Below are 280278 nucleotides of genomic sequence, written 5' to 3'. Positions count from 1 at the left end.
ATCTGCCTTCAGCTCGGTCATGATCTTGGAGTCCCAGGATCGAGTCTCACCTCGGGCTCCCTGCATGGAGCCTGCTTCTCCCTCTGCCTGTGTCTCTGCCTCTCTCTCTGGGTCTCGTGAATAAATAAATAAAATATTTTAAAAAATGAGTTTTAAGGTGTTTGCCATCAAAACCTCTGTGGTACTCAGAGGGGCTTGTTACGGATCCTGTGACACCTATACCGTGCAGCCCCCGTCGTGTGGCCCCGGGACCCCTGCACCGCAGGTGAGCCATGTGTCAGTGTGTGGTTCCCTGGTTGGATTTTTTTTAGTTCTTTAAACTTCTCTGCCACTGTCCCCGGTTTTATCTCTAACAACTACTATTTAGTGAGCACTTACTATGTGCCAGGCTCCCTGCCAAATGCTCTCTGTGCCTTGTCGTTTAAGCTGTCACAGCCCCCGGAAACTCAGAGAGGCGGAGTGGCTTGCCTCAGGTCACAAGCTCACAGCTGTCAAGAGGCAAAGGGACTGACTATTCCAACAGCAGCTGTTTGACTCCAGGCCGACCCCTGGCTGCCTCTGGGGTCAAGGCTGGCGCCCCTGGCTGAGTAGAAGCCTCCCCGGGAAGGAGATTGTAGTGGTGCACCGAGAGAGAGCATGGGTGTGCTAGGAAGTGTGGGAAAAGCTCGGTTTGGGTCTGGCTGTAGGTTCTCGAGGGAACTCTTTGGCTTCTGGCTTCTCAGCTATAAAAAAGAGTTGAGAAGGTCTGTAAGAGGGACTGGAATGAAGATGAACCTTAGAGCCAGCACCTTAAACCCCTCCCCTGCTCTCCTGCTCACCTGCTGTACCACTTAGGTGGTTCCCTGGACCTCAAAGCCTTTCTTTCCTCCCTTCCATTTTTCTTTTTCTTTCTTTTTTTTTTGGAGGCTCCATGTCTAGCATGGAGCCCAACGTGGGGCTTGAACTCACAACCCTGAGATCAAGGCCTGAGCTGAGGGATCCCTGGGTGGCGCAGCGGTTTGGCGCCTGCCTTTGGCCCAGGGCGCGATCCTGGAGACCCGGGATTGAATCCCGCATCAGGCTTCCGGTGCATGGAGCCTGCTTCTCCCTCTGCCTGTGTCTCTGCCTCTCTCTCTTTCTCTCTCTGTGACTATCATAAATAAATAAATAAAAATTAAAAAAAAACATTGTAAAAAGACCTGAGCTGAGATCAAGAGTTGGATGCTTGATCAACTGAGCCACCCAGGCGCCCCTGTTTCCTCCTTTCTAGAATGTATAAAATCATACTCACCTACAGGGCCACTATGGGGATTAAAGATAACATGTGCAAAGCATCCGGAACAGACTTTGGCAGGTAGCAGTCGCTCAAGAACTGCTTCCCGTCGGTAGCGATCCTTGTAATAGCAGCATCAGCAGTGGTGCCCATGTTCAGAAATCATCATTAGTAAAATGAGGGAAACGTGTGAGAGCAAAACCATGAAGGACGGCCAGAGCTTAAAAAGACGAAACTGGATAAGGGGTTACCTTAATCCGCCCCGAAATAGTTGAGCTGGTTGAAGGCCTGCAGCTCCCTTTCATTGAGAAAACTCCAACAGGAGGCAAAACCAGAGAATGAGCCATAGTTCTTGTTTGTTTGTTTGTTTATGATTTTATTTATTTATGAGACACAGACGGAGAGAGAGGCAGAGACTCAGGCAGAGGGAGAAGCAGGCTCCATGCAGGGAGCCTGATGTGGGTCTCGATCCCCGGACCCCGGGGTCACGTCCTGGGCTAAAGGCAGATGCTCAACCACGGAGCCCCCCAGGTGCCCAAGATCTTATTTTTCACGTTCTTTTTCCTCTTTTCCATGATCCCCAAATGAACATTCCTCCAACGCGTCCCCGCCTGCACTGACGCCCGGCGCCCAGGACACTGCCGCTGTGGGAAGTCCTTCCCGGAGGAGAGACACGGAGCATCTCCTGGAAAGGGAGGGGGCGGGGCAGGCAGGTGGCCTGGGTGGGTGCAGATGGGAGCAGCCAGTTTGGTGGACGGAGCCAGTCCCTGCGCGGAGAGAGACGCTCGTGGTCCCGGCTTGAACGCTGGCTAGGTCCACCTCTGAGAGGGCCGGTGAGCCCAGCTTCCTCCTTTCGGCCAGCGTCCTGCAAGACCCCCCTCCCGCATCTCGCATCTCGGTGAGCTTGTGTGGCCCCGCAGGTGCTTCCCCAGGTCTCAGTGAAAGGGACTTTCTCTGAGGGGCCGCCGGGCCCTGACCAAAGGCCACCCCTCCGTTTCGTTGTTGGGCCCCCGCAGCCCAGCCTGGAGGGAGTTTCCCAGAGCGAGTGGGGCTTCCTGAGTGGCCAAGACGCTGTGGGGGGTGGGATCGGCTGTCTTCCCCTGGGCCGTTTCCCCCTAAGCCGGCGTCCCAGGCACCTCTCCCAGTTTGGAAAGCAGATTATTTATGGTTTATTTTTGACACCAGATCATCGCTGCCCAAGTTTCATCAATTTGTCACTGTTTTTATTGTCAGCAATTGCCCATAACTGGAGCACATTTAAAATGTCATTGATCTTGGTATTACAGTGTCATAATCTGACAGTAATAGGTGTAGCCAGCACAGGAAGCCCAGGCCCTGAGATTGATGGCGTTCAGCACACCAATTATACTCTGTCCATCTAAGTGATAAAAGAGTACGTAGGAGGCATTCAATAGATAAATTAGATATCGCTCCCAATTATGTCCCTTTATTTTATGGAGTCATATGTTCCCCTTAGAACTTTTTTTCTTCATTTGGCTTATAAAGGGAGCATTACTTGGCCCCCAAAGATGAGGGCTGCTCCCCTGCCTGTCCCACCTTAGGCCTCACCCTCATCCCTCTCTACCTTCTAGAAGTCTCTCGCCCAGGCTTTCCCTGAACTCACCTCAGAGGTGCCTGGCATGCAGTGGGTGGGCACAGGATGGGGGTGCAGGTGCCCCAGTGTCCAGGGAGGGGTGGAGCAGGCCTTTGGGAAGGACCTGCCTGGAAGGCCGGATGGTGCTTTACGCTGGTGTGACGCTGGCCAGTAAGTGAGATGGGTCACATCCTCCAGCCCCAGACCAGCAGAGCCTTCTAATGAGGACAACTGGCGAATTGCTGAGGCTGGGGGGAGCATGGCCGGAGAGCTGTCAGCCCTCAGCAAGTGCATCCACCCAGCCCCTGGCCTCCCCTCCGTGGGGCCTGCGTGCAGCCCCTTCAAACCTCTAGCGAGCAGAAGCCCTGGAGCCGCCTGTACCTGCATTCCGTCCAGATGCCTTCCCCGGCTCTTCCCCCAGCACCACCCTGCGGGGAGGATGCCGTGGCTCTCCCTGGGAGGCCGCGGGCTCCCTGCCGGGGGACAAGCCCAGGAGCAGCTCCTTTCCAAGAGGAAGGAAGTGCCTGGCCAGAAACGAGAGACAGGGAGTCGAGGTACCCGGCTCATAAACCCCGTAAACCCCGCCGACAGCCTTGACCCGGTCCAGACCCCCGTCCTCCAAACTCCACGTCCCCCTGCAGCTGAAAGGACCCGCACAAAAGGCTAAGACATCAGGTGGCACACAGCGTTCCAGGCCGTTTATTGAGCTTTGCAAGAGGAGTGTCCACGGGCCGGGCTGCTCCCCACCGCCCGTTGCCATCTCGGCCTTATAAATAATCCTGGCACTAAGTGCCCTGTTACACGGAGGGGAAGTTGTTCTTACAGCGTGAAACCTGAGAATATGGGTCGGGGAGGCGGGGTGGGGGGCAGGGGACAGAGACGGGGAGCATCGCCCGGAGGCTCCTCAAGTACACCCCGAGCTGGTGATAGATGAATTTCTGGGGCAGCGGATGGCATTTCAAGTGAAATGTTTATAGGAAACGAGTGTGATTTAAACATCGTCTTGGCCGATAAAACCAGCCAGGCGGGGGGAGAGGCCAAGGCGAGGGGCGCAGGAATCAAAGGCCCGGAGGCCCCGGTGTTAAGTAGCTGTCTGAAGCTCCGCGCAAACACACGCAGCAGCTTTGGGCTTGACATGTTTGTAAGAGCTGGTTAGGGTTTCCTCGAGGGCGGCTGGGACGAGGCCTGGAGCGGCCCAGCTGAGCGCCCTCAACGACTGACCGTCCGTCACGGCCCTGGGCTCGGGGCCTGGGCCCGGCCTGCCGCCAGCCTGCCCTGCCCTCAGCCTCTGCCCCGGGTGCTGGGCCACGTCCTGCAGCGGGAACAGAGAAAACACAGAACCTAGAAAAAAAGAGAGAAAGTGAAGGGAGCCAAAGGACGGAAGCCGAGGAAGAGAAACCGTCACCGAATCCAGAATCCAAGTCCTTGTCCCCAGGGCCACCGCTGCCACCGGGCCCAGGCCCCTCGCCTCTCACGTGCACCTGCACATAACCCCTCCGCGAGTCTCCCCGCAGTTTCCCTTGCCCCACGCAAATGATTCCCAATACATAAGGCAGAAGGACCATTTAAAACTTAAGTCCCGGCATGTCGTTCCTCCCTGCTTTACTCAGAGTGACAGCATAGACGTCCCTGCACCACGTGGCCCCTGTCATCCTCTCCCACTCTCCTCGCCCATTCCACTCCGGCCACGTTGGCCTCCAGACACCACAAATTTGCTGGGCCCGTGGCTGCCCCAGGACCTTTGCACCACCCGTTCCCTGCACTTGGAAAACTCTTCCCCAAAATATCCACGGGGCTTATTTACCCCTTCACCTCTAAGTCTTTGTTCAGATGCTACATTCTCAGCGAGACCTCGCTGACCACCATACTTAAAGTTGCAGACTTCTCAGGGCACCTGGGTGTCTGTCAGTTAAGTGACAGACAACGTTTGGTTTGGTTTGGTTTCAGCTCAGGTCATGATCTCCAGGTCTGGAGACTGACCCCTGGGTCAGGCTCCGTGCTCAGACAGCAGTCTGCTTTCCCTCTCCCTCTGCCTCCCCCCCAACTTGCACACACACTCTCTCTCTGAAATAAATCAATGAATCTTTATTTTTATTTTTTTTAAAGATTTTTATCTATTTATTTATGAGAGACACAGAGAGAGGCAAAGACATGGGGAGAGGGAGGAGCAGGCTCCATGCAGGGAGCCCGACGCAGGACTCGATCCCAGGACCCCAGGGTCATGCCCTGGGCCCAAGACATCACCCCAAGTGGGGAGATGTAGTTGCCAAAGGGGCTGGCCTGGACTTACCCCGACTCTGGGAGAAGACCCGGCTCTAGGTCGGGATTTCATCATCTCCACGGCCGAAGTACACTTGGGGCCAATAATATGAAGGGGATGTGCCAGGCAAGCGTGAAGCAGTTGGAAATGTGGGCTGGACTGGGAATCCAGAGCCTTCGGGTTGGGGGGGGGGCTGGCGGTGTCTGTAGGGCACGTGAGGGAGCCCAGTCCACCGAGGGCAGAATAACGTCCCGGCTGCACCCGAAGTGGCAGCCAGGCCTCCAGGAAGACTTCCCAAGGGCGCCGCAGGTAGTAGAGGGAAGGGGCGGAGAGCGGGAGCCGGAGCAGGCTGGCAGCCAGGCCACGGCGGAGCGCCCGCGGGGCTGTGGGACCGCGCACGTGGGTAGCACCCAAGACCCGAGCCCCGAGCAGCCTCCAGCCTCCGGCCTGTCCCCGCCCTGTCCCCGCGGGGCTCCTGGGGTGCCGCTGGCCAGCTCCCCGGGGTGGCAGGCCACACTGACGGTACCGTACTCCAGGCCCCACCAGTACCTTCACCACTTCCCCTCAAAATCTCGGCGCACAGCTCAGCTCCGTGGGGACGTCAGGGGACGGCAGGGGGCAAGTCGGGGGAAGCAGAAGTTATCTTTGGAGGCGGATGCACGATAGAGGTTAATGTGGTAACGGAGACAGGACCCAGGTGGCCCGGGAGCCCCGAGGATGGGAGGGAGACTTACTTGTCACTGCACAACTTTTGGTGCATTTTGAGTTTTCAACCATGTTACATGTATTTCCTATTTAAAAAATATAAGATGATTAAAATCAGGCAGAACCAGTAACAATGATAACCTCACAGGATAGATCTAGGGAAAGGGACCCCGATGCCCACCATCGCTGGCCTGAGGACAACGACCTGGCCCTTCTGGCCCATGTGCACCCTCCTCCTCACCTGGTATCTTCATGCCCTAGAGTTCAGAGGGGGCTGTGGCTGGTCTGACGTCACACAGCACTAGGGGCTAGCGGAGGTCTGCGGCCAGTCCAGACTCTCAGGGTCGGCTTTCTGTCCTGGTCCTCTGCGCTCTGTTCGCCCCTTGGTCTGTCTGTGTTACTGGCAGGGCTGTGCACCTGCTACACGTCACCCTTCAAAGAGGCATCTTAAAGGTGCACGGTCGGGCACCTGGGGGGCTCGGTGGTTGAGCACCGCCTTCAGCCCAGGGCGTGACCCCGGGGTCCTGGGATCGAGTCCCGCATCGGGCTCCCCACGTGGAGCCTGCTTCTCCCTCTGCCTGCATCTCTGCCTCTCTCTGTGTCTTATGAAAAAATAAATAAAGCCTTCAAAAAATAAAATAAAAGGTGCGTGGTCTTAAATGCCATCCTTTTCAGGGAGTCTTTACGGAGCTCTCCTCTCCACCCCCCCCCACAGCGCCTGTCTGCCTTCCCTTCCTGCCTCCCTCCTCTCCACCTCCCTCGACCACCAAAGCGGCTCTCCACTGCAATCTGGCCCTGCCTCTGACAAGACAAGTGACCTTGAGCAAGTCATTTAACCTTTCCGTGCCTCTGTTTCTTCATCTATAATCGAGGATCGTGACCTTCCTCCCACGGCTCTTCATTCATCCATTTGTACAGCAAGCATGTGCTCTGCGCCAGGCGCCGCCCCCAGCGCACAGGATCACACGAGACACTGCGTGTGGAATCAGTACAGAGACCCAGGGACTGACTGCCAAGGCCTCCCTCCTCGGATGCTGTGCTGGGCTGGGCGCTCCGTCCCCCCACATGCCCTTGGAAGAATTTCTGGTCTCCTCCCAACCTCTCAGCTTCCAGCACCGCTCCTGATACCCTCCTCTGGATAAAGCGTCAGGAGCTGTGGAAACAGCCAGGCTTTTCCACTTGACTAGATCCTGAGGGCATCACTTTGCTGCTCGCAAGAAGGAATAATGCTGAAATTCGTCTGTGGGCCTTTGATCTGGAACTTGAGGAGCATCTTGCCCTCTGGGGGCCCCCTCCCCAAGAGTCTGCTCCTGTCCTGCCCTATTCAGGTCTCTCCCTTCCCTGAGCCCCACACTACCCTGCAGACCGGTACAGGAGCTGAGGTCCTGGGATTGGAAACTCACATTTTCCTGCCTCTAAATATAACCTGGGCTGGGTATGAAAGCTAGTTCCTTCTTTGTTGCTTTTTTTTTTTTAAGATTTATTTATTTACTAGAGAGAGAGAGAACGAGCAGGAGGGGCGAAGAAGAGGGAGAGAGAATCTCAAGCAGACTCTGTGCCCAAGGTGGGCTCCACCTCATGACCCTGATACCAGGACCTGAGCCAAATCCGAGAGTTGGATGCTTAACCAACTGCCACCCAGGCGCCCCCAGTCCCTTCTTTAAAACAACTACCACAACCTTGAGCATATAGGGGCTTGTTTCAGATAGAGGACAGAGACGTTTCCAGAGCTCCTGGAGGGAGCTCGTCCCCACTCCCTGCCTGGCCATTGAGGACTGGGCGAGTGTGACTGGGAGGGAAAGGTGTTTGTAGAAAAAGATGCATGGCTTTGGCCTTGGTCCTGACAAAATCCCAAGTCAAGTCAAAGTGATGATGATGGATGATGGGGAAGGAGGGACCAAGTTTAGACATAAGGAGGCACTTCCTGTTTGCAGGGAACAGGCTTAAGGGGAGAGGTTGTGGGGGATTAGAGGGAACCACTCAGTTCCCCCAGAGGCAGGAGGAAGGAGATGATCCAGGGCCGCAAAGGTTTTGGGGATTCCAGGATGTTGCAGAGCTGGCAGAACCTGGGGGAAGCCAGGGAGGTGCCAGGCCATCTGTGTCTAGAGCACCCCCTGGACAGGGACCAGGTTCTCCGGAGCTGCTAACATGCCAGCATGAAGCCCCACACAAGGCTCTGGAAAATCTGGGTGAGGAGCACAGGTGCCTCCCTGGAGGATGACGCAGACTCAGAGCACCAGCAGGAGTGGCCCGAAGCACATCCTGCACAGACCTCCACGCTGGCTTGCTCTCACCCCTGTGATGTGTGGGATTAACCCTCCCCCCCCCACCCCAGAAGACTAACTGCAACAGGCTTTCGGTCCAGCTCCTAGGCCACGGGAGGCAAGACAAGGTGGCCAAACCTTTGAGCACCTGTCTCAGCCCCTGGGGAGTCCTGTGGGAAGGAGGGGGCTCTTCTATGGAGCTGCCATGGCCTGGAGGGTCCAAGCAGAAGGGCAGAGGGCAAGGGGAGTGGAGTGCCCAGAAGAAGTGGGGCTCCCCCACCCCCCTGCGCCCAGGAAACACCGCAGCTTCTGGAGGGCAGGCAAGTTGGCATCCTTGAGGCCAGCACAGAGCAGACCCTCGGAGCCCCTACGCTGACTGAGTGAGCCTGGGAGCCACGCTAAGCCACCCCGCAGCTGCAGTGGGGGGCTGAGAAGGCCGTCTCTGCCTGCGCCTCAGTTTCTCCCTCCGTAAAGTGACTAAAGTGATGGTGCAGCGCTAGCTTATCTCCAAGATTCCCTCCAACCCGTTTGGTTGCTTTCCCAAATTCTCTCTTCCTGCATCCTCTTTTCTCCCCCTGGAAACCCTTCTCTCCAAGCACCCCATTCTCTGCACCCCCTGTTCAGCGCCATCCAGCTCACTCCTGCCCCCCCTTTCCACTATTTATCCCTCTGCTGCCCACCGTCCCTCCCTGCATGGCCCCCTCCCGGAGCAGCAGGTGGGGGGCACCGATGCTGGGTTGGGGGAGGGGGGAAGAGGGGAGCAGGGGGGTTTGCAGGGAAGAGAGGAGCAGGAAGCAGGGGGATGGGGGGAGGGATGCAGGGAGGGAGCAGGGGATGGAGGGATGGGGGAGCTGGGTGGGGAGGAGGGGAGGTGGGATGCAGGAAGCGGGGGATGAGGGAGGGGAGAGGGCGGGGCAGGGAGGAGGGGAGGGAGGAGAAGAGGGGAGGGGGGAGGGGAGAAAAAGAGGGGAAGGGAGCAGAGGCAAGGGGTGGGGGGGCAGGGGAGAGGGGATGGGAGGGGCGGGGGAGGGGCGGGGAGGGGAAGGGGAGGGGGCGAGGTGATGGGAGGGGCGGGAGAGGAGATGGGGTGCGGGGGGGGGGGGTGCGGGGGCGAGGGAGGGGCGGGGCGGGGGATGGGGGGGCGAGGCGAGGAGAGGGGAGGGATGGGGCGAGGTGATGGGAGGGGCGGGGGAGGAGAGGAGATGGGGCGCAGGGGTTGCAGGGGCGAGGGGAGGGGAGTGGCGGGGGGAGGGGAGGGGGGTGCAGGGGGGAGGGGAGGAGGGGAGCCGCGGAGGAGCCGCCCCGCCCCCGCTAATGCGATCTGGCGGGGCGGGGCGGGGCGGGGCGGGCGGCGGGCAGTCTGGGCCGGCGGCGCTGATGGATGGTCCCTGACAGTAATCGCCGACTGAGGACGCGCCGCGAGCTCCCGGCCCCCCTGCACCGCGCCGCCCGGCCGGCTGGGCTCCCAGGCGGGGCCTTCCCTGCCCTCTGTCCCTCTGCACCCCGGTTTGTGTTGGGGAATCGTCCTCAGGTCCTGCGCCGCCTCTGATGCCGAGCCAGCTACTGGCGCGGCGCCCGCAGCCTCAGTTTCCCCTTCTGTATCATGGGAAATCAGGCTCTAAGCCCGGATGGAGACGGTTAGCAGCCGAGGCAAAATACTGAGGAAGAATAGGGACGCCTGGGGGCTCAGCGGTTGAGCACCTGCCTTCCTTCGGCCCAGGGCGTGACCCCGGGGTCATGGGATCGAGTCCCGCGTCGGGCTCCCTGCGTGGAGCCTGCTTCTCCCTCTGCCCGGGTCTCTCTCTCTCTCTCTCTCTGTGTGTGTCTCGTGAACAAATAAATAAAACCTTTTAAAAATAACTAACTAAATAAAATCTTTTTAAAAAGTCTTTTTAGTTATAAAAATACTGAGGACAATTACCCCCTCCCTGAAGCCGAAATCGATTCCCAGTTTCAGCTCCCAGGCCCAGGGCTGGCCGGGCCGCTGAGCGACTGGGCGGAAACCCACACCGAGTACATGTTGACGCACCCACGTGTGTCATAATGTTTTGGGGGGCTGACGGGGGGACATGGCAGGCTCAGTGTTGACTCGGGGTCTTAAAGAGAGGTCCCTGCAGCCAGGTATTTCTCCAGGGAGGTGACTGCCCCCAGCCGGACTCCTCCTGGCTCTGGTGAGGCCTGCCCACTGCCGAAACCTCACCCCACCCGGCCTTGGGGTCCCCTCCACCCCTTCCCTCCAGAGTTAGGCTGACTTAGGGCTGCGAGGAGAGGATCCCTCCTGAGGACATGTTCTGGGACAATTGGCCAACCCCTTGGCCCGCTTCCGGGCTACTGGGAGTTCTGAGGCTCCTCCACCCCAAGGGGTCCCCCATGGGTGCTGGCCCCGCAGAGGGGCCGGGGCAAGGATCCGGAGCCGATTACAATTCTGAGAGCACACCCAGACGCCTCCTCACTCCCTTTTAACCTTTCTCTCTCATCAGAAGCCAAATTGAGTTAGTCTTGAGTTTTGATTTAATTCCCGAAATGGAGTCATAATCTGTTTAGTGTCCTTTTTCCCAAGTCCTGGGGACTGAAGTGTGGGGGGGGAGGGGCAGTTAATGAGAGAGTTGCTCTGTGGCCTGCGGAGAACCCTTGCCCGCACTTGGCCTCCAACACCCCCACAGGGCAGGAGCCACCGCGGCCCAGAGCCACCGGTGGCTCCGTGGTGACGGTGATGGTGATGAGGAGGAGGGGGCCGGGGCGCCTGCTGAGGCTTGCTGGGCGCGCACCGTGTGCCAGGCCTGGGCTGGGCCCTACGTGTGCATCCCTCGCAGTGACCTCCTGGCTGGGTACCCTGAAGAGTTCCAATTTACAGCTGGAGAAACTGAGACCGGTCAATGTGGGTAGCTTACGCCGCACCTGCGGCGAGATGGGAAGCAGCGAGCCCAACTGTAACACCACACAGCCTGGGCACCCCCCCCCCACTTCGCTGGAGAACCCCCGAAGCGCTACAGGCCCCAGCCCCCTCGTTTGCATAAACAAACAATAAATAGGGACACTAATACTCTCCCTTCTGGGCTCTTGCAGTGATGAGATATGCACGCATCATATTCCAGGTAGCATTCAGTGGCTTAAGTGTCCTAAACCCTGGGGTGGGGGGAGGGCAGGGGAAGGGCTGCCCTGCAATGGGGTGACTTTATTATAGATGTTCCTACTCATAAGCCCGAGAGCGTGCCCCGGCAAGGACTCCTACAAGGAAAAGACTGCCGTGCCTGTTTCCCGGACGGAGAAACTGAGTTTCAGGTGCGTTAAGTACGCTGCCTAAGCCAACCGGTTAGTAAATGGCAGAGCGGGCCTACGCCAAAGAGCGGGGCCCTTGGACTCCCGAGCCTGCTGCTCCCAGTGGCCGGGGTCACCAGAGACCGCCTCCCCTGGGGAAGGTCGGCCCGAGCCCCAGCCCGCATCCGTCTCTACCACCTGGGACCCAATTTCTGCAGGTGAGCAATGTTTCCTTAAAGGAACAGGAGGCAAGTAAATAGAGGAGCAGCAGAGAAAGGGTCTCCCTCCCCCAAAGCCAAGGTGGGGCCTCCCTCCCCTCCCTCCCCTGGTTCCTGACGCTCAAGTTTGCGGCCATTAAATAGAAGAGGAGAAAGTTTGAACCAGGCATGAAATATTTATCAGTTAATTACAATATGCAGATTCTGTTCCTGGGGGTGATTTATCTTTTTGGAAATATAGGAAAAGATCCTGGAAACTTGTATCCTAATTGCTTGGCCTATTATTGTAGCAACCAGGTAGAAATTCCATTTACTATGTAACTACAAATTTTCCTCCTGGCTGCCTCTGCCGCTGCCACTGGTGGTCCGGGGCCCTCCGCTGTTCTGAGGGGAGAGGGGGCCTCAGAGAGGTCAGTTTGTGCACTCCCCTGTCTCCTCTGGGGGTGGCCCCTCTCAAAATCCTAGCAGTGCTGAGGAATGGAAAGGACGAGTCTCTAAAATTCCGAGGTGTCCAGAGAAGTCAATGGGCCCCCCCACCCCCACCCCCACCCCCGCGGGCCCGAGGCCGAGGAGGGACCCCCACTGCACTGCAAGGCAGCTCTGGGCTGAGCATCCTTCCCTCCCTGCTTTTGCTGGCACACTACGGGAGGGCAGGGTGGCGGTGTCACCTCCTGGGGCCCATACTTCAACCCCAGGCCGCACGTTAGCGTCACCTGAGGAGTCTTTCCAACTCCAGATGCCTGGGCGCTGCTCCAGACCAACCAAATTAGAGCCTCCGGAGCAGGGAGCCAGGCGTCGGTATTTTTTAAAGCTCTCCAGGGGGTTCCCACGTGCAGCCAAAGAGGAGACGGGCCAGGCTGCCTGGTAAAGGGGCCGCTTACCTGCAAGGCTGTGTAAGCTTTGCCCCTCCCTTCCAGGTGGTGGAGGGGCAATCCCTGCGCTTTTATTGGAATCTGAAGAGCATCCTTTATTCCCCTTACAGGAAGCTTCTCGTATTAATAACCACCATTTATCAAGGCCCTGCTGAATGCTCGGATCTATGCAAATAAAATTTAATCCAATCCACACAACAACTCGTAAGGTCAGTGGGTAGGTCCACTCCACGGGTGGCTCGGAGAGGTTAAGCAGTCTGCCCACGGCTGCGCAAACTAGCAAGGGACAGGTCTGGGATCTGAATTCAAAGCCCGTACTTTCCCCACTGGGCTGCACGGCCTCTGCCTCTCCGCTTCCCAAGGCTGGAAGGGAAGAGCTTCAAAGCTAGTGAGGGTAGGGCCTGGGGAACGTCCTTGGGGAGGGCAGGGCAGGGGAACGGAGGGTGTGGGATGGAGCAGGGGGACGGGTGAGGGGGTGAGGGGATGAGGGGATGGGAAGAGGCACCAGGAGGAGGGTGTGGGGAGGGAACCGGGCGGAGGCCGGGCGAAAGCTGGGGGACGGGTTCAGGAGTGGGAGCTGGCATTCAGGACGCAGGGCAAGGTGAGTGGTGCCCACGGAGGGAGGGCTGGGGAGCTGGGGGAGGGCCCGTGTCGGGGGAGGGGTCTTTGTGAGGCCGCAGCCGGGAGGAATGCCCGCCATGAATACTAAGGGCAAGAAGAAGAGAAAGGGCCAGAGGGGGCTGGGTGATGTTTAGCTGCTGGGGTGATTAATGGGGGTGAACGGAGGGTGAAACTCAAACCCTTCGAACGGAGATGGTGGGGAACGGTTGTCCAAGAACAACAGCGCACTGTTTCATGGAGAAAGCCAATGTCCAGAGGAGGGGCGGGTGGGGAGGTCGCCAGGCGCAGTTGCTCCTTCCCTTTTTCCCAAGGTCTCTTTATTTGCCATCAAACAGTAAATTAAAATATGCTTGCCAGCTCTAGGGGGCTCTCTGGAAGGGCTTCCTACCTGCCTTCCGGCCTGGGGGAGAACAGGGGTACTGGAGCCACTGGGGCAGGGGGAGCGAGTGCGGTGGGGATGGCGGTGGAGGTGAGCGCACCGCTCCCGTGCGCGGGCCCTGGCTTCCTCCGGACCAGACAGGCGCGGAGAGAGGCAAGGGGGTGGGTCCCCAAATGTCCTAGGAGAGGTGGCTGGTGTCCTCAGAGCCAAGTTCTGAGAGCAGTCCCAGCCTCCTCCCGGAGGGGGAAGGGCTCTATCTCCAGGAGGCAGAGTTGAGGGAAGGAGGAGGGGGGCCCTGGATTGGGGTGTTGATCTGGCTTTGAGGAACAGACGGAAAACTCTCGGGAAGCAGGGGTTTTGAGGCCCCCCCCCCTCATTTTCTACTTCTGGCTGCCTCTCTAGACACAGCTGTGGGAGCTGCCGCTGCCTCCCTGTCCGGTGGGCATTTTCAGAGGGCAGGGAAGGAGGGAAGAGGGGATGAAGAGTGTCTCAGCGCAGGGGGACGCAGGGGGACGGGAGCTGCAGGCGGGGATTCAGATGGAAATGATCTCACAGGATACAGTTTTCTCCCTCTCTAGGCCCTTACAGATGTGAAAAGACCAGCAGATCCCACGTCCCCACCCCCCAGCATCCCAGAGTATGGCGTGTCTTGAGGCCTTTGCCTCCCCAAGGGAGTGGGGCTTGGGGAGAGAAGGGGTCAGGAAAGGCGCCAGGTATGCACTGGGCGTCTCCAGAGGGCTGAGGGAGACCAGCATCTCCGGATCCCAGATCACTTGGGTTCTTGGGCCTGGGAGTCCTGCCACGAGGCCTGAACTCCTGTCTCCCCCCCCAGGGCTTGGCCAAGCTGCTTCCCTCACGGGAGTCTCACTAGCACTCCTCGCGCCCCCCTTCTAGGGGCCAAGCCTGGGAAGCACTTTGAAACCTGCAGTTGGCAGAAGCTGGTTTATTGAGTGCAAATACCCCGTGGGGACGCACATACCCGACTGGTAGTGAGGCATCCAACCGGTCCACAGAGCACCCAAATTCAAGGGCTGCCTTCCAGGGGACCAGGCCTCAGTTTGCTTATTCTGAGGGCAGGGGCTAACAGAGGCTGCCCTGCGCTTCACAGAGGAGAAGGAAATAAATGAGCCCACTGGAGAGCAATGGTCACAATCAAGTCTTAATTATGAATTAATAATTCATAATTATTCCAGACTTGCAGATAAGCACAAGCCTGCTGAAATTATTTCCCAGGGAGGAATTCAGTTGGAGGGGGTGCGAAGGGGACTTCATTGCAGCCATTACTCCTAGAGGCCCCTTTTAAGTTCATTCTTCTGCTTCCCAACCAGACCGTGGAAGGGGTTCATTAGCTTCGTTGGCTAATTCCTCCTAACAGCCAACCCCAAGCTTCTAAACACAGGGCCACTCTCCTCTGTTCTTCCTGAGGCCAGAGGGCCATCCCTGCCACAGCGGCCCCAGAACCTGGACTCTGGATTTCTGGGGCCTCTCTGTTCCCTGCTGCCTGTTCTGCAGTGCGCCCTGCGTTAGGAGCTGGCACTGGGTGTCCTGGAGAGATGGGTGGCCTGTCTTTCTGGCTCTTCTCCCTCCCACTCCCCCATTGTCTTGGGGATTGCCTAGGAGCCCTCATCTTGTAGTTCCAGGATCTGGATTTGAGGGGCCGACTCTGACCTCCAAAGGAGCAGACCTCCAAATGGCATCAGTCCTGGCAGTGGGACCTAGACAGGCACGCCCAGCACCAGACCCAGCTCTCTGCTGCTCTCCTCCTGAGCACCCATAATCCCAAGTTCCCACTTCGATGCATTTTAAAATATTTTAAAGGAAACTCAAAGAGCCACTCAGACCCTCACAGCTCAGGAGATCTCCTCTCTCTCGGGGCATCTGAAAGGGAAGGGGGATTCTTGTGCTTCCAAATACTCAATGCTGTGGACCACACAGGGGCCTTATCTCCTGGCCACGAGGAGATCCTTGACCACCACCTCTGCTTTCAAAATGCCAGAAGGAAGAAGGAGCAAGTGGCCAGTGGCCAAGGGGATCTGGCTTTAGAAGGAATTTCCAGTCCCAATGCTATGGTTTTCCCATCAGCCTCAGCAGTTGCATCAAATCTGCGTGTCAGGTGACACCTCGGGATGGAGGGAGTGGGAACAACTGGGATCTAAGGCCCTCTCTTCCACACCTGTGAGCACGCGGGTGCACTTGAGAGCCTGCTCCCAGGCTAGGTGGGCGGTCAGTGCAGCACACCTGGTGGGCACCTGGTGCCATGGGGACCCCATATTCGACCTTCGCTCCAGCTCCTTCCTGGGCCCCGCTTCAGTCTCAAGAGGAGGACCACTGAGGTGGGATCCAAATTGTCCAGATAAGTAATTGTGGCAGCAGCACTTGTGTTTTCTAGAATTCCGCCCCTTGGCCTCCGGAGATCACTGAGTCCCTTCCCTAGCTCCTCCTATTCTCCGCGGCCTTCCCAACGTCCTCACCCCAAAAATCCCAACCGTGGGGGGACCAACTTTCCTGACCCACCACTTCCCCCACCTGCAACTCCGTCCCCTCCCCCCAAATGTGCTCTCTTCTGAGTCTCCGCTCTTCGCTTCTTAAAAAAAAAAAAAAAACCCGAAGAAGAAGGAATTTTCAATAGTCCCACTTGTCAAGCGAAGACCATCTTTTAACCTTCAACAGCAGCGAAAGCCGTGTGAACTCTCGGTGAACCAAGATTGAAGCCATAAATCACGCGTACAAAGGCGGCTGCGAGGCTGGCGCGGGCTCTGCACCTTTAACGCTTTCTGGGGCTGACAGGCGGCGGCCCCGCTAAAGTTCACAGCGCGGGGAGGGCCGCCCCCTCCCCTGCCCCCTGCACCCCCAGCCCGCTCGCCCTGTTTAAATAGGCGGCGGCATCCACACGGACACAATAATTTAGCTTGTCTTTGGCATTTGCTCCGGGACCCCAAGAGAGGGACCGTCCACTCCCCCCTTTCCCTCCAGGACTGGCGTCTTTCATCTCTGTCTACACGGCCCGATTACACAGATCTTTGGGGTTCCAAGAGGCGCGGAGTCGCTGGGACCAGGAAGACCTGGCTGAAACGTGCTGTATAATTAGAAAGGATTTTCTTTCTTTCTTCATTTTTTTTGTTACCTTTTATCCTTTTCCTTTTCGCCCCCTTTCTCCTAATAAAATCTTTTGTTTTAAATTCTATGCGTCTGTTTAGCAGAGGGCGGGAGCTAACGTTCGTCCGGGCCGGGGCAGCAGCCGGGTGGGGGACGGCCCAGCTGCCAGCCCTGCAGAAACCTCCGGGCCTCCGGGCCTCCAGCTCCCCGGCTCCGCCGCCGGCTTCCTTTCCTTGGCCTTCGGCCTCCTCCTCCTCCTCCGATCGGTTTTGTTTTCTTTTCCCTCCCCCCACCGCCTCCTCTTCGGTTTAATTAAAGTTTAGCGACTCCACTTGCCTTTTCTCTTCTCTCTTCGAAAGCGGAAACCAGACGGCCCAAGCGGCCCGTGGCCCAAGCGGCCCCAGCACAGTCCTGGCCTGCAGCCCTGCAGCCCTCAGGGCCTCCCCCTGGCCCTGGCCCAGGCCTCCCTCCACCGCCCAAAGCCTCCGGGCGGTCCCCAGCCCCTCCACCGTCCCGCAGGTCCGTGGCCGCGGGCCAGGGGTCCCTGAATGACGGGGGCTGGAATAGGGGTGTCTGTCTTCCCCTAAACCCACCCCCCAGACTCGCTCCAGAAAGTTTGGAGGCTGGGTACACCCCAAATCTAGCAACCTGCTCCCCAAAACTCATGGCTGACTAATATGATATGACAAAAGCCGGTGATGGATTTGGTATATGTTAATTCACAATGCCCTTTCCTCCAGAATTTAACTATAAGTTAATACACACCGGAAACCACGCGCATACACGCTCGTTAATGGGCTTAGGTATTAGCGAGTCCTAACGATGCATACAAATGTGCTCTGCGCTCTGTAGGCCCCTCAAGATTTATGGGCCTTGAGCTCTCTGAAGCTGTAAACAAGGAGAAAAAAAAGAGAAAGAGAGAGAGAGACTGGGGGAAAGAGACAGAGGCCTGACTCACCCCTCCAGGTTGTGGGAGAGAAGGGAGCTTTGCAAGTGGGTTCTTATGTATTTTGCTTTCCTTACAAGCTGGTTGTGCGTGGGTCTGGGCATCGGGCTGGGGCTGGAGCTGGGGCGGTGGTTGCCTGAACGCTGGTGTGCGTGGGCAGCGTGTTGTTTGCCAGCCGGGGTGGAAGGCCGCCTGCATCCTGTGAATGGCTGTGCAGGGCCTGCATCCAGCAGGCATCTGTGGGCATTTACCTGGAGTGTGTGCACTGTGCTAGGGGTGTGTGTGTGTGTGTGTGTGAGAGAGAGAGAGAGAGAGAGAAAGAGAGAGAGAGAGAGACAAGCAGGCCTCCCTCCGGGCCTGGCTGCTGTCCCCTGAACCCGGTGAACAAATCTCTACCAACAATCATAATAACAATAAATAATAAATAACAATAAAACAGTAGTTAACAGTCCCTCCCTAGCAGGATAACAATAAAATGCAAGAGGAGAGATTTTGAGGAGGGGCCAGGGGACCGAGTCACCATCACAGCATCTGAGGGGAAGACAAGGGAGGGAGGAGGCAAGTTAGCTTCTTCCTATATGCCCTGGGGGCGCCGGGTTTGGGAACCCCTGTCCGCCGGGTCCTCCGGCCAGAGGAGGAGAGGGAGAGCCAGGAGGCCGCTCCTCCTGCTGCTTTCTCGCCGGCTTTGGCTTTGTGCGATCAGGGCAGGGCTCCCACATGTGGGGGTGATTAGTGGCTTTGGGGAGTCTCTGGAGCCCCCGTTTTGAAGAGGAGGGCGAGCGAACAGGGTGAGGCGAGGGGGCAGAGGTGGGTGAGGCGGTGGCCGAGCGGGTCGGCCCCTCTGGGGACACAGGTGCCGGGCGGCCGCGCGGGTCGGACGGAAGCAGGAAAGCACGTACGGGCCGCTGGGAGCCGGAGAGCAGGGCCGGGTTTCCGGTAGGCCCGGGCAGGTTCCCTTTCTAGGGGCTTTTCAAACACACAAGCAAAGAAAAACGACAACGACGGCAACAACAACAAGACAACAAAAAAACCCAAAGAGCAAAAAAAGGAGAAGAAGGAAGGAGGGGTTGAGGCGCTGAATTGTCCTTGGTGCGCTTGGAGCCAGTGGATTTCCAGAAAGGAAGAGGAGACCACGATCCCGGATCCCTCCACGTTCGCCTCATTCTCTCCAGGTACAATTTTCTGATAATCCCAGTAACGCACTTCTTGTGGCGGGGGTGGGGCGGGGAGGCAGGTGTGCAGGGAGAGGGCGCTGGCCGCACACTAGCCGCCCGAAGTTTCGGGTCCAACGAAATCCCCCCCCCCTTAAAAACAATTGTATCCGAAAAAAGAAGGAAGGAAAGAAAGAAAAGAAAGAAAGAAAGAAAAAGGAAGGAAGGAAGAGAAAAGAAAAGAAAAAAGAAATCAAAGAGTAAATATAACAACACAAATTAGCCAACTTTTTTAGAAGAGAAAGGAAAGGGGGGGGGACGAAATGACCATAACAAACAGGCGTGAGAACTTTTAAAAGATTTAAGTCACAAACCTTTTCAGAGGTTTTGGTTCTTTTTCAACAGCCGGTGCCCGTCTGGGCTGCAAGGAACGGGGGAGTACACTTCCCCGGGTCACCTCGGAGCCAGAGCCAGGCGCAGATTCAAAGGGGACCCGGCGGCCTTGCCTTGGGGACCCGCGGGCTGGGGCGGGCGGGGGAGCGCGAATAAAGTAAAATTCCTCGGCCGGAGGCGAGCAGAGCGGCGCGAGGGGACAGGCCGCCCCGGGCGCTGGGAGCCCTCGTGGCCGCCTGGGCCTCCCGCCCTGCCGGCCGGCTCCCCGCTGCCGGGCTCCCCGCTGCCGGGCCTGGGACGGGCCGAGGGACTCAAGCCACGCTCCCCCTTTCTGTCCCCCAGGCCCGTGCGCCTGCCCGAGCTCCCAGCCCCCCAAGAGGGCTCCTGGGCCCTCTCCCCGAGCCCGGAGGCCTCCAGCCTCCTTGGGGGGATGTCAGGGCCGGGACACCTCTGCACCCCGGCCTAGGTGAGCCTGCTCACTTCAGGGACATCTAGGAGGAGGAGGAGGAGGAGGAGGAGGAGGAGGAGGAGGAAGGCCGGCTTAGAGCCGAGCTGCTTCCACCTAGTTCTCCTGATGCCTTCACGTCTGGAGACTTTATTTATAACCCCCACTATAACTCTCTGTGTTTGGAGGCACCGGTGGCTCCATTGACAGACCGATGTCTGGGAAATATCGCTCTATCTCTAACCATACCTAAATGTGCTGTGCTTGTATTTACAGATTTATGCTTGAGGAAAATATAATTATTTCCATTGTATTTGTGCATATACAACAGTTACAGAAGCAGATTTATATACGAGAAAATATACGACTCTCTTATAGCCATCCAGTTTTATGGACATTTGATATCCTGACAGATTTATATCTCTGAGCAGCTTATATAGATAAATGTATATCGCTGGAATTATGTATCAGGAGATATATACTTATTGATTGTGATATAGGGTAGTTAGAGCATTCACTCGGAGCCATATATGGCCATGGAGATATTTCTATATTATTATCACTATATATAGGCATATCTATTTATAACTACATAGTTATAAAAATAGACATAAGTAATTATAGGCCTATACGTACACGCTGCTCTCTCTCCGTGGAGTTATGGACACTTGTGAATATAACTCTGTAGAGATATCTGTATGTATATAAGGGTGTAATTACCTCGTGATGTGTGTGTATGGGGGCTTAGGCCAGTCTATCTCCGTGCAGACATATTTATATGTAGGGGCTGAGAGACATTTGTTCACGGAAATGTTTCCAGGGAACCAACTGGAAAGCAGGATCCGGCCATCTAGGAAATCAGCTAGCAGAGATCTCCACTTACGGAGGGAGGGAGTTACCAAAGGGTAAACACAACATAGGAAGCCTCAAGGAGAGGAGACAAATGGAAGGTGCCCGGGGCATAGCTGGGGCACCCACCTGGAGATGGGGTGCGGGTTTGGGGAGGGCAGGGGGCCACCGGCGGGCGAGGGGCTCAAGGAAGGGGAGGCGGTGAACAGTAAGTACCACAACCCGGAGATCCGCTCCAGCTCTCCACGAGGGAGCAGGCCCTCCGCCGGCTTTTAGTCCGCTGGAGGTCAGCCGCCACCTCGGCCCTACCGCGTTCTCGGCACTTCTCTTGAACCCTGGTTTTGGGTAGGTAGGCCTCAGAGGTGAAGGGGCTTAGGGACCCGGCAGGGACAGGGCGCGCTTTCACTGCTGCTGCTCTCTGGTTAGAGGTCCCGGAAAGCCAGGTGCTGTGGCCAAACAAAGCTTGCTTTCACCTGGGCCTCCTGAGCCCCTGGAGCGCTGTGTGGTGGGAGCCTGGTGGATCCAGAGGTGAATTCTCGAGTGTTGGGCTTATTCTGGCGGGAGTTTCCGGAGGCCTTCCTCAGCCCCATTCTCCGAGGCCCTGGGCCTCAGGGACCTATATCTGCACCACTGTGCCACTCCTGCTCTGTGGCTCCCAGCTTGGGGTTCCCTTCCTTCTGGGTACAGAAGGCTCGACCTTCCAGCTCCCTAACAGCACTGCCGTGGGCCTTTATGGAGGACGTGACTTTAGTAAGTGGGGAACATGGATTGGCACCTCTGGATCTCATCCCCCCACCCCTGCCCCGTGCCCCGGTTTACATACATCTACCTGGCTCTCCCACTGGCCTCCTTCCAGGCATCACTGGGCCCAGGATCCACAAGCCTTCCTTGGCCACCAACCATCCCGGAAGAAAAGACATTTTTCTCCTGGCCCCAGTTCATTCATTTTTTTCTTTCCTTCTTTTAAACCAGGGAGTCACAGACCTCTTTGCTCAATGGTTTGTTTGTGGGAGTTTCCCTGCACTCAGTGTCAGTGGCCGGCCGGGCTTCCAAGTTCTCTAGGATGCTGGGACGGGAGTGAAGACCCCTGGGCTGTGGTTAAATGCCAACTGCCACCACCCCCCGCACACCCCTGCACATGGATCGGAGCTTCTCCAGGACAGGGACTCTGCCGCCAGCCACAGAGGGGTGGCCTGATAGGCGTTGAAGTACAGAATGGCAACCAGTGCAACAGCTTTGGACAGAGGCAGTCTCCCCTTATGCGGCCACCCTGCGGGCCAGCAGGCACCTGGGCACCGTGACTGGAGCCGGGCCCAGAGCCCGTGTCTGCTGGAGGCAGTGGGCTCTGGGGGGCCAGTGGTTAGTGCCCAGCGGAGAGCACCCGAGCTGAGACGGGGGAGTGGGGGGTGGCATGAAGCTCCAGAGCCAGGCCCTGCCTCCCCGGAGTACCTCGGCACCCCCTCACCAGCCTCCTGGCTCCCCAGACCCCTGGGTACATGAAAACCAACCCAGAGCGGGACCTGGCGAGGAAGGAGCTGCCTGTCAGCCTGAGGGGCCCAAGAGGAACCACCACTTGGTCCATTAAGAAATACATAAATAAAACAAAAATAAATCAGCCTGAGACAGCCACCCTGGCAGAGGGAAAGGCCTTGTTATGCCTCAGCGGGGCTCCAGGGTTACTACCAAATGCATCAGAATGACTGAATGTTTTTTTAAAAAAATTTTTTTAAACGTTAAAAAGCTCACAAATTTTCTGATTCAGTAATATCTCCTAATCAGGTCGTTTTGCATAGTTCTTTTGTAAACCGTCATCATTCCCTGTGGATTTGGTGCCTGTAGAACGGGTCCCGGAGTTTGGGGACAGGCGGGTCACGGTCAGCGGATGGGCGAAGATAGGCAGTTGCCCTGCGAGGGTCTGGGTTTGCAGGAAGGGTGGGCTGGGAGCAGGGAAGATTCTCCCAGATTTGACTCCCTTTTAACACGAGAGCCTTTAGGGGCGAGAGCCTCGGGGGGCAGTCTGCCGTGCGTCTGGGTGAGGGTCCAAGGTCCAGAGAGGGGCTCAGTTACACCGGGACCCCAGCCCCTTCCTTCCCAGGGTGTCTGATGCCCACAGGGATGGCGGTGCCTTCCCAAAAGGAACACCCAGAGGGAGAACGGGGCCCACATTCACACTTTTGCCTGAGCAGGAGCCCGGGGGCGGGGTCGCCCCAGTACACCCCAGAGCCCGCAGGTCAGCTCCTGGCTGTCCTGGGCCAGAAGCAGGGAAGGAGAGATGCTGGCCGGACTGCCGGTGATCCTGGGGAGTCCTGGGTGCCTTCCTCTGGGGTGTCAGGGCTCCTAGCCGCTTCCAGGCCCACAGCCCCTTTGAGAAGCAGATGGAAGAGGTCCACCCCCTCCCCGGCAGACGTCCGATACCTTGGGGCCCAGTATCCCCGATTTAGGCACCCCCTTCTCCCTGCGCCCCGTCTCCAGCTGCCTCCCCTTCCGCGCCCTCCCTGGGTGCCTTTGCCTGGGAGTCAGGCGGTTCCCCTGCCCTTGTCCTCCTCTGTCCTTCACTACAGTAGGCAGCAGGCAGAGGCCTCGCGTGGGCCGCGGGCCGCGGGCCGTGGGCCGAGCTGACCTGCTCCTTGCAGAGACCAGGACAGTGGCTGCTCCCAAGGCCTGCTCTCCCCGCCTTGCCTCCCACCAGTCTCCGGTGCTGGGGGGAGCCGGGGGGGTGGGTGGCAGCCTGCAGGCCCGGCTGTGGGGGGACCAATTCCCATCTCTGGTGGAAACTCAGACGCAAGGAGCAAGTTGCAATTGCTATAATAATAGTCATAATAATAACAATAATAATTTATTTAGCATATCATTAGATGTGTATTTACTGTCTTCCCTCTGCTTTTTTACAAGTGTCTCCTAAGGAATTCTCACAACACCCGGGGGAAACAATAATCGGCTAATTACCACCCTTCAGCTTCTCCTCCTCCCCCCATCCACCGAGTCCCCCTCTCAGAGAGGAGCATGTGCGCAGCCCCTCCCTGTGCTGACACCTGTTGGGCTCAGCCTCCCTTTTCCCAATTCTCCTCGCCCACTCTCAGCCTTCTCCCGCCCTGTTCAGGAACCTTCCCCATCATCTGGGGGGGAAACGGTTGGGGAGGAGAGTAGCTGAGCCCCAGCAAGTTCTAAGGATTCATACCGTTTCCCTGACATTACAGCGATGTTGAGGGTGGTGTGGACGGAACCCAACCCTTACTTCTCTGATTGCTCCTCCGGGGGCAGAAAACGCCTGCACAGGGTTTAGAGGCACATGGGTCAGGGAGGGGACGGGTATGCCGCGATGCCAGGACATCCGAGGCAAGTGTAGGGGTATGGCCCGTCCTGCAGATGTAACATGCACACCAGGGGCATCCAGGTGGTTCAGGCCAGGCCTTAGAGGCCGTAGCCTCTTTGGGCACTGAAGAAAAGAGAGGGAGGAAGGAAGGAAGGAAGGAAGGAAGGAAGGAAGGAAGGAAGGAAGGAAGGAAGGAAGGAAGACATGTGCACGCGTGTATACATGTCTATAAATGTACACCTGCCTATATATTCACGCATGTATTTTTTCCAGAGAGGATCATCATGACGATGGTTATCCTTCTTAGAACATTCATTTCTTTTCGCTTTTAAAGAAAAATTCATACCTTCTCAGAGATCATGATGAAAACACAAACCAGACACGTGTTTTCGGGTGACAGATTCTGAGTGGTCTCTTGGACCACCCGAGGAGCCCCCTGGAGTCCCAGTTGCTCACCTCCTCAGCCCCAACCCAGGACAGAGAACTAAAGCCGGCATCACGACAGTCCTGACCACAGACTGGGCCACTTGGCCGGTCATGGAGATCCTGGACGTTGCAGCTCAGACTACGCAGACTCCGAGCTCTCCACCTCCCTGTCCAAGCACACACAGTCGCTCCTGGGAAGAAGCCAGTCCAGGCTGGAGAACACAAGAGCCAGGTAGAGTCACATAAAGATGAACTGAATATAAAGAGTCAATATAGGGGGACGCCTGGGGGGCTCAGAGGTTAAGCATCTGCCTCCGGCTCAGGGCGTGATCTTGGGATCCGGGGATCGAGTCCCACATTGGGCTCCCCTCGTGGAGCCTGCTTCTCCCTCTGCCTGTGTCTTTGTGTCTCTCATGAATAAATAAATAAAATCTTTTTTTTAAAAGAGTCAATATAAAGAGTTAGAATTGAACCTGCTTCTTAGCTCTCTAAACCATAGGTGCATAGTCGACATTTTTGGTGGATCCCATAACCCATTTGGTGTCTTTTCCTCTTTCCCTAGTCCTCAAGCTTTTCTGTCGCTGTCTGCCTCTGGCCCTTTCATGTCCCCAGTCCTATCGAAACGTACTTGTCTTGAGCCCCACTCTAATCTGTCTACTGGGTAACAACCAGATTGCCAGATTAGGAAGACACCAATGTGTTGGCGTGTACATTCTCCAGGGACACTGGACTTCTTGGTGTCGGCCTTCAGGAGCCATTGCCCAAATGGAAGGAAATAGCCATAATGATGGAATTTCCGACCCATGGCAGGCGGCATGATATAGATCTGTGTGAGCGAAGTTTATGATTTTTCTTAATCCCTATCACGGAGGCAGCCATCCATCGTGTCTGTGGATAAAGCTATCCGGGCCCCAAACCTAAGGTTTCCAGGCTGCTTAGAGGAATCCAGAACACTTTCTGCACCTTTTATGACCAGATCTTGGGAGATAAAATTAATTTTAGGAAAGAAACTGGATTCATCCGGGTAAAAAGAACATTATGCACAAATTGTCAGGATGTGGGCTTCTGGTTTGTTCTGAACACGGTGGCCGTTCATTCCACGACTTGGTTCCGATTTATGGATAGTGCCTCAAAGCCCCCTCAATACTCATAAATATAATCGCTTCCGTTTATAGACGATGACTATATGCCAGGTGCTTTATACAAAATTTGATGAGGAAATGTAATTTCAGAAAGGTTAAGTCACCTGCCCAAGGTCACAAAGCCAGGTTTGAACCAGGTTTCCCCATCTGCTACGTTCTAACACTTCCAAGTCATGCCTCCTGGGTTAGATAAACAGCAGATAATCATGGAAATGAAACTGACTTTTTTTTTTCTGAAATAGTTTTACATCCTGTGGACATACAGACGGGGGCCTACTTCTTCGGTGGCTTCTACAGTGGCCAATCCAAGGGCACGTACACTTGGCATCTTCATCTCTCTGAATTCAGTTTTCCTGGCAGCCCCTGTGATCTCTCACATAATCACTACCCTCACCACCTGGAGTCCACCCCTTTGCAGAAACTAGAAATATTCCCATAGTTCGGGCCTCGGGGCTCTAGGGGAATCCTTGAGTTCCCACTTCCCCAGGCACAGTCTACCTTTCTCGCAAGGGTCAGCCAACCTGACTCTGAGAAGTATCTAGAGATTAATCTTCAGAACCCCTCACTCCCTGAGCTTCCCCCACCAAGCGCTGCCTTTCTGGTTCTATCCGTGTTTGATGAAGTATCCCAGCGGTGCTTTTGTATTTGAAAGGATGTGATCTGCAGAGGCCTGCACTTAACACCATGTGCTCTAATGGTGGGACTCACGGCATTTCCCTGGCGAGGTAATTGGGGAGGGGGAAACAGAGTCTTCCCAGGGGCTTTAAACTGCATCACTGCATAAGGCTGATCCTGCATCTCATTATCCATTAACTTCAGACGAAAGCTATAAAATGGGATCCCTTTATTCTGATATTTGAAACTAAGCAGATAGGGGGCTAATTTCTCCGCTTTTGCCTGACCGCTGGCATCAGGCAAATACCCTCCCATTGTCTTGCCCCATCTTGTCTCTGCCTGCCTCCTCTCTGGGCCAGGGTCCCTAAGGGAAACAGCTCCCCGTGGTGTGCCGGCAGGGGCTCTGCGGAAAAGGTTGAGTTGTCAAATGAGGAGACACCACAGCTAACACCCCCTCTCCCCCACCCCCCACCAACTCTGGAATGAAGATGGAGAGTTTTCTGTGCCTGGTTTGGTTCACGGAGACACATAGTCCATCATTTGATTTTCTACAAAGAGTATTCCTTCCCTGCCCCCCAGCATCCTCTAGTTTTTGCTCAGAGCTGGAAGGATCTTAGTGATGACCTAATCGAACCACTTCACTGTGTAGGAAGGGAAACTGAGGCTCAGACAGAGACCAGAACCCAGGGATTTTGATCCCTAAGCTGTGCTGCATCTGGCCCTTTGCACTTCAGCTGGATACTTTTTAAATTGCCCCCTCTGGATCCCAGGATCCAAGCTGGCTTTTCACGCAGAGAGCACAGGCAGCAGCGACCACCAGAGTGATGCAGGCCCTCCTGCTTGGTGGCGGCCACTTCTGGGCACAGGCTCCATCGTGTCCACACTATGCTCCATAATCCCACCGGAGCCCACCTGTGCTTTCTGTGAAGTTGGGGGACTCTGTGCTCCCCTTTTCTACACCAGCCCCTAGAGCTGGCCAGGGCCTGGAGAGGGGCTGAAGGTCTCAGGCAGGAAGCAAAGGGGTAAGCACAACTTTGTTGCCTCTGATTTCCCCACCCTCCAGCCTCACATGAGGAAAGAGGCTGTCCCCGAGAGAGAAGTTTCCTTAATATGCTGTAAAGCCTTCTCCAAGCTTCAAAGGAAAAAACAAGAACCCTGTCTTCTTGTCCAATTCTGAGGACTGAAGGTCAGGGATGGGGGGGGGTGAGCTTAATTAGCACAAGGAATGCTGATCATACAGAAGAAGGAACTTGCCAGTACACCACCACCCCCGGCCCTGTCCCCAGTCTTCAGAGAACTGTCAACTCTGAATGCACCACGTGAATTCTCATCCCCTGGTCCAGTCAAGTCAACCTCACAGGTTCCTTCCAGGCTGAAGATTCTGGTTACTTGTCCCAGCATTTGCTGGTCCGTCTAATCCTAGATTCCTCGGACAGTGCTCACTCAGGGCCCCCCCGGGCCTTGGCCTGGAAACATCTTTAAGTCTCACGTTGGCCCTAAACAACGTCCACATCCCTAAGAAACAAAACGAAATTGAACCAGTTCAGGGACAGAACTGAACTGTCCACTGCCGTGGGCGCAACAGCGCCGGACTGGGAGTCCTGGGGTCGGCTACAGGCTGGATCACCCTCCTCCCCAAATTCGTGTGTTGACGGCCTAGTCCCCAGGACCTCGGGCGCGCCGGCAGGAGATGGGCCCTTCGATGAGCAGCGGAGGTAAGGCGCGGTCACACGGCTGGGCCCTAGTCCAGCCGGACGGGTCTGCAGGTAGGAGGAGGACACGAGGACACGGACACCGAGGAGAGGCCACCCGAAGCCAGGACCCCGTGGGCAGACCATCTACGAGCCGAGGACAGAGGGACCCCCAAAGAAACCAACCCTGACCACACCTTGATCTTGGACTCCTAAACCTCCAAAACCGCGAAAAAATAAATTTCTATTGTTTAAGCCGCCTGGTCTGTGGCGCGTGATTACGGCGACCCTAGCGGATCCCATGGTGTCTAAGTGTGCCGCGGCCCTTTTTCCTCTGCGTGATCTTGGGCATTTAAACCTGTCCAAGCCTCGGTTTCCACATGAGCTCGAAGGCCCCTTCGATAGCCCGCAGCCTGTGACTCGGTGCAGAGGGAAACCCCGGTTATACTCCACAGGTTGTACCTCCTCGCCAGTGATGTCGGCTGTAAACGGGCACAGGTCCAGACACACGTCCTCATCCAGCACACACACAGCCCTGCACCATGGCTCTAGCCTTCCGAAAGACGTACAGCCGCTTACCCAGCCCGTGCCCTACCCTAAATGCCAGTGCAGATTCAGCTTTCAGTGCAAGCGTATTTGGGTCCCCCAGGTCCGATGCTGTGGCTGCTGCTGCATCTCACCAAAATTGGTTGAAACGAGGACATTTGAGTCAGTTGACTGGTTTGGGTGAACACAGTGCCAAAGAGCCCCACTGGTTTATCTCTGCTTAATCGATGGATTTTATTTTTAAACTCTCGGATTCTGGCCACCGTTTTTGATTCAGCCACCACCCTGTGGCCACGCAGGGCCTAGCCAAGCACCATCTGATCCACTCAGCGGCATCACCTTATTCTTTGAATGGATTGGGAAGTTCATTAAAAAGAGTCAAACCCATACCCGACAATTGACGCAGCCTCACTCAGGCCCAGAGAAAGCACTCTCGGGCCACGTCCATAAGATGCCAAGACACACACGTGGGTTAACCAATTCGGCGAGAAATCAGCCCACTCATACCTGTAGGACAGTGTCGGCTAAGCAACGTTCTCCTGTCGGTCTCGGCTGACTTACAGTCTGGGCACGGCCAGTGTCCTCCCCCTTCTCACTGAGCAGACTTCTTAGGGCAGAGGAACGTGTGTCCATATGGACCCTCACGTCATACATACGCCACAGTACTCCTAGCCTTGTCTTTTGAGAGAGAACTGGGGGACAGAGAACTTATGCTGTCAGGGGCAGTGGGACGACTTTGGGATGACTTTCTCTGGTGCGTATCTGCAAGAATGTGACACAGATTGTAGCTTTGGCTGATGTTTAACGCATTGGACGGGACGAGAGGGAAGGAGCCAGCTACAATGGACCTTGGCCGTGTTAACTGGTCGTGAGTGAAAGTGGCATAATGTGTGTTTGCACGTGTCCAGGCTTTTGTATTTGGCTCTTTGTGGTTTTGTTCTAGAACTTCGTTTGGATCCCTGCATATCCACATCGGTCTGAGTGTGTTTGGATCTGCGTCTCTGTGTTTTCCCACATGGCTAAGTTTGCTGATATGTACTTGTACGTTTGCATCTGTCTCTGAGGGTTTGCATGTGTTTGTACACGGCCTGAGTATGGGCAGGTGGATTTGCCTGAGCCTCTGCGCGCATCTGCTCTCGGGTTTCTGTAGGAGGATGCTATTACGTGTCTGCAGGCCTTTGGAGACCAGTAACTCTAGTGAGACTTCAGATGCTGTGAAGTCTGTGCCTGGCAATCCAAGGATGAAATCTGATGCTGGAGAATGGTTGGGCAGGCCCTCTGCTCAGCTTCCTTCTGGCTCAACAACTATTTTCTTCCAAAATGAGATCTGCACAGTCTTCCAAGGGCCCCTTCTGACTGCCTCCACCAGCTCTAGACCTCCAGGGTCCCCTGTCAGCCCATTTTTAATGGACCTACTGAGTTGAGGGGAGTGTCTGGAGTTGAACTGGGATTTTAAGATGGAAATAAAAAAGAAAAGTTCATCCTTTCCTCCCCATTCTACTCATTTCCCCTTATTGATATTCATCAACTCAGCATGAGGCACAAGGGAGTCAGCCTCTCTGCATTGGCAAAAACCTTTCTCCACTCTTTAAAATCTAACAAGTTTTACCAAAAAATTTTTAGATGGGTATGATAATAATATTGTGGTTATGTCATAAAAAAGAGTATCTTTTAGAGGTGTTCGTTGAAATGTTCATAGGAGAAATGATAGGACGCCTGAGATTTTGTTTCAAAATATATGAGGTAGTGTTGGGTTCCTTGTAGATCAAATTCTATTGGCCATGGGTAAGATCATTGTTAAAGTGAGGTGACGGATATATGCATGTTTGATTATATTGTTTTCTCTACTATTGTGTTTGGACTTTTCGATAGTGAAAAAAAAAAGAATCATATTCACTCAGGCATGTCCTACTATTTTCCCCACTACGTCCCCAGAGATGAAGCTGAGACTGTTTCCCCCCATTATATGGATGGGGAAGTGGAGGCTCTCACTGGGTAAGGGACTTGCTTACAGCAACTGGGAGCAGAAAGCTCTGAGTGGAATTCAGGCAGCCTGACTTCCGACCGAAGGTTCTTCTCAGTGGATCCTGCATAAACATGAGTCTCACACAGCCATGAAATATAGAATTTGTGAATAAATACCTATCAGATTAATGAAATAACCGAGACTCCAGTTGCTCATACATTTGCATGGGGCTTGCCCAGACGAGTATATGGACACCCAAGAACTCTACATTTGCATCTATGGAGACAGACACACACCTTGGTTCACACAGCTATGCTTTCCTTGGTTGTACACTTGTAGATCACTTATTCTGAAAACGTGTTAGACATGATGCTCGGGTGAAGAAAAGAAGGGGATGTCAGATTGTTACACCTGTTGCGTGTGCGCATGTGAAGATCTGGGCAATATACACACCCTCGGTGAGAAGGTACCAACAGGAGATCTGGAGGGAAGGCTTGTTCCTGACAATGGACAGATCAAGCCCAGGACTACAGACACATGGAGAGCTTGGTGAGGAGGGAAAAACACTGTCAGGCTGGTGCCTTGTGCCTCTTGACAAAACTATAACTTTAGACGCAGGTGCAAGGTAGTTTTCTCCTCCACACATAGTTATGTTCAGATAAATACAACCATCATACATTCTTCCATAAAGAACTTATGCATGGCACACACCCACCTCCCATACGCATGTTATACAGCCATGTCTCTAGAGAGGGATTCTTTTTTTTTTTTTTTAGAGAGGGATTCTGAGTGGGTAAATACAGGTCTAGGAGTCAGAGGACAGGGGTTCTAGTCTACTGTCCACCATTTGCTAAGCATGTCGTCTTCAGCATGTCACATCACCCACTTTGGCTCTGTTTCCCCTCCTGAAAAACAAGACTGATATTAATAGCTAAACTGCCCATCTCAAACAGGGCTAAACTTAGCAAGGTCATTTCATCTATAAATTTGTATTTTATTCTACATTTTCATACTAAAAAATGATGAGTATGTATCTACGACATACATAACATATATGTATGTCTATGTATCTATCTTTCTATCTGTTAATCTATCTATGGAACAGAAAAATTGGATAAATTGCCTAAGATAACACATTCTGGGTACAACACGGAATAGTGAAATGATGGTAGGTTCTGGAGTTAGAGGCACCACCAATGGTCCGATGTATGGAGTGGCTTCTGCTGGTTAGTTTAATTGGTTCTTAAAATATAGTCCAAGGATCCCTGGGGGTTCTTGAAGACCCTTTAAGGGGCTCCACGAGAGGTCCTTCCTCTCCCAACTACTTATCTGCAGGAGGCTATGTACTTCATATAGTTCAACCAAAACAGCGTATTGCCACAAATTGAATGCAGAATCCATTCGTCTTCTATTAAGCTAGACATTAAATGTGAAACAGTGACATTTTTCTCACTAAACTGTTTTGGAAAATAGAGTTATCTTTCCTGAAAAGTTGGTTATGTTAAAATGTAAAGGATTCGTTATTATTGTTTTCAAAGATTTTTTTAGAAGGTTTCAGTTTTAATTTGTAATAAGGTAAATATTGATAGGTGTAACCCATATTTGCAAAGTTCTTTGAGATTTTAATAACTGTTAAGAGTGTAAGGGGACCCTGAGACCAAAAAGTTTGAGAACCACTGGGTCGCAGCCTGCTGAGGAGGACAAGAACCTGCCAAGGCCAAGTGAGGGGCAAAGCCCAGGTTACTGGAGGTCCTGCTTGCGCTCAGGCTGGCACGGCCCCGTGGCCTTGGCGTGCTCCCTGCTAACCTCAGCCCATCCTGATGGCCGGTGCCTCCGTGAGCAAAGAACTATAGGGGTTCAGGGCACCCACTCTGGAGTCAGGCAAGCCTGACTGGAATTCTGGCTCTGCCCAGGGAGGGGGGGCCTTTCACTAGCCTCCTGGGCCTCTCTCAGCTTCCTCTAGTGTAAAATGCGGATACACAACGACGTCCTCACAGTGTTATTGTAAGGCTCCATGAAGTAGCAAATTTAGCACAGTGCCTGGTCTATAGTAAGCGCTTAAGAAAATGCCTGTTATTGTTACTAGAAAGGAGGAGGAGGAGGAGGAGGAGGAGGAGGAGGAGGAGGAGGAGGAGAAAGGAAGAAGAAGAAGGAGAACAACAACAACAGCAACGGCAACAACAGCCTATTGAAAGCCTACTGTATGCCGGGCACTCCTCTAAGTGCTTTTCATACATCAATCCACGTCCTCCTCCACCGCCACGGCCACCACCACCGCCACCGCCACGGCCACGTAAGGCGGCTGCCGGCCCTCGGAGAGTCCTCTGCTATCGCTGCTGCTGGTGTGATGGTGCCGGTGGTTTCCCAGGTCCTGCCTATGGGCAGAGCACTACGGGCTGGAGGATTAGATAAATGTTTGTGGTTTGGGTTTAACTTGGAAAAAGTGAAAGTATTAAATGAAGAATCTAATCTTCCAGAGGCCTCTGGCTCCGCCTCCTTCTGCAGTCACCCCGGGGCCCAAGGGTCCCAAGGAGCCAAGTCGCAGGATGGAGGGTGAGTCCTCAGGCCACAGGGTCTTCAGGAAAGCGGCAAGCCTTGGAGGGCAGCGTGTGGAGAGGGAACAGCGGGAGCCTGTTATCAGGGACATGAGTGATAAGTCGAAGAGCCTATTTCACAGGCGCCCTAGCCGGGACGGTATTTGCTGTCATGCGTTACCTCTACTCACACGCACACGCGTGCACGAGTGCACACACGTGCACACACACGCGCACGCCCTCAGCAAAGTCACCGACCCACGCAGATGTGAACAGAATGCGGAGAGAAAGGGCCGCGTGAAGTCACAGGCCTGAGGGAGGGATTCTCCCCGGCCTGCCCTCTTCCATCCTGACTAATTAGCAAAGATGCCCTAACAAAACACAGACTCCTGTCTCCTGTATCTCTCTTAGGTCAGGTTCCCCCAGAGAACATCCTGGCTGGGATAGGTCTAGCCAGGCAGTGGAAGGGCAGGGACTAGTTGGGCTGCCTCTCATTGCCATGGAAACTGAGTGGCGAGCCACGGGGAGCATGAATCTGGGGCTCTTGGCCAACCACTGGTCTTCAAGGACAGGAGAGGGAGCAGGATGCCAGGCAGGGCTAACTCTCAGGATGGAGCTGGAGGAAAGGGAGGGAGCAGAGGACTTACTCTTCTACCAATTTTCAATGGGGGGGAGGAGGGCACTAACCAGGGCAAGGGCCTTAGGATGTTTCCAGGCTGGTGCTCTGGGATGGAAAGTGGGTTCTTGCTAAAGACAGGCCTACCAGCCAGAGTTCAAGAGTCTTGGCCTGAATTATCTGGACTCAGACCGAACTGGAATAAGCGAGGGAAAGACAGTCTATTGTTTACCCTGACTGGCTTTACCACCCTCTCCTGAAGCTTTGGAGACCACATATTTCTGGATATGTTTCTTCTTTATTTTGGAGAAGAGAGCGAAAGGAGGCCCTCTAATGTGCACAGTGTGGACACTGTCTGGGTCTCCCCTGTTTGGGTGATGGAATTCTCCGAGGGGTCGAGGGGCATTCTAATTGCTCAGAAAATGACTTTGCCATCAAGGGAAGGGGCAGGCTCTCCTGCCAAGGCCATCTCCCCTCTATAGTCAGGATATGAAGATATGTTCAAACTCTGGAGCCCAATAGAGCCCCCAGAGAACTGGGGCAATTACCTAAGTACTTCTGCACCAAACCCTTCGACCTCAGGTTCCTTGCCTTCACCTGAATCTAATGGGTAACTGTCCCAGTGGGAGAAGAGACTGGTCCCTGGGGGCCAAGACTCAAACTCTGCAATTCCGGGGGCCCTCTCCAGCTGGGAGAATGAAATGTAAGTGATGGGGGCGGGGGTGGGGGTTCTCAAGGGTTGGCCTCACAGGTCTCTGGGCCCTGGGGCAGCAGAGCAGGCTAGAAGCCAGAGGCCCTCCATTTGGGGGCTTCTTTGACTCCCAGAAGTGGAGGGAGGAGGCAAAGGAGGAAAGAAGGGTGTGGGGGGAGGGGCGGGCAGGAACAGATGCTTTCAGATCTAAAGAAATAATTTGAGGGGGAAAGGCAGGATCAAACGGAGGAAGAGGAGGGGGAGGTGGGGGGAAAGGAAAGAGAACAAAGGTATAGTGGGGATTGGAGCCTCTTTGGTGGAGGAGATAAAGGGGAATCCGAGTGAGTTGGCTAAGCTGACATCTGCCCGGCTGTAAAACCTTGCTCTATTTGCTGCTGGCTCTGGAGTGGCCTGTCCCATCCTCCTGAGGTGGCCTGGACTGGAGGCTCAGCCAGGAACCTTTGAACCTCAGCTGTGCCGCCCAGATTGCTACCCCCCCATTTTGGCTCCCCTTCTCTGCTTTCTCAGTTGGAGGGGGGTTCTGGAAGGAGCGCTGGGGCTGGGGCTCGTCCCAGAGGATTTCTGTGGGAGGAGAAGGGCAGAGGAGCAAGGGTGTGAGGAAACGGAGCACAGAAAGCAGTAGAAGTGCCAGTCGGAGACCCCAAAACGGCCAAGCCCAAGCCAAGACAGGGCTACAGGCAGTCGCATTGCAAAATGGGTCGAAATCCGAAGAAAGGTTTCCGGGTTGTAGGGGGCGGGGGTCATCCCTCCACCTCACCTTTGCGCTTGGCCAGGCAAGATAGGGCTGAGGTGGGGAGCTGGGGAAAGGCAGGAGCAAACGGACGTGGGGAACACTCCATACCTCCCCCATTTTCTCCTCTTACCAAACTGCCTGCCTTTTTTTTTTTTTTTTAATTGCCTCCAGCTAGAACCAACCGCTCTTCTGCAACCTTATTTTCCAAGGTCTGTTCTGGCGAGTGCAGAGACTCCACGTGTACAAAGTTGCGAACACTGTGCTACTGCCCAAAGGGACAGAGTCACAAATCAGAGCCAGGCGCTCCCTGGGATGGGGAGAGAGCAAGGAGCCCGAACACACTGCTTGGGGGACAACTCCCAGGTTCCGCACCCCCCACTCACGCCGCCACCCCCCCTGGACAGCCCAGTCCCGTCCCTGCCCCGCAGGTTTGAGAGCACGTTCCCCCTTTTACAACAGCCCTGATCCTAATCTGGTGCCCAGAGACAAAGGCCCGGGCAATAGGGAAGCAATTCTTCCTAAGATTTGGGGTGGAGGTGCGGGGAGGACCGTCCTGGCCCGGAATTCTCCTGGTGGAGGAGACCACTTGCTGGTGGGTGGGCGGCCTGGGGTGCTTCTCCTCTCTGCGCCCCACAAAAACCCTGGGAGGGTCCTACTCCGGCTCGGTGACTGGGCAGAGAACGGGGCTTTCATTCCTAAAGAAAATGAGGTCTGATTTGGTGGCGGGAACGGTGGGATGTTGGGGGGCCGAGGAGGAGCTGAGGCTGTGCTCGATTTTCCAGGCAAAAAAAAAAAAAAAAAAAGGTGGACTAGGGCAGAGAAAAGGGAGCCGGGCTCCAAGGGGCGAGGGAGCCGGGGTGGAGCGGAGTTCACCGCTGTGAACCCGCCGGCCGGTCAGCAGCCCGCGCCCCCCAGGGCCCTATTGTCCGCGGGCCGGGCCGGGGTCGTGACCCAGCTACAGGCGATGCGGCGCCCGGTCGGCCCGGCTGGAGCACCCCGGAGCCCCGGAGCCCTGGAGCCCGGGCACCCTTCACCTTTGCCCGGGCTGGGCCCGCCGTCGCCAGCCTCAGGGCCCGATCGCTCCAGAAGGGAGCCGGACGGAGCCGGGACGGAGCTGGGAGGGAGCTGGGAGGGAGCCGGGCCGAGCCGCCGCCCTGTGCCCGTCCCGAAGACCCCGGCACGGCCCCCCGCGCCGCTCCCAGGCTTCTCCCCGAAGTTCACGCAGACGCCCTCTCCCACCTGGGAGGACTGGGTCACAAAGGAGGAGAGAGCCGAGGTGGCACTTCTTTGGGCTGGACCCGTACCCCATCGAGGCTGGAAGAGGAGACCCTAGGGGACCCTACATCTTGGGAAAGCGGAGATGGCTGATGGGGCCTGGACATTCCAAACAGCCCTGTCGGTTTGTTGGCCTCTGTAACCCTATTCGCCCTCAGCCGTGGGAGATCCTCCCTGCCCAGCCTCCTCTTCCCTGCCTCCTAATTTATCAGCCAGCCCATCCGCAGGGCCGGGAAGCAGGGAGATGGGGCGGCCCAGGCCCTTGCCCTGTCTGCACAGATGTGGGCTCTGCTTCCCGATGCACCCTCGGTGTAAAGAAGCTACAGAGCTGACCCCAGAGAGGAGAGAAGACAAATTCCGGGGAGTAGAGGCAGAGCCAGGCCTGAGAAGGGGCTCCTGGGCCTGGGGGGCAGAGGAGCAAACCTTGGTTTCCCTCTGCTACCAAATGCAAAGGGCATCCCAGCTTCTGGAGCTACACAGATTTTAAGGTGGCGGAGGGACCTCCTCAGGCCTCTGGTTCAAACAGTGGACCAGGCCATTTCTGATTCTCAAGAGGCAACGAAAACTCCCATAGCCCAGAATAGCCCCGCGCTGCAGAGAAACACGCAAATGGGGCTGCGCATGTTGTGGGGCACAGGGAAAGCGGGCCCCACAAGTTGGGGGGAGAGGGGTGATCAGTTCTATCGGAAAGACTGGTCACAGGCAGAGACTTTATTCCTACCAAATCCCCCAAATATTTATTTTGGGCTGCTGCCCATCCAGATAAATCAAGCTAACAGATTAGGAAGTTCATAAAATTGTATTCTTAGATAATGATATCCAGAGAGGTAATAAATACTCCCTCTGCTCTGGTGGCCGCTGGACTTGGGGGATCCTCCGTCTCTTTTCCCAAGCCTGGGACGGGCCTCTTAGCATTAGCTCTCCGAAGGTGGAGCACCAGATAACAGCTGTGGAAAACTAGGAGAAGCAGCTTTGTGAGGGCAATCCCATGCTCCCCCAGGACCAGGCAGAAGGCAGAGGTGGGCTGGCCCGCACCCTGCTCCTCCCGGTCACGGCGTCAGTCTGAAGGGCCCCCTCCAGAGTCTGCTCGGACTAACCTTGGACAAGCAAATGGTGCCTAGGAGACGGTACCCTGGTCCCAAGCTCTGAAGAACCCCCTGCTTTATCTTCCACTCCCCCAAACACACACATACACATCCATCTCACAGCAGCAAGGCAGCTTTGAGCTGCAATCCCCTAAGTCCATGCACGAAGACACACACACACACACACACACACACACACACAAAAGCTGATGCACAGATTGCAGAGAAAACTTTGTAGGAAACTTCACACAAGCAGCAGCAAGGCGCCCTCAGAGAACTCGAGTTCCCCAGTCCTTCCCCGCCGAGGCTCACTTTCCCTCCACACCTTCTCCTTCCTGAGCCCAGCGCCTTCACTCCCCAGGTGCAGGACTCCGCACCGAAACTCCATCTTCCCGAGTGGACTTCCCGCCTTCCGTCCCCAAGCCCCGGAGTTCAGCTACACACTGAATGGCAAGCAGAGGCAAGAGTTGAAACTGCTGTGCTCCTCGCCCTGGGCAGATCCAGTGCTAACTACTTACATGGCAGGGGGACTTGAGACCTGTGGGCATCTCCTGGTGCTGGGAGAGAAGGACCCTGGACGGCTGGCGTTGCCGCGTGCACCCCGTCTTCTTTTAACTTAGCCATTGCAGAGAGGTCCAACCGCCAGCAGGCACTCAGCGCCCGGCCTCTCCCATTACTCTGGGCAAGAAATCCCCAGCCCTGCAAAAGCAGTGGCATCCTCTGTGGAGGCCAGGGGCTGAGCAAGGGCTGGCTTGGGAGGGTCGGAGGTGGGGGTGGGGGAGAGGTCAGAGGCGCTGCCGAATATAAAGGCGATGGGAGAGAAAATGCTGTGTCCTCCCCGTGAACCTGGCTGCGTCCTCCCCGCCCCCCCACCAGCCTTTCCCCTCTGCTCAACCCAACTTCCATAAAAGCTCGGCCCTCGGCTTCCCAGGGAGGCTGTGGCAGCATGGCGTGGAGCGGGAGCGGCGGGGACCCAGGCTGCTGGAGCTGGGGTCCCCCACTCACCACCCCGCCCTCTCAGGCACCCTGATCCCATCCTGGGTGGTCAGGCCCAAGGAAAGGAGAGCTCAGGCCAAAGAGAGATTGGAACCCACTGGAGGGAAGGCCAGAGGCCAGAATCTTCAATGTAAGGGGGTTTAGTTTTGTTTCATTTGTCAAGAATTGTGGATTTCTGATGTTTCCCCTTGTCAGACCAGGAGGGACAGAGAGCAACTCTGTGCGTACGCGTGAGAGGAGGAGGGAGAAACTGAAGCCCCGAAGAAGGCAGAGGAAAGAACTGTCCCGGTGATCCTGCTGCTTCCCTGAGCTAGAGCGTCCCTTCGGCAAGTTCAGGGAGAAGCTTAGGAAAGAAAAGAGAATTTTTCTCCTCCTCCTCGCTTGCATCTCTTCCGCCCTTGGGAAGAGATGGAGATAAATTCCTCTGAAACCAAAGGAGCGAAGTTAGAAAAGACTAGGGATCTCAAGTTCCTTTTCTTTCTCTTCCTCTCTTTTCCCATTTAAACTTCCTTACAGGGTTGAAAAGACCCCCAAGTCCACCCCTCAGGCTTCCCTTCCCTTTTCCCAAGCACAATTAGACCCCCTTGTCCTGCCCCAAAGTCAATTGCCTCAAGATGATAGGAGCTACAGTCAGATTTGGCCTCTAATTCACTTGATTACATAAAATAACTCCAGATAATTGTGGATCCCGCTTCCTCACTCTGTAGGCAGCGTGTGTGGCTGTCTCCAGGGCACCATTGAGGGAGGAGAAAGTAGACCTCCAGGGCCAAGTGATTCCCCCCCAAAAAACACACACACACATATGCACACACAAGCGCACCCACACGCACTCCACTCCAAGGACCAGCCAGCAAGTGGTTCGAGAGGAAATAAATCCAAACACACTGAACAACAGATTTTCACGACTGGTCCCATTGTTACCTTCCACCCCAGAATTTGGGGAGAGAGGCGAGGACTATCCCCGGCTCCTCCACAACTCTCACATCTCTTCTCCCTCTCTCTTCTACTTCTGTGGCCCTCAATTCTGCAATTTGAATGAATTGTCCAAGAAGCTCAACCAAGTTCCCACCCTGACCTCCTCCCAACAAACAAGCAAAAATTTGAGCAGGCCTGGCTTAGGGCCTGGTCTTCAGGATCAGGATTATCTGGGAGCCTTTGGCTTAAATTAATGATTCAGGTAATCCAGGCCAGTTGCTGTTGTTTATCTGTTTGTTTGTTTCTCTCCCCTTGTTTTTAATCCCCAAGGAAACAATTGGAAAAAAATTTTTTGGTGTTTTGGGGGGTTTTTGTTGTTTTTTTTTTTTTTTTTTTTTTTTAAACAGCCGGAGAGCCTTGTTCCAGCTTTACCCAAGCCTTGTCAGAACCTGGGAGGTTATAGGAAGAGGGGTGGTCCCTGCCTCTCCCTGTGTCTTTTCTCAACACCTGGCAGGTCCCCGATAAAAGTTAGGGGAAAAAAAAAATCAAAGTTGCTCATTATCTCCAGGCAGCAGGCTTTGAGGCCTACCCATGCAAGGGGGCCTCCCAGGCCTCTGGCCTCCACTTCACCCTTCTTTCCAAGTCTAAACAAACAGAGAAGCCACCCTGACAGGTCACTTTGCTGCTCCAGAATCACCAGCTCAAAATCTTCCTCCTTTTAAGAAGCACATGCATGTCGAAGGGGCATCTTCCTTAATCCCTCCTCCCAAAAGAGTCCTAAAAGGTGAAAACTCCTCTCTCCCACTCCCTAAACTTGCCTTCTTGTCTGCAAATCAGGCAGGCCTACTCAGCTGAGAGAAAAGAGAAGAGGGGAGAGAGAAATCAGCAAAAAGAAGACACTGTGCCTAAGTCCAGAGGAGTGGGACCCTCCCAGCCCCACCGTAAGTCCCCCCACGGGAGTCTGGCCTCTCTGCAGACTCTGGGAAGGGACCCGAGAAACCAGCACTAATCTTCCACAACCCCTCTTTTGAGGATCCCCTGCCCCAACCCCCTTGCTGGTTCGCCTAAGGACACTGGAAAAGGAGCTGAGAGTCAAGATTTGTGTGTTTGCTTAGAGTAAACTTAGGCAACTATGGAGAAGGTGGGATGTTAGCAGGCCAGAAGGAGGAGGGGGATAAAAAGAAACCATCAGACATTGACGTAAAACTAATTCACATCCACTGGTTTATTATTGATCACGGGGCATTTCACATCGACACTAAAATTCTTTATTGCAAGTTTTACAATAATCAAGTAAATTCAGTCCAAAAACACAATAACCACGATGGTGGGGTGGGGGTTCTACCTATAGACCGCCTCTCTGAACTGAAAGTTCATTTTTATTTTCTTTTGGCTCCTTAAACTGAACAGCTCCGAGAGGCTCTTCAGATGCATTTAGCTTTGTCTGCTGTCGTCCCCCCTCTCCTCCCAGCCCCCCCCAACAATAATACAAAAGAACTTCATAGCTTTGTTCTCCTTAAAATGACTTCCCCCTCACTAACCTCCCCTGGTGCATTTTCAATGCAAAAGGCCTAAGGAAAGGGGGGGGGGAGGAGGAGGAGGAGAAGGATGAGAATTGGCTTAAAAATCTCTCTTTCCTTTTTTCTTTTCCTCATTTCCCCTGAAATTCACCCAAACCAGACCATCGCACCTTGCAATATATAATTTTTGCAGCTTTTTCCTTAAAAAATAAATAACCCCCCAAAATGGCCTTAAAAAAAACAAAACAAAACAGAAAAACAGAAAAACCAAACCCCAGCAGGTACCATGCTAAGACAACATCACATGCTTAAAAGGGTCCTTAACAGTGGAAAGGGAGAGAAGGGCAGAGGGCTTGTTTATCTGTTTCGTCAGTTTGGAATCGACAAGGGACGAGGCGGGCGGAAGAGAGGAAAAGAACCAAAAAATATATATATATTAAATTCTATAAATAAGAGTCAATCTGTGTGTGAGGGGAGGACGGGGGCGCGGGGAGGGGGCAGGGTGTGAGTTATGTTTTATAACCTGGTAATGTCCTCTGCCCGCTGCTGCTCCGGCGGCGTGGCGCCCTGGGAGTGGTCTTCAGAAGTGCCCGGGGTGGCTGCCGAGAGGGTGCTGGGCGCAGCGCCGGCCGGGGGCGCTGACCTGACTTTGGTGTTGGGGAGTCGGTGGTCCTTCTTCCATTTCATGCGCCGGTTTTGAAACCAGATTTTGATCTGCCTCTCAGAGAGGCACAGCGAGTGGGCGATCTCGATCCTTCTCCTTCGGGTCAGGTAGCGATTGTAATGAAACTCTTTCTCTAATTCCAGGACTTGCTGCCGGGTGTAGGCTGTCCTCGAGCGCTTGGGTTCCCCTCCGTTATAATTGGGGTTCACTGGGGGGGGGAGGAGGAGGAGGGGGGGGAAAAGCAAATAGTGGGGTTCAGAGGCAGCAGGCTCCCGCCCCCCCACCCTCACCCCATCCTCAGCTCTGTGGAACGGGCGGAGGGGGTGGTGGAAATAAAGTCATCAAGCTAAATGGGTTATAAAGAAGTTGAAGGGAGCTGGAGACTTTGCAGTGTAATAAGAGGGGAATCCTCATTGTAACGACACTGAATTATTTATGCGCCCTTAGAAAGCGAGCATAGTTTTCACACATACATAACAGATCGTAGCACATGGCTCGGACTGCCCAGAGTAGCTAAGCCATAAAATTTATGGGGGATGTAATTACCCATTCTCGCTCGTAAATCCAGTTCAATTGTGCTAACCCAGAGTCGCTCCTGGAGAGAGAGGGGGAAGGAGAGAAAGGAGGACGGGGCCGGAGGGGGCCGGGGAGGGTGGGGAGCGCTGGGGAAGAGGGGAGGGAGGGGGAGAGCAAAAAGCAAAGTTGCCTACCCGTGCTAACGTGGATTTTTTTCATCCATGGGTAGACTATGGGTTGCTTGCTGGCGGCGCTGGAGGGATGGTCAGGGGCTGGCTGGCTGCAGGCTGGCGGGGCTGGGGACGGGGAGGCGGAGGCGCCCGAGAGAGGCGCCGGCTCGCAGAGCGGCTGGGATTTCTCGGGGTGGTGGTGGCCCGCCTGGGCCGGCCCGTGGCCTCGCGAACTGCCCGGCCCCTGGAGACTGGTGCAGCTATACTGGCGCTCGGGGTAGCTAGGGCGCGGAGGCGGTGGTGGGTACAGCTCCTGGTGGTGATGCTGGAATCCCGATTCCCTGGTCCGGCCGTAATATTCCGGACTGTGTTCAGGGATGTAGCTATTTTGCGAATATTCTTCGCATGGAGGAAATTTCGGATCGATGTAGTTAGAGTCCATCAAATACGAGCTCATGATCATTAATTTCTGGAGTGGAAAATAATTTTTCTCGCTTTGTCGTTTTTCTGCTCCATAAAGCCCTCCTACTAGCTAGCGACCCTGTAAAGTTACTTTCACCATGTGACTCCGCCGGCCAATCACACGGAGCAACCCAGTCCCCGGATAAGGAACCGAATCGCTTTATTCAAAATGTATCCAATTTTTTTTGTGTGTGGTGGTGGTGGTGGTGGTGCTGGGGGTGGTGGGGGTGCTGGTGTGGGGTGAGCCGGCGGGGGCGGCGGTGCCCCCAGCGCGCACCCCGCCAACTGACAACCCTCCCCTGCAAAAGGAGATGGGAAGCGCCCGGCGCCCTTGCAAAGCCTGGGCACCGGGAGGCTGTCGGGAGGCTGCGGCTCAGCGCCCTCGCAGGGGCTCCCCGTGGGCCTCCGGCGGGCCCCCTGGGCCTGGCTCCCGAGCTTTTCCAGAGGTCTCCATTCATGGCGATCCCGTCTCAGTCTGTGTAGGTCACCGGGCAGCGCCCCTCTTTTGCAGGAAGAGGAAGTTGAATGAGGAGGACTGGAGTGGAGGTTGGATGGGGAGGGGCCCAGGCCGAGCCCAGAGGCTGGAGAGCCTGGGGTGCCCCCCATCCAAGGATACCAGAGTCCAGCCCCCTTCCCCAAACACACTCACCCAACCCTCTGGCCTGGGGGCCGGCGAGGCAGGGTCCCAGCTGGACCGGGCAGGTAGAGGCAGTGGGATGCAAATGATTCTGACGTCATTTCTGGAGGTCTGGGGCTTGAGCCCCCGCTGAAGAGAGACAGGAAGTGGTTGGCAAGAGCGGAGTTCGGCCGGCCGCGGGCCCTCCTCCCCTGGTACCCGCGGACCCCCCTGCGCCAGCCCCGAGGACGCTCTCCCAGGCTCGCTGCTCGTCCACGGCGGCCCGCCTGGCCTGCTGCCTCCTGACAACCACCTCCGGGCCTGGCTCCCGAGGCCCCGGGGCAAGGCGGCCCGTGCCAGGGGTCGGTGCCCGGTGCTCGGTGACCGTGCCCGGCCAAGGCCCTGGGAGCTCTTCTTTCTTCATCCCCACGGAGGGCCCGACCTACTCGGAGGGAGGCCTGTGTGGGCAGAGCCTGCTTCCGGCCAGGCCGGGGACCGTAGCCATGTAACACATGTGTTTACATGTAAACACACATCCCCGAGGGCCAGCTCCAGGCTGCTTTCCAAAAGCTGAGGGGTGAGCTCACCAAGCTGGGGAGGCTGGGCAGGCCTGGGGGGTCTCCAGGCCATCCCTCCCTCTCCCCTCCCTGGGCCGCCCACCCACACGAATACCCTGATGGTGGGGTGGCGGGGCCAGGGAGGAGGCCAAAAAGGGGCCTGAGCCTTTTTCTGAGCCCCCCCGCCCCGCCCCTCGGCGGCCGGGGGTGGCCACGCCGTGCCACGGATCCCAATTAGCTGATCCCATAACTCAGAGTTGGGGGGCGGCGGAGGGGAGAGCCCAGGGAGGAAGCTGGGTCCCCTTGTTGTACTTGATAACAATTATAGTTTAAAATCATAGCTTGCCGGGGCTTGGCTATATTTTACTTGATAACAATAAAAGTGACACATAAAGTTAACTGTTTATGTTTTATTTATTAGACTAAATCTGCCAGCGGTGGTAGGAGCGCTTGCCTCGTCGCTCCAGCTTTTATAGGGCTGTAAAACGTCATAAATCAGTCTCGCGGAATCGCCCGCACTCTTTGTGTCGCGGCGGCGCAGGGCTGGCGGCCGCTGGCTGCCTGCACCCTCCTTTCCACGAAAAGTCGTAATGTGATTTTTTCCCCTCTGATTTTATTATTATGATCGCCGCCGTGATTAGTCAATCTACCTTTAATTCGCCGCCCTACGCTGCCTCCTCCCAGCCCAGCCTGGTTGACACTTGAATAAGTACCTTTTAAAACGGCATAACAACTATTTGAGGGTTTAATTAGAACATCTGCAATTAAGGGAATGAGGAGGGGAAAGGGAAAAAAATAATAAAGCCCTCATGAGAGGGAGACTGAAGGCGGGAGATTCCCCACCTGTCTTTCACCACCTTAGGGATGCAGGAGAGGGGGTCCCCACGTCCAAATTAGGGCTCACCCCGAGGGCAGGGAGGGGAGCCGCCTGGGCCCGCTGGCCGCTCTCTAGTCTCCAGTGCGGGGCGGGGGGGGGGGGGGGGGTTCTCTCCTCACCCCAGGCTCCCGCTCCCCAGACCCGAGCCCCAGGAGGACGGTGCCCTGCCCCCTACCACCGGGCGGGTGAGGGAACTGGAAGTCCCTGGAGGACCACCATCTCCCAGAGGAGAGCCCCAGCCCATTCCTGCCTGGGACCGCCTGCCTGTGAGCACCGGCCAGTTTGGCTGCAAGAGGACCGTGAAACTGGGAGGGGGAGAAGGCTGCCGCTCCATTGCTAGTGGTTTGGAGCCTGGGAGGGTTTTATCTGCTGTGATTATTGGGGGCAGGGGTGGGTTAATTACAAGTTGCTGGAAGAGGGCAAAGGGAAACCGAAGCTGAAGGCCGCCTACCTAAGGGGCGCAGCCCCAGGCCGTCCCCCAGGGAGAGCCAAGGCTCCAGGGAGCCCAGGTAGGGTGGGGGCAGGGTGGCTGAGGCCGGAGGAGCCTTCCAGCCCCACCCCCAGCCTCCCTTTCAGGCCAACACCTGGATCGGGCTGTCCCACCCATTCCGGGCCCAGAATATTCTCTTCCCCGCCTTGGCAAGGTGAGGTCTTGGCCTGGCTCCTCCGCTCCCAGCCCTCACTCTCACCTTGTACCTGCCCTGCCCCCTGCCACAACCCTCTTTTCTTCCATCTCCTCGCCTTCTTGGGCTTGTCACGGAGTTCTTCCCAAGGTGTCGCCCATCCCACGCCCCTGCTCCCCGGGATTCTGAGCTCCTGCAGGTGGGTCAAGGAGCGGGAGCAGGAAACCCACTTTGGGCCAGTATGTGTAAGTAGCTACAGAGTTCAGCTGCCTCCGGCTGAATGTCAAGGCTGCCTTTGGTTATCACAGCTAAGGAACACGCACGCATGCATGCTACCCATACTTATTAACACATTAAATGCCTCCTTATGAGGCCATCAATAGGTGGGGTTCCCATTCCAGGTTTGCACAGCTCATTCAACGTGCGCCTCCAGAAAGTGAAATCTGGGAGATTCCCCCCATGTACCCACATTCATCTACATCATTTGCAAAAAAAAAGAAAGAAACCACAACAACTCTCTTTGGGTGCCTATACCTTCATAGCAAGGAAGTCGCCTATCACAAGGGGCAAATAGCAAGCCAGCCAGTCTCTACCACACACACACATGCAAACATTTCACCTGGATATTATTACAAGCACAGAGATAAAATCCCTCTGGAGAGCTCCTGCACTTAGCATTGGCTTAATGTTGGGGGGGGGGCACTAAAGCAGCTCTTCCCGTGAGGAGTCCCTGTATCTGGTCCTGTCTCCTTTTGTGCTTTGCCCTCCTGCTCCTGCCTTGCCAGCCCAAGGATCTCCAGCCCCGCTCTGCCCTCCACCTCTCTCTGCCCCAATTTTATTTTTCATTTTTTCTGACCACCCTTTGCCAGCCTCCAAACGCTCTCTGAATGCCACCCTCCCCATCTCCTTTCTAAATCTCGATCTGGTTTCTCTTTCGGAAACATGTTTCAGTACAAAGCGCTTCCCTTCTGACACCGCTGAAGAAAAATATGTGTCCATTGTGTGCGAGGCCTTATTGTGCCCGGATTACCATACTGACCGTTGGATAACCCATATTCCTCCCCTCCCCAGTAACAAGCTGCCGGCTGAGGGACCTCGGCGGCTCCACACATTCTGTGCTGCATTAAAACCTCACCTCTTAGACTCCCTGGATTTTCCTAGGGAGAAAAATAAATGGGAGAACCAACTCAGGATTTGGAGGGCAAAGAGAAGGAAAATGAGGGTCACTCCTTTTTCCCACTCTCAGAAGTGCAGGATTTTGTGTGTGTGTGTGTGTGTCTATGTGGTTTTTGTTATCGTTGTCTTAGAGATTAAAAATCGCAACACATCTCTTTCCTCTTCCTCAAATAAATTGACTTTTAGATGGTATGCCGCCAAGTAATTCATTTCATTTTTATTTTTTTCTCTGAGCAACTTGAAAATCCCAAACTAAAAGCAGGACTCTCATCTCATTTTTTGCCGTGTGTGCATGTATATATGTGTGTTTTTGTCCCTTTCTAACGCCAGCAGGCAGAAGTAATGTATGCAAAAGAATATGCAAATGCTTAATTGATTTTTTCTTAAATCTCTTGTCAGTAAAAGTAATGAATTGGTCTAAAATGATTTTAATAACCCGGACGTGTCACCAGAAAATACTAAACCTTTTTTTTTTCTCCTGGAATCGCTTATAGTCTCAAAAAAAAAAAGCAATCATGGAATGTTAATTTGCCCCCCTTTAAAATATTAAAGATGAATTTCTCTTGTTTGTTCGGAGACCATAGGCAAGGTCCTCTCGTGGATTTCCCCCTCCTTGCCTCGCCTTCCTTGGAATTCAATTTTCCTCAAATCTCGTTTAAAGTGGCTTTTTAAAAAGTGGCCGCATTTTAATATTGGTTAGACAGAGTGACCTGCATTTCACCTCGGGTGTTTGACTTGTTCCAATAGGTCACTGCCATGGGGTTATTGATGGGGAAACTCCATTGAAATTTGTCTCTTCGCAAATGGCCTTTAGATCTTCCAGCGAGTTCAATAACTAGTTATAATGTGGAAGGGGAAAAATGAAGGCCCTGGGCTAACGAATTTGATGTTTCATTTTTATGCTGGAGAAATTGTTAGTTAGAGGTTGGGTTCCCCACCCCCTTCCTGGTTCATCCTGGCCTCACTGACCCCCACTCTCATCCAAGGCTGCTGGATTATGTCCCCTTTAAAACTTGAGCTGGGGTGTCCCTTTCTGCCTTTGATGCAAGCTTTAATTCTTCTGATTATTAATATCGTTGTTGCTGCTGCTGAAAATCCTGACTTGAAGCTGTAGGAAGCTTGCCCTGCTGGAGATTTGTAACCTAAACTTTCCTGTTTGGGGTGGGGGAAGGATTTTCACTTTTTTAAAGGAGGTGAAATGCAGTTTTGAAAGTTCTAGGAATTAGGCTGGCTTTAGGGTAGCTACGGAAGGCTCCCTGGCCTGGTGCTCCCAGGTTTAAGGAAATGATAGGAGGCAGGGAACCCTTTGGGGGCTTGATGAGGGCATCTCAAAATGGTCCAGTCTGTTCTTGGCCTCTGAGCTACCAGAGATCAGTGGGACCAGGCACCCAGGACCAAGGAAAGCAGAGACTGGGAAAGGCTAAGGATGGAGGGATAATTCCACGGAGCAGGCAAGAGAATCCTGGGTGTCTCATCGAGGGTCAGAGACATCATTCCTGGAGCCTTGGATCGGTAGCTGCTTGCTTCCTGAGAAGGGCGCGCCAGGAAAGCCCACCGCCCCCCAAGACGGTGCATTTCAGTGAACTGCAGAGAACAGAGGGAAAAAATGGGGGCGGCGGGGGGTGGGGGGGCAGGTGGTGGAGATTTTATAAGATTCCCTGATTTTCCGGAGCCCTCAAGTAGTAAGAGAGGAGTGGGCAGGAGAAGGGAGGGAAGGTCTTTATTTTATTCTTCCCAACCACGACCAAGTTGGGGCCCCCTTGACTTCTCCAGAAAACCCTCTTGGAGAAAGGACTGCGGAGAGCTCGTCTCCCCGGGCTGACCCAGCTGTAGGACATCATCACCATTTTCAACCTCTGTAACAACCGGGGCATCATCCCCCCCCCCCCCCACGAAAAGGCTCCCAGCGAGCCTCCTTTCCTTCTTCCAGGAACAGTTCCTTCTCCTTCCCCACTTCCCCACCCCAAGGGGCCCGGCTTGCTCAGCCCCAAGTTTCTCCTTTAATAAAACCCACCTGCCTCCTGAGCCCCTTCCCAGCCTTGGCCCGCAGATGGGGGTCATTCTAAAGGCTTGCCTGACTCCCAGGTTGGGGCATTGAGGGGCATCGAGGCCCAGGCCACCAGGTAAGAGCCTGAAACCCGGGGTGCCCCCTCCCTCCATCCCTCTCGCCCAGAGGCAGCCTCTCGGTGCCCCCTGGGCTGTCGCAGAAACTGCCCTGGACGCATCCCTGGCAGCGCGGGGTCAGGGAAGCAGCCGATCAGCGGCTCCCCGACTCGGTGAGGCCGGAGGGCCGCGAGGGGGGCTTGGGGCGACCCCGCCGCGGTCCGCCCTGAGCCTGCCCGCAGCCGCGCGGGGTCTGGCCGCCGCCTGCGCCCCCGGCCCAGCCTCGGGCCTCGCCCTCCCCCGGCTTAGTTACGTGATTGATTTTCGCTTCGGCCGCGTCGGGACGCCTCTGCCTCCGCCTGCTCAACCTTTCGGCTCCGTCGGTGCGTGCGCGCGGGTCCTCCCGGCGGGCGTCCTGCGGGGCGGCCCTGGGCCGGGTCTGCACCCCGGGGCGGTGCTCCCCGCTCGCTCCGCGCTCCTCCGCTGCACGCCCGGCCCGGGAGCTCCCGCCTCCCGCCGCGGGCCTGGGCCTCCTCTGCTCCCGCCCGCCCGGGGCGCGCCCCAGGTCACGCCGGGCACCGGCTGCGGCTGCGGGGCGCTCGGGCCGCGACCCCCGCGGGGCCGGCCGCAGCCTTGGGGGCCCGCCTGCCTCCCCGCCCGGCCCGAGGCCTGCGCGCTGGGCACCTGCGCCCCCGGGATGCGCGGGGCGGCCCCTCGGCCAGGGCCCGGAGGTGAGGCCAGGGACGCGCAGGGGGAAGGGGCTGCGACCTGGGGCCAGGCGTGGGGAGAGCGAGGGGACCGCGCGGCCTAGGACGGGGAGCCCTGCGCCCTGCGCCCTGCGCCCGCTGCCCCGGCTCCCTCCCCCAGGCCGCCGGCCTTCCCGCGGCCTGGCCCGTCGTCGGTGCCCAACTACTAAACACTCCTCTGATTACTCCCCACGCCCTGCTCATCCTCTGCCCCCTTCCAAGGAGGCGAGCAAGGAGTTACTATTAGTATTTTCAGATATTTCTCCCCCCTGGGGAGAGGAGAGACTTGGGACCGGCTTTCTCCCTGGGGAAGAGAAGTTCCCTGAAACTTGAGTTGGTCGCCACCTGTCCCCCCTAGGCCCTCCGACCCCGGCAGCCCCGCCCCCCCCCCCACGCAGCAATGTTGCCGGGTAAATAAGAGCCCGCCCGCCCGGCTATTAGGATTCTGGAGACGTTGGCATCTGTAGCAATCATTAGTCAAAGCCGCGGAAGCCAAAGGAGCCGAGGAGTTGGACAGAAAAAATCTTGGAAATGATATACAGGAGCCGCGGAGGCATCAATCCAGGCCGATAAGAGCGCGGCTGCAGGAGCGCGGCGGCCGCTTAATTGGGCCCCGGCCCCGGGAACAATCGGGGAGGGGGCACGTCGGGTCGGGCAGTGACCCTGGCACCGCCTGGGCACCCTACAAAAATAGCCGGGGACTTCAACACCCTTTCCCCCCAAATCCAAAGGCCCAGTTGGGGTTGGGAAGGACTCCTCATGCCTCTCTCCACCTGAGAGCCAAGAGGAGCCCCACGGAAGGGTTCCTCCCCTTCTTCTCTCCCCTTCCCCTTTGTGGCTGTCTTGAGGGGTGCTGCAGGATGGGGAGCCTGGCTGGGACTTCGGGTCACAGAGACAGCCTGGAGAGAGCTGCTGTGGTCCCTGGATGGGGCAGATGACTCAGTTGGACTAGATTTGGACAGAATCGCTCCCTTCAATAAGCAAAACATCCAAAAGATAGTTGTTCTCCATCCCCACTTGCCTGATGTCTCTATTGATCACAGAGATAGACAGAGATGCATTAAGGTTAAATCCTTCCAGAGGGAGATCTATGCCCCTACACACAGATATGCGTGTTATGGAACCATCTCTAAACATATGCTGAAAAGTTTAAGTTTGCTGCAAAACTGCAAAGACAAAAAAAAAAACTGCAAAGACCATAAAGATCTCCAAATATGTAGCTTCGATATGTAGTTATTTTATGGGTTGAGGTCCTTGCATAAATCTAGATAAAATTTTCAAAATAGAGATTGAGCAGCACACACATAGTTCTTTCCATTCGAGAAAACAACCCCAAATATTCATCTAGGTGTTTAGAGAGAGCTGTACCAATACCTCCCCGCGTATACATCCAACCGCTACAGAACGATAGGTAATGCGCACACAGGAATTCGACAGAGGGCTGGTCTGTTCACTGTGGATCTATAAATCTAAAGATCTATACACCTGCATTTAAATGTGGAGTAGAGAGTGATATAAAACATGCATCCTGTTAGATAGACATAGATGGGTCCATAAATACATTTTCACATGTGTAGCTATTGGGCTGCTCAGCTCTCTATAACGATATGTGTATTTGCATTGAGTCCCAGGAATGAGGGAGATTCTCTAGTGCCGTTTGGGATGTCCCAGCCCAGACTTCTCTGGGAAACAAATGAGGGTAAACTAGAGCCTGCGCAAGTGCTAAGAGGCCCAAGAACTCATGTAATCTATGGCCTCATTTCCAGCATGTGGGGGCATTTCTCCTGCGATGGACACGAGCCCTGATCCCTGGGCCTGAAAGCATCCCTGACGCGAGGTAGAGAGCTCTTTACTTCCTGTTCCCTTCAGCTCCCTGGCCCAAGGCTGGGGGTGGAGGGACCCGTGGGAGGTTGAGGTGTTTTTAGGGGAAGGCTCATTAACATTACAAAATGGAGCCATTCAGGTAAAATGCGATTTTGTTTGGAGACAGCTCAGTTACTGCGTTACTGGGAGCCGGGAGCGTGAGAAGGCTGAGGCTTTCACACACACACACACACACACACACACACACACACACACACACACCTGGAACTTAACTACGTAAAACCCAGTCACAGACTATGGAAAGTTTCTTCCATTCATTCGGTGCTAGATGGGTTCTTCTCTATGCCTCACTCCCAATGCCTCTTCTCAAGAGCTCTCTATACACCTGAAGTCCCATCTTTCCAAGACAGGGTTTGGGGCTCAGGAAAGGGGTCACTGGGGAATAGCAGACCCAGAAGTCATGGTGGGGTCTCCAGGAATCATAGTATTAACCACCAGGCTCAGAAGCTGATTGCCTCTATGTTAGTTCCTTTTTAATTGAGGGGTGGGGGATGGGGTAGGGACCAAGCTCTCTGTAGGCAAAAAGAAAAATGAAAGGTTGCATGTTTTTTAAATCTGGAACTTTGAGAAGGAAAAAAAAAATCACCAATGAGCCTTTTTCTTATTGGAGGCATAGGATTTAGAAAGCCTTGGACTTCCTTTTATATTTCTCCTTTGGTTTACTGGGGAAAGGGAGGTAAGGAGGGCCCCCAGGTGGGCTTGGGGAAGTGCAATCCAATCTAGCTGGCCAGCTTGGGGGAGAGTGATTTACAAAGCAAAACCTCAGATGCTACTTCCTGAGAAGTCACCAGATCAAAACAGCCTCCTCTAGGCTTTTATGACCCTGTCTCTACTCCCAACAGGAAGAGCACCCTCAATAAAACCTCAGCCCACGCCCCTATCCTCCACCCAGAGGAGGGGAGAGACACAATCTAAAATGAGGGACCTGACCCTTACTCACTTCATTCACACCACACACACACACACACACACACACACACACACACACACACTGGATTTTCCAGAAAGTTGACTTTTTAAAAAAGTATTTACTAGATGAAAATTTCCCAGCACTGAGCAAAGAACCAGCCCTGAGTTTGAGTTTGAGCCTAGAATAGCAAGTAAAAAAAAGGATTTGATCAGACAAGGGTCTGGTCTCATGGTCCCACATTGCTTCCCCTCTACACACAACCCAACAGGCCAACAGGACACTAAAGGTCATCAGAGCCCGGCTGCCACCATCTGTGGGGGCTACTCCAGGGTCTAGGTTTTCCAGGGAGGCAGAAGAGGGGAAACTTAACAGTTATCCAGGGCTTCAGGGGGTGGGGTGGGCTGGGGAGGACAAATGGTCTCCAGGCTGAACCATGAGAAGAATGAGGCAGGACAACGAATGGGAAGTTGGTTGAAGTCAGCTGGTTTACTGTACTCTGCCTGGGGTAGAGGCACCCTACTGTACTGGGGCACGTGTACAGTACTTCCCTGCGTTCCAGTGGGGTGCTCAGGGCCAGGGACTGGGAGATGTAAGGATCTTTCAAGGACAGAACCCAGCCTGCCCTACCTCTCTGAGAGCTGGGACACCCGCAGCAAAGAAGGAACACCAGGTAACAGAGCCCACACATTCCACCCAGCCCGTGTGCAGCTGCAGGTCATGGTAGAACTTTCTCTGTATAGGTGCCAAGTGTAGAGAAGAAGCTGCCTTCCTGCATACGTCTTCTATTCAACTTCTCATTGTAGATCTTAAGGCCTGGAGATCATTGTAGATCTTAAGGTCCCCAGGGGCTGAACAAGGTCCTGGATTACCTTGCCCAACTTTCCCAAGTCCCAAACTGCATCCCATCCCACTCCCATATCTCTCTCTCTCACACACACACATACACACACAGAGTGAATCCTCCTAGGTATCTCTATTTTCCTTTTGCCCCTTAGGAATGGCAGAGGAAGAGGAATCCCAGAGTTCTGTAGGGCTCAAGGGCAAAGAGATCTCTATCACCCCAGTTCCTCAGTTCAGACACCTTGAGCTTCTGGGGCCCTATCAAAGCAACTAGGGGATATATACAGATACACTATTCTGGGTTATCAAGGACCCAATAAAAGGGAACGTGATTTTCTTGGCCCTCCAGCAGTCTAGTTCCTTCCTTAAATTGAATCTCTAACCCAGAAAGCCTTAGCTTGGGGGTCTTAAATCCAGATTGTCTCTCTTCTCCACCTCAAAGAGCTCCAGGGTCTCCAGTCCCACCAGCAGGAGGCTCAGAGTAATTCATGCACCCCCAGCCAAAGAAAACAGATTTGAAACCTAGGACAAGGGATCCCTGGGTGGCGCAGCAGTTTAGCGCCTGCCTTTGGCCCAGGGCCCGATCCTGGAGACCCGGGATCGAATCCCACGTCGGGCTCCCGGTGCATGGAGCCTGCTTCTCCCTCTGCCTGTGTCTCTGCGCCTCTCTCTCTCTCATTCTGTGTGACTATTATAAATAAATAAAAAAATTAAAAAAAAAAAAGAAACCTAGGACAAGGACGTTTCAGCTCAAAAACTGAGCCCAAAGCAATTGTGCACAGAAAGGGAGAGTCAAAGAGACAGATAAAGTTCACAGGGGTATTAGGAGGAAGTGAGGCAATACAATCTCTTCCCAGTGCCTGTTTGGATAGAAGCAAGCTCCCATTTTCTTTTTCCACCTTTCATGAGACCTGGAAGCTCCAGTGTGAGAGACCCACACTGGAGGAGAAAGTTGGTCTCAAAGACCGCACACCACCTACCAGGGAAAAATAAGCGTGCGTGCTTTAATTCTAACTCACATAACTAAAAAAAATAATAATAATAATTCTAACTCATGAAAGAGGTCAGTGATGCGGTGTGGTGGAAGTTGACTTGGGAAGTGGGGGGCTCCCTGTCTCTGAGGAGAGCTGCCCTTCCTCTGACTTCTCATCCTCCGTCTTCCCATCTGTTCTATGGCATTGTCCCCAAATCAGGCCCACCCGGAAGACCAACAAGCAGAGGAGTGCTGACAAAGCCCAGCTTCAACTGGGTTATTCCTTCCACCCCTGTAACCTTGATGCCCCCAAAGAGAGTTTGGAGGTCTGGGTGGCACAGGCCATCAGAGCTCCTAACCCTCAAATCAGCTCAAAAAGGGCAGATCAAGAGAAGGGGAGGGAAGGGGAACGTAACCATAAAATTAACCATGGAACAAAGTCCTGGAGACTGGAGGATACCGGAAGGAGAAATGTCTGGGTCTGGACCCACGAGTGGATTGGCTCAGGGACCAGCCCAAGTGTTCAGGAAACACAAACACTCTGTCCTACATGCACAGTTTCTGTGTCATCAGAGGCCCTGGTTCAGAAATAGTTTCTCACGCACTGCTTGTTCTGACTTGACCCACGTAAACACAAACCCAGAAATCCATACCTTTGGTGGCTGTGCCCTTGGATAGCTATTGGCCAGAACACAGGATCATCACGTAGTTGTTTATTATTATTATTATTATTATTATTATTATTAAAAGAATGCAAAGGAAAAGGATTTAAATTCATCAACTGCTTATAACATATCTAGGGAGGATCCTGATTTTCTGTGCTCACTTCTTTTTTTCCAAATCCCTTTTTCAACTGGCTCAAAGTTATTCAACAAACTAAAGGTACCAAACACAACTTTAAAAAAGTCTCCGCTTCTGCTCCCTTTCTCCAACCACATCAGAGGTCCTTTGATAAGTGGCTCCTGGGCACTTCCAGAAAGATAAATCAAAAAAAGGTCTTTTTTAATCGCTCCCAGCTGACCCCCAGGAGGCTCAGAAAAGAATGCAAACTGGTACAAGGTAAGTGTTTAGGCAATAATCACGGTCAGAATTTGAATTCAGGGCTGGAGTTCATATCCACACCTACTGTACACCCTAATCTAGAGTCCACACCTATAAAGCCCGGTGAATTGGGTAGGATCTGACCTGCAAATATGGGAATGATCCAGAGGACACCCCCACAACGTCAAATCCCTGTGCAAATGAGACCGACCTCGAAGCACGTTGTTAGAACTGGTGGATGCAAGCCAAAGACGCCCCAGAAGCAGTTCAGGGACAAAGGGAGGGGCCAGGATATTCTCAGCATCGCTCTTCCCCTAGGTATCTGAGATAGGGCGGACCCAGGAGCTCAAGGCGGTGGTAAGGGAGGGAAGGAGGAAGAGCAGTTGAGGGGAAGGGCGACACAGAGACCCGAGGACTTTTTGGCTGATTGGATGGTGTGGGCCATGTGACCCTGCTTAGAGCATTTCTGATTGGTTATTTGACCTCTTCTAGGGTTAAAGACCTAGGAACAAAATTAAAAGCTTCCCGGGTTGACTGGGGCACCTTGGCACTTGATTGATCGCCCATCTCCCGCTCCAGGAAGACCCCAAAATCGAGTGCAGGGAGTGGGGTGGAGAACCAAGAGTCTCAGACCCAATTTATATTTGTCTCTCTTCCATTTGTAGATTTGTCCTACAAAACGTTAAAAAAAAAAAGGAAGAAGAAGAAAAACTGGTCCACACAAATTATTTGTGAGGAAGGATGATCTATTATCATTGGGGTAGGAAGAAGGGGTGATATTTATTTATTTTTTTTAAGGGGTGATATTTAAAGGGAACTTTTGAGCCTGAGAAATAGAATAGGAGATGAGGAAGTCCTAGAACCCCTAAGAGACACACGCCCGGCTCCCCCAGAGGAAGGGGCTGGGGCTGAGATTTGGCCAAGAGGCCAGGAAGGCCGCCTTTGCCTGGGTGTGGGGCGCCGGCTGGGAAGTCCTTGAAGACCAGTACACTCGCTCCCTGAAGCCCTGGGGAGGCTGGGGGGCGGGGAGGAAAACCCCCTCTAACCCCCCTCCCCAGGCTTGAATGCAAACCCCTCCCGCACAGACGGGTGGGGAGCTCGGAGTGAGGGCGAGAGAGCAGAACCTGCGAGGTCACTTTTTGACTGGGCTACTGGGGAGATCGTCTGGGATCCTCCCGCTTCCCAGGGACATAAAGGTGTGGAGGGGACCCCGGAGGCCCAGAGCGCCGGCCTCGGGAGTCCTCACGCAGGGGTGCAGAGCTGGGGAAGGCCGCCGCTCTGCCAGTCCTGGGTCCCGGCTCCCCTTCCCCTCCCCAGTCAGCCTGGGCTCCCCGCCTCTTCCTCGGTGCCTGGGGGCGCGGCACTGTGTCCTCTCCCTCCCAGTCCAGTCCCCGTCGTCCCCCAGACTCCCTCTGGGAGGTGCAGGCCAGCTCCCAGCCCTGCCCCCGCTGTCCACCCCCTTCCCCGGGCCTGGAGCGGGTCCCCACCGGCATCCCTCCCACGGGGTCCCCCAGGTCCCCCAGGTCAGCCCTTCAGGGAGCCGGGTTTCTACTGTGGCGCTGTCCCAGCGCAGCTCCGGGTGACCGTGGGGAGGGGTAGGCACTGGCAGGCGTGGAGGACACGTGCCTCCGGCTCCCGACGCCTCCACCGCTTCTTCCCAGAAACCTTTAGGGAAGCCCAGCTGGGGCGGCCGCAGAACCCGGCGCCCAGACGGGCCCCACAGGCCCCTCTCTCCCCAGGGCTGGGGGCTAGCCTGGCCTGCCTCCACTCTCCCACCGTTTACACTACTCACCTCGGGGATGGCTAGGCCTCCCGGGCCTACTTTTATCTCAGGCAAGGGCTAGGCAAAGACCCTAGCAAAGACCCAACAACTAGGGGGAGGTGGCTTGAAAGCACACTGGCCCCCGGGCCGACTCTGACCCCAGACTACAGATGCTGGGACAGATGCCCCTCCCCGCCCCCCGCCAGGCCTGCTGGGGAGGAAAGGGGAACCGCTTGGAGACTCTCTGGGCTCCGCCAGCCACCTTTAAGAGGCTTCTGCCGTCGCAGGTCGCAGCCTGTGGGCTCAGAAGTCCCAAAGCCTGCCTTCCTGGCCTCCCTCTCCAGCTGCCTCACCTGCCTGGACGCTGAGCCGCTGGCCCAAGGGCTGACCCGGGCCCTCCAGCCCAGGGAGGGCCCCAGACGCACTTTGCGCGTGCGCCCAGAGTTTACACGCTCCTGCAGACACCAACACCCAGGTGTCTGCCGCAGTCTTTCTTCCCAACTGAGGAGGGAGAGGGGGCCCGGGAGACCTGGCCAAGCTCTAAAGGACCCAGGCCTCTCCCCACCGCAGTTGCCTTGCAGCTGGAGGGAATAAAGGGCAGGGAGGGGAGGGCCGGCCACAGGAGACAGCTCCGGGCCGACCTCCCAGCGGCTCCTACTCCTCTCCCACCCTAGCCTGGGAATGCCGGGGCGGCCTCCTTCCCCTCCCCTTAATGAGTGGGAACTGCCTTCTATCACGGGGAGGGGGGATTAGGTAAACGGGAGAAAGGGTCAGAGAGAGAGAAAATTAACTTACAGCGTTCGCCTGGGATTCATTTGCGAAGATGTAACCTCTCACCATCATCCCCAGCGCCGTAATCCCCTCTAACTGCCGGGCCCTCTGTCCTAGCATTAAACCTCACCAGCAGCTGCGTGGCTGGACAGTTAAGATTATATATGATGTAAATATATTGTGGGTTTGTCAGCTCTCCCTACACCATAAAACTTGGTTTAATGACATCACGTGGTCCCCCAAGAGCCACTCACGGGCTTGCCTTCGGGCCATTCACATAAATAACCTCCAAAAGTTTCAAACTCCTAAATTCACATAGAAGCCCTGCGTGTTTCTCTAATGCTCAGTTACACTAAAAAGCCCTTGTGCTGCTCCTTGCCCCACCCCCAGACCCCCCTTGCAGGGTGGGGAGGGGGGAGAGGGTGGATCCTTATTTATTTATTTACTTACTTATTTCCATAAGGACCTGTCGCCTTCGAGGTCGTGTTGATATTTTTTCCTCCTATTTTTTTCCTCCTCTCTCCTCTAATTGCTCAGAGTGGGTCGTGTCCCCCTCTTCCCACTCCCCCGGGAAGGTAAGTCACGCTTCTTCCCCTTTTTTTTTTCTGGCTGCCAGAGGGGGTGGGCTTCAGGGCAAAGTGGGGAGGCAGGCTCCCTGGTCTCTGCTGGGGACCCAGAAGCCCCTCCACTAACTTTCCCAGAGCAATGCCAAATCCTGGCGCTTGGGGATTGTTCCAGGAGGCTGGCTGGTGGGAGATCCACCCCAGGCTTCGAAGCAGAAGCCTCCGCGCAGGGAGCAAGCCAGGGTCTGGGCCGCACCTAGTCCCCACGTAGGGGAGGGTGTCCGAGGCCTCTGGCTGGGCGGTGGCAGCTGACGCTGCAGCAGAGCCTGGGGCCTGGGGCAGGCCTGCAGGCTGACAGGAGGGGCGGGGGCAGGCTGGCGTGGCGGCGTCCGCCCAAGTCTGGCCAACTTGAGTCAACCGTCCAGCTCCTCAGGGACAGAGGCCTTAGCGCCGCAGGAAGGAGGCCTTCAGTGCGCGGCGGGCCGCTGGGCCCGCGACGGCTCCGGCTCCGGCTCCGAGCAACCTTGCCCGGCCCCGGCAAAGCCCCGTGCGTCCCCTGGGGAGGAAGCTGGGGCCTCGGCAGCCAGGGATGCTGGAGCGGGGATGGCGGGCGCCGCGGCCTCTTTCTTAGTTAACTGTTACCCACTGGAGACGCCAGTGCTTCTCCACGCTTCACCGCTCGCCCAATAGTTTTGCTCAGCATGGAGAAAAAATTAAAATAACTCCCTGAAGAAAATTACACATTTTATTTGCGGGAGAGCGAGAGCGAGGGATTGAGAGGGGAGCCGGGTCGGTGCTAGGCCGGCGGACTGCTGAGTGCCAGTCGGGCACAGACCCCGCAGGCGCCCCAACCTGGCCTGAGTGCCGTGCGGGGGAAGGGTGTCGCGATGGGCACAGATCAATAAACATTTGTTGAGACCTCCTACGTGCGAGGCACGGGGTGAGGAAAGACTCTCGGGTTTTGAAAAAATGACAGATGGATAGCCTAGGCGGTGGGATGCAGAGAAGTCAGTCCTTATAATAAATCCTAGGAGCATCAGCATTAATAATCATAAATATTCCCCTTGCCCCTCCCCAGAGTCTCTCTGCTCCCTCTCCCTCTTGGCTTCAAGAGCAGCCTCCTAGCCCAGCTCCTGAACCGCACCCTCCCCCAGTGTGGGGGGCCTAGGCTTGGCTCCAGGAAATCACCCCGTCGTGGGAGGCGGGAGAGGAAATGCAGTAAAGTTTTATGGACCCTTCCCACATTTGTTTCTCCTATAAAGTACTTCCTCCCCCATCCCATCCCAGGAGCCTGGAGCAGAGCAGAGCGTGGGCCTCAGCCAGCCTCGGCACCACCTGAATTATCTGCCTCCCCCCCCTTCCCTTTAGCCCACCCTCCCCCTCCACACAAAATCCCAGAGAGTGAGACAAATGATGGCAAACAGACAGGACTCAGGCACCAGTCTATGCAGCTCCTTGCCCAGCTAATTGTCCTGCCTAGCCTTAGGCCCTAGAAGTGAGGGGAACAGTCTGAACGTTTCTTGCCAGGCAGGTACACTGTGGGTTGCCCTCCTTCCTCCCATCTCCCCCAGTATCATAAAAGGCAGAGACACACCTTCCCCAGCTCCCCAGACCCCTTCACCAAGCAGCACCAACTCTTTCTGGGACCAAATGGCAGCCCTCCCTCTATGTCCAGCAAGGTCCCTCAAAGACCACCTAGCCCTGGGAGAGATCTTCAGAGGCCCAGAAGGGCCCGAGTCTGAGGACCAAGGAGCCCCCAGTCCCTGCAGATTAGCCCTGGCGTGCAATGGGGCTGGTGCCAGTCTAGAGGCCTCAGATCCACCCAGCCAAGGTGGGAATGGGGCGCAGAGGCCTGAAAGCCCCGGAGAGCCACAGCAGGGAAGAGCCAGTCCACACAAGCTAGATGCCCCCCACACCAGCCCCCCCCCCCCTGCAAAGGCCATTCTGGGAACCAGGGATCTGGAAAGGAGGTCAAATTCACCTCCCTGCCCTCAATCCCTCTAGAAGTTCCTAAAAATTCTTTTTTTTTTTTACAAAGAGGCCGAGAGGCTGTGTCCCATAGCCCATTTAGACGCTTTTACCCAATACATGCCCCCAACAGAGAGGACCGCTGCGTCTTTGGTCCTGTTCTCTCTTTGTCTTTATTTGATATGACAAAATATAGTTTCAGGAAAGACCTGGAGTCAATAAATAGTTGGACGACAGCGATGGGGCAGGAGGGCACAGAGTCGTGGCAGGGACTAGTGGGCAGCCAGGAGCCTCTGGGACTGCTTGCTGGGGTCCAGTGGCAGGGAACCCCCAGAGCTGAGCTAGCTGGTGAGCTGAGGCGGGGGGGCCTGAGAGGGCATGCAGAGGGCGCAGGCTGGAGACGTTACGGGGCTGAGGGGTGGCTGAGAAGGTTTGGAGAGCCTAGGGCAACCGGGGGGCCCTAGGCGGGCCTTCAGTCATCTCCCCCCTTTCATATGCAAATCATTTAAAGACCGAACGTGGAGTTTAGTCGCTACACCGCAGCACCCCGAGTCCGAGTCCGGCGCCGACTCGGCCAAGCACAACCACTCTCGCCGGCCTAAGCCGGGAACAAAGGGCAGGGGAGGCCGAGGGGTCGGGCCACGGGGCCTGGGGCGCCCGGGGCCCCCCTTCACGCGGCCGGGCGGCGCCGGGGGGAAGCCGGAGAGGCCGCCCGGCCCTGGGCCTTCGCGGCAGCCCCGGCACCGCAGGCCTGCGGAGCTCGCCCTGAGCCCGGGCCGGGCCGCCAGGACCCAGGGAGCCCGGGCCGCCCCGCCGGGCCCTGGGCTGGGCGAGGGGCGAGGGTGCGGGAGCCGGGGGAAGCGCTTTTGTCTGCGAGGCCGAGCCGGTGCCCAGCCGCCCGGCCGTGCCCCAGACACAGACAGAGGAAACCCGAGGAGGAAAGGCGCGGGGAGGAAAGCGGGCTCGGGGCGCAGTGTGCGGCCCCCCCGCCTCTAGAGAGCCTCTTTGCTTTTCATTTTGGAATCTTTCTTCCACTTCATCCTGCGGTTCTGGAACCAGATCTTGATCTGTCTCTCGTTGAGACACAAGTTGTTGGCGATCTCGATGCGCCTGCGGCGAGTGAGGTAGCGGTTAAAGTGGAATTCTTTTTCCAGTTCCAGAGTCTGGTAGCGCGTGTAACTGGTTCGGGACCGCTTGCCGTCCGTCTCTGGAATAGAAACCCCCCAAGCCAGGGAGGGGTGAATAGGGAGCAGCCCCCCAGCGGCCCGGCCCGGCCCGGCCCAGGCCCCCACCCCGGCCGCAGGGAGCCCGGAGCCGCCGGCACAGGCCCCGCGGGCCGCAGGCGGGCCCGGCCCGGGGCAGCCGGCGCGGCCGGCCCGGCCCGCCCGGGAGAGGCGCCTCGGGCCCGGCAGGAACTTTGCACCGCAGCCTTCACTCTGCAGCCGTAGGGGCTGAGGGCTGGGGGGAGAGGGAGACCCGGGCTCGGACCGAACAATAAGCACCCTCGAGACCGAGCTCCGGGGACCCCCCTCCCGCCCCTCCCGAGTCGCTGGAAGCCTCCGGAGCGGCCCAGGCCGGGCGCGGCTGCACGGGGGAGGGAGGGAGGGAGCCTCGGGGGGGATCCCCGCTCTGCAGCCCCGCGCTCCTCACCCTTCAGATCCCTCTATTTTTTTAACTCCCTCCCTCTCCCCCAAAAATTGAATATTGCCTTTTATACACGTTTTGTTCCTATGATCCAATTATGTCGTCGTAAATTTGGGCGCACACAGCCTCTAAGCCTTTTAGTGGACAGTTTTACGAGCCATTGATGCCTGGATCGTAAAATTTATGGCCGCGGGTTTTTTTTTCTTTATTTGCCCCGCATGGCCTATAAAACCCAGGCGGACCCGAGCGCGCAAAATGAAGTCCTAAAGTTTACCGTGGCTCATGTGCAGTTTGGTCATCCACGGGTAAATCTGTGGCGGGGCCGGTGGCTGGCTCCGGGCGGCGGGCTGCCCTGTCTGCGCCTGCTCCTCTTTGATCTCCCCAGCGCTCCTAGCTCGCTCCTCCGGCGCTGGGCGAGCCGCCTTCTGACTGTACATCCCGGGGTTCAGAGGAGCCGCTTCGTCTCTGCCCAGAGCGTGTCCCGGAGCGGCCGCGGCGCTGCAGGCGGGGCGGTCGGGGTGAGCCCGGGGGCTGGCTGCCATGTCTACCCCGTGGAGAGAGTTGGAAGGCGCAGGCGGTGGGAAAGTGATGCTTAAGTCCAATCCACCGTAGCAGTACCTGGATGCCTGCACCTCTGCGGCCGATCCATAGTTGCCACAAGTTTGCATGTTATAGGCAGGGATATTGGGGCTCTGCTTATAGAATGAATTGGCTACGTAGGAGCTCATGGCGGGGAGGGCCCAAAAAAAAATTTCTGCACCCTTTTTGATTAAGGGTGATTTGTGACTCTTTGAAGTTGAGGGGTTTTTTGTTCTCCAAAGTGCACAATTTATAGGTGGAGATATCTCTTTCTTTATCCTATGCGCTCTTCCCAAATAAGGGAGCCTTAAATAGAGTCACGTGACTCGAGCGGCCACTCATAAATTTGGCTTGATGACCTCCGGGAGGTTAGTGATGGAAGCCGGCGAAACGCATCTTGATATGTTGGCAAAGCCCAACCAAGGGGGGAGAGGGAGTGAGAGAGAAAGAGAGAGAGGGAGAGAGAGGGAGAGAAGGGGGAGGGAAAAAAATGGTTCTTGGAATTGGGGGGTAGCCGGGACAACGAGCCCACAGCGACACCCGGTGCCGACTTGGGAGGATTGCAGCCTGGCTTGTGTGCCCGCCTCCAGACCGAGGGATTTTCTACCCTGCAGAGAAGGCTGGTTGCTGCTGCTGCTGCTGCTGCTGCTGCAACAAACCCTTGAAATGGCCTTTTAAATCGTCCTTGATTTTAAGGAAAGATGAGGTCTTGCTTAGGGTGCAAGCACTAGCGGATAGCCCTGTCCTCCCCACACCCAGAGTCTTTCGATCTTCAAGGATGGCTGAGGAAAAGGAGATTTTAGGGGTGTGTGTGTGTGTGTGTGTCTGTTGGGGGGGAGCGTGCCCAGGTTGGAGATCCCACGGGATTTATCCCAGGTTCTCCCAACCAAGGGTGGAGGTCCCCTCTCCTTGGAGGCCCCAAGGCCCTGCTACTGCTGAGGAGGTGACTGTCAGCGTGGGGAAGGGAACCCAGTCCCTGGGGAGGTGGACAAGATGACAAGATGCCTGCCAGGGGAGGGGGGTCCTGAGTGAGCAGAACTGGATAGGGGGGGAGGGTCAGGAAGCTGAGAGTGCTGGGAAGTCTGGGATGAGCCTGGAGGTGAGGATGTGTAGGGGGAGCTGAGTAGACCTCAGCATCCTGGGACCCCAGAGTGGCACCTAGTGAGAGAGAAAGAGTGTGTGTGTGTGTGTGTGTGTGTGTGTGTGTGTGTGTAGCATCAGACACAATGGGCTTGGAGGACTGCTCTGCATCCCTGTGTGTGACCCTCATGTGGTACCTATGCCACATATTTGGGATAGAAAATAGATGTTCGTTGAGGGCATGCAGAAGCAAGCCCGAAGCCTCCACGGATATCATATGAGCAGGGCAGAGGCAGAGGCCTGTTTTGTGCCCTTTTTGGAAAAGGCCTCTGGAACAGGTTTTCAGGGACCCAGATACAGAAGGTCCACAGGAGAGCAATTTCCGAGCTATCTGAAGGCGTGGGAAGGACCTGGCTGGGGCGGGGGTGGGGGGGGGGTGCAGGAGGTGGGCAGGGCCGCCGCCTGGGCCACCTTGGCAGCCCGAGGCCAGGGGCTCCGCAGCAGCCTCCCGCCCCCGTCCCGACCCCCTCCCCTAGCCCCACGTCTCAGTCCTTCCCGCCTGCCTCGCCCCAGGAAGTCCCCGCCCCTGCCCGGAGAAGCCCCCTCCTGCCCCCCCCCGCCGGCGGAGGCGCTGGAGGGGGCGCTGGCGGGGATCTGGAAGGTCTGGAAAACTCTGGCGGATTGTTTCCCTGCGGGAGAGCCCGTCCCAGCTCCCCCAGGCCCACTCGGGTTGCTCCGGCTGGGCCGAAGGAGACCAGGCCCGAGCTGGGCGAGGGTCGGGGTCCGGCTGCGCCCCCGCCGCGGGGCCGGGGAGGCTGGGGAGGCGGAGGAGCGAGGGGCCCGACCCGGGCCGGGCCCTGGGAAGGACGGATTTTGTCCCAGGCCTGCCAGGCGCCCCAGCGCAGGCTCAGTTTCCAGGCTTTCTCTCCCGAGATGTCCCCGCGTCGCTCGGGCTGCGCCGGAGGGCTCGGAGCCGCGCTCCTCCCGGGCCTCGGCTCCCGCCGCCTCCGCCACGGCTCGCAACAGTCGGCCTGGCGCGGGCCGGGGGCTGCTCGCCAAGGGGCGCGGCCCGAGCGGGCTTCCCTCCTGGCCCTGGGGGCGCGGGGCTCACCCGCCCAGGACCCCAGGCCACCCCGGGCAGGAAGGAAGGCCTGTGCCGGGCTGCAGACCCAGGCGAGCAGCCCAGGCCTCCCCCACCCCCAGCGAGATCCTTTGCGGCCTTTTTTGCGGGGTGAGTGCGCTGCTCCGCCGGGAAGCCCCCCAGCGCGTCCCCGAGCCCGGGGAGGCCCGGCCTGCGCCCCTGCGCCCCTGCGCCCCTGCGCCCTGCAGGCCTGCGCCCCCGCCGCCTCCCGGGAGAGGCGAGCGCAGGGGGCCGGGGGCTTGCAGGCGGCGGCGGACACGGAGCCTGCTCCAACTTTCGCCCCGGGCCGGCGCACGAGCGAATTAACAGAAATCCCCGATATCCACTTTTAAAAATAATATCAGTTTTATTAAATATTCGAGAACGGATCCAGAGGTCGGATTTATACAGGAGGGTAACACGAGGGGATTTTTTTTTTTGAATTTATTTCTTTTTTCTCCTACCGGCTAAACAAACGTCATTCACTTTTTTTTCCCTCCCTTTTTGTGATTTTTCCCTCTTTTTTTTTGTTTTGTTTTTTGTTTTGTTTTGTTTTGTTTTCCCCCCTTTAGGATGGGCTTGGAACACGGAACGGTGCTAAACATAAATATAAATACAGAGACCACAAATACAGCTAAAAATATTCACACAGAAACGGTCACAGTTTGTAATATGCCATAATGACCCCCCCAGGATTCTTTAAATACAATTTGCCTGGGCCGGGCACTTGCTGGGGCAGAGGGGCCGGGCAGGGGCTGCGGGGAGGCCCTGGGGGTTGCTGCGGGGCCACGACGCGCCCTCCTTGGGCCTCCCGGCCTCGCGGCTGCCAGGCCAGGCCCTGAGGCCCGGGAGCGGAGGCCTTGGCCGGGGAGCTGCTCTCCGCGCAGGGGCGGGGGTGGGGGCGCCGAGGGGGTGGGGGGCCGAGTCCTCGTTTGGAGGGCCATCTGTGGAGCGTGAAGCGAGGTTCAGGGACGAGCCCCCAAGGCCTGGGCGGGGGGGAAGGGGCCTGCAGACGAGCCGAGAACGAGCTAGCGAGGGAGCGAGGAGGAGGAGGAGGAGGAGGAGGAGGAGGAGGAGGCGCGTGGTCAAAGAGTTTGTGCGGTGAGGGAGGGGGTCCAGAGTTGACTTTCAGGTCCATATCTGGGTCCCTAATTTTGTGTTAGGGACCCCAAACACATCAGTTGTGCCAGTGATAAATACAGAGTGTGTGATTAGCAGGGAATTGGAGGGGGGGTTGCAGGGGAGCAGGAGGGAGAGGGGGGCGGCGGGGACAGTCCTGGTCACTCCTTCTGCTTCTCCTCTTCTGTCTCTTCCCGCTTTTCCTCTTTTCCGCCCAGGCTGTCGGCCGCGGCCCCTCCGCCGCCCCCCGAGAGCGTGGACGTGAGGTTGGACTCCTTTTTCCACTTCATCCGCCGGTTCTGGAACCAGATTTTGATCTGGCGCTCGGTGAGGCAGAGCGCGTTGGCGATCTCGATGCGCCGGCGCCGCGTTAGGTAGCGGTTGAAGTGGAACTCCTTCTCCAGCTCCAGGGTCTGGTACCGCGAGTAGATCTGGCGGCCGCGCCTCCGGTCCGCTCCGTAGCCGACCCCTAGAGATCCGGGCACAGAACACACTGAGAACCGTCAGCAAGGCGTCCTCCGTGGGCGGCCGAGCCTGGCAAGGTCCTGACCCGCCCGGCGTGGCCAGCGGCTCCCGGGCCCCGGGCTCCAGCCTTCTCCCTCTTGCCCTGCCCCACCCCCACCGGGGGCACAGCCGGGGTCCCAACTCCATCCAGTCCCCCCTACGCTGGTGGGTGAGTGTCCCAAAGAAAGGGGAGGCGGGGAGGGGGGAGGGGGGGCAAGAGCCAGGCAGAAAGCTGGAAGTCTGAAAACTGGGTTTGGAAAAACCCCCAACAGTGGGGAATGAGGGCCCCATTGCTCAACAACTGGGCGCCCCCACCTCCCCCAGCGCCCCAGCTCCCTGCAAACTTCTCCCCACTTGTCTGCGCCTCAGCCTGACTTGGGGGGGCTCCCCCACCCCGCCCCCGCCCCTGGCCCCCTGCCCCGTCCCTGCCCCCTCGGCCTGCCTGGGAGCCCTCCAATCCGCCAGGGCCCGAGGGGGCCAGGCCCCTGCGAGCGAGCGAGAGAGCGAGCGAGCAGCGAGCCAGCGAGCGGGAGGCGAGCAGAGGGGCAGAAGAGGGGGCCCTGTCTCGGCGTCGGCGAGGAGACGAGCGTGATTGTTTTTATGGGGCCATAAAAAACTCTCTCCGCCCGTTCTTCTAGGGAAGCCGGTCATAAAGCCAGTTCAGTTTATTTAATTTATATCTCGGAGCTGTAAAACTCACCACTGTGCGAATTCATTCGCTGCATCCAGGGGTAAATCTGGATACTGGCTTTCTGGTCCTGGGGCGCAGTCCTGCCCTGCTCAGAACTAAAATCCTGAGCCATTGAGGTCTGTGTGTTATGTCCTAAGGTGTTTTGTCTGCAGTTTGAGAGCATGTCTTTCTCCTGGTAAAAGGAATTAGATCCATAGTCATACGGCCCCCGGCTGGAACTGAACACGACATTCTCCTGTGGCGAATAAAAGGGAGTCGAGTAGATCCGGTTCTGGGCAACGGCTGCTCCATAGGTCGAGAAATGCCTCACTGGATCATAGGCGGTGGAATTGAGGGCGACGTTGGGGAGGACGTCCTGGCCCCCGGCGAGGTGGCAGGATAAGGAAGGGTTAGTGAAGTAGGAATTCATCCCTTTGCCTTTACCTGGTCGGGCTATGATTTCTTTAATATTTATTTCTGTCTCCAGTTTGTACTCGGAACTAGATGGTTATAGGGACGGCTCCAATCCAGGACAGACAAAATGACAAAGTCAGCTGACCCCCTTCCAGCCAATCGCAAGCCAGATGTCAAGAAGGGGGAAAAAAATCGCTTCTGCTTCTGTTGATTCCCTAGTTGAGACTAAGTGTGTGCTTTGAAAGTAAGACTTGGATTTCTTTTTAAAAAACATATATGTGAGGGAACTGATCTGGAGGTGAAGGACGGTACGCAGGCATCAGCAGGGCCTTGGGGCCCGAGGAAGAAGAGCTGCACTGCTGGGAAATCTCTCAGTCCCAGCTAACTTTGCTGTGCTGTGGCCAGAGCCAGGTCTGGAGAAATCCCTCTATTTCCAATCTGACTTCATCTTTTCTATCTCCCCCACCCCTTCTAAAATCATGTCCTGATTTCTCCATGGGAAGAGCCCCTTCCCAGCTCAGGGGAAATCCCCAGAAATCCTACAGGAAATCCTAGCTTGACCCTCCATGGAGTGAGTTCTCATCACTAGACCAGTATTCCCCCCCCCCAATAATTTTTTAAAAAATCAAAAGTACACAGAAACTGCACAAAACGTGGTGCTCAGAGGAAGGAGAGCGTGGCTGACAGTCTGAGGTGTCAGGGGGGATGTGGGGAGCAAGCAGGTCTGAGGGGGAAGGATGAGACCTCAGGGTACAGTGGCAGAGCTGAAGGGGGCAGAGGGGCCATGTATTTGCTCCCTCTTCCTCTTAGCCCCCTTCTGCCCCTCAGAACACCCTTTTTGGGGGAAACCCTTGCAGCATTTCTGCCAAAAAGGGAACATGTATAAAAATACAATAGGAAAGGGAGAGAAAGAAGTAAAAGGTGGGAGAGAGAGAGAGAGAGAGAGAGAGAGAGAGAGAAAGGAAGAAAGGAAGGAAGAAGAAAGAACTCTGAGAGTCTTTCTAGACACATCAACTCCTGTTTATGTTGGTGAGAATTTATGATTTGGAGCCAGCGAGGGCTGGTGGGGTGATTCACATAGGATCCAGGCAGACAGGGAAGGCTGGTGGGGCTCTGAAGGGCAGTTAGCGTCCTGCAGGCTCAAGCCCCTGCACAAGGCAGGAGCCCCCAGCCAAGGGAGGCACCCCTGGACCTGAGCCCTGGGGCTGGGGAGAGTCCAGCAAGGGGCTCCTGGGGAGCTCTCGTTCCAGGGCCAGCCTCACCTGGTGCAGCCGGGCCTCCCAGCAGCCCCTACCCCCCATTTTCTCTCCACCTTGGGGCTGAGAAAAAGGAAGAGAAGGGTAGGAAAAGGCAGCTGAGTTCGAGGCTCTGAGGGAGCCGCAGTGGGCGGACTGAAGCAGCGGAAGGTGTGCAGATGGGGTTTTTCTCCTGATTAACCCAAACTTAATTTGATATCGTGACATAGGCTGAGAATGCTCTGAGTTGACAAAGAGGGGGCGGTGGGGCTAGCGACGGGAGCAGGGCAAGCTCATATTTTCTCTTCACCATTTTGGGGGGGGGGGCTGGCTATAACAAGAACCCGGATGTCGCCGGATTTTATGATCTTTTCCTTCTGTGTAACAAAGCGGAGTAATCAATGGGTAGCAATAAAGCCATAAACGGGACTACGCTGGGAAAAAACTCGTTTATTCATCTTCTGTAACGTTAAGGTTTCCCTGGAGTGTCGCTAGGGGGGAAAAATAAAGTTTCGAACCCAAAAGCAGACAGTGTGTAGGAGCTGGTGGAGACAACATGTTAGCTAACACATGAGCCTCGTTAGGGGACTGAAGAGTCTTCCTGCCGGACAATTTGTGTTGGCTTTTAAAAGTGCAGCCCCAATCCTTCAGAAAGGAGGGGAAATTGTTGGTATTTAAGAGGGTGGGGGAAAGACCCTTGTAATTATCAAGGTTCCCCCTCTTTGGACCATACTTTCTTCTGCTCAAGGAGATAAAAGTGAAAGGGTAGAGGAGGGCTCCAAGTTAAGAAAGAAATTTTGAGATGAGTTGTCTCGTTTGGGGGTGACATGGCAGGTACATAAACACAGACACCAGCGTGACTTGCTTTTTGCTCTAGAATCCAGCTGTCTTCGAATTCATGGCATGCCTGGACAGAGGCTTTCAACAGCTGGCTGGGGCTCCAGGCCCCCTGGAGGGCAAGAGGTAGAGCGAGAGAGAACTAGGGGGGAGGGGGGGCGAGACCCAGGGGGCTGAGCTAAGAAACAGGTCGGCGCACCCCTGGACCCTGGACACAAGTAGCCGCTCTGAGTCCCCAGCCTCTTCTCTGCCCCAAGGGTAGCGGAGTAACACGTAGAGCAGGCCGGAAGAGAGAGTAAATTCCCTCCATCCCCCCCCCATTTCAGAGAGATTGCTAGAGGGATAAATCATGTCAGTGATATTTCCTTCAAGATATTAAATTGTTGCAATGTACAACAAATTGAATGATGGAAGATAGGATGTCTTAATGAGGTTTCACTTTCAGTGAGTGTTGATTTTCTATGTATTTTTAAAATCTCTTTCGTGGGGGGTGAGGGAAGGAAGGACCCTGGGAGAAAGAAGGGGCTTCTGGGGAAGCATGTGCTGCAGCTCCCCAGCAAGGATGCCTGGGTTTCCTTGAGCCCCTCCTAAACAGAGTCTGGAGGGGCAAGGGGCCCCCAAAGTTGGGGATAGTCTCCTTTGGGGCCTAAAAGTAGTGGGCGCGGGGGTGGGCGACCTGAGGAGCAGAATGTAAGTCTCAGCCCCGGAAAGTTAAGTGTTTTATTACGTCCCTAAACAGAGGGCAGAGACTGAAAGGTCTCGCCGATTTATAATGAACAGAAACCAGCTGCTGGGGGAAAGAGGCAGAAATGCTGGAAGGGGGAGAGAAGAGGAAGCAGAAATACAAATAAATTCCCCCACTGCTTAAAGATTTTCGGCAAAATTAATTCCCAACGTACTCTTCCCCCATCACCTTCCATCCTGAGAAAAGGAGCCTCCTTCTTTCAGTCTGGTCTTTAATTATGCAGCTGAAATTTGCTGGAAGGATTCGCTCCAAGGGGGGAGAGCAGGTCAGATGAACCCGATCTTCCCTCCATTGGATTATATTTTCCTTTTCTCATTTTATGTTAATTTTATCTTTTTGGCGAAAGAACGGCTGTCTATGGGGGGATAGCTGGGACTTGGGTTTTTCTAAATATATTTATATTTCCCTGTTAAATTTGTCTGAAAACAATTATGGAAACTCATCAGCAGAAGCAAGAACAGATGTTTTATTAAAACTGCAGTTGAGCTCTGTAAATATGCACAAGTTCTGGGAAGGGGGGGACTTGTTCTTTGTTTCTATAAAACAAGCCTAGAGCAATCAGAGAACACCCCCATCAGGCCCGCAGGTCTCCGAGTTGCTCTGCCCCTTGGGCCTCCGGAATCAGGCATTCCGAGAGGGTTTGGCGGCAGAGCAGATTTTCGCTTTCGGAGCTGTAATTAGTGGATTCGAAAACAGAATTCAAAAAACACAGAAGAGGAATAAAGGGGGAAAGTTGCCGCTCGCTGCTCCAGTCCCCCCATCTCCTCAGCCCCAAACACATGCTTCTCATGAGCCCTAATTACAGGAGTGGAACTTGCTGCAGGCGCCACGGGCCTGCTTGGGGGGCAGTCACTGGCCTGGAGTCCCCAAGGCTAAGGGGTGCTTTGGAGGCTGCGCACTCGAAGGTCTCGCAGAATGAGTCAAGCGCTCCTACCCCAGCCTTAACCTGCTCCAGGGCAGGGGCTGGGGGCCTGTGTAGCTCTGAACGGGGGAGCGGGTGGGTGTGCCTGGACTCTGGCTGGGAAGGGGTTCCTGGGCAGGCCTCACCTTGCCTGCCTTTCCTCTCCACCCTGCCCTGGGAAACATAGTACTTTCTTGAGGAAGGGGATCTGCAGCCAGGAGGAGCAGATCTGGAATTTTTGCTGGGGGACAGTCTTTTCCAGAGGTCCTGGCTAGTGGGTGTTTTGCTAGTCTTCTCTCTTTCCCTAGATCCCCCAACTCTGCGCAGATGTCTGTGACTCACCCAGCCTTGCACACAGATACACACACTCCACTCCTGCCTGCCGGCGCCACCAACCACAGCTCGGCGCCTCCGGAGGCTGCTCAAGGACCTGGACACCGGAGCCGCAGGACTCGGCGCTCTCGGCCTGGGCGCTTGGCTGCCTGGAAGCCACGGCAGCCGCCTGACTCACCCCTGCCAATTCTTGATTTTGAGAGCAGGGGAAGGGCGGTTGCCCGACCAGCACCCTTTGCGCCACTGGGCAGGGGCTGAAATCCCTCTTGCAGAGAAAGCCCAGTTTCAATAATTGTTCAGCTCACCTTACAGTCGCACTGTTTGGTTAAGGGTTTGCTGTTCTAGAGCTATTGCTCGGGTGGCCCGACTGGCTTATGAGTAGACACCTTTTTAACTTAAAAAATTAAAAAAATAAATCCTACTCCAAATGCCCAGTGATTTGTGTAGGAGTTCCTTTGATCTCCATAGAATCCGGAGTTAAAGGAGTGCAAGGAGAGTCTCCAAGTCCGCCAGAGAACCTGAATTCGGGGGAACTGGGTCTGCTTGGGGACACCAAAGCATAGCTCACCTCCAGCTTCTCACGGGAAGGGTGGGGGACGCCTCCCCACACACACACTGCATTCCAAAACAGACTGTTTCTCCTGGTCTCAAAGTTCAGGCTTGGAGGCGCTTGCAGAAAGGTGAAATCTGACACATCCAACCCGGAAATGCATCCCATTTGGGGGTGCTGATATTCCGGGGACAAGGCCCAGGCTGGCCAGCTGAATGGAGTTGGGGGTCAGCAGGGAGGGGCGAAGGGGGATGAGGCCAGATGGGGCACATCAGGCGCCTGAGAACTAACTGCCCCAAACACCTCTGAGGCCTGGGCTGGCAAATTCTCTTTTGAGCTAAGAGGCTGCGAGGCTGCCCAAGCTGCTTCTGCTTTATGTGCAATTAAACAGAGAAGGAAGGTACCTGGAGAGGCTCTGCTAACTCACGTCATATTTTCTCTCCTCCTTCTCTCTTTCCAGACTTCCGCCTGACCTTTCTTTACCACCACTCCACTTGGGGCTGCTACCCTCAGCAGACACAGACTCCCACCATGGCAGTTGTTTAGCTTCTCAATTCACTTCACTAACCGGAGCTTGAAAAGTAAAGCAGACCCCAAGCATCTCTGTACCATCCCACTCAGCCCTGAGCGCCTCTGGGCTCCCTTTGGAAGAAGTCTTTTCTGGCTTTGGGGGGCCTGGCCCCCACGCACCCCATCTCTGTCCCAAGGAAGAGAGGGCATGCCAGAGAGCCTTCGGAGGACACGCGGTACCTCATCCCCACTGGGAATGGGGAGGGAACGCAGATGCTGAGTGACATTTCAGGGAGGAGAAGCAAGTGGCCCTGGTTGGCCGAGGAGGAAAAATGAAGAACGAGAATAATATTAAGAATATTTCTGGCCCCCAGAATGGGGCCAAAGGACCCCCAACTTTCTGGCTTTTCTTGAGGCCCTCCGCATAAGCACTGCTTGGACCCACTTTGGAGGTTTATGAGAATTGTAAAATTCAGGAGCACAGCATTTATGACGTCACAGTGAGTTGTCATGAGGAAATTGTAAATGTCATAGAAGTTATATACAGGAGGAGTTCTGGGGTGGGTGCCCTGCAACTCCGCACTTCTTTTCCTTTCCCCCATTATCCCCCGCCCCCTGGCCTAAGTTCTCCCACTTGCAAATAAAATGTTATTATGCTCTGGAACAATAAGCCAACAGTGAAACATCGTCCTCATTTCCCTATAAATAATTTTATCCTTTATTGTTTGGGGATCTGAGAGAACCATTTAATCTGCGCTGGCGAAAAGAGAGAGAGAGAGATGGGGAGGGGGGAATTAATTTCAGAAACGAGAATATTACTTACTTCGATGATACTCTTTTAGATTTGATAGCCGGGAGCAAAATTAGAGGCGAACAGCGGCCTCTCCGACTCTACACCTGGCGGGCCTGGAGATTTATAGGATCTTTAGCGAAGGGGCAATTTAATTTTGTAGGATTTGCTTAAATTCACTGCTATTTTGGGGGGCCGAGGAGAAGGGAGGGTGCGGGGGGGGGGAGGAACGACATGCTTTATCTAGTTTTATGAATCTGCCACCATTACCCTGATTTAAAACCCAACAACCTGTGTCTCAGAGAAAACTCCTGCAGAAAGGCTGGAGGAGTTGGGGCGAGGGGGCCTCGGCTTCGACTGTGGCCCCCTCGGCCAGGCAGTTGCCAGGGGGAAGGAAGAAAAGCCCGGGGCGAGGGGAAGGCGGCTCAGAGTCTCTCCAGCACCAGGACACCCGGAGGTTTATGGTGTCCCCATAATTCCCCACCCCTATAAACAGCTGCCCTGTTTCAGGACGCTGGCGCTTCCTCCCCCGGGGAAGGGAGAGCGAGGGCGGAGGCGGCGGAGCAGGGTGCCGGGAAGGGGAGGGAGCTCGGGCAGCGCCGCACTTTGTTCTCCTGGGTGAGTTTGCTGGTTTGGCGGGTTTCCGACGCAGGGTGGCAGCAGACAAAACAAGTAAACAACCCACAGACACAATAAACAGGGGGCGGCCGCCACCGAGCCGGAGGCCGCGGGCCGCCGAGGGGCACCGCCCGGGGCGAGCTCACCCCAGCACCCCGCCAGGCCGCCCCCAGGCCCGGCGGGCCGAGGTGGAAGGGGCCTGGAGCGACCTGGCGGCCCAGGCAGTGCTGCAGCCGCACCGGCCGGCCCGGCCCGCGTCCCCTCACCGCTCTGCTCCGACGGTACCGGGCCCTGCGCCCCACCGGCGGCGGGAGAGGCCCCGGGGGAGGCTGGAGCCCGGCCGCCCCGCCAACCACCCGGCCGCAGCCTCCTCCCCAGCCGCTTGCGACATGGGACAACTGAAACAGGCGCCACCAGTCCCCAGATCCCGGGGCTCTGGGGGCGCCTAGAGGGCCCCTCAGCGGCCCCCACAGCCACACAGGCGAACCTGGGGTGCGGAGCGGGAGCCAGACCTTCTCCGCACCCCTGCCCCTTCTGTCTGGCCTTCTGCACCAGCCTCTCCAAGCGGCTGCCTCGGCCTCGGCGCAGAGGCCACCTTCCTGACCACTCAGATCCCCTTCACTGTCCCAGCCACGTTCGAGCGCCAGGGCCTAGCCAGCCGCGCAGAACGGCGCAGAGACCCACCTCACCCACAGAGTTCCCCACAAAACTCACTGGCAACACCACAGGGCTCCCCTGGTAAACAGCCTCTGAGCTGGGGAAGTTTGGGATTTGGGTTGGGGGGTGGGTGGAGAGAAAGCAGAAGGGATTCACTATTGCCCCAGCCCAGATGCTTGGACAGTGAAGGCAAGAATGTCCGAGAAAGCCTTCGTGGCATCCGTTGGTGCCTGCAACCCGCATACTCCGATTCCGGCACACATGCGCGCGCGCGCGCACACACACACACACAGGTTTCCAGGAGAGCGTGCCCAGAGAGGGTCTGCTGGGTGCACCCAGTGCCTCCCTGAGCCCAATCCCAACTAACAAAATTTTGCATGCACATAAAACGGTGTTTGAGCGAGGACAAGCATGGTGCTGTACAATTAACCACCGAGGAAATATGAGTCTGTATATATTCACGCATAAGTCGGAGTCTGTACATTTGAGCCCGGACATAATAAGTGTATAAAGCTACGAAGCCTGGTTTTGGAACACAACAGCCAACCCAACCAGGCCGCCTTCTCCAAACAAGGGTGCATTCTTTGTAGGGATCACAACTGTCAGACCAGGGAGAGAAAGGGTCTGCTCTGCCCGTTTTCCCTTCGCTTAGGAACTGGCGCGTGGACTGCAGCCCGTGGCAGGGCTGACAAAGCCTTCAAGGGGCAGGCCTGAGGTGCCCAAAGGGTGGACTCCGAGGGGGAACGCCGGGGGCCCTGGGCTCCAGGGAGCGTCGCCAGAACGTGACCCACAGATTCAGTGCTTCTGGCCAGCTTTAGTCCTGGGCGTGCAGAGTCCTCCGGCCAGATTCTATTCTCAGCGGCCCTGGCTATTATTAGATACTCAGACCAGGGCTTTCCTGCACTAAGGACCACGTTTACAGGGAATCTGGCCTACGAGGAGGCTGGCCGGTGCCACTGGTGGCCTCTCTTGTGCTCCCGTGTGAGCACCAGAGTGGGGGAGAAGGAAGGAAAAGAAAATCGAAAGTAAGGAGGGAAGGAAGGGGGTGGCGTTCGGGGCTGGATTTATCCCCTGGCCGGACTAGAAAACTGCTGCCAGGCTTTCTCCGCGTCCCTCTGCCTCGCGAGGAGGATCTCGGGGGGGTGAAGGACATGGGGGACCGCAGGACCCTAGCCAGGAAGGGACAGAAAATCAATTGAGAAAAATATTATGCAAGGACACCTCAGGATGATGCCGTTAACCCGTCACCCATGAACCCTAGCACCCTGAAATCTGGCCGGCAGCGCTCACTTTAGCTGCCTGTGGGCCCAGATCAATACCCCAGCCTTAGCCAGGCCCACCCCTCCAAAGGGAGGGGGCCCCTCTCCTATCCCAGGTGAAATCCAACTGTCCTGAGTGGCCTTCCGAACTGTTTTCCCGAGAGAGGGGGGGTGTGAACAAAAGGAGGCTCGTGGCCCCCCCACCCAGTCGGGCAGGCCATCTGCAGGGGTGGGGGGCGGGGGGCAGACAAAATACAGGCGAAAGAGAGAAATAGAGGCCTCACCGGTCGGCGGTTCCCACACTACGCCAGGAGAGAGGCTCCCACGTCCAGGCCTCCGCGTGGGGTGGGGGCCTCCTCGGGCCCCCGCCCGCCCCCTGCCCTGCGCGGGGCCCCGGGGCCGCGTGGCTGCCGGCCTGGGCGCGGAGCGGCGGAGCGCGCGGCAGCCGAGCAGGCGGCTGGGCCCATTTGGGGAAAGCCAAGCGCTTTTCTCGATCGTAAACAAGGAACGAAATTAGCCCCTCGGCAGACGCCTCTGCCGACACACAAGTCCTCGTGGGGGGGGAGTGGAAGGGGGAGAGAAAATGCCATTTCTTCCCCCGAGAGAATACCTCGGAGGCCTTTATGTCGGATGCGAGAGACGGGACTTTTGGGGGGGCAGGGGAGGAGGGAAGGGGCTGCGGGGGGAGGGGAGGGGAGAGTCCCCGTCCCCTCGGACCCCGAGGGCTTTGATTTGAGTGCAGTCGGATCGTGTTTTTAAGAATTTGATAAAAACAGGTTCCCTCTCCCAGCGCCGACCCCCGGGGCGACGGGTCAGGGTTGAGACAGGAAATCGAGGAGCGCTCCCCTCCCCCACGCGGCTCGGCGGAGGAGCGCGGCCGCCCCGGGAGGACCGCGGCGGGGGCAGCGCCCGGCCCGCGACCCTGGGCGCCCGGGGCACGCGCGCCCCCCCGCCCCCGGCTCGGGGCGTGTCCGCCCGGGCGTGGAGGCGGTTGCGCGTGCGGCGCCCTTTGCGAACGGAAGCTCACCCGCACGGGGGGCGGCCTCGGACCCAGGCCAGGGAGCAGGGCGGGGTCATCTGTCACGCGGCTACACATTCAGGGCCACGTACATTTGGAAGAAATTAAGCCACTGTGTTATGAAACCATATGTGTCGGGTTAAGACCATACAACACGCCATTAGCACCAATTATCAGGAAGATCCCGAGCGCCGGGACCCTCCGGGCCGCCCCGTTCTGACGTCCCCGCCCCGCGGGCCAGGCGCGCCTGGGGTGCTCCCTGCTCGGCTCACCAGCGAGGCCCGGGCCTGCCCGCAGCCAGCGGGGCCTGCCCAGGCCATCCCCGTCCCCGTGTCCGTCCCCGTCCCGTCCCCGCCCGGTGCCCCGGCGGGCACCGCGGGCCGGGCGGCGGCGGCTGGGGTGGGGGGCGCTGCGCCGGGCGGACGAGGCGCGCCGGCCCCGCTCTCGCAGCACAAGATGGCTTTGGAGCCCCGCGGCCCCCGCCCCGCCGCAGTGCAGGCCACCTCCCAGCTTTCCGCCCGCTCGGGGGGGGGGGGGGGGGCGGGGGGCGGGAGCCGGGGGCGGGCAGGCGCACCCTCCTCCGCTGACGCGCACCAGCCAACGGCCTCCCCCCTAATTGCCAATTAACAGGCCCCGCCGCCCGCCGAGCTGCGCGCTCTTCCTGCTCCGCCGCCCGCTCCGGGCCCGCACTGCGCATGTGTGAGCTCGGCCGCCGCGCTCTCCGGGAGGGAGGGGGCCGCGGGCCCGGCGGGGGCCGTGCGAAGTTAGTTTGGGGCTGGGGGGGGCCGGCTTTGCTCGGGGGGCCATGGTTACGGCCTACAGTGCTCGCTCCGGCCCTGCAGCCTGAGCTTCCGGGCCCCCTCCGTCCCGGTCCCATTAGCTCCCATTAGCCGGGAGGCCGCGGGTCCCTCCTAGGTAAGGACGGGGTGGGCACCACGCAGCGGGTCGGCGCCCTAGACCCCGGCCTTGAGCCCCCCGACCCCAGCTAGGGCGCACGGTGACATCAGGACACCGGCTGGCAGCCCGGCCCCCCACCCCCACCCCACCCCACCCCCACTTTTCCTCCCCTTGCTGGCCCGCACGCCCCCCTCTCGCCAGCCCCCCTCTCCTCTCTAACCGAGACGAGCCGCTGCTGTCCTTATCTTGAAACCGCCACCCAGCTACGGACCATTAGTTACATATTTGAACCAATAAGGAAACACTTACCGGGCGCTGCTGTCACTCTCCCTCTCCCTCTCTCTCTGCCTCTCTCTCTCTCCCACTCTCTCTGTCTCGTCTTCCCTCATTCTGTGCCGCTGCCGAGCCTGTCTCAGCTCCACACATTCATAGGCACTTTATATAAATTTAAAAATTAAAAAAAAAAAGAGAGAGAATAGTCCCAATGATCGAAAAGCCAAATAAAATTAAGGGGAGTTGCAAGAAGGGGGCAGGAGGGAGAGGCTGGGAGAGGGGAGGGGCGGAGGCTCTGCAGCTCGCGGCTCCACTCCTGCTCCCGCAGCCTCCTGCCCCTTGGGGGGCCGGGGCATCGGGAGGGAGACGGGCGCCCCCAACTCCTGCCCCTTCCCCCATCCCCCTCCCCAGGTGCCCCCAGCTTCCGGCAACTCCACCTGGGAGGGGAAAAAAATTGAATGCGGGGAGAAAATAATTATTAATCAGATTAATAAAAAATAAAATAATAGTGGCAACGGAGGGAGCGGCCGCGCAGGTTTCCCTGGCAGTGGGGAGGCTCTTACGGGAGGACTGTTCTGCGGAGCGCTCCGAACGGACAAACCACAATAAAAAGTTCACGTTCATGGATGGAATCCACATGACTTCTTGTGGCCAATCCAACTTGTGAGTCGATCGTAAACTTTTATTACTCAGCTGTAAATTTTCTGCAAACAACCGGGAATGCGATGCATTTGTGTAGCGTGTGCAAATGGGCGCCGCGGTCGCCATGTTTACCCAATTCTCCGGGAGAGGGAGCCCCCCGCGCCCCCCGCGCCCCCCGCGCGCCCCGCGCGCCCCGCGCCCACTGCCACGGCCCGGCCGCCGGCTCGCGCGGGAAGGGCGCGGGGGCGCCGGGGGCGCGGGCCGGCTCTGGCTCTCCCGCGCGGGCCGCCCGCCTCCCTCCGCCGCGCCGAATCCTAAATATTTCCCCTAATGAGTGGGGTATCGGGGTGGGATGCGGGGGAACCCGAGCTCTGCACCGGGCGCAGGGGCGCAGGAGGGGTGCGCTCCCTCCTCCCGCCTTTTTCCTTGCAGGGGAGCTACGCCCGTCCCCGCGGGGAGCCCCGGCGGCCCCCCACTCTGCCCCCCACTCTGCCCCGCGGGAACCGGAGGGCCGCGCCGCTGGAGGCCCCGTAGCCCGGCCGCGGGCCGAGGTCTGCAGCCGCGGGGCTGGGACGCGCCCTAGGCAGCTGCGCAGGCCGGCAGGGGTGAGGGCTGCGGGCAGCCTCCACCCCCCAAAGTGCCCATCACCCCCACGCTCCCTCCTCCGAGAAAAGGACCATTGCCCCCTCTCCAGGACCATCCCCAGCCTCAGGGCTCCTCGGCTCCTAGGTTCAGATGGCAGTTACTCCCAATCTGTCTAGAATTACAAATAAAACCAAGGCCCAGGATCCTGGTTCCTACTTGTTTCCCCCTTTCGGGTGCAAGGTGGTTTGAAGCCTTTTCTGTCTTGGCAGGTGACCCACACCCGCCTGCCGTTTTCAGAAAAATTCTGCTGCCTGGCTAACCGGGACGCACCTTGGAGAGCCCCCCCCCACACACAAAGAAACTTATCCTTCCCCTAATTCCGCCTTCTGTGCTAAATTCCCAGCACCAGAGATATCCCCCACCTTTCTCCAGACCCCTGATTTTGGCGAGGAGTTCAGTGTGGGGAAACCCAGAATAAATCCCCCCCCCCCATAGAGACTATTTGCCAACAACGAGTCGCAGCCCAGCCGAGTCGCAGCCCAACACTCCCCACCAGCCCGAGATCTGAAGGCCCAAAGCTCTCCCCTGAATCCCGCACGGAGCTGGCAAGGGGACTTCCACGGCTGGGTGCCCCACCCCAACCAATAGGGGGTCCCTCATCCCCTCCCCAAACTTCCTCCCTCAGTAAGGGAAGCAGTTCCCTCAGCCGGATGCAGAGACCCAGTTTCTTTTACAAACCCACCCATAAATTTTATAACAGGTAGTTAAAAATTACGACAAGGGAGCTCTGGCCCAGCTTTTCACAATGGGCCGCTGGGAGAATGGGACAGCGCTGCGGGCTGCTCACCGGAAATTTTACTGATCGTCTGTGGCACAACCTGTCCCGAGTTCGGTCTAATTGGGGCGAGGTAACTTTCTGCGGCCGGCAGGCAGCCTGTGGGGCATCCCGTCTGAGGAAGATGAGGCTGGGGGAGGCCAGCCCGCTCTCCCATCCTAGGGTCCCCCACAAAGCCCTTCAGAGCACTCACTACCTCCCCCATTCCCAGGTCCCCTGCAGGCCCGCACCTCCCTTGGCCTCTGCAATGAAGTGGGGAGGGAGATAAAATGCCGAGAATTAGAAAAAAAAATCCAGAGAAACGAATTTGCCCCCCAACTTAATAGCTGCATTATCCCGTCTCTACGGTTGAGATTAGAATAATAAATTCAAGGCGAAATGAGCGAGATGCTTCAACTCAGCATTTTGAAAGATACTATTTTTCACAAATCACAAATAGCTTTCGGAAGCCACTTTGATTGGCTAATAAAAAAGTAAAGAATGGGAGAAAGTCCTATCTGCTGCAGCCGAATGGTCCCCATTCCGGTAATGGGACGGCGGCGGGAGCATTTGGGAGGACGCGTTTCTAAAGAGAGCGCATCCCGCTCGCAATTAAGTTCCCCCATAAAACGGGTTTTACCTCCTTTTCTCTCCAAACGAGAAAAAAGAGGCGGTGGGCAGAAGGGGTGGGGGAGCGGGTGCTGCTGGAAGGGGCGGCGGGAGCTCTCTTGGTCTGGCCCACCCGAGGCTTCGCATCTCTAGCGATGCCGGGCGCCAGACGCACCCCGCCCTCCGACGCCGGGCTCGGGGCCACGGGCATTGCTGAGCAGGGCCAGGGATGAATGGGGCGCTGGGTGTGGGGGAAATTCGGCGAGATCCTTGGGAGCCACTTAGCATAGGGTTCAAGCAACTTGGCTACGGCGGGGCCAGCGATGTTTATTAATAACAGTCATAATTCCACAATAAAAAAATGAAACGGCCCCGCGGCCGACCCTCGGAGTCTGGCAGGGATGCCCGTGGGAAGGCCTGAGGTCGGAGCCAAATGCTCTCTTCGGGCCTCCCCGGCGGGTAGCCCGTGCCTCCTGCAGCAAACGGGGTTACCTGGCTGGCGCAGAGGCTCGCAGCAGGGACCCCAGGTTTCCAAAGATTCCCCCACCCCACCCCCAGAGCTGTTCAAAGCTGTTCCCGGCTGCCTGCAGCCTAAGCTCGGAAATCGGCAGCCTCTCTCGGGCCGCAGGAGTCCCCCAGCAAGGATGCCTGACCCAATCCTGTATTCATGACTTTTTGAGGGAGCCAGGGACCCAGATGCAGGTGAAATTACACAAAATAAGAGTCAGCCTGGGTCTAAGTCTGGGAAAATCACTGATCAGAGGGAGAGGGAGAGATAGAGAGAAAAAGAGATCTGGCCTCAAAAATATTTCAGTCTTTGGGGAATCTGGTTTTGTGGACCAGGAGATCCCATCTCCTTCCCTTTCCCCCTCCTCCTGACTGAGTCAGATGACTTGTATCTCTGGAATTTGGGATTATTTGACCAGAATCTCACTGGCATAAACAGATTTCTCTGGCTAGGACCCTCCAGGGAGGAGTGAGAGACCCCTTTGCCCCCTGAGTCCCTGAGGCTTCAACCCCTTATTTGAGGAGTCCAATGAAGACTCTCTTCACCCTGCTGTGGCTGGGATGGAGGGCCCGCCACCGAGCAGGCCCATCCTCCTCGCCCCCAGGCCAATGGCCCACACTACCAGGGCAGGGCAGACTGCCCAATTGCCAAGGTGAAGCCGGGAGCCGGCTTGAAACAGTCAGAACAGAGGCTGGAGTAGATGCTGGCGGCCTGGGTGACAGTGATGGCTCTGTGCTGACGGAATCTGAATTTCAGAACATGGACCCAGGCTGCTTGGTGTACCAACTCACTCACCTTCCCCTTCCTTTCCTTTCCCCCAGGCTCAAGCTCCCTCGCCCCCCACCCTTGGCCGTCTTCCCCAGCCAAGTCCTCCAGGCTGCCTTGAGCCTCACCTTCCTCCCACCCTGGTCACTGTTCTAGTGCTGGGTGCTGCGTGCTGGGTGCTGGGTGCCCAGGGTTGACCTGAGGGACTGTGGAGCTCAGAAAGAACCCCACTGCCTTATCCTCAGCCCCTGGAAGAGGCCTGACTGTGGGAGGGACGTGGGGGCAGATTCTTTGTCTGGGCCCAGCCCAAGGCCAAGGAAGAGGAAGGTGAGCAAGTGGGGAGATGCTTTCTTCCCACTGGGATCCTGGCATCTAGACACTCCTTTGGACCATTTTGTTTGGAGCCAAGGTTCTCCCAAGAGCACACGGGAGCCTGCTGCCCTCCCCCCTCCCCCTCTGCACCTCCCCCACCTTTCACCTGCCCTCCCTCCCTCCCTCCCTCCCTCCCTCCCTCCCCAGGCCTGCCCTCTCAACTCCTAGGCGCCTCTCCACGTGAGTTCCCCACCTCAAAGTCAGATCAGTGGTGGAGCCCTTCTCCACAGTGCTGGGGAAAGGGGATAAGGAGAGAAGGAGGAGTAGAGGCTTGGGGGTGGGAGGGGGGCTTTGGAGAAAAAGCAAGTCATTCCAGCCTCAAATATTTTTTCTCCTTTTTTTTTTTATTATGACTCACGTATACAATACAAAGTACTTGGACCAGGAACAGGGCTGCCGGGACACAAAATCTACATTCATAGCTGGACATAAAGACGAATGACCAAAAATTATTATTATAGATATATTTTAACGTTTTTTTTTCTTTCGAGCACATTGCATAAACAGAGAATTCAAGACAGAGTTAACTATACATTCAGTGCAATTTAGTTCTACTCTACTGGGGTTAGAAGCACAATAAAAGCGCACAGGACCGGCGGGCTAGGCAGTCTCAGTTGTTGGGTTTTTCTTAGTGAAATAAGCAGCAACAAACAACAACAAAACCGCATTACGAATACTCTCAAAGCAGGATTTCTTTCTATAGGTAGTGATAAAATACGTTGGAGGTTTCTCTCTTTTTTTTTGAATTTTAATTTTTTCTCTTTTTTTTTCTTGCATATTAGGATTTTTTAAAATTTCTTTTTTATTTTCTTCAAGATTATTGCAGGTTCCCTTTAGGTAGTATGTTAAAGATTCATTATCAGTATTATTATTATTATTATTATCATTCGTATTCATGATTATGGTGATTTCTGAGCGCTAATACTAGTACAGCTCAGAGGAAGCTGGGCCCAACAACAGAAATCAGACAGCGAAAGGGAGGAAGGCATGGGCCCGAGTGACCATGGGATGGCTAGGTAGGATTTTAGCGGGGACTGCAGGCTCCTATCTACCCTGTGGGGAGAGGGGGAGGGGAGAGACCTGCATCTCCTTCAGGTTTCCATCAGGTTTCTAGAGAAAGTCAAGGGGGGGGGGGAGTCTTTCTAAGTGGGGGAGCCCCAGAGAGGGAGAAGGGATATTCCTTGCTACCATTTTGAAAAAATTTCTTTATACATCTCCCTTTCCTTGCCTGCCTTCCCTCACTTTTCTTTCTTTTGCAAAGAAGGAAATCTAATACACTAATCCTAGCATAAAAACAAAGCCACAAGTCTTCTTCCTCCGCATTTTGAGAGGGCTCCCCTCTAAAATAAATACCAGAGAAGCAGGGAGGTGGGAGTGTGGCAAGAAAGGGGTGAGAGAGGGGCGAAGAGGCCAGGTCTCAGACCTTAAAATCCAGGAAGGACTCCGAAGGGTGGGGGTAGGGACAAGTGTGTGTGCTGGGGCAAGGACTGAGACGGAGTCCGAACTTTTCGCTGTGTCTCGGTCTCCCCCCCCTCCAGCCCCCAAACAAATAAAGATCGAGGGAAGTCCAAAGGTAATAAAACCAGAGCTGCAAGTATCTGACAGGTAGTTAGAGTTGTGAGTGTCATTCTATTCTCTATAAAAGCAAATGACAGTCGTAAACTTCTCAATTTATCCGCTACCATAAAACGAAACTTCAAGGGAGTTGCTAAGGGAGGGGGGGGGGATCTCTCTTTTTTTTGCTTAGTCCTTGTTTTCTTCCTTTTCCTCCTCTTCTTTCTCCTCTTCCTCGTTTCCTTCTTCCTCCACCTTCTCTTCATCTCGGGCTCCGGGCAGTTTATCCTTGTTGTTCTCCTTTTTCCACTTCATCCTTCGGTTCTGGAACCAGATCTTCACTTGTCTCTCAGTCAGTCCCAGGGCATGAGAGACTTCAATCCGGCGCTTTCGTGTCAAATAAGGATTAAAGAGAAACTCCTTTTCTAGTTCCAAGGTCTGATACCGGCTGTAAGTTTGCCTTCCGCTGCGCCGCCCCGGAGCTGGACAGAATAGAACCCCAATCTGGTTATGTCTGGGAGGGGGCTTGGCTTTCCCCTGACACTCTTTCTCCCCTAAAGTTTCCCCCCCTCCATGGTCTCCCCAGTTCCCCTCCCTCCCTCCTGAAGACAAGGCAGGAGCAGGGAAGCAGGCAAGGGCAGGAAAGTTTGGGGGCTTGTTTTGGTTTAGCTTCACCTTGGGAGGTGGGGTGGGGGTGGGGGCAGGGACTGGGGACTATCTGGAACCCGGGGGATGGCAGGAGCCCGGGGGAGCACTGCAGAGTCCCCCACCCACCCCAGGCCTGCAGTCTCAGGAAACTGGCCCTTGCAGCTTTGTTTACAAGTGCAGAGTGGCATTTGGTGAGCAGGGCTGGGGACAGAGTCTGTTTCCAAAAGAAAGGAAAGAGGTCTGGGGGTGAAGAAGAGGGGCTCTGCTCACTGCCCCCTCCTCGGATCTGCCTGCCTAGTGCCTTGCCAGGAAGAAAAATAATTGATCTCCTGGAATGTATCACTGCTTGGCCTGATTGCTAACTGGAGACCAGCAAATAAATCACGGGCCATCCCCGCTGGAACTTGTCGCTTTCCCGCTTCCCCTTTTACTTCGAAATTGGGCCAGGAGGGGCCACCCCTGGAGGGGCTCATGGCCTGAGCCACTCTGAAGGTGTCAGGCAAAGCCCACAAACCTTTGACTGGGGACAGCTCGGCTTGGGTCCTCTGGACCCCTGAGCCCTCTAATCTGCATGGCCCCTCTCCTCCCCTGCCCTCTCTTCTCTCCAACTGCGGGAAGTAAAGCAAAGTTGGGGGGGTGGCCTTGAGGCTAGTTGTCTGCGAGGGGGAGGTGGGTACCCCCAGAGAGCCGGGGCACCTGTCCTTGGGGGTCCTGTCACCCTGTGGTCCAGGTAGGGGAGGGAAACAGAGGTCCCCCTTGTCCCCAAGACAGCCTGGCCACTGTTGTGGGGACTGAGGCTTTCTGCCTTGTGTAGAGGCTGCTTTGCTCCAGAGGCTGATAACCTCAGGGTGCTCGGGGCCCCTGGCCAGCCGCCTCCCCAACTCCGACCTCAGAGGTGGCCAGAGGCGGGACGGAGAGGGAGACAGGCAGACAGACAGACAGCCGGCCCGGGAGGTGGGAGGTGGGAGGTAGGAGGTGGGAGGTGGGAGGTGGGAGGTGGAGGGCAGGATCGGAAAGCCTTTGCACCCGGCCACCACCTTCACCCCCTTCACCCCCGGCGCCCCGCGGACCCCAGGCGAGCCCCGAGCCCCACCCCCAGCTGACCCTCCCCACCTCCAGAAACCCACTCGGGCCGGGGGTGGGGCCGGAGAGACCCCAAAGCCAGGAGGGGAGAGGACGAGGGCAGACAAGAAAGGAGGCGAGGGAGGGGGGGAAGACCCCGGAGCGCGGGCGACCGAGGGGGAAAGAGAAAAGGCTTCTCACCGTGGGGTCTCATCCATGGAAACATGAGGCTGGGAGACGAGTTTTGATTTAAGTGGCCTTGTCCTTCGCTACTGTTAGTGTTGGCGGAGGATTTACAGTCGGGATATTGCACCACGCTCGCCTCTTGCTGGGCCCCATAAAGGGACTGTCTGGGGAGCGCCTCGTAGCCATAGAATTTGGAGGCGTCTCCGTGGCAGCTCAGCGAGCACGGGTTCTGCTGGTAGCCCGGGCTGGAGATGCCCGAGGCGCCGTGGTGGAAGAAGTCCTGGACGTGGTGCGAGGCGTGCTGGAAGCCGGGCGCCGAGCCGCCGGGCCCGTACACGAGCGCGGGGCTGCGGCCCACGCCCTGCGGGAAGCGGCAGTCGTAGTAGGCCGGCTCCAGGGACTCGCCGCCTTTGTACTTGGAGAACAGGGGGTTGACGAAGTAGGAGCTCATGCTGGGCACATGAACCCGCCGCCCCTCCCCGGCGGCCCGCGCCCCCGCGCCCCCGCGCCCCCGCGCCCCCGCGCCCCCCGCGCCCCCCGCGCCCTCCGCGCCCCGCACCGGGCTGGGCTCCGCGGGCCGCGCTGCGCTCCCGGGCTCGGGCTCGGCGTGCAGCTCGCGCTCCCGCACTTGGCGCCTCGCTCTAACAGCCCCGGCGAATTCCTCCGGCTCCGGCGGCGGCGGCGCTTACACGCGATTCGCGTTCATCAATCCACGACATGAAGACAGGCGAGAGGGAGAGAGAGGGAGAGGGAGAGGGAGAGGGAGAGGGAGAGGGAGAGGGAGAGGGAGAGGGAGAGCGAGAGCGAGAGCGAGAGCGAGAGGGAGAGGGAGAGGCAGCGCCGGCGGGGCTTGAGGGGTTCAGGGCTGGGGGACCGCGAGGAAGGGGAGGGGAGGGCGGGAGGGCGGGGAGGTGGTGTGGGGGGAGCCAGCCCCGGCTCGGGCGGGGGCGGCCTCTCCAAGGTGCGCGCTCACAGCCCAAGGTGCCTCTCCCCAGCCCCCTCCCGCCTCTCCTCCCCTCGGACCCAGACACCTGAGCCCGCGGGTCAACTCAGGTTACCTCAACAGGTACGAGACCCTCCCCCGCCGCCCGCCGGGTGTGCCAGAGCAGGGCCCCGAACCCCAGAGGCGGGCTCCCCAGGGGGTCCTCAAGTCTGGGACTCCCAAGGGGCGAGCGCAGCAGCACAGCATAGCCCCCCTCCCCGCAGCCCTCCGGGTCTCCTGCCCCTCCTGCCCCCACCCCTAAGACTCGGGGCCTGCCTGCTGTGGGCAGAGGAGGCGGGCGGAGGTGGGGGCGCTCACGCGCCCCTTCACACACCGGCTCCTGCCTCCAAGCTTGGCCAGGGGTGCTGACAGCAAAGCAGTTGATGGGGACAGAGGACAGGGCAGCTGGCGGGTCCCCGGCCCTTGGCTGGGCTGATCCGGGCTGCTCCCTCTCGGGAGACTACTCCTATCTGCAGCAGGCCTCTTACTCGTCCCGCGTACTCTAACCCCATAGGAAATGCCAGCTGGGCCTGGAGGGGCCCCTGGGCTCCGCCGCACCCCCTGCTTCCCCAGGCAGGCTGCCCAGGCCGGGATGTGGATGGGAACTGTCAACAGACACTCTTTAGATATTTACCCACAGTTTCTCTAGGGGGTTCCTCGCCCATCCCCGAGAGACTAGGTGAATTCAAGGTAATGCAAACGGATAAAAGAGCCTCAGTCCATCAACACCCTTCTCTGGCCATAAGTGTGCACGGTTATGTGGGGCTTAACACAGACAGAGGGAAAAAGGAGAAAGTGAGAGAGCTGTGAATACTACGTGTGCTGTGCGCATACGAATGAGAAAGAGGAATTAGAGAATGATTTTTTCCGGTCCTCCCCTTCCACGGTGGCTGAGGCCCTTACACACAGGGCAGTAGTGGGGGCACATTCAGGATACACACATTCAGTCCTGGGTGGGCTACCTTCCACCCTGAGACGGCGTCGCATGCAGGCTCCCCCAACTGTCATGCATGCCTGGAAGCACCCCTCTCCCCTCACGGGCACCGTGCACCCAGGCACGCAGGGAAATAATACCTGACGGACACGCCTGCGTCTTTAGCTTTTTGCATCACGAAAAATTTTGCTGCCTATTTTCTTTCCACATCCTGGGCTTTCAGGGTTGGATGAGGAAGGAGGCTGTTAGAAAACCAGATCTTTCCTTCCCCATCCGGAGCCCAGCTCTGGGGATGGATGAAGGAATGGCAGGGCAGGAAAGCATGGTGTAGAACAACACCACCCCCCTGCCCTCGCCCATGCCCAGTCCCTATGTCATCTAAATAATCTCTGGGAAAATGGCCCCTGTCAGTCAAATTCACAAAGGAGATTCAAGGGTGCCTCAGCAAAAGACACTTCCAGGATCCCTTGAATTTGGAGGAACCCACCTCCACCTGACTTAGGGACTGCCCAAACTCTGCAACGTCCAGGACTCTGGCCCTGGAGCAGCAGGAGGGGAGGGCCAGAGGAGGGCTGCGCCAGGGCTGCAGGCCTCCCTGGGGTCCAGGACAGCTGGGGGGGGGGACATGTGGGGGGGGAGGGGGGCCTCCTCCACCAGCACAGCAGGCTCCAGCCTTGCTTCCAGTCCTGCCTTCTCTGATCCTCCTCTGCTCAGAGTACCAAGCTGAACCCTATAGGCTCTGGGCTCCCAGCATCTGGGTCACTGGGGACTGTCATAAATATTTTCCCTTCCCTGCCTGGAAAGAGGAGGCTCGGCAGGCCAGACCCGCTGTGGGGCCTGCGCCTTATCTTTTAGAGGGTGTGTGGGGGGGATATCTCGACATTTTATGGTCCAGCGAAAACCCTGCCACAGAGCTATTCTTACAGGCCTTTGTGTCTTGGAATGCGACTGTCCCGAGTGTGCCGCCACCACCGTCTGCTCTGAGAGCCCACCAGTCCTGAATCCCCCCGCTGGACTCGATTTCCCACCCTCCTTTTTTTTTTTTTTTTTTGTTTTGGGAGGGGTGTCCCTTGCCTTTTCTTGTTTTTTTTTTTTTCATTTGATTCTCCTTTTCACGATTATGATTATCTTTTTTTCTTTTCCACGTGTCTGGTTGATGAGGCTCCAGGAGCTTGGAGATGGAGGAACCCAAGCAGCCACCCTCGCAGGGGCGTCCCCGGCCTCCCCGGGCCTGCTCCGCCCTCCTAGGTACCACGGATTTCGGTTCGTCTGTCCGGGTCATCCTGCCTTTTTGTGTCAATCACGCGGGGCCTGCTCGGCGCTTATCGCCTTCCTTATCGCCTTCGCCAGCGGCGGGTTTCGACGCCCGCCCCCCGAGCCCCTCGAGCCTGCGGCCCGAGCCGGGCCCCGTGTCCCAACGCCACGCGCGACTTGTTTGCACCTCGCAGGTGAGAGGATGGATTTGCTCGGAGCGGCGGGCCGGGCCGGGCCGGGCTGGGCCGGGCCGGGCGCGGGGCCTTCTCGGCGGCTCGCGGGCGCCGGCCTCCGATGTCAGCGCGGCCGGGCCGCCCGGGCCCCGCCGCCGCCGCCGCCGCCTCTAACATTGAGCAACAGCGCCACCTCGCGTCCGCTCGCCCCCACGCAGCGCGGCCCCGCGAGGGCCCGCGGCCGGGGCGAGCAGGTCCCAGCCTTGGCCCCCAAGGTGGGAGGTCAGAGGCAGGAGTCTTCAAGCGGGCGCGCCACGGGGGGGGGGGGTCCCCAGAAGGGAGCTCCCCCGGGGACCGCCGTCCTTTTAGCTCCCCAAGGTCTCCAGATAAGCCTTGTCTAAGGTTTCACGCTCTTTTCTCTTTTTGTCACCCTCCCTTCCCGCATGGAGAGACGCTGTGCCAAGGAGCTGCCGCGATCTGCCCCCTACTCAGGCGCATTTCTGGGCTCGGACCACCTCCGCTCAAGCAGATGCACGCCCCGAGGCTCCCGAGGCGCGCACCCTAAACTCCTCGCTCCTCTTACCCTGCCGCTGGCTCCGCACCGCCTATTCCGCCGCCGTCTGCAGGACTTTGGGGTGGGACTCTGACTTCTCCCGACTGTTGGCCCCCTGGTTTGTAGCCCATCCCTCTCTCTCTCCCTCTCTCTCTCGCTCACGCTCTCTCTCTCTCTCTCTCTCTCTCTCTCCACCTCTCTCTCCCAGCCAGTGAGGTCCTGTTCTCCGTGGGCCATAGACAAAACATTCCTATAATCCGATTTCAAAGGAAAGAGTGTCCACCTTATTTAAACCATAAAACAATTAAGCCCAGACGTCTAGCCAGCTCCGCGCTGCTGTTTTGTTCAGCCCCATTCAGAATCCAGCGTAGGGAGACAAACAGCGCCATAAAAGTGGCATTTCGGGGCTGCGGAAATGTACCTATCCGCTGCCTTCCCAAGTGGAACAACCTTTAGGGTTTTGTGATTCTGACAAAGGAGCAGAGGAGAGGTGGGAGGGAAGATTAGGGCAGGAGGGCGTTTGCTGGCCCCTCTCCCCACCCCACCCCACCCCAGCTTTCGTTTCTTTTCTCTGGATGTGTGCTGTGTTGTGGTTTTAGTTCACAAATTGTAATAAATAAAAAATGGGATCCAATCCTGACCTGCAGGCTGGAGGCTGAGCTGGAACCGAACAGTGGGCTGGGGCCGGGTGGGCCTGTTCTGGATCCCACGCTCTCGCCAGGGCCCTTGGAGCCCTGAGCCCTGCGGCCCTCCTTCCTGCCCCAAGCAGGGCCGGCTCCGGCAGGCGGCGGGCGGGCGGCTGCAGGAAGCAGGCCGCGCTGATGGACAAGGGGAGGCGACAGGGCCTTGGAGCAGGGGCGGGGTGGAAGCCCGGAAACGCCGCCTCGGAGCCTGGGCTGGGAGAAAAGCCTGAGTCCCCACAGTCAGGAGGCAGTCAGCCCCCCGGGGGGGGGGGGGGACGGGTCCTGGAGCGGAACTGAGGCCAGGGTCCCAGGAGAGCAAAGTGGCCAAGGGGGTGGGGTGTGTGAGGACCGAGAAAAGAGAATAAACTATTGGCAAAGCACCTTGCGAAAGGGCCAAGAAAACAATTGCTTCTGGAATCAGGGAGGAGGTCTCTGCAGTGGGCAAGAGGAGAGGGTGCTTCAGCCACTGGGAAAACCAGTGTTTGCGACTTTTGACCATCCCCCTCAAAGATCATCCCAGCAAAACGTTCCTGCCTTCCAGCCTTCCTCTAGCCCCCGAAATTGGCCTGCTGAATGGAAGGAGGGGGTAGGAGATTCAAATGATGGGGAAGGGGCTGGTCCCTCCAAGTGCCTCACCAATCCTGGAAGGCCATGCCGTGGAGGAAGCTCCAGAAGGACTGGGATCCCCAGTTATTTTCTTTTACGGTGGTATTCCCCAAGTACTCAGAACAACACCCTGCACCCCTCGCCAGAATGGGCAGCCTGAGATATTAAAGCGCTATATTTCAAGCCGTCTGAGTTTAATAGTTTCCAGATTGGGGGATTTCCGAGAAAGGGGGCGCCGGGCCGAGGCATACCCAGCAGCTTGTGTCTGCTTCTGATTAGCGGGTGAAAACTGCCGGGGCTGGGGCAGGCGCTCGGGGGGTGCAGTGCAACTGACCAACGGGCTGTGGCACACACCAGGCCCCTACCCTTGCGCCTGGGGTCCCACCACCGCCAGGGAACACCCCACTCTGGGCTAATCCCTGACCAGCTGCCTTAGGCCTTGGCCATGTCATCCCCCAGAAAGGCTGCAGCCACTCAGCAAGCATCACCCTGTTACCCCCAAACCAACATGCAAACTAAACACCAGACAGGGAGAGAGACAGAGACAGAGAGAGAGAGAGAGAGAGAGAGAGAGAGAGAGAGGCGGAGGAGAAAAGAGAACTAGGAGGAGAGCGAAGAGAAAAGCTGAGAATGCACAGAGAAGTTGAAACTAAACCGAATTAGGATTGTACTGGTTTTGCCATCATTCTCCTTCCTCCCTCTCTCCCTTCCTTCCTTCTTCTTCCTCCTCTCCCTGCTTCCTTCTCCCCTTCCCTCTACCTTCCTCTCTGTCCCTCTCCCCCTTCCTTTACTCGGAATGCAGTCCCCAGAGACTCTTCTGCTCCCTGAGGCCTGCTCAGCCTTCCTCCTCACCGCTCACCGCACTCCCTCCCTCCCTCCCAGCCATCCCTCGAAGCACCAATGCAGGCAGGCAAGAATCCAGCCCGGGCCCTCACCCAGCACCCAACTTTCATCTTCACCTATCTCTTCCCTCCGATCTCGTGTACTCATAAATTATTACAATTAATTACAGCCAGGGAAAACCATCCATGCCATGCCCCCACCCCCCTGGACTCCAACGAGCTACCAGGAAGCTCTCAGGCAGCCGCCCCGGCAGACACAGGCTGCGCCGGGCCTCAGCAGCCTCCACCCCACCCCTGGAGCCCTCACGCCCACCCCACGCTGCCCGGAGAGCGGCGGCAGGCACTTGCCCTTCCGAGGAGGCCGAGGACGCCGAGGAAGCCCCTTCCCTGGCTCCGGCTTTCCCCAAAGGATCTGAGCACTTGCCTCCTCCACGACAGCAGCCTGGGAGCCACAGGGAGGAGAAATAACGAGAACTGGATGCGGTTGGGTTTCTGGTTTTTTAAGTGACTTCGATATATTAACACAGAGCTGCTCTACCATAACAAACAGAAGCACGTTACAGGACGGCGGCTGGGGATGAGGAGAGACACTGCTATGTACAACGCCCGCCCGAGGCGCCGGCCTGCGCCGACCCGGCCTCTAACCCGGCCTCGGCACCGTCCGGGCCCTCGGCCCTCAGCTCCTGGGCTGGCAATTGCTATTGTGTATGTGTGGGTGTCTTTGCTTTTTTGTGTGTGTGTACAAAATCTGCACGCGGAGCACCCCAGGCCTGGGGAGGGACGGCCCGGATCAAATACGATACAGAAAAAAAAAAATAGAAATATAGCGATTCAAGTACTGGCTTCTCTGAAGAAAGGAGGGGGAAAAATCACATTTGTGTGTGTTATTTATTTCAGTCGCGCTGGGAGAAGAGAACGAGGTTTCTCTCCCCTCCTCCTCCTCCTCCTCCTCCTCTTCCTCCTCCTCCTCCTCCTTGCTGGGTAGAACTAACTCTAAAACACCAATTTCTCAACACTGAACCCTCCCCAATTGCAAGAGTTTTCCTTTTCCCCTTCCTTTTTTTTTTTTTTCTTTTTAAGCTGATTGGCTTTTCTCTCTCTTGCTCTTTTCCTTTCCTTTTCGTGCTCTCTCCCGCCTGGGTTGGGGTATTTTTGTGGGGTTTTTTGTTTCTCCCTTGGCTGTGCCGAGGCAGCAGGCTGGGGCAGGGTTTAGGATTGCTCCTTGTCGGTCTTCTCTTTATTCATCTTTTTCATCTTCATCCTCCGGTTCTGAAACCAGATTTTGACCTGCCGCTCGGTGAGGTTGAGAACCCGGGCCACCTCGTACCGACGGTCCCTGGTTAAATACATATTGAAGAGAAACTCCTTCTCCAGTTCCAGCGTCTGGTACTTGGTGTAAGGGCAGCGCTTCTTCCTCGTGGATCGGGCGTGGATCCAGTTGGCCACGGGGTTGCCTGGAGGGCCAAACACAGGCAGGGGTCAGTGGAGCCCCCTTTCCAGCCCAGGACCCCCCCCCCCCGCCACCCCTACCCCCAGGCTGAGCCAGGCGCCCCAGATGCAATGAGTGAACCTGAATTTGGACACGTTTTGCTTTTGCAATTTTCTCCCTGACTCCTCTTGCCTGCTGCCCCCTCCCCATCTTCCCCCTCTTCCATTCCTAGCACCTCAAACTCTAGGAAATCAAAGCTATCAAAGCCCCTACAGTCTGGTCGTCAGCTTCAAGAGTAGTAATTCGAGAATATGCTCATAAAAAGTCCAAATTCCCAACCGTTTCATAGGCCCATAAACGCTTCTCTCTCTTGTTTTTTATTTTTATAGCGAGGTCTCTCTCCTCCCCACTTCCCTCCTCCTCTGCCCCCTCCCATCCTCCCTGCCCACGACCAAGTCCTGAAATTTCAGCAGATCTGTTTCCTGACCCTGAGAGTCCCTGAGCCCCTCACTACCCTCTGCAGCGCCCGTCTCCGCTCCCTCTCGGAGTTCAACCCTGCTGAGGCGAATTCTCAGAGTGATGCTAGGATGGGGAAAGCCTTTCTCCTCTCCCTAGAGAGCTGCTGGCCTTGGGACAGGCTCCCCCATATCTGAGCCTCCCTGTTTGGCTCCCAGTGCCCCCCTCCTGCCAGCCCCAGGACAGGCTTTGCAGGAGCCAAGCCTCCAATTTCAGGTTTATGGGAGTAGCTGAGGGCAAGGAGGGAAGCCTTCAGAGGGGTATAATTAGGCCCTGGCCCCTTATGGGGCTGCAGGAAAGGATTTCCTGCAGCCCCCTCCTGGGACTCCCCCAGACACTTCCTCACACTCAGGGGCTGCACCCCCTCCCCTGCTGGTTCCCCTTCTTTCCCCTTTCTCTGGCCCAGCAGCTCCCACCTGCCCCCCCCCCAACCTACCCCTGCCCTTCTTTGCAATACTCAGAAGGCTCCAGTCTCCTTGATGGGAGTGTGTGTGTGTGTATACATACATATATATATATATATATATATATATATATATATATATAATTCCCTAATCTGAGGATATGACTCCCCCCTTCCAGTCCTCGTCCCTGAGCCCGGTTCTCAACCCTCTTTCCTGCAGACCCTCAGTCAGAAGAGGGCTCTCAAGTTTAAGGAGACTGGGACCCCACTTCTCTTCCCCAACTCTGCAAGTCCTGATCTCTCCCAAGTTCCCAGGCTGTGAAATCCCTGCAGACCCCCTCACCTAGTGCTCCTGAGGGATGGGGAGGAGAAGAAGTCCAGGCAAGGCACCTTCTGTGTAATGGATCCCTAGTGGGGCCAGAACCACCGCCCCCCCCCACGCTGGCAGGCGGGGAGGCAGGGGTGATCTGTCTCCCTGGGGTATTTCCTCTGTGTCCCCAGTGTCCTCCTGGTTTCTCCCCTAATCCCATCTCAAAGCCTGAAATGACCCTCACCCCTGCCCCTGCCCCTGCCCCATCTCCATGCCATCTCCATCTCCATCCCCATCCTCTCCATCCCCTTCCCCATCTCCTTGTGTGCATTTCTAGGAAAGTAGGGACTGAGCCAAAATAAATAAATAAATAAATAAATAATAAATAATAATAATAATAATAATAAAGAAAAAAAAAACCAAGAAAAAAAAGAAAAAGAAAAAGAGGCAGCCTGGGCTGGGGGTGGAGTGTGCGCGCGCGGGGGGGGGGGGCCCTCATCAGAGCAGCTCCGGGGACGGGGGCCCCCTCGGCCCTCTCCCAGCCTGGCTCCCCGGGCTCCCCGCGCGGACCTTCCCGCCCCCAAAGCTCCCCCGAGGTAATTCGCTTTTATGGAGCGCTCGCCCCCGCTCGCCCGCGCTCGCCCGCGCTCGCCCGCGCTCGCCCCCGCGCCCCGCGCGCCCCGCGCCGCCGCGAGGGGCTGTAACCCCGCCGCCCCCCGCCCCCGGCCCGGCCCGGCCCGGCCGGTCGTAAAGCCAGATCGCTCCCGACTTACTGGGGTCCAGGTCGGCCTTCTCCTCTTTGTGCTTGCTGCCGGCGAGCGCGTCCGCCTCGGGCGAGGGCAGCGCCTGCGGGGCGCGGTCGCGCAGCTCCCCGGGCGAGCCGTACATGTAGTCCGGGTAGCTGCGGCCGTCGCCCGGGCCGCAGTCGGCGCGGCGCCCGGGGTAGGCGTCCGGCTTGAGCGCGTAGGGGCGGCCGCCGGCCGGGAAGCTGGGGAAGGAGACGGCGCCCGACAGCGGCTCGAGCCAAGTCCGCATGTAGCGCGCGTCGGCGCCGAGGTGGGGCTGGGGGCCGTACGGGTGGTACACCACGGACGACTGCGAGGGCACGGGCGCCCACGACGTGCTGAACACCGCGGGCTTGGGCGCGAAGCTACAGGACGGGAAGTCGCTACAGTCGGGCACCAAGCCGCTGGGTCTGGCGGCGGCGGGGTGAGCCCCGGTGGCCGGGAACCTGGACGCTAGCAGCTCCTCATTGTCGTGGGAGATGAGCGAGTCCACGTAATAGTTACTGATGGGCCCCGTCGCCGACATCGTAACGGGGTTTTACATACATGAGATTATTGCATGAACTGTATATGTACTTTTTATCTGCTCTCAGAACAATCAAGGCAGGTAATTATTTTTCCAGCCTTTTCCCCGCAGCTCATTGGCTCCCCGGCCCCCACGTGATCGTATTTACCCAAAAATACGGCGCGGATCAATGCGCAGGGGCTTTTTTTTTTTTTTTTTCTTGCCTTTTTTCCCCCCCCCTCTTCCCTTCTCCTCCCTTCTCCCACCCCCTTCTCTCTGCTGATCCCCGCGACCCCTGCGTTTTCCGCGGGGTCCGGAGCCGCGGACCCAGCGCGCCGGGCACCCCCCCCCCCCCCCCCCGCTCAGGACAGCGCGCCCCTCCCCGCCCGCACCCCTGCCCCTGTCCGCCCGCCCACACGCGCTGGGCCTCCCGCGCCCCCTGCGCCCCGCGCCCCCGGGCGCTCGCCCGCGGGGCGGGGCGGCGCTGCCGGCCCCCGAGGCCAGGGCGCCCGGACCCCCGGGCCGAGCCGAGCCGCGCGCGCCGCAGCCCGCAGGGGCGCAGAGGCCGAGGTAGGTGGAGGAACTATTTCTTGACGTAATCCGTCTCTGTCGGCCCGACGCGCCCGCAGTCTCCGCGCGAGCCGAGACCAGCGATTGTCAGTTCGGAACGTGGCTCTTAGAAATGCGTTTTTAAATACCGCGTATGTATGTATCTCCTCCAGGGGCAGCGGCAGCAGCGAGGGAGGGAGGGTGGGAGGGGACTGGGGAAGCTGGGGTGGAGGGAGGGAAGGAGGGACAGGGGAGCGTCCACTCCTGCCACTGGCCAACTCGGCCCCCCGAATCCGAATCCGGGGCAGGGCAGCCCGGCGAAGGGGGTCTGCGCGCGGGAGGGGTGGGACCTCGGGACCTCGGGACCTCACACACCTTCATCGCCACAAGCCCTCTCTTTGCTTTGGCACAGATATGCGAGCTCCTTTATGTTAAATTTATTGTCTGTATCTATTTATCTTTCTTTGCCAGCTTGGAGCAGTGGAGGGGAGACCGGCACAAGTTCCCTGGGGCGTCCCCATCCCGTCTTCCTGCTCGCCCTCCTTCGCCCCCCCCAACTCCATCTCTGCGACACCCCGCGCGCCCCCCCCCCCCAAAAAAAGAAGTCACTCCAGGGCTCTGTCTGCAGAGAGCCAGGGTGAGCGCGGGCAAGGCGAGAGAGAGAGAGCGACCTCGGTCGTGGGCAAGTAGCTTGTTTTTACGTCCTTCAATAAAATTTTTATGAGGATCATTTGATTGTTCATAAATGTGTCTTTCATTAAATAAAATTGTAGGCTGTTTTTGGAACGGGAAAAGAGCAACGGAGGGATGGGAGAAAGCCATTTCTTTGGGGTCGGACGCAGGAATTCCGGAGGGGGCAGTGTGATTGTAGGGAAGATCAGACAACTTGGAATCCTCCTCCCCCCCCCCACAATAAGTTGGCTGCTACCCTCCTCCTTGAATTTGGGGGTCTGTCGCCCAGCCCCCTGCTTCCCGTCAGACTGCCCCATGGAGGGTTAGCAAAGGTGGGCTTTGGGCAGGCAGGAAAGTGTCAGTGTGGGTGCAGGAGAGGGGGCAGGGAGGATGGCTGGGGGGTAGAGAGAAGGGCAGGTGGTGTCCCCCAGAGACACGATGCACCCCAGGCACGGCAGAGTGAGTCTGAAGCAGGGGATGCAATTTCAGGGTCAGGACAGAAGAGTCCCAGCTTGTGCTCTGGGAAATAGGCTGGAGCTGAGGCTGAGACACAGGTTCTGAGGCAGCAGGGAAGGACGAGGGTTCCCAGACAGGAGCCGCCTGCCCTGCTTTCCCACTCCTGTCCCCAGGAGGGGACCAAACGCTGGGGGTGGGGGTGGAGGATGGTGCTCCCCCGCACCTCTGTCGACCTGTCTCCTCCGGGGTGTGCAGAAGGGCTAGAGAGAGGTGTCCCAGAGAGTGCATCATGTGTGTTGTGGTGCAGGGGGGGGGAGGAAAGTTGGCAGGGAGGGGGGAGGGTAGATCTGCAGTCCGCAGCACTGGCCCCAGCTTTCCAGGTCTCCTCCCCAGTCCCTGCTCCTCCCCCTCTCCGGTTCTTTCCCTTTCGGTCTAGCGGGGCTGGGATTTCGACGCGCACGGGGGTGTGTGAGAAGTGCCCGGTTGGGGAGAGACGACCCCGGGGCCTCAGCCTCCTCGCCCTCAGCTCTGATTGCCTTCCCCTCCCCCGGACAGGACTGGTGTGGAAAATCCAAATTACAGCAAGAAACAGAATATCTCTTTGGCCTTGATGGAGTCGGGTTAGCTGTCAATCAAATATTCGCCCTCACTAGTTCAAGGAAAAGGCAGGAGCTTCCCTCCCGTCCCCCTGCCAAGGCTTTCTCCAGCCCCCCCAGCACCACCAGCACCTCCCCCAGCCCCGGCGGCTGGGGGACCCCGCCTGGCTCCTGGGCGGCTGCTGGCAGCAGTGAGCAGAGACGTGCAGCCTTCAGCGGGCCCGGGGCCAGACAGAGACCTAGAGGACACCAGGGGACAGAGCCTGAGAGAGACTGAGCCTGAGACACAACAACTGAGACACGGCGCCAGGCCCATGGAGAGGAAGGAAGGAGGGAAAGAGAGAAGAAAACGGAGGATCGAGATAAAAAGAAAAGGAGAGGGGAGAATTAAAGGAAAGAGGGGGCAAGAGGAAAAGAGATGGGCCAGCAGCGAGAGGAAGGCGTGCGGGGAGGAGAGGGAGGAAGGGCGGCGACAGGCCACAGGCCGACAGGCCGGGGACGCGGACGGGGCAGGGGCGCGCCGGGAGCAGCCGTGGCATTGTGCAGCCCGCTGGCTGCCGGCCTTTGCCGCGGGACCGGCTCGGGCGCGGCGGCCACTTCTGTCCGGACACAAAGGAGGAAGAGGCCTCCTCTCCGGCCCCTCCCGGGCGACCCGCCGGGGTGGGCACACTGGGCCTCTGGAGGATGCAGAGCCCCGACTCGGCCCAGGCAGCCACCCCGGCAGCGTCCGGGGGCCGAGCCACGCTCTAGTCAGGGAGCAAGGGAGACCCGAGGAGGAAGCAGGAGGTCTCACGCCCGCTCCTCCTCTGGCGTCTTCGCCAGTGCACAGGGCCCATCTGCCCCGACCTCAGTTTTCCTAGAAGAAAGGCGCCCCTGAGGACCCTTCCCCGGGGGCCTCTGCATTCCGGGAGAGCCCCTCTGACACCGGGCCGCAAGCAGAAGCCCCGTCCTCTCCTGGCCCGGTGGCCACTTCCTCCTCTGGGACTCCCGAGCTGCCTGCCCACCCTCCCTGCCCACGCAGCACAGGCGGCGGCAGCGGGCGGCCGATCCCGGGCCCGGCTCCCTGCTGCCGTCAAAGTCCCCGTGAAACTGAGGGGAGATTGTCGCCTTGGTTCCAGAGCGCGAACTCAGACCCTCCCCACTCAGGCACAGACACAGCTGTGGATCAGGAAGCAGGCCTCGCCCACAGCCCCCTCCCCACCAGGGCCCGGGTTTGCCTAGGCCCTGCACAGAGCAGCAGCCGCGAGGAGGGGGGCTGGAAGAGGCTGGGAGTCCCTGAGTTCACCAGGCCCGGTCCCGGGGGGCCTCACAGCTGCATGTGGGCTGTACCCCTAGGCTCTGCATGTGGGGGAGGAGGGGGGTGGCAGGTCAGGGCTCTGAAGCTGAACTTCAGGCTCCCCCCCCCCCCCAAATGCAGGCCTCCAGACCTAGGGGCATAAAGGATGCAGGGGCTGGTCTTTCCAGGTTCACCCACTCCTGCTGAACCTCCTGCCCGATTCCCAGACTCCCTCCCCGCCCCCCCCCTGCACTCCCTTCCATCTTCCTCGGCACCGGTGGGGCCAACCCCAGGCCCTGGAGGACACTGGGAGTCCCTGTTGGCGAGGGGGGGAAACCCCAGCTTCAGCCAGCAGCCCTGCCTTCGCTCCGGCTCTCAGAGCCTGCCTCCGACCCCCCAAAAGAATTCACTGGGCCCAGGAGAGCCCCCCACGGGGGAGGGGCACCCTCACTGCAGCACCTCAGACCCGCCCAGCTACCACCACAACCCAGCTAGCAGCACCCGGGGAAGGACAGACAGACAGACAGACAGACAGGTTAGAGGCGTCCCCTCCCCTCGCCCTGCGGCCTCCCTCTCAGTGATTTAAATTCCCTCCGGTTCAATCCACACCGTCAAGTTCGGATTAAATTTAAAACAGGCTTCCCCGGCGCCCCGGCGGCGGCGCAGGCGGGAGGGGAGCCCGCCCCGGCTCGGCTGCACCAGCACCGCCCGCGCCGGGCCGAGCAGGCCGCGCTCCGTTTGCTTTCATTTTCCTTCTCGCCCTGCAACGGGCTCGCTTCACCCCTCCGCTGCCCTCTCCCCCTCCCCGGCCCCTCCCCGGGTCCCGCTACTTTCCCCCCTTCTCGCTCCCGAGGCCTCTTTGTTGGGGAAACGCACCCACCCGCGACTCGTCCCGGCCAGGGCCTGCGCTGCGCCAGAGGCTGCGCCGCCCGGGCCGCCGCGAGGGGACCGCGGACGCCCCCCAGGTGGGTACCGGGCGCCGGGCGGCGGCGGGCCCCGCGGCCAGTGAACGTGGCCCTCCCAACGCCACGGCCTGCTCGCCCGCCGCCAGCGGGGCTACTTCCGGCGCCCCGGCCCGCCCCGCTGGCCCAGCCCGGGGAGTGGCCGGGAGGCGGCGGCCCCGCGCGGGGTGCTCGCGGGCCCCGGGCCGCCCCGCGCCGCGCGCCCGGCCACCTGGCCTTTGTGTGCCGTGCGCGTCGCCGGGGAGCCTGCGGTGACTTTGGCGGCCGGGCCGACGGAGCCGAGGTGGCGAACCGGGACACAATGCGCGCCCGAAGTGCAGCCCCGGGGCGCGGGCGGCGGGCCGCCCCCCGCCCTCCCCGCCCTCCCCGCCCTCCCCGCCGGCGCGGGGGCTGTCTGGTCTGGCCGCGGCCCGGGGCGCCCCGGGACCCCGCGCGGGCGGAGGCGAGCGGGGCGCCGGCCTCCAGCGGCCCGGGGAGCGCCCTGGGGGCGCGCGGCCGGGACCCCGCGGCCCGGAGCGCACAGGCCGCCGAGAGCCCCGAGCGCCCGGCCCCCGCCCAGAGCCAAGGGTGTGGGGCGGCGCAGCCCGGACGCAGACAGGCCGGCAGCGCGAGTGCGAGCCGAAAATCAAATACAGGTTCAACACCCCGGGCCTCGCGCCCGCGGCCGGCGCCGGCCTCCCTACCTTCGCGCCCCCGGGGCTGGGCGCAGCGCGGCAGCCTCGGTGCCTCCGGCGCGGTCCAGTCCCGCCTCGGAAGCGCCGCCGTTACCTGCTCCTCGGCTCCCCACGGCCACAGCTGCAGGGCGGCCGCCTCCCGCCCGCCCGCCGGGGGAGGGAAGCCGCGGCCACCGCAGCCGCCGCTGCCCGCCCTCCTTCCTTCCCTCCCTCCCTCCCTCCCTCCCTCCTTCTCGCCCTCCCTCCCTCTCTCCCTCCCTCGCGCTGCCGCTCGCGGGGCCCTCCCGCGGGCAACCTGTTCTGGACCAAATCCAGGTATCTCCGAAAGAGAGAGACACACAGAGACGAGGAGCTCCGGGGCGGAAAAGCAAGGAAGGAAGACCCCCACCCGCGCCCACTCTGCGGGCTCCGACCGCGGGCCGGGCTCCGCGCGGACGCCGCAGGGGCGAGGGGTGCGGGGCCTGCTGCCTCCCCGCGCCCCGCGCGCTCCACGCTGGGGCCGCCGCGCCCAGCCGCGCACACGCCAAGCGGACCCGAGGCCCTTGCTCCGGCTGCACAGCCGGTTGCCCGCCTCGCCGCCCGCCTCGCCCCGGAGCGCGCCCTGCTCCGCCGCGGCCCAAGTGCACACGCGATCCCCCCCGTCCGCGCTCCCGCCGGCCGACACCCCCGCGCGCCCCGCGCGCCCCTGCCCGGGCCCCGCACACACAAAGCCGGCCCCCCCCCCGCAGCCCCCAGGCCCCAGCCGCCGCTGCCCTTCACCTGTTCCCGGGAAAGGCTGCGTCTCCGAGCCGAGGCAAGGCCGTGGGCCGGGCAGGAGGGAGCCGGGGTCCCGCCGGGGAGGCCGCGGAGGCTCGCCGGTGCCGGCCGGAGCCCCCGCCGCCCGCGAGCCGTCTCGGAGCCCGAGGCTCTCCTTGGCGAGCTCTCGCCTCGTCCTCCGGCTCCCGCAAGTCTTAAACACTCACACGCCGGGAGTTCAGCTCTATAAATCCTGCTCCTCTTTCCCATATCATAATTAAAAAAAACCAGTAGGGGAGGTTTTAACTTTTATTGCGATTTCTGGAGTTGGGCTGCGGAGCATATATTAAGTTTACGCTTATGCGCTCTCGGCGGGGAGGGTCCTTTAAGAAATAAAAATCCATCTTAATATCCGCAGACGAGAGAGATAATTTTTTCCCTCCTCTTCACGCTGCTTCTTCTGAAGACTCCCTTCCAGCGAAGCGAATAAATAATCACCGTCGCCTTAGCCATCATCTACGGTCCCAGGGCCCCAGGGTGGACTCTGGCCACCAGAATGGCCCTCACCTTGGCCCGATGAGAACTCACCCCATTCCCCGGGATCTGGGGAGGGGGACACCCCAGACTCGTGGCTCTGTGGCCACCCTCCCCTAAGCCCACCGACTTTAAAACGGAAATGGGGGCAGAGAGAGACCCAGAGCGCAAAAGTCGTTCATTGGTGAATTTCGGCCCATCAGGGACAACTCTCTCCAGCCAGGCACTCCTGAGCACCCCGCCCCTGCCTGGGACTCCCTTCACTTCCACTGGCCCTGTGCTTCTGACAGCTTGAGAACTCAGAGACGGCGGCGAGGGGCTCCCAAACCAGGAGAGCCCCTGCCTGCTTCGCACCAGCTGGCCTCCCTCTCTGAAAACCTCCCTATTTCCCCGGGAGCCATGGAGAGGTTGGAGCACTTCCCTTCAAGGGAAGGGATTATTTTCCCCCACGAAAGGCTGGGGAGGGGGCGGTTAGACAGATAGACAGACTAACAAATTCAGCTAGGGAGAACAAAGTCTCTATTCCCATTTTCTCTGCTAGCCTCCTTGGGGTCAAAGGAAATCTCTTTGTACGAGAGAGAGAAAAATACACGAAGAACGCACGTAAGAATATACTGGGGATTTGAGAGAGTCTGGAGGAGACAGAGATATAGAAACAGAGACCCCCACTCGTCTCCAAGGTTAGCTATACCCCCCCCCAGCCATAGAACTCCGTGTATCTATTTTGGTACAGGGACGTAATTTTGTTCCCATCTCAAAGTTTATAACGCTTTCATATTCATAATAATTCCAAAGTAAGAGAACCATGAGCCAGTCCTTCTCCTTTTGGCTTTCTCTTTCCCAGTCTCCCCGCGAACAGGGGTGTATCTCCCCATTCTCCCCGGCCCCCCTCCCATTTTTCTCCGCAGGGAGAGAAGCCTCTTTTGAGAGCCTTCTCTCGAGCAACCAGGGCCAGAACTGAGGAACCAGGTGGGGAAAGGAGGCGAAGACGCTTTGCAAAGTTTCACATCGCTCAGATCCTCCTTTGCTCCATTACGCTCCCCTCCTCCCCCTGGCACAGCCACCAGCCTTCCCAACAATATGGTAATGGTGGGCGCTGGCAGCCTCCGTTCACCCAGACACTTCCACACAGCGCGAGCACCAGCAGCTGCCTGACAGCCACAGACACCACAGACCCAGGCCTACGGGCCACAGACAGCTAGACAGAGGCTGGAGCCAGGTTCCTGCCCTGACGCTTCCCAGTAGGGTGTGTGGGGGGGTCTACTTGGACTTGATGGCTCTCCTCTAACCTACTAACACCCTAAATCTGCCCTTCTCGCGGGGATGGAGCTGTAGAAAGGGAAGGGGAGGTGGCTGAGCTGGCACTCAGAGTTCCCTGACTCTCGGGAGCCCCCCAGGCACCCCACTTTTCTAAGGGACCGCTCCAGCCCCAGCCGACTGGGGGCAGATTTTTGTCTTTGGAGGTGGCAGGTGAGAAAAGCTGGCCCCTTCAGAGACTCGCTTCTCTCCCCGAGCTCTTCTCTCTCTTACTGATCCTGCCCCACCCTGCTGCCCAACTGAGCGGGCCCACCAGGCCACCTCTTACTCCAATTCCTCAATTTCCTTGGAATTGGCTAGACTTTCTTTGTCTGTCTCCATCAGCTGGGTCCAGGAAACAATAGCTGCGGGAACAACTCCTCTCCCTCAGTCACGGGGACTGGGACAGGCTGAGGAGTGGACAATATAAAGCGGGGCTCCCCAGACTTGTCCTGCGGCCCCACGCACAGCTTGCCCTCCTCAGTCTGTACCCATTTTGCCCTATCTGGGAGGAGGCCGGCCAAGGGGCAGTGCCCCTGGGGAGGGAGGGAGCGGGGTAGGTGGGTTGGGGCCCTCGACGAAAACCGACTGATGTAACTCAGGCAGTTTCTTGTTGCCGAGTTCAAAACTCAATCCCAACAACATGAAACTACCTAAGCCACAGATCAGCTGAGCGAGCAGGGCGGGAGATTCGGCTTTGCATCTATCGGGAGGAGAAGGGAAGGGGGTTGGGGAAGGAAGAAATTCAGCCCCGTCCCCCTTTCCGCCCCCACAACCTCCCTGAGGACCAGAGTAGACTTTGGGTGGCTGGGTGGGTAGGGGGCTCTGACTGCCTCCTCAGCCTCTGGTCTGAGCACATTGCTCAGGGAAACTCTGCTGAAATGGGACCTCCAGCCGCCAAACCCCCGCCCCGCCCCCCAGCCCCGCAGCGGAGCTATTCCCCTGCCTCCGGCCCTGGCCCTGGGGGAAGCCGGAGCGCCCTTCCACTCTTGAGCTGGGTCCCCCGGCTCGCCCAGCCGGCTCTCCCGTGCCCTCCTCCTGGGTCCCCTCTGAGCCTCTCCCTCTCGCAGCTCTGCTCGGCTTCCCTGCCTCTATGGGTGGCCGACCCACGGCGCCCGAGCTCCAGAGCCTCTTCCAATCAGGCCACTTGCCTGGCAAAGCCCCACGGCCAGGGAGCGTGGGGACCGAGAGCCTGAACAAGGCTCGCATCCAAACCAGCACAGAGCAGGAAACCTAAGCCCCCAGCTCCAGCCCTCCCCGAGCCTACCCTCCCTCTGCTTCCCCCAGCAGACGACCAGACTGAGCCACATCTACATCCATGTGTCGACCTCGAGGCGACCCTAAGTGCCCGCGGAGAGAAAGAAGCCAAAAACCACCAATTTACCCCTTTAACCGCCGAAGCCCACGGCCGCGGGTCGGGGAGGGGAGGAGCGGGAGCTCCCGGCCACTGCCCTCCGCTTCGAGCGGCCACGAGGCAAGCCTGGGCTCTCGGCAAGCCCGGATGCCCGCAACACCTTCGTCCCCGTCGTGCCCGCTGCACGCCGGGCACCTGGGGACGCCGCCAGTCCCCACTCCAGCGCCAAGAGAAGAACAAGAAACCGCTTCTCTTACCTTGTCGTCGCCTCCTCCTCCTGCCTCTGCCCGTGCTTCTGCTGCTGCTGTCGAGGGGGGGGGGTGGCTGGGCTCCTCGTCCCCCTCCGGCGGTTAAGTTTATTCCTCTCTTTGGATAGGTGGGGGGCTCTTGGGGTTCCCCCGGCAGCGGTGGGGTGCGCCTGGCCCAGCACCCCAGGCAATCAGATCCGTCTGCTCCTCAAGATTGCAGTTTGCTCTCTGCCTCTTCCCTCCTCCAGTCACCTTTAAATGCATCTTTTACTGCAGCACCACATTATATTTGCAGATCATAAAATCCACCTCTCGCGCGCACCAAGACCGTCCTGACATTACTGTTTTATGACCTTGACTTATTGTGGTCACCTGGATAATATTTAAATCAACGTTATGGTCTCTCACTTACATTAAACCCGCCAAGAGACATTCTAGAAAGGCTCTAGGAGATGAGTCAAACACAAAACACACACATCCACACACTCAGCCTCTTTTGGGGTGGGGGGTGTTGCTAAAAAACACTTGAAAACAAAAAACCACCCATTTGAGGATTACGATTCTGGAAATTTATTAGGATTTTCTTCTCCATTAAGGAAGCTACATGCAAAAGATACAACATACAGAATATCTTTAAATAACACAACTCCCAGACAGGGACAGGGTGATATTTGGCGGGGGGGGGGGCAGTCTGTCTTTGCTTCACTATGTTCTAGCTTTAATTTAAAAAATTTTTTTTTGTATTCCTCTGGATGGAATTTCTGAGGTGTCAGTGGCGGGGGGGATGTGGGGGGTGCTGGGAGGATGGGAGAAAAGCAGAAAGCAGTACAAATACGAGACTTCAAGCAGATTCTCAGAGCGACTGGGAGGTAAAGACACGGAGAGGGTTTGGTGGAGGCGCTGGGCGCTACGACAAACACATAAACACTAGCCGAACTTTCCAAAACGTCTATTATGCTAAGGAGGAAATGCAGCAAGGAAGGAGCGATCCTGACTGTGCTCTGCGAGATTACAGACCTTCTCTGGTTGATTTCTTTTTTTTTTTTTTCCCTCTTTTTCCCCCTTGACCGGGTGGATTCGACCTTAACTTTGCATGGAGGACAGGATGGTGTGCGTGAGTGCGTGGGTGAGTGAGGGGTTGACACACACACCAGCCACACTCCCACCCTCATCTATGCGGGCACACCACACCCCACGCCCCGGCACCCCATTTCTCATGCTTTAGGTGGATGCATCTTCGCGGCACGAACCATAGGTCCCTTGGAAGGAGAGTCTGAGGTCTTTGCCTTTTTTTGCAGGCGCGTTGCATTTATACTCGGGGAGGAAAAAAAAAATATACCACCAGGCACAAAGGGAGGAGGGGCGGGGAAAGGAAGGAGCGGGGGCGGGGGCGGGGGAGGGGAGGCCGCGCGCTCAGGTGAAATTAAAATTGGAGGTCAGTTCCCGGATCCGATTCTCTCGGTTCATTTTCTTGAGTTTCATTCTGCGATTTTGAAACCAGATTTTGACTTGTCTGTCTGTAAGGTTAATGGTCTTGCTAATCTCCAGGCGGCGCTCTCGCGTCAAATACATATTGAACAGAAATTCTTTCTCCAATTCCAGCGTCTGGTGTTTAGTATAGGGGCACCTCTTCTTCCTTCCGCTCTTTGCTGTCAGCCAATTTCCTGTGGTGTTTTCTGCCTTTATCTCCTCTGTTAAAAATAACATTATTTACATAAGTATCCCTGGAAGAGGCAAAGCCTCGAAGCCCGCTGCAGCCTCTGGCAGCCTGCTGGGGGTGCGGCTGGGGGAGCACGGGGAGCTGCTCTCGCCCCACAGGCCTGGCTGCTGGGTCCTCGGGGGCTCAGGGCTCTTAGGATTTCTTTGGGTGGCCTAGGCTTCCACGGGGGAAGACAGAAAGTTCCTGCCTCCGAAGCATTTATGAATTAAATGACCCAAATCCACCTTGACCTAGCAGATTCTGAGTACTCCCGCTCTCCCTCAGCTTACTGACCCTGGCGGGCGCTCTCCACCTCACCAGGCCCTCCCTCCTCTCTGTTCCAATCCAGTTCTGGAAAAATCCAACTAGAAGGAAGAGCACTTCCCAGGCCCCAGACGGGGGTTGCGGAGTCCACCCCGCTGCCTAGAGCAATTCCCAGAGAGCTTTGACCCCTCTCAACTCAGCAGCGGAGGGACGGAGGGACTTCGCCTTAGTCCCCATGGCCAGAGGCCATTGCAGCTGTCCCTGTTCCAGACCCCCAGCCCTTGTTCCCACCTGAAGTGCCACAGAGCAACTCTGCCCCTTTCAATCTCCCGTTGCCAGCTCTTCCTCTCCTGGCCATTTCCCCCAGGTGTGAGTAGCTGAAGCAGGGTTGCTTGTGCAGGCAGCAGAGGTCAGGGGCAACAGCTCTGGGGCATGCTGAAGGGTCCTCAGACAACTGCCCTAGCCATAGGACCTAAGGTCAAGGGAGAGAGATACCCTGAGGAAATGCAGCCTCCTGGAAATCTCCATCTAGCCTAGATAGCTATGTATGCCTGTATGTACACGTACATTCCTGTAGAGGTACGCACTCCTACACAAATGTACACACACACACACACACAGATGTGCACATGTGTCTATTCATACAAGGAGATGCCACAGATATAGTGTGTATCCCCCATTATCTTAGTGACAGCTTCTCTCCCTGGTGCACAGTCTTGGTGCAATGGACCAGCTTTGCTCCTCAAGCAGCAGAAGAGACCTTGGCCATCTTTTCTAGCAAAAAAAAAAAAAAAAAACAAAAAACAAAAAAACCCAGAGTCCAGAGACCCAAGAAGGGCACCCAGCTAAGGGGGCTGCTGATAGCTCTGTGCTCTATCTTCCCCCCTTTGCCAAATGGAACTGCCCAATTCCTGGATCTTATCTTGATGGGGAATGAGGTAGGGGCCCTTGGGGAACCGAGAGGCACCAGAAAAAAAAAATGCAAACTTGGGGCTGTAGTTCAAGAGATCTGAAGGTTCTTACTTCTGCTCCTGCCTCTGCACCTGCAGCCTCTTGCCAGATTGTTTCAGGGCTCTCCACATCTAACCCTGTCTTATTTATTTTCTTATTGGGATTATTGGGTTTCGGGGGAAGGAAGAAATTACAAATGGGGAAGTCTGGCCAAAAGCCCTCTTGCCTCTGGCCCGGTTGAGACACCGAATGGGGGGGGGCAGAAAGGGGGGATGTGGAGGCTTGAAGGGCACAGGCCGACTGAGAGGGATTAGTTGGGGTGGAAGGGCTTAGATGGTAGTGGGGAGGGAGGGGAGAAAGGGGAGCCTACAGGAACGGGGGCAGTTGGAGCTAGGAGGTGGGCTTGTTAACCTTGACTTTGCTTTTGGTGGGGCCGGGATCCAGCTTTTCCTACCCTAAGATTGTATCCCAACAAAGCTCAGGGTCTGGGGAGAGGGCACAAAATTAAGCCCTCCTGCCTGCCGCACATGTGCCAGAGGGAAGCCTTGGTGGGTGTGAGTACCTCACTCTCTCCTGGAGCCTCATGAACACACCCCCGGGCTCCTCTGGCTGGGGTCTCTGTGGGCTGGTTTGCCAAGGCCACCTTTGCAGAGGAGACCCAAGAGGGCAAGGCGCTGTCCTTGCCCGCCAAAACAGTGCGCGCGCGTGTGTGTGAGCGGGCATGCGTGAGTGTGCGCGAAGCATGCGAGAGGCGTGTGTGTGTGAGTGTGACACAGGTCGCCGCCAGGCATGCGTGTGCGCCGCATCCATATACAAAGCTCCACAAGACTCTGAGGATCCAGGCCGCCCCCAGTCTGCTCAGCTCTCAGGATCTCATCTGCCTCTACAACCAGTGAGCCCCACATCTACGCAGCCTCCCGCAGCCAGTGCCACGGGGGGGGGGGCAGGGGGACACACACGTTTACTCCTCTCCTCCCAGCCGGGCCTTTTGCTGGTGCTTTCCGCTCCAACTTTTCGGGGGGGAAAGCCGGTCCCCTCAGGCCCCTTCCACTGCTCCCGCGTCCGCCACATTCTTTCTCCAGGTGTCAGAGACCCGTCCTGGAGGCCCCCAGTTCCTGCAGCAGAGATGCATCTCGAACCCTGAGCTTGAACTCTTGGCTAGGCTTTCCCCCTCCAACCCAAACCACCGTGAAATAAATCCGACTAGCGCCAACGCTCCCTTTCGCGAGAAAACCGCTTGCCACGCACACAGAAATCGCCCAACCACTCGTCTGTGGGCTGCCTTCGGAGAGACAATGGGGGGAAAACACATTTTTTTGATTTAACTAGAAACAGAAAAGGAAAAAGGAGGAAGGAAAAAAGACAACCTTTAGCAGGGGGACACCAGAAACTTGCACCACGCCAGACGCCCGGGGCCAGCGGCATCCCCAAGCCGCGCCTGGGGCGGGAGGGCCGGGCCGCAGCCCTCCACCTCCTCCACCTCCACCTCCACCTCCTCCACCTCCACCTCCACCTCCACCTCCACCTCCACCTCCACCTCCACCTCCACCTCCACCTCCACCTCCTTCCGGCCCTGCCCCGGCCGAGCCCGCAGCGCGGGGGCCAAGCCCGCGCACGCACCGGAGCCCCAGGCGGGCAGCGAGCCGCGCTGCGAGGGAAGCCACGTCCACCTGGGAGCGCGCGGCCGGGCGGCATCCTCGCTCCGCTCCGCCCCGCCGCGCCCCGTCCCTGGCCCGGCATCGCCATTTTAAGCTTTTTGCAGAAGCCTCCGACCCGCCCGGGGCTCGGCAGCCCCCGCGGCCCCGCGCCCAGCGAGCGCAGCCCAGGCGGCCGCAGCGGGCGCAGCGTCCCGGGCTCGGCGCCCCCCGCACCCCGGGCCGCATCCACCCCGGGCCCGTCCGGCCTCCGCGCGCCCCGCCCCGCCCCGCCCCGCCCCCGCCCGGGCCTGGGGGACCCGGCCGGGGCCTCGGCCCGCGCAGCCTTACCTCTCGCTTCGTTGTCCGAGGTGTCCGGGCTGGAGTCCGCCGCCCGCGCGCGCGCGCGCTCCTTGTCGCCCTCCAGGGGGCTGCCCCTGGGGCCCGCCAGGCTCTGCTCCGTCTTGATCTCACCGGGGCTCGGGGTCTGGCTGTCGGACTTGGGGGTCTCGGGGAGGCTCACTTTGCCCCCGAGCTGGGGCGACTCCAGGTGCTCGGCGCGCGGGTGCAGGCTGGCCCGCGGCTCGAAGGGGGCCTCGAAGTCGTCGGCCGCGGCGCAGGGGGGCGGCTTGTCCAGCGCGGAGTAGCTGGGGCTGGCGCGGTAGTAGCTGGGCACGGGCACCTCGTGCTCCCCGAGGCAGGACTCCTGCAGGGGGTGGGAGTAGAGGGCTGCCTCGGGGCCACTCTTCGCCCGCTTCTCTGCGCCGTACATGCAGCAGACATTCTCCTCCTTGACACTAGGTGGGTAGGAGCAGGAGGACAGCGGCCTGCCAACAGGTTGCTCCAGGCGGTAGGCGGCTTTGGGGTCGCCCCAGGCGTCCAGCTGCGAGAGGTAGGACGGGTAGGTGTTGAGGGCGAGGCTGGGGCTGCCGCCCTCGTCCCTCTTGGAGAGCGAGGGCGCGAGCCCGCAGCCCCGCATCACCCCGCAGTTGAAGTCACTCCCGGGCTGCATATACATGCCTGCGCCCCGGCCGCAGCGCTCTGCTCCCGGCGCGGCCGCGGGCTCCGCGAACGAGTTGGGAGTCACATTGCGCGGGCATGTCATTTTCGGAGAGACGGGTTTTTAAGGGGCGATACTACAGCGGAGGAGCTGACATCTTTTTTTTTTTTTTTTTTTTTCTTCCCCCATCCGGGGAGGGGGGGCGGCTGGAGGGCGGCCGGAGGGGCGGGAGGGGAGCGGGGGGAGGGGGGTGGAAACCTCAGCCCCATAATTATCCGCGCATTCGGGCCTCGCCACGTGACGGCTAGACCAATGGGATTTGAAAATGGCCTTGATGATTCAGACGGCCGTGACGTCAGCGGGGTCAAGTTGTCGGCGGGCGGAGCGCGCAGCGTGGAGCAACAGCGCCACCTAGCAGCGGCCGCGGGGTAGGGGCGCCCGAGCCCTTCCCGCGAACAAAGGAAGCGCCCCCGGGGCGGCGGGGGCGGCGGGGGCGGCGGGGGCGGCGGGGCGGCGGGCGGGGCGGGGGTGCTGGGGAGAGCCGGGTTTGTTTACCCGGGAACCAGCCTGCAAGGCCTGGGGACGGTGGGGCGGGCGGACAGGGGGGAAAGGCAGGACAGAGGGAGCGGGCAAGGCCAGTCGGTGCTCAAAACAGTCAAATTCAAATTAAAAGGTCAAGACACGACTCAGGTACTTCTTCCCTTCTCCCTGCCTCCTCTTTCCCTCTCCTCGGCCAAGGCCTCCCCGCTCCTTCCCTGGGGACGGGCGTGCGGCGAGGCCTGGGGTGCGGCGGGGAGGGCTCCAGTGGGCAGAGGAAGGCAGGAAAAGTTCAGGAATTCCCCAGCAGAACTAAACTTTCTGCTCTGGCGCGCCCCGGTTCGCCGGGCTGGGCCTGGGAGCTCAGTTTGGGGGAACCTCCCTTCGTGGGAGCTGCCCGAGCTGCAGGCTGCATCTCCAGGGCCTGGGGTGGGCCTGGGGTGGGCCTGGGAGGGGGTCACCATCGCTTCAAGGCTGCTGGAGGAGGGTAAAGGGGGTTCCCGGGGGCATCTAGGGGTCCGCAGCGTGGAGGGAGCCACGGGCTGCAGGACCCGCCGCCGGGCTGGGCGGCTCCTGGGTCACCGCCTCTGGGGCTGCAGAGCCTTTGGCCTTGGAGTCGGTTCGGGCCGGGCTGTTTCGCTCCAGGCCTTGGCGGCTCCCGCTTTCCAGTTGACCTTGCCCCCACTAACACAGGGAATATTCCCAGAGAGGAAGAGGGAACCTGCAGGCCCTGCGCTGGTTTTGTGGGAGTCACGTAGCACACGGGGAAACCAGGACCGCACACGCGACAACATCCGACCCAGAGAAGTGTCCCTTCCAGGGCGAATGAGCTGCGGCTGCTGCTGGTAGCGTTTGCATTTTTGAGCGGAGAAGAGGAACCAGCCCGTTTTTGTGGGTTTCATTTCTTCTTCTTCTTCTTCTTTTTTTTTTTTTTAATAAAGGAAAACGAGAAATAAGGGGGCAGGTATGTTTTAGACAGTTCTCTCCGCTCCTCCATCGCCTTTCTCCCAAAGCGAACTAAAGCTCTCCACCCCTTCCTCAGGAAACGGAATCTTGAAAATAACTTGCCTTTCCGGTCGCCCCGCATTTTCCCCGGGACGAAGCCTGGGGTTTCCATTTTCCAAAGGGCCGGAGCCTGGCGGGGAGAGGCCCTGGGCTCAGGGCGCCCTGGCGCGGGTGGAGGAGTGCGGAGGCCCGATCGCTCCTAGAGGAGGCCCAAGCCCGCGGCGGCTAGAAAAGGACCTCGGCAGGAAACCCGCCGGCCTCGCTCATCCCGGGGGGCAGGAGAGGAGGCACCGGGGTCCCCGGACCCGGGAATCCTGCAAGAAAACGTGTACCGTGGGACTCGCTTGCAGGGCCGGCCAGGGGGGCTCAGAAATGGTTTTGTGTTTTCATTTGCAGGGGTCGCCGCGGGCTCGGCACAGGGGTGGGCCGGGGCAAGGTTAGGCTGTTTAGGCCCCAGACAGAGCCCTGGGACAGCCCGGGCGGCAGTCAATCCAGGGAGCCATTTGTCCCACCCCGCGGGAAACGGCGGAGACTTTATGGCCACTCTGTTTGTATTATCTGCATAAGTCTTTCCCCACCAGTTTGATCGAAACTGTTCGCTTTTACGAGGACCCAACGAAAATTCCCCGTCATATTTATCAGCCGGGGATAAAAATTTAGTATGGGAACTGATATTTCCTCATTTATGGGGCGATGAAATTAAAGACCAAAGCAATTGAGAATTATATGGCTTTGGGGGGTTCCCTCCCCCCCCTTCACATCTCCTTTATTTTGCCGCCTGGCGTGCCTGTCCGTGGAGTTTGGCGTCGCAGTCCCCTGCCCTTCTTGCCCCCTGTTTGGGGGTCTGCTGGGCCCTCTCCTCCACACCCAGGTACCGCTTGGCCAACCCTAGCTTCTCCTGGCTTTTCTCTCCGTGTCAGGAGCTGGGGGCTGGGACAGAGCTCCGGGAGCCCCTGCCGGGCCAGGCTGGGGTCTGGTTGGGGTGGTGGAAGGCTGCCAGGAGCCTCGCAGGGGAAGGATCCGAGCCCAGCCCGGGAGGGGGCGAGGGAGGTGGCGGAGGGCGAAGAAGACAAACTCCAGATTACCTCTCAAAACCAGCAAGCCCCAAGACCGGACCTGGGGAGCCAACTGGAGAGGAGCAGAGTCGCTCGCCTCGGGACCTGCCTCTCCCTACCAGCCCGACCCCCATCCCAAACTCACCCCTCGCCTCAGCCCTGGGGGGGGTTGGGGCCGCTTCAGAATTCCTGCCGTTCTCCGTGGGAATCATCCCCCCCCCCCCCCGGGGAGAAGGAGCCTCCCGCCTCGGCTCTCACCTCCTCACAAGAACGAATAGTGTTTAAAGTTGAAATAATTAGAAGTATGATAAACACGGCCCATTAATGAAAAAAGGAATCAAATTCATCAGCCTAAGTGGGACCCCCGGTGGGACAAATGTTTGCCTCTAATTACGCAGGATAAACGCAACCCCCGAGCTGTTAAACGAGACCCCGAGCGAGCGAGCGGGGCGGGCCGACGCAGACTTGCCTCACTTGTTGGGGTTTTGCAGACTTTGGGATTCTGGGCCAGAGAGGGGGAGGAAAAGGAAGAGGAGAGGATGAGGACGGGGCGAGGGAAGCGTTTGAGCGGGTCCAGGAAGGTACAGTCGGAAGTGGGTCCCAGCCCTGCCCCCCTGGGCTCGGTCTTTCCCGAGGCCACGAGCAAAGGCCGCTTCCGTCCTATTGTCCGGGCCTGGCGTTCAAAGGCACTCGGGCTGCCACGGCCAGGCACCCACCGGTCCTGCCCCACAGAGCCCAGACCCTCAGGCCTGTCCCCTGGGGGCGCTGGATGGGGTCAAGAGAGGTCTGTGTGGCTCGGCTCACCCAGCTAACCCGTTTCCCCAACTTTCTTGGAGCGCCGAGAGACCTGCGCCCATGCCTGACCCCGGGGCTCCCCCTTCTTGCCTCAACTTGGGGCTGTGAGAATCCAGGGGCGGCAGACCAGAGCGGCGGAGCTCAGGCTGTGCCTACACCTCGACCAATCGCACCCACCCACCCGAGAGCCCTGGCACTCTGTGCACTTTTTCTCAGCATCCAGAACCTGGAAGGGCAGCAGGGACCGGGCCTGGGCCTCCTGCTGCCTGTGGCTCCGTGAGCCAGGGAGCGGAGGAGGATGCTCCTCGCTGGCTCCTTGCATGTTCCAGGAAGATCCGTGGTTCCAGAGGGCAGGCCGAGGGCTGGGGCACTAGGGGTCCCCATGTGAAAACAGAAGAAGAAAACATGTAGTGCTCATCGCACAGAAAGGAACCGCCGCCTGTCTTCCTGGCTCTGGCCCTCAAAGTGCCTGCGGAAACACCCCGATTTTTCCAAGGAAAATTAGGAGCGTTTCCCCCAAAAGGTGAAGGACATCATCCGGGACCTTCTAAGGGTGAAGTGAGCAAAGGAAGAACGTCTCTCCCCTTGGGGTAAAACAATAAAATAAAATAATAATCAAGTTGGTGTACTCAAATCTCTTCAAGTGAAATGGAAACCAAAATCACACCAGTGGGGAAAATTGCAGGTGTTTTCCCTCTTGTTTTGGGGGCCCAGGGAAATCATTCTCATCCCAAAACTTGGGGGAGAAATTCGCTTTTCTCCTTTGCTAACAGCGGGCTCCGCCAGGGCTGAGTTGGGAGCAGGGCAGCACCAGGCAAACTGCTAATGCCCAGAAGCCCCAGAGAGAGATTTTCAAACAGGTACCAGGGAGACCTGGGAGACCCAGGACGCTGGGAGGGCCCTCTGGTCTACTCCGGGTCGCGCAGCCACCCTGGCAGCCGGGCCGTCAGAGTCCCTCTCGCATCTGGACGCTGCACACTTTTGCACACGGATGCTGTGGAATTTACCGTTTATGTACACTTGTCTAACTTGTGCTTAATTGTGTGCATCCCGCCGCCGCAAATATTCACCTTTACCTAACAAAAAAGAGCCCCCCCCCCCCCCCCGCAATCCCCGCATCCTGAAGCCTGAGAACCTGAGCCAGCACAACTGCATTCTTGCCCTGCCGGCCGGAGACCGGCCAGTTATTTAACTTTGCGTCCTGAATCGAAACCAGACAGCAGCAAACACTTCTTCGGAAAGAAGCTTTGAGACAAGGAGACAGATGGGAAGATGTCTTGGGGGGGGTAGCCTTGCCCCTCACTTTAGGGATTTGCTCCCAAGTGGCCCCAGTGGATTGGGTTTCCAGTGGGGAGTCAGGGCTGTGGCTGGGCCGGCTTGCTCCGAGAAACCCGCTCCTCCCTTACCGGCTAAATTCCTTCTCGAAGGTCCGTTTTGCATCTTTTCCCCCTTTTTTCTCTCCTTTTTCTCTCCTTTTTCTTTCTCTTTTCTCTCTCTCTCTCCCTTCCTTCCTTTCTTTTTCTTCATCCTTCTTTCTCTTTGTTTCTTTCTCTTTCTCTTTTTTTCTTCTCTTTTCTCCTGCAATTCATTTTTTCCTTCATTTTCTACCCCTTGATCTTTCCTCTTTCTTCATTCATTGGTTTCCTTCGTTTCCTTCTTCTCTTTTTCCTTATTACACAATTTATTCTTTGCTCTTTTCTCTCCTCCTCAAAGCTTTCCTTCCGCCTTGACTTTCAGTCTCCCCCCAGCCCCAGGCTTTCTTGTTCCTCCCTGTCTTGCAGGGCTCGGGGAGGGGAAAGCACCAGGCTGGGGGGCATCTCTCCCCAGCCTCACTGCTCGGGCTTGGAGTTGACCTTCCCCTGCCTTCAGCCTTAACAACTCGGCTCCCCACAAGGCGAAGTGTAGGGCCGCAGGGTGCGGCGGCCAGGCCTCAGCAGTCGCCATTAGAGGGAAGGAGGAGCGGGCCGGGACCTTCCCGCTCCTTCTGATGGCTCCCTGGAGCGCCGGCCCCAGGGCTCAGGTACCTTCTGTTCCATTGCCTCCAAGGAGCCTCGTCCACCAGGCCTGGCTTTGGAGAAGTGCTTTACGGTTGTCCTGACCTCCAGAGCTGCACGTTGAAATGGCCTCAGTCTGAGCCCAGCTGGCATCCCCAAGGCTGGAGTCAAGCGAGATGAAGGAGCGGGCTGTCAGGCCCAGGTGGGCGTCGGGATCCGAGGGGTCACCCGTGGACTAAGCAACCCAAAGCCACGGCCCCACACGGGCACCTTTGTTCTCTGAGCTCCCGGACTGCAGCCCGCCGGCGCTCCTCCTTCGGTCTTGCAACCTCTGGAACCTCTGGGCAGGAATTTCTTGGCATTTTGAATTGTCTTTCTTCGACTCCATTGTGGACTTGGCCAGGAATAGGGACGCAAGGCTGTGTGTGTGGACTCTCCCAAACTGGCGGTCTGAGTCAAGGGTATGGGTCTCTACTTTGTGTAGTGGGTTAAGGGAGTGTTTGGGGCCATGTGTGGAGAGAGAGAGAGAGAGAGAGAGAGAGAGAGAGAGAGCGATGCCTGCAGGAGAACAAGAGGGAGTGATGGGGAAGGTCTGGTCCTGCTGACATTGCCCAACTTTGGGGGGTCTGTAAGGGTGTGCCTCAAGAGCAGAGAAGTCGGGACTGTCTGGCAGGCCTGTAGCCCCCCTGAGCTGGTAACCCCCCAAAGCTCGGTCCAAGGTGGGCCTCAGGGAAAGACTGACTCCAGCCTCCAGCCTGGTATCGCCTTGGGCGGAGACAGGCAGCTTCACACACCTCCTCCTCCCCCCACTGGGGCCCCAGAACCTCTCTCCCCGCAACCTCCTAAAGATCCCGAGACTTCATTCCACGGCAAGACCAAAACTTGAGGTTTTTTGAAAAGGGAGGAGGAATCTTGTAAAACTTTTATGCCAAACAAAGTTATAAAAACTTCCCGGGCGTTGCCTTTTCCAAAGGTTTATATGAATAATAAAGAGTGTAGTCGCGTGCACGGGGCTCTGGCGGGCTCTGAGCAGGGAGGGTTCAGCAAACAGTGTCATCCAGCCCCGGGGCACCAGGAAACCCCAGGGACTGCCCCCTTGAGGGAATCGTGGCCCAGAAACGAATGGCCCAACAGATTCCCGAGAGGGGCGGGGAGAGGGAAGGGGTGGCGCCCTTGACTTCCTTGAAGTTCAAAGTTCTTCTTGGCTCTGGTGAGAAAATGCCCCTCTGCCTTCAGCCCACTCGAGAAATCGGCCCCGGAGCCCTTCTCCCTCCGACTGACCGGGCTCTAGGCTTCCCCAGGTCTGCTCCCCGGTCAGACACCTGGTCTGTAACTTTGCAGCTCGCCCGCCGCTCAGCGCCGTCCTCCCTCTGGGACCGCGGGCCCGGGCCTGCTCTCGGCGCCGGCCTAGCCGGCTTCCGAGGGGCCCCTGCAGCCCCATTCCTCGGCGGCCGGGGTCGGAGGGACAAAGAAACCCCAGACACAAGGCTGGCCCCAACCCATTTCTCCTTTCAAGTCCCCAAGGTTCTCCCTGTACCCCTAAAGCCCATGGTGAGAGGGGGAGGGCCCGGGCCCGGAGTGCTCTCTCTCAGCCCACACCACTTAATACCCTTGTAAACTCCCACGTGCGCTATAAACTTGGATTTTTACAACCAACATTCCTCCTTAGCTCCGAGAAACTTTGAACTCGGCCTCGGGTTTATTTACTGGGGGGGTGGAGGGGGCTGGGGAGCAGGGAGCTGAGAAAAGCTGGAAGAGAAGAGGGGAAAATGCGGGGCAAGAGGGTAATGGCGTGGGGGTCTGGGTGTGCTGGGGGAGCCAAGACCATCCACGGTGGGTTTGTTTACTATTTAGAGCGGAAGCATTTTCTAACACAGGCCAGACTGGGTCGTTAAGGGCGAAATGAAACTGGGTTTAGAGGCGCGGGGGGTGCTTTATGGCGGCGTCTAGACGGAGATCTTTTGTTCCCGGGCAGCGCCTCGGCTGGAGGGGATTACCCGGGAGGCTGAGCCCGAGAGCCCCGAGCCCGAGGGGGGCTGGACATCCCAGGGGCCAGAAGACGGGTTTGTTTGGGGGACAGAGACCCCTTTTTCTCTTTTTAGAGGGTCGCCAAGGACTGGCAGGTTCCGGGCCGGGTCACAGGAGCCTTTGTTGTTCTCTCCCTACGCCCCGGGCCTCCCGAAATTCCTTCTGGTCCCCGGATCTTTTCTGAGCCCCCTATCACAGGGCGAGTGGTAGCTGTAGGTTTTAAATATTTTTCTCCTAAATCAGAATCCATTTGGACATTAATATTTTGCTCTATAGACAGGTTTGCTCTATAGAGTTATCTCCGTCTTCTAGGAAACACGGCCAGCGTGCCAACATTCCCTGCTAGGACTCGGGGATAAATAGCCTCGGACTGGGACAGGTCTTGCGCGTGCACAGGCACACGCACACGCACACGCACACGCAGAGCACCCTCAGCCTCATCATTGCTGACACTCAGCAACACTGCCAGTGGCTACACACCACAGAGGACGTGAGCCCTCAATGTGCATGTGGTCAGGTTTGCTCTACGGAGAGCGTGCATGGAAGATCCACCTCCCGGGCACTAGGTACAGCAGCCTCCATACCTGTGGGGGGCCCCTCAGGGAGCCGTGGGGCTGCATATACACCCTAGCTTTCAGATATTGCCTCAAGACTCCCACCTACAAATAAATTACAGCTCCAGATGCCTAAGCTGCCCGGATCCCTGTCATCAAAAACAACGACGGAGCCCGGATGCGATTGTCCATGATGGGGTGTTTGTCCATCCGTCCCCAGAACCATATTGACAAAAACATTTTCTTTGAATTGCATAAGAACAGTTCCAAAGAGAGGGAAAGCATGAGAGAATTGGTTCCAAATCTTTGCCCCTAAATAACGAATGAATTTGGAACAGAGACTGCCAGAGTGCCCTCGCTGAAATCGCTTGAAAGGACTATGGTTATCTTTATACAGAAAAAAAAAAAAAAGCTAAAAGCACCATGCCGCAAATATAGGTAGGTACGGTGAATGTCCCCATGGGTCACCCCCTTATCCAGTGCCCCACCTCATGCCAACCCCTTGCAAAACAAATCTCTGGGGGGTTCTACTCTGGGAGACCCAGCGTATAAACATCAGGGTGGCCCCAATCTAGCATCTTGTTGTGTCTGGAGGAGCCTGGCCATTTGTGCTTGAGGGGAAGGGGCCCAGCCCCACCTTCCCACCCTCAGGGGCCAGCCTTGGTGAGGAAAGGCAAGGGGCTGGTCTCCTCTCCTCTCCCCTCCCTCCTTCAAAAGTGTATATAAAAATTCCAATACAGTCTTCTCATAGAGAAAAAAAACCCGAAAGCCCTACCCTCAACCCTGCACATTTACTGCAACAGACGGAGACATCTGGCGAGAGGGCGGTGGAGCCAAGAAACTTCCTATAAATTTAAATTCGATGATGGTTACAATTAACTCCACAACAAACGTGTACTTAAACGGAAAGCGTTGCTGGGCGTTTGGACGCTGCACAAGCTGCACGTGAGAAAGGGGAGCTTTAAGAGTAGCCCTGGAATGTCCTGGGCCGGAGAGCAGCAGGAAGCTACGGCTCCTGCCCCTGCCAGCAGAGAGGGTACAGGCCCACCAGCTTGGGCCTACCTCACCTTCACAGCCTGCCCTCACCAGCTGGGCCCTACCCACCATCCTCCTCCTCCGCCTTGGGAGCACTGAGGATTTTAAGAGGAGAAGGGCTAATAAAAGGGTCAAATAAAATCATAATATTGAACAGAATGAAATATCTTTATTTGCCACCAAAAAAAAAAAATTCACAGCAATCCCTCTGGGACAGGAGCAAGGTGGGGATTGCACACGTACACGCGCACTCACGCTCATGGAGAGAGATGGGTGATTTGACTCTCATTCCAGGCGAGTCTCCCCCCCCCAACCCCCAACCCATCCCCTCTGGGTAGAAAGAAACGCTTGTGAAATTTATTTACAAAAATTCAGGCCCCAGCATGGGGGAGGCGTCCAATCCCACCTCCCTCCTGCCTCCTCCACCCTAATCGTTTTTTTTTTCCTTAAAAAAAAAAAAAAAAAGAAGGGAGGTAACAACTGCATAGACTATAGCTATAAATCCATGGAGTGGGGCACGGCTTGGAAATAGGTTAGGAAACCTCAATGCACCAGTTAAGAAATTTCAAAGGAGGGCTCTACACGTTCACAAGGAGAACAACTAGGCTCAGGCGGGGCCTGGGCGCAGACGGAGGTAGGACACGGACTTTGCACACCTAACACCAGGTCGAAGGTACAGAAATTTCACAGCAAGGCAGGATCACATTTAGCTGCCCCCCAGCAGCGGGGGGGTAGGTGGGGCAGGGGTGGGGAGCCCAGGAAGTCCCCCCTGGCAGACACGGTGTCTTAGCAGAGATCTTCTCACTGGGCAAGGGAAGGCTTTCGGTCCCAGGATTGCTCGCTCAGGCGCCCACTACCCTCGCCCCCGCCCAACCCGAGCAGCAAGACATTGTCGCGAGGTGTGTTTTCTTTTTAAATAAAGAGTCTTGGCCTCGGCGCCGACCACGTCCACTCGCCGTGGGTTAGACACTTCCCTTCACCCTCTTTCCAGGCCCGGTCCCTGTCCCACAGTGAGTCGGATGGAAGGTGAAGGAGGTTCCAGAGAGAAGAAGCGCGGGCGCCGGCAGTGGGGGCCAGCCCTGGCCACAGTCCAGTTTTCCACCCGCGGAAAGAAGGCGAGTTAGAAAACAAAAAATAAAAATAAAATAAAATAATTTCTCCCCTTTCTTCCCCCCCACCCCACCCGGCCCCCGCCCCCAGAAGGGCCCGGTCTGCGGTTACAGCAGAGGATTTCCCGAGAAATACTGCAGCCGGTCTCTGCTCAGTTTTTTTTCTTTCATCCTTCTGTTCTGAAACCAAATTTTCACTTGTCGGTCCGTCAGGTTCAGCATCCGGGACAGCTGCAGCCGCTTCTCTTTGTTGATATACACGTTGAAGAAAAACTCTCGCTCCAGTTCCCGGATCTGGAATTTCGAATAGGGGCAGCGCTTCTTGCGGGTGCGGGGGGCGTCTGGAGGGGAGGGGAGGGAGGGGGCGATGCGAGGAGAGGGGAGAGAGACACGTGAGACCCGGGCCGCCCCGCTCCCAGCCCCGCCGCGGCCGCCCTCCCGCCGGGCCTGCCTGCAGAAGGCGCCGGGCCCGGGGCTGGCGCAGGCCCCGGACCCCCCGCCGGCCGGGCCCGCGGGGTCGCCGCCCTCCCCGGGCCCCGGGGCGCGGGGGGGGGGGGCGCCGGCCAGGTGCGCCTTGGGGCTCGGCCCGGCGCTGCGCGGCCTCCCGGGGGCGCTGGGAGCCCCCGCCCCGGCTTTGCGGGGCGCCGTGGAGAGGGGCGCGCGGGCCGAGCGCGCAGGCACCGAGGCCTCCCGAGAGCGCACGCGGGGCCCCGGAGCCCGGCGGGCCGCGCCTTCCACGCTCCCGGGCTGGGCCGGCGCCGCGAGGCCGCGGGGCGCGGGGAGGCTGAGCCCCGGGGCCGCAGCCGCCTCTCCCCAGCGCCCCCCTCCCCGCCGCCCCGGGGGGCTCCGCGCGGGCCCCGGAACGCACCCTCGGCCCGGGCCCGTTGCAAAAAAAGCAGCTTTTCAGAGCAGCCCAGCCGCCCGGGTCTCAGGTTCTGCTCCGTTGCTTCTCCCCCCACCTCCACTCCCCCTCTCCGAGTTTCTCCCTGTCTCTCCCTCGCCCTCCCCTTCCTCCCCCTCCACCCCTCCCCTCCGTCCCACCCCACCCCCGGCAGGCAGCCCGGCTCCCCATCCTTCCTTCAACGCTCCTCTAAGTTCACGATCAAAGTTAATATCGCTCGCGATGGTGGCGCTTTTAAAAAATTTCACAGACCGAGGGAGAGATAGCGGGGAAGCGGGGGGGGGGGGGGCTCATTCACCCGGCTTTTCCAAAGCGCCCTTTTCCCTCCCTCCCCACCCCTTCTCCATCGTAAAAAGTCGAGTCGTTGGGAGAGAGGGCTTTGTAGGTTATAATAAAATCCTTCGAATGCTTATAAAACTCCACATAAAACCGGACTGACCCAAAACACGAGGCCGCCCCGCGCGCCCGCTCCCCGCGCCTCCCCCCTCCCCGCGCCCTCCCGGCCGCCGCTACCTACTGGGGGCGGCTCCCTTGGCCGGCTCCTTGGCCGCCGCCGAGTGGGCTGAGCCGGACGAGCTGGGGTTCGTGTTCTCCTCCTCGGCCTCGGCCTCGGCCCCCGCGTCCGCCCGGGGCGCCAGTCCCGCGGCCGGGGTCGCCTCGGGCTCCCCCTTGGCCTCGCCCTTGCCGGGGCAGGGGGGCTCGGCGGGCGCGTCGCCGCCGCAGTAGGCGTTGTCGAAGAAGCGGTCGAAGGCTTGGGGCAGGACGCTGTTCTTGCTGACCGAGGAGTAGAAGCCGGCGGGGGCCGCGTGCGGGGCGCCGGGGTGGTGGTGGCCGCCGTAGGAGCCTTCGTTTTTCATGAGGATCTCGGTGACCGTGGAAGGAGGCAGGCACTCGCGGTGCATGAGCTCGTCGGCCGCCGCATAGCAGGAGGAGTAGCTGTTCCGGGGGTGCCACTTGCCGGAGGGCTCCAGGCCGTAGGAGACCTCGCGGACCGGGGGCACCTGGGCGGAGTAGGGGTAGGAGATCTGGCGAGAGGGGGCCTGGGGCAGGAAGGAGGAGACCGTGGAGAACTCGGGCACGTAGTAAGTGCAACTGGGCAGATAGAGGTTGGAGGCGCAGCTCCCTCGCTCGCCGAAATCAGCGCCCCTCTCCTTGCGCGACGGCGAGCAGAAGTTGCCCAGGTTGACCGAGTTAAACATCGTTCTCCTCTCCTGCCGGCTCCAGATGGAGGTTTTGGACCCGATCTGGCGAGGGGGGGAAAAATTTGGGAAGGCGAGATGACGCGTTATCCGTCTTAGTCTCTCTCCCCGAGCACGTGATCCAAAGTAGATATTGTCATATATCAGTTCGGAGCACTTCGCAGACGTAGGAGGGGTTCTCTCTTAGGTAAGATGGGGACGTTCAGGCGATTGGTTTGCAAACACCGCAGAAACATTATGAAAATCAATTGCAGATTTGTATTCGTTTTTCTCTCGTCACTCCCCTCCTCTCCATTCCACAGGGCGAGCAACGGAGGAGAGAGAGAGAGAGGGTTGGGGTGGGGTGGGCGGTGGGATGGGCGGGGGCGGTGGCTGAGAGGGGGTGATTGTATTTTTTTTCCCTAGCTGCTGCTCTTCCTCTTCTTCCCCCCCCCCCTCACCCCAGGATTAGGAGTAGGAGGTGGGTCTTGCCCACGTCTGGGGGTGGGGGGGTCTTGCCTCCTCCCGGAGATGAACCCAACACCGAGGTAGGGATGAAGTCCTCCTTCCCCACCGCCTGGTTCCGCGGGAGATGTGAATCCTGCCCCCCCCCCCCAACTCTCAGGGACTCTTACCCCGCCAACCCGCAGAGGGCCAGTGCCTGTTTACAAGAGTTTGAAGAAGTCCATCCTTTTCTTGGCCAGGGCTGTATGTCAAGACTCCTTTTTCCCTTTTGGAGAGACTCCTCAGAAGAGTATGTGAAGTTTTCCAAAGGTGAGGCAGCCCAGCAGCAAGCCAAGTGTCCCAACTTTGTCTGGCTTGCTGTGCTGCCTGCGGCTAGGGACTCAGATTAGTCATAAACGAGTGGTAAGCAGTGCGCCAGCCGCCCAGCCGGTGCCTGGCGAAGTCTGGGAAAAACCTTCTCTAATGTTGTGTTAAATATTTAGTATGAGAGAGTGGCCCTGGGTGAATATTTCATGCCTGCCTTTATTGTCAATCAATGTGCAGAAAGCTACATCCACTGTGGATTTTTAAATCTCAGACCCCGCAGATGAAGATCAGAATGAGAGCCATGTATTCTCTCTGTCCAGGGGGTCCTTTGGGTTGGGGGCTCAAGCCTCAGCTTGGGGGCTGAAAAGATGCCCAGAGTCAGGGTTCAGGAAGTATATGAAGGGAGGAGGTAGGTGGGTGGGTGCTGGGTTTGGGGCTCTTATCCCTGAATGATTTGGGGGCTGGGAGGTGGGCAGTGGGGCCAGGTGTGGGTCTGCTGGACAGACTAGCAGGGCAGGGGAAGGGAGCTGAGGAACCTGGGTGGGCTGGGCAGGGCAGGGCCAGGGACCACTCCCTCATGGAGGCCCTCAGCCCTGTTCCCAGGTGGCTGGAGGCAAGGCCTTGGTGCCTCTTTCCCGTGTTTCTTAGCCCTGCCCTGCCCTCCTCCCAGTCCACCAGCCTCCTAGATAGCTGTGGCCCAAGAGGTGGACTCAGAGGCGCTGCCCTCCTTCGCCTCCCATCCCTCTGGGCACTGTGGGACACATCTAGGCAGCTGAGAATCACTTTATTGAAAGGTTCTGGACTGGATCCAAGGGGCCAAAGCACTCCCCACAAGCAGAAAGCAACCTTGGATCCAAGGAGGAGCTGCCAGGGCGTGATTTGTTCAGGTAGGAGGGGAGGACTGAAACCCACAAGGACTCAGGGAAAGCCAGAAATGGCCCAGACCCTCTTTGACCCCCTAACTCTTGGTTAAAATTGATTTCTACTTTAAAAATATTATTTGGATTTGATTTTCCTTGCCGAGCTTGCCGAGATACAGAGGCCCCCAAACCAGATGGAGAAGACACAAAAAATCAGATCATGTCCCCAAATAAGACTCCCCAAATCCATTCCTTCTCAACCCTCCTGCCTCCCCAAATGTGCGCAGCCTTTAGAGCATCGCCTGGAGTGGAGTCACGCTTGTCATGGGTCCCCTTCTTGGGGTAGCTCTGAAATACCCAGGGATAGGCCTCCAGCATCCTCATCCCCATCAGCTTCCTGAGCCCTTTAGTCCCAGCCTGATCTTAAATGGGGGCAAAGAAGAACTAGATTGGGACTTTGCTCAAGTGTGGGGCTTCTCCGTCAGTGAGAAGCTGCAGGAAGAAAAATCTGTTGCTTTTCCTCCTTCCTCTACCTCCTTTTATAGGGTGACCTGGGGCTAGCGTTTTTAATTATAATGATGGGGAACTATGGACTATGGCTTTTATAGGGTTCGTCCTGACCTCATTAAACGCAAGTTTATTGGAGGCAGAATGTTCCCCAAACAGTGATAGGAACCAGCAAGAGGGAAGTGAGAAGTACCCCTATCCCTTGCAGAGGTGGGGATGAGGGCACAGAGTCTGGGGCTTCAGCTTTCCCCAGTTTCCCCCAGGACCCTGCTTCTTTCTCCATCCTGGCCTCCAGGGCGTTGTGGGGCCTAAGCCCCCAGGCAAATTCTCTGCTGCCCGGGCCGACAGTGGGGAGGGGGTACGCTTCCTGTGAGGAGCCAGCTGTGGGCCTGAGCACTTGAATTTGACCACCAAAGTTTATTCCAGGGCCACCATAAAAGTGAGCCAGTCGGCTGCAAGGAGCCACTGGCGGCTTTATTTCCTTGAAACAAAAAAGAAGGCAAGAAAGAATGTCAGAGAAGTTGATGTCCAGGAGACTCTAGGGTCTCTCAACAGAGGCTTCTGAGAATTAATATTCTTCCCCCAAAAAACAAGGCATGAAGTTCAGGGTTTGTTTGTTGTTGTTGTTGTTGTTTTTTTCTAGTTTTGGTCTGACTTTTAATTTTTCAACAACTTTTTAAAAATCCCAGCACCTGGAGATTGCTGCTGGGGTCAAGGAAAGAAGGCTCTGGCCACTGAGGTCAGCAAGGCAGTGATGGGCGGAAATGCCCACGCTGCGGGCTGGCCACTTCCCCGCGCAGCCCTAGGTCCGGGACCACTCCAGAGCATAGGCTGAGTGGCTAGTCCCAGGCCGCACCCCAGGGCATCAGTGCATCCCACCCACAACTGAGGCTCAACTATGGTCCCAAGTCGACTCCCAAGAGCCCTGACAAGTCCTTGTCCCTGGCGGGAGGTGGCTTCCCCTCCCCCATCTCTCGGGTGCCTGTGGCCCTTCCACAATCCTGGCGCCCCGATTTTCACCTGAAATCCTCCAGGGCAGGGCCGGCCTGTCCTTCCCAGCTCTTGGTGGCTCGGTCAGCACCTCCAGCCCGCCCGCCCGGCCGCCAGCAGCTGCTGTGCCACTCTGGCCAGGACCTCTACAGACTCGGGGGCTCCCCTCCACACGCCCACACCAGAGGCGGCTTCAGAAGGGGGCAGTATCTCCTGAGTGCTGAATCCCCACACGGGAGACCCCACACGCTGCACTGACTGGCCCTGCAGCTTGTCCACCCCGATCTAGAGAGCAGATTGGGGCGTGGGGCACGGGGCCCACCCCAGAGACCATCACCAGGAGGGGAAGCGAGGGAGGAGAGAGAGGGCCCTTGAGAGCTCCGATGGGCTCGGACTCTAAGTTCAGGCCGCTGTGGGGTCAGTGCAAGGTAAGCAGCCGGCGCTGGAGCCTTGGCCGCCAGACGAGCACTCCAGAAATCGGCTCGCACCTCCTCGCGCCGGTCTCTCCCCCAGAGCAACACCCCGGCTTTACCAACCTCTCTGGCGCTCGGGGATTTTCAGGCCAGCAGCTCCCGCGCACCCGGGACGCATCCCACCCCTAGCCGAAGAGCTGGGGGATTGCACTGCCCGGGCTCGGCCCCCACCTCTCCTCGCCGGCCGCCGTCACCCCAAGCCCAAGGGCCCAAGTGAGGTCACCCGAGCCCCCGGAGCTGAAAGGGGAGGGAGAAGGGCAGCTTCTCCCCCCCCAGCCCCACCCACCTTCCTCCCCCGAGGGATTGTCCCAGGAGGCTAGCAACGCGACCCCAGTTTCTCCCCATAAAAGTCCCATTTTACGAGCCAGTTTCCCTGGGCCCCTCACCAAATGCTCTAAAACGAAGGAAATGTCTTAAAAGCAGTCTGAATTGGAGCCGCTCCCATTGGACCTTGGTGCCCAAACCCAGTTGCGGCGGCGCGGAGCTGCCTCTCTGGGCGGGATTGCCCGGGGCCACCCGAGCCGGCGTCCCCGCCGCCCCGGCCCAGGCCGCCTGCCCGAGCCGCCATTCCCTGGCTTTAGCGCCTGCTCAGGCTCGGACCCAGTCCGCGCAGATCAAAGTGAGCTCGCGGCATTTTTATGAGATGAACTTCAGTGGCTCTTTACTTGTAATCAGACGCCTGGGTCGAAAATGCAAAAGGGAACAGCCCATCAATCCAAAAAGGAAAAGGAGGGGGAGAGAGAGGAGAGACACACACACACACACACACACACACACACACACACACACACAGAGCACTAGGGAGAAGAGGGGGACTGGGGTGAACAAATTCAGGTGACACATAGCAGGAAGATTCTGGTCACCACCACCAAAAAAGAGACCCTGTGCCTGCAGCAAGAGCGGTCTGTGGGTCTGTCCAGTCTCCAGGCCCCGCCATCTGCCTGTACACTTCGCCCCGGTTTCCGGGGGGCCGGGAAACCTGACTCGCCTGCGTGCTGAAGCCCGATCCGAAAGCTTCCACAGTTTGGACGCGCCATGTAGGGCGAGTGTGGCCGCCTCCACTCTCTTGCCCCAGCGGGGAAGTCGCCTTCTGCTCATGATTTAAAAGAGCATTTTGCTGCTTTTCTCTCTGCGGTCTCCGCGGCTCTCTCGTCACTACAGCCAGAAGTTGAGTTACAGGAAGATTCGCCAGAGATTTATCGCCTGGCTCCAAACTTGGAGAGCCCCGTTGTCATAAACAGCCGTCTATTGTCTAGACTTTTATCTCCGGGTATGGATCGTGCATTATGGAGGCTCAGGGGACCCGGGTCTGGCTCTGTGGGGTGTTCGTGCAGCCCAGTGTTTGCCCCTTGCCCCCCAGGGTTGCTGCGGGTAGGTTTGGGGAAGTGCACAAGTGTGTGTGTGCTCCTGGAGCTGGGCAGGTACACCTGAGTGTCCAAGTGGGGAGGCCCCGGGTGGGGAGGCTCTCTGCGTGCCTGGGAACCTTCTGCTGCATGTACTTGTGTGTTGGGTGAGAATTTGTCACGGTGTGCTTTGTTTCTGGGGCATTTTAAGTGTTCCTGTCTGGGATTTTGCAGGTTTTATGAACCTGCATCCGCTTGGCCTGTTTATGTCCCTTCCAAGCAGATCATCTGGTGTTTTTCAATATTGGAGCCCATTGTGTGTGTGTGTGTGTGTGTGTGTGTGTGTGTGTGTGTGTGGCTTCTCTAAGGAACTGGATTTGGGTGATACCTTCTAGTCTTGCTCCCCAGATTCCTCCACTTACCCTACCTCACACCTCAGCCTCTGCCTTCCCCAGAGTGTCTGACCCTGCTCTACTCCCTGAAAGTCCAGAAATCTCCCAAGCAGCTACCAATTCTCTGTCACAGGCATAGAACACATTTTTGCAGGATGAGGTCTGGGTATCTCTGTCTTTCCCACAGTAGGGGGAAATGCCCCAGCTCAGAACCTCCTTCCTTTCCTGGGCTCCCCTTCCCAGAGCTGAGGGGGACATCAGAAAGCGCCTCCCCAGTTCATTCCGACCTTTTAAAATATTCTCCACACAACTCTAGATAATACCAAAGCGGGCCTCCCGCTCCCTCCCTGGGGCTTTCTGGCAGCAAATGTCCTCACCCTGGCCACCCCCTTAAGGCCCCTTGAGCTCAGGCAGTAGGACATCTGCACAGATTAAATGTCTGTGGGGGAGACACCCATCACCTTAGAACTCAGGGTCAGATGCTGTTTTTCTAAGCCTGGGTCCTTTAATGCCATCAGAAATAATCAAGTCCTCCCCCTTTGTTTTTCATTATCAGAATGCAGGGCGGGAGGCTCTGGGCACCGAGGTCTGGGAGCTGCACTGACAGCCCCAGGGCTCCTCGCTGCTCCTACCTGGGTGTCAGGTCCTACTGCAGGTCCCTATAGCCCTTAGGCACCTTAGCCAGGTAGGTAAAGTGGGAGAGGACCTCGAGGCCGGTTTCCACTTGACAAGGGAGGAGGTGACAAAATTTGGGTTTTGCGGAGTTTCAGATTGAACCAGAAGTCCCCAGAATGGCTTTCTGAGCATCCCACCCTGACCCTGCCATTAGAGTTCCCACTTAAAAAACCACAATTAGGCCTAAGAAGGGCTCCGTGGGCACAGAGCAGGAGAAAACAAGCTGTCAGGTCCAGGAAAAAGAGGTGAGTCCGTCACAGACCCCCTTGGCTGGATTGTCTCCCTCCGTCCCCCGCTGTCCCCCTTGCCCCCAGTGCCACCCTGCAGGGAGAGGATCCAGGATGGCGCTCCGGGATCCTTCCTCTGGCTCCCGCCCCGCCGCCCCCGGGTCGCCGCTGTCCCGGGGTCGCCGCTGCCCTGCGGGTCCGGAACTCCCTCTCCCCGCGGCTGGCCGGCTGCTGGCCGGCTGCGGCACTGCCGTCCTCGGGGCCTCCCTGCCTCCTGCGGTCCTCTCCTCTCCCCCCACTTCCCAGGCCCACGGATTTGAGATTCGCTTGTGTCTGGGCACCCCAGGCCCGGGCTCCAGGTCGCGGCCGCCGCCCGTCCTTGGGCCTCCCTTCTCCCGCACCGCCCGCGCCGCCTCCTTTGCTGGCTGCCGGCTTCCAGCGCTTCTCTCTCACTTGCCTGCTTCTCCCCCTTCTCTCCGCCTCTGGACCTGAGAAATAAAGAAATCCAAGGCTCCCACCTCGCCAGCCCTCCCCACTGGCGCTGCCTCACTTCTCCTCCTTACCGAGTTTACCGCCTGGTTTTCAGAAGGAAATCTTAATAGACATTTAGGCTGTAAATGAACTTTTCTTTGAGATGGCTAATTTTCTTTCCAATTCTTACGTTCCTGCTCCTTTCGTGGTGGAATGGAACAAATTTAGAAGTCAGCAGTAGGGGAGGGGGGTGTGGAGAGACAGATCCCAGAGTTACAGACGGTGGCGAGAGACAGGGAAGACCGGGAAGGAGATACGGAGAGCAGAAGAGGTGTCGGGTTGGGAGAGGAGGAAGAGAGGGAGGGAGGGAGAGAGGGAGGGAGGGAGGGAGGGAGCCCCAGCTGGCGGGAGCGGAGCCAGAGAGAGAGAGAGAAAAGGAGAGAAAAGTTTCCCGGAGTCTTCATTAGTTGACTTCTCTGTCCGCTGCTTCCCCCAGCCGGCCGAGCGCACCTCCAATAAAGGAAGAGGGTCTTTATTTTTTCTAAAAGGCCCCAAAGAGTCCAGTGTTTACGAGACTAGAAATGCTACGGCCACGTCCTGGCAGAAAGAAAGGCTGAAATGGAGGACCGACGCCTTCCTTATAAGGTACGATGCTAACTTGACCTTCACTTTGTCGTGGCGCCCCCCGCCCACCCAGACTGCTGCAGGCGGCCTGGCCGAGCGAGCCGCGGACCCCGGCCTCGGTCTCCCTCCTTCCTCTCCTGCTCTTTGTAACATCCTTTTAAAATGACCCCCCTTTTTTCTTCTGTCTTTTTATTCCCTCTTCTTCCTTTTCTACCTTTTCCATTATATTTCCTTCCTGTATTCCCTGTGGGTTCTCCTCCTGCCCCTTTTCTTTCACTCATTCCTTTTATTCTTGCCTTCCTGCTTCATGGTTTCCCCTGACCCTCTCTTGCCTGGCTCTCTATCACAATCTCTCTCTCTCTCTCTCTCTCTCTCTCTCTCCCTCCCTTCCTCCCTTCCTCCCTTCCCCCACCCCCTAGGCTTCAGGCTTCTGGTCTTCTGAATCCCAGAAACAAGGAAGCATATTTTCAGGGTTTTTCCCCCCCCCATCCCCATCCCAACCAGCCTCCACAAGTCCTAGCCTGGCTTCTGCCCCCATCCAGGTGTCCCTGGGGGAGAGGTCCAGGAAAGAAGACTGGATTGGGATCAAAGGGGGTTTCACTCTGGACCCAATGCCCACTTGGGGATGACAATGAACTTGGTTTTGGTAAGACCCTGTCTTCCTCTCACCGGCCTAAACTGCCGAGTCTCTGTGACCCTGGCAGTCTTGAACTGAGGGTGAAGCCCTTCATCATGGGGGAGCGGAGACTACTGCCCCTGAGACTGTGAGGGAGGTTTAAGTACCAAATTGCTGTTTGCCCTTCTCCGAGCTGCCAACCCCTGAAAATGTAGAGCTTTCCCTTAAGATATCTGGAGAGAGAATTTAGACAATTGGGGATTTCTGGAGCTTCATAACCATAGGAAAGGAAAGACTACCAGGCCTCTCTACTTTGCCTCTCGCTGCCTTCCAGGCTCCAACAGAGCCTCCGACATTGACTCTAATCATATCTTGTGTGACTATAAAATAAATGATATTATCGACACCCCTATAATTATCTATTATTCACTTACTTGTGATAATTACAATACTAGATTAGGCAGGTCTATACAAAGTAAAATCAAACAAATATTTTGAAAAATGAAACTGGATCCCTGAGGCCTTATTAATCTCTAAGCACCTATAAGCTCCTGCCTAAGACCCTCTTGGCTCAGGAGTAGCCATCTTGTAAGTCATAGGGTGACCCTGGGAGACCCTCCTTTTCCTCCATATCCCATGTAGCCCCCTCCTCCTCCTCTGCACAGCGGAGAGGATGAGACAATAAAAGGGAAATGCTTTCTCTCTTTTCCCCACAATTATCCGGATAATTGCACGAATTCTTCCTTGAATACTGCTGTGTGGTCAGGATTGGGATTTCAGCAGGAAGTGCAGGGGACAGAATTCCAAATGGGGGAAGCTGAGAGGGTCCAGCGTTGCTACATTCCCAGACTTTATAGTTCTGTCTAGTGTTACATTGTTTCTTCAGGCAAAGATCTTTGTTCGCCTTCAGTCATATTTCTCCCTTCCCCCTCCCTTTCTTTCTCGCTCCCTACCCCCCTTTTTTGGTCCCTTTAAAGGAGACCCAGATCATCTTGTGCTCTTAATAGATGACTATAAAAGTAAAATTAATTCCCCCCTGCCCTTTAATACCAATATCTCTTCGTTAAGTATGCACATTGGTGAGAATAAACAGAATTAAGTGTTGCAACCCAAACCAGCAATTATATCCAGGGTTGGCTTTTTTTTTTCATGGGGTCTGGCTTAACTGGGGGTGTTAACTCTGCCACAAGATAACCAGGGGTTATTTGTATTATTATTTTTTTTTACAAGCTCATTGGGGCCTGAGCCAGCACCAACCTGGTAGAAAAAGCAACGACGAAGCCAGAGAGGGAAGAGAGCGCCAGACATGAAAAGGAACCAGGAGCAGTAATGCAAGGAAAGGAGGCGGCAGCAGGTCCCGGAACAGCCAGACAGGCACTCACAGACAGAGGTGGACATATTTTTATTTAAAAAAATCTCTTTTAAAATTGGGGGCTCCACGAGGAAGAGGGAAAATTCTGAGGAATGGAGCGGAGAGGGAATGAGCCGGGTGCCAGCACCAAGGCGCCAGAGGGGAGAAGACTGGGTGAAGGCGAGCAAGGGGGAGCAAGGGGAGCGGGGACTCCGCTGCCCCCCGCGGCGGGCGCCCCAAGGCCTGACCGGCGCCCCGCCGCCTTATCAGCTGCATCTTTATGAGGACGCTTGTTAACAAGGCCAGGCCGGCCGCACTCATCTATCTCAGCCTCGCGCTCAGCCAAGCAGCGGCCGGCGCGGGCACTGGCCAGGCTCTAATTAATTGATTCCTTTGGACAGTAAAATATGGCAGTGTCTACACGGAACCCATAAACAATATCTCGGCAGGGTGTGAGTGCATTGTCTTTCAAAGAATTTTTCCATAGGCGTGTGTCAGGTACTCTCGGAGTTTTAGCTCCTAAGGAAAGACCCAAGTGGGACTAATTTCCCCGGGCGGAAACAGAATTAGCTCAGTGTCAGAAAATGTTTTAAGCTATTATTGCCTCTCCGAAAGTGCTAGGAGTGGATCTTGTTGAGAAGAACTTGGGTTATGGGCCAACCCGCCCCTGCTGCCTGTGTAGACCTGGCCAACATTAAGGATGCTAAGGGGGGGCTGAGGAGCTGGGTGGGCCAGAATCCTCTCCCTGGTTGGCCCAAGGGAGTGAGGCTGCTCTGGGGTTTGAGAGGGTCCTAGAAGGCGAGGTCCAGCCTTTACTTCATGCTGTCTTTCTCCACTGGAGATTTTTTAAAGAATCAATTTTTTAAAAATTCACTTGATCTTAGCCAAAAGGCCGAGAGGTGATCAATTTTTAAAAATTTAAACAAACTTCAGCTTTCAGGAACCCAGAGTGCCCAGCATACACCTGGAGTTTGCCTTTACCCCAGCCTGCCTGTTACACAACTTCCCAGGCCGGCACTTCCCTCTTCCCTCTCCCTCTTTCTTAACTGGCAGCCTAGAGTGACTCTCTAATATATTTACCTTAGGTCTAGAAGAACAAGTCCTGAGACACAGGGGTAACCTAATTATATAATGCTCGTTCCATACAGGCTGTGATTATCCTGCTGCAAACAGGACTTGGGATTCTAAATATAGACCCTGACTTCAACAAGAGATGTGTCAGAGATCTGGAGATGGGAGACCACTTATATAAATAATCAGTGTGGACGGAGAAGGGGTTTTTTAAAGACGGAAATAATAGAAAAACAGAAAGAAAAGAGGCTCAGCCGATGGAGATTGTCGTAGCCAATGCCTGAACTTCCTCCTGCTACTGTTTGTAAGATAGCCAAATAAATTGTGTATTATAAATACAAAAACATGTGAGCTCAAAGAATGTATTCAATGTATTTGGTACACGCACGTAACAAACTAACTTACACAACATTTTTTCATACACTGGGTAGATATTCACTTTGTGCATCTATGTAATAATATGATATTTACTCACTTTGTGCATCATATGTAATAAGATGATGTATTTTCCTTGTTCGGTGGACACGATTTGGATGCATTTTCCATGCACGATTTCGTACGCCCTATGGAGCGCATACGTCCATGCAGCTAAATAGATGCAGGACTGTAGAGTCGCCGCGCAGCACATATACATGCAAGTGTGCTGTTCATGCAAATGAACCTTTACATGTGGTGTTTATCCAAGCGGTGTGTAACCTTTTCCCAGAAGGTTGCTTTCCCTTCCCGTACAAATAAAAGTGCTTCTGTATGTATGTTTTGTAGAGAAAGAGATGTTCGGTGCCCGTATGGACATGTGCTATAGAGATCTGTGTGCACCTCAGACTGCTAGAAGAGGCTGGTTGTGCCGGCAGTACCAAGTGTGCATTTCCCGAAGCATCTTCCCGGTGCCCCGCACACGGACAACGCATCTTTCATCGTTCGCAGGGAGCTTTCCTCCCGGACGTGGTCCACTCCGGGCGGTGGAAGCTGCCCAAGCCAGGGCTCGGCTCCGCGGCCCCGGGGAGTGGCTCGGGCTCAGAGGCGCAGAGGCCCGGGGCGTCTGGCCTCGTCCAAGCGCAGCTGCTCGGCGGCGGTGCCGGGCTCCGCGCGCGGCACAGGCCCCGAGGCTCCGCGCGCGCCCAGCGGAGGGCCCCCCCCCCCGCGCGGTCCTCCCAGGCCTCCCGCACCCTCGCGGGGCGCCCGGGGCCGGGCCGGGCCGGCCGGGCTGGGCTCGGCGGCCTCCGCGGCTGTGGCCAGCAGGGGTCATCCCGTCCCCGGCGGGGCCCGCGGCCCTGGGCTGGGCCGGAGCTGCCGGCGGCAGGGGCAGGGGCTGCGAGGCGCGCGGGGTCTCCCCTCCGCGGGGCCCCGCGGCGCACGGGAGCCGGAGCCGGGGCGGGGGCCGGGCCGGGGCGGCCGAGGTGGGCCGACCTCGCGGCGCCCTGTGCGCGGGGCCAGGCCGCGGAGCTGCTCCGGGCGCCGCCTCCGCCAGCGGCCGCCGCGCCTTTGTCTGGGGCCTCCCGGAGCGGCGGGCGCGGCGCGGGCTGGGGCTGCGGCTGCGGCTGCGGGTGCGGGGCTGGGGCGACGCTTCCCCGCGGGCAGCCCGGTCTGGACCGAGGCCGGCGTGGGAGGGCGGCTGCGCGGCTGCGGGACCCGGCGCCTGCGGCCCTCCGCGCGCTCAGCCAGCCGGAGCCTGCGGCGCCTCCATGCGCCCGCCGCGCGGACGGGCTCGGGGGCTGGGGGCTGGGGGCTGGGGGCTCGGGATGCGCTTCCCGAGCCGGCCCCGGGCCGGAAAGCCGCTGCTGCCTTCCTGGTAATGGCCGGGAGGATGGGCAGGGGCTCCGGCCTGTCGGGAACCAGGATCCCGGGGGGTTGCTTTGTTCGGAGACGGGGCCGCGGTCCCTGCTCCGCCCCGGGTCTGAGCCATCGATCGCGCGCCGGGCTTCCGGCTGCATTAGCATCCCCGGGACCCAGCGGCCGGCACCGCTCCCCGCCGCCCGCCCGCTCCACGGCGGCTCTAATACCCTGGTGTGTCTGTGCTGTGCGGCCCGGAGTGGAGTGGCACTGGGTGGAGAACGGGGCCGGATACGCAGCTCATCTGGGGGGTATAAACTGGCAGATACGAGACAGCGGAATCCTTGTCTGCCCGGATTATCCAGATAATCCTCTCCATCCCTTGCTCCTCTAGACTCCATTAGAGACACGGGATTCTTTGTTTTAAAGTCCGTGGAGTAAATTGCAGTTTGAGGGCTTGAACCAAATAGTTGCAAAATAGATGCAATGCCTGCCCAGATGCAGAGTTCAGCCTTGCCCTGAGTACTTGAGTTGAGGCTCCAATCACGACAGTCTCTTTGGCCCAGAGACCCAAAGATATGTTTTCAACCATTAGCAGGAGGTTATAGTGTCTTTCCTTCTCTGACAGTCTGCCCAGGTATTGAGTTTTGGGACCTATGTGGACACCACCCAACAAGGTACTGCCTCTCTCTCAGATTCTGCAGTGTCTCTGGGAATAAATCAAGGGAATAAACTAAAGACCAGTTACTCCTGACCTCCTTAAATTTCCTCCTTTTTTTTTTTTTTTTTAAAGCCAGAAACGCCTTCACTGTTAATTCTTCCTGTAGGGATCTGTCTTATGAAGAGGGTAGTCTCTGGCCTGGATTCACTGGGATTCAACTCCTCCCCCCCCCCCACACACACATCTTAATTCAGACCTGGGCATGGCCACCCAGTCCTCCTGACTGCCAGAAGCTATCCTGTCCCCAGCTTTGCCTGTTTTCTGAGGGGGGGGTTTGTATGAGTGACCCTCAGAGCTTGGGATCTCTGTCCTGCCCAAACCCCTCAGCTACACAAGACAAGCTGTGTGTTAGAAGCAAATGGAGAACGGGATTCAATCTAAATTTGTTAGTTTTTCTACTTGCAGGAGTAAGGAAAGGAAGGGAGAGGGAGAAGGATTTCAAGGCAGGAGGTGTGGCTTGGACTGGGCTCAGTGGGGGCCCCTGCTATTCCTAAGCAGGCCCAGGAGGGTGGAGGAGGAATCTGGAGGAGACTCCCTGATTGGAGCCAGGCTGTGAGAAAGGAAAACTCAGGGACCAGAGACACAAGGGTGGAGGCAGAGGGAGGATGTCCCATCCAGAAGGAAGGGGTGAAGGGAAGGTGCAGAGGTCTCATAGGCTCTGCTGGAACCCAGACTCTGGCTTCCACCCAGGCCTCTCTCTGGCAAGGCCCAAAGGGAGCTGCTGGCTGAGAGGTGAAGCCCATTTCACCAGCTCCAAGGGGTCTTCAGTCCCCTTCCTAGTTATTTTGCATGCACAAAATGTGCTCTCAGAGTGAAGCCATGGGGTTAGACCATGGCGCTGAAGTGTGCTTCCACGAGCCCCTGCCCCATGTCCCAGGGCACTCTTGCCATTGCTGCTCCAACCTGCTGCAGCCTCTACCCTGGTTTCACTTCTCAGAGATCCTGCAGCTCAGGCTTCCTCTTTCTGGCCCTGAAGGTAGACACCCTCTGGGCTGTCTACAGTATTTTTATGGCCCCATGACTCCTCAGCAATCCCTCTCCTCCCCCCCAATCTACTATCCCCCAATTTTCTCTCTGCTAGTAATTGCTTGGGACTAGAGATGGCAGCTCATCAACAGATCTTGGTTGCTCGTATATTTTTGTTGCCCCTGCACCGTTCTTCCTTTATCATTATACATTTATTATTTTTATTATTCACCTGAGCTGGAGACAGTAAAGTGGGGGAACAGATAGGAATGGGGATCCCATTCTTTCTGAGGAGAGGAGACCACGTGTGGGGACCCAGTTTAAAATTCTTTTTCAAAAAAAATCACATCGTCATCCAGTCATGTTTTAATTATTATTATTAATATTAATATGATGAAGCAACTCTGTACAAGGACTATATAAAGGGAAAACGTGCTAAAGACAGACATTTGAATAGGAGGGCACACTACAGAGAGCTGGGAAGGGCATCTACCCACAGAGACTACACTAGGTACGAGCAACAGACACAGAGAACTGGACACGGATTGACAGAGAAGCTCACGGAAGTCAGTTTAAAGCGACAGGAAGAAGAATATTGCATATCTTTGTACCCCCACCCCTTTTATAGTGTTCTGGTCTCTTTTCCTCCACTAAGCTGTGGGAGCCAGGCTGGAGTGGTGAAGCTCGAATCCAGCACCCCAGAGCCCACAAGGTCACAGGAGGGGCTGCATAAAGGGGTACATGGGCGACCAGGCAAAGGGGAGATGCCTCATACCCAGGGCCAGCCCACAGGGGATTGTGCAGACAGCTGGAATGGTGCTGATGTCTGAGAACTTGTACACAGGTGAAACATTTATGTCAGTGGGGAAGGTGTCAGGTGCCCAGTGGGGGCTGAGGGCAAGTGATTGTACGGCCATTCTGCAGGGCTGTATTTGGGGCTGTACAAGAGGGTGCCTGCTTCCAAGTACAGTCAGGGGAGTGGCATAGGCCCCGGGGGAGTGGAGCTGGGCTCAGCTGTGCTGTGTTTGTCCATGCCTCTGCACAACCCTGTACAGGGACCTGAAGCTGCGTGCTGGTGGGAGGGTGGGAGGCTCTGGGGGCTGCCATTCCAGGGTGTGTTAGGGGGACTCTTCCCGGCAGGAAGAACTCCAAGCTAGCAGGCCAGTTCACACTGTCCATGCTGGGTTTAGCTCGCATCAGTCCCCTGGTCCTCACCTTCTTCCTCCTGGCAAGGGTGGGTCAGCAGATGGGAGGTAGAGGGACTCTCACCCAGAGGGATAAACAGGGGGTGCAGGAGGGCGCCGCACGTCTTCACTGCCCTCTCTCCTAAGCCAGCCTAGATCTACTGGGCTGGGGCTGGGGCTGGGGTCTGAAGGGCGCTATGGGTAAAGGCCCTGGGCTGAAGAAGCCACTCTGGCTTCCAGCTGGTTCTGGGGATGTGCCCCTCCTTTGGCTCTGGTCCTGGTACTCTGCGGCTCGCTGGCCTGGAGGCAGTGGATCCTGAGATCCTGAGACAAAGGGCGACGTTGGGGGGCGGGTGGAGTGGGGGGGTGAAAGAGAGAAAGGAGTTGGGCGGGGGGGGGCAGCAGCGCCCCCCTCCTTCATTGTCACCAGCCTGGGAAAGCCGGGCTGAGCAGGGGCCTCCGTGGCCGGTAGCCCCTTTAGGGGCAGATTCTCCTCCTGCCTCGTAAATTATGCCGGGCCAGCCTCCGGCCGTGACCGTGAACGCCAGCGGGAAGGGGGGATCGGCGGCGGAGCCGCGCGGCTGCCAGAAACTCTCCCGGCCAATCAACGGTGCGCCTCACAGCCCCTTTCCCGGCCTCCCGGGCCTCCTGGAGGGCCGGGTGGGGGTCCCTGGGGGGCCGCTACACCGGACACCGGAGGCGGCATCGGCCCAGCTCCCAGTGTCACGCTCCCGGCTTCGGCCCGCAGCAGCCTGGGCGGCAGGAAGAGCGGAGGGAGGCACACCTGTGAGCGCGGCGCAGGGCCGTGGGGAGAGGGGCCCAGACTCTTCCTGCAGCCTGCCCCAGAGGGGCCGGGAGGCTGACGCCCGCCCCGTCCGCAGCCAGGTCACCAGCCGCCTGTCTGCGCCTGTGGGGTGTCCAGGCCTAGGGGACCAGACCCCTGTGGACTGGAGCATCGCCTGTTCTCCCGAACCGGACTTCCTCTAGGTTCCTGCACTTCCTCCTGCCCTCTCGGAGCTGCCCTAACCCCTTCCGGTCTCCGCACCGATCCTCCACTCTCGCTCCCTCCTCTCCTAACCCCAACTGTTGGGAGTTTGGGGAGCCTTGGTTCCACTGTCCCCACCTCTGCCCACTGCTGGCTGACTCAAGACCCTGGAAGGAGAATTGTGGGAGGGAGGAGGGCGCGTGGATTGCCTTTCCTCCAGGTCCTCAGCCAGAGGCCCAATGCCCCAGTCCCACTGTAGAGCAGCCTCTCCCCAGCACCTCAGCCTTCCCTGACCCTATCCCCTGTCTGCAGCTGTGGGCTTCCTCTTTCCCTGGCTGGGCTGGGACCTGGCAGGGCCTGCTGGGGGGTGTGTGGGAGGGAACCACAAACAAAACAGACAAGAGGATGTCCAGGGAGCGCCTGCCAGAGATGCCTGGCGTTCTAAGCGGGGACTGTGTCCCAGGCAGCGCCCCCCTTGCTCTCTGCCAGAGACAGGCTCAGTCCGGGGCGGGTGCCCGTGTCTTGCCCTCTAAAAGAAGGAGAGAGCTTGCTCCCTCAACAGAAGTCTTTTCTTTTTCATTCTCCGGTTCTGAAACCAGATCTTGACCTGCTGGTCACTAAGATTCAAGCGGTCTGAGAGTTCCCTCCGGCGCTGCCGTGTGATGAACTCGTTCACCAGAAACTCCCCCTCCAGCTCCGCCAGCTGCAACTTCGAATAGGGCTTGCGCTTCTTCCGGGAGCGGCTGTGGATCGGGTACCAGGGCGCGCCTGGGTGGAGACGAACCGGCAGGGTTGGCCAGAGGACCAAAGAGGTGACAAGCCCAGTGCCCTCGGTCCTTCCCCGGCCCTTCTCTTGGCCTACAGCCCAATCCCAGGCCGTCGCTCTCCTAGCTCATCCTCCTCCTCCTAACACAGACCCTCATCCCCGTCCACTCCTGCCCCCCTTCATCACTCCATTCCTCCCCTTTCACCCCTCCTTGCCTCCTCAACCCTGTATTCCTGAGCCTTCGGAGTCCCGATCCCCTCCCTTCTCCCCAAACCTCTCCTCCCGGATATCCTGGCCCCTTCCTTTCACATCCTCCGGGATAGGCTCCCTGATGAGCTGGGACAGACAGGAGGGAGGCGGGCAGAGTAAACCCGCCTTGCTGGCGTTTCTTAAAAGCAAAAAAAAAAAAAAAAAAAAAAAGTAGGTAACGGAGCCTGTGCAAAGGCCGGAGAGAGCAGGGTCCTCCCCAGGCCTGGAGAAGCCTGGGTCGGAATCCCCTTCTCCGGAGCTCCCTGCCCCCTGCAGCCTGCAGCAGCTCGTGGGTGGGGGGGTGGGGGGGATAGGGAGCTCTCCGCAGCTCTTTTATGGGGGCATTTACATGTTTACAGGCGCCCCCCACCCCCTGCGCGTTCCTAAAGGACGCGCCCCTCGCCGCGCTGTCACCCAGCTCGGCCCTGCACTGCGCCCCCGCGAGCCGTCGGGTCCGCGGCGCCTGGAGAGGGGCCCGGGTCCTTACCGCTGGCCGAGAGCCCGCCGCCGGGGTGTAAGGGCGACGCCAAGCCGCCCGGGTCGCCCGCGCCGGCGCCCTTGTGGCCCTCGTTGAGCAGGGACGAGCTGGAGTCGGATTCCAGGGACTGGCACGAGGGCGGGTCGTGCGCGGCTCCCGGGTCGCCGCCGCCCGCCGCGTAGTCGTACTTGAACCCGAGCGCCGGCGGCCCCGACGGCTCCAGCGGCAGCAGCGCGGCCCCGGGGCCCGGCTCGCGGCCGCGCTCCTCGCGCTTCAGGCCCCCGCCGCCCTCGGCGCACGGCTCGCGGTAGTAGCCCTTGCTGTCCTCCGCTCGCGCCAGCTCGCACGTGCGGCCGAAGGGCGGGTTGAGCGGCACGGGGCTGCCGAGGTAGGGCTGCGCGTAGCCATTGCAGGGCTCCGCCGACGGCCAGGGCAGCGAGCACACGTTGTCGCGGCGCGGGTAGGACAGCGACGGCAGCCCCGGCAGCTGCGCCCCGGACGCGCGGAAGTTGGGGAAGTAGAACGTGTCCCCCGTGTGGATGTTCACCAGCGGCCCCACAAACCCGGGATTCAGGAGATTATGCTCGCCCATTTCCGCGGGGCCCGACCGGCAGCTTCTACTTTATTGCTATCTGACATTAAACATAGTTAAACCTGCACCGGCCACCCATTGGCCATCCAGCTCACGTGGGCGCCGCCGCCGGGGGGATGGGTGGGGACAGCGAGGCCCCCCCCCACCCCGCACCGGCTCCGGCTCCCCCCTTCCCCACTCGGGGTGGGGCTGGGGGGACCAAACACGGGGGCAGATTTACTCCCTGGATTCTGTTTCTTTCTTTCTTTTCTTTTTTTTAAAATATCATATAAAACCCAATGCAGAGTGCAGAGACTAAGCCAACCACCCCACGCCCGACCCGACCCGACGCCCGACACGGGCAAGAGGGAGAAAAGCCACACCAAAAGCACCCGCACATAGGCACTCCTGCACCATGCGCACCCCCCTCCCCAGATGTATTATCTTCTCGCCAACAGCTGGCCAAGCACAGCCTGTCCCTCTTTAATTAGCTCCTTTATTAACTAAAACCGTTGGAATTTACAATATCTCCCCAATAAATTACTATTAGATATTGTGTCATATAAAGTTTACTGGCTGTTTAAGGAGACGGATGAGCCCTTTGGCTCAGGGTTTATTTACAGTAGAGGCGAAGTAGGGGTAAGGACAGGTTTCCCTGACACTGTCTTTCCCAGCCCTGCCCGCTGCTGTGCTCCTCTTCCTCAGCTCTTCCTCCTCAGGAATTTTGGTAGACACTTTGGGGGTCCTTCCTGGAGGAGAGGAGCACGGGAGAATTGCTAATGCTGGCTATCCCCCCCCCCTCCGGATCTGGGAGCCATCCCAGCCTCACGCTTCCACTCACGGTTAGAGGAGGGATGCAGAAAGGAGGCAGAAGAAGCCTAGAGAAGGAGGCACCCGGCTCTATGTGGACCTGACTACCTGCTCTTGAAAATCTGAGGGCCTGAGCTACTCCTCCCTGTGACTTTCGTGGGTCGGATGGTCGGGAGCCTTCCAGAGTCTTTGCAGCAAGAGGCTCTGGGACCCCAGCAGAGCTTGGCTGGCCCGAGCGACTCCTGACTCCCACTGCAAAAGAGACCCCCCCATGCCCCAGAACCAGCCCAGACTGCCACTGGGACCACCAGAGAGCCGTGCCAATGCTGCAGGTGTGCTGGGAATGAGGGGGACGACTCCGGAGAATTATCTTGTTGGGGTTTAAAATTATATTTATGGTGCTAACCTCAGCAACTCCTCCCAGAGAAGGCTGAGAACCCAGCGCTGGCCATTGATGAGATTACTGGACATCTGAAGACCACAATCCGATCTCAACCAAGTCCACAGAACACAGATAATCGGATTAAAGTGAAAACCACAACAACACCTTCAAAAGTGTGTGTATTCTAATGATGTCTGGTAGACAAAGTACTCGGATTTCTATTTGATTGTTTCCGGCTCCTATACAATTCACGGCTTTGAGTAACACAAGGTAAAGTAGACAGTTAGCAACAGCTAAGACATTTAGCAAACAGCTAAATGCAGGGAAACACTGGAAGATCTAGAGAAATTTGGAGAAACCGAGAGCCTCCGCGAGAATATGGCAGAAAGAAACCCTTGTAGGTGAAAGTTAAAGTATCTGAGAATGAGCCGAAGCTACAAAAGCAGACCGAAGCCGGAGATTCTCATCTCCCTTTCTCTCTCTCTCCTCTGCAGGACTCGGCAGAGAGAACCGCAGATTCTTCGAATTCCACAGCTCGCCAGGCGATTTCACATCCCACCCAGAACCGCTCCCTCGGACGGAGAGGAGTCCCCGCCAGCGAGCGTCGCCCTGCCCGCGGAGCCCCAGGCTCGCAGCGCGGCGCCCGGCCCTGCCCGCGTCCCCTTCCCCACGCGGCTGCCCTGCTCGGGCTGCCTGGCCAGGCCCTCCCGCCCCCGGAGCCCTCCCCGCCCGCCCGGCCCACTTGCCGAACCGAGGCTGAGCGGTGAGATGCCAGCACCGCTCAGTCACCTGCAGTCAGAACGGCGCGAGCCCCGGGCGGGAGACCGCCTGGATTATCCTTTTTTGTGCCTAATTGATGATGGGGCTCCGCGGGTGCAGAAGGGAGCGTCCCTGAGCTGCAAATTCCACGTCACAGCATCTCCAACATCCTATTTATGCCCCCTTTTCGAGATGCATTAATGAGCACCACTAAAAATTTAATTTTAAAAAAATTTATTTGGGGGTTATTTGGGTCATAAAGATAAACAGGGTGTGACTTGAATATTGTTGTTTTCAAACAGAACGCTGCGCCGGCAGCCAGGTCTCCAGGCCTCCAGGCCTCGGAGCTCGGCCGCTATTGTTGGTGTGAGGGATGCCGAGCTGAGCTGTGCAGTCACCACCAGTCCTTGCGGGGTAGAGGCTTCTTCCCATCCTCTTCGCCCTCCCAGATGACTCCAGGCTCCCAGAAAGGGGACCCCGGGAGGAAGGTCCCAGCCTCTCCCCTTCTCCCTTTGGCTAGAAGACCTCAGGCCCCATCGTCCGTCGCACACTGCCCTCCGGCCAGGCCGCCGAGCACACGGAGCGGCAGCCACCAGCAGCAGATGCGGCGCTGGGGACAGAAACGCAGGGAGGGCTTCCTTCGTCCAGGCACGCAGTTTCTCCCCATCCCACCTGGCCCGCCTTGAAGGCCATTTCCCCTGGTTTCCGCTCTGCGGGCAAGGGCACACGCACCAACCCCTCTGCGCTGCGCAGCTGACCCTGACTCCCCTTGGGAGAGCTGCCAAGAACCAGCAGCAACCAGCAGCATCCCGTTGTCCGGCTCCTCCAAGCCCATTGTGAGCCTCGCGGTTTTCAGGATCCCGGTGAGGAACCCAGGCAATCAGAGTGCACCACCGCGGATCTGTCCCCCTCTAGGGCACCCCGCTTTCCTTAACCCGGGCTCCCACAAACCGGCCCCAGAGCGCTGCGCCCGGCCTGGGTCCCCGGGGCCGGCGGGAGGCTCGGGTGCGAAGCTTCCAATTTACCCCCAGCCACGGGGGAAGCTGCGTGCCCCGAACCAACAGGGCTGGGGCTCCGAGAGGGGACCGCGGGGGACCTGCCACCCAGAGCTCTGGGCAGCCGCGCCTGGCCGACTTTTATCTGCCGCTCTTCACAGCCCGCGCGCACCGGGTGCTTGGCCAGGCCCAGGCTCCGGACCCACCGGACCCACCGAGCGCTGCGGGCGGCCCCTCTCCCGCATATTCATCAGGCCCCAGGGTTAGAAGAGGCGGCCTGCCTCCTGGCCCCGCCGGCTGCAGCTGGCCTGGCCCACCGAGCCCTGCTCATTAACTCAGGGGTTAATTAAAACCGAAGGGATGCGGCCGAGGCTTCCCTTGAGCACCCCAGGCAGCCCTGGTGCTCCTGTGCACCCACCGGCCAGCTCGCCCGCGCCTCCATCCGTGCCTCCATCCCCGCCGCAGCCTCTGCGGGGGGCCTCGAGTCCACGCCACGCCGCGCCGGGCCGCAGGAGTTAACTAAAACCCCGTGCCCGCCTGGGTGGCCGGGGCCAGGCGGCTGTGGGAAGCTCAGGCCTCGGCTGCGAGCTGCCTGGAGCTGCGCCCCTGCCGCCCCAGGTCAGGACCCGCGCGGTGCCGCTTTCTCCACGCTCCTGGCGAGAGGCTTCGGGGCCCGGTTCAAGGTCACTGCCTAGTTTGCAGAAAGCGGTTCTGCCGCGTATGCAAATGTGACAGGGCCCGGTCCCCGGTGGGCCGGTAGTAGGGACCGAGGGGCGCGCGGGGAGGGTGGGCAACCGTGGCGGCCGGTGAGGAAGGTCTGGCCCCCTCCCGACCCTCCTGAACTCTCTATTCCCTTCTTGGGAGGGAGCTCAGACTTGGTACAGCATCTTTGGTGGGTTCAGACAAGTCTGAGGGGTGGAGGTAGGGGCGCCGCGTCTCCTTTTTCTTCCCTTCACTATCTCCTCCAGGGGTTGGAGCCCACCTGGCTCCCAGCCACCTCTCCGGAGGAGCAGGACTTAGGGAGGAAGATTGGGAGACCCCTTCTCCAGGTGCTGCTTTTCAGGCATCTGCAGACTGGGGCGGGGGGCGTTAGAGGCTCCCGGGGGGGAGAGGGGTCCAGTCAGGCTCTCAGGCTCACCCCAGTGGCCTGGGGTCAGCAGCGGCCTTACCTCCTCCAACCCCTCTGCAGCATCTCGGGGCCCCTCCCTCCAAAGACCCCAGCCTGATCGCCACTTGGGGAATGGGAAGGGGTGTGGGGGGGGTGAGGGAGACCCCGGCAGGCACGTCTGGGAGACCATCTCTCCACCTCTCACCTGAGCATGCCTTAATGTCCCTTAATGGGCCCCCTTCCCCCGTTTTCCCTGTCCTTTCGGCGCACTAATAGTTAAATAGTTTCGCGGCCCTGACATTTCCCCCCCTCCGCCAGCAGAGGATCTCCTCGGCCTAGTGAATTACTGAGTGTCAGGAAAGGTGTGGGGACCCAGTTAAAAAAAAAAAAAAAGCCAGCAACCACTCTCATCAGACGCCACACCCACAGCCGCCTGCACCGTATCCGGGAGCCCGCGGCCTGGTCTCGGTGACCTCGAAGCGGGATGGGGTGAGGACTACCCCTGTGCCCTCTGCCCCACAGCCGGGGCTCGCCGTGACCACGGCCTCCGGCCAGGCCTGGCACTGGGAGAGGCTGAGATCTATTTGGGGTCTGCTCTGCCCAGCCATCCAGCGCTTCCCGAATCCAAGGCCCCAGTCCCGGGGCGGGGGACACGGGTGCCTGGGGGGGCGCGTGGGGATGGGAGGATGCGCTGCTAACCTGGAGGCCGCGCTGGGCTGGGAGAGCGGGGCTCCACTTACCTTTGGAGGCAGAAGAGGTTCCGAAGGGTGCGGGGCGGGGTTTCTCAGCTCTGGAAACCTTCGGGGTGCCCCCTCCCCAGGGCCGCCCGAGGCCGGCGGCAGGCTCCGAGGAGGGCGGGGCGGAGGAGGCGGAGGCCGCGGCCCGCGGTAGGCGCGCGGGAGCCGAGATGCCGAACGTCTCTGGAGAGGCCGCCTTTTATGGGCGTTATTAGCGCCCCTGTCTAGACTGGAGCCGACACCTCCTCCGTGTGTAAACAGAGGCGGCGGGCCCTGGCGGGAAGGGGGCCGGCGCGGCAAGGGGCGAGCGGCCCTCCCCTTCTCTGGCCACCGGAAGATCAAGGGCTTTTCCACCGGCCCCCCTTCCCTGTGCTCCCTGTGATGTCAAGGTCAGAAAGACCTAGTCACGGTCAAGGCTAAAAGAGGAAGAGCCTGGTTGGTTGCGAGAAGGCTCTGGCCCCCTCCTCCTCCCAGAAGCCCCTGGCTCCCCAGGGCCCCTCAATCCTCCACCAGCGCAGGTCCGCATACACATCTGCCTGAACCAGCCCTTGCAGTTTTTTGAGGGGTGGGCTCCCGACACCGTCCAGGTCGGGCACAGGTGGATCCCAGGGTGGGGAGCTCGCTTTCGAATGGGGTGGGGGGACCTGCCGCAGGGTCCCAGCTCCAATCCTGGGAGAGATGGAGAATGTCCCAGGGACTGCCCCTGCCTCCCACCCACTCCGGCCTGCTGCCCCAGCCGCCTGTGGATCAGCCTCAGGAGCAGATGGTCTGGAGACAGTCGTGGAGGGATCTCCCCGAGAACTGCGGGCCTTGCTCCCTCAGGTGGGTTCTCGGCTGTGGGACTACAGGCTGAAAGGCCCACGGTGCTGGCCCCAGGTCTGGGAACTAATATGTGCGTGGGGAGGGGTTTCTCCCCAAGCCCAGGAAAACTGAGCCTTCCCTGGCAGCTTGGTAGAGTGACCTCCAGGTGGAGAGTCCTGTGAGGCTCCAGCCAGCCAGGCCCCTCAGTCCTGGCCTGCGGAGTGGTGGGGGGAGGCAGAGGGAGTCGGGGAGTGACACTGGATTATGAGAAAGATCACAGGAGCCCTGGGCCGGGAGGAGGGAGGCTGTTTCCAGGGGAAGCCTCTGTGCCCTCAACCCTCCGCACCTCTTGTATATCCTCGCACCCTCACCTACAGTGGAGCCTCACTCTCACACCAACGCTAGACTGGCTTGGAAGGAAAGGCTTCTTACAGATTGGGATGAAGAAAAGAAAACATAGTCTACACCCCGAGATGACAATATTGCTGCCTGCTTGCGCGCACACACACACACACACACACACACACACACACACAGGAAAGGCTGAGGAAATTCTCCACTGCACACATGCACGCAAAAACACACAAACACGCGCGCAGGCATTCGATTGTGCACATGCCCACGTACACCTCCACAGGAATGTCTTCAGAGTCCCCCAAAGAGAACACGGGATCCTGAAGGAAGGAAAGGTCAACACACGGGGGAAGAGTCCTACATTTCCCCATCTTTGCCTCCGCGGAATACACGCTCGCACAATACCTGCTCACACAGGAGTTTTCCTTCTCACGCTTGCTTACTCTTATGGGAGAGGCAGCTCCAAAATTGATCCAGACACGATAATCCTCCAAACCCATCCAGGCATATTTAATCCAGCGTGAGAGACGGTCCTAAACACCTCTGGCACACTCACTGGCGCTCCCAGGCGCGCTCGAGGGATTGCCGTCTTTGCTTGGGTTTTCAGCGTCCCAATGCAACCCCAATGAGCCTGCTTGAGCTTTCTCCTTTTTTCCATCGCCCCCTTCTGGGGCCTTAGGGAGGGTCTCTCTGTGTGGGGAGGCTCACTCAGTAGAGCCTGGTGAGTTTGTGTGCAGAGGTGGAGAGATCCCTGGGAGAGCTCTAGACTCTCTTTCCCTACGGCCTCCAACTTCCACTGTATCGACCGACAGCTGTCATGGGACTAAGCCAGGGCACCCTCAAGTCAACAGGGATGGGGGCCCATATCCAGGGAGCCCCAGGCTTCTTGTCTGCTCAATTCCTCTGTCTGACACACGCATGTAATTTTCAATTCTTTCCATCTCAGGAGAGACTCAGGGTTTTGGTTTTGGGAAGAGGTTAAGGTGGCAGGTGGTGAGAGAAGAGAAGATGGAATTAAGAATGAACCTTATTCTTGGGAGGCTCACCTACATCCCCCCCAAACCCCCACTTCCCAGCATGTGATTCTTTGAGAGTTAACCCAGAGTTGAAATGGAGTAGAACAGGACTGGCAGCCACATCAGTAGCAGAGCCTCTACAGAGGGTGAATTCTTCAGGCTCTTTGTCTCTTCAGACAACATGGTGTGTGTGTGTGTGTGTGTGTGTGTGTGTGTGTGTGTGTGTTTCACCCCCAGAAATGTTTATTTAAGTAAAATTGTAAGAACCTTAGCCATCGGGCAAAGGGAGGTCGGAGAGCTCTGATTTCCAACCCAATGCCTCCAGTCTTTCTGTGTCTCAGGAGAGGAAAAATATTATATATAAATAAAAATTGCTGCAGTAAAGATTTAATCTGAGATAACATTGTTTTAGGCTATATTGCTTTTTAAAAGTCTCTTAACCTGACAACTTAACAATCTCATTAACTCCGCCAGATAGGGAGATAGGCACGGATGGACGCGACAGGGAAAACAAATTAATGGCAGAGTCTACATGGCTCCTGACGGCCTAGAAGACTGTGGTCCCCAGGAATGCTGGAAAATAAAGGTGGGATTGGCTTATGAACTGGGGGGCCAAGGGGTCCTAGCGGCCTGACATCTCTGCATAAATTGGTGAGAAAGAAAAGAGAGCAGCCTAGGAGTGCTGAGCTTGCAGCCCCCCCCTCCGCCCCAGGACAGGCTGTGCGGACCCTTGCCTAGCTCCAGGCCTGCACTGGCTGGAGAGACTATGGACCCTCTGGGGGCAGCAGGGCCCCAGAAGCCTAAGATTAGCTCCGTGGCGCTGCCGCTGGCGCTGCAACCACCATAGCCTCCAGCTCTAGCTGGTGCTGCCTTCTCAGCTCCTAAATCCAGATCTGAGCCCCAACTGTTAAGTGAAGTCAACAGGCAGTGTACTGTTCTCACTCACCTGCTTCCAGGCCTTCCCAGTCGCTGATTGCATCCTTCTATCCCCAACACACACTCGTCTATTTCGAGGGAGTTTTCTCCTTTCGAGATCACATCTACAACCCAAATAACTCACTTTGAAAACTTGAGTGGAACGAAATATGAGTTTGGAATTTACCCAGCTGGAGGTGATGTCTACACGCTTCCCCTTGCCCATTCTGGCTGAGTTGGGGCATCAAAGGTGGCCCCGATGAGCCAGTGGACAGAAGGGTCTGCAGAGGGAGTCTGAGTCATAAAATCAAGGCAAAAAAAATTTATTTTAAAAACAGGTCTGTGGGGTTGTTTTTTTCTTTTTGCATTCAGTACATTGTCATTCAGACATCACAATACTATATACAGATACACAACATTTTAAAAAAGCCTATTTCTGATGAACATTTCAAAAGAACACTGTTTTGTAATGCACCAGTGGGAAGGGAGAAGGGAGAGGGACCTCCCCCCTCGGCAGCAAGTTGGCCTTCGAGAAGGGAAATGTTAGGCAGCGTCTACATTAGCTGGTTAATTGGGGGCTGGTTATTTTGGCCTCCTGGAAGAAAACTGCTTTCCTCTGGACAATCGGTAGAAGTGAAAGTGTGAGGCTCTCTCAGCGATTGCCTCCGCGGAGGAGCAACTGGGGTGGGGCTCTGCATGGGGACCCACTCTCCATCCCCTTGGAAGAGAAGTTCGTCCTTTCCTTAGAAAAACGTTCTGCTTCTGTGCCTGGCCTGATCCCCGGGAGGGAGAGGGATGGAGGGAAGGAAGGAGAACGGGGGGGGGGGGGGGGGGGGGGGGAGATATTTAGCAGCGTGGTTGCAGTTTCCATCCTCCTTGGATTTCTGCACGGGACTGAGAGAGCAGAGCCGAGGAGGAGACCGTGGGGCAGAGTCAGCTCCTCTGGAGAAATTCAGTTTCCTGATTGAGGTGGGGATAGCAGCTCCTCCACCAATTCCAGCTTTTGTTGAAACAGGAAAGAAAGAAAACCTATGCGCTGTGTGTACTCCAGTCACAATGCCGGGTCCCTAACAATTATCATTAATATTAACGTGACTTTTAAAATATGCACAGAGAATCTTAACCGGGAAATCTTGCCTAACTAAGGAGTGGGGGCGGGACAGGGAGCCGGACGAGGAAGGGGAAGGATAGTATGAGCTTGGCCAGGTCTGCGCTGGGCCCCACCCTCAGGAGGGTCACCAGCTGCCTGGGCAAAGGATGAGGCAAGAATGGGGTCATTCGGGGTTCCCCAGCCCTGCTTTGGTTGGAATGATCGGGCGCTTCGCTCCCTGCCTCTCAGCTTTCTGGCGAGGCGAGGGATGAGGGCAAAGGGGAGTGGAGGCTCCCAGCCTTCCACCCACAGCCCACCCAGCCCCACCGCCCAAGCTCTCTAGAAGCTCTCTAGGCCTCGTAGGTCCCATCTGCATGGCGGTGGGGGGCTGAGGATGGGGTGGGGAGTGGGGGGCTGCAGAGCTCGCCCTCTGAGCCTCTCTGCCTCCCATGGCGCAGTTACTCTTTCTTGTTAACATTAAATATTCGTCTGCACCTGCGAAGTGTCCTTCCTTGGGTTCGGTTATGGTACAAAGCGGCGACATAAATAGACGGGGCAGGTGGCCAGCCGGCTGGTCAGGTGGAGTGGAGATGAGGCGCTTTCGATTTGCTGACCACCTTCTTCTCTTTGACCCGTCGGTTCTGGAACCAGATGGTGACCTGGCGCTCGGAGAGGTTCGTGGTGGCAGAGATGCGCCGGCGCTTCTCTTTGGTGATGAACTTGCTGGCAGCGTACTCCTTTTCTAGCTCCTTCAGCTGCACCTTGGTGTAGGGCACGCGTTTCTTGCGTCCGCGCCGGTAGCTGCTCACCTCCGGCTGTAGGGGAACCACATCTAGGGGGAGAAAGGAGGTGGGTGGCAGGAAGTGAGTCCCGTGCCTGGACCCTAGACGGCCGGGCTGTGTGCCCCAGGCTGCACCATTGTGTAGGGTCAAAGTTCTGGTACGGACTTTGCACATCTCTTATTAGCAAGGCCACACTAGAGTGTTGCCTCTTGTGCCAACTTTATTTTATTTTATTTTTTTATTGTGCAAACTTTAAAAGACGGGGGCACCAAGAATTTGGGAATCCAGATAAGTGATATTTTAATGCAATGTTAAAGAAATCTAAATGAATGCAAAAAAAATCCATGATAAACAAAATAACACATTTTAAAATTCCGTAGTACTGATTTGTCCTTTTGCCTCAGGCTCCAAGATAGTTCTGCACAGCATTTGTTATTAGAATCCTGGAGCCTTAAAAGGGTCCCTACAAACTTCATCCTGGTCTAAGGGCCTAGAGGATTGCAAGTATTCAGGAAAATTCCTCCTTCCTGCAGTTAGATCCCTTGGGCATTTATTAGTTTAAACTGTGCCCCATTATCAGGAAAAGGTGTCCTGTCCTCATGTTTAAGGGAGGGCATGGCAAGAAGGGAGAGAGCTCCAGGGGGTGCACACCACTGAGTGAGGCCTGATGCCTTTGGTCACTGCCTCTGCCCTAGGAAGCTGAGACCTGTACCAACAGCCAGAGAAGAGAAGTGTCCAGGTGAAGCCAGCCTGCTTGGGAGCTGAGCAGTCTACGCATGCAACGTGAGCCACTTAACAGCATCCAAGTTGGGAAGTCCTGGATGCAAGATGTAGAGATTCAGGTCCCTGGAAGTCGAGTCCGTGCCTGGGGTCTGCCTACCAAAGGAGGTACTAGGAGAGCTCTTCTTGGGTTAAATCCGGCTATTTACATAAGTCTTCTACAAAAATATAAAGTGCCTCTCCTTGCCCCCACAAGTGTCCACTCACCAAAACAGAGCAAATTCTGCTCCAACCCCCTCTCCTCTCCATTCCTCCAAAGCTGCGAGAAACTTTCTCCATGGCGTACAGGAACCCTAGCCACCCTAAACACCTTGCCATCCCAACCGCTACTCGGTCAATCTCTTCATACTCTGTGAATTTCACAGGAACCAAGAACCAATATATGTCCCTTATATCCCCCTTCCGTTCCACCCTCACCTCTGTTAATAAAGAGGTCATAGCAACACTCCCAAAGGGAAGCGGGGAATTAGGGAGATTATCTGAATAATTCACCCCTCAATTTTTAAAAATGTGATTGTTAGACTTTTTCTGGCAGAAGCTAATGCTGAGGACCAGATATCTGGGGTCCCCCTTCATTCTTACTGCCCTTTGGAAGTACAGAGGCAGTCCGGAATGCAGACACAAAGCTCTTCCTGAAATGCTTGTTCTCACCCCACCCTCATAAAACACCTTCCCTACACCCATTCCCATTGGATCTGCTCTCACCCAGGAATACTTGTCTATACAGGCTGGAAAGAGAAGAGGTCACAATCAAATGCAGTAGGAAATAAAGTGCTCGGGAAGATTATGTGGAAGAGAGGGGGTTCCAATGGCCTGGTCTGGCTGTCTTCATGATGACAGTTTCTCAGGAAAATTGTTGGACTTGTCACTTTTCTCTGCCTGTGTAGGAATAGGCCAAGGTTTTTTTTGTTTGTTTGTTTGTTTTTAATCTGAAAAACAAGACAGCTTTACTTTTAAAGTACTTTTAACAGAGAAGATCCTTTACATTAAAAAGAATTTTTCTGTATAAGATATTTTTTTAATGACTCTCAGTTCTCAAATTTGTTTTACTTTTACAGATGTAGCTATGATTCAGGAGATTGGTGACTCTGGGACAAGAGTAAAACAAAGAGGGTTAGTAGTGATACCATGAGGTACTTGGGTGTTTATTATTATTATTATTATTATTATTATTATTATTATTATTTAAATCCTCAGAACATTTTTTCAGGCTTATTTTATTAAACCCAATTTACGAGATGAGGAATCTGAAGCTCAAAGTGGGTAAAATTACTTGAGTGACAGGGCTAGATTTTAAACCAAGATTTTCTGACTCAATGTAATGACACAGTAAGTTCTAAAATGGAAATAGGCTATCTGGTACAATCCAGCTCTGAAATACCTCTTTTTCCCTGGAGAGCGAAATGAGTTAAAGTGGGTTTTGGTTCCTGGATTAACCAACTAATTGTCCCTGACTTTCTATCTCACTTTCTGAAAATGCTCACAGTTTCCTACCCAATTTTGGATCCTCTAAACTCCAACTCCAAATTTCCAATGAGATTTAATCAACATAATCCTTAAAATTGTGCTTTAAAAAGCAGTTACTTGGTCTAAACTAGTTATTTTTCTCTATAGGATGCCAAGGATTGACTTGCCCAAGTTTTTAATGGATCTGACCAAAACGCTGGTTGTTTTGGCCTCCTGGGAAACCACCTTTAGTCTTGCCTTCTCAAAGAAGCCCCCTTTCATTGTCTGCTGTCTTGTCTGGAAAGGAATTGGGATCTACAGATGTAGAAACATCTGGAAGCTCAGACCTCGAGCTGTGTCTCTACTGCCTAAAGTAAATAGGGTATTTGGTTATTAATTTTACAATCAAGCCTTCCCTAATGTCCCTCCAGAGCACATACACAAACCACTTCATAGCTGGGGATCTAATAGACATCTTTGAGAGTTGAATAAAAATCAGATCAGTGCTCAGCTGTAGCCTTCTCTTGGGGTCCTGGGTACAAGTTCCCACAGCCCACTTGCTCTTGACCACTCACTCCTACAACAGGGCTCTGCGTGCTGAAGAAGACTTGGTCTAGCTAGAAATCCTAGCTGCTCTTCTCAACCAAAATCCAAAGGCTAGTCAGTAGGGATTCCAACATGGCCCAAAGAACCCACTATTTCATTCTATTGCTCTCCCTGTGCCCCCCACCCCCACCCCATGCTCTGATTCTCTCTCGGAATTTCTGCTGATTCTCTCTTGGAATTTTTGTCTCTCTCTGTGGAAAAAAAAAAGTGCCTACACTCACCATAGAAAGAAAAAAAAAAAGAGCAATGAAACAAGGGTCTGTATAATTGGGGGAAAGAAGAAGCCACAACACATCTCGGCCCTAATTATCTGGATCTTTCTGAACAATTGCCTCCATATCCCACACCAGCCCAGACTGCCATAGTGAGGTTTCTCAGAGCCAGAGGCGCTAAAGAGAGACAGTAGTGTTTATGCCCAGATGCTGCCGAACAAACCACAATTGCATAGACAGAGTTATCTGGAAATCTCACTACTTCTAAAAGATCTCTGTGTGGGTAGAAAGATGTAGGGTGTCTGAAGATAATTTCTTTTTCATCTGCTTTTTGCCTGGACATCTGTACTCACGGAGATATACCAGCCTGATTCGGTTTCCACACAGGGAGCGTGTGAGCATATAGCTGCTGAAACATAGTGGGTTTTAGATATCCACTTCCATGCCGTAATTTGCAAGTGTATTAAATCTCAATTGGGCTATATTTTTTTATTTCAAAGTTACTTTTCTCTAGGAGGTTATGATCAAAAAGTGTTTATTTTTAGCAGGCTTCTCTCCCCCTCCGCCGTATCTCTAAGATGTTCATTTTGCTCAAAGATATTTCTGAGCTGCTTTCCAATCTTTCACCCCCCACCTCGCTCCACATACATACACAGAGATGCCAGGGCAGCTCCTTCTCTTTATCTCTCCACACTAAACCCATTGCCCATTGCTCTAGTCCGTCCTGTGCCTCTGCCCACAGTGGGCCCGGTGGGCATCTGCTCCCCTGCCCTTCAGCCCCTTAGCATTGCCTACCAGCTAGCTCTCCCTCCTCCAGGAGTTCCTGCTGGACCTGTGTCTTCTAAGGAGTTTTCGGTCTGGGTGAGATGGAGAATGAAAGGGCCATCTGTCTCTAATACATTGCTGTATACTTCCATGTGAATTGTCTGTCTTCTAGAAATGTAATATCATGTGTTTCCTATTAGGTAGTTAATTAACAGGAATTATATAAAAATATTATTGTCAATTCAGAGCAAGCAATACCAGATATCTTATACTAAAATGGTATCATCCTGGAATCCTCTGGTGGCCAGAAATGGGGTGCCTAGTGTGGGTCCCACCCTGATATTCGGTTGTGTCATACTAAGTAATCTCATATTTGCAAGAATGCTATTTTCTACACTTTCTAACATCATTCAGGGTTTTTTCACCATCTGCCCTTGCCCCAATCCCGGATGCAGAGGAATTTCAGGCCCACCCTTAGGTCTTCAGACCTCTAATCCCCAGTGAAAATGTCCCTGGGCTCCCACTTAGAACTGGGGGGCCCTGTGGACGGTCTGAGGAGACATCTGTGGCTTCCATGCCCCCCACCAGGACGCCTGTAGGCATTAGGATGGAGCTAGTCAGCCCTCTCCCACCGAGCTCTGCTTAAAGCCAGAGCAGACGGAGGCTCTAGCTTTGTAACCGCTCAGCACTGTGCTGTATCCAAAGCTCCTGATGTGATTTTGACAAACCTGAGACTGATCTTTCTCCCCTGGGGAGCGGTGAGGATTGCAGGATCCCCTCTGGTTTAGAATCAGCCTCATTTGGAAAAGGAACAGGACACGGGTGAATTCCCACCCCCTATTCCACAGGCAAAGACTTCGGCGTCCCTAGCCTGGGCCTGGATCCCGGCTGTATCCAGAACAGGTCTTCGGTCCCCCACTTCTCACCCTCATTCCCCCTTTTCTGTGGTTGAGGCATAGAAAACTCTCTCCCCCCCCCCAACATCTGGGGGTGGGGGTGGAGGAGCTGGCAGTGGGAACACCCACAGGATTTGAGCTCAGGATACCAGCGAAGCAAAGAAAATTTTGTACGGCAGGAGAGGGATGCAAACTCCCTTCTCTCCACGTCCTCTCCGGAGATTTTAGTTCTGCTCCTTTAAGGATCAGGAAACTCAGGGGGGCCAAATCCTTAAAAATAAACCAAGAACAGAAAAACAGTCTACGTGTCTTTAGAGCCCCCCCCCATTCAAATCACAAAAACAAGCCAAAAAAAAAAAAAAAAAAACCCTGTCTGGTGCATGCACGATCTTGAAAATTCGGGCAGGAGCGTTCTTATCCCCCCCCCCCAATCTTCGGTGGGTTGAGGGTTTTGTCCCGGCGGCCAGAAAGGGGATGCCAGGGCGGCTCCCTGTCTTGATCTCCGCAGGCCACACCGTGTCTCCGCTGCCCACGGCTCTAGAGCTGCGCGTCCGCCCGCGGTGGGCCCGGCGGCGCCTGCTCCCGGCCCTCCAGCCCGCCCCATCCCCCGTCCTGGCTGCAGGCGGGCGCGGGGCGCCGAGGGCCGCGCGGGAGGCGGAGGCGGAGGCGGGCGCGCGGGCGAGCGGGCGCCTGTGATTGCTTCACCCTCGGCCGGCAGCTCCGGGGAACGTGTCGGAGCAGATTTCTTCCCCGCGCATTCCTCGGCGCAGCTCGCCCGGCCGGCTCCCTCGGCCGCCCAGCCGAGCCCCAGACGGCGGGGGTGGCTGCGGCGCGGAGCCCCGGGGCAGGCGGGGCGGGGAGGCGCGGCGCGGCGCGGCGGCGCCCGGGCCCCCTGCTTACCTGGGAAGGGGGACTTCCAGAGGTGCGCGGACTGCGACTGCTCCTTGGAGCAGTACACCTGACTGTCCCAGCCGTTGGAGAGCGCCCAGTGCTGGTAGCCTTCGACGGGGATGAGCGCGTCGTGGCGCGGCTCCGGGTGCCCGCTGATGCCGGGCACCACCGACACGTCCAGGTAGCCGGGCATCGCCTGGTAGGAGCTGGCGAAGCTGGGGTAGAAGGCGAACTCCTTGGCCCTGGAGGACAGGTCGTCCCCGGGCAGGGCGCCCGACGGCTCCGCGTACTTATCGCCCGGGTGGTAGGCGCAGGGCTTTTGCTGCAGGTTCACGTTGTGCGACAGGCGGCAGCCGTAGTAGCTGCCCCCGAACGGGTAGCCGTAGCCCAGGGTGGCGCTGGACGAGGTGGGGGGCGCCGGCGGCGGGGCGCACTGGCGCGCCGCCTCCGGGGCCGGGATGTCCGTGTAGACGGCGCCCTGCGGAGCGCCCAGGGGGGCGGGCGGGCGGCCCAGCACGGGGTGCGGGAGCAGGTCGCGGCAGTGGCTGGCCGGGCAGCCGCTGCCCAGCCCGTCCATGCCGGGGGCCTTGCCGGGGCTCGCTCCGCTGCAGCCGCCCCCCGCGCCGCCCGCGCCGCCGCCGCCGCCGCCGCCGCCGCCGCCGCCGCCGCCGCCGCCGCCCTCCGCCGCGCTGTCCTCATAGACGTACATAAGGCTCTCGGGCCAGCGCGGATGCAGGAGCAGCGAAGTCGTCATGACATGATCTGCGCGAGCTTTTTAAAAACTCCACTTGCCAGAGGCAGCGAGCTAGGGAGACACCTCGCTCCCTCTCCCCTCCCTCCCCCTCCCCCTCCTCCTCCGCCCCGAGCTTGCACCTCCCTCCCGCCGCTCCGGGACGCATGCGGACACTCCTCATTAAGAAATCCGCCGCCTCCCGCGCGTCCCCCCCGCCCCGCCCCTCCCGCGCCCACGTGACGCGGCCCCGCACGTGACTCCGGGGCCGGGCCTCCCGGGGTTCCCACCCCTCGCGGCGGGGCGGGGCCGGAGGGATCAGGCCTCTGCTGATTGGCTCTCAGGAGGGGCAAAGAGGAGGGAGCTGGGAGATTTAAAGGGACAGGGCGCCGCCCCCCTGGCAGGCCCCGGGGAGGGGGAGGGGGAGGGGGGAGGGGGGGGGAGGCTGAATTTGGCCGACGCAAAGGGGTCTGGAGCGACTAGCACTGTTCCTGGGCGCCTCCCTCTAGGTTTAGAGAGACTGATCTGTCCCCCCACCCAAAAAAAAAAAAAAAAAAAGATCTCGCTGTGGCTGGATTGGGGTTGGGGCTAAGGGTAGCGGGGAGACTGGATTTTTTTTTTCCCCTCTTAATAAATAAAGCAGGCGGAAGCGCGCGGTCAAGGCGCGGGGGTTCTCGCCCTGGAGCTCACGGAGGGAAGGAACCCGCCGCGCAGCGAGAGACCTGGATGCCCAGGATTGCATCTGCATTTCCGACTTTTTAGCCACTTTCCCCAAAGCCTTCCGGCTGGCTCCTGCACCTCCACCGCAGGGCAGACAGGGCTAAGAGGATGTGATAGCCCCAAATCACGCACACACACCACTACACGGAGAGGGTAGAGGGATGCTCTTCAGTGAAAAGTGGAGAAAGAATAAAAGGAGGAAAAAGAGGGCAAAAGGAATAGGCTGATGCTTCAATATGCAACAGAAATCAACCGCCTCGGAGTGAGATTTTCAAAGGAAAGGGCGGGAGATGCGGGGGGGGGGGGATTCGGTCTAGGCAAGCTCACAAGCCCTTGATGGGAGCAGGAGCAAGCGCGTACAAAAGGAAACGTGGAACGAGAGAGTCGGCGGAGCTGCCCCTTTGGAGGGACCTTTCCAGGCGCAACTCTGTAAGACCCCAGAAGGACCGACCTAGCCTCCCCGCCTCCGCCCTCCGCAGCCCGGAGAGCCGGCCTGAGAGGGCCCCGGGGCAGAGCCAGGATCAACACAGTTCTCTAACTTTAGCTCCCACAGCTTTCTTGGGGTCACTCCCTTTTACTGTGGAGTGTCTCCATGCTTTAAAATTGCCCCATATTTCAAGGAAAAAAAATTAACACCAACTTACTGATTTTTGAAAAAGCCCCCCCCCCTCCTTACCAATCTCCAGACTTGGGTTTCCTATGTCCAGTTTAGCTCATTAATAGAGTCACCCCTTTCCAGAGCACATCTCCATGGAATTGAGCCAAATTCCCTTTCAGCACAGGGCCTCCCTGAGGAGAAGAGGTAATAAAGAGAGAGAGAGAGAGAGGAAAAAAAGAGGGGAGAGGGGCTGCTGCGTCTCCCTCTGTCCTGCCACCGCCACAGATTTTAAATGCTGGGTGCTCCTGTCCAGACAACGCGCAGGCTAGTCCGGACCCACTGGATCCCTCAACCCTGGGAGCAAATGCCGGGTCTGTACGGAGACGTGACCCACTGGCCGCCTCCCTTCTCCCTGTATGGGGAAGGTGGTATTTGACGATGGAGAGCGCCCGGCGTCGGTGAGTTAGGATAAGAAAAGAGTAATCTTTATCAGTGCGATGTTCATCTGGAAGGATGGACCTCACCGCAGAGTCTGAAAAGCAGGCAGGCTTTGGGCTGGGTGGAAAGTGGGAGGAAAATACAACAGGAAGGTTTGAAACATAAAGCCCTCTTAGCTTGGAAGTGTGTTGGGGGCGATGATGGTGGAGGGAGAAGAGATGAACCAGGGGAAGGTGGGGTCTTGCTGGGAGACGGCTTTTGGCTTGGAAACTGGCTACCCTGCCTCAGAGTCCAAGGTCAAGGTAAGACAAGGAGGGCAAACACGGGCTGGCCAGTCCAGGCTGGGTCCTGTGACCTTGGCCTGGCTGGTGGGAGTGGGTGGCACGGAGGTCTGAGGTTTTCCAGCCGCAGGTGTAGAGGTGGTGCAGAGGCCCTGGCTTCTCCTACCGCGAAGTCCTGGGTCTGCGTGGGGAGATACGTGGACCGGGCTCTGTGGGGCCACCGGGAGAAACAAAGGGCTTGAACCGCCCACCCCATTCCTGGGGCTCCCTCCCCAGCCCAGGAATGCTCTTGCCTGACGCCTGACATGTCTTCCGTGGGCCCGGACCCAGCCTTTGGGAGTAGGGGGTCAGAACGGTGGGAAGGATCTGGGTGCAGGGCAGCCCAGCAATAAATAAAATTAATAGTATGTTCTTTTCCAGGTTTATGTAAGGACATTAACTATTCCTATTGCAATGAGATATAGATTTAATTAACCCGCCAATTTTACAATTCCATTTATCAGGGGCACGATGCGGCCAAAATTTAGCTACAAGAGGAGAGGGAACCAAAGCCTCCTTCATCAAGAAGACCAGCCAGCAAAGATGTAGCCCCCTACCCCCCACCCACCCATCAAGAGACTTGGGGGTGTGGGAAGCCTGGAGGAGGGGAAGGTTCAGGGCCAAGGGCATTAAAAGCGTCTGGAGACGTGTCTGCATACTCTGAACGATTCCCGGCTCTTCTCTGGGCTCCCCAGGACATTCCGAGCCTGAAACTGGCTCCTGGACGGGGGCGCGGCGGTGCGGGCAGCAAAGCCTGGGTGGTTAATTAACTTTAAGCCTGGGGTCACTTCTCTCTCCCCCCTCCCCCCAAAAAATATGGATCTCGCTGAGACACAAATAAAACCAAATTAAACACTCCAGGAGAATATGCACCGCTGCAAACGTAGTAATTACATCTCCGATGCGCTCCCGCCCGGAAAGCCGGGCGCTGAGACCCCGGCCGGCGCTCACCCCCTGCGCCCCGCCACTCCAAGCCCCAAGCCCGCCGGGCTGCGGTGCGGCCGCTGGAGCTCGACCGCTGAGCAAGTTCAGAGGAGAGCAGGGCAATGAAGAGGAGGGTGCTCCTCGGAGCTGCTGGTGTGGGAGGAAAGACGCAGCATTTCATTATATCAAAGGAAAATGGAAAATCGCTCCTGGGCCCCGTCGGGAAAACCGGGCTCAGCTCCTGGCTCCCTGCTCAAAAGGGACATGGGCAGGGCTGCCGGCAGGGCCACTCTGTCCTTGGCTTTGCTCGGGACCCAGTTGCAGGCTAAGTTCAGCTCCGAAATACTTCTTTTCTGTGTCCAACCTATAAAGGGGATGTTCAGCGTGCTTTTGCACAGAAAGTGTATGCACACACTTTGCGTGTGTGTGTTCGCTCCTGGCCTGTGGATCTGGGACCCTGTGCGGGCCGCAGCACTGTTCGGGCACATGCCCTTGTGAACACAACCCAGTGCGTTCTTGAAGATACGCAGCCCCGTGCCGAAATCCTCTATATGCAAATAAAGATCTCTGCTGGTCTGTTTATCCCTCTGTACACACACTTAATTTGCACGCTCATCTTATCTACCTACACATCCCCCAGGAAAGTCCTAGGGAAATGAAGAGGCGGGTGTCTGCCTTGCGGAGGGTGAGGGGTGGAACTCCGGGCCCGCTGTGTTAAAGACAAAATCAGAGGTACAGGTTAGCAGCGTCTGCCGCAGAGGGGTGCAAGCCTGATGAACGCGTTTGAGGGCTGGGTGTGCCTTAAACCCAAGGCTAGGGAGAAGGATGAGAGGAATGAAGTTGGTGTGTTCGCCACTCCCAGGTTCTTCTCTCTGGAAATTAAGCATCAATTCCTCTGTTTTCCCTACAATTTCCTCTGTTTCCTTCAGATTCTCCAGGATTTGGGGAGGGGGGAAGAGCTCGAAGCCCTTAAGCTCCTGCCCCCCTTTTTTTATGGGAGAAATTCCAGTTTAAAAAAAGGGAGGGGGTGGGTTGAGGCGGCCGGAGAACAAAGAGCCTCACCACCATGGGGTCTGGATTCTGGCCCAGACTTGGGGCCTTGGTGGGCGGGCATAGTTTGGGGGGCCCTTTCCTGTCCAGGGCACGGGCTGCAGAATGGAAAAGGAGATTTGTGGATGACAGAGGACATAGGGCTTGAGCTATCCAGGAAAGAAAGGGATGTTTGGGTTGGAGAGGCCACATACAGGAAAGGTTTGGGGGTTCAGGGAAGGCCTAGGAGAGGACAGCCCTGAGAGTGTGTCTGAGTGAAAGAGCCTCCCACACACTCAGTGCAAATTCTTGGTAGGTTGTGAAAGTGATATAGGTGAAAAGGAAAGAAAAGTGGCTGATCCTGGGGCTCCCTGGCCTAGCCCAGTCTCCTCCTCTCCTCCACCCCCCACCCAGCTCTGGAAGGTTGGGGATGACCCAAGGAGTGTGGAGACTCAGATGCCACCTCCCAGCCACCTGGATCTTTCGGGAACCAGCTCTACTTTATTTTGGCCTCCCCCACTGCCTGGCCTCAGAAAAGGGCCACCCAGACGTCTCCTCCCAGCCTGGGAACTCACCTCCTGGACAGTGGCTGCCATCCCGGCGTCTTCCACCTTTATTGTTCTCCCTCCCTGGGGCCCCAGCTTGAGGGAAGATGGGACCAGGATGGCTGAGGCATCACTTTGCTCCTAGTGTCAGAGTTTTCACTCTCAAACCCAAACTTGCCTTCCTCCAGACCCCATTCACTTCCCTCTTTTAGACATCAGAGAAATCCACTCCCTTCTGCTGTCACTTAGGACTTGCGGTGCAGGCTGAGGGTCTGGGGAGCTACATCACACTTTCCTCTCTGGTTCTGCAGGGATCCACACAGGGGTTCGGGTTCCGGCTGTCATCACCAATCTTTTCCTGGGTATTCTCCTCCCCTGCCTGGTGGTGCACTGCGTTGGGCGGCGGGGAGATCAGCCCCTGCCATAGAGAACTCTCAGGAAGCCTCCTCCAGTGGCTTCCAGGGTCCCTACCCCAGCCCTCTTTCTTCTACTGCTTCCCCGCCTCGCCCTCCCAGCCTGGCCAAGCTCCTAACCGAGGCCCCTTCCCAGCCTCCTCATCTTCTCCTTCCCCCACAGCGACATCCCTTTCTAATCTCATCCCTCCTGCCCCCTTGTCTCTCTTGGCAACATCTCAGCCTGTCGCTTGCCCTCTCCTCACCCTCCACTGACAAAAGAAATTCAGAGAATTAACATGGAGCTCAGAAATTACCAAGTACCTTCTGCCCCTTTTTGCCTCCCGGAGCCCCTACCCCTACCCTCTCTTCTGCTGTGGGTGAGAGCCCTCTGTTCCCCTCCCCTCCCCTCCCCTCAAAACACCTCCCCCTTTTAGGAAGCCCTTCAAAAACGGACAAATAAAATCTCTCCTGGGTTTAGGGCCTGTCTGAGAGGGAAGTCCAAGTTCATTTTCAAGTTAGACAAGGCAGTGAGGGGGGTGGGGAAGAGGTGGAGGAGTGTTTGCTGGGAGCTGGGTTTGGCTTTCTTGTAGCAGAGATCTAACAAAGGCCCCTTTTGGTCAGAAAGCCAACAAACTGAATGCTTGGAAAAGGCATTTATCACTTTCGATCATTTCCTCCATCTTTTAAAGTTTAGATTTGGGGCTCCTAGAAAGGAGGCTGATCTTTCTCTCCCTCCCTTTCAGATTTCCAGTTAGTTACTTTAAAGGAAGATACGGAAAATAACGTTCTCAGGACCCCAAGCCATCACTCTTCTGTATCAAAGAGGACTGTTTAACCTGTCCCAAAGAATGACTAAATGTCAAAGAGCTGAAGTGCTAGACATTTCACTTCTAACTAGATGAGAGACACCCCCCCCCCCTTAGTGCCACCATGATGCTGGGAACTGGAATTTGGTGGAGCCCTAAGGGGCAGATGGTGAAGGATATATGTACGTTTCATCATGAAGAAGGAGGGAAATCACACAGCCTAGTTCTCCACATGACCAGACACCCTCAGAAGTCACAGAAGAAGACACAATCTAATCATTCTAATTTGAGAATAATCAGGCACAAGCAACTAAGGGATCTTCAGAGGATGCTTTATCGAAAGCAAGAAAATTTAGTTTCCCCATCTCAAAAAAAAAAAAAAAAAGAGGAGGGAAGTGAAGACCCAAGATTCAACTAAAGTTGGAGGGGGGAATAAACCTCTCTTTGTTAAAATAGTCAACCTGGCTTGGGAGCTGTGGGGCAGAAAGGCAGGAGGGGGTTTGTTTTGTCTCGATACTTGGAACAAGATTCCAACTGGTGGTAATTAATTCAATATTCCTTAAAAGGTACGATTTGGTGCAGTTTTAGTGACTGGTGGGAAACTATCCCCCTGATATCCTTGGGGAGGGACTTTCCCTCCCTCCCTGCCTCTTCCCTCTCACCCAAATTTCCCTTCCCTAGGGAGTACTTAGGAGCACTATTTTCCCTCAGCTGTGGTGTTGCCTTGTGCATGCAGCAAAGTGGATGAAAGATGAAGAACCAGAAAGGAGGAGGGGGGACATCTATTTTTTCTCTTCCTAAAGATTACCACACTCACTTGCATAGTCAGAAAAAAAATTTAACTTAAATAAGAAGAAATATCTTTTGAGGCACAAAGACTACCGCAGGCTCCTCACACTTGATGGGCTTCCGCAATTCTAGGGAGCACGATTGTTGAGTCCCAGCTTTCGGACACCACTGGAGTCAGTGCCCATGCTGAGGAACATGTGTTGCGAGGGGTGTGTATTGTGCTTGTCTAGCCTGGAGACATTTCCGGGTTGGTCATGACAGGGGTGCTGGTTGGAGCAGACTGATAGAGTGGGTAGGGGTGAAAGGAAAGGAAATACTTTTAGGATCTGAGCTTAGGGAGACTCTGTGAACCCACCAACTCCAGCTGTCTCCAGAGGTGCCTTCTCTCCTTCCACTAAGCCACTATAAGCCAATGGATGTGAGAGACCATCCTCAAGTTTTGCAGAAGTTCTACTCCTAAGGCATGGGGAGGGGGGAACTTATGCAATTCCTTGCCTACTCCTACTCCGAAGCCTCTGGAAACTCCTATTCTGCTAGGATCCGCGTTGTGATTTAAAATACTGGTAACTCTCTTTTCAGTGCTTGGCTTATTCAAGGATTTCCCTCCAAAGAAGTAATATAGATTTATTTCTCTCTCATCTATTATAGACCTATCATCTCTAGACAAATAAGTATATAATCTATGCTTTGCTGGTTGTTAAGGGAACTTTAGATAAACATTTACACAAGATATGTGCCCTCAGATACCCATATCCAGATAATTAAGTAATCTTTGCAAACATTTAAAAAATATTTCCCTTGAATACGAAACACTGTCATGTTTCACTTTTACATTGCCAAGCCTTGCATCGTCTTTACGCCCATGCCCATAGGCGTGTGTGGGGATGGGTGCACCTACGGTGGGGATGGGTGCACCTACAGTTCTGGGGACGAAGATACACATTAGCACAGACGTGTTTATTCATTCACCTCCACCGGTGGTTTTCTCGGATGCAGTTAGCTATTGAGTAGAAATGGTGTTCAGGCATACGTAAGGCAGAGATGCTTGTTACAAGTTTATTTTTTCGAGAGAATAAAGACACCAGGTCTGAGGATATCCAGGAGCGTCTCCGATCCATCCCCCACCCACCCCCCGCGGTCGCTTAGCGGAATTAGGCGCCTGCGGGGAAACCAGGTTGTCCTCTCGCCAAGCTCGGGGGCATCTCGGCTTTGACGCCGGTTCTTCAGCGCAGTTTTGTTTCCCTGCACGGAATTTTAGGAGCTTCGGGTCGCTCCCGGGGCCTGAGTGGCGAGTCCCCGCAGCCTGGGCAGCCCCCGCCGGCCCGGGCCGGGAGCCGGGCGCCAGCTTCTGCCCGCTCCGTGCTCTCGGGGAGGCTCCCAGCCCTGGGACGGAGCCTCGGTGTCCACCCGCAGGCTCCGGGGGATGCTGCGCTGCTACGTGCAGCGGCGATGGCGCATCCGGCCTCCCTAGCTCCGACCCCGCCGCAGCTGGGCGAAGGCCGCCTGCACACGGGACAGCGACGGGCCGACAGGGGAGGACCGCGGGACGAGCCGCACCCGCACCCGCACCCGCTCCACGCCCCGCGGCACCGCCGGGTCCCGCAGCCCCGCGGAGGCGCGCGTGCGCTCGGGGCCCCGAGGCTGGGCGCACAGGTGGGCACACTCACGTGTGGGGGAGAGCAGACTGGAGGGCCCAGGGCTCTGGGCGCGGGGGAGGCGCGGTCCCCGACTAGGCTGTGCCCCAGGGCGCCCCGTAGGGGGGTCTGGGAACCAGGTCCCCGTGCTTGGGGGGGGGGCGCCGGTGCATCTCTGCAGGGTCACCTCCGGATCGCAGATTTCCGCTGACAACCACCCCTGCCGAGACCGCAGGTCAGCCCCTTTCCCTCCCTTCTCACTGCCCGTCCCTTCTTCCTGTAGAAAAGGGCACCTCCCAAATGGGAAAGGGGAAAAAAATTTATTTTCTGTTCCCTCTCTCCAGTCTTGGGATAGGGAGGTGGTTTTAAAAAATTCATGCACCCACTAAGAAAATGTGTGAGAGAATTCTTGGCTCAAAATTTTAAAAATGGGGGGAAGTAAGTAGGAAGGGCCGAAGGACAGAGGCAGCGAAGCCTATGGGAAAAGACTTCTGCAAAGCTGGGTAGATCCTCACTGGCGTAAAGATAAAGGAGAAAAAGCAAATTATTCACGATAGAAATCTCAGCATGAGTTTCGTTGTGGCTACGTATCTGTTGTCATTTGCTGCATGTGGCATGGTCATGTTTTGTGTAGAAACTCAGGATGACAACCCAGTTGGGCATATTTCAAATGTACTTCTAAATCTGGTGCACGGTGAGTCTACAAATTTCCTATATTAAATCTTTTTGTTTAGAATACTTGGTGCTTTATTATTTATTTATTTATTTATTTATTTATTTATTTATTTATTTTTTACTTGGTGCTTTAAGAGTAGGCACAGGATCATGCACAGCGGCGAATTTCTCTCTTCGAACATTGCCAGTAAGAAAGTGGCATCAACACTTAGCATCACCCTTGAAAAAAAGTTTATCAAATGTAGTTTATCCAGGGAGGAAGAAAGCCCAGTCCCACCTCCGCCCCTGCCTCCAAAGTAACTGCTCCCTTGGTCTCAAGGTACCGGCTCTCTGGGTGCAGCCACTGGAGCCCAGTTCCTGACTAGGTCCAGAGACACCCCCTTGGTCTCGGTGCTAGCGGGTCAGCGCTCACCCCTCAGGCTCCTACTCAGCAGGGGTTCCTCAGATGCTCTCCCCAGCCTGGAAGATGACTCTGAATTTGCCCGTTCGAGTAATGCCCCTGATTCGCTCTGCAAGTGCATATTCACCTAAGGATTAGGTGGAGGGGGCTGGTCCTGCCAGCTTCAATCACCCAGGAAAAAAGCTAGAGCCCAAGTATTATTCCCACATAAAGAAATATGTTTTCCATCCATATAAGTAGAAACCCCTTGTCCTCCAACACACACACACAGACACACACACATATTTTGGTAACCATCTAGCACTGTGTTTTACCAACATCCTTCCAGGAACCAATGCCCCAGAAAGGCAGACTCTGTCCTTTTACACCAGAAAAAAAAAAAAAAGTGCACAGAGGACCTATTTCACCATCTCGCTCACAGCTCACACTCCACCGTTGTTCTATTAGGTTTTCCCTCCCCCCCCCTTTTTTTCCTCTCCAGCAAGAATGAGTCTCCAGAAGCAACCAAAATTCTCCTTTTCCTGAATTACTCAACTAATCAAAAGGTAGGGGAGAGGAAGAGGTGCCTGCGTTCTCCCAGGGTTTGGCCGCGATGGTGTTTTGGAGTGCTGGGATACCGGCCGCCCACTTCCACGGAGAACCTTGCGGCCCGCCCCGCACCGTGGCCCTCCAGAAGGAGATCCGCGCTGTAGGAACAAGGAACGTATTTGTCAGAAGTTCAAAATCTGCTTTGTTACAAACCCCTAGTTCGGAGAAGCAGCCCCCTCACCTCCTCCCTGGTCCCCAACCAGGATTCAGCAGCTTCAGTTTTAAGCATCAAAGCTGGGGGAGGGGAGGAGAGTCCCCCTTCTCAAGGCCAGAAGGGCTTCTTTGGGGGCTCTCGGGGACGGAGCCAGCTCGGAGGTGCATGATGTGTGCATGGGGTGGGGTGGAGTGGGGTGAGTTGGGGGAGGGGGGCTCAGCGAAACCGCCAGTGGGATCATAATCTGGCTCCACGTCTGTAGTTGGGGTGTCAGTTGCTGATTTCCTTTCCTTCCTCCCAGGGCCGCTCGGGGAGCTCGGAGCGTTGCCTTCCCGTCGAGCTCCCCGGCAGCCGACGGCCTCCTCCGGCGGGGAGCAGGCGCGGGGAGCTCAGGGCGAGCGGGGCGCCGCGGGGTCTGGGGGCGCGCGCGGCTCTGGGCACCGGGCGAGGCCGCGGGCGCGTGCAGGGCTCGCAGAGCAGCGCGGGGCTCCCAGCTGGGGCGCGGCCACCGAGTTTGCTCAACCTGCGCCAAACGAAATCTGCCCCAGGCAGAGCCCCAGCGCCCAGACCGTCCACGTCTTGGGGGCTTGGGAGGGGATGGACTTAAGGGGGGGGGCGCATCCCGGAGTGGGGAGAAACTGGATTTCTCGAACATCCCCAGCGGAACTTGGTTGGTGCTGGCGCCGCACTGGGGCCGCCTCCCCGCACCGCCTCCCGCCCTTCCCCGGAGCTGGGCCCGCGGCCACGTCTCCGCGTGGGCGGGGGGAGACCCCACATCGCTCCCCGAAGCCGCTTTTGGGGAGGGGCGGCCCGGTCTGCAGGCGGAGTCGGAGCCGGGCCGCGGGGGCCCCGGGGCGCGGAGGGTGGCGGCGAAGTGAGCGACCGCTGACGCCCGGGACCCCCGAAGGCCGCCGCGCACCCCGGAGCCGCTCCCGCCGAGGGCACGGAGGGCTGGCGGGAGGGGAGCCGTGCCGCCCCGCGGCGCCCGCGCGGACGCAGCGAGCCCTCCCCAAGGCCCGCTCCTTCGCCTGGGAGGCCTTGAGCGCCCGGGCCCTGGGGTGAGCCGGGCCCCTCCCCTCCCCGTGGAGGTTTTCCAGCGTGGGGCCCAGATCCTCTCCCAACCCGGCGGGGAGGGGCGCAGGGTCAAAGTCCCGGGAGACCCGACACGTACCCGAGAAGGTGCACCCGCCGCAGAGCCAGGCGCCCGCGCTGGAACAGCGAGCTGCAGGCCCGGGGCAGAGGTGCCCGAGCACACTGAGCTGGGGGGACCTGGCCTTCAGTGATGGGGCCTGCAAGCTACTTGCTCCCACCTCGACTGAGACTCCGAAGGAGGAGGTTGTGGTTTTATTTTATTTTATTTATTTTTTTTAATTTTTTATTGCAAATCTTCAAGCTCCTCTTGCGATGACCTCATCCCTGCCAGATGTGTCTTCTGACCCTACCAAAATGAGGCACTTAGAAAAATTGAATTCAGTTTTGTAATTAACGTAAAATATGATTTTGTTTAGAGCGGAAGGGCCAGGCGATTCCTCTGCGTTCGCTGGATTTTACTGGCTTCTGTGTCCAGTGGCGATTTTTACTGGAGATTCTTTTCGGTAGCGAAAAGGGTGGTATTGTTTTGTTTTGTTTTGTTTTTCTTTTAAAAAGACTATTTCCAGGCTCCTCCAGATCTAGGGGTTTCAGGGGCATTTTTTCATTACTCAAGAGGCGGGAACTTCCACGAGTGGGCGGGGGAAGGAACTAGTCTGTTGCAAGTGGAAAGTCTCAGGAGGCAAGGTACACCAGCCTCGTCCATCTTCATGACCCTGCTTGTGGTTACTTCTGTTCTTTCAAGAGAGTCCTCTCAATTTCCCCCCCATTCCTTCTTTACTCTCCCCCATTCATCAACACACACTAAGTAAAGCCTCTTTGGGGAGTGATGATCTTCCTTTTTTTTTTATGATTTTCCTTTTGAAAAAAAAAAGTATTCTCACAGTTGCAGTTGAACCATTGGTTCTCCATGAGGATTTTCTAAGTGGGTCTCTAGCAACTGCTCCAAATCTTGAGAGTTCTTCGCCTAGGTTCACCGCTGGACTACATTCCCCAGCTTTCTTTGCAGTTTGATGTGGTCATGTGACTGAGTTCTAGTCAATGGAATGTATATGCCATTTCCTGGCCAAAGCTTTTAACAAGTGGATGTGTCCCCATCCCCCTCTCCCAGCTCTCTGTCTCCTTCTTTAGTTTGAATGCCAGCCTCTAGGCTCTAGGGAATAGCGGACACTCACACAGGAAGAGCCTGGACCCCTGAATCAGATGTAGAGAAGAGCTTTCCACTGACAAGAAGCATTTGCCTAGGACTGATACCTAAGGGATCAATAACCTTCTATTGTGTCTGAGCCACTGTGCATTTTGGCGTGTATTATTGCCACTCAGCCCATTCTTAAATAACAGACCCTTTAACAGACAAAATGCAACTTGATTTTTATCTTCCATCACCCTTTATATATGTCAGTGGATGCTAGGTAATCTTTTTGACCCTTGGATTAAAACCCTAGGCGGCCACAAGACTTTTCTGCTCGCTCTTAGGTAACAGATAGTCCTATAACCACTTCAAGTCACATACACAATTTTAAATCCGTAGTTAGAATGTCCAGTCCAATGTGTCTTCAAGATTCTGAGTTTGATTTAATGTGAAATCTTCTCCCCTCCCTAACTCCAGTTTGCTTCAGCCCAGATGTCTGTAGAGTGGGGGGAAGGGGTGATTTGGGCTCCTCTGTTTCTCTTTTCTTTTTCCAAAAATTTTTATTTTTAAATAATCTCTACACCTAGCTCAGGGCTCAAACTCATAGCCCAGAGGCCAAGAGTCACATGGTGTACCGACTGAGCCAACCAGGTGCCTCTTGCTTTCCTATTTCTTTCATTTAAAAAAAGTATTATTTACTGAGCATGGAGCCCAGATGGATCTGGATTCCAGGACCCGAGATCGAGGGCTGTACTGAAGTTACACTCTCAACTAACTGAGCCACCCAGGCACCCCAACCTTCTCTATTTCTTTTTTTTTTTTAAGATTTTATTTATTCACGACAGACACAGAGAGAGACAGACAGAGACAGAGAGACAGAGAGGCAGAGAGAGAAGCAGGCTCCATGCAGGGAGGCCGACATGGGACTCGATCCTGGGTCTCCAGGATCACGCCCCGGGCTGAAGGCGGTACTAAACCACTGGACCACCGGGGCTGCCCAACCTTCTCTATTTCTTAACCTGTTTCTCTTCCTCTATCCTCAGCTGCTGTTTCAGACCTACTAGCAGTTGGAGAGATGGAGGGAGTAGGGGATGGGCTCAAGCAATGTTTTTGTGAGTTGGAATTGTGGAGATAAACCAATTATAACAGGGCAACTGTAGTGGAAACTATATCACCAAATGAAGCAGAACTTCAACAAATTACTTAATCTGACATATAAACAAAAGAGTGTAGATCTAGATGATCTAGGATTTTAAGTGGATTTTATGAATTATTTGGTTTCATACATTTCTATATCTAAATACAGAATCACTGTTTGCTTCACTAGACTGTAGAAATGGCTCCATTTGGTCCCTTGCAAAGGTATGAAGCATTTTCTCCAAAGGTAATGAAGATATATCGCTTTGAATTGGCTCACCCAAATCTCCCTCCCCCCAGCTCCCATCATCTTCCCATGATACATGTAACTAGACTCACCCTCAAGAAATATATTTGCATTTTTTGGCCCCTTTCAACATTAGGAACTGGGCCATCTCCTTCCTGCAGTTCTGTTTTGCCTTCTGCTTCTTCTTTTATGGAAAGGACAGCAGCTGTCTGATACTAGGATGCCTGCCAGACTCTTTGGCACTTTTGAGATACTGGCATCTCTCTTTATTACCACTGCCAAGCCACTCAGGCCAGCTTTGGGGTCACCAGGTGAGGAGAAAACCCATCCAGCCACAGCATGCCAAATGGAGAAAAGAAGTATTAATGATGCAACTAACTTTGTCCATGGACACTGCTTGACTACAAAATTTTAGGGCTATCTACCAGCTGATAGATAACCTCAAGGGGTTATTCCTTCATTTGGTCAGTTCCAAACATCTAGATATATGGAGGCAAGTGGTTGGATTAACTGGATGACAATTTCCTCCTGCTTACAACCAGTCACCTGGCATTACATAGGCCTGTGGTAAGTGTGTGTGCTATTGGCTGGCACCAGCACTATGTAAGCCTGAGTTGGGAGAAGGGCTGTAGATTGGGATGTGGGTAGACAAAAAGCATTGAAGTCTGTGGGTGAGACTAATCTAAACTTGGAAATCTGCTTACCATTGTGATCTAGGAAGGGTTGGGGATGTCTACAATTAGTTAACAGCTAAGTCAGTCTGAAAATTACTCTGGTCTTTGCAAATAACATAGATTGTGTTAAATATTGAATTATTCATCATGAGTGATTGCTTGGCCCACTTTCTCTGGATTATGTCCCATTTTCTAACTCAGTTTTTCAAGTGTACAGCAGGTTATGCTCACCATCATCCACTTTCTAGGAGCAGTTGAAGTAGGAAAGGTCTGACATTGGAAAGGAGAGCTTGTGGTTCCATATAATGAAGGTGACAGTGAGGCCTGTTATATAATGGAATGAGAATTGAAGGGTCTGACATCTATTTCCCTCTGAATACCAGATCTGAGCAAAAATGTATGGAGCTAGGACAGAGAGAGGGGCATGTCCAAGATGACCTCTCAAAGCTACCTTTCTCTCTTTTTTTCTTTTTTCTTTTCTTTTTCTGTTTCTTTCTTTCTTTCTTTCTTTCTTTTTTTGCCTTTGGCTTCTATAATTTTCTGACAACAGCTGTACCTGTAAAATGTGTCAAATTCAGTAGCAGGGTCAGGGACTGCTGTCATTTGGAAGACTTCAACAACATGACCCTGGCAAAGACTTTGGAATAAAAACATCAGGAAAATAAACACTCAATGCTCCATAGCCAGAGGACCGGCTGGGAGCTGTCAGGTTGAAATACTAGTCTATTTGGGAAGGGAAAGAACAGGAGCAAGGCCTCCGACACTCCTCTGCCTTCTAGAAAATACCCCTCTAGCAGCAGAGCTGATGCCAAACACATCAAATTAATTAAGAAAAGAGATAGGAGCAGATCAAGGCTGAGCTTTTACTCCAGCCCGTCTGTCAATAAACACCTTCTCAGGAAGAAGGTACTGCCTGCAGGGGGGAGGGGGCCACCACAGAACAAGACATCAGGCTAATCCCTGCCCGTGGGGAGCCTGCCCCATCTGTGGAGGGAGATGGGACAGAGACTCCAGACCCAGAAATAAAGGTGAGAAGACTGAGAGACAAGAGAGGAGAGGGACATCCCTTCAGGGGAGGAGGAGCAGAGGCTGCTGGGGGGCGGGGTGCAGGAGGAATCAGAAAAGAGAGTGATCCCCAAGGAGAGGAGATGGCTCAGAGTTGGGAAGGAGACTGAAATGCAGTTGAGGGCAGAAGTGGGAAGAAACTTATGTCCCATGTTGAGCAATGGCTTGTGCAGTTTAGAGCCTGGAGAAGATAAGGCATGTGTTGGTGGAGAAATTGTGCATCAGGGAGTCATGGGAGAAAAGGCTGGGAAGCAGATGAATTACAAAGCTAGCAGGAGAAGATGAAGCAAACATGAATTTCTGGGGAAAGGTGTCTGTGACAAAATTCCTGACAAGGGAGGATGCTTTTTCTCTACCTATCTTTTAGAAAAGAGGCAAAATCTAAGCAAATGAGGGTGATGCAGTCATCTCTGGCCAGTTATATGATGCAAACACAGAAAAAGCAGGTTGCCTCATTGGTACCAGTCTGAAGTGGCAATAATATCTGCCAGCTATCACAAGAGAATCCAGGAAAGAGCCAGGGATTGTGTTGTGGCCCGTGCCTCTCCATGTGTCCGTGGTGTGTGCTTATGTGTGTGTGTTTAAGGCTGCGTGGACATGTCTTTATATGTTCTGATTGTGTTTCTTCTTGAAGTGTTTATTTTTAAAAAGATTTTATTTATTTATTCTTGAGAGAAACACACACATAGAGAGAGAGAGGCAGAGACACAGGCAGAGGGAGAAGCAGGCTCCATGCAGGGAGCCCGACGTGGGACTCGGTCCCGGGACTCCAGGATCACGCCCTGGGCTGAAGGCAGATGCTCAACCGCTGAGCCCCCCCGGGATCCCACTGAACACTTTAGAATAGTATGCAGGACAGCCACCAACAATAGACATTAGACATCAGATTAGTAGGTGGACTGATAGATAAGCTCTGAGCAGCACACATCCCATGGAGGAAAGTGTAGCACTAGCCCCTTTGCCCCATACACATGTACACATACACACAGAGAAATGTTGAATGACATCGATTTACATATTAGAAATGCACATTTACAAAAAGATATGCCGTTTCAGATATGGATAAAGACACAAGTGCTGTTGAGTGACCGCTATTCATGTCGCAGGCATACTATAAAAAAGACTAAGAGAACAGTAGACCTAAGATAGTGTTTAAATCATCCTATTTTTGGGATCCCTGCATGGCGCAGCGGTTTGGTGCCTGCCTTTGGCCCAGGGCGCCATCCTGGAGATCTGGGATCGAATCCCACGTCGGGCTCCCGGTGCATGGAGCCTGCTTCTCCCTCTGCCTCTGTCTCTGCGCCTCTCTCTCTCTCTGTGACTATCATAAATAAATAAATTTAAAAAAAATTAAATCATCCTATTTTTGTCTATAAGAAACAGGAGCAGCTAACCAATGACTTCAAGCCACGTAATACCCTTTTTCTAAAAGAATTACAGGAAATTAGTCCAATATCTACCCCCCCACTAGCATGGTACTGGAGAGACAACTGCACTAAATCCTGCAGGAGTCAAAGGATGTGACTATTAGTCCACATCTGTCTCTTAATAGCAGAATAACCTTTGGTAAGTCATTTTCTGACTCTGTTTTTTTCACCTATTAAATGTGAAAAAAAATGTTTATAAAATCTAAGATTCCGGGCAGCCCAGGTGGCCTAGTGGTTTAGCACCGCCTTCAGCCCAGGGCCTGATCCTGGAGTCTCGGAATCGAGTCCCACGTCGGGCTCCCTGCATGGAGCCTGCTTCTCCCTCTGCCTGTGTCTCTGCCTCTCTCTCTCTTTCTCTCTGTGTGTCTTGAATGAATGAATAAATAAAATCTTAAAAAAATCTAAGATTCCTTCTACTGTAGTCTTAGAATATTACATATTATATTCACACACACACACACACACACACACACAGACACAATCTTTTTTAAGTGCCTAGAATGTTGGGTGGAGAATAAATTAGAAGATAACCACAGTTGACTACAAAATGCCCAAACAACTTTTCAGTTCTGTTCTCTAATGACATAATTCCAAATATATCTTCTTTTTTCTGACATTATAAAGACTGAAATTGACTTTGACTTAAATTTTCAACTTTCCAAAGCTGGTTGGTGTCATACAGACAATAAACCTGAGCATGAATAGGTCTATAGTCACTTGTTCTACACAAATGTTGGAAATGGGTTCTTTGATTTGATTACAGAGTTACACAATGTCAAAAAAATGAGATGATTTAGCCAAGCCAATGAAAAAAAAAATCAGTCACACTGGTCATTTGGCATTGGGTAGTCAAAATAATTCTTTTTAACATTTTAAGCAGATCCAGGCTTTGTGTTATGGATGAGTGCCCATCTCCACTATAATCCTTCTTCTCTCCTATCTCTCTCTGCCTTCACCCTCAATACCCAGCATATAGGATTTGCTCCCATGTCCTGGAGCAGCCATGTTCTGAAAGTCTATTAGTATACCAGTACACCTTAATGTGCCACGTATGTGTACATGTTGAAGAACAGACAGACAGGCAAATAATAGCAGGCTCTGTTTTGAAGGCTCCTAGTAGAGCACCAGTACTTACAAAACTGTTTCATTGGGGGAAAAAAAATCTACAGCTGGTAAACTTCATTCTGAATGTCAACAGGGAGCTGATCCCATAACACAACAGCCTGAGATAACCTGTATCACAAAGCCAAGCCTGGCTGTGATTACTTAGCATTTATATAGCACTTTATCTGGACCCTGTATGTCAGCATCATTAAGGGTAGATAACTCACCAGGAGTTACAGCCAAGAAAAAAAAAATTCATGACCAAAAAGGAAGAAAGAAGGGAAAGCTTAAAGTATCAGTGGTTCCAGAGGGGCTTGTGATTACTCAGAAGTGGGGAGGGGCAATGATGCTATTTATAGAGGACAAGGAAAGCTCTTTAGTTTCTCCCTAGTGAACAGGAATGACGAAGATACAGGAGAGAAGACTTAAGGAAGACTTAAGGAAGAAAAACCCTGCCAGGAGACTCGCTAAGCCCGAGTTTGACTAAAAGAATTTATAGTTTGTCTTCTATAGCACCTTGAATCCCGGGAAATTATCATCGAGCAAATATTGTGAGTAATGGTTGGAGGGTAGTTCTGTCTGGAAGCAAAGGATGGACAAGACGCCCCTTTTAAGTATATTCCAAGCCCAGAAGTCTATTTTCTTAAAAAAATAGAATATTCAGGGATGCCTGGGTGGCTCAGCGGTGTAGCGCCTGCCTTTGGCCCAGGGCGTGATCCTGGAGTCCCAGGATCGAGTCCCACCTCGGGCTCCCTGCATGGAGCCTGCTTCTCCCTCTGCCTGTGTCTCTGCCTCTCTCTCTGTGTCTCTCATGAGTAAATAAATAAAATCTTTTTTAAAAAAATAGAATATCCAGAAATTTGTCAAAGATTCATTGTGGCATTTTTATAAAGTACAAATAACTCAAATCTTTGGCTATAATAGATAAGAACGTAACGATTCAGATAGCTGTAAATGTGAGAATGTCACTGTAGTATCAGGAGATTGAAAACAAGGCTGCCTAACTGTGGTTCAGTGGGAACGGCATGGGTTTGGAGACAAAAAAACTTGACTGAAATTTGGTTCTACCACTTGTTATCTCTGTGAACTTAGGAAAATGATTAACCTCTTTGAGCTTTAATTTTCTCACTTGTTAAATGGAAATTTTGTAGTACATATTGATGAGATGGACTTATGATTTTAGCATTAAGAATGATTTATTATAAAGCACCTAGAGGAGCACCTGGGTAGCTCAGTTTGTGTCTAACTTCTACTCGGGTCATGATCTCAGGGCCCTGGGATAGAGCCTGGTGTGAGCCCCACGTGGAGCCCCAGGTCAGCTCTGCATTTAGCAGGGAGTCTGCATCTCCCTTTCCCTCTACACCACACCCCTGCCCCGCTCATGTGCGCTCTTTCTTTTAACTAAATAAATAAAATATTTTTTTAGAAAAAAAGAGGAATGATTTTTTCAAACCCACCTAAAAATATTGGATAAAATATAAAATATTCTTTTATTTATTTATTTTTAAGATTTTTATTTTTTTTAATTTTTATTTATTTATGATAGTTACACACACACACAGAGAGAGAGAGAGAGAGAGAGAGAGAGAGAGAGAGAGAAAGAGAGAGAGAGAGGCAGAGACACAGGCAGAGGGAGAAGCAGCCTCCATGCACCGGGAGCCCGATGTGGGATTCGATCCTGGGTCTCCAGGATCGCGCCCTGGGCCAAAGGCAGGCGCCAAACCGCCGCGCCACCCAGGGATCCCAAGATTTTTATTTTTAAGTAATCTCCATATCCTACATGGGGCCCAGACTCTCTCCCAACATGGGGGAGATCAAGAGTCCCATGCTCTATAGACAGAGCCAGTCAGTCACCCCTAAAATATTCTTTTCTTTTCTTCTTTTCTTTTCTTTTCTTTCTTTCTTTCTTTCTTTCTTTCTTTCTTTCTTTCTTTCTTCTTTCTTCTTTCTTTCTTTTAAAGATTTTATTTGTTTATTCATGAGAGACACACAGAGAGAGACAGAGACACAGGCAGAGGGAGAAGCAGGCCCTCTCTGGAGAGCCCCATGCAGAACTCTATCCCAGGATCCTGGGATCATGACCTGATCCAAAGGCAGACGCTCAAACGCTGAGCCACTCAGGTGCCCCTAAAATATTCTTTTACATATATAACTAAGTTTGATAGAAAGAGAACAATCTCTTAAGGGGACAAAAATAAGAGCTGAAAAACCGGAATAGTAAATGTGAGAGCTGATCCTGGATATGCCTTACAGTGTTTTTGAGAGTGGTTATTGATTTTGTTAACCAAAGGTTTTGTTGTGTTTTGTTTGAAGGCTCAACATTAATCAGAATCATTATTTTTATTTTTATTTATTTATTTTATATATATATATATTTAAAGATCTTATTTATTTATTCATGATAGTCACACACACACACAGAGAGAGAGAGAGAGAGAGAGAGGCAGAGACACAGGCAGAGGGAGAAGCAGGCTCCATGCAGCGGGAGCCCGACGTGGGATTCGATCCCGGGTCTCCAGAATCCCGCCCTGGGCCAAAGGCAGGCGCCAAACCACTGCGCCACCCAGGGATCCCAGAATTATTATTTTTAAATGTTATAACTACATGAATACAATTTTTATTTTATTTTTTTCAAGATTTTATTTTTAAATAACCACTACACCCCATGTGGGGCTCTAACCCACAACCTCAAGAACAAAAGCCGCATGCTCCATGGACTGAGGCAGCCAGGCACCCCATGAATACAAACTTTATTTTATTTTTTAATATTTATTTATTTGACAGAGAGAGAGAGAGAGAGAGAGAGAGAGCGCACAAGCAGGGGGAGTGGCAGACAGAGGGAGAAGCAAGCTCCCCACCAAGCAGGGGCTGGATCCCAGGACCCTCGGATCATGACCCGAGTGGAAGGCAGTTGCTTAAAGGACTGAGCCACCCAGGCACCCCCTCCTTATTTTATTTTTTAAAAGATTTTATTCATTTATTTGACAGAGAGAGAGAGAGACAGAGAGCGAGCACACAAGTATGGGGGGAATGGACAGGTAGAAGCAGAAGGAGAAGTAGGTTTCCTGACATGGGGCTTGATTCTAGGACCCTGAGATCATGATCCGAGCCACCCAGGCATCCCATGATTACAAATTTTAGATTGGTTTATTTATTCCTTCCAATGTGATATTTTTAACTGGAGTAGGCAATTTGTATTCCATTCTGTTTCTCCAGTCAATACATCTCCTCACTTAAAAAAAAATTTATTCATTCATGAGAGACACAGATTGAGGCAGAGACACAGGCAGAGGGAGAAGCAGGTTCCTCACAGGGAGCCTGATGTGGGACTCGATCCCAGGACTCTGGGATCTCCGAAGGTAGATGTTCAACTGCTGAGGCACCCAGGTGTCCCAAAGGGTTGGGTTTTAATGGTCATATAGAAATAGGAATCAAAATTTGGCCCAAATAAAAAGGAATAATAGGGGAAAAAATCTGTCCATTGGTAAAGGGAGAGGACAAAGAAGTCTGTCTTGGTCAGGGTTCTGGAAAATAATTCAAACATATCAAAACACATTCTCCTATAAGATTTTTTTGCCTCCCTTTATGCCAGTTTGGGGTTCAAATTTATATGATATGCATAGTGTAGGGATTCTTTAGCTGAGAAATTAATATTAAAATGATGCCAGAGTTTATTGCCTGGCAGAAGCAAACATATAAAACCTCTCTGAAAGGAAACAACCTCAACTAGGCAACACAGAATTCCCACAGATAATGTCTTGCTCAAGATAAGCTCATAAATCAAAATTACAGAGGTGTAAAGAAACTATCCAAGAGAACAAATGTCAGCAGACACACCAAATAGTAGAATTGGACTACTCAGAACTTAAGATAATATGTGATCAGATCCAGATAATAAAGTACACTTATGTGATCAAAGATACAAAGGAAGATTTTTTTCTAAATAAGGGAAAAAATACTAGTTTAAAAAAGAACAAACAAATTTGAAAAAGAGCATAGGAGAATTTTTAGATATGAAAAACACACCACATTTCATCAATTCTAAGACGTACTTTGTTCACATTTTAGCATCTCTGAAATCAGGATATTCCCTGCAATAACTGCTGGGTAGGCAACCTTCTTGATGTAGTTGTCATTGCCTGTTTGTATGCATCAAAATTTGCAGAATGGATGACAGTGACTTTGAACAAATCCTGGAGACAATAGGGAGCACTGTTGTTGTGAAATGCTACATTACTAATGCTCTTGGTGTCATAGAAGATGCCATTGTGTGGAAAAGCAGGGAATTTAAAAGAGATGGATTCTGAAGTGCAGAAGTATTAGAAGTAACCTAACTCATTTATTTCCCTTATGGTTTTTTTTTCTTATAAATTTCTTTAAATGGGTAGGGAAAATTGCTAGGTGTCAGGAAAGCATTTGTCTTAGTTTAATTGCAGCAGTGGCTTTCTTAGTGTCAATAAAATAATGGTGTTTCTTACCTGTGATATCATCTTAGATTACATGATGTGCATTAGTCATTGTATTGGTCAGTGTTCAGGATTGAAAAGATATCTCTCTAGGGATTTTAAACAAGAAGGAATCAGGGAAATAGAAAGTAGGAAGACAGATACATGGAAGAAATATAAGTACAAAATAAGATAGTACATAATAAAGAAAAATTATCAGCAAACTGAGTAATTGTAAAATTGTAAAATTCTAAAAATTCTAAAGTCACCAGTTACAAGGCTGTATTGTCAGACTGGATTTAAAAATTTAGGGACGCCTGGGTGGCTCAGCAGTTGAGTGCCTGCCTTTGGCCCAGGGTGAGATCCTGGGGTCTTGGGATCGAGTCCCACATCGGGCTTCCTGCATGGATCCTTTCTCTCTCTCTCTCTCTCTCTCTCTCTCTGTCTCATGAACACAGTAAATAAAAAAATCTTTAAAAAATTAAAAAATAAAAATTTAGTTATGTGCTATTATATGTCCTAATGACATAGAAGGCTTGAAAGTAAAAGAATAGAAAAAGATACCAAATAAGCTGGCATTGCTCTGTTACTACGAGACTAAACAGACTTTAAGGTACATAGGGGTGCCTGATTGCCTGGGTCAGGTAAGCACTTGATCCTTGATATCAGGGTAGTGAGTTCAAGCCCTGCATTGGGCTCCATACTGGGTGTGGAGCCTATGTACATACATACAGAATAGTGGTTACCGTGGGTTGGCGAGAGAGGATAATGGGGTTATTGGTTAATGGGTACGGTTTTAATTGGGGTGATCGAAAGTTTTGGAGATGGATAGAGGTAATGATTGCACAACTGTGTGAACATGCTTAATGACACTGAATTGTTATGGTAAATTTTATGTTTATATATATTGTACCACAATAAAAAATAAACTTTAGGGCACCTGGGTGGCTCAGTGGTTGAGCATCTGCCCTCGGCTCAGGTTGTGACCCTGGGGTCCCGAGATCGAGTCCCACATCGGGCTCCCTGCGTGGAGCCTGCTTCTCCCTCTGCCTGTGTCTCTGCCTCTCCCTCTATGTCTCTCATGAATAAATAAATAAAATCTTAAAAAAAAGTTCATTTATTTTTTAAAAATAAACTTTAGATAAAAAAGTAGTCACTACATAATCATAAAAGTAAGAGTTCACCAGGAAGATGCAGCAACTCCTTATTTTTATGTAATCACTTCACATACATAACACAAAGCTATAAAAAGAAATTATGAATTATTATAAGTTGGAGATTAAAAAGTCATAACCCTCAAATAAGTGATAAGTTGGCAAACAAAAATTAGTAAAGACAGGAGATTTTAATAGCACAATTAACAGGCATGAGCTAATGGATATATATATGCAGCAATTAGGGAATACTCATTTGTCTTAAGAAGGCACAAAATATTTTGGGCACTTGGGTAGCTCAGTCAGTTAAGCGTCTGACTCTTGATTTTGGGTCAGGTCATGATCTCAGGGTTGTGAGACTGAGCCTCGTGTTAGGCTCCACACTGGGCTTACAGCCTACTTAGTATCCTGTCTCCCCGCCCCCCACTTCCCTCTCTTAAAAAAAAAGTGTACAGAACATTTCAAATTTGATCATACACTGGGCCACAAAACAAATCTCAACAAATAAACAGACCAACATTTCTCTAAACATAAGCAATTAAATTAGCAATAACTAGAAGATAAAGTCCCACATAGTAGTAATCTAAGAACAAGTTTCAAAGCATAATTAATAATGGAAATTAGATAATATTTAGACTGAACAATAAAGAAAATACACAAAATATGTGGGATATAGCTAAAACAGCATCAGAGAGGGACTTATCGCCTTAATACATTATAAAAGATAAAAGAAAAACAAAGAGCTGAGTTACGAAAAGAATATCACAGCCAACTACCCCCACCAAAGAAGATGGAAAGAAATAATAATTGTAAAACTAAAAATTAGAAAACGAAGATAGAATAGGGATTATCAACAAAAGTACAAGCTGGTAAATGCTCACTCACCAAAGGGCACTGACAGGGCTCAATAACCAGGTGGACAAGATGACCCGGTAAATGTCAGTCAGCTTCTTTATCACGCCACCCAGGGCTTGCTAAAAGGGCTCATTAATACTGAGAACAAGGTTGGATATTACTCAACAAAACAGACTTTTCCCTCGCCAAGGCAGATCTGCCTACCATACACCTAAAGATACCTGCCAACAGCCCAGACGATAGCGAGCCCTATGGGGCTGCACCGAGGGAGCCAGAGAAGGCACAGTGGTAAGAGTGGATCTGTCCCATCGTGGTGTTTTGTCCTCACTGGGATCGATACCTTTTCCGGATATAGGTCTGCCCTCTCTGCCCACAATGCTTCTGTCAGCACCATTATCCACGAACTCACCCAACGCCTTATTCACTAGGATGCTGGCCCACATTATATTTTTCCCATCCGAAGTTCGCAGCTGAAGAAGTGAGGCAGTGGGTTTATGCTCAGGGGAGTCAGTAGTCTTCCCGGGTGCTCCATCATCTAGGGGCGGTTGACTTTAGGGACTCATAGGATGGCCTGATGAAGACTCGATTGCAGAGCCACTGGGAGACAATACTTTCCGGGGTTAGAGTGCTACCTTACCAGACCGATTGGGTGAGCCATATGTGGAGATATTTTCCCCGTAGCCAAAATATATGGATCTGGGCACCAAGGAGTGTATACGACGCTGACTCCTCTGTTAAGACATGATGACCTCCTTGAGCATTTTTCTTACCCCCCATTCCTTTAACTTTGGGTTCTGCTGGTTTAGAGGTATAAATACATTCCCACGAGAGGTTCACAGCTTCCAGACCATTTTGTATTCTTCATGCCACCGAACTGAAGCAAAGGTGTTTCCTGTACCAGCTGGGGTGAAAGAGAGTTGTGGCCTTACAAGAAGAGCAAGGAGGAGTGTGCTCAAAACCCAGGAGAGTCTCTGGGGTGCCTCACACCTCCAGGACTGAGGTGAGGCTAATGGAAGATTAGAGCACCTCAAGGCAGGCAGGGCCATTACAGGTTAGCTCCTTCAGGAATAAAGATGGGGTCTCTCCACCAGGAACCAGAACCAGCCAGATGCTGACTGAGGACAAAACAAATTAGAGAAATGGATAGTTGACTAAAGAAGTTATAAACAGCAACTACAGCCTTTCCACAGAAGCTCTGGGGCATACAGAAGCCGTGTTGGCAGCTCCGAGGTGGGGGCACCGCTTCCCGGCCTGTTGATCGACCGCAGCGGTATGTTCTCCCACTAATGAGTTTAGTGGCACCTTCTGACTTCTTTCAACCCTTCCAACAATTTTGTAAGCATCAAATTCCTTTAATTTGATGTAGTAAATTCCTTTCTGCTTGGAATATCTAGAGTTGTTTCTGTTCTTGCACTAAGCCCTGACTAAATCACATGGTGATTAAGACGGCGTGGTGTTTGCATAGGGAGAGTCAAAATAAACTTTACTTAAAAGATTTAAAAGAATAGAAAATCCAGAAACAGACCCGTGCTATTTAAATTTGGTATCTGACATTTCAGATCGGTGGGAAAAAAGGCAGAACTGTCTACTAAATGCTGCTGGGGAAAATGGACCACCCTCAGGAGGGGAAATGAAATCCTTTTCTTTTTTCACTATACAAAAAAAAAAATTAATTCCAGCAGGATTGAAGGTCTAAACGTAGAATGCAAAAGTGCAACACCTTTCGAGGAAAACACAGGAGATTTCAAGGCAAGAAACATTATTATGCTAATGACTTTTAAATTAACATATTTAGTTTATCCTTACCCCCTTAACACACTCCTATACCCAAATTCCAATTCAAAGTTTCCACTTGGAGATCTAATAGGGATCTCAGGGAGGCCTGGGTGGCTCAGCAGTTGAGGTTGAGCATCTGCCTTTGGCTCAGGTCATGACCCAGGGAGCCAGGGATTGAGTCCCGCATAGGTCTCCCCACGGGGAGCCTGCTTCTCCCTCTGCCTGTGTCTCTGCCTCTCTGTGTGTCTCTCATGAATAAATAAATAAAATCCTTTTAAAAAATAATAGGCGTCTCAAAATTAACATGTTCAAAATAAAGGACAGTATTTGTTTTTCCCCCAAATCTCTTTCTCTTGAGAAGTTCCCCATTTAAGAAAATAGCATCATCATTCATCCATTTTCTCAGGCAAAAAAAATTGAGAGTTAACCTTGATTTCTCTTTTATGTAATCTTTACCAAATCCATTGGAAAGTCTTAGTAGGTCTAACTTCTAAATATATGCTGAATCTGTTCACTTCCAGGATTTCCTCTGCTACTACCCTGTTCTCAGTCACCATCACCTCTAGTTTATTTTTTATTTTTTTAAATTTATTTATTTATTTATTTATTTATTTATTTATTTATTTATTTATGATAGAGAGAGAGAGAGAGAGAGAGGCAGAGACACAGGCAGAGGGAGAAGCAGACTCCATGCACCGGGAGCCCGACGTGGGATTCAGTCCCGGATCTCCAGGATCGCGCCCTGGGCCAAAGGCAGGCGCTAAACCGCTGCGCCACCCAGGGATCCCTTACCTCTAGTTTAAACTATAGGAATAAACTCCCAGCCAGTCCTCCTGCTATCCATTTTTACTTCCTGGATATTATGGTAGTAGCCATAATAATCTATTACAAAATAAATCACTGCCCTGCTCAACACCCTCCAGTGGCTTCCCATCACTGAAGAAAATCCTTAGCTACTTATCTGAAGTAACTGCGTATCACTCTTCCCCTCGATCATGCCATGTAGACACATTTGCCACTTCCTCCAGGAAATGGCAGCCGATATAAAGTAGCTGACAAAATTAAATAATGAGTTTGTAATAGCAGAGGTTTGGAAGAAATTTCAATGTTACCTCAAAGGAGAATGGCTTAAAAAAACTGTGCCGCCTTCTTTTCATTAGAATACTTTACAGTAGTTAAAATGAATAAATTAGAGCTTCATGAATCCACATAGATAAATATCAAAAATATAATACTGAACAACAAATGCAAGTTGAAGGATAAGTATGGCATGACAGACACCACTTATAAAAATTAAGACACATGTAAAACGGCACTGTATATAGCTTATGTTATATACATATACAGTAAAACTATAAAAACTTTGATGGTAATGATAAGCACCAGATTCAAGACAGAAGTTACATCAGAGAACAAAGGGACGGTAATGTGATAGGGGAAGGGATTCTATGGGGTTTCCATTATAACAGTGATGCTTTAGGTGGGCAGATAAATGGTAATTTACCTATTATCTATACCTATTTGTGTGCCTGAAATACTTAATAAAATTAAACGAGATAACAGTGACTAACTTGTAATAATAGTCAATATTTATATAGAACTTGCTTCAGGTTGGGCACTATTCTAAGTGCTTTATATATGACAGCTCATTTAAATTCTCACAATGAGCCTAGGAGGTAAGCAGTATAAGAATGAGGGAAGGAAGACACAGAAAAGTTACATAAGACTAGATGGTGAAGCTCATCTGGGGGGGAGAAAAAAAGGCAGCTTGGCTCTGGTTTTTAACTAGTCTATCATGTTGCCCTCTACTCTTATTAAACATACAGTGGGTTTTTAATATTTGGGTGAAGTTTACAAGGTTTTATTTTTTATTTTTGCAGGTCAAAATGCTCAAATATGCCATCAGTCACATATGGTTCAACTTAATAAATGGCAAATAAAAACGCATACAGATGAAATTACAATATCACAAGGCTCTATGATGGTTCTGCAATTGCTTTTAAACATAGTAAAGTCTTAGGTATGCATGTCCTAGATGTTGTTACCACGGAAGCATGAGGGAGTAAAGTTAAATAGCCAAAGTCATTCCCAACCATTAACACTGAATCAAGGGAAGAAAGGAAGAGTGGTCACCATCAGTGTAGGGTGTGTAAGAGCCACCATGGGTGGGAGGAAAGCTGAGCTGCCCTCTCAACAGCCTCCCCTCCCTCCCCTCCCTTTGTTTTTTTTTTAATTATTTATTTATGATAGTCATACAGAGAGAGAGAGAGAGAGAGAGAGAGAGAGAGAGAGAGAGAGAGTGAGAGACAGGAAGAGGGAGAAGCAGGCTCCATGCACCGGGAGCCCAACGTGGGATTCGATCCCGGGTCTCCAGGATCACGCCCTGGGCCAAAGGCAGGCGTCAAACCGCTGCGCCACCCAGGGATCCCCCTCCCCTCCCTTTGGCTCTGCATCCAAGAGGCTGCTTCACACCAGCTAGGCCTTTGTCATGGATTTGGCTCAGAAGTCCTTGTCTTCTAGCCTCTGAGTGAACTCCTGAGATATCCAGACAGGGCTGTAGGCTTCCTCATTGGAGCACCCAAGGGCCTGAGAGCAAAGATCCCTCTCCTCCAGCTGCTGGCTGTACCAACTCCCAGGAAAGTGGAAATAGAAAGAAGAAGACAGGAGACAGATACATGTTACCCTGGGATCAATATGTCTGGCCCTGGCAGTTACAGTCTTGTTTTTATCCGACATTTCCAGAAGTTGCTTTCTGTACCTGTTCAATGGCATAGTCTCCTTCTCAGTCTTCCTGTCTATAGTGGTGAAAACTTAACTCCCTCTTATGTATAGTTAACAGAATAACTTGCATGAAACACTGCTTTCCTCGTGTCCTTCCTCAAAAAAAAAATCATTCCCTATACTGAATTGAATATCTTTAATGCAACTTCTGCAACTCCTCATCTCTTTTATAGGTGCCCCTTTCATACCTTGTCAACCTGAACAAAACTCACACCAGTGGTTGGATCTACCCTGAAGCCTGGTGGAAACAGAAGAATGGACAGAGTTGCCTCTGAAGTGTAGTGAAAATACGTTGCACACTATTGCATACAGGCTGTTTCTGTGGGGGCGAATGTATGTGTATGCGCACGGGGAGGGGCGCATGCATGAATGCACAGATGTAGTTGATAAGTGTGCCTGAAGGTGGTGTGAGCATTTTCTAGAACCTTATGCTTGAAGTTTTCACTCCATAAATCTCTTTTACTGGCGGTACTCTGAAAGCCAAGGGCTGTGTAATAATTTACACTGCATTGTCCTTCCTCTCTTGCTCCCCTTCACTAGCTTAGGATGAAAAACTAAAGATTGATGGTGATGTCCCTTTGGAGGAGCCAGGAGTGTCATTCATCCCCACTCTGTCAGTCTATTCCTCTAGAGCTTTTCTTCTCACTCCACTCCTTCTGCTTTCCTATAGGGGCCAGGCTTTTTGTCTCCTTGTCGTTCCCAAACCTTCTCTACTGGCTCCTTCTGAAACATCCTTGTTGGGGTGCCCGACCTGGGTTAAGTAGAACAAGAAGGACTTTTCAGATGACCCAATCATGAGACTGAAAAAACCCTCTGCAGAGATCCAAACGGCTCCAGAGGTCTCCTCCCTCCACTCAAAGCCACTTCCGTCTGACTTTCAAAGGCTCCAGAGAAGGTCCACACTTCCGTTGGTCCTAGAAATAGTGTATTTCTAACTCAGTGCTGTACTTTTTAATCTTTTCCACTGTGGCTTTGGCCATATTCTCTTGAGATTGTTTTTTTTTTCTGCTACATAGAAAGTTCTAAGTGAAATATAAGGAAGAAGTATGGAAGCAGAGATAGAGCTGTACACACTTACATTTAGTTTGTGCCTTGCAGCCTGTTAGTGACATATTTAGGTTCAGAGACAACTGATAATCATTTTATCTGTCCCTTGCTTCTTCACCTCTTCCCTTCCAGTTGAATTATAATCTCTCTAGTGTTCAAGCAACCATCTCCTACTATCAAACAAAATGTAAAAGACTCCATTGCTTCAATAAGACAATTTTGCAAACTTTGCAAACCCTCATCGACAGGAAACCCTTCTTGAGGTTAGACCAACTCTCTCTGCAGCCACTTTGGCTCTAACTCCACGTAGACAGACAACATTGGGCATCCGCCTCCTATGAAAGAAGGAAAGTCTCTCTTGATTTACCATTCCATGTTCTCACACCTCTTCAAAATTCAATTGCACAACTTTAATTTTTTAGGAGAAAACATAGAATATCTTTCTGACATCAGGGTAAAAAAAATTCTTAAACCAAGATATAAATAGAGTAAATCACAATGGAAGAGATGGATAAATTTGACTACACAAAAAGATTATTTTCTTTAAAGGTCTTCGTTTAAAAAGTGACAAGACAAGCCACACACTGGGGGATATTTGCTATTTGATTGACTTATAAAAGATTTGCACATGGAATATATAAAGAATTGATAAAAATCAATTGAAAAGACAAACAGAATAATAGAAAAATGAGCAAAAGACATATATAGGTCATTCACTTAAGTGGAAATCCAAATAAGCAATAAACATCTGAAAAGATGCCCAAAGTCTCCAGCAATCAATAAAATGCGAATTAAAACAATCCATCAGAGGTGAAATTTTAAAAGCATGACAATACCAAATGCTGGTGAGGATGTGGAGCAAAATTCTTATACGCTGCTAGTGATAGTGTAAATGGCACAACCAATTTGAAAACAATTTAATTTTATATTCTAAAGTTGAAGATACACATACTCTATTACCCAGCAATTCTGTTTATTCTTTGTGTGGGGGGGAGGGGTTTTAAAAATATAACATAGGCACACCTGGGTGGCTCAGCAGTTGAGTGTCTGCCTTCGGCCCAGGGTGTGGCCCCAGGGTCCCGGGATCGAGTCCCGCATCCGGCTCCTTGCATGGAGCCTGCTTCTTCCTCTGCCTGTGTCTCTGCCTCTCTCTCCGTGTCTCTCTTGAATAAATAAATAAATAAAATCTTTAAAAAAATAAAATAAAATAATAAAAATATAACAAAATTTATCACTTTAACCTTAAGTGTACAGTAGAGCAGTGTTAACTGTACGTGCAATACAGTTGCAAAACTCTGTTGTGCAATAGATGTCTAGAACTTTCTCATCTTGCAAAACTGAAAACTCTATACCTATTGAATAACTCTCCCTCTTCCCCTTCTCCAAGCCCGTGGCAACCATCATTCTATTTTCTGTTTGTAAGAGTTTGACTATTTTAGACATCTCCTGGAAGTGAAACCAAGCAGCATTTATCTTTTTGTGACTGACTTATTTCATTTAATGTGATGTCTTCCAAGATTTACCCATGTTATAGCATATGACAAGATTTGCAATATTATTCCATTGTATGTATATTGTGTGTACATTTTCTTTATCCATTCATTTGTTGATGGATAGATTGCTTCCAATTCTTGGTAATTATGAATAATGCTGCAGTGAACATGGGTGTCTTTTGGGGTCTTTTGAGATTGCATAAATACCTTTCTGAGATCTTTTTTTCAATTCTTTGGGATAAATCTCCAGAATGAGATTGCTTATTCATATGGTAGTTCTATTTTTCACTTTTTTGAGGAACCTCAGTACTGTTTTCCATAGTGGCTGTCCCATTTTACATTCCTCCAGTAAGTACCACAAAGATGCCAACTTATTTATATCTTCACCAACATTTGTCATTTTCTTTTCTTTTTTTTGTAATTTTCTTTCTATCTTTCTCTTTCTTTTTTTAAGCATCTGTTATTTTCTGTTTTTTTTTTTAATTGGCCATCCTAACAGATGTAAGGTGACAGCTTATTGTGGTTTTGAATCACATTTTCCTAATGATTATAATATTTAGCATCTTTCCATATGCTTGTTGGCCATATGTATATCTTCTTTGAGTAAATGTCTATTAAAATCTTTTGCCCATTTTCTAATTGAATCTCTTTATTTATTAAGAGGGAGAGGAGGGGCAGAGAGAGAGAGAGAGAGAGAGAGAGAGAGAGAGAATCTAAGTAGGTTCCGCACCCAGCGCAGAGCCTGACTTGGGGCTCCATCTCACAACCCTGGGATCATGACCTGAACAGAAATCCAGAGTCAGACGCCTTTTTTTTTTCAAAGATTTTATTTATTTATTTGAGAGAGAGGGAAAGCACACACATAAGCATGAGCAGGGTGAGCAGCAGAGAGAGACAGAAAGGGAGAAACAGACTCTGCTGAGCAGGGAGCCCAATGTGGGGCTCAATCCCAGTCCCGTGGGATCATGACCTGAGCCAAAGGCAGATGCTCAATCTACTGAGCCACCCATGTGCCCCCAGAGGCAGGCGCTTAACTGACTGAGCCACCCAGGTGCCCCTCTAATTGGATTTTTTTAATGTAGTTGCAATTTCTTTGTATATTCTAGATACTAACCCTTGGGACACCTGGGTGGCTCAGTGGTTAAACCTCTGCCTTTGGCTCAGGGCGAGATACTGGAGTCCCGGGATCAAGTCCCGCGTTGGGCTCCCTGTATGGAGCCTGCTTCTCCCTCTGCCTATGTGTCTGCCTCTTCCTCTCTCTCTCTCTGTATCTCTCATAAATAAATAAATAAATAAATAAATAAATAAATAAATAAATAAATAAATAAATCAAGCTTTAAAAAAAAAGAAGAAAAAGCAAGTCACCAAAGAATTCACGTATCATGACAAAATTTTTACAAAAGTTTAAGCACAGGGATCCCTGGGTGGCGCAGCGGTTTGGCGCCTGCCTTTGGCCCAGGGCGCGATCTTGGAGACCCGGGATCGAGTCCCACGTCGGGCTCCCGGTGCATGGAGCCTGCTTCTCCCTCTGCCTGTGTCTCTGCCTCTCTCTCTGTCTCTCTCTCTCTCTCTCTCTGACTATCATAAATTTAAAAAAAGTAAAAAAGTTTAAGCACATTAAAATTTAAATAATTTGTTGTCAAATGATCTATATGTAGTGAAACGTAATGGAATTCAAGGAATGATAAACACAAAATTTGGAATAGAGGTTTTTTTTTCCTGAAGGAGAGAAAAGGGATACAATCAGACAGATACACAAAAGAGGCTTCACTAATATTAATAATGGTTTATTTCTTAGCTAGATGGGAGGCATATAGTTCTCTGTTTTACTTATTTCATATTTATATTTGTCATATATAGTCTTTTATATATGAAATCTATTCACATATTAAACTATATGAAATATCTGAGAATAATAAAAATGTATTCACTCATTCAGAACATATTTATCAAATACCTATTATGTGCCATCACTGTTCCAAGTGTTTGAGATACAAGAGTAAACAAAACAGAAAGAAAAAGATTTTGGAGTTAGAGGGTGAAAACAGCACACATTTAAAATAAATGTCTCAGCCAGGAAAAACTTTAGTTAAATCCATAGCAAAATCAGTTAAGTATGACTGACAATAGGCCAGGAGAGAGCACAAATCTGCTATCCCAGAATGAGGCAGTATTTATAACTAACTTCTAACTATTTATCTCGCACAAGAAGTAGAATTGTGTGGATAAGCTAAGAGAAGGATTTATATACTCAACTAGATCAATATTACAAAAAGGAGGTGGAGGCAGAGTTCATCCAAAACAGTAGTTAATCTAAAACATCAGTAAATCCAAATAACAGGAAAAGAGCAAATGTCATTTGTATTTGTGTTTGGGGTATATTGCCCTGCAACTGTCACCTATTCTCTTAATGAATTTTCTCTTGCACATTGGAAAAAATAGTGCTGTTAACTTCACATTGACTGCCTGGAACTGCCCAGTAGAAAACTGCTACTGTCACTCAACAAAATGCACATTGGTCTCTGGTAATATGTCAATTATTGCTCTGGGCAGATACAAAGACGAAGAAAATTTGAGTCTTGTCCTAAATGAGCTTAGTTCATAGAGGGTTAGTAGAGAAAGAGAGATTTTTCAAAAACTTTAAAACAACACAATAAATGTCAAATGGAAATATAAACAGATTGCTATGGGTACACAGGGTAGAGACATCTAACTCTTTGGAGGGGAATGTTCTTGGAAGTGGTGCTAGTTAGGCAGTATTGAAAGACAGGTAAGAATTTTCCATATGAAATAAGCATGTGGCCTCACAGAGTCTGAAACCCTAAGCGTAATGTGGCAGTGGCCTCAGGCAAGCCCTTAGGGAGCTGGATTGATAGGCTCTTAGAGCCACATCTGAGTGCTTACCTCCATAACACAGAGATACAGAGCCCAAGTTTGAGCAGAGGAGTGACCCAATCAGATTCATATTCTAGGAAGACAATTCTGGTGGTGGTAGTGGTATGGAAGTTGGGCTGATAGAAGACACCTGGTAGAAAGAAGTGAATGGTGGCTATTGCAATAGTTCAGAATATTGGTAATTAGAGTTTGCACCAAAACAGGGCAGAGAGGAGAAATGTCTTCAAGAGATGGTTCTGAGGGGCACCTGGGTGGCTCAGTCAGTTGGGTGTCTGCTGTCAGCTTGGGTCATGATCTCGGGGTCCTGACTGAGCAAGAAGCCTCCTTCTCTCTCTCCCTCTGCCCCATCCCCGGCTACCCTCCACTCATGTTCTCTCTCTCTCTCAAATAAATACATAATTTTTTTTTAAGAGAGAGATGGTTCTGTAATGCAGTTCAGTTGGTCACAAGTCTGGATGATTAACTTGACATAAATGAGGATGACTGCAAAGGTTTTAGCTTGAGAGACTGGATGGTGACTCCATAAACCAAGATGGGGAATGCCGACGGAGGCTTTGGAAAGATGATGGAGTGAAAGGTGAGAGGGAACGGAAAAAGTTTCAGGAGAAAGAGATTCAAAGAAAGTTTATTTTGAGTGAGAAAAATGAGAACATGGGTCAAGAATGGGTAAGAAGGAAGAAGATGGAGTGGAAACAGAAGTGGAGAGGTTGTTCTAAAAGTAGAAAGGCCAAGTACTCCTCTAATTGATATGAGACTTGGAGGCAAGGCAGTGTAGTTATAATAAAGTCTAGAGGTCAAGGGGAGGGAAGTTGTAGGAGTTAGCATTAGATGGCTTTAATGATAGAAGGGGAGGAAGATGGGAGCTCAAGTGTTGAGAGGGCATAGGAGGTCCGGGGTGTGAGAAAACACTATCATATGTCCTTCCCCGTCTATATATATTAATGAGATTGTGATTGGAAGCCTGCCCCTACAACCTGCAGCCTAAATACCTACTGTTCTCTAAGATGTTCTGCTTATCAGTCCTCAGTTCTCTTAGAACCTCATTCTTCAAAGTAGATACAGATAATAATAAAGTTGGTTGACACAACTTCAGTGTGTTAGCAGTTAGTAGATCAGTGTCATTTCTTCCCAGGGTTTATTGTTAAGTGCAAAATTGGAACCAACAAGAACTGAGACATTTGCAAAAGCATCTTGACGTGGCTCTTTCAATTCAGGCTATCAGATGAGTATTTAGCAAGCTGCTTAAACATTTGAATTCTATGGAATTAGTGGTAATTTCAAAGAAACACCTACTCCCATTCACCATTTGTTGAGAAGGTCTATCCCAGGCACTGCATTAGACACTAGAGACTAAGGACTGGTATGGTGCAGCCTTTGCCCTTGGGCAGTTCAAAGCCTTGTGGCCGTGATGCTGATTTTGCAAATGTATACTTATGCCAAAATTTATAAATTTTTAAAAAGCTTATATTAATAATCTACACATAGAAATAATACTGCATTAAAAGTAAAAACGATATAAATTTCACTAGATCTTATTGTACATAAAGACATCCTGGTTTCTTTTTTGTAAGGTTTATTTACTTATTTGAGAGAGAGAGCATGAGCAGGAGGGGCGGGGGGAGGGAGAGAATCTCAAGCAGTCTCTGCAGTGAGCACAGAGCCCAACGAGGGGCTGGATCTCACATTGACCTGAAACCAAAACATATCCATCACCCCCAGAAGTTTCTTCTTCTTGCCCTTTGGCCATCTTCCCTTCTAGCCCTCAGCCCTGTCCAGGCAACCAACCACTGATTTGATTTCTGTCACTATGGAGTAGTTTTCATGTCCTAGAATTTTATATGAATGGAATCATATAGTATGTTCTCTTTGTTTTTGGCAACAGCTTTAACAAACTGTACTAATGGAAGGAAATGTGGATAATTTCTCAAAGTAGCTATGCATCGTTTTAAATCATAAGGAAAAAATTTTTTATAAGGAAAAATATTTTAAAAATAAATTAATATGACCACGTGAACTGATAAATTAAGTTCTGGAATTTGTGTGGGAAATTTAAATGCACATAGATTAACCATTGATAAAAGTGGAATATTTGGAGTATGTATATTGTGTAGATTTTGTTGGATTGAGTATGAGTAGAAAATGAGGAGGTTTGGGAGGCAGAACTACATTCACATTTAGGTTCCCTCCTCTCTACAAGAGTGACTTTGAATGAATTATTTAACCGCTCTGAGTTTCAGTTGTTTAATCCATAAAACAGGAATAATAATGACCTCTCTATTGGGTGACTGGGCGTATTCAGTTTAGACATGGAGAGAGAACGTGTCTCGCATTCAAATACTCTTTCCTTAACTGTGATTCTTGTTTCTATGAGAATATTACTTCAGAATTGTAAAGAAAGTCACCTGAAAATTACCCAACATAAAAATAGCCACTTAACAGCCTTTATGAGAACATATCGAGGGTGCAAAGCTGTATTAATCTACATAATATTTTTTTACAGTGGCAGGTTGACCTTCCTAATTCTGCTCTGTCCTAACAACATGAAAAAGAATTTGGTATTAGTGTTGCCTGACTTCTCACTGATTAAGGGTGGGAGAAGATGGCCAAGAGACCAGGGAGAAGATTGGGACTTGACCAAAGAAATGAGCATGGCTACAATCCAAAGTGGATAATCCACACAGAAAAGAGTGAGGTGATGGTGGAGCTAAAATGAGTCAAGTGTGTGGTACATGCCAGCTCTGTGTTGAGGCTGCACCTGAACTGCAGCATTTAACCCTCACAACAAACCTTTAATTACTATTACTGGGCCCATCTTATGGATGAGGAAATCAAGGTTTAAAGAAGTAACTTACTCAGGTTCAAATAGATGGAAGTGACAAAGAAGGATTCAAACCTAGGTCTCTGACTTCAGAGCTCAAACACTTAATGACTTCTAGAGAAAGACAGAGCAATCCCAGGCTCAAACTTTGTCCATAATTTGCAAAACACTCAGTTCTCTTGTGACAGTCTCAGAGAGGTTGTCTCCTTTTAGAAAGGGAGGAAAGGAAACCACTACCAAAACTGTCCTGGATTTTAGGAAAGCAACCATCCATAATGGCTTTAGTGGAATCCAGTTGCTTCTTGATGATCTTTTCCAGACTATCTGACCATGTGTCACCCATTCTAGGCCTTCCCCACCTGCACCCATCACCCTCAACATATGCCCTGATTTTGCTCACTCTTGGAAAATTCCTCCTGTTGCTGAATCTCAGTCCACCCCATTGAAGTGGAGGCCCTCCAGTTCTGGCTAACACCCACTTCCCTCCAGGGCTATTTGTCAAGGAGGGGGTGAGTAGGGACTTAATGACATGCTTTCCTTAACAATCTTCCAAACCTATCATCTAGGATAGATTCATCAACAACACCCTAACAAAGTAGGTTAGTAGGATGAACCCACTACCTGTTTAGGAATCTGGAAGGCTAAGGAATATTTCCCGGGACTCAGGACCCAAGGGTTTTAGCCCCAGCTTCTCCTGTACCACGTGGCCTTCAGTAATTGCCTGGGTGCTCTGCTTGTCCCTCTTCTCCTTACTTTCCTCCACCCCCACCGCCATCACCTCTGTGGGTAGAATGAAGGTTGAGTTTTGCCTTACTTCCCACGGAACTAATTAAGGTCTACAAAGTACTTTGAGAACATTCAGTGTGGGTTTTTTGCCAAGACAGAATTACAGGTGGGAATGGCAAGGAATGGGAACAGAATAAAACTAGGGTAGTTGACTTGCTCTGCAGAAGGCTCCAATAAGCCTCTCTCCACTAAATCTTAAAGCTCTTTCTCTCCAGCTTGTCAGCCATCTCAAAGAAGAGTTCACTTCCTTTCCCCCTTCACGAAACAAGGCAAAGCAGGGTACCTGAGTTCTGTAATTCCATCTATCCTTTCACCAAAAAAATCACACACAGACCCCTTCAGTCAACACTTGTCTTATGAAAGGGAAATGGTTGGATTATGTCTTAGTCTGGAGCAAAGTCCTCAGATGCAGGATGTTGATTGTTTTATTTTCTGGGCTTTCAACTATGGTTGATTAATCACTGCTCTTGAGCTTCTGCTCTAGCATGGCCTTGACATGGGCACCTCTGGGGGGAGATTAAAAAATTCCTCTGAAGAGTCAGGTCCTGCCCAGGAATTTACCTGGGAAGGCAAAATATGCACAATAAAAGCAACCTAAAAACAATAACAAAGCAACACATTACTATAGGTGAATGAAAAAGTACCGAGATTAAGGTTCGACTTCAGAAGAATTTACTAGCATAGCAGGTGTCATGGATTCTTTGGTAGGTTTAGGAAAAACCCTTATTTGAAAGCAGGAGCCTTTTGGCTTTTTTTTTTTTAACTTAAATCTTATTTTAATACCAGTATAGATAATATATGGGGTTGTATTGTTTTCAAGGATACAATATAGTGATTCAACAATTCTATATATTACTCAGAGCTCATCAAGATAAGTGTACTCTTAATCTCCACTACCTATTTCACCCATCTCCCCACTCATCTCCCCTCTGGTGACCATCTGTTTGTTCCCTATAGTTAAGAGTCTGTTTCTTGGTTAGTCGCTTTTTTCCCCCTTTGTTCATTTGTTTTGTTTCTTAAATTCCACATATGAGTGAAATCACATGGTATTTGCCTTCCTGTAACTCACTTATTTCACTTAGCATCATACTTTCTAGTTCCATCCGTGTGATTGCACATGGCAAGATTTCATTATTTTTCATGGCTGAATAATACTCCACTGAAAATATACGACACCTTCTTTATCCATTCATCTATTGATGAACATTTGGGCTGCTTCCAAAATTTGGCTATCGTAAATAATGCTGCAATAAACACAGGAGTGTATACATCTTTTTGAATTAGTGTTTTTGTATTCTTTGGGTAAATAGTAGTGTGAAAACTGGATCATAGAATAGTTCTATTTTTAACTTTTTGAGGAACCTCCATACTTTTTTCAGTAATGGCTGCACCAGTTGGCATTCCCACCAAAAGTGCATGAAAGTTCCTTTTTCTCCACAACCTTGCCAACACTTGTTGTTTTTTGAGTATTTTTATTTTAACCATTCTGACAGGTGTGAGGCAATAGCTCATTGTAGTTTTGATTTCCATTTCCCTGATGATGAGCGATGTTGAGCATCTTTTCATATATATGTTGGCCATCATTATGTCTTCTTTGGAGAAACGTCTATTTATGTCTTCTGCCCATTTTTTTAATTGGATTATTTGTGTTTTTTGTTGTTATGTGAGTTCTTTATATATCTTGGATACTAACCCTTTATTGGATATATCATTTGCAAATATCTTTTCCCATTCAGTAGGTTGTCTTTTAGTTTTGTTGATTGTTTCCTTTGCTGTGCAGAGGCTTTTTATCTTGATGTAGTCCCAATAGTTTATCTTTAAAAATTTTTTTATTTTTAGGTAATGCCCAATGTGGGGCTCAAACTCACAACCCTGAGATAAGGAGATGCATGTTTTACCAACTGAACCAGCCAGGTGCCCCCCAATAGTTTATTTTTGCTTTTGTTTCCCTTGCCTTAGGAGACACATCTAGAAAAATGTTGTTATGGCCAGGAGACTTGGGTGTTTCTGCCATTTCTTCTCACTGTCCTATGAAATATTTTCTGGCTCCCATTTCCATATCTCAAATAGCAAAGGCCTTCTACTGTCCAAGTCAACCTACCCCTTGTAGGACATGTCATGGGATCAGTCAGTATGCTGCCAGATGACAGTAAGTAGTGTCACTAAAAATTCTTCATTACATGTCTCAAATGTACAAATGCTGACATCATGGGGTAGGGAGGATGAAGGCTGGCAAAGGTGTCTATATCTCCTGAATTCTCAGGGATTAAGTTCCATATCCTTTAAGCCAAAGGCCTCCAAGGCCTTTCACTGTTTTAGTAAGGGCTCTCTATTGTCTCAATTGTCCACACTTCCAGTAGCAAGTTATGACACTGATAGCCAAGACAGGAGATTTCCAATGTGGTGCAGGAAGGGGTCTGATCTAGCAAGAAGGGTTTCTGTAGGAGGAATAGATATCTGGAGGTGTTTGTTTCATTTTAGCCGCACAATATCATAGAGTAAGGAGATAGCTAAGCTCCATGATGCAGGGTAACAGGAACAAGCTGGACCAAGACAAAACATTTGCTGCAAAATCATTCCAAAAATGGAGAGCATATACAGATATGGCAAAAATGAACAGACAAGGAGAAGAAAGAACTCATCAGGAAAAGAAACAAGGTAAAATGGAAGTCTAGTTTGGGGAAGGGAAGGGGATTACAGAGATGACCTCCAGCACCAGGATTACCCTGCAACTGTGGTTTCAGGCCAGGAGTTCATGCTTCCAGACAAGCAAAGCCCATGACTACAGCCCTGTAAGACAAGGTTCTATTCAGTATGTGGGCTCAGCTAAGTCTAAGAGGCCCAAATTTCTCATCCACCCTATTTACTGCACAGGCTTTCTTCTCTTCCCTACCACCTGCAGTGTACATCTATGTTCCTTTCTTCTGTTTTCTTCAAATCACTTAAGGAAAGTGGAAGAACTATATCTTAATACAGAGCAAGCCCCTCTGTATTAAATCAAATAATCAAATTATTATTTTTTTTAAAGATTTTATTTATTCATTCATGAGAGACACAGAGAGAGAAGCAGAGACACAGGCAGAGAAGAAAGCAGGCCCTTGGGAGCCTGATGTGGGTGGGACTTGATCCCGGGACTCCAGGATCACACCCTGGGCCAAAGGCAGGAGCCCAACTGCTGAGCCACCCAAGTGCCCCAAATAGTCAAATTAAATCAAATAATAGATTTCATGAACTTAAATCAGCAGGTGGGCCAACAATAATTATTTGGTACCTGGGCAGAGGCCCTGCCCAAAAATCTTCTGTGGAATTCAATAATATCAAAGAGTAATATCAAAGCATACCAGCTCCCAGAGGAGCTTATAATCTAAGTGGGGAAACAAAACACAAAGACACGTGAGAACAATCACAAAGTTTGTATAAATCTAGGCAAAATTACACAGCACATAGTAGAAAAGTAGAGACTGAAGTGAGTTTAGTGCTTTTGTTCCTAAGTACCATTTTTTGAGTATTCAGCATGAGCCAGGCATAGTGCTAGGAAGCACTTTACGTTCTCTTTTCTTTTTTAAAGATTTTATTTATTCATTCATGAGAGACACACAGAGACAGGCAGAGACACAGGCAGAGGGAGAAGCGGGCTCTACACAAGGAGCCTGATCACGCCCTGAGCTGAGACAGACGCTCAACCGCTGAGCCACCCAGGCATCCCTACATCTTCTTTTCTACTGAACACTTACAAACGTTTGTGGCAGATATTCTTACCATCATTTCAGAGGTAAGACTTGCCCTAGTACACAGGAGAATGGGTTGGAACTCTGCTAAATCGAAATCCAGACCTATCTGACTTGAAAGTTGTGCCCTTACCCACCACACCACATTTCTTCATTCTTCAGAAGAGCTTTCTACCTTAAAAGAAATTATAAATTTCTTCTTTGCTTGAGATCAGGTTGTACAACTTAGAGGCAGTATTGTAAAAGTAGAGAAATTACTTGCATGAACTTCTATCTTCTAGTTGCCTGTTTGGCCCATCTAGCGCTAGTCCCCGGGCTTAGGGGAAAACAAAAACAAACGCAAAAAAACTGCAAGCTCAAGAGATTCTAAGGTTGCATGAGCTTTCAGGAGCATTGGGCTGAAAGGCACTTGAGAAGTTCTTCTCCTGCTCTCACAAAGAAGCCTCTTTAGACTCCACGGTATTCACTTTAGGAAAGGGGAATGAACAACATCTTAATACAAAGCAAGGTCCCTTGACAGAGAAGATCACATAAAGCAGTTCATGAACTTCTAGAGTGATTATTCTTCAATGTAGCTTTCATTGTTCCACCAGACTCAGGAAAATTAAAAGAAAGGGATATTCTGGGGATCTGTCCATTGACTTTCTGGCACGGCAGTTTTTTCTTAGAGTCTAGCCCCAATCCTTGCTGCTGCAAGATAAGCATGAGAGCTTTACTGGGGCTAGGAAGCACTCAATATACGCTCTATGGAATATAAAACTCTGTAAAATAGCCACTGTCCTCTAAGAACATATGCTCTCACATACAGGTAATTGCAATAAAGGCAGGATTCAATATACGAAGAGTATGAAAAGAGCTTATGATTTTTTGGTACCAAGAATTCCTTCAGTCAATGATATTTACCCAGATGCTAACGGAGCCACAAACTATTTGAGAAAGTTTGAGCAAGATGGCAGGACACATGGGTCCTGTGCTTTTAGCCCACCTTCTCCCAGCATTCATGGTACATTTATTAGGCACTTATGATGTGCAAGCATGGGGAATACAGATATGACTGTGCTGTAGCCCTACCCGCAAGACACTCCCATACATAGTGGGGAGCTGTGTCCCATCCAACACCTCCACCTTCAGCAAGGAAGGTAATTTGAGAGTGTAGGGGGAACACAGACATTAATGCTAAGAGTGCTGAGTCAACAGTTTCTCCACCCCCACTTCCTCAGAAAGTGGAGGAGTTAGAGGAAACCACATGAGTTTCACTAATCCCCCATCAATAGTACCCACTGCATTACTGGCCTCATTATTTCTTAATGGGACTTCGTTGATTACAGACTGCTTAATTACAGTGACAGCCTCCTTCATGGTTGGAGGGGGCTGGGGCAAGACAATAGGGCTGAGAAGGTATGGGGGGAGGGGACTATGAGACAGGCATGCCCCCCTACCCCATTATCCAGCTAAAGTGAGGAAGAAGTCTTTGACCAGAGATATTGGCCCCTTCACCACCACCTTCCCCCAAATAGTAATATCTCCAGGGATAAGAAAAATAAATCAACTTCTTTCCTGATATAGCTTTCTTTATCAGGCTTTTTAAATATCTGGTAATTAGGAGAAACAGCAATATTGTGTCACCATTAAACCACAAGTACAGTATAATTCTTGATACATAGTAAGCACCTAATAGATATTTGTTGAATAAATGAAAGATTACAGAGAGACAAAATAATAGGGGCAAAGGCATACAGAGAGCAAATTGATGGTAGATCTATGTTGGGCTGCTTGAACCAAGTGGCCCCCTTAAGGAAAGCACTTGCCCTCCGCCCCTGCCCGCTAAAATCATCAGTTGCATGACAGAGTGGACAGCAGAAGGCACTTTTAACATCATAAATACGTGTCTAGTGACCAAAAGAGAGGAACAAAGAATGGAGTTTTTCTGTGTGAGTATGTATGTGTGGTAGTTCCAGAAAAGCAGAGGTGAGAAAAGCAGAGACTAGGCAAGGCAAGGTAAAAAAGACTGAACTAGCTACATGTCAGGGAAATAGGTGTGGGACAGAACGGGCACTTGAGGCAGTAGACAGAGAAGGTGTGGGGCTGGTCCATAGAGCTACATCTACTTCAAGTGATAGATGTTAGTTCTCTTATGGCCTTGAACTGACCTTACCTGCTACTCCTGCCATGCTTATCCCAGGCACTCAATAAATAGTCTTGGTTTAATCTCAGGCAACTAGTGATCAACTGTGCTAATAAAATGAAGTGCACAATGAAATATTAGAAATTATCAGACTAATTTTTAAATTTGGCTTTGCCAAGGAGTTTACCTGGGCAATTGTGATTTATATAAGCATCATTGGAAGGAGTTTGCAATGCCAATTTGGGAATGACTGGGGTAGGGTGGCCAAGATGCATGCTGACAGGCAGGGAACAGTCAGGTTAGAATTTTAAATTTTCTGAAGATAATTTACATGCCAATATTTATGAGTTAACTATTTGTACCCACATTCTGAACTATATAATTTATGGAAATTTTTCTAATGTCCCCAACTTTCATTTGTCATATTCATCATCAGATGCAGATATATCTCAGTGTTCTTTCTCTCTTCTTTTATATAAACTGGCTTATTCCTTATGCCAGTAGTGTATTAAACTGTCTATAAAACTCCCTAAATTAATCACCCAATAGTTTAAACATAATAAACATGGGAACTGCCTCAGTTAATTGGCCCAAGAAATTGTGTTCATCCCTAGAATCATATTTTTTTTCTTCTCTCACACTTCCTCATCAACCTGAGCTAATGTCATAAGCAAAAAAAAAATTGTTCTTGAGAAATGCTGGATTTATATACAAAATTAGAGCAAGAACTCAAATAGGAATTTAAGAAATAATTTGCTGACTTGGAGAATCATCAGATGATGTGTAAGCTAGTCACTTCCGAGATGACCATCTTGTGTTCAGGAAGTAGAGAGAAATCCAGCAGCAGAAGATATAGTCCTTTCCCACAGGTAGAGTCCAGTCCCATAGTGGAGATGAGATGACATGCAAGACACAGGGATCACAATAAAGGGAGACAGGGCCAGATCAGGAGGCATTTTACACAGCTCCAGAAGTAAGTGGTGGAAAGCTATGGAGAAACTAAATTGAGAGAAGCCAAGTCAGGGAGTGAAGGATTAAAATGAAGGGTTATCCACAAGATCCCATGTGGTGTCTCTATGTGTGTTTTACAAGGAGTCAAAGGAAAAGGCAATGAAACAGGAGTGAATGTACATCTGTGGATAGAGGCAAGGAAAGGGTCATAAGTCCAAGGAAGCAGGCTAGGAGGTGAGAGACAGGAGGACAAGTTATAAAGGATGGGGAAAACCAGGCCACAGCCTTTTGTCCTCCCTGTCTATTCAAGTCCACACTCACCACTGGCGGGCAGGCCAGGAGCTTTTTGCAAGCTCAATATGTCTTCTGGATTCAGAGAATGAGAAAGAGTGGACTCACATTATGGCTCTTAGCCTCTACTGGGTAACGCTTGGAGGGAAGTCCACTCTAATGTGCAATGATGGGGACTGGGAGACGACTGTCTTCAATAGCATGATGGGCTTCAGAGCTCCGAAGAATTATTACTCAAAGACCACCGGCAGCTATTCTTCATTCTTTATGAGGAAATAAAAACCATAAGGAAATAGAACAAAGCTGCAGAAGCGGGGATTGAGTTAGAGAAAACATTCCCTGAGTGAAACAATCGCCTCTTTGGTAGCCTATAGGGCTGTAGTAAAGACTACACCCACCCCTCACGATGACTTGGAGGTCAATTAGCTGAGCTCGTTAGAAAATAGTGCTCAGTCCAATATTTCATCATATGATTCAAATATTTCCTTATCTGTAAAATGGGTAAAATACTAACATTTCACAGAGATGATGTGTGAGAAAAAGCATGATTAGCCCCATGAGAGGCCCCAGTAGGGAGTGTGTGTGTGTGTGTGTGTGTGTGACAGAGAAATAATTTCCTCAGTTAATACTGATCCTTTTTTTGATTCCCCCTCAATTTTCTTAAATATGAAATAAGTATGGACTGCATCCTTCAGAGGGCTATGTGAAGATCAAAGAGGCTCTATGGATGGGAAACATTTAGAAATTGTAAAACACCACACACAAAGGCACATGCTGTGTGATCTCTGCGAAAGTGTTTTATCAACTGCCAATATCCACAGGACCTTTTGGTTACAGGTCAGAGTCTTTGTTTCATGAATGTGGGCTACATCCTTAGCTCTTGCCACTGGCTGAGAACAATACCCCTGCACTGCTGAAGAAACCCAAAACCCAAAACTCAGACTTCCCTGCATGTGGTTCAGTCCTAGCATGTGAAAAGAAAGATCATAAGCTAGAAATCAGTCAGGTCTGAGTTCAAGTCCCAACACCACTATTATTTAATATTTTTGAATTTTAGTTTCTGCATTTACAAAATGGAGATACGTACTATCTGCCATGTGTATAGTTTTAAAGTCTCAATAAAATAAAATATATAAAAGGCCCGGCCTATTGAAGATGGTCTTTAAGTATTTGTTCCCTTCTCCTTCCCCTTGGCCAGCTCGTTTTGAAAGTTGTTCCGATGTGCATACATGATTGTGCCCCTGACAAGACGGAGCATGTCTGCACATCCCATTCGTTGCCAGAAAAAGGAGGAAGGTGAAATGGAGGGAAAGCCAATGTCTGCAGGTGTGTCCTAGGAGTACCCACATCCATGCACATTAGAAAATGCATCTGATAGGATGTGTAGTAGCAAAGGGGAAGGTTGTGTCATTTGTATCTCATATCATGTAAGCTGTATCTTGGGGGGTTTGATATTTGGGTGAATGGATGATTAGTGAGTGTACACATTGGATAACTATTGAAGTACAGCATATGTGTATAGATGCCAGTGTCCCTCTAGCATGGTATGGGCATATGTGTTGGTGTTTGTTACTAGAAAATATGATGACAGAAAGCTCCATGCAGGGGCCCCTGGGTGGCTCAGTGATTGAGCGTCTGCCTTTGGCTCAGGTCATGATCTCAGGATCCTGGGATCGAGTCCCGCATCAGGCTCTGGGCAGGGAGCCTGCTTCTCCCTCTGCCTTTCTCAGCCTCTCTCTCTGTGTATCTCTCATGGATAAATAAAATCTTTTTAAAAAAGAAAGTGACATGCAGATAGAACTCAGTTACCAAATTAAAGTGGGAAAACAAAAAAATATATATACATAGGGAGGTGAGGATGAGAATAAGGAAGAGAGATCGATTGATCTGGAATTAAATTTCTCAGACAACAGTCAAAAAGTTCAGTTTTCCATTCTCAATCTGTCTCTCAGTCTAACTTTCAGGCTAAATCACTAAAATAAAAGCATCATGAAGGCAGGGATTTTGATGGTCTCGTTAATTGATGTATCCTTAGCACGTAGAGGATAGCCATACCCGACACATAATACATATGAGACAAATATTAGGATAACTATTTTATAAATGAACACATTGTTTACTTAAACCACTCCTAGGCCCATTCTGACTCTGCCAAGTAACGGGCAGTTGAGATGATGGCAAAGGGCAGACTAGGATCAGATGAACACTGATCCTTGAAGAAGAGGAAGTGTATGAAGAATGAAGCTAGAAAAATTTATCCAGTCGGGCACCTGGGAGGGAAGAACAGAGAACTGTCAACATTCTATGCAAGAAGTTATCCACTGAGTGTTTCTCCTCTAACATTTATGAGTATCTGCTGTGTGAAGGACTCATTTGGGGTGTGGTTAGGAAGGTGAACAGGCTGTGGTCTTGAGGTATGCATTTTGGTAAAGACCAGTGCAAAAATAGACAAGCACTATAAAATAGACATGGACCTTAGTAGAGCTTTGCAAAAAGCGTCATGGGAGCAGATGTGATGGGACAGGAGACAGGCTCTAAAGTATTTGAGCTTAGGTTTTGAAGCATGAGTTCTTCCTTACTTGCCAAGCACAGAAGGGGAAAGGATTTTCCAAGCAGAGAAAGGCAAAGCTCATATGTTTTGTGGGTACGGGAAGCGGCTCAGCCTATCGTGTTGGTGGCAATGACACAGGAGATGCACAAGGAACCAGGTTTTTAGATGCGAAGATTTCCTAGAGATGCTGTCTTAAAGCAGATAATCTATAAAGTGAAAACCTAATAGCACATGTTCCCTATCCTATCTGTGCGTAACATTGCTTCCATACTTGGAGTCAACAGCAGAAAGAAGCAATGTGTGGAGAAAGGTTTTAAGAAGTTACATGGTGGTTTTTATGAGACAATATTAAGTGAACAGAGTTATAAAATGCAAATGAAAGGAAAACGGGAAATGGCTACTGTAGAGACTATCTGAAAGAACATAAATCCACTTAAGGGCACATGGCACACATAGAAAAATGGCTTAAAAATACTTACAAAGCAACATATAAATAAGTGTAAATAAATCTAGTACAATCTCAGTCCCCTGGTGAACTTGGAAGAAACAAGAAGCCAAAATTGGGAGAGGAGAATTAGGGGCTGCTTCCTGGAGGATGGAAATTTAACTATTGGAAATGCTGGGGTAAATGTGCCCCCCATGGAGGTACCAGGATCAATAACACAGTGAGAAAATTGTCAGAGACCAGCTAGAATTGGCCCCCGACTCACTCCCAACCTGGGTTGAGCTTTTGCCTACCACCACGAACATGTTACTCTTTGCCACTTTGAACAGTCTGCCTTCATTTCCTATGCTGCAGACACCTCCTCAGACGCCCCATTCAGTTTCTCACAGACAATTATGACTCTCAGATTTCCTGTGGCTCCAGTAGTTCTAGGGCTCAGGTTGCCATAGACCACAACGAGGCAATTATCCAGGTAATTTAGGTGTCAAACTACTTTATTTGAATAATCAAGCTCATCCACCCAATTTTCTGCTTCCCAGAGCCCTGGCAGCTAACTACCCTGAGACCAGCACACAAAGCACCAACTCCTGGAGGATCTAACAACGTGCAATAAAACATGGCTGTGTAGACATCAGGGATGGTCTCTTGGGTCCCTCAACCACCTTTTTTCTCTGCCATTTAGTTTGACATGCATAGCAACCTTCAAGGGCCTATGTCAACTTCCTGTAGATGGAAGGGTGCAGACAAACTCCCAATTTTAATTTGCTAGGTTTGAAAATCAGTGTATGTTACTCACCCAGAAGAAGAACGTGAGTCCTCGCCATGGGGATCTCTAAACTGGAGCTAATTTTTACATTTCCCTTACTATTTGCCAAATATAGTCAAGCCATTACCATATCCTTCTTGATCCTCCATCAATTGGACTTCTCCTGTTCTTTCTTCTGATTTCTTGGCTCTAGAAACCAGAGTCTGGGGCACGTGGGTGTCTCAGTTAGTTAAGCATCTGACTTCAGCTCAAGTCATGATCCCAGGGTCCTGGGATCGAGTCCCACATCGGGCTCCTAGCTCAGCTGGGAGTCTGCTTCTCCCTCTTCCTCAGCCGCTCCCTTGCTTGTGCACATGCCCTCTCTCTCTCTCCCTATCTCAAATAAATAAATAAAATCTATAAAAAAAAAGAGGGTGACTGGGTGACGGACACTAAGGAGGGCACTTGATGGGATGAGCGCTGGTTGTTATACTATATGTTGGCAAATTGAATTTAAATTTAAAAATTTGTTAAAAAAGAAACCAGAGCCAGAGGTAGAAGTGTATGTGATAATACTTTACTGGGAAGCTCAATCCCAGGGAAGCAAGAATGTAAGATAAGGAGAACAATGCAGGAAAAAAGAAAGAGCAAATCAAAAGGAACGTGTTACATAGCCGGCCAGAGCTTCTGGAAAAGCTGGTTGCTTCTCGTGGAAAGATGTCCTCTTACAGACCCCATGAAGCAACTGCATCCCCAAACAGTCTATTTAGGGAAAGGTAGGAGAAAAATTGAACTTCTAGCTCCTATTATTCAATTTTTGTTCCTTGAGGTGTTAATTACCCTGCACTTCTGTGTACACACATATATATTGTGTACAAGTTTCTTTTTTTCAGATTTCATTTATTTTACAGAGAGCGCAAGCGAGCACATGAGCAAGTAGGGGGAGGGGCAGAGAGAGTGTCAAGCAGACTCCTCACTGAGCACAGAGCCCCATGTGTGACTCAGTCTCACAACCCTGAGATCGTGATCTAGGTTGAAGCCAGGAGTCGGCCATCCAAGCTAAGAGTGGACATTCGGGTCACCCAAGTGCCCCTATAGTGTGCACAAAGCTCGAAAGCGTCCGTGGCAGCAGGAAGCCCCAGGGTGAGGGACAAAAGATGCCCAGCATAGGCGTGAAGTGAGGCCAGTCTGTGCACGCCCACAAACTACATGAGGGACGTTGTGCGGCTGTCACTGAGCTCCCTGACCCTCCGGCAACAACGGACACCCCAGCCAGAAGGCAAAGCAAGACACGGATCTGGCCTAGCCTGGCCCATCAGATCAGTCTGGCATACCTTCTTTACCAATTGCATGGTCCTAGACCTGGTCCTGAACCAAATTGTCCAGATTATCACAACGGACTCCTAACCATCTTTCATGCATCCAGTCTTTCTCTCTTCTTTAAACTAGCATCACTGGTAAGAAATCAACAATCCATAAAAGCCATTTTAATGGGGTCCCCCGTTATGCTATAGCATAATGTTCATCATATCAAATCAAAACTCCTCAGTGTGGCCCTAACTCACCTCTTGTGATGCTTCCCCCCTCCACCCCATGCCCACCCCTCCCTCTAGCAGCTTTCTAAATGGAATCTCTTCCTTGGTTCAAGTTCCCCGCTTCTTCTCTTCCACGTATGACATACGCGTGAAAACCATCAGGCCTTCATATCAAAAATGCTCTCCTCTTTCCAGTAACTCGAATTTCTCTCCTTATAATCATAATACTAGCTCAGGTTTCTTGAATATTTATTATGTGCCAGGCATCATGCTAAGGGTTTTGCACACATCATCTCAGTTAATACTTCAAAAATCTTTAAGGCAATACTAATATTATCTACATTTCACAGAAAAGTTAACCGGTATTTGGAAAGATTAGGCATTTCCCCAAGATCACTTAGCTAATAAATTGAACAGTAATGACTTAAACTTTGGTTTGTCTACACTCCACATGAAACTGCCCATTCACAGACAGCCCAGTAGTAACAACTCCGTTGCTGCTCCGTGACCACTCAGCAGCTACGAATATGGTGTCGCCGTACTGTCTGCCACTTCTGAAACATTACTTTGTCCCGTGCTCTTAAGTCTTTTGTTGTTGCTTGCAGGGGTCGGGGGCTTTCTCAAACTAGACCCTAGACTGGGAGATCCCAAAAGGCAGGTATTAGCTTTTCTTTCTCTTCTGTCATTAGAGGGCAGAGCTCTGCTCTTTGGCACTGGGAACAGAATACTAGAATGTTTACAGAGCACTGCTCTGATGTGGTTTTGTACAAAGCAGTGGTGTGGCTACACACAGGGCAAGGACTCGCTCCTGGGTTCTTCTCTCTAAGACATAATAAAGTCAGGGATGGCCCAGGGAAGAGATGAGGGGCTTACTTACGACCATAGCAATCTTTATGTACAAAGATAAAATCTGGAGGGTAGGAGATGATGAAAACTTTCCAGTGAAAAAGTATATGATTGTGGGTGAATGTAATATTACCAAATCCTGAAATAATGGGTCAAGGGAGGCGCATTTTGAAACATAAAAGAATAAGCACCTGGGAAGTCTTGAGATCAAGCCCTTGTCTTGTTAAAAGTGTGGATCCTCATCCCGGGATCTGGGGCAGGGCTGATGTTTTGTGCTCCCCGTAATGCCAGTACTGCTGGCCGTGAGCCTCACTCTAAGTAGCAAATATCTGGCTTGGGCGGGAGAGTCTTGTGACTAAGTAAGGAAAAGATAGCAACTCTAACCCAATACCATGTAAGGAACGTGAAGAAACGAAAGTATGAATATATGCTCCCCAAGAATTCTGAAGTTGCATGTATCACTAGTTGGTTCCTTTTTCTTGCTGAGGAGTATCCCGGGTGTGTACTGTGAAGATTAACATAAAAGAAGCCTCACTAGAATGGAGTTGGAGTGTTCCGCAGAGAAAGCTGTCACGTGCCACCACTCCTTGTCAGCTGCAGACCCTCTTCCGAGAGGACCTTGGATCTTGCTCTCAGATACTCTTTACTACCCCTGCAAGGAGGGGGAAGGTGTGACTCCTTTCCCTGGCAACAGCCCAGCCAATGAGAGATTGTCACAACTCGGCAAGTGAAAAGCCACTATAGCCACTCCAGCTCCCAGTTTACTCCAGTGGACTCATGGTTTATAACAGCTTTCCCAAGGGGCCCCTGGTGGCTCAGTCTAATAAAAATTCGAATCTTGATTTCTGCTGAAGTCATGATGTTGGGGTCTTGAGATCAAGCCCCACCCCCAGGTCAAGCTCCTCAATTAGCAGGGAGTCTGCTTGAGATTCTCTCCCTCTGCCCTTCCCTCAACTCATTCTCTCTCTCCTCTCTCTCTCTCTCTAAAATAAATAAAAATTTAAAATAACAGCTTTCCCAACTTCCCGCCTTTCTCCGTAAAAAGGCGTTCCTCTCTTTTGTTTGGCAGACTTGCCTATGGTTTTGTCTTAGCTTTCTTGTCCCAGATTGCAATTCTTTGCTATTTCTGAATAAACTCATCTTTTGCTGGTAAAATATCTGGCAGTTATATTTTTTAAGGTTAATAGTACATTCCATAGCTTGTGTATCTACTCACCAGCTGATAGACATTTTGGTTGTTTCAAGTTTTTAGCTATTATGAATAAAGCTGCTATGAACATCTGTGTACAAATTCTTGTGAGAACACACATATTCCTTTATCTTGGGTGAATACCTAGGAATGTAATTTCTAGATTCTATGTTTAGCTTAATAAGAAACTACTAAACTGTCTTCCAAAGTAGTTGGACCATTTTCCATTTCCACCAGCAGCGTAGTAGAGTTCCAGTTGCTCCACATCTTCACCAACATGTGGTACTGTGTCAGTCTTTCCATTTTGAACCATTGTACTGGGTGTGTAGTAGTGTCTTACTGTGGTTCTAATTTACATTTCCATGGTGACTAAAGAGGTAGAGCAACTTTCCATGTGCATGTTGGCCATTTGTATATCTTTCTTTATGAAGTGTCTGTTCAAATCTTTTGTCCATTTTTAAAAATATTTTATTTATTTATTCATGAGAGACACACAGAGAGAAGCAGAGACATGAACAGAGGAAGAAGCAGGTTCCTCACAGGGAGCCCGATGTGGGACTCGATCCCAGGACCCCAGGACCATGATCTGAGCCGAAGGCAGATGCTCAACCTCTGAGCTACTCAGGCACCCTCTGATTTTTTTATTCTATATTGGCCCTATAACCTGCAAAATATCTACAATCATTTATTTGTTTTAATAGTTTCCCCCTAAAAAAATAGTTTCCCCCCTAGATTCCTTAAAAGTTGTCTATATACACAATCTAATCATGTTGTCTGCAAAGACAGTTTTTTTTTTCTATCCATTGTGCATCCTTTTTATTTCTTTTTCTTGCCACATTGCACAGGTTACTCTCTGCAATATAATGCTGAATAGAACTGGTAAAAGCAGACATACGTACTTTGTTCCTGATCTTGGAGGGTGTTTCCATTAAATATGGTGTTAGCTGTAGGTTTTCCATTCATGCTCTTTATCAGATTGAGAAATTTCTCTTCTATTTCTAGTTTTTGAGAATTATTAATGTTTAGTTTTGTCAAGTGCTTATTCTGAATCTGCTGAGATGATCAAATAGCTTTTCTATTTTTTTCATTGTTTCTATGATGAAATATATTGATTGGTTTTCAAATGTTAAGCCAAACTTGCTGGATTCAATTTGTTAATATTTTAAGAATTTTTATATTTATGTTTTGAGGTATATTTTTCTGTAGGTTTCTTTTCTTATAATGTCTTTTTTTTTCTTATAATGTCTTTGTATGACTTTGATAGCTGGGTAATCCTGGCCCCATAAAATGAGTTTACAAGTGTGTCTTTCTCTATTTTCTGAAATTTTAAGGATCGATATAACTTCTTGATTCAGTGTTTGATAGAATTCATCAACGAAGCCATCCGAGCTTGGTGTTTTCTGCCGGGGAAGGTTTTTAATTATAAATTCTATTTCTTTAATAGATCTAGGGTTATTCACATTTTGTGTTCATGGGTCAGTTTAGATAACTTGTCTTTTGGGAATTTGTCCATTTAATCTGTTTTCAAATTTATTAATATAAAAGCTATATATAGTTTTCCTTAGTAACCTTCTAAAGTCTCTTGAATCTGTACTTTTGTCTCTTGTTCTATTCCTGATATTTATAATGTGTCTTCCCTCTGATTTTCTTTTCTTTTTTTTTTTTTAAGTAATCTCTACACCTAACATGGGACTTGAACTCATGACCCTGACATCAAGGATCGCATGTTCTACCAACTGATCCAGCCCAGTGTTCTTCCTCTGTTTTTCTTTCTTAATCAATCTGCTAGAGGTTTATCAATTTTATTTTATTGATTTTCCCTATTGTTTATTTTCTATTTCATTGATTTCTACTCTATTATTTAATCCTTCTACTTTAGGTTTATTTTGCTCTTATTTTATAATTCCTTAAAATGGAATCTTAGAACATTGAGTTGAGATCTTTCTTCTTTTCTAATATAAACACTTAGTTATACATTTCCCTTTAGGTACTGCTTTAGCTAGATCTCACAAATTTTATTTTATTTGTTATTTTTATAAATTAATTTTTATTGGTGTTCAATTTACCAACATACAGAATAACACCCAGTGCTCATCCCGTCAAGTGTCCCCCTCCGTGCCCGTCACCCATTCACCCCCACCCCCCGCCCTCCTCCCCTTCCACCACCCCTAGTTCATTTCCCAGAGTTAGAAGTCTTTATGTTCTGTGTCCCTTTCTGATGTCTCCCACACATTTCTTCTCCCTTCCCTTATATTCCCCTTCACTATTATTCATATTCCCCAAATGAATGAGAACATACACTGTTTGTCCTTCTCCGATTGACTTACTTCACTCAGCATAATACCCTCCAGTTCCATCCACGTTGAAGCAAATGGTGGGTATTTGTCGTTTCTAATGGCTGAGGAATATTCCATTGTATACATAAACCACATCTTCTTTGTCCACAAATTTTAATATATTGTGCTTTCCTTTTCTTACAAAGAATTTTGTTTTACCTTGTGATATTTCTTTGTCTCACAGACTATTTAGAAATATTGCATTTAATTTTCTAAAATATGAGGATTTTCCAGATGTGCTTTTTGTTGGATTTTTAATCTAATTTTGTTGTAGTCAGAGTGTATACTCAGTGTGATTTCAACCCTTTTAAATTTAGTAAGACTTGTTTTATGGTCCAGAAAATGGTCTATCTTAGTGAATGTTCTATGAGTACTTGGAAATAATATATATTTTTGAGATTTACATTGGGAGTAGAGATTACTTAAGAATAAATACATTAAAAAATATTTTAAAAAAGTCTATATTTGATTATTATACCATGTTGCGTGTAATGTAAGAACTTGATAACAGTTTATTTCCATTTCCTTTGTGTTATTCTCATATGTTTTACTTCTCTGTACGGTATAAGCCCCATAATATATGATTATTTTTGCTTTAAACAGCCAGTTATCTTTTAAAGAAATTTTTTTGACAAGAAAACATCTTTGAATATTAACCCACATATTTACCATTTCTAGAACTCTTGTAGGTTCCAGTTTCCATCCAGTATAATTTTTCTTCAGTCTAAAGAAGTTCCTTTAACCCTCAGAATTCATTCAGCTTCTGTTTTTCTGGAAAAAGAAAAGTATTGTGTCTTCATTTTGAGAACATTTTCACTAGATATAGAAGTCTATGTTGACCATACTTTCAACATTTTCAAAATGCTCTTCCAATGTTCCTGACTTACATTGCTTCTGGGAAAACCTCTCTAATAATTCTTTCTCTCTCTCTTTTTAGAAAGAACGTGCACATGAATGAAGAGGGGAGGGTTAAAGGGAGAAGGAGAGAGAGAGAGAGAATCGTAAGCATGCCCAGCACAGAGCCCCACAGGGCACTTGGTCTCACGACCCTGAGATCATGACCTGAGCTGAAATCAAGAGTTGGATGTTTAACCAACTGAGCCACCATGGTGTGCCGCTAATAATTCTTATCTCCGTTCCCTTATATTTAATATGTCTTTTTTTCTCTATCTACTTTTAAATTTCAAACAATTTGATTATGATGTGCCTTGTGCTGTAGTTGTCTTTATGTTTAGCCAGCTTCAAATTTACTGAGCTGCTTGAATTTGTAGGTTTACAGTTTTTATCAAATTGGGGGAAATTGGCCATTATACCTTCAAAACATTTTTTCTGTCCTATTACATGGATGTTAAACTATTTTTTTATGTTAAACTATTTGATATTGCCTTATGGATCATTGAGGCTCTTTTGTCCCCCCACATTTTTTGTCTATATTTTGGTTTGTATGGTTTCCGTGTTTTTAATTTACTGATCTTATCTGCTGCTATGTCTAAACTGCCCATCAAGTAAGTTTTCCATTTCAGATATTATATTTTCAGTTACAGAAATTCTATTTTTAAAAATATCTCTTTTTTAAAGATTTTATTTATTTGAAGGTAGAGAGAGTACAAGCAGGGGAGTGGCGGACAGAGAGAGGGAGAAGCAGGCTCCCCACCAAGCAGGGAGCCCACCACAGGGCTCCATCCCAGGATCCTGGGATCATGACCTGAGCTGAAGGCAGGTGCCTAACCGACTGAGCCATCCAGGTACCCCTAAAAATATCTTGTGCATATTTATAATCACTGTTTTTATGTCATTGTCTATTAATTCCATCTTCTTTATTATTTTTAGGTCTGTTTGTGTTGACTGATTTTCCATCTGTTTGTGGAGCAAAATTTGCTGCTTTTTGTATGTGCCTAGTAATGTGTATTGAATATTGACACGGCAAGTGTTACATTGCTGAATATTTGGATTTTGCTTCTTCCTTTAAAAAATGTTGAAGTTTGTTTTGACGAACATTAAATTACTTACAAACAAGCTTTACATTTTTGAAGATTGTTTTTAAGCTTTGTTAGGGATGAGTCTGGGCTAGCTTAGCCTTAATACTAAGCATCACCTTTCTGGAGCCTCTACTGATTACTCCAGATGTTTAATGATGTCTCTACTCTGACCGGTTGGAATTGGAATGTTTCCCAGCCCTGCATAAATTCTAGGAATTGTTCAACTTACCCTTACCTGTTGTTCCTTGCTCAGCATCAAGGAGTTTCACTCTACCCATGCACAGATTAGTATTCAGCCAAAGACTCTAGGAGACTATATTCAGACTTTTTTTTTTTTAGATTTTTATTTATTTGAGAGAGAGTGAGAGAACACAAGCAGGGGGAGCAGGAAAGGGAGAAGCAGTTTTCCATTGAGCAGAGAGCCTGTTGTGGGGCTTGATCCCAGGACTCTGGGATCGTGACCTGAGCTGAAGGCAGATATTTAACTGACTGAGCCACCCAGGTGCCCCTGGATTCAGACTTCTGAAGCTATTTCTCTGCAGAGCTGGCTCCTCTCAAGTATTGTGACCCATCAGTTCTAGCTTCCTTTGCTTCCCTGAACTCTAATTTCTATCTTCTCAACTTAAAATGACTATTCTACTCTGCTTGCCCCCTCTCTCTGCTACTGCTGTTTCAAAATTGCCTCCAGGTTAGAATCCAGGGTAATTATAATTCCCCTTGTTTGTCTCCCCTCTCTCAAGGATCACAATCTTGCATTGCTTCTTATCCCAATGTCTAAAAACAACTTTTTGTATATATTTTTTTGTTGTTTGTAGCAGAAGGACAAGTTCTATATCACTTACCTCTTGTGGCCAGAAACAGAAGGCTCTTACATGACACTTTCCATCCCTTTGTCCCTCTCAGTTGTCACGTTCTGCAGTTTCATACATTAGGTGTGGATTTCTTTTTATTTATCTTAAGATTCATTAGGCTTCCTAGTGACTTCAATTAGTTTTAGAAAATTCTCTCATTATCTCCTCAATATTGCCTCTGTTCTATTCTTTCTCTCCCTTTGTTTTAGAACTTTAATTAATGTATGGTAGATCTTTTCACTCTGTCCTCCATATCTTATAACCCTGTTCCATATTTTCATATTTTTGTCTCTCTGTGCTGCATTCTGGATTTCTTCTCACTTATCTTCTAGTTTACTAATTCTCTTTCCAACTGAATCCAGTAGACTCATTCTACTTGGTTCTGTTTCAATTATTTATTTATTTATTTATTTATTTATTTATTTATTTATTTATGATAGTCAGAGAGAGAGAGAGAGAGAGAGAGAGAGGCAGAGACAGGCAGAGGGAGAAGCAGGCTCCACGCACCGGGAGCCCGACGTGGGATTTGATCCCGGGTCTCCAGGATCGCGCCCTGGGCCAAAGGCAGGCGCCAAACCGCTGCGCCACCCAGGGATCCCGGTTCTGTTTCAAATCCACTAGGCCACTTTTCATATTTTGAAGTTCATTTTATACTACATGCCTAACAATTTTGATGTCCAAAGTCTTTGTGAACCTGTTTCTGCTGTCTGTTGTTTTTGCTGATTTTCATTCATTTACCTTTTCTTTCTCCCTGTGTGCTTGCTTATTCATTGGCTTTGAAGATTACTTGTGGGGATTTGAAGCTTAGGATGAAGGTGCCTCACCTCCCTTCAGAGGGAGGATTCTCATATGCCTTTGCCAGGTGCCTAGGGGAAATACTTGTCTGGAATCATTTTAAACTAAATTCAAGAACTGAGGTTTTCCCCAATTACTTAGATAATGTACATTTGGGCTGCAAGTTACATTGGCTTAGAAAATTTCTCCCTGTTCTGCTCAGCACCAAGGAAACTTTCTTGTAGTCCTTAGGGAGGTAGTAGAAGGTTAGGTTTACTTCTGCTTCACCCTTACCCTAAGGGTGCTACCCTTTGATTCTTTAGTTTAATGTGGGAAAGGTCTTCTATTAGACTCTCCAGTCTGAACCCACACTGAGTTTTAACTTCTGAGACCATCCATCAAAACTAGAGTTCAAGTTTGTCTTAATCAGCTAATATTTTCTGGTCAAAAGTGGCCTATTTTTTCCACCTACCACTTTGAGTTTTCAATTTGCATTAAATCTGTCCTGGTATTTCCTTAGTATCTTATCAGCTCTTAGATGCTTTTTAAATGTTTCAAGTTTTATTTTAGATATTTTAAATATTTTATCCAGCACTTTTAGTTGTTTTCAGCAGGAATGTTGATTTAAATAACCTAGCTTGTCATGTTCCCAGAAACTTAAGTGATTTAAGGTTTTTTTTTTTTTAAAAAACAGATGTCATCAAATTGCCTCTGTAAGCAATCAAACCAGCATTGATTTGATCTGTTTTTTTTTTGTTTGTTTGTTTTGGAGGGTTTGTTGTTGTTTATTTGTTTATTGTTTTTGCCAGCTAATGTGTCTTCCCCAAAAGGACTGTAATTTTTTGAAATCAAGCAATTGAGAACATATTTTATAATATGAGACTTTGTAAGAATCCAAATACAAAGCAACTTCCTTTTTTGAAGGAATTATTTGGAGAAGATAAAACTTCACCTTATATTTTTTCAGCAAATATGGTATATAAAGAGTCTTTCACAATATGTAGCATAGGGCAGGTATTTAATAAATATGGGTCTTTCCCACCTATCTCTTCTTCAGCTCTTCAGAAGTGCCCATTTTTAAAAAATCTAAGTGGTCTGGTTGTTTAAAATAATGTGAAGCTGTCCATACTTTGGGTAAGTGGCATGGTCAGTATGACATTTCTCTAAGTCTCTATCAGCCCACAGTGGTAATCACATGAATTGTTCACATACACACACACACATACATAATGGCCACATAACCTTATAAATTACTGGGTTTTATGGCCTTTTATTTTACAGGGATTGTTAGGAAGCATAACAACCAATATAGCATAGAAGAAACTTGAATTTCATTTAGAAAATGAAATTTTTAGTTTAAATAGAAATAGTCCTTTTTTTTTCTCACATAGGACTTGGTAATTTTAAAGAAAGAAATGAACAAGAACTTAATGTAGTGTCTTTCTTTAGTGATTTTCATGAGGGTGGGCCAGACTTTCCACAGTACAATAAGGATATGTCTAGGATACCAGGCCACTGTGCAGAGGATCCAAGGCTTAGGCCATAGCCACTTCGCTATTATCTAAAAGACATCACAGCCATTTTTATAAGATTGGAAGAGAATAAGGTGGCATAGGAGCCCTCCCCCATCCTCACTAAAAACTCATAATTGTTACCACCAGCACAACCTACACATTAAAATGGCTCAGTCAGTTGGGCATCTGGGTGGCTCAGTCAGTCAAGTGTCTGCCTTCGGCTCAGGTCTTGATCCAGGGGTCCTGGGATCAAGCTCCACATCACTGCTTCTCCCTCTCTCTCTGCTGCTTCTCCTGCTTGTGCTCACTCACTCCCTCTCTCTCTAATAAATAAATAACATCTTTTTAAAAATAAAATAAAACGGCTCAGTTGGTTGAACATCTGACCCAGTTTCAGCTCAGGCCATGATCTCAGGGTCCTGGGATGGAGCCCTGCATCAGGCTCAGTGAGGAATCTGCTTGTCCCTCTCCCTCTGCTCTTCCCCTGCTCACTTGCTTGCTCTCCCTCTCTCTCTCTCTGGAATAAATAAAATCTTTATTTTTTTCAGAATAAATAAAATCTTTAATAATAATAATTTAAATTTTTTTCCTATCAATTATGTCTTCTTATTTTTTATTTTTGGCTTTAGCAAAAGTGTATTTTTCACAGTTCCGGAGGCTAGCAGTGCACAATGAAGGTATTGGCAAGTTTAGTTTCTTCAGGGGCCTCCCTCCTTGGCTTGTAGATGGCTGTCTTCTCCCTGTGTCTTCACATGGTCCTTCCTCTGTAAGTTCTAATGATGTATATTCTTCTCTTATTCTGTGATTTCCCTGCTTGAAGTGTTCTGTCCATGATATAGGAGGAGACCAAGAAATAGAGGAAACCACAAATTCATAACATATTTCAAGTTTGAAGAAGTCTTAGAGATGGCTTATTTAAATAATTCCTTGTCTAAGTAATTAAACTGAAAGGTCAGAGAGGTTATGAATTTTCCAAGGTTACAGATCCACACTAGACTCCAGGGGTTCTTGACTTCCATGCTGTTTATGACACATCCTTCTACACTATGCTGTCAGTTCCTCTTATGTACCTCAGGGTTTTTCTCATCTGGACTTCATATTTGGAAACAGTGAGATGAGGGCAGATCTTTTTTTTTTTTTAAAGATTCTATTTATTTATTCATGAGAGACACAGAGAGACACAGGCAGAGGGAGAAGCAGGCTCCATGCAGGGAGCCCGACGTGGGACTCGATCCCAGGACTCCAGGATCACGCCCTGGGCTGAAGGCAGATGCTTAACCAGGAGTCCCTTGAGGCCAACTAAATGAAGTTCTTTACATTGCTGCTATGAGAATCAGAAGTATTGGGAATATAGAGGGAATGGAGTTAAAAAATGCAGTCTAGAGAGAGAGAATCAAGCAAGGTTAGGAAGCAGTGGAAGGTCAGGACTGATAGAGAGGGAAAGGCATCCCAGGTGAAGAAAACTGATAATTTGAAGTCTCGGTCCAAAGCAAAGTGAGATATTTTGGGAGTGGGGTGTCACAATAATAATAGTGACAAAAATATGGAATTCTATTTTAGGTCAACAGTGCTCAGATAATTAGGCAAATTTCAAATAATAATTTCTTCTTCTGGCATTAGGAAGATAATTTTCAAGAAGCATGATGAAAGCACTGAGACACTTTCAGCTGGAAAGATAGAAGAGGGACATGGATGTTCCTTTCCACAAAGGGAAGTAATGGGCTAGAAATGGCCATTGGAAAGTAACAGGACAACAGGGCAAACAGCTGTGCACATTTAACTGAAAGAGACTGAAGATTCAGAAAATCTTGAAACAAGGTCTAGAGGAGACATCCTTCAGTGTTAAGATGGGTTAAGTTGACTCCTGCCTGGAGGCAGAGGGAGGGATGAAATGTCCTGTCACAGAGTCTAGAAGTCTGGATCAGGGCCGATTCATGGAAACAAAGCATCTCATTATGGAGAGAGGCGGAGAACAGCAGAAAAAAATCCCCAACCTGCTTGCCTGGGGCTTCAAAGCAGTGCAGAAGCTCTCTGACTTGATCAATTTTAGGCTCTAATTCTCACAAAAAAAGATTTGAGCTAAGCCAAAATGAAAGAACTCCTGTGGTACTGCCATGGGACTTAGATGGTGCTTATTAGGGAGTTTAGCAATTGGGAATAACTTGCAAGAAGAGTTTAGGCACAACTGGAGTGGAAACAGAGAGAGGGATAAAATTATCCCTTGGTTTGGTAATTTTAGGATTCAGCTCTGAGCCTTGGTGCTTGTCAGAGAGGGTTGGTTAAGTGAGGGTCCTCCCAGCCTAGTGGCTATGCAAGAACCCGCTTCTGGGAACCCACAGGGAAGGCTGGGTGTGTCAGAGCGTGTGCTGAATTCCTGGCTTCAATTACAGACTACTAGGCGGCTGAAGAGTCTGTCATTGCCGATGTCATCACATTTACAAGATTCATAGGTCCCCTTTCCAGTAAGACCCAAGAATGAGGGCCTCTTTGCACCTGCTGACAGGTCCCACCACTGTGTGCTTTATGAAAAAGCAGAGAATTGAGGGAGGTAGAGATGAGGGTCTCTGCTGTGTCCACTCATTCCCACCGAGGGAATGAGGAAATGGGATCTCGGAGAATTTATGCTGAACTTCCAGTGCCCTGGCATGGCCTCCATGTTATAGGCCAGAAAATCTTTAAGGGGAGAGATTTTTGTTTATCTGGAATGAAGGCAGAAGCCCAAATAAGATTATCTCTTAAACTTCATTTTTTTTAAGATTTTATTTATTTATTCATGAGAGACAGAGACACAGGCAGAGGGAGAAGCAGGCTCCATGCAGGAAGCCTGATGTGGGACTCAATCCCGGGACTCCAGGATCACGCCCCGGGCCAAAGGCAGGCACCAAACCTCTGAGCCATCCAGGGATCCCTCAAATTTCATTTCAATTGAAACACTCTGTGATACTTTGCTGGTCTATGAATTGTCCTTTGCCCACTAAAATCCATTTAAATTCTTCTGCTGCTAACATCCTGGGGGAGTCAAAAGTATGTGGGTGCTCAGTCTGTCTTCTTCAACTAATTGTTTCTGGGCTCTGCCCCTGGAGATCCCATTAGCAAACTGGCAGGCATAGGGAACCAGCTTCTCCTCACAAAGTGAAACTCCCAAACAACCAGCCCCACATTCCTCTCTGACTCACGCCACCAACCCCCCACTGTGCCCTGCAGGTCAGTGGGCTGGGAACCCTGACACGGAACAACAGCAGCTGGGAGAAGATGTCTATTCTGATAGCCAGGACGTACCTCCTCTTATCCCCTGTGCCCCCGGTATTATGATTAGACGCAGCCAGAGATGGGCAGAGGATAGTCAACAAGAGATCTATCTACCCTAGGGCTGCTGGCCTCATCTGCAGAGATCTGATCAGTCTCTGTGGTTCACCTCTCATTCCTCCACTTGCCATAGTATAGAATCCTCCCAGCCCCTGAGAAGTAGGCACTTATCATTATCCAAGGCAGTGGATGAGAGCAGAGGTACCCATAATTTATGCACTTGTTGATTGTCTACCATGTGCCAAGTCCTATGCTAAATGGTGAGTATACACCGATGCACAAAATAGTTGTAAGTCTTGTGTGTAGCTTACTGTCTAGTGGTAGAAGCCACAATTAAACAGATTAATCAGTAAATACATAAGCTCAAAGTGTAATTAGTGCTTAAAAATGTGAAATGAATTCATAGTATGTTACCTACCTAAAATCACTTATACACACACGGATACAAACCTGCCGTGTGTGTCCATCCCTGGTTCTCTTTCTCACACAGTATTTCTGCTAAACCCAAGGCAGTGGAAGTATGGAGCCTCTTCAGGAATGAAGAGTTGATCCAATGTTAGTATGAAAACTCATCCTGGCTATTCATCTACATATGAAAATCATATCAGAAGTGGTCACAAAATCCCATTTGCGTATCTAGGTTGAACAGACTTCATCCTCAATTCCTCAGTCTTCCATCTCTGAAGTAGAAGGGCAAAAAAAGTTTTTTGAGGAGCCAGAGGGACATGCAGTTATAGGAAAGAGAGATCTAGAAAGATTGGTGCAAATCACTCCAGCTTCCTCTCCAGCTCATATTCAGAAATCACTGAGGCTTAGGCCTGAAGACAGAACTTTGGAGATCTTTTCACCTGTTCCATTGGCTCCAAAATCATTCAGACAATTGGTATTTGACCCAATTCTTCTAGCTTCTCGGTAAAGAAACTATTCGATTTTCTTCAGTCATATCAATAACCCACTCTCTTGGGAAGTTCTTTCTTTGGTATCTCTATTCTTTCCTTATAAAATTTAATTCCTCTCTTGGCATTTTATCTTTTAAAAATAAAATTTTTTAAGACTTATGTATTTATTTTGAGAGAGAACGAGAGAATCCCCAGCTGGACATGGAGCTTGAACTCACAATCCTGAGATCATGCCCTGAGCTGAAACCAAGGCTCAGACACTTAACTGACTGCACCACTCAGGCACCCCTAAACCAAAATTTTAAACCTAAATTTATGTATTTCCCCCCTCATTTATAGGTAAGCACCATGTGCAAAGTGGTCGCCCCTTTCTTCTGTGTCAGAGGAGATCCCAGCAGACGTCCAAGGTAGAAATATTTTAAGTCTGGGAAATCAGAGCCAGGGCACTGATTTCCGTGTGGCTAGTTAGTATAACCCAGATTAGGAAGACCTTCGTCTAACAGGCTGGGAAGATCCAGAGGCAGTTTCTCAGTGTGTATCTCCTCCTTTCAAGCATGATCAGTCCAGAAAGGTAAAGATCAATGGACAGAGACCAGGTGTGAAGGTTCTTTGCTTTACCACTAAATCTTGTTTTACAGGAAATATGGGTAGATTAGAAAATGTAAGAAGCAATGTCACTGGGAAAATTAACTTCTGCAGGGTCATTCTAGGATTCCAAAATAGAACGAAGCAAAATAAAATGCAGAGTCCATTTGGATAAATAACTACAAGTGATATTTAAGCAATATTTTGAAAGCAAACAAACAGGGATCCCTGGGTGGCACAGCGGTTTGGCGCCTGCCTTTGGCCCAGGGCGCGATCCTGGAGACCCGGGATCGAATCCCACGTCGGGCTCCGGTGCATGGAGCCTGCTTCTCCCTCTGCCTGTGTCTCTGCCTCTCTCTCTCTCTCTCTCTGTGACTATCATAAATAAAAATAAAAATAAAAAAAAGAAAGCAAACAAACAATCAAAAAACCCTAGAACTGGGATCCCTGGGTGGCGCAGCGGTTTGGCGCCTGCCTTTGGCCCAGGGCGCGATCCTGGAGACCCGGGATCGGATCCCACGTCGGGCTCCCGGTGCGTGGAGCCTGCTTCTCCCTCTGCCTGTGTCTCTGCCTCTCTCTCTCACTGTGTGCCTATCGTAAATAAATAAAAATTCAAAAAAAAAAAAAAAACCCTAGAACTTAGGCTTATTTTTGTAACTGGTCTTTATTCTTTACCACATGTTAGCAGAACACCTTAGTCAGATTATAATCACAGTCCCCCAAAATCTCAATTCCTTTTTCTCAAAAACTAGAGGAAGAATAAAAATTTTAGTGTTCTTAAAGTTATTTTATTTATTCCCCTGCTTCTAGCTGTGTTGGTCAGCTAGGTCATTCACCAGTTCTACCCTAATCTCTCACCAGACCCATGTCTTTTGACTTTTTCTACTTAGACTTGTGCTTCAGCCAAGATAGCCCATTCACCAAGCTCCACACCCCAACTCATTCCCACATCCAAGCCTGTGACAGAACATTGTCTCCTATCTCCAAGAATGTAGTCTTCATGGCCTCCACTTCTCAGTCTCCCATCAAAACCCAGCTCAAAATTCTTTCCTCCAAAGAGTCTTCTTTATTAACTGTATTAACTAATTGAAATGACTTCTTTGCCCCAGTTTCACCACACTATTTAGTTCCAACAATATTTAATTGCATAAACCAGCACATGTGTGCGTTTTTATAGGACAGAAGAAATGATGTTTTCTGTTTTGTTTGTTATGCTAGAAGTTCCTTGAGGATGAGGGCCATGGCTCCTTTTCCTTTCTCTTTTCTTCTTTTTTCTTTTCTTTTCTTTTCTTTCTTTTCTTTCTCTTCTCTTCTCTTCTCTTCTCTTCTCTTCTCTTCTTCTTCTCCTCCTCCTCTTCCTCCTGAATATCTAGTATCCCTACTCTAATCCTTAGAGTTCCTCAATAAATGTTAAACTTATGATTGGAACAAACTAACTGCTCACCACAGAATGAGACACAAAACAACTTTTCTATATCAGGTTCTGAGAGATGGACCAATAATGAAAGCAATATCAAGAATGGAGAGAATAGCTAATGAAGAAGAGAAATCCTAATTCTGTACTCCATCAGAGACTTCCAATTTTTCAATACTGTTTGGGAACATTTGATTACATAATTTCCCAAATTGGGCCAATTTCCAAACTCCCACTCAGAAAAGTATGAACTATAAGCTCTATACAGCAGAGAAGCATGGAAATGTGAGCAGTGCCTAGTACATTAATAGATGCTCAGCCAGTATTTGTGGAAGAAAGGGATTGAGAAAGTCAGCAGGTTCTAAATCTCTCTTTATTGTCACCTGTTAAGGTTGGTTGACTTTCCAAGGAGGAGAAGACCAGTCAATGACTTCTCTAACTGGAGAAACTGGAGGCCATGGGGTGGGTACAGAGTTAAAAAGAAAAGTATTATCAGTGTGGGGAAGTTCCCTATGTGACAGGAAACAAGATACAGACAAACAGAGAATAAATAGGAACATCAGTAAAAGATCTGGGCTGGTGTCCTGTCATCTATGCTGCGGAGGATGAGGAAAGGTTAAGGGCATTCCAGGAAGTCAGAGAATACTTTCTGGAGGAGGAAGAGGAGATAATAAGCCAGAGTTCAGTAAGAAGGAAGCTACAGAATTAAGAACAGAGGAGTGAGTCTGAAGAAGTGACCCCCATGGGCATTGCCAATGAGAAAGGGTAAAAGCCTATCTTAGAACAGAAAGGCCTTGTTGGAAGTCAGGGGAACTGATGGGTGGGGGAGCGAGTAGTTGATGGGGGAAACTGGTAAGAGGCCTGGGAGGTTTAGTTTTGTCTTCTCTTAAGTATATGGAATACAAACAGCCAAAAAGTAGCCCATGCTTCACCTTCTACCAGCAAGCAAACAGGAGCAGAGCTGTCAGCCCTTCCTCAGGCACTTGACAGGAAAAGTGCTGCCAGAGACATTACCATAGCATAAAGAAACGTGCTGGGTGCCAAGAGCGAAATGAACACCTCTAAGCAAAGACACAGCCCTTTTTGCTGACATACAAAATCCTGAAGCTGATCTGGTTCCAAGAAATCAGTTTCTTGCAATATTTAGCTGCCTTTCCCTTGATCCTGGTTTTTCCCTCAGTGGTTCTGCACAGACATCCCTTCAAAGGCCTTTGCCAAGCGGGAAAGCTAACCTCAAATCAGTCCAGAAACCTTCCAAGGATGAATCTGTTTTTAGGGCTCTCTCAAACCTGTCCGTTCTTCCTGCAGTCTAACATACTGTTTTGGATGCTCTGCTCTGACCATAGACAGAGGCCGGGAGCGCCTGAAGACTAATTTGGACGGTGCAAGATGGCGACATGGTTAGGGAAAAACTGTAAGAGCAAAACAAATGTAACGACACAGCCTTTTCATTCAATGAATTGATATTTCTTGAGCACCTACTGTGCAAAGCATCATGCTAAGCACAGAAAGGGCTATAAATCTCCACCTTTCAAAAGTGTACAATCCAGTAAGAGACAAATACATATATAAATCACTCCAGCACAAAACAGTGCTACCATAGAGGCTCAAACAATGTGACACCATAGTTGGGGGAAGGACAAAAATAATTGTCACTAGAGAGACGTAGTAAGTATTGTTGGAAAATAAGATTTTAAGCTGGGCTTTAAATGAAGGATAGGACCTTGATAGGTTGATAAGGAAATGAATGGCATTCTGAAGATTTTATTTATGTATTCATGAGAGACAGAGAGAGGCAGAGGGAGAAGTAGGCTCCCCACAAGGAGCCTGGTGCAGAACTTGATCCCAGATCCCAGGATCACGCCCTGAACCGAAGGCAGACGCCCAACCGTAGAGCCACCCAGGCATCCCACAAATGGCATTCTAGATAGAAAGAACAGCAAGTGCAAAGTTTTGAGGGAAGGAGAGCATAGAACAAGCTCAAAGACCTCAAATAAACCCATGAAGTGTAGTCCAGGTTATATGAAGGGGTGTAGATAGATGTAAATATAGATAGTGACACTGTAGAGGGCTCCGAAGACCAGACAAGTGTGGATTTTATTTAGCATATAATAGAGAATCCCGGAATTATCATGGCCCATATTTCTTTGAAATTTCCAGATAACTGACTCAGTTTCTTTTTTTTTAAGATTTATTTATTTGTTTGTTTGTTTGTTTATTTATGATAGACATAGAGAGAGAGAGGCAGAGACACAGGAGGAAGGAGAAGCAGGCTCCATGCAGGGAGCCCAGCGCAGGACTCCATCCCGGGACTCCAGGACGACGCCCTGGGCCAAAGGCAGGCGCCAAACCACTGAGCTACCCAGGGAATCCCCCTGAGTTTCTGAAGTTTGAGAACAAATAATCTTCGGTTATCCTACAGAAAATAACATTTCATACGGACTCCACCGTGGAAGCTAATATGTTTACTAGATTCATCTGCATCTATGCAATTCCACTGGACATAAAAATGAAAGGTCAAGGAAGACTGTAAAGTCTCCCACCTTCCCACAGAAAGGCCTTTAATAGAAGAGAGACTTGTATCCACCTAAGAAGGTGATGGTGATAGTTTTCGTTTTGGTCAGGAGATTCATTCAGATGGCCACAAAAGTCCCTTCATGGACATAGGCAGACAACAGGACAGAAACTAACTACAAATAATATAATGTTGAGAAACTATAGAATTGTGGAGTCCTAGGAGCCCCCTAAAGTCAATAAGGCAGCTCTCTGGTGGAAGAGACTTTAGGACCAGTTATACAAAGAGGAAAAGGACAGGGTTGAACAGAGAGGACAGAGAAACAGTACCTAAGGTGGGGGGAGGAGGGAAGTGGCCTGTATAAATGTCTGGAGACAAGTCCCAGCAGGCACATGAGTTGAGTGTCATGTGTGGGAGACACGGAACAAATGAACTCAGCTGAATGGACAGTCTGTAGAAGAGCTAACAAGGACTCAGTCTATAGGTCGACCAGTTTCCGGCACAACAGCACGGGTCAACACTGAGGGCTACTCCTGGCCTCTCCAGAAAGAGAGGTAGGAACTTTAGTCTCCATTTTCCCCTTACACTTCCATGAGATGCGCGTTACATTCCTGGTTGTTCTGGACATTGACTCATCCTCCTGCAATGAATCTGAGCGAGCTGGGGTATGATGGTGCTCGCTATTGTACTGAGGGACAACGCGAGGCCGGGGAAAAGAAGACTATTGGACCCAAATTAAAATTATACTTAAGAGCTAAATTCTGCTTGGGCTAAACTTACATTCTTAGGGCTTCACTCTTCGTCCTCCTCTTCCTCTGTTCCCCCTAAACATCCTTTAAGGAGATGCTGAATTTTACCTAATCCAGGTGAGGGAGTGGTTAGAGGTGGAAGTAGAGGTGATTCCAAAGTGACTTCAGGAGGACTGCTGTGCTTTGGGTTAGCTGCCTGCCGCAGCCCAGACTCTCTAGATGAAGGCACGACATTCTCATTTCTAATCTCATCTGGATTCACGGATGCCAGTGGCCACAACAGAAATTTCCTAAGAAGTCTAACTGCTGGAGTAGAAACTGCTCATTGACCGTTCTGACCAATCAGCGAAGCCATTTTGACTCTAAACCATGAAGGAAAAACCGAGTTCAGTTTTGCTGAGTAGAGCAAAACTTTCATACAGCCCAACTGCAATTAGAAGCTGGGGACTAAGGCGTCCCTGAAACCCAGCTGGGGAATCTCTCCCTCACGTTCTCTCTGAGCTCCACATTCTACCACAGAAGACAGTAAAAGGGAGATTGCCCCACACCCTTCTGTAGAAAAAAAGGTACATTTTGAGATGTTTTGGAGGCATCAAAATGGTAAGCAATTTTAGGGTACAATTAAGACCTGGCTGCTCAACCCTACAATAAATTACCATCAAAGGCACTCACACGTCAATAGGGGAAAAAAAAAAACACATGTGCTTGCAAGACGATGTGTGTTTGATGCTCATAAAAAAGATAAAAATATAGGTCATCATCATGTAACGAGCTTGTAGGTGTCAGAACGTGTGCTGTTGGGGGAGGTAGGGGAGGGGAAACGGAGAGGGATCAGCAAACCGAAAAGGAGCCGGAAATCAGACTCCTATCCCCAAGTTCTTCCCTTTGGCTGAAGTCAGCAGATGGGCCATGGGGACACAAACAGACCCCTCCCCCATCGTTTGTTTCTGGGGACAACCACTTCCCTGCACCCCCCTGCTGGATTTCCAACATATTAATCACCTCTCCCATTTTGAAATCAGCCGGTCAGACTATTATTCAAGCATGGTTAATGACACCATCGGCCAAGGTATCAATTAGGCAAGTTGGGATAAGAAAAGCAGAGAATAGGGCTGGCCAGAGAGCAGAACACAAGTCTGTTTCGGTGCAGGTAACCTGCATGTCCACGAGGGCTCCTAGCTCTTTACTCCCTTAAAGGAGTAAAGCAAATGCACTGGATACTCCCAGTCAAGCCCTAAAGCAAAACTCTCCTTCATAAGACGCCTGCTCCGTCATCCCTTAGCTGGACTCCAGCGGCTCACGTCAAATTGCTCAGGATATGCAGGCCAAGGGCCTTCTGGTCAACCAGCTCTGGGCAGGGCTGTTCTTGTGGTTAGGACCTGACATCAAGAGAGGGAATGTTCCTCAATCCACATTCTGAACTTCCTTTAAAATCTAGCTCAACATTTTCTCATCTAGGAAGATTTTTTTTTTTTCAAATAAGGAAAGTCTTCTTATTGGTTGATTCTTTGTGATTATTTCTTAAACCCAAGAGCCCGGTATTATTTTCATTAGACGGAGTTTCCTGAAGACCAGAGCTTTTTTTCTTTTCTTTTTTTCCTTCCTGTTAGATCTCTTTACCTCCAACACCAACCCATACTGCTCTCTGTCAGGACAGGCTCTGTTCACAGAGGCTGTTCGAAACAAATGGGTGTGGCAGCAACTCTGGTCACTGAAATTTGGGTTCTGGAGAAAGGGAGGAAACAAAGACTAGAATCAAAACTACAGCACACTGGGAGTCAATTCAGTCATCAAGATGTCCAACTTCCTTCCATTATATACGTAGGGAGGTTTTGGAGTGTTTTGTTCCAGACTTCAACCTTCTTGAGTCATTCACCAGCTGCTTCTCACCTTTCCACTCTCCCGATGGATACGAGTCCTCCATGGCTTTCTTTCTACACCCACCAATTATCCAGATCTTCAGACAGATGTGGAAGACTAGAGAAGGACAGGAGGTCAATGTATCATATTTTCAGTGGCTTTCGTCCCAAAGAATGCGACTGGGCCAAACACCACAACCAAAACTAGAAATCTCAATAAAAAAAATACTCATGTTTGGAGTCTGTAAGACGCTGTTCTTAACTTAAATAGATTGACTAGGAGAGTGAACAGGCTCCCCAGGCCTTTTTCCAAAAGGCTTAGCTCCCTGAGTCTCTTTCTGCCCTTGTTCTCTGACCTTTTTTTCGCCTCTAATATCTTCTGCAACTTTGCCCTAAACTCCAAAGTACTAAGTTACAGTTGCCCATAGAAAATAAATACATAAACTTTCAAGATGGAGAATCAAAAAATTTTTTTGCAATTAGCTTGTAGTTTCCCTAAGGGCAGGTACTATATTATAAATTTCTTTTTTAAAATAAAAGCTTTATTGAGATATAATTCACCTACTACATGATTCACGGATTTAAAGTGTACAATTCAGTGATTTGTAACATAGTCACAGTGTTGTACAACCCTGTCACAATCAATTGTGGAATATTTTCATCACCCTAAAGAGGGAGCCTATATTAACTCCCCATTCCCATTTCCCCCCACAGCCCCCAAAACTCCTATATCTTGGAAACCACTAATCTACTGTCTCACTTTATTGATTTGCCTACTTTGAATACTTTGTATAAATGGAACTATGTGATATGTGGTCTTTTGTGACTGTCTTCTTTCTGTTAGTACCATGTTTTTGAGACCCATCCATGTTGTAGCATGTGTCAGTATTTCAATCCTTTTTTATTGTCAAATAATATTCCTTTATATGAATATTCCACTTTTCACATCTCTATTTGATGGACATTTGGGTTGTTTCCACTTTTCAGCTACTATGAATAACACTCCTATTAACATTCATATACAAGTTTTTACATGAACATATGTTTCCATATCTCTTGGGTATATACGTAGGAGTGAAGGTGCTGAGGTCTCATGATAACTCTAGGTTTCACATTTGGAGAAACTGTCAGACCGTTTTTCAAAACTGATGTATTATTTTATTTTATTTTTTTTAGATGTATTATTTTATAATCCCACCAGCAATGCATGAGGGTTACAATTTGTCCAATCCTTACCAACAGTTATTATCTTTTTATTGTTATTATAGCCATCCTAGTGGTTTTGATTTACCTTTCCTTGAAAGCTAATGATGTTGAGAATATTTTTATGTGTTTATTGGCATTTGGAGAAATGCTTATTCATATGCTTTGCTCATTTTTAATTGGGCCATTTGTCTTTTTATTATTGAGTTATAAGAATTCTTGATATATTCTACTTATAAGTCTCTTATCAGATATATGACTTGCAGATATTTTCTCCCACTTGTTTTTTCACTTGACAGTGTCCTTTGAAGACAAACAGTTTTAAACTTTGATGAAGTCCAATATACCACCTATTTTTCTTTTCTTATTGTGTCTTTGTCTGAGAAATCATTACCTAACCCAAGGTCATGAAAGTTTACAGTAATGATTTCTTCTAAAGGTTTTATAGTTTTAGCTCTTATATTTAGGTCCTGGATCCAATTTTGAGTTAATTTTTGTATATAGTGTGAGGTAGGAGTCCAAACTTTTTTTTCCCATGTGATTGTCTAGTTGTCACAGCACCACTTACAAAGATTATTCTTCTTCCATTGAGTTGTCTTGGCATTCATGTAAAAAATCAATTGGCTGTAAATGTAAGGATTTATTCTTGGACTCTCATTCTAGTCCATTGGTCTGTAGGCCTATCTTTATGCCAGCACCATACTCTCTTGATTACTGGAGCACTGTAGTGAGTTTTAAAAGCAGGAAATGTGAATCCTCCAAGCTTGTTCTTTTTCAAGATTGTTTTAGCTCTTTTGATCCCTTGAATCTCTATATGAATTCTAGAATGTTTGTAAATTTTTGCAAAGAAATCAGATGGGATTCTGACAGTTACTGTGTTGAATCTGTGGCTTGATTTGGGGAGTACTGCCATGAACATGGGATGGTTTTACATTCATTTGGATTTTCTTTAATTTGTTCCAATGGTATTTTGTAGTTTTCAGAGTATAATTTTTGTACTTCTTTTGTTACACTTATTTCTAAGTATTCTATTATATCTGATGCTATTATAAATGAACTATTTGTCATAAACTCACTTTCAGATGGTTTATTGCAAGTATTGTAATTTTCTTTTAAATAATACAGTGACAAGCATAATTCCTTACAGAGCATCTACTGTGTGAAAAGTGTTCTGCTAGGTTGAGTGGGAAGTAAAAAGTAATAAGACTTACTTCTTAAACTCAAAGGGCATACAATCTAGTTAACTAGAAATGATGCTTTACACAGGTTTCACCTGTACAATTTTTTGAAAGCTTTTCAAATACTTCGTCTTATTCGATCCCCAAAATACCATTCATTCACTTATTCAAAAGTATTTACTGAATGACTAATATATGGAAGTACTGTACTAGACGCTGGAGATTAAATGTAAAGGAAAAAACCATAGAGGCCTTGTCTTTGTGGCTATCAGTCAGATTGGAAAGACAGATATTAATCAAATATAAATTACAAATTGTGATAAGTACCATAAAAGAAAAAAGTACATTGAATAGTAAGTAAGGCAGGAATTACTATGCCTATTTTGCAGAAGAGAAAAGTGAGGTAAATGAGGGTCTAAGTATTCTAGGGGAAAAGATAAGGATTCTATGAGAAGGATTAGGCCCTTCAGCTTTAACATTCAGCTGTTTGATTAGACCTAGAACATTGAGTTTCTATCTCCTCCCTTTGGCCTAGGATAAGGGAAAGGAAGAGGCAACGTGATCAGGAGGGATGTGAGTCTTCCTGACCAACCAGGTCAGGACACTTGGGCCACCGGTCTCCTTCTGCCGTTGACTCCAGCAGAGAAACAAACGGTGTTCTATGAAGAAGGACACAATGTGGTCTCCGGACACTGCTTGCTACTCTGCTCTAAGCACAGGGTGGTTATAAGCTGCTTTTCAGTACTGGTCAGGCAAAGTCATGTGGGTTCTATAATATTTCACTTTTTCCAGGTTCTAGCCTCCTCAGTACTAGTCTACCTGCCTTAACTTTTGGGGAAAAAAAACAGTCTGGAGTTATTAATCCTCTTCCAAATTATTTTAAAATATCTTTAAAAATAGTCACAGGGCAGCAGTGACACAAACCAGTGGCACAGCGGTTTGGCGCTGCCTTCAGCCCGGGGTGTGATCCTGGAGACCCGGGATCGAGTCCCACATCGGGCTCCCTGCATGGAGCCTGCTTCTCCCTCTGCCTGTGTATCTGCCTCTCTCTCTCTCTCTCTCTGTGTCTGTCATGAATAAATAAATAAATAATCTTAAAAAAATAGTCACAGAAAATTGGGAAAGGATAGAGGTTATAGGGAGCTAACAACTATTTCATGAATGGATCATAGAATGAAAATCTTGGTTTTATTTCTTATGTATTATACATACACTGGAAGGAGGGACAGGATATTTTATTCAACCAGGGAAGTGGAGGTCTGGAATTCATCCAGGATCTTCCCCTAATTTCTTCTTGACAGGCAGTGACAGGGCCAAGTCACAAACTGCAATTGCAGAGTCTGGCCCAGAACCTAGACCTACTGACTCCTATTATAGTGCTTTTGTCACTGCAGAAAGAGACTTAATCAATCCTTGATAAATTCCTTCAACAAGTATTGCATCATAGTAAGGACTAGGAGATATAAAGATGAATAAAGCTCTGGCTGCCATCATGCCACCCTTCCTTGAGGGTCCACCCTTATCTCACCCCCATCCCGAAGAGTAGGTTTCTGCCTTCACAATCCCTCATGCATCGTTTTTTTTTCACTATGCGTTATGCATTGTATTACACCTCTTTGTCAACATGCCCATTTCTTCCACTAACACCGTAAGTACCTCGTAGACGGGATCTTGTTCTCTGGAACCTCAGAACTGCACACAGTGCCCAACACACAACAGGAGCTCAATACATCTTTGCTAAATGAGTAAACAAGTAGCTAGCCGGTGCAGGACTCCTTGGCTTACTTCATTCTGCTGGCACAAACTTATGTGGTATGTGACCACATATATCTCAGGTGAAAACTGGAAAGCTGATATGTCCACATTATGATGAATGGCATCCATGAAACTAACAGAACAATCCTACTCCCTCTTCCTACATACCCAGGCCGAAGTGGAGATTTGAATTCAAATAAAACAACAAAAATCCGTTGCATGTTAGATGTATTTAGTAAAGTGGGATGTCGGAGACCAAACAATTTAGAAAACTCTCTTTTATTTTTCCTTATCCATGAGTAGTCAATCTTGAGTTTAAACAGGGTTGTCTTTTTTCAGGGCTAAGTTGTTTTCTTCTCCTTATATGCTTCATTTTGGTTTTGCTGATAAGTTAAAAGAAGCAGTTAGGGGAATGAGATGCATATTTAAAGCTAAGTTGTTGCTGAGCCAACCCAGAGAAAGAGAGAGGAATCTTATTAAAACTCATCTATATTCTTTTTCATAAAAAATCATCATAAATGGACCTGTAAAGCAGAGTCTTGGGAGACTCTGTTGTTGGCTCAGCCCATTCTACCCGCAGGAGACAGGAGGATGATAGTGGATGGCCCCCCTCCCACTCTCCACTGTGAGACTGAGCCCCAGCTCTTGGAGGCGGTTTGGAGAGACACGGTTCTAGTATCTTTTCCAGCTTGAGTGACAGAATCAAACTGGGAGATAAGCAGAAATGTCATAGAAATCAGATAAGGATTTTGCAGTTGTTTGTCAACAATTTCTTAGGCAAACCCCTTTGGAACAAAAGCACATCTCTACATATGTTAGCATGTATCTACTCTGTGGATAATGTATGCTAGTCTATTCTTGTCTCTGGAAACTGCTTAGGTTTGCTTCCTCCCCTCTGGGAGCCACTGGGCGACTGTGAATCCAGCCCAGAAAGAAATTAGGGTCAGTCTGACAAGAGTGAGCACACATATATGCATCTGTGCATGCACCTGTGAGTGTGGTGTGCATGTGGGCCTACATGTGAGAGAGGAGGATAAAGAATGAGAGATTAGGGGGTGTCTGGATGTCTCAGTGGGTTATACATCGGACTCTTGATTTCAGTCTAGGTCATGATCTCAGGGTCATAGGATCAAGTCTGGAGTTAGGCTCTACGCTGGGCATGGAGCCTGCTTAGGATTCTCTCTCTCCCTCTTCCTCGGTCCCCTCCCCCACTCTCTCTCTCTTAAAAGAAAAAAAGAAAGAATGAGAGATTAGTTTCTAACTTCATCACAAAGTGAAACTGCCAATTCTTTCCTTTAGCTATTTCTTGTATAGTTGTCTACTGTTCCTCCCTTCAAGAGTGCAGATAATTGAAAGTGGACCCTATAGGTCCTACTAGCTATTCACCACACACTTGCATCCCCAAGGGCAAAATGAAGTGCATTCAATTGGTTTAAATTTTTAAGGGCCACCTCTATGGCCCTTAAAATAAGTAAAAAATAAGTAAAAAAATTTAGAATTGGATTCACATTACTCAGCCATTAGAAACGACAAATACCCACCATTTGCTTCGACGTGGATGGAACTGGAGGGTATGATGCTGAGTGAAATAAGTCAATGGGAGAAGGACAGAGATTATATGGTCTCATTCATTTGGGGAATATAAAAATTAGTGAAAGGGAATAAAGAGAAAGGAGAGAAAATGAGTGAAAATATCAGTGCGGGTGACAGCACATGAGAGCCACCTAACTCTGGGAAACGAACAAGGGGTAGTGGAAAGGGAGGTGGGCAGGGGGTGGGGGTGATGGGCACTGAGGGGGGCACTTGGCGGGATGAGCACTGGGTGTTATGCTAAATGTTGGCAAATTGAACTCAAATAATAAAAAAATTAAAAAGAAAAAAAAAGAATTGGATTCACATAATTTGTAAGCACAAATTAGCTAAGCCCCAAAGTAGATTATTTGAGTCTGAATTGCTCACTCGGGCTATCTACACAGACTTAGCACCCTCTCTCTGAAAAAAGCTAACATAGACAACAAACATCTATATACAAAACAGAAAATATATGCATAATTTATACATTAAATACTTGGGAGCATCAGGATTTTTTAGTCAAAATATGAAAATAGCTCCAATTTCTCCAAACGATATCTCACAAAAGAAATCCGCATAATTACCTCCATGTCCCACAAAGCTAGTGTGGTTATATAAATATATTTATATACCGCTCTATTTAAATCTACACACATGCACATAAACATTAGGTAAGCCACTAATATATATAACCTGTATATGTTTATATGCTGAGATATATGGGCATTCATAGGTACATTTATGTTATTTATTTTATTAATTCATTTATTGGATTTCTATTAGACACGTCTATTTTGGTTTATTATCCAGTGTGAATCCGGCCTCACATAGTCCTGCCCTCCCTCTTCTCATATTACTGCTGCCAGGAGGGCTTGTGCCCTGAAGCCTGAGGTTCTTAGCTACTTTCTTTAAACTGGGGGAAAGGTCAATCGTGTGGCCTAAATGAATCCATAAATACTGCCCCATCTCCTGGGATGCTCATGCAGGGTCTGCCATCTATACACTATCCTCCCTAAGTAATCTTTTTTTCTTTTAAAGATTCTATTTATTTATTCATGAGACAGAGAGAGAGAGAGAGAGAGAGAGAGAGGCAGAGACACAGGCAGAGGGAGAAGTAGGTTCCATGCAGGGAGCCCGATGCAGGACTCGATCCCAGGACCCAGGTATCCCAACCTGAGCCCAAGGCGGATGCTCATCCACTGAGCCACCCAGGTGTTCCTACACTTACACCATTTGAAATAACTATACATTGAGCAGAGAAGTGCAGGCAGTCAAATTTGGGCGTCATGATCCTGTTGGGGTGTCTTTACCAATGATCAAAGCCCCACACCACCTATGCCACTCGGACATGGCTGCCACCACACCAGTGGGTCCTCACCCCTGGTTGTATATTAGCACCCAATGAGTTTTTAAAAATACCAATGCCTAGGCCTCACTCCACAGCAGCTGAGCCTACACATCCAGAAGTAGGCATCTTCACTGCTTAAACGTCCCCCCAGGTGATTCTGACCCACAGTGAGGGTGGAGACCCGCTCGTATACACTGACCTAATTCAGTATAAGCCAGAGAAGTACCCTAGGAATTGGAGCCTGGTAGACAATCAGGGCAATTCTAGCCAAAGACAAACCAACAGAAAACAAAGTTAGGTTTCTTTCACAGAAGCATTTTTCGTCATGTTAATATCTGCTCACACAGACATGACTAAAGAAAGTGGGGGGATGCTTGGCCTTTAGGAGCCTCACATCTGAGAACCCAGAGCAGTTACAAGGAAAACTGGGGCGGGCGTGCACACACGAACACACGCATGCACACATACATACCATGTGACTGCAAGCAACTTAAAACAAAAAAATTTTAATTGAATTTCGGGGCCTGGGGAAGATCTGAACCTATAATTATTTCTTAGCAAACTTGCTGAACACAGGGTTTCCCTCCTCTGGGACGAGATGAGACGGGTAGCATAATGAACCCTCTTTAATTAAAAAATAAATGTTTTAGGATAATCATATTCTTCCAAGTTACATTGTTTTTTAAAAGGAAAAGAAGGATGGTGAGAAAATGTCAATTTTCAAATGCCTGGTGTTAGGCTACCTCAAATGGCCTTATTTCTCATTCAACCCTCTAGATTCAAAATTAGATCCTTAAGGGAGAGCTAGAGTCCTTGTATTATTCCCAGTGGGAAGCTAACTCTTCTTCACCCCAGCTCTATGCCATCTCCCCTTAAAAGCAACAGGCAGATTCAATGTTGGTTGATGCCAGCCAAGCAAAACTGCAAGGAAGGAGCGGAAGTTGGGACACCAAAACAAGGCCCTGAGCCCAACAGCCCTCTGACCTACTTTTATGAGATTTTCTAGAAAGGAAGTGTACTGTTTGCGTTTCCCATTGTAGAGTTCTTCCCTGGCCCCTGAGAAGGTATCTGGGATGTGGCTATACAGAGAGAAGGGGATCCTAGGACCATGGAGGAGGCAGGGAGCGGGGCAGAGGGAGGCACATGCTCTGGTGAACTGGAGGTGTCTCTCTTCAGACAAAGGAACAAAGCAAAGATGCCCATGGAATTGGGATGGGAGGGATTTCATCCTGAGTTCTACCTCTCAATGGGGTCCACACACATTAGCAGCCTTGGGGGACAGTCAGTGATCATCCACTGGGGTAAATAGGAGACATCAATTCAAGAAGTTTCTTTTTGTTATTTTCATTTTCTTTGAATCCTATTTCCTCTTCTACTGCTACCCCTAACGCAAAAATTTCTGCATCAAATAAAGATATCTCTATTTAAGAGAATAAGTAATATATTGGAAAATCTAAGTGGAAATCCTGTTTTTCCCAAGCTTTTCCTGGCCCATATCCCTGAAAAGAAAAAGTAAAGCTAGAAAGCAGCTAAACCTATTACTGTCACTATTTTCACACCAAAAATGACATTAATCCCAAGTGTAGGCATGGTGGCTATTGTAGGCACTTAAAATACATTACAGCTCTTTCCTTAGGCAGTGTAAATCTATGCTCTCACAGCTAAATGGGAAGCATCTACACTCCAAGCTACATTTAGACAGGCACATGCATGCACACACAACATGCACACACACGCATGCGTGCATGCACGTGCTTCCTCCCTATATCCCTGACACCCGAGATACCTTCACTGATCTCAGCTGCATTTACATCAGCTACCCTGGCTGGGATCCATTTATGATTTTAGAAAGCAAAAGGAAAGTAGATGAAAATGTTCCTCCTCCAAAGAAGTGCAGAAGCGGGTAAGTAAAGGTAGTAGGAGTGGGAAAACCAGTTTCTGAGACTTTATAAGGCAAAGTAAGGCAAGCGTGTGCGCACACACACACACACACACATGCACACACACACTGTCCGCACCAGGAACATTCACCTGCTGTGGCTGAATGAAAAACTGAAGAGCCTGGAAATCTACCAGTCGGGAGGGGCCTCATAGTCAACAGCCTAGAGAGCTTTGCCCCGGCCAGGTCTACACCTGCCCAGGGAGAATTTTGGTAATTTTAATAAAACCAAATTAAATCCTAAAGTGAGACCAGTTGGTGATTCAGTAGGGATGGCCCCAGACCATTATGGAGTGGCTATAAAATAAAAATTATAGATGGATAAGAATAGGAGCAAAGCAAATAAAATCATTTTAATGGAGGAGAGAGGGAAGATGGCAGAGAAAAGAAAAAAAAACTGCCATGTATGAAGAAGAGGTTGTTTACAGGATTCTCCATGTAAGTGGCTTCTGAGATGGGGGCCTACAGATGAGAGAAGATCGGCGCAGATGCTGGGGTTCATGCATTTGTGAGGAATTGGGGGATGCTTGAGTGAAAACGCCTCTCTGCCCAAGCAGAGGAAGGGCAGAGAGAGGCCTGCGGTGCTGGGGAAGGGGGGGTATATGGAAGGAAGAAAGCCAGTGAGGCCCCCGCGCTCAGGGAGCTTATCTTTTAATTAGAGGAGCAAGTTTGGATATGAGACACCACCGGGCACTTTCTGTACACGTTTTAGTCCGTTCTCATGACATCCTGCGAGATGAGTTGTCTATTACTCAATTCAGATTTGGAAACTGAAGCTCAAAGGGTTAAGTAATTTGCCCAAGGTCAAAAAGCTCAAGTGTGGAGGATCCAGGGTTTGAACCATGTGGGGCTCACTCCAAAGCCTAGCTTGTTCCTTCTAACACCATGAGAGAGACTGAATAGAACATTGGTGTTTTCCAAAGAGATACTGAAGGGACACTCGGTGTCAGTTTGTCCAATCGGCTGCTCCTCATGCAGTTGATCCCCGACCTCCTCCCTGGCGCCCCTTCCCTGGCCCCAGCGCTACCGTGGGCAGGGCCTCTTTGGCTGGGGTTGGCTTCTCTCTCCTCCAGCACCACTTCACCAGAAGAAGACTTCAAAGATTGCGGCAGGTCCATAAAGAGAGGGAGGGTGTTAAGAGGGAGCCACCCTGGGCTCGTAAACTGGGTGGGTGTGGGGGGACCCACCCATTTGTCAGGCGACGCTGCACCTCACTTTCCCCAAAACCTGAGATCTCAGCTCTTGCTTCAGGGCAGGTGCTTAAGCAAAGTGTAGGTGGTGAGGGCTAGGGGGACACACAGGGTTTGGCGTCATTCGGGCATGGAAGCGGCGCCACCTCTCCAGCCCCCGCCACACCCCCACAAGGCCCAGACATTCAGATGGGTTCATCTGAGACCTTGGTTGTAGATTTGTTTCCACTGCCTCGTGGCTGTGAGGAGTTTCTTCCTGTCCTCTTGTCCTCTTTACCTTGTTCTGCGGTAAATCATCCCTGACACCCTCTAACTTTACTGAGTGGCAGACTGGAGACCACGCAGTGGAGGCAGCCACACAGCCTAGACACTTCTCTGTGCTGCAGCCAGGCTATGCGCCTTGCAGGACAGCTGGAGACACCAAAGAGTACCTGTGGTCTCTCTTTCACCATATCCTTCTACGGTCATGCAAAAACAGGGCCTCCAAGCTCTTGTAGGATGGTATCTAAACCTGCAATAGTCATGCAAATTCAGTAAGAATGCCCTTGTCTGGGAGCTCCATTAGCCCCGGAGCTTCCCAAGGACAGAAGTCTTGTCCCTAGACAATTCCTCCACCGAACTGAGGGCTCTTGAAATGGAGTCAGCAAAGTCCATGTGGATCAAGAAATCCAAGTTCTCCTTAGCAAACTGGATAATCACAATTAAAATTCTCCCTTCCTCTCTATCATGTCCACCAAGAACTGATTTTTTTCATCTCATCACAATCATCGACAAGCATTTATTGAACCTTACTAAATAGGGTGGTGTTCAGGTGCCTGATATGACGGGTATCACAAGTCCTGCCACCAGGACACATCACAGGTACATTTAAAAATATACAGACCGTATTGGGAGCCTGTGCCCCGGTTTTCCAAGGTCTGGGTTTAAACCTAAGCTCTGCCTTTTTCCAGTCTTGAGATATCGGACAAGTTCTGTAACTACTCTGTGCCTCTGTTTCCTCATCTTTGAACAGAGAAAACAAAGTCCCCACCACACAGGGCTGATGTGATTAGATTAGATGACGTACACAGAGCACTTAGTATAGCGCCTGACACAGAGCAAGCATTCAACGAGGTAGCTGTGAAACAGGTCAGAAAAGTGGAGAAATTAGGACCAGGCTTTAGGGAGACAAATCTCGCAACAGAGTTTAGGTTGGTTGGGAGAGAGAGAGAGAGAGAGAGAGAGCTGAAGGAGGGAAGTCCTGTTAAGAAGTGCTTATGACAATGAAGCAAAGGCAAGGACAGCCCAAATTGGAGTGGAAGGAAATAATAATATTTCATATTCTTGGAGACTTGACCTCCCAGAAAGACCTGGAACAATCTGTAGTATTCAAGAGCTGTATGTGAGGAGAAAAGGCCATAGGAGTTGGTTTTATTTAGACTGAAGAAGCCTGAAAAGTATAACGTATTTATAAACCCGTAAGTAGATATTACACTAGAAGCTTCTAGACAGCTTTCCAAATCTTGACAGAGATAGACAGACAGTGATACGCCCAACCCCCACTCCTGCTGACAGAACTAGTGGGACTAACAGCAAAAGAGATTTAAATTAGGCTAAGATAGGGATCCCTTGGTGGCGCAGCGGTTTGGCGCCTGCCTTTGGCCCAGGGCGCGATCCTGGAGACCCGGGATCGAATCCCACGTCGGGCTCCCAGTGCATGGAGCCTGCTTCTCCCTCTGCCTGTGTCTCTGCCTCTCTCTCTCTCTCTCTCTCTCTGTGACTATCATAAATAAATAAAAATCTAAATTAGGCTAAGATAAAATTGGCAGGAGGAGCAAAATTTGCAATGGGCTCCTGTTCCTCTGATGTCTTTAAGAACTGGGCATCCAACCACGCGTTGACTGTATGGACCAGAGGTGGGGACCTGGACAGAGTAGTCTCTGGAGGTGCCTTCTAAATCACACTCATTAGATCCAAAACTGCATCCAAAAAAATTATCAGCGTGCATATGGTAGCACTTCTCCCCCAGTTTTCTTAATATCATCTTGACATTTGGGGTTAGATTTAGTTTCTTATGCCTCAGTTTTGGGGGTCCCACACCAAGCCCATCCTACCCTGAACCTATGAGTTAGGAATGTTTCTGCATTAGAAACTTTGTATTCCGCGCCCTGGATGTTCTTCAGAAAGTGTTCTCTAACTCTTCCTGTGATAGTTGGACACTACGATCTTCGGCTCCCCTTGCAACAGTCACTAGACTTTGATCAAATGCCACCCCTGTTGCTTACCAGTTCCATAGCCTTAAGGAAATCATGTAAGTACTCTGTTTCCTCGTCTGTAAAATCAGAGTAAGAATTCCAAGTGTACAAGGCTATTGTATGATTATAAATGAAAACACCCCGCAACCGTACAATGCTATTTAAATGTTGCTTGTTATTATTACCATACTATTTCAGCATTATGAGAAAGGAAAATGAGGCAGCTGGCAGGAACTCTGACCCTTAGCCCCCTTTGACTCACACCTTTTGATTTTTTTTTCTAAATCATGCTGCATTTTTAAAATCCTCAGCAAACTGGAACACTGGTCTTTTCCAAGTGGGTTGCACCTGGGAGTTAGGCTTGGTTGAAGTGAGTTTGGTGTGTCATTCAAAGAATGGAGCTCTGGAGGTCTTTCATCACATAGTGTATGTTAAGTCCTGCCACCGTCACTTCCTAGTTGGTTTCAGAGGACTTTTGGCCTCCACACCCCACGGAGGAGGCTGGGACAGGAGCAAAATCTGTAGTGGGAGGGGATTGTAAATTCTGCTCCAGGCATAAAAATGAGTCCTGGAGGGAACACACCAAGGAGCCAGGCACCCTCCTTCCCCCAAGTCCTATCTACAGTGGTTACAGCAGGATTGGCAGATGCGGACTAAGGATAGAGGGGGGAGGAGTAGAGCTTCCATGAGCCCTGAGGACAGCAAGTGTCTTGAGATGCAGGTGTTTAGAGTCAGGCTGATGGTTGTCTGGCTTCCCCAAGGACTAAACAACAATAATCCTAATCATCCCTCAACATCAGAAACAGTCATTAGTGTCCTGCTTCTTCTCTCCCTTCCCAAGAGCAAGGGTCAGGGAGACAGAAGGCTGATAGATCGTGACTAAAGTTAGCCAGGGAGATGTACCGCATTCAGGAAAAAGTTCCAGGTGTTTCCAGCTGTCATTTCATCCACAAGCACAGGTTTACCTCCATAAAGATCTCTATCCAGCCACGGCGGAAGCCTATCTGGGTTTGGGCAGTAACTATAGTGGGAGGGAGGCGGGGTAGAGCATGGGCCCTGCCATGAGAAGGCAGAGGGCAACATGGAGCAACTCTGCGTCCCTGAGGGGGATGACGCTCAGGGAGCTGGACTAGGCCACCTCACATTTGGAAGCTTCTAGACTCTGCATTCTCAGTAATTTCGTCTCTCCATGATCTCCTTGCAACTAATGACAAAGTGCCAAGTTTTTTCCCTTGCTTTGCTTGAGTCTTGTGAAATCTAAAAGAAAAGAGGGGAGAAGGACCCTCAGGACAGAAGACTTCTCTCTCATCCCAAAATTAGGGAGGGGGCAAAGGGGAAGCACCTCGTTCTAAGCAAGCCTGTTTACCAGCTGCCAGCCCAGACACACCCCCAACAAAATGCCATGGAGAATGATGTCGTGACTCATGGCTTGGCAAGTACCGGGATCATGCCCCAGGCTCCCAGATACCACACTGGCTCCTCCAGGTCGCTCTGGCTGGATCTCCTCCTCCTCCTTCTCCCCAGAGGCATTCCTCATCTGCCCTCTTCTCTCCAGCCCCTCCTCCCTTCAAATTATTCTACGCAGTGAAGGCTGAGGGTGGTGTGGGGGTGGGGGAAGCAGGATTAGAACTGGGATTTGAGTTCGGCTTAATTTCAGGATCAGGATTAAAGATAGGGTTAGGGAGAGAGCTACTTTGGGATTTGGTTTTGTCAGTGGACTTTTAGTTGGTGGAGACAACAGGACTCTAACAATTCACATGAAAAGTCCTAGGGTTAGCCTAGGGTTAGCCTAGGTGTCTTGGTGGTGGGTCCACTTTCCTTGGGGTCACATTAGAAGAGTTATGATCTAGTTCAGAAAATAGGAAATGTCAACACTTACGGAAAGATGTAATCAAGAATCAGAATCACCTCCTAGGAATCTGAACAGAGATTTTTTTTTTTGAAGTCAACTACATTCCTGAGGATTGTAGATACCCTAGAACCATCATTATGTCCATTCCCGAGGCATCGTGCAGTACTGCGTGACTTTACCTTGACCTCAGACTTAGGACTTTCTAGTACATCCAAGAGTCTTTCTTGTATTTCTTCTCTTAAGCCCTTCCTAGTTTTATCAAAGGAATTGTTCCTCTATCCCATCAGCATCAGGAAATGGCCAGGGGAATCGCTGAAGCACCAGGACCCTGACATCTGGGTACCTGGGGCGCCGTCCTGGCGGAGAGGCACTAAGCAAAGCATGCTGGGGCTTTCCAGACTGAGACATCTGTCAACGAGGCTCAGGAGGCTCCCCTCAGGCAAAGGACAAGACACACTGCAAGTTCTGAGCTCAACTGCTGAGGACAGGAAGAAAATAAAACTAGGAAAGACTGTGGAGCAGTAGGTGGGTATGGAGCAGAAAGCATCCCAGGAAATCATGGGGGTCCTTCAGAGAAGTTGCTAGAAAAACTGAAGGGATGCCATTACATTGAATTCCTAGAAACACACACACACACACACACACACACACACACACCCCTTACATAAATTGCTCAACCCAGAACAATAAACTTGCTGGCAGCCCACCTACTACTGTGCAACCAAAATCTTTTCCATTTAATATAGGCCTCAGTTTCTCCTCCTTGTCTCCCAAGTCTCCCTCTCCCACATCTGGCTCTGTGGGCGCTTGGAGATCCTCCTGCAGAGGGGCCAGGAGAGCATGAAGCTGGCACGAACCCCGCCTCAGCCCTGCCCTCCCCGTGAGCGGCAGCAAGACGGTGATTAGCAGCCCTCCCCAAGGCTCAGAGGTAAGGGATTTTTTTTCTTTCGAACATGTCACATCTGGCACATCTGCTTTCCTAGCAGTGATGCATCGCAAGGGGTATAATCAGCAGTTGGGGCGGGGCCGGGGTGCAGGTCTGTACTGACAGAAGCCTGAGCCAGAGACGCCGAGAGCAAAACTTAAGAACACTAACCACCCCCCTCCCACTCTACCCCAGGGGCTGACGATGAGCCCTATCCCCGAACATCTTTTTGCCTTAAAGCCAGGCACCCTCCTCGCGGCCCAAACCTATTTTAGGGCACAGAAACAATGCAGTGGAGCATTTTGCTTTAGGAAATTATCCAGGCCTTTCTCTTGTCCAACTTTAAGCTCTCCTACTGCAATACGAAAGGAAGTGGAAAAGAAGCAATTACCCTTTCCCTCATCCTAAAGCTCAGAAGCAATATTCAGGAAGGCCCTGGGCTCCAGTCCTCCACCTCCACTCCCACCAGTCGCCCTCCCGGGTTGCTCTAACCCTTGCTCTCTTGAAGGCCAACCTGCCACTGCAGGGAAAGCAGCCTCAGAAGACCCCTAGGCCCTGGGCGGTCAAAGGCACCACCCGAATGCCTAGGACAGGGGCCGGATACGACATCACCAGGGCTGCGCCCGCCTCCCCCGGCACTGAACAGCCCTCCTCCCGCCCTGCCCCTTCCTGCGGCTCCCCCCCTCAGACACGTCCTTCTAGCCACGCACAACTGCCTCGTCCCTGCAGAGTTCTCCTCCGTCCGTGCAGGTCTTTTTCTTTCCTCTCTCATCAAAGGCACATCCGTTTCCTTTCTCTTCAGCGCTAATCCACTTCTTCCAAACAGCACCCCCCAAAAATCCTGTGTTGATAAGTCACCCATTTTGCTTCCCTGCTTCCAGTAGCATCTCTCCATCCTCCATCACCGCCCTCATCCCCTGTCGTCTGCGTGTGTGTCGTCCTGGGTATCACTGCAGTCCCATCCCACCGACGGGCTCCTGACAATAAAGACGCCGCTTCCCCCTCCAGTGTCCTAGTTTCTTGATTCAGTAAAGGAAGGTGACTGAGTCGGGGAGAGAGGCAGAGGGCCCTATACCTACTCCAATCCCACAAAAAGACATAACCAACATGTGTACACACACGCGCACATACAAATACACATACACACACGCACCAAGTCATCCCAAAGAGGACTGAGCTTGTCAGATATAAATCATGTTTGGCTTTCAAATGCAGCAGTAATTACACGGTATCTTAACTATCTGTGCAAACTGTCAGAGAAAATATATTGGCGATTGAGAGGAAAGAGGAGGGGGAGGCGGGAGCATCCAGTGAACACCACCCTCACCTCCTCTGAAGTCATCCGGAGATAGGACAGCGCAGAAGGGCAAAGGCGTGCCAGGGCCAGTCCCAACACTTTCGGAACCTAATGGTTTTTCGGTGAGATGTGCTGTCACAAGCTCCCAGGGAGGAGGGGACATTCGGGATGAACTGTATTCATCACCAGACTCATAAGACGTTATGGGCACCATCAAGAGGGAATTTAGGCTAAATTTTCTGAAGATATCCTGAAAAGGGAGATTCTGGAAACAGAGAGATTGAGTCCTTCCTTCCTCTGGGAGTCTGGGAATCCTCTGGTCCAACCTTTGGCATCTAGGCAGAACTAGATCCAGACTATTCCAGCAGGAGAGTGATGTTTAGAATATCCAATTTATAACATATTAATACATTCAAATAAGTCTCTGTATCTGAGATGAGAATTTCTTTATTTCTACTTAGTTCTGGTAACAATTTTTTTTAATTTTTTTAAATTTTTATTTATTTACGATAGTCATACAGAGAGAGAGAGAGAGAGGCAGAGACACAGGCAGAGGGAGAAACAGGCTCCATGCACCGGGAGCCCGACGTGGGACTCGATCCCGGGTTTCCAGGATCGCGCCCTGGCCAAAGGCAGGCGCCAAACCGCTGCGCCACCCAGGGATCCCCCTGGTAACAATTTAAGGTGTTCTTCCCTCAGTTGCTACTCTCTGTTAACGTTCTTCCCAACCCCAGGCTGACGCTTGCCACAGTTGCCCTTCCGCTTCCTGCACTGCTTACCTGTTTCCATGCTACTTTTCTTATCCATCTTTGGGTGGATTCATCCATCCATCCACGCCAGCAACTCTGGAGAAAACAGACGGGTGGGTTTCAGAAGGGGGTGCCCAAAGGGAGGTCGTATGCAAGGACAGGCCAAGAAGGAAGATGTGAAAGATGGGAGCAGTCAGAGGAGAGTGAAGAATGGACGGAGGGCAAGAGTGAGGGCCCACGGTGGAGGATCCTATCCCCATAGGCAGAGCAGTGGAGGAGAGCGAAAGGAGAATGAAAGAAGTGGAGGTTCCTGGTGGGTCCTCTCTTGCCCCCATGCAGATTCCACGTACACATACTTGGTTGCTCACCAACACCAAGCCAGAGTGTTGTGCTGCCTAAAGCTGAGAAAAGAAGAGTGTATCAACCAAGAAATTGCTCACAGACATATCTAAGGGTGTGTGTGTAGGTACCTTGGCGAGGTGGGCAAGAGAAGGAAAGCTGCTTCCACAGAAAGTTGTCACGCATGGCAGCAGAGGGCAGGAAAGAGATATAGGAAAATCAGATGGAGCTCCTCTTTCTAGAATGGTTCTGATTAGTTCATTCTTATATTTTCCCAGGTCTAGAAGACCTAACCAGCTAACAAAACAACTACCACAGGGGCACTGGGTGGCTCAGCCTGTTGGGCGTCCAACTCTTGATTTTGGCTCAGGTCGTGATCTCAGGGTTATGAGACTGAACCCCATGTCTGGCTCCATGTTCCAACCCCACTCAAATAAATAAATAAAATCTTAAAAAACAAAACAAAAACAAAACCACAAACCAAAACAACACGTTGCATTCTCAATATAAATTTGTATGCATAGTAGCCCCAGTTCCCTGGTTAGCATCTGGATGAACCCTGCTCGATCAACACCCTAATTGTCCCACTAGGCCTACAAGTCTCTGTTAAAGGAATAAGATTCTCTCCATTTTTCCCATTTGGGGACCTTGAGCTCACAGGTCCTATTTTAGCATATGCCCTACAATATCTGCATCTCATTCCCTGAGAGTTGATGTTCAGGAGGCTTATAACTACCCTACCTACGAGTGGCCACTCTATCTATGGGCCAAAAATACTATGACAATCACATGAGCAACAGAGATTCAGGACAGCAAGAAAATTGGTATCCCCTCTCCCCTAATGGTTGGCGCAGCCTTCCCCACTTCACACGCTATGAGATGAGGAACTAGAGAAGAGGTCTTTTCTAGTTTTTGGAAAATAGAGCTCCAAGTCAGACCATTCCCCAAATTCCTAGGTTCCTAAAGATCCAGTATTCCTGAACTCCACACACCATGGGCATGAGATTTCCTGACCTGTCCCCACAGAGCTGTGAAATCCAGTTATAAGGCAAACAAGGCCATGTTTGTCCCATAAAACCACCGTGTGCGAGCTAATTAAATGACATCATAAAACAGGGAGATAAATGCAGGCAGCAGGGAGCCCTTCTAGGGACGGGGATGGGATCAGATGGGTGGCTGAAGTAAAGATACGCCAGGAGAAGAATTGGGAGAAAATATCCTCAACCTCAGCCTCAAGATTCCTCAGGAGCTGCCAACTAGAGCTAGTGGGGGGTGAGGGGGATGGAGGGTCTGCAGACAGAGAAAAGCTACAATAGGTGCTACCAAGGGGAGCAAAACAGCCTACACAAATGTGGGCCTCCCCACTCCTGACACATTCACTCACAGAGATTCCTGCAAATAACAGCTAAATCCATTTCATATACACAGGTGGTCGTGTGTAGAGATAAGGAGTTTCACGTACACGAACATTCTAAACATGGTAACACTCCTCCGGCTCACCCCATAACTGAATTAGGCATCTCCTACTGAAACACAGGGACGCATAGGCCATGACCTCAGGGGTTTCCTCTAGTCCTAAAGAAGTCTTTGATTTTGTGATCTCTAAGCACACTGAGAGCAATATATTCTAAAGTGACATATGTTCACTCTTTCCCCAAACAGAAATCCATTGAGAGTGTCATCAAAATCATGAGGACTTGGAGAAAACAAAATTCATATTTTATCTGGCCTTGAGATCCGGAACCCTGCTGTTTAAAATGGACTATTATTGGCAAAGGTGTCTGTCCCAGATGACTACGCTGGCAGGTGAAGGGCAGGAACTCACAGAATTCTTAAAATAAGCTCAAAATTTAGTTTCATTCATAGATCTTCTTAGGCAAAGTATGAGTGAGTCTCAGGAACTCTCTCCACCCCTTCTGTCTTCCAGTCCCAGCCTGTGGACCTAAGGCTTCTCTCCCTACTGCTCAACCTAGGCTCACGTGTCACCCAGAGTAGGTTCAATTCCTCATGCCCCTGCTCCTTCCCAAAGCTATTCTTGTTAGAAGGAAAAATTGGGAGTGAGGAGGAGGCCCAGATAATAAGACAAATTCAGGGATCCTGCCACTTGCTCATTCATACACTCATTCAGCAAATAGTTACTGAGGGCCTTCTACGTACGGTGCATGGTCTACCAGGTACGACAGTGATACAAAAGTAAATGACCCAGCCCCGGTCTTGAGGAATGTGGGTCTCCCAGGATTCTGATGTCCTGTAACACTGGCCTCAACTTTCACCATTCACTAGTGAGTCCCTTTTCCTGCTGAATGTGCAGAAAACTGGAGCCCTGATTCACTGACAATAGAGGAGATGGCCTCCCTGGACACCTAGGTTCCTTTCCTGGCTCCACCCTGACTCCTTGGGCAGTTCTGGACAAGTCATGGACTCAGTTTCTCTACCTGGGAAGCGGGGGAGGCTGCCACTGACTAGTTCTCAACTTCACAGAGCGGCTTGGTGATTAATGGGTTAATGTCCGTGGGAGGCTTTGAGCTCTTGGGATGAAAGACACCCTAAAGCCCTGACTCTATTGGAAACTCTGCCCAGCCAACATGATACCCTGAAACCAGAAAGGGGGCCTTTGATCATATATTAAGGATTCTCTTTGGAAGAATGAACTAGAGGGAATGAGTTGAAACAGCAGCAGGAGTTGAAGTAGCATGAAAAAAGGACTTTCTGGCTCCTGGGTGGAGTCACTCACCCAAGAGTTGTTTACAGATATTTTTTCACCTGCCCATAGAGAGGGATGATTGGGGTCATCTCTGGAAGCCTTGTCTGGACATCCTACAGTCAACTCCATGTCAGATACTCTCTGACAAATATTTAACATTGAAGATTAAATATTTAACCCTAATGCTTCCCCCTACTCCGAGTATGGAGCAAGCCACCTTTCCCACTACACAAGTTGATAGTAAGTGTAAAGAGGGATAGTCCATTTAACACATAACAAAAATGTTTCAATTGTTTAACAAAGTTAAATGTGCAGAAAAGTTTTCTATGTAACTTATCCAAAATCTACCAAAGATGCATCATCAAGACAAAGTGTAAATGGAGATCGAAAGCCGGGTTATGCAGTCAAGTTCAGATTCAAATATTGGCTCTGCCATTTACCAGTTATACCGCTTTGAACAAGTCGCCTAAACGCCCCGATTCTCAGTGTAATCATCTGTAAAATGGGAATGATAATAATTCCAATTCAATATGATATTGTAAAGATTAAACTGGAAAATTTTAAGACTACTAAGAGTTTGGCAAGAACATTAGAACAGCGGGAACTCTCAGGTACTCTGGTTAGAGAGAAAACTGGTACAGCTACTTTGGAAAACAATTTGTTATTACCAAGTAAACTTGAATGTCCGTATACCCTATAACCCAGATATTCCACTACTAGATATAGACCCTATAAAACATGGGTACACGTGCACTAGGACACATGTTTAAGAATGTTCAGAGTAGCGTTGTTTTCAACTGATACAAACTAGAAAGGAAACAGATGCCCATCAGCAGTTGATGGATACGGCACCGTATATTCATGCTACAAAATATGTGCAGCCATGAAAATGAACAAATTGCGGTGACAAGCAACAACATGGATGACTCTCACAAATAATAATACGCTGAGTTAAAAATGTGAGGCGCAAAAGCATACACACAGTTCAAGTGTCCTTATATGAGACTCAAAAACAGGCAAAGTGGTATTGCTGAAGGATGCATATGCCGGTACAAAACCGTGATGAAAAATCAGAAAGTTAATATAATGACTAATTCATTAATATTAATTAATTATGAAATACAAGATAGTTATCTTTGGGGAAGGGATAGGATTGTTGTTTTTTGGTTTTGGGTTTGTTTTTTTTTTTTAATTTGGTACAGGATTGTGATAAAAAATGGACACACAGTGGGCTTCTGGAGTGCTGGGCAAAGTTCTTTTTTTTTTTTTTTTAATAAATGGTGGTTACATGGGCATTCCTATATGCCACATTAGTCATTAAAATGCACATACATCCTTTATACACTTATGAATATGTGTCATTTCACAATTTATGTATAAAAAAGATTTAATTAGGTTACATATGTGAAGTGATTAATAAAATGCCTAATGCACACCACGCTCTCAATAAATGTTATCTATTGTTCCCATTATCTCCCATCTCTAGGTCAGAAATGATCTGTGCCATTCTTTCCCTACAGCAATCACTGGAGATTTGGGGGTATGTGTTTAATAACCATTTACTGACTCCCTACTGCGTGCTCCACACTGTCCGGGGAGAGATGAAGCACACGGGCCCCCGCAAGCTGCCCACTGCAGCGACCCGGTGCGCCGAGACCGCTCCTGCTTTTCAAACCATCAGCTTCCCTTTCCGCATACCTGGGTTAAATGTCAGCTTCTCAATGAAAGTACAAACGGGGGTTTCTGTCCAGAAGGAAACGTCCACCTGAAATCACACCCCCGTCCCGACCAACTGCGTCGCTGCCCTGATGGGGGGGGGGCTATCCCTTCACTTGGCTGTAGACACTCAGGCTGCCCACATCACACCTGCCACACCCTCAACGTGGCAGCGTGGCAGGGAAAAGGAGCTGCGGCAAAACCATCTCCCGGGTGTGTGCCCTAGCCCCCCACTCATCCCTTCCCACCCCAACCCCACCAACCCAGCTTAAGGGCACAAAATACATTATGACCCTGGGCCTTCGTTTACATGTAACAAACAGAGGTCAATTTATTTCTAAATCACTTTTTTTACGGCTCTATTGAACTATTTGCCACATTATTTATACGTTAATGGGCCAGGCCCCTCTGGGAAGCTCCCCATCTAATAAATAACGTGCCAAATCATTAAGCAAGGTGATAAAATCAAAGCCATTTAAAAATACATCAACCTGCGTTCCCTTCCAGTGAAATAAGCTCCAGGGAACCAGAGAAGGGAAGGGGGAGAAAATACCTTCCATTACTGAGTTTTGTCAGGTGTAGGGGTTTTACTGTGGGGGGTTGTTGGGGGAGCGGGTGTTTCTTGGGAAGGGGGGAGGGTACAGGCTTGAGATAAAAATCAGAGCTGGGAGACCTAGCTAACCTGGCGGCTTACCCATCCCCCCAGCAGCTGGGGGGGGGGTGGTAGAGGGAAGGTATTACAATGGGAACGGTTGTGAGTGAGCTTCAGGCAAGAGGAGGCAGGGCCACGGGATTCTTCCTCCACCTGTCACTTGGGGGTATTGAGTGTAGGCAGGGAAGGCCACCGGGGCAAAAGAAGCTATGCCCTCTGGCTGACAGTGTGGGAGTTAAAGAGAAAACCCATGGAAGGCCTTTACCTTTCTACCAGTATCCCATTACTATGATTCTTATGAATCTCAGTATTTGTAATTGATGTGAATCACAGAGAAGAATAGTAATAATAACAATTACTTTGGCTCCCCCCACTCCTCACCCCTCACCCCAAAGGGCTCACCATGCCCTTCTTCAGCAGCACTCGGAAAACCTGTGCAGAGCTAGCACAGCAGTGCCAACAAGAGAACATGGGGTGAAAGACGCAGCCTTGAGCTCCCCAAGCACTTGACCCTGAGCCTCTTCCAAGTGATCCAGAGAAAAAAGACACACGGGAGCCCAGTGGTCTATCCCTATCCTGAGCCTCCCTGTGGGTAGACCCCTGCCATAGGAGCTGTAAGGAATGATCCAGAGAGATCATGCCCTGGTTGATGGGAAAAACAAGACCTCCTCCCCAGGACTCTGACCCCAGCTGGAAACCTAAGCAGCAGTACAAATGAAGGAGGTACAAGTAGAGTATCTGGCACAGAGGGCATTCAGAGCAAAGAAATCACCTGTGGGATTGGGGAGGTTTAAATAAATATTAATGTCCTGAGCAAACAAACCAAACATTGTTTATTTTACTCCTTACGAAAGCCCTTGAAAGATAATTTACAGATTCAGAGAAATGAAGAGAGTTCATCAAGTTCACACAACATGTAAATAGAGGGCTATGGTTTGAATCCAAATCTGTTTGTCTACAAAAGACTATATTCTTTTGATTAAATTATCGTGCCAGTCATCACGAGCCTTAAGGTGAGTTCTAAAGAAAGAGACACACGGATAAACTAAGAGAGAAGAACGAGCAGTGTTGCCAAATAAAATACAGGATGCCTGTGCCCAGATACAGCATGAGACAGGCACTAAAAATTATTTGTTGTTTCTCTCCCTCCCTCTCCGTCCGCCATCCCTTTCTCTCTCTCTCAAATAAAAAAATATTATTTGTTTGTCTGGAATTCTAACTTAATTAGCATCTTGCATTTTTGTTCGCCAAATCTGTGTACCCCTAAGGCAAGCAATTCTTAGACCTTGAAGCAAGGCAAACGGCCTGGGTGCAGGCTCGGAAGTGAAGGAAAATAAGGTCTGCCGGGAAGAGGAGCCGTAGATTGGGCAGTGGGTACGGCTAATCCCTTACTGGGAGGTCAAAGGCGAGGGAGATGATGATCAGAGTTAGCGGCTAGAAAGGTTTTGAAGAATGGAAAGCTTTGACTTGATTCGAGGGAATAGGAAGTCTTTGGTTCTAAGCTTTGAGAAATAGTCTCATGGGATTTAGAACTGGAAGGTACTTCAGTGTATCTTTTGGTCGTAAGGATTCCGTAGTTTTCCAAGCACTTTTGCGTGTGCTATGTGACCCTCACATACCCTGCACGGTGGACGAAAGGCTGGTCCCTGCTTCCGCCACTGCTCCTCCTCTTCCTGCAAGCTGATCTCTATCCTTCCCTCCACCACCAACGTCCTGGAAGGCACTGCCCCCCAACTCTGCCTCTCTCCTGAAACTCTTCACAGGGTCGCCAGGGCCCTGTGCAATGGCTTCGTTTCATTCTTCGCTCCCCTTTACCTCTCTTTGGCATCCCACACGGTTGACAACCCACTCCGTCGCTGATACTCTTCATCTCTGGCTCTCTTCCTACCCCTCAGATCACTTTCTCAGGCTCCTTCACTTCACTCTCATTCTTCCATCTGTCCCCCCCCACACACACACACACCCTAAGTAGGTACCCCCAAGTTTCCATCCTGGGTCTTCTGCTCAGGTGATTTCATCCACTCAACTTTCAGTCACTGGATTTGTGCTGATGACTCCCAAATCGGCATCCCCCACTGGTTTCTAGATGCTAAATTAGGATTTGGTTTTATTTCATGATTTTTATTTTTTAAGTAACCCCTACCCACTATGTGGGACTTGAACTCACAACCCCAAGACAAGAGTCACATGCTCCACCGACTGAGCCAGCCAGGTGCGCCTAGGTTGGGATTTTAAATGCTCTCCCATTGCAATTCACCCTCTTACTGCCACAAAATCCAGCCTTTTTTTTCACTCATGAGTAGTTCCCCCATTACTTACGTGATGAACTCCAACTCCTTAGCAGGCTTGAGCATAGTTCATACAGTAGGGGTAAAATTTGGTCTAGTTCAGGAGGTTGGTAAGCTTTTCCTGTAAAGGACCAAACAGTAAAGATTTGAGGTTTTGCGAGCTGCATGTGGTCTCTATTGCACATTCTTCTTCGGTGTTGTGTGGTGTTTTTTTTTTTTTTAATATAAGCCTTTAAAAATGTAAAAAAGAGACAAAAAATCATTCTGAGCTTGAGGGTCATACAAAAACGGGCCTTGGGTCATAGTTTGCCAACCTCTGGTCTGGCGCCAGGCCTCCTGAGTCCCAATCTTGTTCTGTTTTCCTTGCTTTAAGAAGTTAAAAGCATATATGTATGAAGAATTCACAGGTTAAAAAAAATGCCTTTCACATACATTATTTTATTTGTTCTCTCTTTTTCAGACCCCACGGGATTTTGTCTGTGCCTCTCTCATGGAACACCTCCAGTTCACAATTATTATTCTATCAGGCTGTTTTTGAAGACAACGATTATCTGTCATTCGTTATTTTTTTTATTTTTTATTTTTTTTATTTCATTGTGCAACCAGCCCAATGTGTTATTCGTTAACAGGCACTTTCAAATGTTTGTTGAATGAATTAATAACCTAGTTTGAAATTTTTATTTAAACAGGAAATGTGCAGAAAGCTGGTGTTGTTCTTGACTGTAAGGACAGCCATGGGGATGGGAAGAAGAAATGGGACTGTTGAGAGAAATCCCACAACATTCAGGTCTCTGCTTCCACCACTAGGAGTTACACCTCTGCAAGAGTTGAACTGCCTACGACTCTCCAAGAGTAAACCCAAGCTATTTGGGAGTGGTGGGGTCTCAACTGCTTCACTTGAGCACCAGAGGTCTCTAGGCCTGATATGAATGAAACCAGAGAATCAGAAGGGACCTTAGAGGCTCAGCTTCCTGCCTCTGGCTATAGTCAACTCCCAGGTACCTGGCTAAGGCAGCACAGCTGTGACACAGCCCTCACCAAGTTCAGTAGAGAAAATAAATAATTTCTTTGGACTTGTTAATGCAGCAATGTTTTTATCTTCCAAAAACATATCTATGTCTTTTGAATTGTCTTAGGGATTACATCTGGTTGGGAAACAAAGGAGAGGGTAGCCTTGATTAGGAAAAGGTATTAGATGAGAGTCAACACTATTCCTGCTGCTAATCGGAGGCCTGGGGTTGGGATAAAATCACTGCCTTTTGATATCAAGGCTTCAATAAATACTTATTAATAAATGTATTGACCTACTCCTTTTGTGAAGCTTTGTTCTTCTCTACCTTCCTACCTCTTCCTGTTAACTTGTGTATTTGGAAGGGGCTAACAAAGAATTCCAGACATCTGAATTTGGGGACTTCAGAGGCACATTCGATAGACTGCAGCAGAAGCCTCGAGCTTAGGACACTTTCCCGACAAAATATCTAGGTTTAATTCAACTCGTAATGTCAGTGGAAAGGGCGCAGAGGTGCCTCCACTGGTGGCCATCAGCCAGGGTGCTCTGGAGCCTGCAGTAGGCAGGGCCCGCACACAGGAAGTCTAGAGCCTAGAGCCGCCTGCCTATTGCTCACACTCAGTTCTTTGCACGAGGAGCAACACAATATCCAACTGCCGGCCCCCTGCTCTTCTCCCAGGAGGAAGGTAACTTCTGTGGTTCATAGAACTGTTTTATGCAAATGTTCTATGTTCAAGAAATAACTGTCAATTCATGACAGCGTGAGTCAGAGAATGGTTGATAGGGAGAGCTGTAAACAAAGTGGAGAGCCTTGGTACTCAACATGTGGTACGTGGGCCAGCAGCATGGACATCACTTGGGAGCTTATTAAAAGTATAGAATTTGGGGGCTCCTGGGTGGTGCAGTTAAGCTTCCAACTCTTGGTTTCAGCTCAGGTCATGATCTCAGGGTCGTGAGATAAAGCCCCGCGTTGGGCTCCCTGCTTAGCAGGGAGTCTGCTTGAGATTCTCTCCACCCCTCTCCCTCTGCCCCTCTCTACACTCACTCGCTCTCTTGCTCTCTCTCTAAAATAAATATCTTTTTTAAAAATAAAAGTGCAGAACTTTAGGGGCCCCTGGGTGGCTCAGTCGGTTGAGTGCGTGACTCTTGATTTCGGCTCAGGTCATGATCTCAAGGTCATGTGCCTCCCCACCGGGAACCCTCCCCGGCACCCTCTCGCTAGAGACACACCGCTCGCCTCTGGCAGCGACAAAAATAAAGAGGATTACATCATTTGTTACAACAAAATGGTTATTATAGTAATAAGTATAATTAGCATTAGACAATTACAATAATAACACATTTCCTTGCTGCAGAGGTACTTTTTTAAAAAACAGGTTTATTTAATGCCCCCCCTCAAACCCCCCCCAAGAGAAAACAACTCTTTTCATGAAGGGGAGAAGCCTCTTTCATTCTGCTCAGATGCTATCTTAATGAAGGAACATTATTGACAAACCCCATAAAATGGGAGCAGATTCCCTTGGAGCAAAATCTCTTTTACTCTCTCTCTCTCTCTCTCTCTGGTTTCTCTGGGGGGAAAGAAAACCTTGTGCCTCTCTTTCGAGGGATTAGAACAGGTTGTGGGATAGAGAAGATGAAGCCAGGAAGAGGCAAAAGACAAGAAAACCCGTCTCCAACAGCTAGAGCTTAAGATCCGCTGTTGCTAGCTCTCGGCCACCCCTTCTCCCGGGTTGGACAGCCCAGGAAGGGAGGCAGGCCGTTCAGTCACCACAGTGAAGAAGGGTTTCGGGTCATTTTCCGAGTTCCATGGGCACAGCGGGTGCCTAGGCTGACATGCCACAGAGGAAGAGATTGCAAATGGAATAAACAGCAGGGCATGATTTTACTCCACGTGGACATACCCAGATTAGATGCTTCCACTAAATCTGGTTAGTTATCTTCTGCTTTTTCCAAAAAGACTGGGGAAAGCTTATGATAAAATGCCAGGCAAGATGTTAAAATTAGACAGATGAGAAAAACAAGATACCCGCAGACATTTCTTTTTTTTTCTTTTCTCTCTTTTTTTTTTTTTTTAGATTTTGTTTATTTATTTGAGAGAGAGAATGAGCACAAGCAAGGAGAGCAGCAGAGGGAGAGGGAGAAGCAGGCTCCCCACGGAGCAGGGAGCCCTGTGAGGGGCTCCATCCCGGGACCCTGGGATCATGACCTGAGCTGAAGGCAGACACTTAACCGACTGAGCCACCCAGGTGCCCACACACAGACATTTCATAAACGTGTTGATATATACGTAAGCACATGTGCACTTCCCATACGTGTGTACAAACGTAGACAACCTAAGATACAGACCTGCTAATCTGTATAAACATTGACACATACAATAGATATGCGGATATAGTCCTTGTGCATGTCTACTAGACCACCCCCATATGCACATCACCCTTTCACAATAGACACAGCCCTGGACATACCATCACTTTGCAAACCCATAGATACCTATAAAACGTGGTCACGTGTCCACATACGTGTGGAAGTATACATTCACAGAAACACAGTCATACACACAGACAGGTGGGTACAGACTCAACACATGCACACACGCACAAACAAACAGAATATAAATCAAATGAGAACAGCTATAAAGATAAGCGTCTCTGCTCATCACTCTTATCTTCTCTAAATGACAGTGCCCAGAGGCATGAACTTAATCTAGGGCTCTAGCCCATCACACCCAATGCAAGAGAAGGCAAAAGGTGTGGGCCACCCACTAGGGAATCTGTCTGTCTCCAGGGCCAACCACGTATGTGTGTGTCTTGTTCAAACACCCAGAGATTTCAACTCCGCCGCGGAGCGCTGAGAGTGAAATGTGTTGACCTACTTTCCCAGGACTCCAGGTAAAGCTACTATTTCCTCTCTCTGACATTTAGTGTCTGGTCTGCTGCATCATACCACCCAGACGAGCCTTCCGCCATTCTCTGAATTTTCAGCCAGGGAGGCTGTCCCTTACACCAGGGATACTCCCCTTCTCTCGCCTACCCCACCAGCAGAGAATATCCCCTTTCCTCTCTCGGTATCACTGCTTCTCTCTTCCAAGGAGCTTCTCAGATCTTTCCCTTAAGACGTTCAGCAGCACGTGGAACAACCATGTTTTCTTTCCCCAAATAGCTTTCCTTTCCTATAATGTCTAAAATGCATTTATTCCAGCTGTCTTTAGTTCCTCATTGGTTTAATGTCTTATTCTATTACTTGTCTGTCTTTTATGAGTATGTCAAGATACCTATCTTGGTTTTTATAAGATTTTTTAATTTATTTATTCATGAGAGACACAGAGAGAGAGGCAGAGACACAGGCAGAGGGAGAAGCAGGCTCCCTGCAGGGAGCCCAATGCAGGATTTGATCCCAGGACCTTGAGATAATGCCCTGAGCCAACGGCAGACGCTCAACCTCTGAGCCACCCAGGTGCCCCTCTATCTTAGATTTTAAGTTTCTGATTCTTAGAATACTGAGCCTACCTGTGGATGCCTTTGCACAATGCTGACACTGATGGCTATTTTCATTCTGTCTCCACTCTATCTTTAGATAGGCCCTGTCTTGGGTGTTTCAGGAAGATATATAGAGAAGAAAAGATATTACATCCATCTTAGGGGTTCCCAGACTGACAGTAGGAAAAGACATTAAGAAAGAAACGGTGGAGGGTCTCAGTGGCTCAGTTGGTTAAGGAACCGACTCTTTTCAAAAATATTTTTCTTATTTATTTAGTTGAGGAAGAGAGCATGTGTGTGAGAGAGATCACAAGCAGGGGAGAGAGATAGAGGGAAAAGCAGACTCCCCGCTGAGCAGGGAGCCCATTTGGGGACTTGATCCCAGGACCTTGGGATCATAACCTGAGCTGAAGGCAGATACTTAACTGACTGAGCCACCCAGAGCCCTAAGGAACTGACTCTTGATTTTGACTCAGATCATGGTCTCAGGGTCATGGGCTCAGTGTCTGGCTTTGAGCTCGGTGCAGAGTCTGTGGATATTCTCTCTCCCTCCGCCTTTGCCCCTCCCTCCACTCCTATACTCTTACTCTCCCTTTCTCAAATAAATAAATCTTTATTTTAATTTTATTTTTTGTTTTGTCTTTTTTTAAAAGATTTTATTTATTCATGAGAGACACAGAGAGAGAGGCAGAGACATAGTCAGAGGGAGAAGCAGGCTCCCTGTGGGGAGTCCGACATGGGACTCGATCCCAGGACCCTGGATCACGCCCTGGGCCGAAGGCAGGCACTAAACCGCAGAGCCCGGGCTGCCCTTGTTTTGTTTTTATTGAAGTTCGATTTGCCAACATACAGTATAACACCCAGTGCTCATCCCATCAAGTGCCCTCCTCAGTGAAATCTTTATTTTTAAAAAAGAAACAAACAAAAGAAAAAAAAAAGTCTATAATGTCAAAGCTAAAAGAAGATTGAGGGAGAATTTAATTCAGACTCCTTACTTTCCAGATAAAGGAATGGAGGTCCAGAGAAATGAAGTGACTTGCCCAGAGCCACCAAGAAAAGTGAGTGGCAGAGAGGGAATCAATTCCAAGTTCTCGTCTCCTAGTCTAATATTCCTTCCACAATTTAAGCATTTCCCAAACTGAATTTCAGAGAATGCTCTTGTCCCCAAAACTGATAAGAGGTTTTTCGTTAAAAGGGGTTCTGTGCTCCTCTGATGTCACCTATCATGTCGGCTCTTGGAGATTGAAAATGAATAGTAATATGTTGAAGTTTTCGAGAAGTCCTGTAGTTTAAGATTTCAGCCTGTCTAGTCTGATGTTTCCAAAACTGAGCTAATCATGTAATCATTTTTAAGAAACCCCTATTAACACCACATGGGACATGGGCATTCTGAGGGTTACACAGTCTAGGAAACAATGGGGAGGGTCTGAGTTGCGTTTCTTCTAAAAAGAGAGGCAAAGAGCTGAGCAGAAACGTGAGCATAACATGGTCTCCCTTTCTGTGGAGGAAAATGTGAAGCAGGTGTTGATGAAAAGCAAGTGGGAATATCCCAGGAGGTAGAGATGACTACTCCAGAGGCTTAATGGAAGGAGATGGTTAGGGCTCAGAAACCAAGTTCCCCCAATGGTGGAAAAGGAGAGAAAAGGTGTTACTACTACTAGCTACCACTACTATTATAACAAAATGCCAGGAAAGGGGATTTTGAGTCATTTAGTCAGAGGTAAAAGCGCCAGCATTCTCCACAGCAAGAGCCAGCAAGCCCCCATCATGAGAAAAGAGAGCCTCATACATAGTAGGCATTCAACAAATATTTGTTGAATGAATGAGTCCGTGAAGCAAGCTGATTTGCCTCAAGCAATGGAGAGAGCCTAAGCCAAGTGAATTTGAAGTTACGGATCGTCTTCTGCACCTCCAGGGAGGATTAATTTTCTATGGAAAGAAAAGTAGGAACATATGACCAGGGAAGCCCCATAAGCACCGGCTCTCTTATTTCCATAGGGTCTGAGGGATTTTTCCGGGCAAAGCCCAGCAATAGAACTGAGTATAGTTGTGGAGGGAATGAGTCAGGTTGAGCTGTTTGTTTGTTCTCCAGGGCAGGGCATTGCAAGAGTCAATAAACACACTGGAGCCTCTTTGACTGGGCCTTGGAGCAAGAGATCAGCTTGTTTGTTCTAGAGAATTTGAACTTGGGTCAAAATGGCTCTCAGGGCCTCCCTTCCCTGAGGTGGAGACCTCCAGGCTGCAGCTGAGGTCATGCACTGGGCAGCCAGGTGCACCACCTAACCATGCGTTCCACAGGGGACGTTCCTTTCACCAAGCTATTTTTTTTCCTTCACGACATGCCATGGCCACACCAACCTGCCACCTACTAGTTGTGCAGACGTCTTACTATTGAACACAGGCCACAGAATTGTTAACAGCCTCAGACTAGGGCCCTGGCATAGGCAAGCGGGAGCACAAAGTTGGAGTCCCAGGACTGGAAAGCACCTTCTCAATGACACGTCAAACGCCTTCCTGTCTCTAGCACAGCCACCCACCTTAGAGTCAGTCTCGTCTCCCTCTTTCCTCTTCCCAAATACAGAAGAGATTGAACTTTCTCAGATGGTCCAATCCCAGCTGTCATGAGGCCGCAGCAGAAGATCCCCCCGTGTGCTCCGGGCCTCGCCGTGGGGAAGCTCCTGATCCGCGCTGGTTGGCGGAAGAGACCAGGAGTATCTACAAACTTCCCCCCAAAATGCTTACTAAGCAACAAAGCAGCAAGTACAAACCAACAATCGGGCTGAAACGAGGAAGAGCCGAGAAGCCCTAAAAGACGAAGAGGCTGGCTGGGGAAGGGTTCCTGGAAGAGGGGGTACAGGCCGCAGCTGGGCTGGAGGAGAAAGGGGCAGAGGGAGAGAAAGTGAAGGCCTTCCAGCCTGAGGAGGGGACGGGGGAGGGACATTTCCAAGGCCAGAAAGGGCGCAGCATGGACAGGAGACCCGGAATAGAGAGGAACACAAAGGAACCGAGTAGAAGGAGACCCCAGGGCAGCCTTGCAAGTAAAGCCAGAGTCTGAAGTGACAGGTAAGTAAGTTGTCGGGGGACAGTATCGAAGATCTTTGGGGTGTGAGTCAAAAGACATGCGTTCTGTCCTGGATCTGCTACCGTCTCAGGTACCACAGGCCTTGGTCTTCCCATCTGTAACATCAGGCCATTGGCCCAGAGGACCTAGAGGGTGGGTCCCTTGACCCACCCAGAAAACTCTGGCTCGACGCTCAGCGACGGGAGGCAGCAAGGACCGCGTGGCCGTTCCTCCACAAATCCATTTAATATTTTCCCCTTATACAAGACAAGTCTAAGTTCCCTTTATCCCTGCGACTGAATTACAACTTGAGCATATTTACTACGTCAAAGATTAATCCTCTAAACCCGGCAAGCTCGCTGGTTGAGCTGCAAGGAAATATCTCTATAAAAAGAATAGACTCTATAAATTATTGGTCACTTACCTAGGGTTGTTACTAAATTATTTTAAAAGGATATATATTCTGCTCCTACACTCTCACTTCTGTCTCTCTCAGACTAATTGCTTCCTGAACTAGGAAGGGTGTCCAGGCAGAGACCTAGGAAGTTTGATATATTCCGGATCCTTCAACTGCTGGGATTCCAGATGATAAATAAACTGCACAGTGGAATTTGAATCAACCTATTCACAGACTAGAAGGGAGCAAGGGGGTAAGTCATTGAAATTGCCCTCTGTTGTTCCCTCCTAAGCATTCTATGCAGTGTAACACTTCGTCGGCTTTAACTGGGAAGGTGTCAGCTTCTACCTCAGGCCTTATCATACTGGATTTTAAATGTCTATTTTTCTGTCCATCCCCCTAGACTGCTGGCTTGTTCATCTTCGAATATGACCCGCGCCTGTGACTAGCACCTACCCAGTACTTGTGTATACACTGGTCAGTGCATGAATGTGTAGATTAAGAATGGTAATCTAACTAAAAGGACTTGATAGTGTCTAGCCTTAGTCTTATGCGACAACAACCACTCACCCCCTTCTGCCTCCTGGGCCAGTAAATGACACCCCTTGCATCTGAGTTAGATGTCTATCCTTCACCCCCTGCCCCATGTACACCTGCCTCACAGCTCTGATCATGCTGTACTATAAATGCTGGTTTACTTGTCTATCTCCCCACCAACCTCAAGCACCTAAAAGGCAGAGAGTTTGTCTTACTCATTTTTGCCTCCCTTGTCCAGAATGGTAGAGATCACAAATAAGGCATTTTGTTGAATGAATCCAACCAAGAAGCACACTAACTTATCTTTCCAGTGTTATGACCAAAGAAAGAATCTTTTAGGAGGATGTCAAAGGTCAATCCCTATAACAAAAGATACACCCATAACATTATGTCTACTTGACCAAAGGAGAGGCTTGCAGAAGCAATCATACGGATATTCTTTTTTTAAAAAGATTTTATTTATTTATTTATTTATTTATTTATTTATTTATTTATTCATGAGAGACCCAGAGAGAGAGGCAGAAACACAGGCAGAGGGAGAAACAGGCTCCATGCAGGGAGCCCGATGTAGGACTCGATCCCCAGACCCTGGATCCCGTTGAGCCAAAGGCAGGAACTCAGCCGCTGAGCCACCCAGGCATCCCTCACGTGAATATTCTAATTCTCCAACATGTTTCAGAAAAACAAACATAGTCTACACCGGACAAATTATCTCGATATTTATTCACCTCTAGAACCTTCAGAGTCTCCGTTGCACTCTGAGGGGTGTGGAATGGAACAGAAAGTGCAAGCACAGGCTCTGTCGTCAGGGACACCCAGACTGAAACACATCAGCGAGGATGAACAGAAGGAAGCTGAAAGACATTAATTCTGTACAATTAACCAAAGAAAGGCGTCAGACAAGGTAAAGCTCTGGGGTACTTGGCTTGGGAAATGAGCAGGGATGGCCGGTCCTTCATATTTTGACAAACTGCCCTCCCACTGGCCCAGAAGTGCTTCTGAGGTGCATGAGGAAAGCACAGGCCATTAGGAGGATGAGGAAGGGACTGTCTAGTAGTTTGGGGGAAATCAAGCTGCTGAAGTGCAATACAAAAGAATGTTCATATTCTCACGTATGTTTTACAGGGAAAGAATAAATAGACCAAAAAGTCATTAGACATGGTGGGCCAAGGAGAAGGGTGGTGAGACAGGATGATCTCAGGCCTGATTCATAGGGTGTCCTGAAATTCTTCTGAAAGCATAGGGGCTCCCTGAGAGAGATTGAGTATGAGCTAATTAATGGACTGGAAGACTAAGATGACAAGACTCTTGATGATCCATAATGCGATCTATGCTCCTAAGTTGCTCTGCAGCTCCATCTTCCCACCTCTCCACTAAGGCCATTTCCTCTAAGAATGACCTTCTCCTTTTCACATTTGCCTCCTCCAGGAAGCCTTCCAGAAGTAATGACCACCCCCATGAGCTTCCCCACACACAGCTATATGGAGCATGGCCACACTCCGTACACTACTCATTCGTTTCCTGGCCTTCTGTCACTAACTGTTGACCTCTAGGGCCTCTAGAGAGTGTAGTCTGTCTGTAGGCACTCAGAATCGAAACCACCTTATCCTCCTTTGTGAGGTTTGTTCCCAGAAGTTGTTCATGGTAGGAAAGCGCAGACTGCCTGAAGAAGACAGCCATCAGATGGCTCCATTCCCCGCATCACAGAGTCTGCAATGGGCTCCTCTCCACACTAAAGTTATGGTGCAGGAGTTATGGCTTTCCCTGTAAAAAGTCATTATAATTATGAAAAATGTCTATGGCTCTTTCCACCGTTTAGGCAAAGCCTCTGGCTGTCCCGATGAGCAGAGATTTAAGATCCTGTTCTCCATAAAGATGGCTAGATAGCCCCAGAGATAGATGTGTTAACGCCTAATTGGTCATTGTTGAGTCATCAAATCTGTTTCAGACAGCGGGACTGGACAATCCTGACTGATAAGGGAGGGCAGCAAACAGCTTGGGAGGAGGGAGCGAGGGATCACTATAGTAAGCTCTCTTTCTGCACCGCCCCCCACCCCCGCCTTCACTCTTCCCTTGCTTCCCTTGCGCAGGGCTCCTAACAGCAGCAGCTTCCAGCTCTCCCAGAGGGAGCCCCATCAACTTCTCAGCAAGGCAATGCTCCCTCCAGTCTACACCTAATCTCTCGGCTGAAAGTCCAGTTGCTGCTGCTCTGGCCTCAGGAAAGGCTAGTATTCTCCTGTTCTTGAGTTTCAACACCTGAAATCCCCACCCCCACACCGCCCATCAGCATTCTCTCTCTTCCCTACTTCCTCTATCTTCCCCCTCCATTCTGGACCTTTCTCTTCATTGTATTAAACATGACTTTCTTATTTATACCCTTTTATCAAAGCCATGTGACTTTTTAAAAGACTTTTCTAGAATCCTTAATCATTGCAATGAGTATCACTTAATTCAGAGTCGATGAAACATATTATTCGAACAATCGTCATTTTTGGCGGCAAACGATGCAGAGATGGAAGCCAAACCCCAAGCACCTGTGACTTGGAGGGAGGTGAGCAAAGAAAATGGCACTATTCACAATTTGGGGCTTTAACAGCAAGTTAAAAAAGGACAATCCATGGTTAAAGTGAGATTTTTAAAATGCTAGAGTATGTGACATCTTCATTTCAGGCTTTTAAACAGAAAAGGGCACCATTCATGTCTAAGAGGATTTTCTAGCAGGTAAAACTAATTCTTTGGGAAGATGGGACAAAGTAACTTCTCAAGGAAAATCTGTGCCTCTTCTTCCTTTCCAAGGAAAATGATTGGCTTTGTGGACACAGTAAAGGAAAGGTGTTCATTCCCAGAGTAAAAATATGGAGGATGCGGGTAAGACGGGAAGCAGCGGAGGCCCTGGTTCCGTGCCAGTGACATGCCGGCCCGCCCACCCCATCCAGGTGGCTACAGGAGCAATGGAGCAGCACCTCCATTTGGGTGACCCCTAAGAACTTTGCCATCTTTCACTATTATTGAGGACTAAACCCACTCCTCTCAGGCAGAAAAGTGGGGCATGATTGCTGCTGTGGATGTACTCACTTAGGAGGACATACTCCCTAGGGTTCCCACAGTGTCTGTCTCTAGAGCGCTCCCCCACTTCAATCATCCAACTCAGATGAAAATTCTCTTCATTCAGAACCGTGCAGAGAAGGTGGAAGGTCTCCACCACTTCTCTGGTTTGACATGTTTCCTCTCTCTGTCTATAAATTTAATATAACTCCTGAGTGGCTTTAGTCAGAACCCATCTTTTTTCTCATACCTACACAGAGAATTGGTTTTTTTTTTTTTTCAGGCTCCCATGCACCAACCACTGCCCTCTCCTTTCAGTCCTGGAGACTGAAAGTCAAATGAGGTGGTCATCCTCCATCCCCAAGTCCCAAATGCTCCTCCAATCCCTCTTGAGATACAGACGCTGGAAAGAAGGATTTGGTGTCTGTTGCTCTACACTCCTCAAAACCACATCACCTCCTCAGGAACGAGCATTTCAGAGTTTCCTGAGCTTTCTCGGTGCTACCTGTCCAGCTACAAAGGGAAGATGGCAGATGGTTAAAGGAACCTTGCACATACCCCATCAGAATCCAAGGCAGATAAAACAAGGTAATTTGCCGTTCCTCTGAGAGCCTGGTGCTCCCATGAGGGACAAAGGAAGCTGGATGTCCTGATCATCTAGAGTAATTGCCGCCGCCACCACCCTGACAATAATAACCCCCCCAACCACTGACAGCCCTTTTCATCTGAAGGATCTCAAAGCACTTAGCCGCCAGGTGCTCATTAAGGCCTCTTGGATGAGGTTGGCTTGATGGGTCTGAGGCCTTGCTACAGACGGTCAGGGTCAGGGGGTGACTCAGAGAACTTAGGGAGCCAAATATTGCAGAGGAGGGGGGCCCATCAGCTTCCTACACGTGGGAAAATGAGCCTCCTTGGCCCAGGTCTGGTGCCGACTCCAGGGGAATGAAAAGGAGGCTAGCTCCTCCCCCAGCAGTCTGCAAGCAGGGTCATGCAGAATTAATCCAACACAGAGCTCATCTACCCCAATACCAGACAGGACTGTTTACTCCCCCAAGAACTGGTGGGAGGCATGGGGGTGTAGCAACGAGGAAAACATCTCTGAAAGGAGAAATGCGGAATAGCTGAAGAAACACTGCCTCAATCAAGAGAGAGTCTAAGGAGGGTGGTTCTGGGATACTCAAGTCTTAAGAGTGGCCCTGGATGGCCAAACAGGGAAGGGCTTCATTTTCCTAGGCCTCAAAAGAGGCAACATCAGTTTTTCTACAGAAGTAGCCTATGTACAAAGTCTGAATGCAAACCCACAGTGTGTCCATCAGAATGTGATTTCTGGGGATCCCCGGGTGGCGCAGCGGTTTGGCGCCTGCCTTTGGCCCAGGGCGCGATCCTGGAGACCTGGGATAGAATCCCACGTCGGGCTTCCGGTGCATGGAGCCTCCTTCTCCCTCTGCCTGTGTCTCTGCCTCTCTCTCTCTCTGTGACTATCATAAATAAATAAAAATTAAAAAAAAAAAGAATGTGATTTCTGTTAACTGGCAACTGGCAATCCTCTCTCCTGCCCGACTTTACAGCCTCTGTAACACTACGCCAAGGGATGCATGGGTCAAGTGAATTAAAACATCCCAACCTACCTGCCCAGTTCCACAGAGATCACTACGCTGGAGTGAAGCCAAAATCATTTTGAATGGCTCTTTCTGGTATAGACCACAAAGCCTGTCTTTAGAAAAATGGACCACAAACTAACTCTGTGGACCAGTTGGCTGGGTCATTAGACAATCTCGGAAAATCACATACTCTTTTCACTTCCTTTTGCTACTACAACTACCACAGCAAAGATTAAAAGGGCTTTTGCCTGGTGGCATATGCGGCTTATACAGAGGCAAATCTATATCCAAAAATATACTTTAAAATAATGGCATTTTTGGTTACAATATGGAAATGCATAAGTGGAAAGGCTGCATACCTGTCTTGACCCTTTAGATGACCCAAAGCCAAATCACTCTGGTGAAAACTGCTAGAATTTCAAGTACAGGTCCCTTCAAGAAAACGGCCTTTGGTGTGCTAACTTTAATAGTCCCAAACTGAAGAAAGACAGTAGAGTCACTGAGTGGCCTATGGACTTGGAGGAAGATGACTCCCTGTGTATCAAACTTAAAGAACCAATTGCTCAGGAAAACATGCCTTGAGGGAAGAGATGGGGTCTGCTGATAGCTCCCCAGCTTGCCTCTGGAACCAAAGCCCAGGAGTCCCCAAGAAATCCAAAGACCCCTGGACCCGTCTTGCTGCTGAAAGTTTCCATTTCTCCAAAACTCTGCAATCAGAAGAAATATTAGAAATATACTCCTTTTATTTAGTATAGTCTCAAGGTCATTTCTGTATTCTTCTGTCCCAAAATAGAACCCACCCCCACCCTCCAACCTCAATTCTCCCAGACTGTAAAAAGGAGAAGGCATCCATTTGCTCAGAAATTGGGGGTCCCCACCCCCAACCTCCAAGAGATGAGGGAGGCAGGGGAAAGACACTCATTAGCAAGTTGCAGGTGGTGTTACCAGGGTATTATTTATTATTTGTTGGCTGCCAAAGCTTCCCTGAGCCTGCAAAGACAGAGCCATTGCCTCGGGGGCTGCAAAGTCTGAGACAGACAAACAACACACAACCCAGGCATGAAATCCACCCCACTGAGGAGCTGGAGGCAACCTCAAGGATAGGAGCCACCCTCCTTTCTGGAGAGCCTCTGGTTCCTGAAAGTCTTGGGGAAGGCGCAAATGCAGGGGAGACTCTAGATCAGAGAGGAGCAGGCTCTCCAAAGGGATGAGAGGGGCTCCAAAGAAAGGAGTGCAGGCACAGGTTGAGGCAAGAGGTCTTAGAACGGTGTGAGAGGTAGGAGGAAATGAGATCAGGGTTACAGGCTGGGACAGCAGGCAGAGGAGGCGGGTTGGGGGGAGAGGCGTTGCTGAATGGATGGGGGAGGCCAAGAGATGTCATCAGCTGTTGCGTGGGGGAGCACCGATGCCAGAACACAAGTCGTGGCAAGAATGAACCGCCAGAGGTACCGAATGATTAGGAGTCTAACCAGGGGGAAGAGGGACTTGGTCATCGGTAACAGCCTGTATTGAGATGCTACTGCTCCCTGATAACCGCCCCATTGCCAGCACAAAGCGGACTGCAAAGGAAAGGGCCAGCGTGCGGCACGGTAGGACTCCTCAAGATAACGCGGCCAGGTATCCCTTCGCTGGGAGAAGCCCCATCTCAGAGCCGCAAAAGCTTCAAGTCTCACCCGTAACCTCTTTCCCCAGGAAAGTAACTTGAGGCTCACCGCCCCCAGGAGGTCCGTCCCGGGAATCCCTGTTCTCAGTCCACACTCTTGGTCTGATCTCATCTGCTGTGTGCACCTTGCTAAGACAAGAGAGCTTGTTTGGAGGCTTGGCAGAGAAGACTTCTCCCATCTACCCAAAGAAAGCACTTCTAACCAAAGACAAGCACTTCTGGTTTTTGTTTTTTGTTTTTTAAGTATGCAACTGCAAGAGGGATGGAGTGAAAGGGAGAGGGAAGTTGGGACTCCCATCCAGTCAATCCTGGAAACTGATTGGTGAGAGATGCCACAGCGGCACTTGGCCCTCACACCCTAGGCAGCACAGCGGAAAAGAAGGCCTGGGAGGAAGGCCAGAGTGGCCTCTAAGCCAAAGGAGTCGGTCTTGTTGTGCTTACTGCCAGGAAGCCCTCTGCTGAGTTTCACCTCAGCACCTCCAGCTTTAAATGCTCTCTTTTCCTCTGATTTGGAAAAGGAGGAAAAGAAGTACCCTTGTCCTTCATTTAGGTACCATGGAAACCGGTTATTAAATCCGTGAGCCGGGGCAGCTGGGTGGCTCAGCGGTTGAGCGTCTGCCTTTGGCTCAGGGCGTGATCCTGGGGTCCCGGAATCGAGTCCCACGTCGGGCTCCCCGCAGGGAGCCTGCTTCTCCCTCTGCCTGGGTCTCTGCCTCTCTCTCTGTGTCTCTCTTGAATAAATAAAATCTTTAAAAATATGCGTTTAAAACAAACAAAATCCTTGAGCCCCTTCTAAACTCATCATTCTTGGGCTCTTCCCAAGGACCCTAGGTGCACCAAGTGAGGAGCTCTGAAGACAAGAAACCCACGAGAGTTTATTTACATCTCTCCTTCAAAACGTGCACTCCATTACTCAATGTCTTTGGAGGGCTTGCCCCATAAAAACAACTTCATATAAGCAAATGCTGTGGAAAAGCTCACTCCTGCTATTCGTGCCCAAGCAGAGAGGCCAAATACGAGCCTCTCGCTTTAGATTCCCTAAAGCTATCTGCAATAGGATGGGAACTTTCTCAAGGTTTGGTCTAAAAGGGCCAGCACATCTCTCTGTAGGGACAACTACAGTGTCACTGCAGAGAGCAGCTCTGACTTCTTCCAGTGAATCCCCAAACAGTAATGAATGGAAAGGTCTTCTAGCTCCAGCTTCTTCCAAACTGTCAAGCCTGGCATAAGAAATAACTGAGACCGGGGGACCCCTGGGTGGCTCAGGGATGGTTTAGCGCCGCCTTCGGCCCAGGGCGTGATGCTGGAGACCCGGGATCGAGTCCCACATCAGGCTCCTGCATGGAGCCTGCTTCTCCCTCTGCCTGTGTCTCTGCCTCTCTTTCTCTCTGTGTCTGTCATGATAAATAAATAAAATCTTTTAAAAGTTAAAAAAGAAATAACTGAGACCGGGGGATCCCTGGGTTGCTCAATGGTTTAGTGCCTGCCTTCGGCCCAGGGCATGATCCTGGGGTCCCAGGGTCAAGTCCCACATCGGGCTCCCTACATGGAACCTGCTTCTCCCTCTGCCTGTGTCTCTGCCTCTCTCATGAATTAATAAATAAGAAATAACTGAGACCAAAATACAGGATAAATCTCTCTGTAAATTTCCACTTCCACCCCAGATTGTGAATCCCACATTCTCTATGAACACTGGGAATGGAGAACACAGACAACCTAAAAATGTTTGATAAATTTTCAAAAATCCATTGAGCCCTGAAATGTATGATGCAAAATTTCTGTACAAGATGTATCTGTGTTGTTTAGGCAGACGCGAGATTGCTTTTCCTTAACGCGTGCTTCCTTGGAGCTGTGGGAAAACAAGTCTAAGGTTACCGAATCCCTGCAAGGACGTCCTAGGATGGAAACTAAATAATTGACCATGTTTAAGTGGTCGGTTTCCTACCAAACTCGGAGTCCGGAGACGCAGAGAACGCCAGACCCTCGGCGCATCCACCAGGGGGCCAGGCAGCCAGCCGACTTCCCCTGTAGCACACGCAGGGACGGAGGGAACAAGGTTATTATTCCCAACTCCTGCAGGCTCTGGGAGCACCGGGGAGTCCACTCTCACCTGTTCGTGGTGGGATCAGTTCTATCCACCAACTGGTTTCCACTTTGGCTAATTTATTGGAAATGGAGAGGCAATCAGACCAGGCACAGTGAGAAATCTCCTAATAGGAATGTGGCCTATTAACCTCTAGGATCTTAGAAATGGTTGCTTGAAAAGCGTAGAATCTAAAAAAAGAAAAAAAAAAGAAAGAAAGAAAGAAAGAAAAGCATAGAATCTGTTTTCTTTCTCAAGCTCGGCTCTAGGAGAGGAGGCAGCGGAGGCAGCGGGCCCGGCCAGATGATTCTCGTGCTTGCTCCGAGTCCTGAATCTTTTCTCCGAGGGGAAGCCGGATCCAGTATCCAGAAGGTGAGGGCTGCAGTGTTATTTTACAAACAAGCCCTCCCTATATCAACGCCACTTACTGTACTGGAAGCCGGTATTAAGTGAACCGCTGGCGTAGTGCATCAAGGGCTTATTGAATATTGATTCCCATTTACGTGACAGCAAAATGGCCTAAGAAATCTTCTCTGGATGCCTCAGCCCCTTGATAAAGAGGGTGTTAGTTTTGTTTTATGAAGCTGGGATCCGGGCCAGTCACATCTTATAGCTCCACTTACTTTTATTTAATAAAAACAAGGGATGGTATGAGTGAGGAGGGGGAGTGTGTGGTGTCATGTTGTTTTTCAAGAAGATTTGATCTGTTGGCAAAGCAAGAGGAGCAGGAGTTAGACTTCAGAAAGGATTTTTGCATCAGACCGCAGGTCAAGGAAGGGAACAGAGAAATCCTAGAATAGGCAACCCCGAAAGCAGGTTTAGATCTTTCTTCTAAAAAAAAGAACCCCTACCTGGTGAGATAGAGAAGCGATTTTGCTAGCCAGCCGCTGCCACCCCAGCAAACAATGGAAGCGACGGCTTTTGGCCGCTCTAAGAGCAGAGTCACAGAGTCTCTCTTTAGGGAAACAGGGACCCAAAGCTTGCTGTATCCTTTCCCCATATGCCGGGTCTCTCCGAGCCCAGCCCTTCATCTGTATGGGAATTCTCCGAATTTCCCAAAAAAAGACATACACTAGCTTCCCACCCATTCCCAGTCTCCAGCAGAGAAAAATCCCTCTATGTCAAATCTTAGTTCAATTCGCCACTTTCTTCAGAATGTTCCCCCTGGAAAATCAGCTACAACCTTTTTGTGCAAAGGAACTGACAGCCCCACCCCGCGGCAGCATGGGCCGGTGGGGACCACGGAGAACAGGGGTGAGGCTTAGAAGGTGAATCCTCTCCTGGATCTTCACCCACACCCCACCCAACCTCCCCTCTTCAGGTTAGACACACGGCCGAACTTCTCATTACGGGGGGCCACAGAAGCCCCTTCCCTCCAGCCCAATCAGGGTGCAGAGGCAGGGGGTGCCCAGACCGGAGACGTGGCAACCAGGGAGGGTGAACAGGGGAGCTGGGGAATGACCACAAATCGGTCAGCCTGCCAAGAGCCACTGACCCCGTTTTAATATCCCAGAGGTTGGAGGCGAGAGTAGAAATCACAGGCTCCAGAAAAAACAATCTTTGAAAGAAAATTGCCTGTCGCAGCCAGAGATATATGAAAGTGCTGTTACAGTCAGGAGGGAGGGGGGAGTGACTGTAAAACTACACCTGGTTATTGCACTGACTGGCTGACACCATGATGCTTCTGCACTCCAGACACTTGGGTTGGAAATGAAAAATCCCTCTGGACTTGGGTAACCACGACAGTGCAGGCCGAGGTGCGTAGGCAAGCAGGCGGCAGGGTTGCTCCAGCTTTGGGGTAGACGACCAGATTGCAGGGGGTGCAGGAGGGGGACCAGGGACTTAGGATTTGAGTGCCACTGTAGCAAAGGGCAAGGAAAGAGCAGGAATATTCTTGGCCCGGGGATCTTATGCCAGAGTCCACAAAGGAACCGTTCGTCTCTGCCTTTGACAGTCCTGTCTGGCTTTCACTCGTGTCCCTGCCCTTCCTTCTGACTTTATCCTTCCTCTTCTTTCTCTTACCTTTCATTGCTCCTCTCCCCATGTCCATCCACGTTATCTTTCACGTCTCTCTGCTTCTGTTTTGCACTCTCTGTTTGTGTCCCTGTCTCCATAGTATTGACCCATCTTATTATCCTTCTGGGTTTGTTGTTTTTTTTTTATAGCCATCCTCTTCTGTCCAGCTACTTGTGCATCACTCCTTCTCTGCATCTCTACTCTACCAAAAAGTGGCCAGGGAGCACAGAGAGGGAGTTCTACGGGCAATTAGTCCACTGCTTTTTATTGAGCACTTACTGTCAGGCCCTTACTTAACAAACATTCTTATTTAATCCTTACAATTAGTCTAAGAAATGGGTCTTATTACCCCCGTTTTACAGATGGGATAACAAGAGTAAAGACTCTGAGTAATACAATACTAAGCATAGAGCCAGGATTCAAACGTAGGCCTGTTGGCTTCTAATATCCAACCCTTAACAATTAATGGGCAAGAAAAAAGCAGACAGAAAAATAGCAAGAGGGCAAATAGATGGGAAAGATCCTATAACACACTAGGGAAGCAGGGGCAAGTGAGTGTTCCAGACCAATCGGTAGGAGCAAACCCAGTGTCAATCCTTAACCTGCACACCTTAAGGCCTGATGGGCCAATTACCAGATCTGTCAAGGAGATTATCAGCCCTGTCTTGACTCAAAAGTTGAGTGGAAGGGAAAAGAGAACCACTGGCCCAAGAGGAGCATCCTCCCCCTACTCTGGTCCACGTCTTTTCTAAACTTCCTAAAACCAGTCCTTTCCAACTGAGCCCTCCAGTCTTTTGTGGGAAAAGGCTGGTTCCTTGTGCTTAAGAGAACACTAGTTCCACAGCCAAAAGGCACCCATCCTTTCGTTATACATAAATAACACCATCAAAGTTTTGTTGGGTCACAAAATTCTCAGGCGGAAGACCGGTCTTTTATCTGTCCCCAGTAAATCTCTTTTGTTTTAAAACTAGTCTTCTCCTTGCCCCACTTCCACTACTTCACACCCTTCCTGTCACAGAGTCTCCCTTAGCATTCCAGGCTATGTCTCCTGCTAGAACTCAGTCTCTGTCCCAGCACTCAAGCCATCCAATTGCATAAGGGATGGTGTCTTCTAGCTCCCATGAGTGCCTGGCGTGTGCCATGGAGCATGAGATGGGATCTCTGCTATCTCGGCGTCGTTACAAATGGAATAATTGGTCATAAAAATTACACAGCCTGTTGGAAAAGAAATAACAACACACACACACACTCATTACAGATTCCTGAGATAGCTTCGCCTGGCTAAAACTTCATGATTTCTCCATGTACCAGTCGTCAGCAATATCCCCCCACCTCCGAGTATTCAAAATATTGAGTCTGCTCCAGAAAGAAGCCAGAGACAGAATACAGACTCAAAGCTACAGCCTTGCCAAAAGTTCTGCTCAACAAAACCAACACGACCTGACCTAGAAATTGGGGGCGGGGGGAGGTGGGTTATGGGGAAAGGCTGGTTCCTTATAGCTCATAATGGAATTCTGTGAAAACAAGTTGACACTTTAGATGCTTTTTTGAAGTAGAAATGTGGAAATGTGGGGTTCCCCTCAAGGAAGCCTTCAGCCTGATGGAGAATATGGACAAGTTTAGGACACCATAGTATTGCACTGAATGCTAGAGCAGGGGTTCTAAGGTCCCAGATCTGGTGCAAAGTAGAAGAGTGAGATATCCTGGTAAGAGATGGAATGGCCAACCCCATGCTGCCCCCCAGGGAAGAGAGAAGTGAGGGGGTATTATTATTCATTCTGGATTGCTGAACAGCTGGAAACTAACTGTATTCTGAAAGACCTGGGCTGCACTCCCTTCCTGGTCCTGACCACCAGGCCCTAATGCCTCACCCTGTCACTCCCGGTTATGCAACGACACTCAAGGACTAGATTATAGCATGTGGTAAAATTCAAAAGGGACTGCTTCTGAGGGGAAATACTTTTGGAGAGAAGACAAGAGATACACGGGAGTCCTCTGCTCAGGCTGTGATCTGAAGGCCTCTGCTCTAGAAATCTCCTCTAGGAGAAGACCAAGAAATACATTTCTCCACCAGTAGAGCAGGGTCCAGAGGCCCAGAAAAACATGGTAAAGACTCAGAGTAATGTTTTCCATAACTCTGGGGGAAAACCTCTCAGGACACTATTTGCCCCTTAACATATCACATCTTGACACTTTCCCTAAGCTACTTTGCCCTCCAGTTCCTTCATAATCCCTTCAAGCCTCAAAAGCAAGCAGTAAGGCCAGTGAGTGGATCCTGGCATCCTCTTCTGGAGATGACCAAGGAGAGCAAGGCATGAGCCTAAAGCATTTCAAGCCCCCACCTCCAGCCTATGATTCTATGCACTGCAGTTCTCCTACATCTGGAAGTGGGGGAAGCAGGGGGGATATTACCTGTTCCCTTTAATTCCCTTAGGGAGAGGGAACAAAAAAAGAGGGAAGCTGGATACAAGCCAAGCAGACTCAGACTGGCTCCTAGTTTTCCCAGCTGTGGACTCAACTTCTTGGAGTGAGAGCAAAGAGTGAGACGAGGCGATTGCTATGTGAAGAACAGGTTTGACTCCCACACCCTGTCTCCACTCTTCGTGCCTCTCCTCACTCCCTCTCTGTGGGGTGAGGAAGGAGAAAATTACACCAGCTCCTCAGCCATTCCCGGCTATGGTCAAACCTCCTACAAAATATGAATCAGCCAGCCATGGAGACAGAAACAAGGAAGATTATTTTGAGGCCTGAAGATTATTTTGCTTCCCTCAGGACTTCAGTGACAAACGTCTGCTGGGGGATAAGTGCTTAATTCTGGAGGAACACCACCAGCCAACCTCAAAGTGAATCGTAGGGAACTTTGCCCCTGTTGTGCCCAATTGCGAGACAGACACCGGGGGGGGGGGTCCCATGCCTTCCCCTTGAGAGCACTGCTCCTGCTCCCTCTCAGCTTCCTAGGCAATTCTGATAGGGACTCATAAATTCAAAACACAGAAAATCCTCCTTTCTCCTCCACGAAAATATTCACACAGTTTGAGTCTAGTCTAGAAGTGCTACTTAAGTCGCTTTTACTCACACTCACCTGCAATAAAAACTATTCATCCCCCATCCTCCAGCGGTGCTTCTCTCACTTCCCATACATGCCAAAAATCTGGGGATCCTGTTAAAATGCAGATTCTGGTTCAGTAGGTCTGGGGGAGAGTCTGAGAGCCTCCATTTCTAACAAGCTGCTGGGTGAGGCTAATGCCACTAGAGCCCAGGCCACGCTGTGAGCGTCAAGGACCTAGAACAGAGTACATGAACCCGGAACAGACTTCACCTCCTGCCTGAGGTGGCCTCCAGGTGAAACAGAACCAAGACTCAGGATGAAGTGGCAAGAACAGGGTAAGAGCAGCCAGGCGCGATACTACAGAGATTAGGAAGGAGAATCATATAGAGGCTGGGATGTCTTAGGAGATCAGGGAATATGTCTTAAAACAAGAGAATCATGAATAAAATACGAAGATAAGGGCCAATGAGACTGAAAGAAGAGTCAGGGGCAGCGTGTGCAAAGGATCAGGTGGGAAAGAAGGAAGCCCACACAAGGGCATGGGCCTAGTTTTGCCTCTTGAGGCAGGATTCTGGGCCAAGAAATGATAGGAGCTCATTGGAGAGAGTCTGTAGGGGCCAGTGGAGAAGGATCTTAAAATTCAGCCAGAGGAACTGAGATTTAATAGAAGAAATAGAGCCTCTGTGGTCAGAATGGTGCCTTAAGAAACTGAGAAGTGGAGGCATGCAAGGGGCTGGGGGCCACGGAGGCACGGGGAGTTACTATTTAATGGGCACACAATTTCAATTTGGGAAGATTAAAAGGTTCTGGGGATGGATGGTGGTGACAATTGCACAACAATGTGAATGTACTTAGTGCCACTGGACTGCACACCTAAAAATGGTTAAAATGCTTAATTTTGGGGTGCCTGGATGACGCCATCAATTAAGCACCCAGCTCTTGGTTTCAGCTCAGGTCATGATCTCAGGGTTGTGGGACCGAGCCCCGCATCAGGCTCCACACTCAGCACAGAATCTGCTTAAGATTCTCTCTCCCTCTGCCCCTGCCCACTGCTCTTTCTCTCTCTCTAAAATAAATAACCCTCTAAAAAGTTTTTTTAATGCTCCGTTTTGTTATGTATAAACCACAATAAAAAAAATCATAGTGGAGGCCATAAAAATTTGGTGCTACTGGGATGCCTGGGTGGCTCAGTGGTTGAGCGTCTGCCCCTGGCCCAGGCCATGATGCCTGGGTCCTGGGATCGAGTCCCGCATCGGGCTCCCTGCGTGGAGCCTGCTTCTCCTTCTGCCTGTGTCTCTGCCTCTCTCTCTCTGTCTCTCAAGAATAATAATAATAATAAAAAGTTGGTGCTACTATCTAAATAGGACTAAGATCTAAGCCCACTCTAGGCTGAGAAGATAGCTGAAAAATGAGCCTCCTGAAGTCAAAGTAAAATCTGGAACCACCTCTGAGCCCCGCCTCCCTCCCTTTCACTATTCTAACATAAGATAGGTTGCTTATGTTCTTAAGGATTTGAAAGAAAAACAAGCACATTACAAATGGGTTTCTGTTGTGCCTCTGAGCTGGAGCTGCTCAGCTTGAGTCACTAGGAGCTGCTCTGTGGGTCCCATGCACAGATCTCCTTGCTCAGCAGCTAGCAGATGAAAGAACCAGGCTAACGATGAGGAAAGGCAAGCTCTGAAAATGCCCAGGCTCAGAGTCCTGAGCTCTTTCTAGTTCCATAGGGAACTGGGAAGAAAGGGATGAGCTGAACTGGTAGAGAATAAAACAATAAACTGAAAAAAACCTACCAACCATCAAAGTTGGAGACATTCCCACAAAGAAAAGATTGGTGGCTGCCCTAAGAGGCCAGAGAAGCAAAGAACCTTCTCTGCCTCAAGTCAGAGGCATGGAAGACACAGACCAACAAGAGTGGGGGGGTAGGGGCAGTGCCGCTTGGGCTCGAGAAGGTGCCACACAACAGAACACCAGCACAATGGGCCCAAGTTTCCACCAGGCACAGGCTGGGGAGGCTGCCTGAAAAGAAAGGATGAGCCTCAATCCAGACAACTGAAAGAAATCCCCAACAGGTTGCAGTGGGGAAGGGAACCGAACGGGGAGTTTGGAAAACCAAAAAGATTTCTTCGGGTCAGTCTGGAGGCAGACAGAGAAAGGAAACCTTGGAGGAGTCAGGCAGCTGCCCTGAAGCCCCATCTGCTGACCCATCCTGTGCACGCACCAGAGTGATACCTGCCGCACCCCACCCCTAGGGGTGAGCCGAGGGAGGGCTCCCTGGCGGAGAGAGGCCGGCTCCCACCCTAGGATCCAGGGAAGGCCTCTGCCCCCGAGCAGCCTCTGCCCCTGCTCTCGGCCTCCACCCTCTCCAGGTAATAGGGTGAATCCAGCAGCTGCTCTTAAGTCATTAATAGGAGCAGAGCTTGATGATATTTTCTGACTCAGGGCAGCCTAGCCAGACTCTTAATTTCTCTTTGGAAATCCATCATCTGGGATCAAGCGTCATAGCACTCTCCCATGTAATCCTTGGGCCCCTCCCCAGTCATCAGAGCAATTCCCAGGTCCCCAATGATAACGCAAAGGAACTGCGCTGTGATGGGGAGGATTTCGCCTGTTATTTATGCCCTCCTACGCGGGTGGTTGAGGGCTCCTTTCTGAAGTCTGCCTTCAATCCCTATTACTACATTGAAAGCATTTGTTTTCTTCAAGGAAATTTTTTTTTTCAAGGGACACGGATCTTATTGGCAACAGAGGTCAAAGAATCGCCATCTGTAGATGAGTAAATAGAAAGGAGGCTAAAGGTAGATGCAACTCATAATTATTTAAAATTATCTTGTGAGCTGTACTATTTGTAGGAAAAAATAGCTACCCTCTATTTCCATGGAGAAGTCAAGAGGGAATCACTATCTAACATTCACAAAGCTTTTTTTAAAATTTTTTTTAAATTTATTCATGAGAGACACAGAGAGAGACAGAGGCAGAGACACAGGCAGAGGGAGAAGCAGGCTCCACACAGGGAGCCCGAAGTGGGACTCGATCTCGGGTCTCCAGGATCAGGCCCTGGGCTGAAGGCAGCGCTAAACCGCTGAGCCACCCGGGCTGCCTGACATTCACAAAGTTTTTAGAGAACTTTTACACCCATTATTTCAACCACTCTTCACAGACATCCCATACAGGGATGGGGAAAGTGGGCATTAGCATTATGATGTCCATTTTGATTAAAAAGTATAGGTGGGGATCCCTGGGTGGCGCAGCGGTTTGGCGCCTGCCTTTGGCTCAGGGCGCGATCCTGGAGACCCGGGATCGAATCCCATGTCGGGCTCCCGGTGCATGGAGCCTGCTTCTCCCTCTGCCTGTGTCTCTGCCTCTCTCTCTCTCTCTCTCTCTCTGTGACTATCATAAATAAATAAATTTTAAAAAATTAAAAAAAAAGTATAGGTGAATAAACAGAAGTCCAGGGGATAATCTTACCTGCAGGAGGGACTAAGGCTAGGCATTGAGAAGAACTTACCATCTGCAGGAATTGTGAAACATTGGAATGCACTACTAAGGGATGTGACTCAATCCAACTTGTCACAGCCAAAAGAGGACTCTGGAAGAAGGCCAAGGGGCTCTGCTTGTCACATTATATCAAAATTGCTGGAGTACTTTGTGCTTCCTCAAATGGCTCAGAGCCTGTGTGCCCTCAGAACCAACCAGAGGACCTGGCACATAATAGGTACTCAATAAATGTTTGCTGACGGAAGGAGAGGAAGAGGGGTATAGGAGAGGAAGCAGGGCTGAGGATGTTGTAGGGAGATGAGCAGAGGTTGAGAGGAAAATAGGAGAAGGGGACAAGAGCTAAGGGGAAACAAGAAAAGGTGCAGGAGCTACCAGCGGAGGAGAAACAGACCCTGGGGGGTCACAGGAGTAAGAGAACTAGGGGCCACCAGGATACCAGTGGAACCAGAATGGGGGCAGGGTCACAGGGAAAAAAGAAGGTGGAGGGAGATTTCTGTGCAAGAGGCATTCCCTTCTAGCCTTGCAGTCGGTGCCTCCTATGGGAGGAGATGTCTTCTCAGGGACCCTATAAGTTAGGCGCTAAGGATTTGATGACAAAGAAGAACAGCACAGACAAGCAGGAGACGGATATTTTTTCAGCAAACATCCCATAGCAAATCTCTGAGAATGGAAGAGCCCGCGTTGGCAGCTGCCTTACTCTAAAGTCACTAGACAAGTCAGGCAGGTGGAAGGAATTTGGGGAGCACACAGGAGCTACTGTGCCTAAGACATGATCTCATTGTGCTGGCGACTTGGGCACCCACTTCAACTCAGAGCTGATTACAAAGGGCTATGACTGGAGCAAAAGTCAGGGTGCTCTGGGACGGGAAGGAAGCAAGTTCGAATCCTCAATAGGATGGTGTCTTTTGGTAAGTCACTCAAGTCCTCTGGCCCTCACAGGGAGGGTAAACAGAATGGTACAGCCAGGAGTTTACAATATCCAGGCCTTGCACATTTGACACTTGAGCCATAGAAGCAACAGCTTCTTCACTGGTCTTTTCTATCCACCCACCGTCATCAACCTCTTCTCCCGTGAGTCAATGCCCAGTGCCCAACAGCAGCCAGACTGTGCTGAGGCTCCTTGAAGAGCTGGAGAGACTCAGAAATAGGTTCCTACTGCTGCAAGGGCAATTTCAGGAAGGACCGTTGGACTGTGGAAACCCAAACTTAGTCTCTGGTTTCAGAGGAGAGAGGCCTAGCTGGCAATACTCAGATCAGGGTGGCACTGACCGAAGGACTCCCTGAAAAACCCCAGACCACTCCAAAAGGTCTCTGGATTCTGCTGCTTCTTTCCATCCACAGACTTCTTAAATGGAATGAGATATCAAAAGAGATAATTAATCTTGGAGCTAGAGACTCTACTCCTACCAAAGGCCCCTACCCTCACCAACCTCCCCAGCCCACCCCAGATCTTGATTCTTTTGAGGAGGTAAAAAGATGGCAGTTCTCCCTTAGGGCTGTTCCTGACCTGCTGCAGAAAACAGGAGAATAGAAACGAAGAATTTGGCCATCACCATGGCAACTGGCAGTCTCTCTATTTCCCTCTCACACACTCCCCAGCACCTCCTTCCCTCCCACCTCTAAGTCATATCAGCTCATAAGATTTCTTTGTGGCCAACACACCAATTCACTTGAAACAAAGAACAGAAAAATCACTGGTTTGGGGGAAAAAGGCTGGCCTCTGGCTTTCCCACTCACCTGAGCGGAAGTTCCCTCCCTATGATCACCCCTCTCCTGCTTTCACACAGATGCTCCTTGTAACCCCTACCATCCAACCTCACCACCCCTCTGATCTCATCTCCCTATTCCCACAGAGTTGCCCCCATCTAGAACTCCCATTCTACTGCTCCCCAAATATAGATCCTTTAGCTTCATAAGCCCCCCAGTGCAGACCCACTCACCCTCAGACTGCCATCCTCCGAGGCCATGTGCTTTCGCCCCCCGTCTAGACCCATTCTTCAGGCCACCTCTAGGTGTGGTATCCCCTGTTTTCATGTCCCATATGAATGGAGGCTCCTATTTGGATTCCTCCTATTCAGATTCCTTATCACCTACCCTGTCCCTAGATTCTCAACTTTTCCCTCTCAGTCTTAATTCAACCTCCAAACTGGATGTTTGAACCCCAGGGTCTCTTGAAAGAAGAGGGAAAGAAGGGCAATGTCTCAGTGCTTCCTTCTCCTAACCTTCATTCTGCTCTGGTCCAGCCCGAGTCCCCACTGGAGGCTGTGAGACTTAATTAGCCTTCCCAGATTACCCTGAGATTCTTGAGAGAGGAGCCAACGACTATTCTGAGCTGGGAGGAATTTTATCGGCGTCTTTTACAGCTTTGTTTGTTCTTCAATTTCTCCAGCTCGGACTCTTTATCCGAGTCTCTTCAGTCATAAAACAACCTCAAAAGGACAAGCTGAAACCAAAGTGCAAGGAAC

The 280278-nt window shown here is 51.7% G+C and overlaps 9 protein-coding genes and 3 long non-coding RNA genes across 21 annotated transcripts; 3 read left to right on the top strand and 9 right to left on the bottom strand.

Annotated features, from left to right (window-relative positions):
* Positions 1-40069: 40069 nt before the first annotated feature.
* On the bottom strand, positions 40070-77948 carry HOXC4 (homeobox C4). 2 transcript variants are annotated; one of them, XM_055336896.1, is made up of 5 exons: positions 77927-77948; positions 77400-77525; positions 42850-42966; positions 41763-42702; positions 40070-41260 (listed from the first exon to the last, which is right to left on the bottom strand). In XM_055336896.1, exons 4-5 carry the CDS (start codon positions 42199-42201, stop codon positions 40905-40907), a joined length of 795 nt encoding a protein of 264 aa, XP_055192871.1. In that variant the 5' UTR covers positions 42202-42702; positions 42850-42966; positions 77400-77525; positions 77927-77948; the 3' UTR covers positions 40070-40904. The 2 variants fall into 2 exon arrangements, with proteins under 2 accessions (XP_055192871.1, XP_055192872.1); XM_055336897.1 differs by lacking the exons at positions 77400-77525; positions 77927-77948 and adding an exon at positions 75460-75516.
* Positions 59537-62469, bottom strand: HOXC5 (homeobox C5). Its single transcript, XM_055336901.1, has 2 exons — positions 61529-62469; positions 59537-60817 (listed from the first exon to the last, which is right to left on the bottom strand). The coding sequence occupies exons 1-2, from the start codon at positions 61980-61982 to the stop codon at positions 60603-60605; spliced, it is 669 nt and encodes a 222-aa protein (XP_055192876.1). The 5' UTR covers positions 61983-62469; the 3' UTR covers positions 59537-60602.
* Positions 64376-70960, bottom strand: HOXC6 (homeobox C6). 2 transcript variants are annotated; one of them, XM_055336900.1, is made up of 3 exons: positions 70801-70960; positions 66357-66702; positions 64376-65621 (listed from the first exon to the last, which is right to left on the bottom strand). In XM_055336900.1, exons 2-3 carry the CDS (start codon positions 66508-66510, stop codon positions 65314-65316), a joined length of 462 nt encoding a protein of 153 aa, XP_055192875.1. In that variant the 5' UTR covers positions 66511-66702; positions 70801-70960; the 3' UTR covers positions 64376-65313. The 2 variants fall into 2 exon arrangements, with proteins under 2 accessions (XP_055192875.1, XP_055192874.1); XM_055336899.1 differs by lacking the exon at positions 70801-70960 and having other exon boundaries at positions 66357-70773.
* A 4033-nt stretch (positions 77949-81981) lies between the features above and the next one.
* On the bottom strand, positions 81982-91111 carry HOXC8 (homeobox C8). 2 transcript variants are annotated; one of them, XM_055336891.1, is made up of 2 exons: positions 89646-91111; positions 81982-83694 (listed from the first exon to the last, which is right to left on the bottom strand). In XM_055336891.1, exons 1-2 carry the CDS (start codon positions 90184-90186, stop codon positions 83402-83404), a joined length of 834 nt encoding a protein of 277 aa, XP_055192866.1. In that variant the 5' UTR covers positions 90187-91111; the 3' UTR covers positions 81982-83401. The 2 variants fall into 2 exon arrangements, with proteins under 2 accessions (XP_055192866.1, XP_055192867.1); XM_055336892.1 differs by lacking the exon at positions 89646-91111 and adding an exon at positions 85124-85586.
* A 508-nt stretch (positions 91112-91619) lies between these two features.
* HOXC9 (homeobox C9) lies at positions 91620-95294 on the bottom strand. Its single transcript, XM_055336898.1, has 2 exons — positions 94567-95294; positions 91620-92589 (listed from the first exon to the last, which is right to left on the bottom strand). Exons 1-2 carry the CDS (start codon positions 95102-95104, stop codon positions 92345-92347), a joined length of 783 nt encoding a protein of 260 aa, XP_055192873.1. The 5' UTR covers positions 95105-95294; the 3' UTR covers positions 91620-92344.
* A 218-nt stretch (positions 95295-95512) lies between these two features.
* Positions 95513-96222, top strand: LOC129517233 (uncharacterized). The gene is made up of 2 exons (XR_008665973.1): positions 95513-95788; positions 96104-96222. It is a non-coding gene; the product is annotated as an uncharacterized LOC129517233 (long non-coding RNA).
* Positions 96223-104995: 8773 nt separating this feature from the next.
* On the bottom strand, positions 104996-110124 carry HOXC10 (homeobox C10). Its single transcript, XM_055336889.1, has 2 exons — positions 109335-110124; positions 104996-106126 (listed from the first exon to the last, which is right to left on the bottom strand). The coding sequence occupies exons 1-2, from the start codon at positions 110086-110088 to the stop codon at positions 105849-105851; spliced, it is 1032 nt and encodes a 343-aa protein (XP_055192864.1). The 5' UTR covers positions 110089-110124; the 3' UTR covers positions 104996-105848.
* Positions 110125-120197: 10073 nt separating this feature from the next.
* On the bottom strand, positions 120198-122195 carry HOXC11 (homeobox C11). Its single transcript, XM_055336890.1, has 2 exons — positions 121514-122195; positions 120198-120436 (listed from the first exon to the last, which is right to left on the bottom strand). Exons 1-2 carry the CDS (start codon positions 122193-122195, stop codon positions 120204-120206), a joined length of 915 nt encoding a protein of 304 aa, XP_055192865.1. The 3' UTR covers positions 120198-120203.
* Positions 122196-136405: 14210 nt separating this feature from the next.
* HOXC12 (homeobox C12) lies at positions 136406-140256 on the bottom strand. Of its 2 annotated transcripts, XM_055336895.1 has the most exons (3): positions 139674-140256; positions 139212-139325; positions 138862-138939 (listed from the first exon to the last, which is right to left on the bottom strand). In XM_055336895.1, the coding sequence occupies exons 1-2, from the start codon at positions 140254-140256 to the stop codon at positions 139243-139245; spliced, it is 666 nt and encodes a 221-aa protein (XP_055192870.1). In that variant the 3' UTR covers positions 138862-138939; positions 139212-139242. The 2 variants fall into 2 exon arrangements, with proteins under 2 accessions (XP_055192869.1, XP_055192870.1); XM_055336894.1 differs by lacking the exon at positions 139212-139325 and having other exon boundaries at positions 136406-138939.
* An 8163-nt stretch (positions 140257-148419) lies between these two features.
* Positions 148420-156400, bottom strand: HOXC13 (homeobox C13). The gene is made up of 2 exons (XM_055337162.1): positions 155590-156400; positions 148420-150034 (listed from the first exon to the last, which is right to left on the bottom strand). Exons 1-2 carry the CDS (start codon positions 156332-156334, stop codon positions 149778-149780), a joined length of 1002 nt encoding a protein of 333 aa, XP_055193137.1. The 5' UTR covers positions 156335-156400; the 3' UTR covers positions 148420-149777.
* On the top strand, positions 155681-157853 carry LOC129517377 (uncharacterized). Its single transcript, XR_008665996.1, has 2 exons — positions 155681-155761; positions 157808-157853. It is a non-coding gene; the product is annotated as an uncharacterized LOC129517377 (long non-coding RNA).
* Positions 157854-256056: 98203 nt separating this feature from the next.
* Positions 256057-265372, top strand: LOC129517410 (uncharacterized). 6 transcript variants are annotated; one of them, XR_008666001.1, is made up of 5 exons: positions 256057-256278; positions 257869-257924; positions 260424-260577; positions 260728-261765; positions 262952-263249. It is a non-coding gene; the product is annotated as an uncharacterized LOC129517410 (long non-coding RNA). The 6 variants fall into 6 exon arrangements; XR_008665999.1 differs by lacking the exon at positions 257869-257924; XR_008665998.1 differs by lacking the exon at positions 257869-257924 and having other exon boundaries at positions 259448-260577.
* Positions 265373-280278: the final 14906 nt, after the last annotated feature.

The sequence above is a fragment of the Nyctereutes procyonoides genome, unplaced genomic scaffold, assembly GCF_905146905.1.
Source record: "Nyctereutes procyonoides isolate TBG_1078 unplaced genomic scaffold, NYPRO_anot_genome, whole genome shotgun sequence".
Classification (NCBI taxonomy): Eukaryota; Metazoa; Chordata; class Mammalia; order Carnivora; family Canidae; genus Nyctereutes; species Nyctereutes procyonoides.
The sequence above is the reverse complement of the archived record's forward strand: the minus strand, read 5'-3'. Positions and strand labels throughout refer to the sequence as shown.

What these genes read in the sequence shown, in the direction of transcription:
- HOXC4 (XM_055336896.1), bottom strand. Translation starts at nt 42,201, where the DNA reads ATGATCATGAGCTCGTATTTGATGGACTCTAACTACATCGATCCGAAA. An exon ending in AAAAATCCACGTTAGCACGG is followed by an intron (nt 41,261 to 41,762) that starts GTAGGCAACTTT and finishes TCCCCCCCCCAG; the next exon opens with TGAACCCCAATTATAACGGA.
- HOXC5 (XM_055336901.1), bottom strand. Translation starts at nt 61,982, where the DNA reads ATGAGCTCCTACGTAGCCAATTCATTCTATAAGCAGAGCCCCAATATC. An exon ending in CAAACTGCACATGAGCCACG is followed by an intron (nt 60,818 to 61,528) that starts GTAAACTTTAGG and finishes TTTCTATTCCAG; the next exon opens with AGACGGACGGCAAGCGGTCC.
- HOXC6 (XM_055336899.1), bottom strand. Translation starts at nt 66,756, where the DNA reads ATGAATTCCTACTTCACTAACCCTTCCTTATCCTGCCACCTCGCCGGG. An exon ending in GCGAATGAATTCGCACAGTG is followed by an intron (nt 65,622 to 66,356) that starts GTGAGTTTTACA and finishes CCGGATCTCTAG; the next exon opens with GGGTCGGCTACGGAGCGGAC.
- HOXC8 (XM_055336891.1), bottom strand. Translation starts at nt 90,186, where the DNA reads ATGGTCAAAAGTCGCAAACACTGGTTTTCCCAGTGGCTGAAGCACCCT. An exon ending in GCTCAGCCTCCAGCCTGCAG is followed by an intron (nt 83,695 to 89,645) that starts GTCAGGATTGGA and finishes TATTCTGTCCAG; the next exon opens with CTCCGGGGCGGCGCAGCGGA.
- HOXC9 (XM_055336898.1), bottom strand. Translation starts at nt 95,104, where the DNA reads ATGTCGGCGACGGGGCCCATCAGTAACTATTACGTGGACTCGCTCATC. An exon ending in GAAGGCCGACCTGGACCCCA is followed by an intron (nt 92,590 to 94,566) that starts GTAAGTCGGGAG and finishes TTGGCCCTCCAG; the next exon opens with GCAACCCCGTGGCCAACTGG.
- HOXC10 (XM_055336889.1), bottom strand. Translation starts at nt 110,088, where the DNA reads ATGACATGCCCGCGCAATGTGACTCCCAACTCGTTCGCGGAGCCCGCG. An exon ending in CTCGGACAACGAAGCGAGAG is followed by an intron (nt 106,127 to 109,334) that starts GTAAGGCTGCGC and finishes TATTTTTAACAG; the next exon opens with AGGAGATAAAGGCAGAAAAC.
- HOXC11 (XM_055336890.1), bottom strand. Translation starts at nt 122,195, where the DNA reads ATGTTTAACTCGGTCAACCTGGGCAACTTCTGCTCGCCGTCGCGCAAG. An exon ending in GGCCAAGGGAGCCGCCCCCA is followed by an intron (nt 120,437 to 121,513) that starts GTAGGTAGCGGC and finishes CCTCCCCTCCAG; the next exon opens with ACGCCCCCCGCACCCGCAAG.
- HOXC12 (XM_055336894.1), bottom strand. Translation starts at nt 140,256, where the DNA reads ATGGGCGAGCATAATCTCCTGAATCCCGGGTTTGTGGGGCCGCTGGTG. An exon ending in CGGCGGGCTCTCGGCCAGCG is followed by an intron (nt 138,940 to 139,673) that starts GTAAGGACCCGG and finishes GTCTCCACCCAG; the next exon opens with GCGCGCCCTGGTACCCGATC.
- HOXC13 (XM_055337162.1), bottom strand. Translation starts at nt 156,334, where the DNA reads ATGACGACTTCGCTGCTCCTGCATCCGCGCTGGCCCGAGAGCCTTATG. An exon ending in CTGGAAGTCCCCCTTCCCAG is followed by an intron (nt 150,035 to 155,589) that starts GTAAGCAGGGGG and finishes TTCTCCCCCTAG; the next exon opens with ATGTGGTTCCCCTACAGCCG.